A 284,673-nucleotide genomic window follows, 5' to 3' on the forward strand; every position below is an offset into this window, starting at 1 on the left:
ATAGAACCTTAATGTAATTGCACTGAACTAACCTAAAGTGGTCGGTATAATGCCAACAGATTCAATGGATTATATAGTGTTTTGTCCAGACTAGAATATACATCTAGATGAGAAGTTGTGGATGTGGAAAACTTCAAAAAATCCAAAAATGTCTTAAAGACTAAAACATTAAAACTTTTAAAATAAAAAATAATTCAGCTTGACTGCTAAGAGTGTTGGGTTTTTTTTATTTCTTGAGAAGTCTATATTTATTCCTTGGTAAATATTTTATGTTTTGGGTAAAATTAACAGAGGTCTGCTAGCTTGTATCGTCAAGGAAAACTTCAAACATGGCATACATGAATTGATTCAACTGAAACAAACCTGTCGACCTGAGTGCATTGTTCTGTATTTTTTCCTAAAATAGGAAGCAAAACCAGAGATAAACCACTAAAGGTCTACCCTAGAGAGCTTACAGATAAAAATAGGAACAATTTCAGCTTTTAACTCTAGGATGCTGACTAATTCATAGATGCATCTTTATTTCTGGAGGGGGGAGGTGTTAAACTGCTATTCTTAGTGTTGAGTAAGATAAATGTGCTTACTTTTACTGTGGGTAATATTATAGTTCTGCACAAATCTCTTAGACCAAATTGAATTTTTAATACAGAAATCTGAGAATCAAAGACGTAAATTATTTTGTAAAAATAAGACAATTCATCTGATCAAAGCTTTCATATCTAGATAGTGTTTGTTAATCCACAGACTTCCAGTTATATAAAGTAATCTTGATGATTTACCATGGTGTAAACATTTCTGCTGAGTCATTACTCCTTGAAAGAAGCCAAATGACTGCTAGAAGCTTCCAGTTCTCTTTCCATTCTACAAATGACAGAGTAATAAAACTCACAAATTCTCTGATCATGACTTTTTTTTAGGCAGCTCTTGAATTGATCATTCCACTTCTTAGTTTAACACTAATCTGTTTTTGTATGACGTGTGTCTTCAAAAAATGCCATTCTTATAAGAAAAAGGAAGCTAAATGTAACTGGTTGCAAATGACTGCTGTAACTTCAGCATAGTAAAATAATGCAATAGATATGCCAGGAATGTTTCCTTAGTTAATATATGCTTGTGGTTTACATGACAAAGCTATTATTATAACCTAGACTATAACAGTTTGGTTAGTCAAAGGCAGTAGACAAGTACTGTAAATTCTTGCCCATTACTTCTAGTATACCTTAAACTACTGATGCCTCCTTGTCCATAAATGCTATATATAACACTCCATCTTGACAATCTTTGTGTGCTTCACCACCTTATATTACCACAAGCATGTCCTAACAACATGTCCATTTCATCCATTCATTTTCTAACTGCTTCCTCCAATTCAGGGTTGAGGGTGAGCCGGTGCCTATTCCATGGCAAAGAATTAACGCAAGGTGGGGTAAACCTTGGACTGAACACCAGTCCATGACAGAGCAGACAGACAAACACAGACACGAAGAAAACCCAGGGCCAATTTCTCACAAGCCAATTATCCTTTGGATTCTGGGAGGAAATTTAAAGCACCCAGTGGAAACCCACATGAACATGAGGAGAATATACAAACTCCACAAAGACAGCACCCTGGGTTCAGAACTGAAGCCAGGGCCCCAGAGCACAGCAGATGTCAATGCAATATTACAGCATTATATCAAATGCTGTAGTCAGTGGGGGCTTTCCTCTTATGGGACAGCAGCCTAACTGCTGCAATTCTATTACATGTCATAAGTTAAACAAGCAAACTAGGTCTTGAAGAAAAATGGTTTTCTATTCTTTGATTGATAACTGAAGTCATGAATTTGATGTAAAGTCAAACCATGCTGAGTGGGTCACTAAAGGCAAAAAAATGTCCTTATGCAAATGCACAGTCAACAGAGATTACAGGTAAACAGACCGTTTATGCTTCAGAACAACATTCAGAACAAAATGTGGCTTGTTTGTGGTCAGCACTCCAAAACTTCACTTAAGAACTTCCTTCTTCACCTAAAAACAAATTTTTATTTTATATTACAAAAACACTGATAAAACGTGAAAACTGAAACTGGACATTGATGGATCGGGAAGTAGCTCACCATACACTTTTGATGAGCTATCTCAGGTACTCCTTGCCACCTGACTGTGTCTCATAGAAGTGTGAGCAAGCCAAGCTTTCAAACACATACAGCACTCCAATGACATAAAAAAATAAATTAGACAGTAACCAACATGCATGGCAAAGCGAAGGACAAATGTTTTTATCAATCATTTTGATTGACACTTGTGATTGCACAATTGCATGAAGTAATTGTGACAAAGAAAGAGCAAATGTTTTCATGGTGGTTACAAAATCCCACCTACACAAACTAGCACAATATTAGCAACAGAATGTAAATTGTTAGATCTATCATATAGATTCGGTGCCACACATAAAAGGAATAAGTCTTGAACATAAGACCAAAATAATATTTTATAACATCACTTTGATCCTTCTCAATTCTTCTATTATAAAACATGTGCACACTAAGAGAATACTGTCAGGCGCTGTCTTGTTGAGATAACAGGTCATTTTGATTTTGTCATTCCATTATCTACAACATTATTTGAGATGTAACCACAAGATAGTTGATTTTAAAGAAATCACAATTGTTACAGGAAAAAATGTTTTTTTTTGTAATCTTCTACAAAGTTGCTTTGAGGGTTTATTTTGTATTTTTATTGTTGTGGTATTTTGAAAAAGAAAATGTTGAGATATCATGCTTGAAATAATGTGGTTCATTCAAGGCAAAAATTATAAAGTTGCCTAAAGTATAGAATGAACTCTGGTGTGAATGAATCAAGTTGTTTTTTTTAAATATCACAAACTGGGTCAAGTATGTTAGTTTACAGTAGCTGCCTATTCATTTTCACAGTAAAATAGGAGCTAGAAGTTTTTTTTTTATTTCCTCAACAAACCATCAAAAACAGTTTAGAATGGTCAATTTTGAATACTTGATGCCATAATGTTTACTATGTTCAATATATTTTGTCTGGAATGTACAGTAAAACAGAAACATATCTAATATAGTTTCATAAGGAGCTGCGTATTAGACAATGCATTTGTTGATTGGTGTTATTTTTTTAACACAAAAATTATGTTCGAATTATTACAAGGCGGCCGAACACAGGTGCAGAGATGCTGATTGGCCTGAACCCAAGCACAAGGAACCAGGGAGTGTGAAAAATGCTCGAAGAGACCCAACTGGCTGGGGCTCGAGTGCTCCCAGATAGAGGGAAAGTTAATTGCTAATAGAATAATGGCAGGCAGGCCTTAATTTCAAAATGTTTCGTAATGTTTTGACAAGAGAGACATTTTGTGATTCTAATGACAAATAGCCATGATCATTTCAAAGAAAAAGCACATTTGGATTGAACAAATTGTGAAACATTTTCTTCTTTTTGAGTTATATTATGTGATTTCATGAACTGATAAAATAAGTTATAAAATAAGATTTTTTTCATTTTACTCAGACTACTGGCAGAATGCTGTATTGATATAATCATTATAATGCCCTCGCAACATAAGCCTGGATATTATGCTGTCGTTATGGTGCAGTTTCACAATATCAGTTTAGTCATTTCCTCTGGTTCGGCCTAGTCTGCCTTTTTGTTTACATCCCTCAAAATGATGTACTATTGCCTTTCATTTTGTTACTAGTTTAAAAGCTTTACTTTGCTGTTTGATGGGTCCTGCTGTTGGAAAGTTAATTGTCATTGGTTGCTTAAAAATTGCAGTATACATTATTATCTTCAGTGAGTCATCAAAAAAATGAAGTGAGTAACCTAATAAAATCAGTGAAGATAACAGATTCTGAAAAAGCAGACACCTTGCTTCAATCTCACCTTGCGTCAAGAAGAGTCCTGTACAGCAGGAAGGAAAACTCCACATTCAGGCAGCTTCATCCCCCAAATTGAATCAAGGGTCGTAGCACCTGGAATCCCACGTTAATGTAAGTTCTAATACTTATTTCCTTTAATTTTTGAATGCATCTAGAGCAATGACACAGGAGTGAATAAACAAACTGGCATTCTCTGCTGAATCTGAAACAACCAACAAGTTACAAAAACCACTACCAGTGAACATCACAGCTGCAGCAGGGATCTTCAGTTGGATATACATCATCTGTCTACAGTAGGTAAAATTTGGAATTTCATTAAAGAATTATGGACTGTATAAAGTTGGATTATATTCTAATTTTGCACACTGTAAGATCTAAAATCCGGTAATGTCATTGTTTTTATGAAAGTTAAAAAGCTTTGTCTTACAAAAGTAAATATGAGTATTGGCAGAGAAGTAATTGTTAATTAATGCCGGGGGCTATTTAATACATGACTGTTTGAGTATTAATCTAATTGACATCTCCAACAGAAAGTGAGGGACAAGTTTACTGAGTGAAAAAGAATAAAGAGAAGATATTCTCATCACTGGTGAAACTAAATACTGTAACTGTCTTGTGGTCTGGAGAACTTATAGGCAGTGAGACCACTACAGAAATCTATGAAAAAACCCAGGTCTTAATTATAAATTAAAGTTTTATTTAATATCTGTAGTAATAACATATATCATATTCAGATTCTTGATGAAATAGCTTTGAAGTGTCTAGTGGTCTTGGAATTTCCAAAACTGAATCATATTTTTCAAACACTGAGAGCTACACCTATGACAAATTTTCATGGAGATAAATTAAGGATCGGCAGAAAATAAATGTAGTGTAAACCTATTAAGTTACGTTTCCTAAGAAATAATTACATCCTTGTTGTTCTTTATTACTCATTTTTAACAACAGGTTGGCTTCTAACCAAATCAAAGATAACATGATATCATCCATTATTGCTGACCAAAAAAACAAAACAAAGAAAATGTATTTGGATGGCCGCAGACATTTAAGCTGCTTTAACTTGCTTATCTTCATTTGTCATCTCCTGTTATATAATGTATTCCGTTTTAGTACATCATATTGCAAGTATCGGTCTCAAGCAGTTAATTTTTCACAAAACTCCACAAAAAAAGGTGATTATCACTCCATTTGGATCCTCATCATTTTCATCTGATCATGAAATCACTGTTAATCGGCAAGAAACGTATAGTCAGGTAAATCAGATACTGGAGTCTAATAAAGTGAACATCATTCATCAGATTTACATCTGGTAGCATACAATAATTCACGCCCTGATAACAGCTGATAATTCAAAGTGTTTATGAAATAAACAGAGATCAATATTTGTTGACAATTGTGCACAATTGTGTTTCTTCAACATATGTGATGGTTTGTAGTTGCACAGTATAGCTAATAATGAGTCTTAGAGAGTTTTAATATATTGCTCAAACATGCCTCACATTTCATAAAGGCTGAATTCATACAGAAAACAAGGAATGACATCCACAGAGCTATCACCAAGTAAAATGGCTACAGAGCTATACAAATCTTACAATGAAAGAGATATAGTTGTTTTTTTTTTTAAAAAAAAAAGGTAACACAAATACATTATGTCTTCAGCCTCTTGGAAATGATAATTTATCAGATTTCTTCAATTATTTTTTTCCAGTTGAAAACTCATACCCAAAGAACAATACTGCCACAACATAACAATGAAAACGATGTTGTTGCTTTTTTAATAAAGAACTTGTACTCAAAAAGTATATAGAAACACCTGTAATATACTCACCTAAACAAGACCTACAAATAGTTTACTGCAGTTTATTTGCTTGTTATTTTTGTACCACTGCTCAATCCAATTTTTGAGATTCAAGAGTTTAATTAAGTGAAATTAATATGAAATGTGTGAATAACAATTTAATAAAATAAAGATAATTAAAGATGTTTATTCCCTCATATTTTAAATCTTATAACAGTATGTTGAGTTTATTTCCAAAATACAATATTTTGTAGAGTGGGATATTATATAGTATCAAACTTATTGTAAATAAAATGTATTATGATGCTAAGAATGATATTTTCCATGAATTCTTGACTACTATGGGACTCTTTTTAAGAAGATAAAGATGCTGCATTAAATAATGTTGATCTTATAAATATAGCATCCCTGCTTCTTCAAAGTCATCACATATAGAGTTTGACAAACTGAAAGTCATTTCTGAAAGTTAACTACAGGTAATAACTGAACTTCTTGTATAGTGCATTTTTTCCTTTTTTCCCCAAAAGTCACGCTTTTATGAGCAGTATTCAGATTTATAATCAAAATCTTTTAATTGTGCTCTACTTATTATAGGAAAATATACAGGCCCAAACTGGTACAGGCAATATCCAATGTCAATTACTTTGCCTTTGATGTATAATTTTGTAACTAAAAGTCAAGAATAATTATTTTCATCCTATCTGCATTTTACTCCTTAAAGGGCACATTGGGAGCTAATGAAGAATAAAATATCTAATAGCATCACAGTTCAGCCATTTTGCAATAGATGCACCACCCACAGTCCTGTAATGTTGCATATGAACTATCAAATAGTTGATGGAGTTTTTAGTTAGAATGGAAATGAAATAAAGTCATGTCAGCTTCACATTCTTGATGATTTTAAGATGCTGCTGGTCATAAAATGTACTCCTATCGCAACCAGTTAAAATACATTTACCTTTCCAGGCAGAACGCCTCCTAGACCTCAAAAGACACAAGTTAATGAAACACAATACAGTAGTGATAGATATCACTACCGTGTGTGTACTTCCAAACGTAAATAATATCAACAAGAAAGGGATCTACTGAGCAGTAACTAGGTTGATTATTTGTTGTATCGTTCACTGTCTCAATGTGCATCAATTGAAAGTGGCAAATGAACAGCAATAAATTCTGTCTGCATCTTCAGGTTGGAATTACAAGGATTGTTTCGGTCTTTTTTCTTATCCCCTGAATTGTCATCACCTTTATATCAACCGCAGATGGGATTCAGTACTTGCGTGAGATCTTGCGTCAATTTGCCTTGCTTAAGATGTCTAATTTTATTGTTGATCTCCAGTCTTCAGTGTTCAAAGGCTTCCTCGCGGAAACTGTATAGCTGAATACAGGTTTCACTGTTGCATGGATTAAACTAAAGTTTGTTCTGCTATTCTGACAAGTGCAAAGTCTTTTGTGGATTTCCACAGTACCTCATGACTGTCTGAAATCTGGCCTAAAGCATTCTATAAAGATTGAGCTGCTGTGCAGCTTGTTGCAGTTCAGGTCAAATACGGCTCTTGAGGTTACTTTCAAAAGTTTTATCTTCTCACTTTAAAACTGTAAAAAATGTTGAGAATTGTAAGCTAGTATAATACTGTATTGAGTATTATGGGGACAGTATAGAAAACTGGTTACAGTTCCAGACTCACAGTCAAAGGTTTTTCAGAGCAGCGTAATGCTATTGTGTCATTTAACAGGACATCATACCAGTATTATTCCATGTAAAGTATTGCAAATCAGTAAGTGTGGATTAGCATCAATTTTATAATCAACAGCTGCACAAGCTCTGAAGGAGTTATATTGTATTTGGTTATTGTACATTTACAATTAGTACTTGTATACCTTTAACTTTTAAATACTTTTATTTCTGATTATTAATGCTTTTTTGAACAAAAACACCTGGTTGCCATTGCTCATTTGTTAAATTAAAAAATTAATTTGTCAAAAATTGCTAATGCTGCTTTCTACATAATATAGTCAGTAAAAGAAGGTTGTGATTTTCAAATAAAAATAAAAAAACTTAAAAGTAGAAATGTCTGTATACTGTATGCTTAAAAATTCATTTACAAAATCAACTGCCTTTTAATAAATTATAAAACAAAAAAAAGAGTAAACTGACTTAAAAATTAAGTTTGCGGTGCTGGAAAAATAGGCGGAAGATAAAACATGAACATTTTTATGTTTTTGTTTAACACTCCAGAAATATCTTAATTTAGCCGAAATAAGTAAAAATGAATCGGCAGAGAAAACACAGATGCAGATACTTTTTTTAACAAATAAAATAAAAATGGGATTTAAAAAAAAAAGAAGCTGGCTATAATTGAAATGCAGGAGGCACATCAGGGCCCCCAAATTAAAAGCGATGCGTCGAATGGCCCAAATACATGAAAGATAATCTCCTAGGAATTCCGAGTCTTATTGTTGAGTCTGAAGACAGTCGGACAGTCGGCTGAAAGGTCAACAGAGAGAGTTTGCCGAGGCCTGGCTGGGAGCTAGATCTGTTTGCGCACTATCTCGGGGGAAGAAAAGAACTGTTCTGTTCTCATAACACTGTGTCACTAAATAATAGAAAAAGAAACAAGTCCTTATGGCCTATACTCAGCTCACCAGTGGTGTCTACTCGGTTTTTTTTTTCACGGTAAACAGGCAACCAGGCCAACAATAGCTAATAAAAGATACAAGAAACCTCTGATGTGTACAACTAACATGGATTCTGAAAACCACTTCTGTTTTCACTCCCCTAAATGCTTTGCAGTGAGGCCTGTACGTGTTACCATTATGTGTCAAACACTGGATGCACTTAATACTGATTACAAATTAATACTGGGCCCTGAAAAGGATTATTTGTTGATTTCTACCAGATTAAGCTATAAAAAAAGAAAGGGCCGAGCAGTCTGAAAGGCACCTCAGGCTATGGCTGTGTTGAAAAGTATTTCATACTTAGGTGCCAGTTTTTGCATAAGCCTTAAGCCTTCCATAAGCAAACAAGGACTAAAGGAAAATGAATCTCCAAACACTAGTGGCAAACGAAAACACTGGTGTTTAGTGTACCCAAGAAGAAAGGTGTCTTCCAGTCTCTAAAATTTAACAGCTAATTTAAAAATCATCAAATCCCTTTGCCGGCAACCTACACAAGTTATTTTCACATTGCTCTGCTACATGTTCAACTTAAAAGTACTCTTTAAGGTACAAGGAAAGAAAAAAAAGCTCAGAGATCTCCCCAAGACCTTTGATGTTGGCTGTCATTTTAAAACCAGCCATACGTGTCCTTGTTTTCCCAGGAAGCTTGGATTTTGAGCACTGGCCTCCAGTCTCATCATTGTATTGAGAAGAAAAAGAAAATTATGGACTGGGCCGATTATGGCCAGGCTCTCTGTTATCTGGAAAATTTGGTCATGCTGGAGAGCAAGGATTTCTGGGGAGCTGTTCTATAGTTGTCAAGTAAGGTGTCTGAAGTTGGATGCAAGACACAATAGGTGTTGTGCCTCAGCATGTACAGCCTGACCAACACTACAAGAAAGGTGAAAATCACAGACTAAATATGAATAAATAAATCACTGACATGTTTATTTTTTTGGTTGTTAAGAAGCTATCATTTAGTTCTTTGATATAGAACGAGGTGGCTTTTTATCACTGCAGGCCTGAGAACAGCCAGTCTTTGATTTAACCTGTACTTTAAAAAAACTATTCTCACAAATTCTGTTGCGTGCAAGACGTAAGACCTGCGTAAGCGTAATAGGAAGGCCTTCAGTCTAGACGCTAACTTTATGGAAAAATATTTTTCTTTTCTGTCAGTAGAAATGCTCTGCTTTGACAACAATGGTAAGGCTGGTTACAAAGATACAATTTTTGAGTAAGAATGTGCAAAGGGTGAATACAGTCTTTCATCATATTTAAGTCAGCTCAGATTATCCCTGAAAATGAGAAGCTGCTTTGTTGATACATATCTCAAACCTGCATGTTTAAAATAAGTAAATAATCAAAAGGAATCCAACTCAATGCTGTGCTGTTTTATTTTCAAAATCTATGATTATACATTTTAATAATACACTGCATTCCTGAAGGAAAGTGATACTGGAATAGTTCAACTTTTGCTGTACATTAAAAGGTGATATTTTAAATGAAATGGTTTTCCAAAAGTTTTGAAATTTTGATACTGTATTTAAAGCAATTTGTGCCTGCACTTGTAAAAAAATTACAGTCTTCACTATGTATTTAAGCAAACTTGAATATAGTCGGAAAGCAATATGAGCATACCGAGAGACCACATAAAACAGTGCTTTCATATCGACTGACTTCAAAGGGGCAAGGAAGAGCACAAAGTGCAAGCACCAACAAAAAAACAATAATTTAATATTTTTATTATAAATGTTATGTAAAATTCATATTTCTTTCGTCAGCTTTAAAGTGGGTTTTTATGATGTTTGTTACATGTAATAAGAGGTTAAGGTGATTATGGTGCCAGGTGGTAAGAAAATACTTTGCCCTATAAACAACTTTTAAATCTTGAACTTTAAAGGTTAATAGTATGATTACCTGACAGAATATATATATAACATTCATACCTAAAGTTGAGTTGATTTATTTTTATGAAAATGAAATGAATTTTTTTCCCACATACACAATATAATCAAGAGAAAGAGTTACATTTTGGATATTAAATATTGTCTAATCGTGTGCTGAAACAAGTAAACACAATGTCTGAGGTTGAAATCTGAACTGCACACACTGATTGATGCCAATTTGAAAACATAATTTGTACTACCAGGAATACAAAGAAATCTCCATGTTTTCACAGCATGTTTACAATAACGCAAAGCCTGTTATACATAATTGAATGTAAACACACAAAGTATTTAAGCTGGAGTCATGATGTACATTCACTTGCAATTTACTTGCCTGCAGTCATGGCCCAAAAGAGGTGTGTTTCAAGTTTTTTAAGTGTAAAAATAAAATTTGAAAAAAAATCCCCTTCAGAAATATTCCAAGTTCCTGGTTTATTCAATATTTCTGTCAAAAATAGATACATCATATTTAGTGATGTGTAACTTAATTATAGCACTTTAAAAATACATAAATTGGTTACTTCTGAGCTGCAATGGTAATATTAATGATGATTTTAAAGATATATGCAATTAACATATGTATAAAGGCATATACAGTACAGTAAGGACACGTGCTATTTGCACAGAAAAGCTCAAAGTGTTGTCTGTTATTTCAGTTTCTAATAAGGTGGTTGTGTTTATTGTTTGCATACAGTTACAATTGTTTCTCCACATTTCATGCCTTTATTTTGTGAAACAATTACCTTTAATTCCATAAAAAACTGATCTTAGCAGCACACACGTATTACAAGACCAACATCAAGTGTATAACCAGTATTTTATACCGCGCCTTTCATTGTACATACAGTAGTTTCAAAGTGCTGGATACAGCATGGAACAGAAAAACATAACTAGAAGAAGCTTCTGAGTCTTTTTTTCCTTTGAATTGCTTCTGGTCCTTAAGTGTGTAGACAGCCTCACCCCCTCCTCCCCACACCAGTACCAAGAGTTACGTGATATACAGTACTGTAGATGTAAGTGGGGGAAAAAAAGAAGAACCAAGAAGCTCATTCTGAGATTGCAAGTCCTGAAATTAATGTACACCATCATTAAAAATATGTGTTAGTTATACATTCAAACACTGAAAGAGAAATTAAATTGTGTTACAAAATTGAATCTGCACTTTGGCAACATCTTTTTTTTTTCTTTAGTATGCAATTTAGATGGTGAGTGTTTTAAAAATGTAGAAGAATGTTGTCTACAAACATGTCAGGACAAAACAGATTCATTACCTGTGGACATCAAAGAGCAAATTGCATGACAAAGAGCAATAAATAAACACTTGAGTGAATAATAACAAATAAAAAAAAAAGTAGTACCAATCTCTGGAGTGTGAATAAGGCTTTTATTTCAAACAGAACTGTCAGGGTTTGTTGGGGCTCCTGGAAGAGCGGCCTCTATTCTTTATGCTCTCTCCATCTGAAGTCTTGCTGTGTCAAACTTGGAAACCACTTTCTTGATCAATTGCTGAAGAGTTGACATCTGAGCTTTCATTTCCTAAACTATTGTAAAAATCGGTGACCTCTGCTATTCCAATTTTCACCGGCTGTGAGTAGCTATATTCGCAAGTTTAGGAGACTTAAACGCTTTCCCCCCTTTCTGGGATTTCTCCCAGTAAAATAAAAAACAGACAGAGGGATAAGAGAAATAAGAAATAAGGGGTCCTGGCAACAGAAACTCAAACACTAGACTACCATCCTGCAGCTCCTCATCATGTCTTTTTTTTTAAATCCCAAACAACGCCAAGTAATGTCTAGATGCATTTCTCTGGAAAGAGGAAGCTAATATTACACTGACAATAAAGTACAGCATAAAGAAAGCCGACCAATGTAAAACAAAAAAAGGTTAACAAACGTCTTCTTACATATAGCACTCTTTAGACACTAGAAAAAAGGCAAAACAAATTACATAAACGGATACATTTGTTTAACTTGCTTAAACATGGGATCACTGGGAATGGATATCAATCTCTTATCTTTTTTCCCAAATTACTGTGCTAATCTGTGGGAAAAGAAAGTGCAAATTAGCCAAAGGCTAATTTCAGAACTGAAATTTTAAATTGTCAGGTGTTACAGATGTGAACAGATGTGTTTTTCTACATGGATACTTTATTGATATTTCTGCGCAGGAAAGATCTGGCTACTTGAATCAGAGTGTCATGCCTATTTTTCTTGAACCTATATGCAGTGTGTGATTTTGAAACTGCCACTGTTAAATTGAAAGAGAATTAATCAGAAGCAAAATTATTTTATACAGTACATATACTATTTTCAGTACCCCATCCCCTATTTTATTGAACAGTATGAAATAAGATCAAATATAAGATCAAATATGTATATATATATATTTGTAATATATTTTTATTTTATGTCAAATTGGATATAACCTTAATACTTTACAGAGGCAACTTCTTCCACGTTAAGGACTTTTAATAAATAACATTAATAATAACCTCTGGAGAATAAAAGTCATTCTGTAATAAGAAAATATCAAAACACCATGTTTACCATTCATCAAAAACTTACAAGTTGCCTTTATTCAAATCAAGTTTTTAATTATCAGAGTATCCTAAGATATTCCCTAACAGCTCCAGTAAACCAGGGAAATTCCTATTGTTGGCAGATGCACAGCAGGCCTCCTAAGACCTTAGGCATATAATGAAAATGCACAGTCTTGTTCTGGCTGCACAAAAGGCTGCCTACTACAGAACAAAAAAAGAACAAATACATACAAAATATACAGACAAAAACTGACTGTTCTGCTAGAAACTATCAACGATTATTCCAGCCTGCAGCCTTAAAACAGCAAAGCACGAATGGCTTGCTTTTATACTGAATAGATTATTTTATAAACAATGGGAGGCTTTTGTGTCAAATGAGTGCATTAGAAGTAATAAAACTATTAACTGTATAGTCCTACACATTCAGAACTGCATTCATATGCTGTAGACACAACCAGCACTCTGCAAGCCCAGACACGCAACAATTTAATAAATCTCCTTGAAAAAAACTCAAGGAGGTTTATTAACTGATGAAATTTTTATGCCTGTAAAAAATATTATGGTTGTGCTTTTAGTACTTGGTATTGGAGATTAAAAGAAGACTAGAACTTCATACAAGATAATAATAAAAATGTAATTAATTTTTATTATGTACATATCGTATGTTATTATATAGACTAGTAGTGTTACTCAGGTTAATTTTATTATTTTGGTTTTTCACAAATATGTGCTTTTTTGGTCCTATTGTATGTCTTGCACAAAAGATGCCAAAAAAATCTAATTATTTTTACTGAAACCGCATGCCTGAAATAAGAGGAAGATTCAATAGATTACAGCAGTTTGGGGGGAATTCAATATCATTCTACAGGAGGAGTGCAAAGGGTACCTTAAATTATAGAAATCTTCAGTCACTGTGTATTACCTATCCTAAAAGATGTATAACATTTTTAATGTGGACCACTGATTCATACAAGAAATCCAGGTAATCCAGGTGCACCTACATGTATACTCAAAACACCAAAGAAACAGAAAAGCATGAAACAAGAGTCTGTGACATCTTTCAATCATAGAAAAACTAAATAAATGAAAGGAAATGAACAGGGATCATTTTGGAAGAAATGGTTCTTGATTAGGCCAAACAAAATACTGAGGTGGATGTTTTTTTTATTTTTATTACTGAGGTGGATGTCACGAGAATAGGAACCAAGAGCAAGGAACACTTGCAAGATGGTGAAATGAAATCCAAATGTTTACTGGAAACAAAATGTATATAAATAGTGGAACACCAAAGTTGATGGAAAACTCCCAAGGATTCTTTCATGCAGCCATTGACTGAAATACGTAAATTAAACATCTGTGACCCGATGCAAAAGATTAGGAACAGAAACAGTGTAAGGAGAATTTAATTCTAGCTCTATGTGTATTCTGTCAGCACAAGTGACCAAAAACAGCTATTTTGCTCTTATTAAAGCTCATCGGTGTTTATGTATAAATGTTTATATAAAGTACGTGCATCTTTCCTCTCAAAACAAATCTATGAATAGTATTCTATAGCCTATGTAACCATTCTAAAAACCATACCTAGGATTACACAAAATCCAAAATAATTCATCAATCAATTGAAAGGGCATAAGGGAAGGGTGCTGAAGAGAGGGATGTCTTTAGGGCAGGTCAAGTCCTTTGTACTTCTAGAAGTGGAGTGAATCAAGGATGACAAAAAGAACAATATGATGAAACCTACTTGGCACAACACCCAGCACTTGAGCCTTCTATACAGTAACTGTTACATACATTGGACAGGGGCGGAAAGCTGAGTTACTACTTGATAGTCTCAACCAAGGGAAGACAAATAACGACAATAGAGAAATAAGTCAATTCATAGGACACTGACAGAACTTACAAAATATTGTTAAAGTACTAATGCGGTGCAGACAAACTAAAACTGGCAGTTTAAATATCTAATTCAGTTTACAAATGGCGTTTTTTGCATTAACATCATAAATTCTTAATTCATTTGTCACCGTTTTTCAGGGTGATTTGCAAGGTTGCTCATGGAAATGTTTTTCGTGGTAACTGTGAAGCACGTATTTATCTTAAATTGTTTATTATTTATTTATTCATTTAATCAAATTGTGTAATTCTCAAGTGAATTTAAAAAGCTGTCAAGAGGAAAATAATAGACTCTTGAGCTCACCAGGAATTAAACACGTATGCAACGTTTCAGAAGTTTAATGAAGTTTTAAAAAGAAATTTGGGAAGAGGCCAACTTTCTTATCTTCACCACTTTTCTTATCTTAGACATAAGTGTCTTGCCTATAAGCACCACTTTTGCGTTACTTTCTTTCAGTAACACATCTCTTCCCCCATCTTCACCTGTGCAGCAGCTCCCTGGCTCATTCCTCATGAAGAGAAGGAGTGTCCTGGGGGCCTCAATAGTGGGCTGCCATTACTTCGGCCAAATGAGATATGTCAAATAAATACCAGTACATTTTGCTTGAAACCATTGAAACTATGTGAGTCAAAGGCTATCTATGACAGGTATTAGAAACATGTAAGATTAACAGATTTCTTGGATGTGATTCATATACTTAGGAAATTATATGCTATATAAAGGTTTCCAACACAACTCGTCCAACACTCAAAACAGCAGCATAACCCATTAATTGAAAAATTGCAAATACTATAGTCACTAATACTCTGTTCTGACAAATTTGAATCAAGTCACAATAGAACAATAAGTCTTATTTCTTATACATGAAAAGTTAAGCAAACAATAATTAAAACCAAATCAGAGGATCATCTGTATGACAGTAGGTTTCTTAGAGGACAGTCAACATGGATTATAAAAGGTTGATCCTACTTACAGTTCTTTGAACAAACAACAACAGATAAAAGATACAAAACATAGACCATAGAATATGCTCTAGTTAATTTTATAGAAGGCTTTGCATACAAATCTTCGTTACAGTATTAATTCTGAACTTACAGGTGTTAGGCATTCAATAAAGTGCATGGTTTTACAGTAAAAGCTTGGGATTCATGCCCTGTGATGGACTGGCATGCTGTCCAGGGTCTATCGTGCATGAGCCTGTTGCTTGCTGGGATAGGCTCAGACCCCACCACCACCCTAAATTTACTCGTAAAAAGGTAGCCTAACTATAAAGCTAATGCATGGTCATCTGTATGTAATTAAGGTGGAATAAGGAAAATAATATAAATGTTGAACATCATCAATATACAGTATGCTTATTTCACAGACATTTACCATAACTGGAAATCCTGTGAATAATTGCATTGAAATCATCAACATTCAACAATTATTTAAGTTCTCAGTTTTCTACTTTGAATATTTTAAAAGGATTACAATTTTTTTTCCATCCCTTTTTTCATTTTATCTTTTGCACTAAGGGTGTGATGTTGGGTGTTAGTGAAATAATTCTTTCTACCTCATTATTATTTATTCTTGTTTCTTAGCCACAAATCAAGTTTCACAGTATCTCCTGTGATGGTGTACAACACAACAGTTTCCTAGCATATTTTTTTTCTGTGGAAGTACATGAAAAATAAATTATTTTCCAATGAAGGAATCCATCTGTTGGATATGTTTCAAGTGTCCAGTAAAAATGCAAATGACTAAAATGTTTTTCTTGATGTTTTCAGTCAATAGCACAGTTTTGGTATTGTGAAACTGAAACTCATTGAAAGGACAGTGTAATGTCAAAGGACAAAGAAGGAAGCTGCAAATTTACAAAGTTACATCATTTGACAATTCTTATAAACTTCCTGGCTTATAAATTGGTCCTGGATTATTATTTATGGAGAACATTTTGCTTACTGTAAATAAAATCAGAAGTGGAGTGGCAAGGTTATGTTGAGCTCATCATTGTCTTGTTTGCAATGTCTGTTTTTATCTATTATGTCATGTGATTATGCCAAAAAGAGATTTATAACAGCACGTATTAATCTTCTCTAAAGGAGGCTGTATGTTATATATCATTAGGATGACAGATTTGTGACTGTTTATGGCACGTATTGCTACATTTCCACATGAATTTAGAGAGATTGGTTATAACTCAATCATTATGCATTCATGTTGCTCGAATATATTTCTCCATAATGGGGTGATAGAAAAAAAAAAGAGAACTTCTTTGTAAACTCCAGCAGAAGCCAGAATCAAAAGGCCTTTTTAAAGCCTACTGATTTACTGATTTAACCACCAGTGCTAACCTTTATATCAGAAACAATAAAAGAATCAAGTTTGAGATCTACAACAGTGGTTTAAAACTAAGCATTTTGACCTTTATTTTTCCCCATTCACACACTTTACTCAGTGTGACCATCTGAAAAGTGACTTAATTGAAATGCCTGCACTTTTTATTCCAACATAACATTTGCTGAAATATTAGCACTTCTGCCATGACACAAGACTATAAGACCATTAGGAAGGTTATCAATGGAAAGTGCCCATCTAGTTCTTTCAACAAAATAACTATTTTAAATAGAAAATAATATCATGAATTAAATATTGTTAAATTTCAATGAGAAGAAAAACTATCGATGAAATGATCTGTAACTCTAGTGGGTATTTAGTTTTGAAAAAAGCTTAAAGATGGAAAATAGCAGTACAATACATCCATGTTAATTTGTATAATATTTTATAATACATATTATTTGCTGTAGTAAAACACATAGAAAATAGTGTCAAACACAAAGCCCTGCTTATTTTTGAAACAGAGCTAATCATATTGAAGTCTTTAGTCTTATTCTTACAAATAATAATTGCATTTACAGTATATACAGTAGCACCTGTTATCCTTAAGGACGCCAAAATGAAGGAGGCACAGTGGCACACTAACTAGCATTGCTGCCTTGTGGTGCTGAGGTCCTGGGTTGAATTCCCAGGTACTGTCTATGGTACTGGAGTTTGTCCCCATGTTTGCGTGTTTAAGTGATTTTAAGATTCTGCTTTACAGCAGTCAGGTGCTCACAAACATCAAGAGAAAGATGAATCAAAGACCATGTGCCATAGTGTAATTGGTATGCCGTCTTGAAAAAAGGAAATTACAAAGGGCTTATTTTTTTAAATCCTTAAAATAACCATCAAAGTAGCTTGTCATTTGGTTCGCAAGATGAACAGTTTGGTGTTTCACTTTGGTGCTTCTTGCAAACTACTGGTACAGTACAAGCAGCAGCAATATTTTGTTTGTCATGTACAATAACTGACTTTAATATCTCCTTATTTTGTGAATAAATGTAGATCAATACAATAGCTTAGGTTTATTCCAGAATCAGGATCCACTGCTCCTTATTCAAGACTTACTTAATTTTAAGAGTATGTAAGACTTCTCTAAAATGAAAGGACATAGCTAAGCCATTAAATCCTATTGACTGGAACCCTCACATACAAATGAAAAATAGCTAGCATGTATAAAACAGTAAGTGTCTATACTGTATATGGAGAAGTTGTTAATCTTGTGATGTTTACAGTAGTTTCATTTTAAAAACTGGGTTTAAGTTTGTCTTTGCTCTGTAAGTTTTTAACAGCTCCTGGTCACAGCCAACTAGTGATTAGAACTGTCAATCTCTATGCTATGCTGAAAGACTCATCAAGTAGCTTAAAAATTGGAAGGGCAGTGGCTGTTATCCCATTATTCATGTTCTGATGCCAATTATCAATGCTTTCTCATCTCAATCTAAATCAGATTTGCATTCCTGGATCTCAAGAGTTGAAGCTCAGTAGATTTTATAGGTATCTTAAAATACTAAATCCCAAACAGTAATTACTGATTACCACTTATTATATTATTTATTGTATGTTATAGGGCCTCATTCATAAAAAAGTCTAATGTGATAGATAGCATTGTAGCTAAAATAATTAATGCCAAATGGAATACTGTATTTACAAATATATATTTGCAGAATACAGAACAAAGGAAAGAGGAAGAGGAAAGGTCTAGTACCGAGGAAACAAAAAGAAAAAAGATAGGAAAAAAAAGACAGGGCATGGCAAACTTTGTCTCAGATACAGATTCAGTGCAAAAACTGTACAGACTCTGTCTTTTGGATGTTTTGTTTTCAGGGTTCTTTACCTACTTTTGTAGGCTTGTGAAAACTGTCAACAAGTTTTTTGAGGTAACTTAATTTCACTTAATGTTCTTTAGATACGGGTCTGTGGCAAGAAATTAGTTTTTTTCTTTTAATGAACAATGTTTTTTTTTTTTAAATGCCCAACAGTTCTTTACAGTGCTATATATTCTTTAAATAGCAGCTGGTTTCACAAGCCATCTTTTCCACAGTTCACTAATTTCTGCTCCATTTCTTACATGTATAATGTCATTTACTTATGATGCACAGACTTCAGAAGCTTGTCTTGTCATTCTTGATGATGTGTTAAGAGGATGTTTCATAATGAGACACACACATTTGTGATTACAGCCTTGCCTATAAATGCATCTTACAAGATAGTGTTTACATGTGTCTTATTAAGGCTTTAGTGAATACTCCCTAAATCTATTCAAGAGTGCATTATAAATACAAGGAACTTGTCTATTATTCATTGCAAATACTGTATTAGATAGCTAAAAGCAAATATTATTTTTCCATACTGTACATGCAAATATTTATGTATATTTTTATTGCCTTTCAAAAGGAAAGAAATGGGGGTATTCCAGACTGAAGAAAATACAATAACTTTATTCTTGGTTTGGTCATGAGCCTTTGTACCTGAAACTTTATAGTCTATTAAAGGTTTCTAGAACATTTTATCCTTTTATTAATCAACAGGAGTTGGAGTGTCCCTTTTAATTGGTTGTATGTGTCAAAAAAGTAAAACAAGCTGTAACAACATAGTTCACCCTAATAGCTACAGGACATATCAACAGACATACTGTGTATCTACTTATGAAAACCACATTAGACATTTGGCACCTATCCCATTTAACTCAAAAACACAAACTCCCCTCAGTTTAGGACAAGAACCAAAATTTACAATAGCTAGTTGAGATTTCTCCCAAATATAGGTATTTATAACTTCTGTGAAAATTAAGAACAATGCCTCTTCAGTCTTATCAAGCAGCTAATCTTAAAATCTTCACATGTACTTCCTGTACAGAGCCATTATTCTTTACAATTGAGTGGTAAACATCGCAGGTGATAGATTAACTAATGCCATGTCAGTGAAGCATTAACATTGCATTTATCCAATAGGGCTGAACACAAAACCTTGAAGGAACTGTCTCTTTCTTTTTATCTTGAATTATATTTTCTGTCATGCTTAATTCATTTTTTCCTGTTCTGTGAAAATAAGGTTGACTGGAATCTGTATCTAACACAAACTTGGTGGGTGGGAAGAAATGAAGCATACTTACTGTATGTATTTATCAAATCTTTAAGTACATCTCTTTATAACAGAGAGTACGCTGTAGATTATGATAATTCTATGTGAAATATAAAGATGTTATTTCTTTTTTTACTTACTTGAATAAAATTTCAATGGAACAGAAAAAAAATATATTCATATTTGTGAAAATATTATACTCATAAGGAATTTCATATTTCATTTCAAGGATAGTCTGGTAATATAAATAAAATACAATCTAAAATATTCAAATATAATAAATTAGATGTAACCTACGAGTGAACACAATGAAATTGATTTTATATTCTGCAATTGTGTAAGGCACTATCAACTAAAGAGATTCAGCTCTGTAATGCAATAAAATCCAATACAAATGCAATGAAACAATAACAGTACTTTGTCATTCCTTACAAATTACAGTTTGGTCATGTTTTGAAACCAGTTACTGGCAATGCTGTGAATATATGTGTGCCTAGTTTTCACAGGGCAAAACACAGCTTTGAGTTGAAAACAATTACTGACCAGGAGCCTTCAGGTCATTCCTCAACAGCTTGATAGGCTCACGTCTGGAGATCAGATGACCTGCACTTTTCTGATTTGCAGAAATTGCTTTGCAGGCTTCCAAAAAGGCTCGGTGTCCTCATCCTGCTGGATCACAAGCCTCCATCCAAGCTTTCTAGTGCTGAATTACATACTGTACGAGAATGCAAAATGTCTTGATACAGTATGTGGAAGCCTATAGGGATTCTTTCACAAGTCACCTTTGCCTGAGGATGCAAAAACTATCACCTAGGCATTCTCATTCGACCTTGACATGGGAAAATTTCTTTAAATTCATCTCGTGTTCCTCAAAATAGGTCTAGGTGCTGTTTTTAACAATGTACATTCAACATTTATTGCTGAGCAGTGCAGCAGTAAATTGTTAGACTTAATTTGTATTTCTAGTCTTTTGCAACAATCCCCAGATATTGTAGTGCCTGTTCTCCTGTGTTTCTGAGTGTTAGTAATAGATAACACAGTGGTTTCAGCAAACTGGGTCATTATCCTAATTTACTGGTCATTTCTCTTTTGAGATTGTCATTGTACTGTATATTTTTGACCACTTTCATTCCTTTTATATTACAAACTCGCAAGTTTTTTTTCACCCAGAATTGATGACACACATTTATTTTGTAATAATCATCACGTCATCTTTTTATTACATTAAACAGCATCAAATGGGTTTGATATGAAATATGCACATTGCCCATATAAGATCACTTTATTAGCCATATACATTTTCTTGCATTAGGAATTTGTCTTTTTTACAGACCCCAGCTTGCTCTTCATGAGACACACAGACAGGGAGAGAAGCTTGGGGTCAGAGTGCAGGGTCTGCCATTTTACAGCACCCATGGAGCAGTTGGGGTTAAGGGCCTTGCTCAGGAGCCCAATGGAGTAGGAATCCTCTGCCTGGATTTGAACCAGCAACCTTCCAACCACAGGCGCAGATCCTTAGCCACAGAGCCACCACTCCGCCCCTTAATATTATTAAAATATTATTTAAAGAATAAATAAAAAACCATAGCATAATTGAATGATTGATGATAAATGAAAGTTGCACAACGGGTAGACAATATTTGACTCAAAAATATACACTAGTACATTAATTACATTAATCTAATTTGTTTTGAAGCACTCATTTCAAAGCCAGAATGAATCTATAAACAGCAAGTCCCATATTTTTAGGATTTTATTTGGACTGTAAAAGGGGTTCAGTGAACTTCTTGGAAGTGGGAGTGATTTTAAATGAATTTTCACTTGAGAACAAGCTAGAACTGCCTCACATATGTCACTCCTGCACTAAACTGCCTGCAGAAAACATACAATATTTGGTAACCACCTACAGTTAAGCTCTTCTGGGACTGTTCACTGTTAATCAACAAAATTAAAAGAGCAGGTCTATTTTGTATTTTTTTTTTAATAAATCCTGCAATAATTTATAACATTACGAAAAGGCAGTACACAGTGCAAGCAGACATTTGGTTAGGGATGCAATGAAGAAAAAAACGCAGCTCATCCACGGAGCATCTAATTCAATTGCATTCCTTTCACTTAAAAATGCAATTGAAGAAATGAGAAACAAGAAAGGCCTTGCTCATTCAGAAATCTCAACGCCAGTGTTTGCCTCCATAAGAAGACAGGCCAACGAGACAAAAAGACGGATTTCTCACAGATAATCTGTCCAGGAAATGCAAGTGCGCTGAGGAGACTTAACTAGAGAGAAGCCAAGCCTAGACCTGAAGCTGGAATCCTTTGTGATTACAATGATGCTTTCTATAGCTTAGGAAGGAGGGCCCCATCTCTCTAATCCCATACCACTGACAACAGCATGAACTAGATGAAGAGCCTGTTGAACAGGCTTCCTCAGCTCATGAAGGACTACCACTGCACACCCTACAAGCGAGACAATCATCACTTGGACGGAAGCAAACCGCAAAGTATCCTTTCAATTGTGTTGGCTGAGGACTTGTGATAGGAACAGCTGGTACATTCCGAAAGTAATGGTGTCCCAAAGGTCAGTGAATAAAAACGCATTTACATTCCTGCACAGGGAACGGGGTCTTCTTCAGCATGCCCCCTCTTTCAATGCGGCCAGCAGGATTGTCTTCTTAGTTAAGCCTTACACCACCTTCACATCTGTGATTTAAGACCGTCCAGGACAAATACACCAAGAAAAAAAGACAAATGTTCAATGGAAATATTGCACATGTACTCTTTTGCTCATATTTTCTCTTTAATTTAAGCAGGACAGCCTCGGGGTTGGATTTTGTCATGTATGAGTACAGCAGAAAGATCAGAAAAGGCAAATAAGTATAGGCAAGTGTCTACCATCCTAACACTGTAACATTAGAAGTAATAAATACGTAGGAATTAGTAAATAATATTTTTTACTTGATATAGTCTTATATAATAAATTGTTATTATACTTGGTATTTTGTCATAATTCTTCTGTTAAACTGTACTACAGTATATACTGTATGAGTACTATACTATATGTATAGTATAGTTTCAGTTTCTATAACACCAAAAGTATAATTATAGTAGAAACATTCATATTATTGTGTTGTATGGGCTACATCGGACACTGTTGTCTTAGAAATTATACTGTGCCTCTACAAAGCTAAAAATGTACAACATTCTAGTAAAAGTCAATATGATGTATTGTACTCTGATCTGATAAAAGCCTTGCATCTGAATTTGGAAAATACATACTGTACAATGCAAATCCTAAAATTGGTTCATACAATAACAGATTAAGATAATAAGAAAACGATTGCAGTAGGGATCAATAACCTTCTAAAAGTCAGAAAACCATTTATTTTGTTTGGTATTTCACATTTCTTGCCAAGAAATAAAAAAAAAAATATTAATGTTAATTTAATCTTTCTCTCTTTTTTCAAGACTATCTTGACTACTTATCATCCAAGTAAACTTTAAGTTTAGAACAGCCTAAGTTAATTATTCGTAGTGTGTGACTGAATTTGCTGACACTGTTCTTTGAGATGTATTGTAGTAGTGTAGTAGCACATAAACCAAAACAACGTACCCAGGCTCATTTACAAGTTGTACTTTTATTTTTATGGTTTCAGTTAGAGTTGAGATTAGAACTAGGTGTTTTCTTAAATCTAGAAGATTTCAGGCTGATCATCCTTCAAGTGATGGATTAAGGTGGTGCTGAGAAAATATCTTCAAACTTTGGAATGGCTGAAAAACGAGTTGATGCTATCATCATATTTAGCTCCAAAAGTTCGCAAAAACATTTTGTTAATTTTGTGGGATAGATTGTTGGATACCTTAAGTAAAAAGAAGTCATGGTGGGATTTAAGGAGACAAATTATCGTGACAAATAATCTGTGCCACTATGTTCAATTATTTCCCCATAACAAGGCAGTTACAGTTGCCAAATATTTGGCCTAAAAGTATATGCACAGTGAAAAAGTAGCAGCAACTTGAAGATAATCCTATGAAGTCAGATTAACTATAAGCTTCTATTGTGTCAGTGAAGAAAGAAGTTATAGGCTGATTTCATTGGCATCTGTCACCTGCATGCTGCCCCCTGTGATCAAGAAAGCTGTTTTAATACAGCAGGTTCTGCTGTTTGACATGGGAGACAAAACTCTGAAATCTCACTTGAATCTCTGTGAATGAATTTCACAAGAAATAAACCCACTTGTCTTGCTGGGAGTTGCAACACATAGTACTTTGCTGCCAAACATTCCAGTTAATCCAACTGGTCAGACGCATTGGCATCACCAGACCAAAACAAACCCCACCAATGAGGCAGGAGGAATTTGGCAACATTAACTGACTAAGCTCATGGAACCAAAAAGGTCTTGATAGTCTTAATGAAAGGAGGTGCAAACACACCATCAATCTTCTGTTCTCATATGGTTTTGTAACTCCATTTCTTCAGTCAAGACCTAATGATTGTGAAATTAATGTGAAGTGAAAACAGGGCATTATGGAGAAACTGAATTTTCAGTCCCAGACTTGGGCTGCTATCTTCATGGAGGTTTATGTTTCTTCACATCTTCATGTGGGCTTCCTCCGGGTGTTCAGGTTTCTTCTCAGAGCCCAAAAACATATTGGTAAGTTAATTGGCTGCTAGGGAAACTGGTTCGAGGTGTGAGTGTGCATGTCGGGTCAGTGTGTGCCCTGTGATGGACTGGCACCCAGTCTAGGATGTACTCTGCCTTGTACCCGTTGCTTGCTGGGATAAGTCCATGAATTGGAAGAAGCAGTTAGAAAATGGATGGATGTACTACTGTATGTACGATGGCACATTTCCTATCCTATACTACCCTTAGATCATCAATTTCTGAACGCCTTGGAACAATTTCATTTTCACCGCTTAAGCAGGTGGTTAATTCAATTAATTATTTCAGGCTAATTTGAAATGATAGCGTCGGTACCCTTCAGAACTCATTTGTTTATTTGATTGTCACTTTTTATCCAAAGTACCATACAGTTGTACTCATTTTTACAGGTGTATGTTGTACTGAAGCAATGTGAGTGAGAAGCACTTGGCTTTAGATTACAACAGCAGTGGTTAAACCAAGAACAGAACCCACAAGATCTGCCTAGCTGTGGCTCTCTAGGACACCCTAGTCCAATACTGTGAAGTGATAAAAATAAAATAGAATTCGAAAGCTGTGAGGTGACTTAGTCAGGATTTTTGTATTTTATTAAACTCATAACAATAAATCCATGCAATACTTGATTGATTGGAAATGATGCTAAATCTAGGATATTTTTAAGTAAAAGAAAGCCTGCTGAAGTAAAACAAAAGGGTAAAAACATGCTAAACAATGGTGGACTGTTTAAATGTAATGATTAACCAGGATTACACTTCGTTGGGTAATCTACTTAAAACATGATTAACGAAAAAGAGCACATTCATCTGCAAAAGTATAATAACAACATGCTGACTGTACGTGGACTAAAAGAGTGCCAAATGGTGTGAGCAATACAAATAATGTTCAAGTGTTTGTGAATTAGGCACATTATTTTATAGCAGAACTCATATCTGCTTACTGTGCGATTGTTTAAATAGAATACATAGACAAATGCGAAAAGTAAAAGGAAAAAGGAATAGAATCTATATTAGTTCAGGTGGGTAGCTGCCTCAGCATGTGTAGGCTGCAAAGGAACAAGTAATAGTAATATTCCATGCTGAAAAAAAAAGAAGAAGAAATAAAACACAACGTTTCAGCCGTGGAGCCTTCTTCAGGTGTGAGGGATATGGTGTGAGCCTTCTTCAGGTGTGAGCATACAGAATCTATATGCTCGGGAAAAGCTGTGTTTAAAAGACCTCTAAATTAGGTTTTGAATGTAAATGTATTGGGCAACCATTAGGCACACATTGTACTTCAATTGTACTTTCTTTCATTTTGCTGCCTAAGTAAATAATTAAAAATAATTAAATTCCAGACATGGAGTGTTGTATGTGTGGAGTTTGTATATTCTCCCCATGTTTGCCTGGTTTTAAATGGGAAGGTTAACCCTGGTGTGCATGTGTGTGTGTGTGTGCCCTGTGATAGACCGGCATCCTGTCCAAGGTTACTCCTGCCTCATACCTGTTGTTTGCTGACATAGGCCCCGTCTCCCCCACAGCCCTGAATCAGATGAAGCAGTTAGAAAATGGATGTATGGACACCGTCAAGAGCAGTGATGGATCGGATATCCACAGACCCTCCAGTCATACACCACTAATATAAAGAATAATCAGTAATCAGTACAGTAGATAAAAGATCCAACTCACAGATAGATGGGAAGAAAACAACAAGGGATTAGCTATTTGGTCTAGTGGATTTGACACCTGGTTTTGCTGTGCAGGTTGGACATGTAGAACTGTGCTACCATTGGAATCAAGGATCCAATGGCATATGCCAAAGAATGGAAGAGAAAAGCTGAAATGGAGCTTCTAGATTCTACAATACTGATGTCCTGGCCAAATTTCCCATTGGTCTTTATCAATCATGGCCTCCTAATAATCCCCATCTATGAACTGGCTTCATCACTCTGTTCTCCTCCCCACAGATAGCTGGTGTATGGTGAGCGTACTGGTGCACTATGGCTGGTGTCGCATCAGGGCTGCACACTGGTGGTGGAGGAAGGGAGTCCCATTACCTTGAGAGTGTCTGGAAAAGAGCTAAATAAGTATACGGATTTTTTTTATGTCAAGCTGTGGGGGTACATTCAAAACCTGACTAAATACTTCCTTCCGATATCAGGGTCTCAGGAAGATCTGAGAGAAAGTCCTACACAGGTTTGTGGCTGTATATCTGAAGTGGCCAACAATGTTGACAATCATGACACTATTCACACTATTTTCATTTGGGAGCTGATTAAAATGCCCTTGATCTTATTGGTATTTTGAATGTCTAGAAATGCTCAGTCATTTTACCTAATTTGTGTTAAGACATACACATACTATAACATCTATGTAACACACTTTCATCACATTTCCAGGTCACCACTTTTGCTAACAACTTAAAAACATTTGAAATTGATCATTTCAGATACCATAGTCATAAGCTATTAGGCCTACACTATTTCAAAACTTTTCCACTCTGCTGGGCCTGTCTCTCCTAGGATTTTAGAATCTGACTGCATGATCTCCCCCTAGCCTGTAGTGCACTGTGTGTGTAACAGAGCTCAGTGCAGTGAATATGCTATAAAAATGACGTTACCACCTTGAAACCAAGATGAAAATTGGAAATAGTAGAATTCAGCCAGGGCAGAAGACCCATCTTTTTTTCTGTACAGGGAGATGCACCGTGTCCATTTTGAGCCACCAAGCAACCATGATTGTATCCCAGCAGGGGGACCGCTAAAGCTGTTAAATGTATAGCATATGGGTAACCATCTTGACAAAACATTTTATTTACACTATAACATTTTCATCTTATTCATTATTTTAACAAAACCATGGTTTAAACATGGCTGTTTTTAAAAAAAATTTGATCGAGGCACATATTTGTTAAAATCTCTCCCCTATCTCTCCTATTCAGTTCCTGGCAATTTTGCTTTCAAAACCGTACAGTATGTGGGGTTGTGGCATTTAGACTCTTTTCAAACTCTACAGAAAACATCTTGTGGTGGATATTTATTCAGCTTGATCATTGATGGTGGCCGTTACCAAAGTGCCTCCTTTAGCTTTTACCAAAGCACTAGATGTGGCTAAAAACATTTTGATTCAAGTGTGTTCCAGTCTTTTTCTGGAATACGTTTCAGTATTTTTTTTTACATTCGGAGCAAAGGCAGTCTCAGTGCATGTTACTACACTGGCTGTATAAGCAGCACATCAGCAAAGCAGCCAGAATCGGAAGACCCCATCCCCTGCTTCATTTCTAGTATGTTGTAAATTAATTTCTCAATTTTAAAGGCGGATGTCAAGATTTGCATGTGACAAGGAAATGCCACTGCTGTGTATAGAGGTCCTGGAGTTGAGCCCAGCTGAAGACCTGAAACTGGAATGAAAATGGACTTTTCAGCAGGACAATGACCCAAACTCAGGTCCTAAGAGACAGTGGTGTTGCTTGATGGGAACAAAATGAATGTTCCTGAGAAGTTCAGTTAAGTCCTGACTTGAATCCAATAGAAAATAGCTGGCAAGATCTGAAAATTGCTGTCCGTCAATGTTACCCAACCAATTTAACAATGCTTGAGCAGGTGTGCTTACAAGATTGGACGGATATTGCGCCATCACTTTGTGCAAAATTGGTAGAGACTTATCCAAAAGGAATCAGATCTTTTATTTGCTGCCAAAGGTGCTTCCATCAAGTATAGACACAGAGGGGTGGATACTTATGCAATCGTTTTCTTTTATTTGGAATTTTTCTTTGCTCTTTTTGCTGATATTCATCTTCGTTCACCCATAAAATGTTGTTTGAGAATTCAAGTTCTGATTAAAAGCACTCACTTTAAAAATGTGCATACTGTACATAATTTGTATTTCAATTCTTCATTGGAAGGGGGGGGGGGTATTTTTTCAAACTGCATTAAATTCTGACACAAACACCAGATGTCAAAGTAGCACGATAGACCTCAAGAATAGACCTAAAACAGCAATCTATGACATCTATGAAGATGAACCCCTTGGAAAGATGATGCAACTGAATTTATCCCAAAAAGTAAACCTTTCACTTAATTACTTTTAGTCATCAGCCTGTTGAACTCTAGAAAGAAATCTGTGCTCCTGCCAGATTGTGTTGGCTGACTCTTCCATTCAATCTTTCCTTTTCTATTTTATGATCTTTTAAAAACATATTTCCAGAGATACCGGTCCTTTTGCCATAGGACTGATCTGCACAGCTTTCACTCTCTATATTACTGTATGTAAAAAAAAACAAATGTGATTTGGGGAGTCTCATTGATGGTTGAGACATCTGTACAACTAATCACCCCCTACACCTATGCTGATCACCACACCTTCTGTTCTTTATGTTTTTAGATACCATACTTTCTCTGGACTTTACTACATTATTCTTAAACTCTTATCATAAAATGCACAGAAAAAATGACTTTGTTTCTGGATAACTGCACTACTGCATTTAAAATATTTCAAAATTCCATATTTGTGTTTGGAACTATTAGCATACCTTTGAACACAAATCACCTGAGTTTGATTGCTTTAAACTATCTTATCTCTCTGAGCAAACACAGATTTTTTAAAGAATGTATTGGTCAGAGTGGTTTGCTCATGCCTTAGCCAAGTGTTTTCTAATTGTTTCCCTGGTAGATGATTTACTTAGGTTTTTGAGACAGTGGTTTAGCATTAAGTAATCCATAACAATAGCCACTTCGGAAAGTCAGGTACAAAGTTGTCTTGGAATCTGTAAATACTTAAGGAAAAAAAGTCAACATCACTGAATAAAAGGAAGTCTTAATCAAAGGACACTATGACATAGCACCCCAAAGATAACACTCCTCCTAGAGAAGACAAATTATCCAGGTATCCACAACTGGATAGGTGCAGACTATGATGAAACATTAGCCAAACCATGGACTTCAGGCCTAATGCCTTCCCCATGATGAAGTCTAGACACACAAAAGTAACTGCAAGGAAATGTTTTAGATAATTAAATGTGATAAGTAGAGCTGCACATCCTTCATTTACTACTTTGGAAAAATCTGCTTGCTCAATTCTTTGTGTCATTTTTCTAAATTCAAGCCAAAACAACCAGACTTGTTCAGTTGTCACTGACATGAAAAAACGTACATGTATTACTAAACCTCCTTTATTACTGTCAACTATGCACACAGGGAGCTTACAATTTACTGTATTTGTATGCCAAGAGACTTTGACAATTCCTTGATTAACACTCTGACTTCATCGTTTAATCATTTATTTCGTATTTTGGTTTTTTTAAACTGGTTTGAAAAGGGTGTCTTCAAACAAACAAAATGCCTTAGCTCAATGAAAGCCAGTAGTTTCAGGTAGCTCTGTCCTCTGTACACATTAAAGCTAAAACTAAGGCTTCAGGAATGTTTGCCAGTGAAATATTTGATCTTGTTGCAGAGTTATCTTCACTTTAATTAAGAAATAAATACACAGCCCTGACAGAATACAAAGTTCTTCACAGGTGACAAGCATCTAATTGATAATCAAATGTTAACTGGACCTGAGAAGATTAAACACGATAATAAATAGCAGGAAAAGGGGTTGTATTTTTCCCTTTCTAGTAACATTTTACAATTACCATTCCTAGTGCTGTGATACACCTGTTTCAATATAAGGACAATTGAGTATATCCATCCCATCTATTCACTTTCTAACCACTTTATCCAATAAGAACTCACAAGGAAGTCGGAGCTTATCCCAACAAGCACCTGGCTCAAGGCAGGACAGGGCAGACAGACAAACACAGACACACACACTCACTCACACCAGGATCTTTGGACTGTAGGAGGAAAAACGAAAACAGAGCACACAGAGAAAACCCATATGAACATGGGGAGTACTTATGTACAAATTCTATAAAGATAGCACCCCAGGTCCATAACTGAACCCAGAGATAGCAATGCCAACCAATGTGTCACCATGCCACCCATAACTGAGTACAATTAATAACAGTCTAATAACGTCTTTTCTCCGCCAAAATATTCAACACGATTTAATAATAAAGTTTAATTTCATATTAGGGTCATGTTAATTCCAGTATATATCAGAGCTATATTACATGTTATATTACTTTACCAATAACAATAAAATACTGTTTCAATTCATAAATATATTACCCTTTAGGCAAGCTCTTTTGCGTGAAAAACTCAAATTTCTTTCCTAAGGAGGTTTCACAAATGTCATCCAGCAGCTGTTTATAATAAACTTTGCAGTAGACAGAAAGCAAACTTTAAAAAAAACTGGCCAGAGATACATTACAAAGTCAATGTCATTTCATACACTGTTGACTATTAAATCTGTTGTCTTTTTAAGAGAAATTGGAGGTTAGCAAAACCCATATCACAATTAATCAATGCAACTGGTGTTATTAAAGCCTTAAGCATTTTCAAAACACAATTCAGAACAGGAAGTGATTACTTCTATTTGTAAGACTGAACAGTAAAACAAATCTGCAAACTGTTAAAAAATCAAGGTTATTTAAGTAATGTTTTCAAATTAACTACAAAGTTATCCTGCTGTCTGTTCTTTTTTTAAAATAAACTTAATCTACCTGAATTTGTAGGCATTTTATTCTGACTCAAAATCATAAGTGGCCTAATACCTAGTGACAGAAGCTGACATATCAAAGGATCAGAAGGAAAATAAACAAAAAATCACCACAACTATATCCTCCCCAGAGCTAAATTCCTCATTTCACAAAACCATATAATCCTTTCATTTTTTAGCAAATATCACGCCACAATTGTTATTTTAACTTCAATCTTATCACAGGGTGCATGTTTAATATGCTTTTAATAGTTCTGTTTAAAGGATATCTATTCTGACATCAAATCTTTGAGGAATCCAAAAGAGATTACCTTTGTCAGTCACGTCAATGGATAGTCATTGTAGTACAAAGGGCTGCATTGGTTCCAGCAGAGATACAACAGATTTGTGCTACAGTATGTGTTCCAGGAATTTGTGAAGACATGGCATTAAGTGGGGAAAAAAAGGAGTTCAGCTTTGGATTTCTTAATAGTTATTCATTTCAATTGCATTTCAAACAAGTCTTAATAACTTGTCCCCCCTCACTGTTGCAAATTATCTACAAAGTTACCCTGCTTTTGCTTTTACAAACAGATACTTTGTGATACTGTACAGTTTTGTTCCAACAGTTCTTTTTTACTTTCTTTGTAATAAATTAAGATATTGAAGGAACTATGGCTGAGATTATCACACACTTACTCATATAAAAACAAGGACAAAAAACGTCTGATGTTTGTCTCTGTTTTTGTGGAACTGTACTGGTGATCTGTAAGGTGTCTAGTAGGTTTAATACTTGGTCCCATAGTTTTTTTTTGTTCATACTCCTTGTGACAGAGTGCTTGTTTTTTTGTTTCTTTCTTTTGATGAATATGAAACACTCCAATATTTCCCTCTACCTTTCTGGTGTGTTTGAGAGTGTGTATGTGATACGAATAAAGTGTGAATGATACTTACCCTTTTTTTGTTTCCCTAAAATCACTGCATACAGTAGTTTCCCCCAGTGGAGTATTGTATTGTGTTGTGTTGATCAAAATGGCCACCAGTCACCTTTCCTGTTTGTAGTGTCCCACAAATGATCTTAAAGGGAAAGATGACTGGTGAGCCATCTATAAATAACAGATGTAAGGTTATTTGTTTTGTTTAAGTGGATATGTAACTGTTGCATGTGTATACATATATAGATGGTTAAATACTTTATTTTGATCAAATTGCCCATCTCTGTTAAATGTCTGTTACAAGATGTGAGCGAGTTCCTTTAAGAGAGGATGGTCCTTGGATGGTCCTTGGAGAGGAGGGGCTATAAAAGGGACTGGGAGAGCTCAGTATGGAGAGGGTGCCTTGGAAGAAAGGTGTGGAGAGTACTCCTCTGAGGTTTTTTTTTTGTGTTATCCCTATTTTGATGGCAATAAATCCAGTTTTGTTTGCATTTGAAGACTGCTGTTTGGGAGTTTCTTTTCTTTTGAGCCAAACCTGGTCGCTTGGCAGGTGACCCACCTACATTGAACAACACCAACATGATTTGAGTCTCACATGATTACAAAACTGATTGAATAACAAACACTTCTGTTTTGGAAATCATGCACATCATCAATGTTTGCAGAGTGGATGACCATAATAACCTATTCAAAGTAAAGTGCATTTTATTTCTAAAGGAACAGGTAAAGATTCATTCCATGCTGAAAAGAGAAAAAAAAGACTGTGGAGCCTTCCAGTTCCTTCACAGCCACACAGCCACACAGCCTGTATGGTGACGCAGCTACCTGCTTGAGGTTCTGCAATTCATTTTATTTTTGACCTCCATTAGAGATCATCACTGATCACTGAAAGTCTGTTGGATCCTATCCTCAGCTTCGTCTTTCTCAGCTGGAATTGTAAAAATAAACCGATGCCTCACTCTGGAGCTCCAACAGGCACTAACAGACTAACTAGCAGATCAATCAGAATGGGTTGTGCTACAGGCCACTGTCAGCACGACCTGTTGGAGAGCTCAGAGATTACATTTTTTTCATCCATTTTTGTTTTTTTTAAACATGATTATTTATTAAACATATTTATGTTCATAAACAGTGTGACATATGCTGTATGGGACTGAGAACACATGACCACTCTCTCATTGACAGGACCATCAGACTGCATTACAGTGCATCACAAGAGGGGCACAAAAATTAGACTACCCAATCAAACTTAGCCAGGATGGCTTGGTGGAAGGAAACGAGTAAAACTCCTTAAAACTCTGCATGGACAAAAATCATCCTCGGGACCTTCTGTCATTGTAGCAGAAGCACTGAAAATCACAGTACTATGCCTCATCTATTTTAATAAACTTCTATAAAAATAATCTAAATAAGAAAATACCTGAACTGTATTATACAGTATAATAATTCAAGTTTCTTTCTGAGGGCCTTTGAAGAAACTCAATGTGTTGCATAATAATCAAAATATACTGTAATACACATAACCAAAGTAGAAAGAAAGAGAGGAAAAGCACAGCAAACTGACCCTGTATAACCAAGAGTAAAGATACATTATAAATTTAAGATAGAGTGGAAACATATGTCTTTAAGCGAGTTTTAAATATGCTGACAGTGGCACAGTCTTATGTAGTCCCTAATAGAATCTGGTGCTGTTGCCCATTGTTCGGAGCCTGGCACAGTATAAAGGCCTAAATCAGGAGATCTCGGATTAGGATTTGAACTATACTAATGCAATAAATCCTCACGATAACCGGGAGCTAGTCCAGTGAAGTGTACTTGTGCACAGTCTTAAAGTCTACTCTGAATTCTACAGCGATCCAGTGCAATTTACCAAAGACAAGAGCTACAGTTTGTGGAGATGAAGAGTTCTCGTTAGTCTACAAACTGCAGAATTGCGGACATAGTGAAGCCCAGGTAGTACCTGATGTAGAAGAAGACTAAGTAAGCTAAAACACTTCTATTATACTCTAGTGTATTATTGATTAAATGAAAGTATAAATCAATAGGTCTGTATCAGATAGGCAAAGCAAGAGCCTTAACCAAGGTTGTGATGTTCCTGACATGCACTTAAAATGACAAGAAAGGATTGAAAATAGCACCATCCAGGGCTTAATTTTAGCCCTCAACCATGTCAACCACAACATCTAATTAATTTGACATCATCAACCACAAGATTGAAGCCAGAATTTTGCAAAGCTCATGTTGGGAGTCTATAAACATAGATCAGTTTTGGCATATCTTAGCTTAAGATATTTCAATTGCCATCTTAATATCAGAAATCTAAAACACCCATAAAAAGCTGAAATTACAATTTTAGTATGGGATTTGTAAGTATTAACAGCATAGCCATGAAACCCAAGTCCACAATGGCAAATAATCTGACCAGGAGGCAACATGTAAATACTACAAACCCCACCAAAGACCACAGAAGGAGCCCACGGTACACCTTGCGTAAGTGGAACAATAGATTTTTGACCTACTGTATCTCCTGCTACCTAAATAGGAACTACACCAGTGAAGGGAAGACCCAGTTGTCTGTAAATCATTTTCCATTCCATGTTTGACAGCATCAAAATTTGCACTTAGGTTCAAAACAAGAAGAATTTTAAGTGACCCAGAGTCAGAAGCCATCAGCAAATCATTAACTTCCCTAACAAGGGGTGTTTCAGTACCTTGTCTCTGTCTAAACCTTGACTGAAAAGGTTCAAAGAGCTCATTAGATGTAAGATGAGATTGTTATTGAGCTGCCACTCACTCTGCCAGAGTTGTTGCAAGAAAAGGCACATTGGATAAAGGACAGCAGTTGTTGGTGAATTACTTTAGGATCCAAGCTGGGTACTTTAGCACAGGTGGGACAGCAGCAGACTTTAAGCCTTCAAAAACAAAATTAGATTTCAGGGACTCATTGGTGAGATTAGTAACAAATGGACAGAGCCGAGAAGCACGTTTGAGAAGACGCATAGGAATGGAGCCTATTTTTGCTACTATTTTAATCAGATAGGCAGCGTTAAAAAGAGTAAGATGAGACAAACTCTTAATATCTGTAAGTGGGAGAAGACATATTTACAATGATTGCAGGAGTTGAGGTCAACAACTAGTTCTTAATATGACGTATTTTGTTGTAAAAAAACTGTGAAGGTATTACAGTATTTAGTAGAGGGAAGAAAACAGATATTAGATGGTTTGAGTATTTTATCAAGAGTGAAGAAAAGGAATGAAGGATTACCGTTTAGAGGGATGTATCAGAACTACTAACATAGGCTGAGATCCTTTAGTATGATCAATTTAGAGTTTTAGATTTACATACCGTACAAGCTGTAGGTTTGATGAATGGCACATATAGCTGTAATCAATACCACAACCGTCAGTTAATTAGGCACTGTTATTCATTTCATGTTATTCATTTCAAACCAACAACCAAGTTAAATAGTCATAAAAACCTTATTTACCTAGGTTTGTTCTCATTAGTCTATTTCAGCAAGCATAATGGTATATTTACCACCTGTTAAGCCATGTGTCTGTGTATCTTAAACAAAAATTAAGATGTGACAGTTTTCATCTGTGTTTGGACTAATTTATTTTTATAATTCGTTAGATTCTACAGTCAATTAAATGTAACTTCTGACACAACAAAAAATAAAAACATTCAAATTCCCTATCTCCATGTTTTTGTGATTTGTCACAGTATGCTATTGTATATACTGAATACACAGGCAGGTAGTCAAATTACAGGAAAGAGAAGAAAAGAAACACAATGTTTCGGCTGTGGAGCCTTCTTCAGGTGTCAACCTGAAACGCTGTGTTTCTTTTCTTCTATTTTCAGCATGGAATAAACCTTTAGTTGTTCCTTTGCAGCCTATGCATGTTAACGCAGCTACAGTACCTACAGTACTTGAACTATTCCAAATTATAAGTAGGAATACCTTACCAGTCTCACATTTCTGGACATTTTACTGTATCAACTCCTTACTATCATGGCCATAAAGCATTAATAGTGTTTCACCAGTGTATATTTCCAGATTTTTTCTCACCTACACAAGCATTTTAATGCCGACTGCAGTCTTCCAATTCACTTTCTTGCAAATGTACATTCAATACCCCAAAACTACAATTGTGTAAATAATTGGGCCATAAATCCTACTTTCACTTTTGTGCTGGGATTGAGAGTCTTTTTGTAGGTCAGTCTTGGATGTGCTGAACTGTATCACAACTGAACAGTTCATTAATCTGACACGTGCACAAGAGTCCCAGGATAGCAATAGTTTATTGATTGCATTCACATGTTATTTTATAGTAATGATTGCAATGTGGAAGAATAATTTGAGAAACACTTTTCTGTTTTATAAGTACCACAATTTATTTTGTTAAGAAAATAAAATATTCCATGATTCTGCAATGGTGTCAACATTCTTAAGGGCTAATGGATGTTTCCCTTACAGTATATTACACCTTTAAATCACTCAGTTGATCAAATTATTTCATTGGGCTATAAAATAATTATGAGTATTACTTAATAGATTAAGCAATTATTTTCCTAGAGGGCTTCTCATTTACTAATTTAATGTGCTTATAAAACCTGCAGAACTGGAGCTTGTGTTGAAGGCAGCCAAGAAAGAGTTCGAAATCTATAATGAGTCTGTTATATTGATGACATTCCCCAGGCTTCTCAACACCCATCATGGAAGAGGCTGGCCCTTTCAGCATAGTGGGTGTGTTGCATATTTGGACTTCCAGACAAAAGCCTGAGACAGCGGTTTTAGACAAGGGTCAGACGGCACGGCATACTCTACACAAGCATAACAAAACAAGACCTGGATTTGACTTCTCTGTCTCATTTTATCACACTTTTCATCCCCCCAAACCTGACAGTGTACAAATATCAAGGCTGTTTTCAAAGTTTTCAAGATTATTTGTTGAACAGTCGGTGGACATTGCCTAGCGAGGAATTTGATAAGGAAATCAGACCAAAAGTGGGCTTGGTTTGACACAAACTAGATTTTGTCTCTATATTTCACTACGTAAGTCAACTGAGAACAAGTTTTAATTCAAAAATGAAAATTTCAGATCCATTTCTACAGCAAAGCATTTCAATAAAAGTCAGAAACATAAAGCTACGAAACTGAGAGATGTTTTAGGGATGTGGAATAAAATAGTACAGCTGGTGAAAGGAATACAGTATTATAATAATAACAGTAATTCACTTAGACTTACAGTATATAACACTTTTTTGGACACTCCACTCAAAGTGCTTTACAAGTAGAGGGGACTCCCCTTCACCCTCACCAATGTGTAGCCTGCACTTGGATGATGTGACGGCAGCCAAAGTGCGCCAGTACGCTCACCACACACCAGCTATCAGTGGGGAGGAGAACAGAGTGATGAAGCCAGTTCATAGATGGGGATTATTAGGAGGAGGATTATTGATTGATGAAGACCAATGGAAAATTTGGCCAGGACACCTTGATTAACACCCCTACACCCTAGGATTCTAGTTATAAGTAAACAAAATAGCTCACTGTCTGACATTTACTAATTTCTACTTGGCACTGAAGTAAACTATAGGGTTAAAAAGCTTCATAGTTTCATAGTTCAGTTTCATGTGACACTGCTCCTAATTCTCCTCTTTGTTCATGTTATTTTAGCGTCATCTACAAAGACAAGAAGTGCTAGTAACTTCATCTCTGGATGTATTCTTTCGCAATAGGCGTGTCTGTTTACAAAAAAACAAAATGCTACACTTCCCCCAGCTGGCTTACAAAGCTCCAGCCATGTGATCTCAACAGCAGATGAAAGATGAAAGCTCAGGTCTCAGCATCACATGCAAGCTGTATCTAAGAGGGTCCTCATCGTCTTTCAATTAAACAGGTGGAAAAACAGGAAAATGGGCACAAAGGCTAAAGGAGAAGCCTCACTTGTGGTGGATGATTTAACTTTATGTGTACTTTGATATGTACACTACAGTCAACATCTGTGATGAGCAGAGACTTGTCGGGGTCTTTATAGGATGCTCATTGTTTATTAATCACTGTCTTCTTTGATAAATCTCTCACCATTTCCAGGTTTGTCATATATAATTAAGTTTAAAGGGCCTAGTTTTTAGTACATGTGAGTTTCTTTTAATGTATCATATTCTGGGGCCCTTTTTTGAAGTTTTAGCATCTAGTTAGAATTTTTATAGCCCTTTTTGTGAACAGTGAAGGTGTTGCTGTGTCATATTTCTTTGAATATCATGTAGCACACAGCTCAGCATAATGTCTTAAAATAAAACATAAATTAAATAATCCGAGGTCATGCTCACACGAATGCATTTTCTGCCGTAAAAAGGGACAAAAAACTACTTTTTAGCTTTTTTATTGCCAGTATCAAGTTCCTACTGTTTTGACTTTAAAAAACTGAAACACTAATTAGTCCCAATGAAATTCTAATGAAAGGCTAATTTGAGGTTGACTGCATTTGTTGGGATGTGTTTACAAAAACTCTAATAAATTATCACCCATTTGATTTCCCATACAGTTCAAACAACCCATACAGTATATTTGGCTCATTTCATTAATGCTCTGGTTTAGAGGTTAAAGGTTTCGAAGTTTAGGCATGGTAACTTTTTCCTACAGTATATTACTTACACTTTTCATATCATAAAGTCAATTCAATGCATTACAATATCCACCTTGGTTTTTTTGTTTTCCCGATTCAAAGGTTTTGTGTTTGCCTTTTGGTCATTTTCAAACATAGTGTTAAAAAACTAGTGCACAGTCTTGCTCCCTTGCCTGAGATTTAGTCACAATGTTGAATTGCCTAGACACACAAATTATGCTTTGGGAGCGATTTTTAATATGCGTGTGTGGGGTATATGCGTATAATATTCTGGATGGACTGTAAATGACACATGTGCACATTGTACAGGATGCACCACAGAAAAATATGATTTCCATTCATGTGCTTTATTAGACACATATGTACTGTATTATAAAATGTCCCAACAAAGAAAAAATGCTAGAATATCCAAGTGTCAGTCATATGTCATATTTAGTTCCTGTGGATTTTCAGGGGCAGGTGGACTTTGCAGTTGGGATCAATGCTTCTGGAATTAGCACTCTCAAATAAGTCAAATGTTGCAGATCCATTTGGATCCAAATCCAGATGGATTTGATTTTGCAAGCTGCAATTTTGCAAGTTTCATTTACATTCTTTTCCAAGGGAAAAACAAAAATGGGTGGTTAATAACATGATTTATAAAAGGAAAATCAAGAAAATATCTACTATATTGGTAAATTTGAATATACAGTATATGTGTTATACAGTATATGTGGATTATATTCCAATTTTATTATGTTCTAAAAATTGTCAATCTTCTTGATTAATTGTTTCTTCTCTTGAAAATGTTTCAAACTGAACACAGTATTTTGAAAAACAATAATACAGAATAAGAGTGTCAAGTGCAAAGTGTCAAGTAGGACATCACCGAAATATGTAAACACACACACTGGTTACAGTTTGCGATATCTTATTTCAGCTTTTAGCATGCTTCTTTGTGGATCATTCGCTTCTTTGCTGAAGTGAGTCTGAAAAAGCAGGTAGCAAAATAAATCTGCCCTGGTTTTTGGCCGATGTCAGGCCAAGAATTATAACTGGTAAAACAACCTGCTACTGAAGTGAGAAATTATCCTTAGCCTTCTGCGTGATGCCACTGAACATACAATAACAAAACAATGTTTTAAAAACTACACAAATATAGACAAGATGGCAAAACATTTGAGAATTTTAAGAAATTGAACCATTGGAAAGCTGTGTTTTTGTTTAATATGCTTTTAAGAATGTCAAAAGCTGAAACTTCTGAAGTGTGAAAAGACAGGCAGCACACCTGTTTACATTGGCTGGGAGTTAAAACAGGAGAGGGAGAATAGGCAGATAGCCAGTTAGCTGTCACCTCAAAACGTCTTAGTAAGAATTCAGGTATCACTGATTCCCCCCACGTGATCCTACTAACTTTATGTCCAGGCCTGAAGAAACACATGCCGCAAAGCATTGATCTCCTGGCAAACAGGTACTCTTATGGATGGATTATACAAAGTATTAGTAAAAAATGATGTCTATCATGTTTAAATAAAAGCCTTTGGAAAAACAGTTAAGTTTGCAAAGGCAACAGAGAATGGTTTGCATATTACTTGTAATTGGATTGAATTTACAAAAACTCACATTAATCCAAAACTTCGACCCTAATTCAAAAGATGACACATTGTGGAGGCTTGTGTTTGCCGGAGTTTGCCAGAGAGACAATAGAAAGTACTGGTTTACATTTATCATTTATTGGGGGTGGCCAAAATTTTGACTCACTCCAGTAATGCAACTGCAATATTGTCTTAAAACATCACAAGCTCCTCTTGAAGTCTTATCATTGAGACTGGATGATCTGGATTTGTATTTCACATCAAAATGAGTTTGAAGAAAATTAAGAATTTTCCAAGGAGAAAAGAAAACACACACTCCAGTTGGTTTTGTTGAGGAGACTTTTGTGTTGCATTCATGTGAAATTCCATGGCGTGGTTGCGCAAGTGGCAGAAATATGCATTGTTTGCAATTTTTGAGCATGCAGTGTAACAGGTGTTGCTATAGCACAGCTCGCAAATCAACCAATAGATCCTGAATTATTGTATTTCATTACTGAAGCATTACAAGAATGTGGAAGTTATCTACTACAAGGGCTATGTACAGAGATCGAGAGACTAAATATGTAGAGTTTAAATAAAGTGTAATGAAGACAATTGCTGTTATAAGTTTTATACTCAGTTTTATTCATTTCATTTTGGAACATTAGTGTGTTTTTGTGGGCTGGAGGTTTTATGTCCAGACTACAGTCACAAAAAAACATATTAATGCATATTCTCGAGGGTTGCATTATACCTGTATGCTGGGTTGCTTAGAAGGATTTATGATCACCAACTAAAACCTGAAGTTTTGAATTCTACCACAAGTTCACATATCCTTTACAAATGTCATCTCCTAACCAGACCAGGAGTTCTGTAATATACACTACATTAAAAGTGGGGTGCTCTTAAAGTTAATAGATGTATTCAATTAACTGTGTTCTGAAAGCCATGCACTGTAGAGACAGAACATACAGTACCTACACATACAGTATGAGGACACAGTACACACATGAGTTTACCTCATTTATTTAATTTTTTCTACTATGTTTTCCACATTTATCATGCATGCTCCAGTGGTCATGAATAATATTCATACCTCCTCATCCCGTGAGGTTTGAATAGAATTAGACAGTTGAGCAAAATGTTCTGTTTCACAACAACACTATGATTTTTCTTTCTTCAGACCACAATAGATGGTCTCATATTGCCCAGTAGCCCAGTACGAATCCACATGGTTTTACAGGTGGGTACAACTGTGGCTTCCGGAGCAGCCAAAAATCTTATTTCAAGCTGGTGTCAAGAAACCTGTTAGACACTAACCTGTGTGTTGTAAACCAGGACAACTGCAGAGAGAAGTGAAAAGAGCAAAGACAATAACTTCAGCTGGACATTAAGTCCATTGGTGTATGTCATTTCCCAGTGTTCTTAGTGATTGTATCACAGTGTCAAGACTGGTTTGAAAAATTCTACCATCTTTACCTCACCAACTTGCTTGACCTGCTAATCCATATCATAAATATATTGTGAATATCGCTTTATTTGGTTGTAAATGCGAAAAACTAAAGAATCTAGCATATACTGTAGAAAGTGTTTTTGGCCATTTTTCAGCGGTTTAGCAAACAGAGCAAAAACTGGGGCCAATTGTTTTTATCTGACATTTGCGACTTCAAAATATCCCCAATTTCATTGTCTGTCCTTTTGTTATTGTAACGGATTTGGGTTCTAGGGCTTGGGCCCTCGGCCCTCCCACCCTACTTCGTGCCTCACTGCATTGGCTCGAACCCAGGTCTTGCCAGCTGAGCTAAAGAAGACTTTCTTTAGCCCTGGCGGCCAACATCCTGTTATGCACAGGGTAGGGCGTTGCTTTCACCACACTGCAACCAGATAGTACAATGTGTATGTCGGCCGGTTCGTTAAACTATATTCATAAATCATACAGGATCATAGGATCTATAGGCCTGAAGACTTGTCTTGTACAGTGCCCTGATAAAAATCAAATTAATTACACTAGTTTTTATGGAATCCCATTTCTGCCAGGGAGACTTCCATAGTACCTGGATGGAATAGTAAACGGTGGGCTTTTTAAAAAAGTTTGTATTAAACACCATAAATCCAATAAAAGAGACAAAATCTGAAAAAAGATACAGCAATAGACACTTCACATCCAGAGGAATTCACAATAATAAAAGCTGAAACTTATACTTTTTACATATTTCTGTTGCATGTCTTTTGATTCTTTAAATTTCTAATAGAATTTAAGTAAAAAAGGAATTGTACTTTAAAAGCATTAATAGAGGGAGCAGTATTAGATCATTTACTTTTGTGAATGAAATATTTTGCCAACATAATTAGCAGATTAATAATAAGAACATATCCTTTATCCAAATTGGATCTAAATATAAACATATAAAATATCAAAATCTTTGAATTTAACATTTACCTTTAAATGTTTAACAGTAACATTTTGGAAATCTATCCAAAACAATTTTGGTACAATTCCTTTTTTACTTAAAAAAGAAGGTTTTCTTTAGCTCAGCTGGCAAGACCTGGGTTTGAGCGGTGAGGGCACAAGGCCTTGAACCCAAATACGTTACAATAACAAAAGGACAGGCAATGAAATGTGGGCCATTTCGAAGTAGCAAATGTGAGATAAAAAGTCGCAATTGCGAGATATAAAGTGGTAATTCTGAGTTTTTAAGTCACCATTCTGAGATTTTAAGTTGCAATTCTGAGATATAAAGTCACAATTCTGAGTTTTTAAGTCGCAATTCTGAGATACAAAGTCGCAATTGTGAGATACAATAGCGCAGTTTTTTTTACTCCCTGGCGAAAACGGGCTTCCATAGTCACCTGCTGCTGCAGTGGTGTATAAAACTAGCATGATTTGCAGTATTTAGAAGTTAGCATTATAATTTCAACTAAAGTGTGGCTAAATTTATCGTTTTATATGGCTGTAAATGCAAAAAACAGGAGAGTTAAGCATGAAGAAAGTGTGTTTTTAAGCACTTTTTATTTTTGACCGTTTTTCAGCAACTGGCATGCTGCTTACAAAAAAAGAGCAAATCTGTACCAATTTGTTTCTCGAGGAAATGACAAAGCAACACTTTTCCTACATTTCACTTGTGTTCTAAAGCACAGCAACGCCATCAGAAAACATCCATTCTTGTTCAAAGCCTAACCCTAGCTCGGCCACTTCTAAAACACCTATCAAAAACCTTGCCTTCAAAAATGGTGTACAAAAACTTAACAAAATCATTCCAAACTAGTCAGAAACATTTAAAATAACACTTGTAAGTATTTGCAATATGTCGGCTCCTATTCTGTATTAAGTTTTCAGTGTTTCTTCTCTGTCACCTGCTGCTGAAATGGCGTATAAAACTAGCATGCTTTGCAGTATTTAGGAGCTGGCATTACAATTACCACTAAAATGTGGCTAAAAGTATCTTTTCATTTGGCTGTAAATGCAAAAAACAAGAGAGTTAAGCATGTAGAAAGTTTGTTTTAAGAACTTTTTATTTTTGACCATTTTTCAGAGACTGGCATGTGGCTTAGCAAAAAGAGCAAAACTGGGCCAAATTGTTTTCTCGAAGAAATGGCAAAACAACACTTTTCCTGCAGTTCAAATGTGCTCTAAATCACAGCAGTGGCATCAGAAAGTTCCATTCTTGTTCAAACCCTAACCCTAACCCTAGCTCGGGCACTTCTAAAACAACTATCAAAAACCTTGCCATCAAAAACTGTGTTAAAAAACTTAGCAAAATCAGTCCAAACTAGTCAGAAACATTTAAAATAACACTTGTAAGTATTTGCAATATGTCGGCTCCTAATCTGTTTTCAATTTCCAGTGTTTCTTCTCTGTCACCTGCTGCTGAAATGGCGTCTAAAACTAGCATGATTTGCGGTATTTAGGAGTTGGCATTACAATTACCACTAAAATGTAGCTAAAAGTATCCTTTTATTTGGCTGTAAATACATAAAACAAGAGAGCTAAGCATGTATAAAGTTTGGTTTAGGAACTTTTTATTTTTGACCATTTTTCAGCGACTGGCATGCAGCTTAGCAAAAAGAGCAAAACTGGGCTAATTTGTTTTCTCGAAGAAATGACAAAACAACACTTTTCCTGCATTTCACTTGTGTTCTAAAACACAGCAATGCCATCAGAAAACATCCATTCATGCTCAAACCCTAACCCTAACCCTAGCTCGGGCACTTCTAAAACACCTATCAAAAACCTTGCCTTCAAAAACAGTATGCAAAAAGTTACCCAAATGTCTCCAAATTAGTCAGAAACATTTAAAGAATCTCTTTTTGCCTTTAAAAACTGTTCAAAATGTTATCTAAGTCAGTTCAAACTAGTCAGAAACATTTAAAATAACACTTGTATGTATTTTCAATGTATCTGCACTGAATCTGTTTTAATTTCCAGTGTTTCTTCTCTGTCACCTGCTGTTGAAATGCGTATAAAATGATTAATTTCCCTGGGTTTTGGGTTTTCTGTTCCATTTTTAATGGCCAGAGCAGAACAGTAAGTACTTTTCCTGATGTGGACTAACATGGACAATTCACAGTTTTAAAATAATTTTTAATCTATTTTGACTTGTATTCTAAGTAATGATTTTAAAAAAAAACTGAAGAACATACAGTATATTTAAATAAAATACAATATTTCTTATGCAAGCATTGTAAATTCAACTTTCAAACTACTCAAACACCAAGAGCTATCCTATGGGAAGGATGACATTTGGGATATCATACCCTTTGCACAACAATGTCTGTAATATACTGTATCAGAAAAAAAGAGAAGACAGTTAATTTTAATTTAGTTTTTATTATACGTTGCCAAGAAAAAAGTGTCCATAAAGCCTTGTGTGTCTCAGGCACAAGATTAGTTTCTTTCACTTACTGTCCTGGTTCACCTTGTGAAAACACCCTAAATGAATTATTCATGGTTTATTGTACAGCCATCTCACAAAGAGTAAATTGTGTCGCTGTGCTAAACTTCATGAAACAGCATAGAATCTCTGATGCTGAAGTGTCTTGGAATCTGATCTTGTGTTCTCTTGAGTCACTCAAATTTCGGCAAATTGCTCTTTTGCAATTTTTTTTTCTTCAGATTTGTGTGAAAGCCAGCTCACCTGATAATACATGGATGCTGTAGAAACCGTTTAAGTATTTTTGGCGACCTTCTTGCTCAGCCTGAAAGACCTAAGCAAAACATATACTATATCAACAGTATCAGTGTTACAGGCAACTGATAACCATTTGTTTTCAAACATGTAGGAGTTTATGTTCTAACATAACTTTCACAGATTCTTGATGTTGCTCTTCTTAAAAGACAGCTTGTGAAATCCCCCCTTGGGGAGAATTATCTATTGCCCCTTTTGTATATTTCCCAAAACATTCCAAAATACTCTAAGAAAGATACACGGTTGTTTCTTTGAATATTAAAGTTCTATGAAAAGCCTACACATCTTAAAAAATATATTCTTGAACTTGAACTTTATTGCCATATGTAACCGGTACTGGTACAATGGAATTCTTACTTACAGAAAGTCTCTCGATTGTAAAACAAGTGTAAAAAACAAAACAAAGTGCAAACAAAGTGCAAACATATTCGGCACAACCCATGCTTGCTATAATATACAGTATAATGTTAAACATAATGTAAAACATCACAGAAAAGAGAAAGAGTCAATGCACCCGAAAATATATAAATAAACACATTCAAAAAGAAACAAGCCAATAATATCTTATAGTAGTTTCAGCCTTCTTTTATTGTGCATTCATTAGTTATTCTGTCGAGGTGATTTTCATTTTCATGTTTTACTGTATATAAAAATGACTGTAGTAAGAATGGAACCTAAACATTTTTTTACGGAACAGTAAGTTCAGGGATATACAGTACACACTATGGATCATGTGAACTGCTAGATAGATAATACTTTATTAATCCTGTAGGGAATTAATAAATTATTTAAATATTGCCATGCAGATTTCAAATCGCTTTTCTTAGTAAACATATCTTCTGAAATAAAACGAGTAAGTCTAACATTAAAAGTTACAAAATAAGACAATAACAATCACAATAATTCTTCACTTCCTTATATTTCAGCTGCAAAGTCTGCAATGCACAGTTACACAATACAATAAACAGGCTCTGTTGAGATGTTTAATTTAAAGAATTAAGTGATTTGACCTAATGCTTTCAGGCAGATATGACCTGCAGACAAATTTCATGTACTTTTAGGCAGCAGAGGAAATTCTTGACATGCCTTCTATGGCACACCTGATGCTTTAAAGTGTTATTCATCATTATCCGGGCTTGCAACTTGCATGGTTTTCTGAAATACGTATATTTCACGAATGGCAATGTATACATCTACTGTATACACACATGTACATATACTTTTAGCAGTGTTTTCTAAATTACCTTGTTATTATCGAGACTAAAATAATTTATATGCCAATAGATTGTTTTTTTTTTAATCCTAAGTATGAAATATTAGCACATGTGCAGTTTTAATACTGGTTAATGTCTGTATATAACAAATAATATAACTGAATGTTTTCACTATTGTTAACAAAAGCCAGTTACATCATAATACAACACCTTGCTTTCCACTGATATATTCCACTCCTTCGCAATGCTTCCCTTCCTCTTCCACTGAAAAGGAATTCCCTTCAACCTAAGATTGTTGTTATTAGAACTCTAACAGCCTGCAACAGAGCATGACAAACTATCCCAGCTTTTGGAACCTTCTTAGTGTCTTTCAAAATGTTATGGAATTGCTGAGGTATATGTCAACGCTGTATATTAGATCTACAACGTAAGATGCAATTAAAACATGTCAGTCAAAAATCTCCACCCAAATCTTAACAGCAGCATATGATCCACTTTAAACACGTCTGTCCAAATATCAATTTTTCTCCGACACAAACATGTAAAAAATCAAGATGGTGTCATCCAGTTTATTTTCTTCTCACAGCTTGCAGAAACAATTTCTCCTTCACGAATACTGAACCAATCCTGGGTTTAATCGCCACAGTCGAGCAGGCTTTCTTGGACTGATTGAGAAGGTGCTTCTGAAATACAAAGAATTAAACCTTAAATTAATTCAATTTATCCTTTTTGTACCTCTGAATTTGGAACAGCCAATTGTTTCTTTACTTATCAAGTCAGAGCCGCAACTCATACATGGAGTATGAGGACGAGAATGAGGAAATAAGACCACTCCATGCATCTTCTCGAGAGATGAGTCTCTCATCTTCAGCCGTGGGCTGGCACAGACAGGAAGTGATGTCAGTGTAAACACTACATGTGCAAGGAAGTCTCTGTTTCATGTTGGGTAGAAATGAGCTCTGTGGATCACTTTGTGATTTGTAATGTCAGATATGTCTTGTGGGAGGCATGGTGGCGCAGTGGTTAGCACTGTTGCCTCGCCGTGCTGGGGTTTACTATGTTTAATTTCTGGGGTGCTATCTGCATGTGGTTTGTAAGTTCTCTCCTGTGTTTATGTGGGTTTCCTCTGAGTGCTCCAGTTTCCTCCCAATGTCCGAAGATATACTTGTAAGTTAATTGGCTTCTGGGAAAACGGGCCCTGGTGTGAGCATGCACGAGTTTGCGTTTGTGTGTGCCCCGCGACAGACTGACTTCCCTTCCAGGATGTATCCTGCCTTGCTGCTGTTGCATGCCAGGATGGGCTCTGGCTCCCTTACAACTGGATAAAGGATTGGAAAATGGATGGATAGATGTCTTGTGGTAGCTAGAACAAATAGCACAATGTTTAGATTGCCTTTTCACTTCCATAATAATAATGATGTGATTACAAATTTCCAAACGCTTGCTAAATGCAATAGAAACAAGACCATCCTTTTAAGCCACATTACTCACTTTTCACCAGGCCTCAAAAACTCTGAAGGTAATCTTGTCAGCTCTCTTTTGACTACAGTTTTCACAGAGATGATTTTGTTGTAATTTCCACTTGCTTCAGGTTGCATGCTGGGATAGGTTCTGGCTCTCCCGCAACCCTGAATTGTAGGAAGCAGTTAGAAAATGGAAGAATGGAAGTAATATTATTTTAAGTAAAACATAAAAACATACTATTAAATAGAAAAAATAAACCTCAAGTTAGAAAGTTGATTTTAATTCATAGTATGTGAATTATTTCAGTAATAAACAGCATAAAGTAGTAGAAATAATGTAAATGGATGCAATTCCTTTGAATTATTGTACTTGTAGACTGTAAGGCCGTCAACTGTTGAACAAACTAATTTTAGTTTTTAATGTTTTTTCTAACAGTTCTTTCTAAGAGGATATGATCTCTAATGACATATATTTCCCATTGTGCTATGCATGATATTTTTCTACTCTATAGCTCTTTCTGACATGAGTGAAAGTGATAAAATTCCGTCTTTTCTTGGGATATGTTAATCTAAAAAATGATGAAAATGATCTGGGTCTATTGGAAACAAATATTAAACTTGTGAAAGACCATGCCTCACCAAAACAGTTTTAATTTGTTTAATTTCCACTTGTTGCTAACAACCACAAGCAAGAATGTACTGCTATTGTCTGGCTTTTCAATCATGATTGTACAAATCCCTTAAACTCTTCTGGAATAATAAGAAAATCATTGCTTCTTTTGAATGATAAAACTGTAGCCATACAGTACATGTATACTGTTTACTGTAGCCTTCCTTGTGGTCTTAATTGGTTTCAGAAAAAAATATTTCAGATTTAGTTTTCCAGGTTTCCACATTATGTACAGAAATGCTTTATTCATTTTTTTTTAAATAAAGTTGTCTATTACACATCATATAATTAAACATGCTTTGTTGCTGGATGGCTGTCCTAAGATCCCCCTGATTCCTCTTATAGCATAATCATATTTACTTTATTTGCACAATAAGCGATAATTGTAATAGTATTCATTTGTGTTCTTGGTTTTGCAACTAATGGAGATTTGCCACTAAAGAAACAGAAATGAATTGAAAAATATATATTTCCTAACTTTTATCTCTAAAGAAAATGTCCTAAGGCATTGGTACATTTGAGCCCGTTAACTTGTTTAAACATGATGATATGAAATAGAAGCAGACACACAGATTTGAAAGAACTATCCTCTGTATTTCACCATGTTATTCTAGTTCATTTCAAAGCGGACTGAGATTAGATTTAAAAGGCAAAGAAAGATTATTTAAAGAAATACTAAGGAAGGGTACTTTAAAAACATCAATAAATATCTACTTAATTCTAAATTTAATATATTTACAGCTACTGTTATTATCACCCTAATCATTCCATTCAAACTTTACAACACATTTTCATGAGTATTGTGTAATTACAAAAAAAGATACTATCATTACATTCACAACTGATGAAATGCAGTTTGTATGACTATAAAAATCTGTGGAAATACTTGCAAAGTGAAGAGGAATGCTATTTGTCACACTGTTTTAGTTTTCACATCTACAGTTTCCACAAAACAATTAGCAAAGTTGAAATTGTAGGGGAAGATAACAGCACTCCATTTTATTGTGTGCAGGTCAACTGTTGTCATAGTTACAGCCTGATCCTTTAAAATCCAATTTGGTAGTTTAGTTAAAGGAAAATTGTCAATGCACAAGATCTGGGAATGGGGATTTAATTACATGTTTTTTTTTTCAGACACCAGTCTCCATTTTCCTTAAAATGTTTAAAAGACTTTGATTAACTAAACATATTAATCTTAAAAAAAACCTCCAAATGTTCTTTGTTGAGATAACCAATGTACCCGGGGAAGTGGATAGTGTCATAGTTTACATAGAATTAACAAATTTGCTAATTACTGCCTGGTTTAGTAAGAATTAATAAATACTACCAAAGGTAGTTCTGATCAAGTGGTTTGTTGTGCCTGCCATCAAAGGTCACTGTCCAGTTAAAAACTGTATTAAAACAATAAAAACAGCTGTTTGCTCTCTCTGTGATTTTTTGTCTGTACAGTTTGAACCAGATTTTGTTTCTACTACTATAATCTGCTAGTGCCATCTTGTTTGCACTTTTCCAAAGATTTAAAAGCGTGTTAGACATTTTGATGTTCTTTTGTGCACAAGGAACTCTCACAACAGCAATGTGAGAAGCCTGTCACTTCAGAATTTGGTAACGCGGTGCTGCCGAACACATCATTTTACCTTGTCATGATCTTTCGTATTTTCACGCAATTTTCAGGTTGGAAAATAAAAGAATTCCTCTGTCGCTGTATTAAAAGTGCCTCATCTACAAAAGGGGGGTTATTCTGAATATCCACCTGTTGAGTAGGCAAGCCCCAGAACTTTCTTTTACAGCTTCCTTGAATCACAAACTGTAAGTGTTGACAAACGATGACAAAAAGAGCAGTTTGAAGAACACGCTTGGTCAGGAGACCACCCCTTTATTCTCATACCATGCCAACAGTGCGAATGACGTTTAACACTATTGGCAGACGTGGGTTAACTTTAACACAGAGGTGAATTGCACATTCTTCTTTTGCATTGTTATCTGTAAGCACGTAGCTTTTGCTTCCTCTTACAAGCACAATCACTTTAGTCGCCGATTTTGTGACTTGAATCCCAACAGTAATGAGGATACTGAACTTCCTATTCTTGTGCTGGCTTTTTTTTTTTCAATGGCAGAAGAGTAGTTTCTTATTGTAAAAACCTGATAGTTTTATTTAGAGCAAGATCAAAGATTTTAATCTATGGACCCGTTATAAAATGTGTCCCACAAACAGAGTTCCAAAAGCATTAGTCACGCACTCCAAAAGAGGCTTGTATGCTCAGACAGCTGAAGGAAATGCAACAGCATTCTCAAAGTTACCTTTGGCACAATGGAAAACAAGTAAATATGTGGTTCTAGTTAAGCTGTCATCACCAGCTGAAATTACGACAAGCAGTCCAACAGACAGTTCCCATTTGGCAGTTTGTCAGCAGGCTTTGATGTAACAAAGCTGTTGGTGAATGAGTTGCTTCCTTAACATTTAAGCACCATATATCTCCTTTACTCTGTAGTTTTATTTTCTTTCCCTAAAAGTGTTGTAAAATCCTTGCCCATAACAAATTAATGGGTGTGTAAGAGACTTGATCATGAACATATGAAAAACTCCACTGAATCATGCTCAAAATCTTAGACTAGAAGAAATTGTTCAATTTATACTTAAGGTCCATTAGAATATACAAGTGCTTGTATGGATGGTACTAGCATGTGACAGAAAATTGTCAGGAAATACAGAATATAGCGGACCTTACTCTCTGGTACAGCTATAAGATCTTCAAAATGGCACACTCACCAAGCCACAGCACAACCACAAGCACTAAAAGAGTGTTTTGTTCCCCCAGTGGGCAAAAGCTTTTAAACCCAACTAGTAGTCCTTATTTTAGCAACATACTCAGAGGGGTTGCACAGCAATAACCTTTCCAAAGATAGACCTATATTAAGAGAATGTTGAAAATAATTTTCAGGTTAAAATGTCTTCTAAGTTGTCTGAGTCACTCGAGGAGGCAAGTCTGTTGAATCCTTATAGGGGCTAAAAACGTTTTCTTGTGTAACAACAGTGACGTTGAACTGTTAAATATAGCTTTATATAACCTGAAAGTCCAAGGATCAGCAAAATAAGCACACAGAAAGTCCAGCATTGATACTGTACACTTCCCTTTGAGAATGCTAGCTGTTCTTTGTCTTGTGGTGAGAGGCGCTAAGTGACCCAAGCCATTACACCCAATTTTAAAATGATTTGTTTGCTTTCTGTTTACTGTAAAGTGCAGAGCATATTGGATCAGCAGAGTTGCTCAAGAGGTTGTTCAGGTATCGGCAGGGAAATAAAGATCAAACACCTTTTGAATGGGACAAGAAGATGGCAGAGGTGCCGCCAACAGAGTTTTTATTGCTCACAAGTACTTGAACATACAAACCCCTCCCCTACCCAACACGCACATATCAACACAACTCCATTCAAATACAATGTCTTTCTATCCCATGAACAAAACTTCAATTTACGCATTACCTTGGGATCAGAAAACAAACTTACACAGTGTGCACCGTATGGTTTTCAAGTTTTGCAATTATTTTCATTTGTTTCATTTGTCTAATACCATGACACCCACTGATGTTCTTCTATTCAGCCTTGGTCAGCTAGTACTTTTTTCAGCAGTTGATGATTAGGAAACAATCTGCCTACAAGAGAAATAACCACAGAGGTAACTTCAAAAGAGAGACAGTAAACATGCAAGTGCTAAATCATCACCAATGTCACAGATTCCTCATTTTCTACACAGCTTGTGCTGCTTGTATGGTTTCCATGCTCTGAAAAGAAATTTTGAATTTTTATATACTGTATATGCAAAGTAAGTAACAGGGTACTGTCTATTGCAGCAGTATTGGATTTATTAAACAAATAAAGAGTCTTAAGTATTAAATCTATTTTTTAAATCTATATATTACTTTTAAGAACATTATTAGATTACAGTACCTCAATACTCATTTGTACATGCTGTCCATCATGCTAAAAGAAATGAAAAATCATTTAACTGACCAACAAGATCAGGGTAAATATCTAGGCTAACTCTATTCATTTTCCTATCAGTACGTTTTTGAGTATTGGTTTTAATGGACATTGTCTTATCTTGGAACAAGTAATAGGTTTATTCCATGCTGAAAAAAAGAAGAAAGAGAACACAACGTTTCGGCCATGGAGCCTTCTTCAGGTGTGTGAAGAAGGCTCCACGGCCGAAACGTTGTGTTCTCTTTCTTCTTTTTTTCAGCATGGAATAAACCTATTACTTGTTCCTTTGCAGCCTACGCATGCTGACGCAGCTACCCACCTGAACTATTGTCTTATCTTTTCCCTTTTAGTGAAATTGACATGGTCAGTATTTCTGCCTTGTGGCTTCCTGTAGAATAGGACCTCTGGGTAGAAAAAGAAATAGAACAGGTAAACATGCTGTATGTGGAAAGAAACCTTTTTCAAATGGTCTTTGTGGATTATTTCTCAGCTTTTGAAATTATTAGGAAAATGTCTTTATTAGTCGCGATTTATACTGTTTACGCTTGCCACATTGACACTCTCAAGTGGTTGTAAGAAAAAAAAAAAGCCTTATAAAAACTGCAGCCGCACTTAAAGAACAACCGCTGTAATTCTTCGTCCTGCTCCACATCCACTGTGGCTAAAAACTTCTTGCAATGTAGCCAAACCAATCTAATGCCAAGGGCCCTAGATGTGCCACTCTTCTGAACTTCAAGCCCGAGCCTGCTTCGTCTGATAAAAGATGAAAGCACCTACGAACAGGTGAAGACTTTTCCTGTATCATCACCTGCAATTAAGCAAAGGGAAACTTAAGAGGACTCTAGGTAAACTGAACTGCCTTTAAAAGAGCGAGAGAGGCTGTCAAAGCAGGTGGATGCTTGCAAGAGATGGCTGTAGCGTCCACCATTATTCCTTCAGTAAGCACTTGGCAGCAGCAATAACATTTATTTTATGTAGCACCCCTCAAGACCGCGTCATTATTCGATAAAAATTCAGATACACCATAAAGACCAATTAACCCAAGGCAGCCCAAACAAGCAAGTTTTTAAATGAGATAAAAAGTTAAGGCCTTGAGGCAAACAGTGCTACTGTGTATCCTTGGGACACAGGTGCTGAAGGCTTAATGGAGTTTCTAACAGACGTTTTCAAGCAAGGATAGATCCTAATCTTTCACACTTCCATTCTCCTATGTACAGTATATAAGTCTTACACCCCGGTCTTCTCTTTGCTTATCTCTCTCACACCTGCTCCCTCCTCTGATATTACATAAAATATACAGTATGTCATATTTTACATATTACATTTTACATAGTACATATTGTAACGCTTACGGCCGACAGGCACTGTGTAAGAGCCGGCGTACCAGAGCGGGTGACGTCACCGCCCTTCCCTGTGATAGCAGGACCACAGCTACTGGGCTGTGGAGAGATCTCTCTTTAGCTCACGGGGCTAGGTCGCTGCAGAGAGACGCGGAAGTCCCGGGTTCGAGCCACCTATACTTTGGGCCGACCAGATGCGGCAAGGGCGCCCGCCTGAGCCCCCGTTGCGTTACATTGGTGTCAGAAGCGGGGCGGGACAGCCCTTCGCCGGGGACGGCGATTTAAGCGGGGGAGAGTGTAACGCTTACGGCCGACAGGCACTGTGTAAGAGCCAGCGTACCAGAGCGGGTGACGTCACCGCCCTTCCCTGTGATAGCAGGACCACAGCTACTGGGCTGTGGAGAGATCTCTCTTTAGCTCACGGGGCTAGGTCGCTGCAGAGAGACGCGGAAGTCCCGGGTTCGAGCCACCTATACTTTGGGCCGACCAGATGCGGCAAGGGCGCCCGCCTGAGCCCCCGTTGCGTTACAATATTTTGTCTCTCTATCACATTCATTAGGACTGAACCAAAACACTGTGTTTTTTTTTCAAAGCGACTGCATTAGTGCCTCATGTGTTCCAGTTCACATTAAGTCAAGGTAGCAAAGAAGGATGAGATGAGTCATTTTGTCTAGAATTCCTGCCTGCACCATGCCAAGGTGAACTGGGAACTGGTGGGAATGGAAATGTTTCTGCTTTCTTGCCCTCTGAAAACGGCTCTATCGCGAACAGACAAGTTGGATTTAATCAAAATGGAAGTTCGTAGCTGAAGCTCAGGAGGGATGACAACAACCATTTTTACCATATTTTGCCTAACTCGTCCCTTTCTTCGCCTGTGCAGCTGTCCCCTGGTTCACTGCTCACTCTGTCTCCCTATCTAGATTTTCTCTGTAACTACAGTACATTCTCAATAAACATCCTTAAATACATCTATTTCTTGGGTGTTGTTATTCCTCGTGAAATGAGATGAGTACCATTTGGCCCCGAGTCCGTTCTATACCCATAAAAGCCCATTTTATCCCTTCTTTCGTTGCATTGTCATTCAGATTCTGTTTAATATATCACTTTAATTTTCCTTCGTATGTTCCATATATCTTATATTGCATATAGAGTTATTCTCAATGAATTATGCTCCAGACCATTTTTGTGCATGTTTCTTAAAAACAAGATTTACAAATTTACCAACATGCAAAACAGAAGATGTCCAGTTTGTAAACAGTTAGCTATAATTGTGAAAACTAAGAGATTTAAGCACTACATCAGCAATGCACTTATATACTGTGTATAATTTATTTACAAAAAGGCACCGGAATACTGTGACATAGAGACCTAACAAATGTGGTTACATTCTTGGCAAGCAGATTCTTAATTTTGTGCATGCACAAGATAAGAAACAGAAAATATGTATATAATCCATCTTATATTACCCAGAAAGTAAAATAACAATAAAAGATGTCTTAAAAGATTTTTGTTGCATATTTTCACAGCCGCACAGGTATTTGATGGGAGAATCGGAAAAGAAGAAAACATTTATTGCACAAAAGAACCAGACCTGGAAATGTGTTCAATAATGTAAACCAATATGGAAATGCAGCCTGTAGCATTCCTTACCACAAATACCATGTTTTATAATGTGGTTATTAGGTGATTTCTTCTTTCTTTTGTCAGTATTTACATGTTTTGCTTCACAGGAACATTTTCTTTTAACAATCAAGCTGTGAAACCCCATTCACGAGCCCAAACATAGAAGTTGGTTAACTGAAGCACAGGGAGGACAGATTTCCTGTAAACATATGGAAAGTCCCCAGTTATGTTGTAACGCAGGTGAGTGGTTGTGATATTTATACTTATTGCCCAAAGAGCTTGGCATTTCTAAGGTTCACCACAAACACATTCCACTTCGCACACGCCAGTGAACAATTGTACAGCACGTTCTCATTCAGAAGATACAACAAAGATTTATGGTGTTCAATTCTGAGTAAGTCTCTAGGCCATTTGAGTCTAATCCCTCTAAAGAATGAAATGCTTAATTAATTAAAAGAGAAGCAAGCTTTTTTAAAAGTTAATAAAGGGGGATACCCAATTTTTCAGGTTTCCTGTACCACAAATGGAATGAGACATCAGTAAAGGTTTGTTACAATGTATTGTAATAATATACAGTATGTGTATAATAAGTGACTTTATAAGAAGTCTATCATTGATATATCCATCCATTTTCTAGCCTCTTCATCCAGTTCAGAGATGTGAGGGGAGTCAGAGCCTATCCCAGCAAGCAACGGGCACAAAGCAGGCTAAACCATGGGCGCAACAACAATCCATTGTAGATAATTTACATGCTGTATATATATTCTTATACTAAATTATATCTTTTTATTATACAATTTAAATATGTGTCTTTGTCTTTTAAATATTCTAGAAATGTCATGGTTACTTGTCTGTTTTTTATCATTTGATATGTTAAACAAGATTTGGTTGCTGACATTCAAAATGACACGATGATCAATTTTTAATTAACCGGGGGTTTAATTTTTTCCAAAAATATCAAATTATTTCTGACTAATAGTAGTCAGCACTAGTATTAGGATGAGAGACCACCTAGAAAAAATCAGTTTAAGTGGAGTTCATTGACATGAAAGTGGCATTTTTACAGGGAAACTGAGTTGAGGCATTAAACTGAGGTCCTGACTAATTTATACTTAAGGATCCCATGGTACTGTTTTAAATGTTTCTGACTAGTTTGGAGTCATTTGGATAACTTGATGAATACAGTTTTTGAAGGCAAGGTTTTTCGTAGGTGTTCGAGAAGTGCCCGAGCTAAGGTCGGGGTTTGAACAAGAACTAGACGTTTTCTGATTCCTTGGCAGTGCTTTAGAAATGCAGGAAAAGTGTTGTTTTGTCGTTTCCTCAAGAAAAAAATGTTGCCCAATTTTTAACTTTTTGCCAAGTGCCTGTCGCTCAAAATCTGGTCAAAATCAAACATTTTTAAAACACAATGATAAAATATACTTTTAGTCATACTTTAAGATTGTAACGCTAGCCCCCGAATGATACAAATCCTGCTTATTTTATATGCCATTTTAGCAACAGGTGACAAAAAAGGAAATACTGAAAATTTTAAACGGGTTCTGTGCAGATATATTGAAAATGCTTAAAAGCATTATTTTAACCTGATGTCCTGGATAATTCCCATTCTGTACTTGCACAATCTGGCCTACCTAATGAATCCCCCTTAATTCAACTCCTATTTCTCACCTCTCCCTCTGATCTGCAGAGTACTGATGCATAAGGGCAGCCGTGAACACCCAGGGAACTCGAGTGGGTGCTGGGATTTGGTTGGTCCCCCCTATTTGATCAGCATACTGGTGGACTTCTTCCACATGTCTGTTCAAAGTGGGGCTTGTGTCAAGAGAGAATGAAAATGCCAGAAGGAATTACAGTTCAGTGAGAGAAAGATCTTGTTAATACAGTATACTGTATAGCAAAGTGTGAACTTAATCCTGGGTCTGAACTTGTCCAGTCAAGGGTAGCTCTGGACTCCAAACCATCTAATCTCTTTTTCTGTTGTTGGATTTATTGCTGCATGAAGTTAATTCAGCTTTACATCATTTATGATTGTCTTTCTGGTGAGTTTACCAAAAAATAAATAAGCAATTCCAATTTTTTTTTAATTATTATTTTTAAACTATAAACCTACTGTACAATGCCAGTGACTGAGGTATTTTAATTTTACAACAGAAGAAAGTTTTCTTCTCTACAAGCTCCTTACTGCAAACCAGGGAAACTTTATTTTATAGCGTTACTGATGTTCAAGACCACAGGACGGGTTAGGGAGCATCTACTGTAGCTTGTTTTGTTGCTAGCAGCTAATTGAACTAAGCCACGAAGCCAGGGTATCAGCTTTAACAACATGGCTGAGTAGCTTGTTCCGTACTCCCACAATCTTCAGTTCAAACAACAACTCCTTGTTCTCTGTTTTAATATGCGCTTCCACACAGTTTCCACTTGTGCCCACCTGATTCATGTTTTGCAGTTGATTTTCAAGTCTGCTGGGTTAATTTTGTCAATGTCTTTGAGAAATTTCAATCCTTGAATGAGAACCCTTCTTTACCTTCATCTTCAAGATTGATTGTTTTTATTTAAAATTGTATTCAACCACATAGTATTCCTTTATAATATTTACCTTGGGTATTGTTTCAGCTTAATTAGAATTGTGGGATATCCCTTTTATCTAAATTACTGTGGGACATGTACACTCTACTACCTACTGCTGAGTTATGGGTGCATTAAGCAAGCTTATGCAGCTTTGACCTGAAAATGGGCATGTAGAAAGTAACATGATATTGATTTACTAAATCTTGGGCATGGTTGAAAGTGAAAATTATGCCAACAGGGACTTGCTTGGCTATAAATGCCATCAATGATTATATTTTGCTTTTCAAAGCTATGATTGTTTCCCACTGTGCCCTTTGTGCAAGAGGTGATAGACAACAAACACAGAAATAAAATTGAAACAAATCTCTTCATATGCAGTTGTAATATCTTTAACTGGCAAATGTAATTAAAAACAGGATGTTCATTGGAGAGAACACTGAACTCTCATCAATGTCAAAATGAACAGAACACATTATACTATAGTATCTGTATTACATTTTAAAGCTGCTTAAATACTGATGAAAGTAAAAAAATGTTAACAGTATTAGAATACTTAAGTACTTACTGTATATGAAATACAAAGCAAGTTTTCACGATGCCCTAAACAAGTACACTTGATAAGAATGCATACAGGCCAGTACATAGTTTTACACATGACAGTAAGAATGGTTCAGTAAAAACGTGACGATTCCCTTAAAACACAAGAGCCTTAAAAACATGCACAGACATTGAGAAGTACCCATTCACAAATACATCTTTAAAACTAAGAGTTAAAAAAATTGAAAAGATATTATCACTAGGTTTTGAAAAGAAAACTAAACAGACTCACAAAGTAAGAAAATGACAATCATCCTATTTTCTGCTGTTTCATAATAAGGCAAATAGATGACTATATCCTGCCATGTGACATCTAATCATGTGGTACTGTAGTTGTTATTTGTGCGTTGATGGGATTTAAAACTTAAAAATAAACAGAGAACAAGTGAAATTATCATCTAGTGATCAGAAATCTAAAACATTTAGTAGTGTCATACAAGGTACGGTCGATTGAAGCCTTTTACAGGAATTATGTGTTATCGTCAACATATTGTATACTGCTTTTCCAGACCAAAAAAAACATTTAAAAAAAGGGCTCTATAATAATTTAAAGCATTCTTTCCAATTATATTTCTTTTCATGAAATAATGATTTGTATCAATAAATATGATATGCATTGTCAGTAAATGTTACTGTATGAATTAACCTCCTCTTAGTTCAAAAGAAATTGTTGGAAACATTTTCTTGTCCTTGATCATCAGCCTCAGGTAATTTTTCTGTGTGACATCCTTGCTCAAGTACCATTTCCTTGCCCTAAAGATGTTCTATTTTGGGGGTATAATTTAGATGATGGTCCCCACTCAATTATCGTCCATTACGGTGACAGGAAAACGACCAAAATTACATCAGCATTGTTTGAATTGCTGGTTTGTGCAGTCATGGAGTGAGATTCACTTGGCACATTCAGTCCAGCAGCAAAAACAGCGGATTGTAAAGGTCACTTTGCTGTAACTATAACTGCTGACATCTCCTAAAAAGAAATTTAACAGTGACCTTTACATGTTAAGTATTTGAAGGAGTTTTGTCAACAGGAAATAACTGCAAAGCACTTACTTTTCTGGCAATTTTAAAATCCAATGTACTGTACTGGGTGCTGATTTTGTCTTGGCTCCTGTTTTATTATCAATTCTGTGTATGTTTGAACATAAGCCAGAAATGGGAACCAGGAAGGTAATAAACGTAATGTAATGAGAAAGATGCCGTAAAAGACAAACCAATTTTGACAGCTGCAAGCCTCTTTATGCATCTTTCTCCTCAACTACAAAGATCTGTACCTCCTGTTTTTTATTAAAGAACCCCTTGCACAGCTGAGAAATATGGCTGCTGTTACCAAAATGCTTAGGTATTAATCCCAATAATTAAGCATTTCGCTTGCTCTAATACTTCTGTTTTAATTTAAGTTTCTAGGTTCATTGTCCATCGGTGCATTTCATCTCTTAGCAGTAAAACAGAAACAAAAGCAATAGCTGAAAAAGGAGATGGCTTCTTGTTCTACTGAACCCTTTCAGCTCAAACAGCTTAAACAGTCAGCAGACCTGGAGGTAATTGAAAAGGAAAGTACGAATGCGTAATAATACAGCCGGGCTTGAATACCACAGAGACCTATAAAAGATTAATCAGAATGGGCAATCAATAACTTCTCAAGTGCTAATAAGCACTGCCACATTTTCTGATCTGTAGGGCAGTTTATCATTTTAACCACACAAAGATTTATTGAAAATCCATTGTTAAGACCAAAGCATGAGGTAATGTAGCACTTAGTAAATGAAGTAAAAACAAAGTCTACTATTAAAATTTATGATTTGTCTTTCATTTACCAAAGCCACATCAATTCATTCAAATATTCTTTTGTTTGAAATGTACAAAATGCTGTATTGCCAAGCAAGTAATATTTTTTATTATTATTTTTTATGGCGTCATTAGTCAGCATGACGCATGGTCTTCTATGATTCAGCAGAATATTAGAATGAGTTTCTCCAGAGGCTGCCTGTCCCCATTTCTCCTTCTCCTTCCTCCGTTTTATTAGAATAACAATTATAATGACAATGACAATAATACTCATACAATTTTATTTATGAATTCTTTCAGAGTTTTGTTTCTTAATCAAATGAAAGAGTTACGTTTTTCTTCCTACAAGGATTAAAGACATTTTAGGAAAAGTTTATAGACAGAGACAGCCTTTGGTTATTTGATTTCTGCCAACTCCCCTGTCCATCACCAAGGCGGTTGGTTTGTGGGTCATTGTGGGGGCTGACTTAATGGTTAATTAAGTGATGGAGACCTGAACTTTCTATTCCAGATCGGTGGTCTCTGTCCAATAATTAATTTTTAAAACAATGCTATATTTCATAGTATAGTAAATCAATACGCTACAGTTTTACAATTATAAATTACCACATAGCTGCCAGTGGAAATCTAGTATCATGAAATACGATGTACAAAGATTCATAGTGTAAGAGGGCGGAAGGTCAGTCCCCATTGCCTACTGGGGAACATGGTTTCAGACAAGAACTGACATCTAGGACATGAATGCATACACTACTAAATACCTAGTGATCCTTATTTTAAAATTCAATAAACCTAACTTCAGAATGTGCAAAGGATGAATTATGTTTTACTTGTGTTTTTGATGGGTTTTTTGTGTGTTGTCATTTCATTTCAATATCCATCATTTTAGTTGGAAAAGTGGAAAAACCAAGTATCTGTATATGAACTGCAATTAATCAGGCAGCAGCATTTGCACTAATGAGAATTTTGGGTTTAAGTTAACATGGCCAATTTCAGAAGGAGGGTGACCTTTAGAAACCTCATCACTGTAAAACTTTATTTTGAAGTAGTCTGTTCTAATTGCAGAGTTTAACTTTTCAACCCATACTGTATATGTTTCCATATACTGTATACTACTGCACATTACTTGTAAATTCAAGCATTTACTTGTAAATTAAAAATTATGGGATCATCTGGACAACATTACTGAAAAAGGAAATCTTTGTGAAAGAATCAGCCCATTTTATTGACTCAGCAGGTTAGAATTTACTGGTGTCAGTGTCTCTCTTAGGCTGGAAGTATGGTTTGTTTGTTGGTCCTGGTCACTGTAGACATACTGTCCAGGTCCACCAGACCAGTGCTGAAGTTTATCTTCCAGCTTGTCTTCAATATTCATCCTAACCACTTAATCCACCTCAGGGTCATAGGGGAGCCAGAGCCTATCTCAGCAAGAAACAGGCACAAGGCAGGATATACCCTGGATGGAACGCCAGTCCATTACATTGAACATACAGACACACACATACTCACACAAGGACATTTGACCTAGAAGCCAATTAACCTACTGGAATGTCTTTGGGATGTGGAAAGAAACTGGAGCACGCAGAGAACAGCCACACAAAAACAAGGAGAAAATATAAAGTCTAGCAACCTATGTCCGGAATTGAACGCAGGGCCCAAGTGCAGGATCTGACTGCTTTTGCTTCTCAAAGATGGGACATGAATGCTGCTTTTGTTATGGACGAAAACCAGCCGCAAAATGAGTTTGACTAGGCAATGGTCAGTCCTGGACTTTTCAGAAAAAAATGTTTTCTCCAATTTCCTCATTTTTGCTTTCTTGCCTAGGTACTGCTTTGCCGTTCATTCAGTACTTCAATTTAACCTTAATTAAGATGGAGTAGAGGCGTGATTTGAATTAGTTTGCTCTATAGGCAGAACTCATCTGGCTGTGAGAACTACCTTCTGTCCATGCGTATGAGGCTGTGGAAATCCCAGTAAAAACAAGTGGAAGTGATTGAAAATACTTTTACTGACAAGATATATGTTCTTCTGGGGAAGTATTGGAACCAAAGTCATTTGTTACATCTTTAATGCCTCGCAGTAAACACTAAAAATACAGTGTACTGTATATATTTAGTTGTAATATAATTATATGTATTTGTAACATGAAAACCATTAGAATAATCAGAACATTAGATTCTTGTTAAATAAGAATGCTCATCAAAAGGATTCTGTAGGATGTCTCTGATGGTACTTCCAGAATTATGTCATTGTTTTGAAAAAGCTCCTCTGAATTAAATATTTTACAGTATTTTACAGACTCTTCAGATTTCAGCAAAGGACAATTTTGAAATGTCACATTATGGCAGGGCAGAGTAATGGTTTGTATCTCAAAACAATTCAAGATACTTAAAAAGGTTCTAAAAACCTTTTGTTGCTTATATCCAAATTCAACTAGTAGTTTTTCCCTTTAAGCAGCTGTTTAATCATCTGTTGTGTATGAAAAGTAAATATCATACACTATGTGTTAGACTATGTCGAGTATAACTGTATTTTTGACTGTGACTATATTTCCCCTTTAACAGATTTTGTTCTAGTAACAATAAATAACATACACAAATATAAAACATTGAGAAGATAAACTTGGGAAAAACTAATCTTGGCAAAACTAATTCTCCTTTACACACAGAAATCCCCCACACCTCCCAGGAAAATATCTTACTCAGACAGTATGGGTACATATCTCAGCCAGGGCTACTTCATTATTTTGGCCTCTCGCATTTTCACAAAGAGGGAATCGTAACAATAAATCCTGTGTCACAGAGATAGGAAGGGGACTTTATTGCCTTGGTGGTGTAAATGAAATGAAGGCATTGTTATTTGAGACAAGTTCAGCTGAGGCAACTGGAGACAATAGTATGAAATGCTAAAATCTTGAGCTAAATGTCAGCCCTATCCTACATTCCTATCATTCAGAATAACAATGCTGGCCAGCTGCCTCATACAATAAGTAAGATGGAAGCTGTTGGCTGATTACGGAGTGTTTTAGCAGGTGCGCGTGTTCTGCATTGCACTACAAAACCAAGATGAAGGTATGAAGTTGGCTCCAAGCACTCTATAGGCCCAAATTCTACATAAAACAGATCAAAATGATACTCCCACAGAAGGCACCTCAACTTCAAATGCAGAATCCAAGAGCTGTTTGGAAACCGTGCTAACCATCACTCCACTATGAAACTTTGTTTTACACATTTGTGACGGCATATTCATGAATTAATGATGTCAGTGAGAGGCATGCCGTTCTCACGGCAAATCTCCTGTTCGGAGCTCTGGACATCAAATCATGTCCACTGATGAGAAATTCAGTGGGTATACAGATCAGAGGGGCATGTCTGCTTGACAATTGCGAATTGGGTGGGTAAAGAATTAAAGATTCCCAAAAAACTGTTATCAAAATCTTCCCTAATTACATGCTAATGCATGTGGATTCTGTTAAACTAGCCATGTCAGGGCAATCATGAAGCAAATTAAATACAGCAGATGGGTAAGTAATGATTCTGAAATGCTGTTACTGACAGGTTGTTACAGCTTCAGCTCTAAAGTGTAACACAAGGTAGAGGCATGCCAAATATAAATATTTGCCCAATTCAACTGTAACTCAAATGTATTTCATTTTAAATTTAACTCTTTTTGTTGTGATGTAAATTAGTCTACTGATCCTCAGTTTTCAAAAAAAGTGAAACAATCACTGTTATTGCCACATTATTGTAGCCAGGATGTGTCCCGTGGGACAAGCCAGGACACCAGGAGTCTGATGATTAAGTAACACGGTTAACAACAACATGGCACTTAAAACAAGTATTATATGATAAGTGAATAAATTAGTTATATATCTCCCAATGTCAAAGACTAAGGGGCTTTTTTATTTTTCAGTCCACCAGGGCTGTCACTGGAATTAACAACTTAGTTGCTTAATTGGACAAATTTAACATCTTTTCTTTTCAGAGTGTTCGGTATTGATATTTAAAATGCAGCTGTTAAACCAGCAGGAACCTGACTTTCCGGACATTCATTTGATTGGATATGTATCTGAAAACTTTGCAAGAAAACAAACTGTCATTTTAACCAACAAGTTATTTAAAGGACAGTTAACATATGTTCATTGTATGTACAGTATATACATGCAAGCAATAGATATGATGGTTTATGAAATTATACTGTGCCGCTCTTTCCCTATCCAATGGCTTAAAGAGGCTGGAAGAAATATGAAAGAATCTGCACAGATTCTTTCATAGTGATCATTGAAACATTAAACATTTCTTGTGACCCTTCTTATTTTCCATAGCTGTTGATACATCACTTTATTTCTTTCCCATTTTCTTCTTGATATATCAGCACAACATACATTTTCTCATGGCTGTTTTTTTGTTCTATGAGCTGGTTATTAATGGGGTCTGTTACCACAGATTAGGTGCCATAATGCACATGTTTAAAATGTCTATAAATCACAGAAGACTATTTTATTACATGAATATGCACCCACTCACATACTGTAGTAAGACGTCTTCCATCACATCTTAATATGTATAGTTTCTGGAATTTTTCCTTTGATGGTTATATGATTCAACTGATAATCCTTTAGTAGTAATGGAAAATTATACAATGATCTGTTGCATTTTTCCATCATAAGACACTTCAAACGTCATGGTGAAATACGTCATTGTAACAGCAGACTCACTAGATGTGATTATGCAGTGGATCACAAGGCCTAGTTAAAATGGAAGATCCCCTAACAGTTACAAGGTGCTAATTTGCCAGAAAAAAAGCTTTTAATGACTTAATTTAATGACCAAGAAAGAAAGTAACCACGTAAACCGCTGTGGTTGTAACAGCAAAACCCAGAGCGCTATATTTCTGTATCAGTGATTAAAGACTAGCTAATCCCTGTAAGTGCATGACTCAGGAGAGGAGCCATTAGGGAGGAGAGCTGCTGTTGGGGGACAAAGCAGCATTACAATATGAAAATGTTGTATGTTTGCCCGTTTTGTTTATAGGCCCTGACAGCGATGATTAATCATCTTTGTTGAGCAACAACAAAAAAAAGCTGCCATGGAGATATGTCACCGCTTCCCAGGCAAGGGAGGAGGAGTTGGTGGAGGTGTGTGTGGAGGGGAGAGGGGGGCGGGGCAGTATTTATCACCACTGACAAGACTGAGGATAATAGAAATTATTGTCACAATTCGGTACATAACGCAGCTTCCTCACACCGCCCGACTGAGTGGCGGTCAGGGAAACGTCAGCCAAACCTGATGGGAGGAAGGAAGAATTTAAGAAATTTAATATTTTTGTTATTGCTCTGTGTTTATATTGTCCTGACCTCCTCAAATGCTGTTTATTCACTCATTAGGGATTTAAGAAGGATTTGCTGCTCTGTAACTTATTTGTCCACTTGCCTACAGACAAATCCACCGAACAATAAAAAGGCCCACTCTTTGTCCTGCCCCATCACTTAGATTAAGGCCGGGGGTGCCCAGTGTGGGGTGTGAGGAGAGGGAGGGGAGGCAGGCAGATCTGGGTTTTTGGAGGGGCATGTTTACTAACAGCTTAATCTGTTTAGAGGGAAAAAAAACACTCTCGCACATTCCTTTGCCTTGTCAAAACCTCAGAGACCACATGCATTTGCTTAAAGCATAACCCGAAACTTTGGTGCGACTTGATCCTGTGTAATGCCAGATTGTGAAAACAGAATGCACTCAGCTTCACAAACGTCATTCTTTGTATTAACAGGATGCATTGGTCACTGTAATTCCAGTTAGCCTACACACTCTGCCCATTCGACTTAACAGCTCATCAACAAGAGCGACTTTAATTGAGCTCACTATGGGTTGGTTAAGGTGTTTCTGCTGGTTATTTTCACAGGGATTCAAAAGGAATTTTTGCAAAACACTTTTTTTTAGAACCCACTATATAACCTTTCTTATATATTAAGTGAACGTTCTAGACAAGGTAAAGCTATTTTATAGAACCACAGCTTTCAGCCAATAATAGAGCTGAGCAGGTGCCATTTGGATAAAAAAAGCAAATTTACAGATTTAATTAAATGCAACATTCCAGGGTATTATGGGATTCTTATTGTCTTACTGATATTTTAAAGTGTGGAGCACTGGCATCATCACATCATGTTTACAAATTATAATTTAAGGTCTATCGTTTTTAGATTTGAAAACCAGACACCATGTGCTCTTATATTCATTCATTGAACCACATATTATAATGATCACATTTGAAACCTTGCTCCAAAAATACTGACATGTGCCGTATACAGTAGCTAAACATACAGATATTTTTCATCTCTCTTCAAGGAATGAACCATACGTTTCCAGCTGTGCTGGTGTGTGGAAAGGTCCAAGACAAATATTGATACGCCTCAATAAGAATTCTCAATCAGGACTCTCTGCTCCAGTCCCTTATACAAATTGCATGCAATGAATAGTCTGTAGCTGAAATCCGATGACCTCAAAATTATTATGGACCATTTTGTGTTTTAGGCGCTTTGTAAAAATGAAGACTAAATTCCTTGCTTTTTCCTACATTTTTTGTGTCTGTGCTTTTATAGTACAGATCATTGGTGATGGAGGAATGGACAACCTCAGTCGTAGAGATTGGCATTATTGTGGGTAAATTTGTTTTGTGATTGTTTAATTCAGTTAAAAAAATTGAATTAAAACTGAATTAAATTCATCCCCAGGAGGCAATTGAAGACTTGTTCATAATTTCCTTCCAATTCAGCCCACCAAACGTTTTGTTTTTATTACAAGTCATTGACAAAGGGAAAAAAGACCAGGGGAATAATACGCTGTACTTGTCACAAATAAACATTTTCACTGTGTACTTTCACCAAATGAGATTGATAATTGCTCTCTCGTGTGTGTGTGTGTATATATATATAGTATGTGTGTGTTTATATGTGGTACTTTATCACCACCAGTACTACCATCATGTAGCCTGATCTTATCAGATCTTAGAAGCAAAGCAAGGGTGGAACTGAGCAGTAATGGGGTGGAAAACCTTCACTGAAAGCCTGACTGCTGCTCCAAGTGGTGCTGCAGGACCAATAGGTGGCGCTCTTCCCTCTGAACCAGAATTTCCAAACCATCGCCCCAGGGACACTCTCTTGAGGTGCTTTGGATGAAAGATCATGCCGAGGCCCTGTCTATTTTGTCATCATAGATCCCATGACACATTTTGGATGATCAGGGATGTTAACCTCTGTGTCTTGGCTACCTTTCACTTTGGGTTTGCACAGTCCCAAACCTAAAGTTCCAACATAAGCCTAAAGTTCCTACCTAAAGTTCCAACATAATCACGTGGTGAAGCGATTTTCCACTCCTTTGCGTTGAACTACTGTGCAGTGGGGCTTCTGGCAGACATAATGGCTGCCACACATCACACAGGTGGGAGCTGAATTTCCATAATGGGTGAAGTGGGTATAAAGAAACAAAGCTTTGAGATCCTTTAGGATGAAAAGGGCTTTATAAATGCAAGAAATCAACATGTTGCTGTGGAGAAGGGTTATGCTGTGTAAATACGGAGATGTGGTTCTTACATATCTTTTAATGAAATTGAGGGAACACTTGTCAGTTTCAATTGGTGAAAGTACACAATGAAAATGCTTATTTGTGACAAGTATCGCATATTATTCTTTTTCCCTTTGTCAATGACTTGTAATAAAAAGAAAACTTATGGCTTGTTGAAAAGGAAGGAAATTATCAACAAGTCTTCAACTGCTGTGACCCCACTTCAAGCGATATCAGTCAGGTTAAAACAGATTGAAGCGAGTATATTTTGGAAACCTTTATAAAGTTTCTGTCTTACATTATGAGCTGCCACAAGTGTCCAACATTTTAAACCAGATTCAGAAAAAAATCTGTACACATTTAAAATGCATAATATGAAACCCTGAAGGTACTAAAATTAATAACAAAAATAAAATATACTGTTCAGAAAACCTTTCTATTTTACTATGCTGCATATTTCTTTATTAACCTTCATTATTGCTATAACCAAGCTAATCAATATCAATACTTTGTAGTTTACATCTTGTTTTGTAAAATTAGAATCAATGAAGACATTAAACAAGTTGTTTCCTTCTCCTGTCTTTATTATTTTGTATCTATAGCAAGCTGGGGCTCTGGGTTCAATTCCACCCTGGGGTGCTATTTGCATGGACGTTGTACAGTATGTTCTCCCTGTGTTCACATGGGTTTCCTTTGGGTGCTCCACTTTCCTCCCACAGTCCAAAGACATTTTTATAGGTTCTGGCTCCCCTGCAACATTTCATTGGATAAAGTGGTTAGAAAATGGATAGATGGATATATTTAGATATTATCCATATTATTCTGTTTTGAATGCTTGTACTTCAAAAATGGTCTTTGAAAGAATTGCACAGCAATAACCAAAGGCTGAGAGCAGAATTAAGAGGTTTAACAATTTAACAGTGCAGATTGGCAGTTGATTTGTCCTTTTCAGAGGAAAGAAAACAGCTCTTTCAGTACTACACAACCCATACCAATCTGTGTAGTGTAAAGTCACTACTGCTGACATTTTCAAAATATTGCAAGCAAAAATCAACTGCACTTTATTTCACACAATAATACAAATATCTTCCCAAACACACATCAAATTTACTGTACATCAGTGTGAAATCTACCATGCATTGTGGGCCAGACTCCTTTGCATATGAGCATTAAAATGTTTCCAACCTTTTCCACGATTTAAAAAAAAAAAGGATCTCAATAAAATAAACATCAGATCCAAAGACAAATAAAACATCCATCCAGGAAGCACAAGCTATGAGGGTACAGCACTCACCGCCATTTAGTAATTCTGTGCAATGTAAAATATTTACAAAGGAAAGAAATAACACTATTTTAATTACGATTTGTTAAAGAATCCTTTTTTTTAAATATTCACATTTTTTCATTTTTGAAATAGGACCAAAACAAATTACCAGAATAAAGCTACCATTGCAATATTAATTGCTATTGAGTAAACAGAAGGTGGACTAATTTGATTAGCCGATAAAATACTTTATTTCCTTGGGCTGGCATGAGCAGATGTTGCTTAAATTGTATACTGAAAAACTCCCCGTGATGAAACTCAAATGTTGGAATTCATCAACGCATGTAGGAAGAGAAGAGAGATCGGAGTCTTATACAGCGGATCAATTGCACAAGTGAGTCAGCCCGACATGCAGGTTCAGAGAGGTCTGAATGATTGACTGTCTGTCTAGAGATTCCAGAAGCATGGGTCAAGGCCAGTGTCACAAGAGGTGAAAGGGGAAGGGCACACACTGAAAGACTGTATTTGGTTTAAGCACTGATGGGCAGATAAAAAGTTTTAAAAAATGGTAATAGATCAACAAAAATAACGCCAGGCAAAATACTCATATGTAGAGATTTACAGATACATACAGAACTGTCAGACAGACGCAGAGGGTTGAATAAATAAAAAAAACATACACTGACACTTTCATTAAAAAGGACTAAATATGATCCCATAAGTACCAAAATATAGCCCTAGTCATATTAAGCCATTGTGTATTCAAACGTTCAGACACCTTCGGCTTTCACAGGGTAATGAAAATGTTGCTGAAAAGAGATCTCAAAGGAGTTCTTGATTTCCCTTCATGTGCTTTGTGTTGCATCAAAGTGAGATACTGTCTTCACCTGCTTCTGCTATGGCAATAATGCAGAACTGATCAACTATACACGCAGTCTGCAACAAAAGATATAATAATGAAGTGGACAATTTTCAGCAAATCAAACGTTTTCATGCACTACTGCCTAGGCACTTGGAACTTTTAAGCCATGATCATTATGCACCTTTTCTTTTTTTTATTATTTTGACAACATTGTGGATCCCAGCTTTCATTCTTGAAGAAGCGATGAAAAACCGTGATGATTTTATTGCAACAGGAGAGGAAGAGGCTTTTCTTTGAGGGCATGTTGCCTTTGATGCTGGTGCAGAAATTTGAGGAATGCACACAAACTCATTAGAAAACATTTAGGAGTATCATTTAACCTCAGAGCCAGGACTTGGCTGTTAAGTGTTGCTACGGTCAGCTGAAGACTTGTAGAGCTGTATACTCTGCCACTACAGACATACTGTATATAGGGTGCATTTAACGACATTCCATACGGTATGTCTCTATGCTTTTCATGATTCATACAATGTACAAAAGAATTTGCTGTATTATTCGGCTTAACTTTTTAAATCCTTCTTTTTTTGCTGCAGTATTGAAATGAGTATAAAGTTTAAAAATTAAGAAAAAAAAATGAACAAAATCTATGTAAGTATTAACAGATTTTTTTGGGGTTTTGTTCCTGATTACTTAAGCACAAGTTGACAAGTTTGCATGTTCATTAGCTTACAGAAAAACACCCATAAAAGATATCGGTGAGGAACCACTGCTCTGCTTGATTACCTTGTTACAGTCTTAACTACCCTTGATGTTTTACATTGTGTTCAGGGTTTAATGATTAAAACTCTAAGTAGTTTTTAAACACCAAAAGCTTTTAGGAATTAAAGTATTGTCAAGGAAGTAAAACACCCTTATCTTTGCGCTTCCTTGCAAAGATGCAAAGGCCTTATCTGTCCTTTCTCTCTCTCCAAACAGAATGTTACTTCTTTGGCAGATAATTCTTTGGCAGTCTGCTTTGTGTGAAAGAACTCTGGACTTAAAAATATCCACTATGCATGGTCTGGAGGTAAGGTATGTGTACGTTTTGACTTCATAAACTATTCTGTAACTGCTGAGATAGACTGTACACTTGCTACTCTTTGTATTGATTAATACACATATACAGTACATAATGGCTTTGAAGGGGAGGTAAAAAACTGTTTAGGATGATGGCAAAGAAGTGCATTCTGAATTAGAAAACAGATCATTATCATAAAAACAGGAAAGTGATCCTTTTGAAGTTTTGTTGCTTTCATCTAATAGTAAAGAGTTTTTTTTTCATTTTCACATGATTGTGTATGAGTTGCCTTTTTTATTGAGTGCTCAGATATTGTGTTTACTAGCGGATTTCCCTTGCAATAGTATATGAAATTCAGTTCTTTTCATTACAAAAAAGCCCTGACATGCGTTCTCCAGTCCCACTGATTAAAATGTCATCATTCAGTCTCTCTAAAGGTTGCCTGATATAATGACTTAAAATATGAATCGGAGGAGTAATTCGGGCCTTAAATGTCAGAATCTGTATATTATCTGTATCTTATTTTAACCGTTACGCCAAAATATGACACAGCTGGTAATTTTCTTCTTAGAAATGCGTGGAATGGTGTGCTGAAAGGTCAAACTGGATCTCAGTGTTTGAGTTGTACACATCCATAGGATTGAATTCACGCCACTTCATCTTCTCAGAAAACATTAAATGTGTTTCAGGTTTATGAGTAGTTTACCCAAGCATCTGTTAATGCTCAATTGACTGCTGGTGAAATGGTCAGTCTTCTTTCAAACCTTATTCTGCCAAAACATAAACAATTGTCTGTTTTACATACAGTCGCTATGCCAACAGTTTAACGGCTACAGCCCCCTCTGCTGATGATTAAGCTGATAGCTCAAAATAATAATGTCTACTGAGCAGGAGTTTCTTGTTCAATAAGGCTTTCCCTCCAAAATGGATTACAAGAAGGCAGTTAATCTTTTCTATTCTGCCAATGCTTTAATTTGTAAAGTATGAATAATGCTCAAAAACTTTGTTCTTTTGGGGACATAATTAATTATTCAAATCACATCCCATGAATAGCTGTTGGAGCAAAGATAAATAGTGGGCTTATTTTTTCTTTCTTTTTTTGCTGTCTTTGCCTTTTCCGAAGTTTGCGAAGAGGTTCAGCAAAGGGTTCTTTTTCTAAGCTCTGCACCTCCAGCTCTTTTCTTTTTTGTGCTTTTTTTCATTTTTTCTTAAGTCATCAGTTCTTTGCACGACAAGGTGAGTTTCTTTTCAAAAAATACCACAGATCAGGTAAAGAGGTTCAGAGAGAAGAAAGTTAAATAAAAAGCTCTTTAAAATGGTATTTATAAAAAAAGACAAACAGTGTCCCTGTTGAAAATAAAAGCATGTACTGAAATCCATTCTGATGACAGTTGGAAGAAAGCAGCTTTTATGTAGTGTTGAGCCCATCTCTGCAATGTCTTTTAACTATGATTGTTTACTTAAAAATACAGGCAAAGGCCAGAGTCTGGCCTTGTAGAAGCAGCTCTTTGATTGTAGTCTGAATTGAATCCTTAACTAATAAATTGTTCCACACCTTTGTCTGGGGCAAGAAAGGCAGAGGTCTGGGCTTTTTTTTCTTCTCAAGAACGCACAAGTTCTCTTAAAAGTGCAAGAACTTCCTATCTATGAGTCAGACCATGTTGTTGTCTTAGAAAGATTCTTTTGAGTGACAGTGTTCATCTTGGGTTTGTTACTTCTGCCATCTGTTCGGCTGAGTCCACCTTTACATCAAAGTCAAACGAAGTTGAAAGCTTTTGAAATGATACACAAACCGCAGTGTGACAAATAGCATGCCTTGCTTGACACAGCAAACAAGGAAATTACTTTCATCAACATAAGGATTTTCAGGTCTTGTGTTTTTACATTACAGCTCTCTGCATCAAAAAAGCTAAAATAATTCCATAACCTCACAAATCAGGAATGACAACCTGGGCTTTGTGCAGTTCATTTGTGAAATGGCACCTTTATGAATAATTTACTGCCTGCAATTAGTATTTATTTAGTAATTTCTCCCTGTAGCTGACCTTTCTCCACAGAAAGACAAACATGTCAAAAGCCAGTATCTGCTTTGCACATTTGATGAAAACATTTGGTCAAAAAGGTCACTTTAATTTGCTGAACAATGCATATTGTATCAATCAGTGCAACAGCTATTTTAGATAAAGAGCTAATCTTTCACAGAAGTAGACTTGGGGCTTGATGCAGTATTATGGTTTTGACAAGCAGTATTCAGCATTCTTTTTTAGATTTAGTTTGTGTTGAGCCTTGTTTAAATGAACTCTATAATAGTGGTTTCTAACACCTAGTATGAGAATCTTGTACTGCAAAACAGCACAGCAATAGTACTAGAGTTATTGATGTGAACGTGGTGTCAAGGAAAGTTAAAAAAGACCTGACAGCTCGCCATTTGTTGAAGGTTTCTTATTAGATATTAAACTTTATTAAAACCTTTTAGAAATAAGATATTAAAGAGGCAGAGCATGAGTCAATTTCTTAAACACATACCGCAGTTTTCTGATGGATAACCCCGTTTCATAGCAAGTTCTAAAGCTTGATGGACAAATACGCAACTGAATAAATGGCTTTTTTTGTATTTAGAAAGTCTAATGTGAGTGGCACAGTAGATAGCTTTGAGTTACATCATCAACTTTCCATTTCTAAAGGAAAAGCAAATCTTAGATTTTCTTCAAACACTTTTGATATATCAATCACTTCCCTCGCAGGTAATAAATCACATGCCTTCAAGAAGTTACAATCTGTAATTGTAAGAAGATAAGAGCAAAACAAATGTATATGTATTGTGCACAATAATTTGAAATGCACGCAAACTGTAATATCATACTATTATTAAAACTACAGACTTTAACAATGACCGTAGATGTCATTACACAAAACAGACAGAAAAATGTAATGAAAACCTGAATGACTGCCAACTGCAGAAGCAAGGGTTTCTGTTCTTTCTGATCATTTTGTGGTGTGAATAGGAACTTGATCAAGAACAAGTTATGACATCAGTGTTTTCAAAAAGCTATGACATCAGTGTTTTGAAACAGTAGCAAACATATATTCATAATTGTGAATTTCAACTAGGCCCCTTATTCTAAAAAAAGAGTACATTTTCTTAGCACCAGCTGTGTATTTAAGTAAGCAACTGACTTGATCTATTCATCAGGGCCTCCAGTGAAAGATGAAACAGAAAACAAAAGCTGACAAGCTCTCTGGGAATCGCTATTTTGAGGGTCACAACGACACATCTTTCAAGTTTTTCAGCAACCGCGTAAACCTAGCTTGACGACTGCAGCAGAAGCAAGTCAAAATGGCGAAAATCTCAATGATATTTTGTTTTGAAGAAGTCATCAGTTCCTAAAACAGTGATTTTACTCAGAAATGGGTTTTGAATCACGGAAGTAAAGGAGAAAGACATCTGTAAACGGATGCATTTGGAGAACAGCAAACCAGTCTGCCAAAGCTGTGAGTGGTCAATAGAACTTTCTCTGCTCTGGTCATTGGAAAACTGTCAGCAGTGGGAGACTTGCAGCAGGGCACTGCAAAGCACACCAGAGTGCTGATGTCTCGGAGTAGCAACACACTTGGCGGCAGGCAGTTCCCCGAACAGACACGTGCTGTCAAGCCGAGAGCATCGTTTCCAGCTCTGACTCCGCCTTGTAAAAAAGCAGAGAAGGAAGTGGCCAACTTCCAAAAAAGTTATTGATTTATTTGGCTGTTGCTTTTATCCAAAGTGATTTAATTTGTACCCACTTATATAGCCAGGCATTTTACTAAAGTAATGGGAGTGAAGTATGTTGCTTAAGGGCACAAGACCGGCGCTGCGCCTCAGAAGCAGAATGGAAATCTTTTAAAACAGATCATTTTTTAGATGGTTTTAGAGGGATCTCATATTTTGAAATCAGTGAGGTCTCATCCACCAGTACTGAAGCAGCTTCTCATAGAGCTGCACAGCTCTGTCATCAGTGATCAAAGATAAAGTACCTGCTGGAGGAGAATGTGATTATGTGATTATGTCAGATTATTTGTTCCACTGATTAGGGGGGAGGAGGGGGTACGAGTAAGAAAATCCTTTTAATTAATTTTATCACTACATATTTCTTTATGGATCTTAACGACTAGCTTCCATCAGCCATCTCAGGCCAGCAGACTGGCACCTTGATTCATCACACATTTATAATACCTAATAACAATTCCCACAGCTCCCTTCTGATGTCTCCCTGAAAGGCAATTAAGAATTCTGAGACTGATTTGAAGATATCACAGACCCAGCTGTCAGTGGCAAGCCGTCAAAGTGTGACCTTCCAGTTGTACCTAAAATGAGTTCAGCAGACAGATATTACTGCAAGAAGAAACCAGAATTTTATGTGAACAGTAAGTGTGCCTATATAGCACACCTCAGGTTAAAAAAAAGGACTTGCAAAATAACAAATGTCTCATTTTCATCTTTAAATAAGCAAGTAGTAGGATAGTTATTTTGTTGGCCACTATCCTTTGCTTTAATTCATGATCTCTTTTTTGAGGCTAAAGATCTAACTTGTAAATCACTTGTAGACAATACAGAAAACATCTGTTAATGATTTTGCAGAAGCATTTGCTAATAGATTTTTCTCTAATTCTTTGCTTTTTAAATATTGGACTTGCTTACAGTAGGTATAAAAATGGACTTTTAGAGAATGCAAAATAACTTATTTTTGTGAGAACCAAAGATTACAAACAGGGATTCTACTTTGCTTGTTTATAACACCATGCCTGAGATGTAAGATTGCTTTTAACAGGTCTCTGATTTATCAGAAATGTAGTTACAGTGAGCTTTAGCATACTTGTTGTTGTAATAAGATTAAAATCTTCTGGTCATCTGAACACAGTGACAGGCCAGGAAACATCTCAGAATGTTTTGCTATCTTGGATTACTGCTTAAACATCTAATGGACATCTCATGTGCATTTTGTCTAAAAATGTAGAGTTACAATATTTTTAAAAACAGTATTTTGTAACTTTGGCCTGACTACATTTATATTAGATACAGTATAACATCAGATATATTTTTCCTTGCATTCTTCTGAAAAATTACATTTCTAGTACTAAACCAGAATGTGTATTATTAGGGGAGGTTAAGAACAATCTCCTTTCACACCACATTCAGGCTCTTAAAAGCTGACAATAAATATGGAGACTATTAAAGGAAAATGTACAGAATAATTTACCTGAATTGATTTATCGTCGGATGTCCAAAAAAATCCCACTGAAATTAATTAAAGGTTATTGGGCTTTTTTTTCTATCGCCTTGTATTGTTTAAAAATGGCATGTTTTCTTTTAATAATCTTTAGAGTGATATATAAATACGTTAAACATGTAATTACCTGCTTGACTTTTAATTATCATGTATACGTCAATAGAAATAAAGAATTAAAAATGATTACGGAGGAGCAGCAAATTGTCACATCTGAAAAAAAGAAATACTAAAGTAAAATATCCCTTGCAGGTGGGTCTGTCAGGGCTTTTTCCATCAACCAAACATATTTTTACCAAGTCAAGTAAAAATAAAACTCCCAATATAGCATATTTCCTACATACAGTAACTCCCTTAAAGCTGTATTGTTATTCCCGGTCTCATGTAAATATAATATTTATATAAAATCATTCTGCACAAATGTTTATGTTAGCGACATTATTATAGACAAAGGGTTTCAGGTTGTTTCCAGCAGTCTTGACAATCTGTTATTTGGTAACATCTTTCATTTTCTGTAGAATATTGACAACTATTATTCTTAATGAAAAAAGTCTTAGCGAAGACTTGAAGAATGTGACCATATGTACTGTACCATCTCTAACAGTGTTAACACTTGAATGAGCAAATGGATCTAAATAGCTGGGCACCCCACTTAACTAGCATTGACTCATTCCCAGCAAACATCAAATCTTATTCTTTTGAAACAATTCACATGTCATGTTTTCTAGACATGCCATGCAAGAGTTTGGTTTAATGAGCCTGAAAAGAAATGAAGCACGTTATGTTAGAATAACACCTAAAAAGCTATTAATCTTCATAGCAAAATAAATTTAAACACCTGACAGCATACAACAATCCAGCAATTACAGATGCAATTGAGCATATAATGATCCATGCCACCTATTTAGGTATGTAAATAATGAGTATAACTCACTGCTGTAAGAACCTGTAAGTGGGTGTTTGTTTCCATTTCACAATATCACTTAAATGTAAGATATCTTGAGGCTGTAACATAAACCATTTGGAACAAACAAAAACACATCTGACATGAGCATCACAGCAGGGTTGTGTTGTCATTCATTGTGCTTCTGCTGTTGTGACTGGACAGGACAATCTAAATATAATTTTGCTCATTCACATCTCCTTGATCCATGTTTTCGAGTTCACACCCTCGTGCGAATAAGAATAAGAAAGCTGTTTAATAAAATACACCAGCCTTAGCAACTTGAATATGATCTGCCTTACTGCGCTCATAAGCCAATGGAACACTTCAGAAGAGAAAAGAGAGAAATTAAATCAGAAAGAGAGAAAGAGATGTTCAGTAAAATATGTTTTGTTTAAATGCTCTTGTTCCTTTCATGACAAATACTTTTTTTTATTTACGTTAAGGTACTGACAGCGTACAATAAAAAATTGATTAATTTCTCTCAGACCTTCTTTGACAAAGATACTGTATACTGTACTAGCACTACCTCTGCATTACTGCATGTGCCCAACTATCAAACTTGTTCAGGTTCAAGAGGAAACAAGTTAATTTCTATCTTTAAAACATGACATTGTGACTAGAATGGATTTCATAATGAAAGGCCTTCAGATCTCGTCTCATCCCTGGTGAGTGTAGAAAATGTATTGTATCCGTTTCAGAAGACTTATATGACAAACACATTTGTTATTAATTCCAAATCTATTATTGTTGTTCCTGCAACAACAACAACAATCATTATCATCATCATCATCATCTTTCTATAATTAAGTCAGTGTCACAATTTGCGCCCTGAGTAGCTTTTAGAATCGTCCTAGACGAGAGCTGGGAGGCTGGGATGGGGGTGGGGAATTCTAGAGGAACTTAGTTGCTTAGCAACGATGCAAACACTTCCTTCTCCGGATCGCCATAGAGGTTTGTCCGTTTTTCACTTTAATAGTGTACGTTTGCACTTTAGCATTTAACGCAAACTCAGAAAACCAGTTCGTTTTATTGCGTAATAGTATTATAGCACATACGCTGCGAACTACTTAAAACAGCCTTATTTTCTTAAAGTCTACTCTAATGGTGCCACGCTTACAGGTGTATATAAATTAATGAGTACTGACCTGATAACCTGACTAATGATACGTGGATTTACACCAACTTTTTATCGGTATGATATGCTGAATTACAGGCACTTCAGTGCATGTCGATGTTTTAACGGTGTTTCTATTTACAGAAGACAGTGTACAGTAATTAGATCAACTGCAAGAACTTTTACACAGCTGTATCGCGTTTTAATAAATCAAGTATCGTGATTATGTAGAAAAAAAATAAAAACAACAGTAATCATCATGAATATTAGAAGATTATATTAACAGAGTAGCAGCTTCATTTTACGGTGTTTGCCACACTAGCAGTTTAGTTTAAAGAAGAGGCATTAGTAAATTAAATTGCAGAAAATATATTAAAGATGTTTATGATGAGTGTAAGGTGTTTACAGTATGTATTTCATGTACGTTTCTTAATGTGACTTAGCGAAATAAATGTTTTTGGTGCTATAAAACTTGAAGGTTCTCCTATAGTCAAGTCCATAATAGTTCGTTTGAATAAAAACTTTCTGTGGCATTAAGGTAGGTCAATACTTCATTTGATCCAATGACGAAGACCATAAATTGAAAATATAATTCTCTATAAAAACTGTCGTCATATTACATATTTTAGGTTAACTTATGCACTCAAAGCCTCTAAGGTATTTTAAAATGATCTTTATCATTTCCAGAAAACTTTCAATGCATTTTGGATATATTTTAAAACGTGTCATTATGTATTGTTTTAAAAGATATCTACAACTGATTTTGAAGTGCTGCATTTGTAAATCAATTAGAAAAATTACTATAAGTGTTTATAAGAGACCTCAGTATTCTGCAGTGTTAATTTTAAGCTTTCCTGAATCTTAATTTTAACTTGTCTTCCTTCCTGTTCTTTGCTGTTAGGTACAAATAAAGGATGTTGTTTTCAAACTCTTTAAATGAACCGTACATAATATCTATGGATACCTTTAAATGATATCCAAAAATGAAAAAAGGGGACTTTATATATTACTGAGTGATTAAGAGATGCCTCAGATATCTAAAAGGCATTTTAATATATCTTAAAATCAGCACATCTTTGTCTTTGTCAATGCTTGTTTTCTTGTTATTTTCTTCTTATTTAGTTGTTTTCTTTCTTCTTTTCCCTTTTTATTGTTTATTATTTATGTATCCCTGCTGCAATATCTCTGTCAAACAATGTAAAGTAACTCTGTTACCTCCTGCAACACCATCTTTCATGGTACCATGGTAATGTGCGTTTTCCTTGTTGGATTGAACTGTTCCATAAAACACATTTCCCCCAGAGGATAATAAAGCTCGAATTGAAAAATTAAACATACCTGTACATACTCTAAGGATGTCATTAGACATTTAAAGGTATCTCTAAATGATTACAGCATATAACCACATAGATTCTTCCAGTAGCAATGAATTCTGTACTCCAAAATGCCATCCTACTGCCACGAGAATTCAGTGCCACTGGGTGTCCTAGGGGGTTATATCCCTAACAGGATCATCTTACAACACTCTGAATCTTGCTGCACTTGTTTAAACCCCTTTTCAGGGGTATGGTATCTCGTCCATTTCAAGAGAGATCATGATGGCATTGGACTTTTACAAATTAATGACTATTTCTGGCTCCTATGCCTCAAGAGAGTGAGGAAAAGTGAAGGCTGAAATACCGGTATTGCAAGCTATTGCAACCAATTATTCCTAGTACCACAAAAACATAATATTATTTCAATGAGTTTTTGGTTGGACAAGCATAGTGTAATAATATGAAGAATGGTTTAAACTTATCCCATGGTCCCCACTTAGCATTTTTCATCCCATGGTTTCCCAAAGTACTTTACATATCCTGTACTGTAGGAGGCAACCCACTTGATCCACTCCTGAAATACGGCACTCATCTTGATGACAGGCAACAGTCATTCTTCCCCACATGCATCAGATCCGATGGAGAAGAGACAAACGATACACTAATTGAATGAAATGGAAAATGTAGTCAGCCAGGAGTGGACTTGAGTCAGGACACCAGGGTTAACACCCCTACTCTTTCGCAAAGTGCCGTGAAAAGTTTGAAGACCACGTGTAGTAAGAGTGCTTTAGCATCATCACCAATACTGCATCCCAATACTGACTCAGGAGATGTGAAGAAATCAGGGCACAAAATGCTGTGATTTATTTTTTAGCTTCTTTATGCAGTTGAATAGTTTGATCGGTCCTTCTTTGCTCTTGACAGTACCAGCCTGTCAAGACAGTCAGAGTGCAGCATCTTGTACTGTCTGAGGTTATATGGATTTTGCTCTCTGAAAGCATGTCTGGATAAATTTGGAGTTCTTCGGAAGTGTATTCCTTATTGAATTTAAAAGTTATAAATGTCTGAAGGTTTAATACTAAAAATAATATAAGTGAATATATTCAGTCAGGATTCTATAAATTATTAATAAAAAATACTTTCCACAAACACACCAAAGATCACCACAGAACTTTGCATTTTTACACAAAGTGCCAAGCAATGTAACAAAATGTTTTTTTTCATAGCCTCAAACTGAAAATATCATTGGAAACTAAATGACCTACTGTAACTGACAAACTATACCCCGTGTTTAAATAACAAAAGTAAAAAAAATGGCCAGGAGTCATTACAATAACAATAAACAAGTAATGCAAATCTTATGCAGTTTTACATAAAATACCCGCATTACAAAATATTCAAATGACTCATCTAATAAATTCTGTCATGTTCTCTGTGTGGATAATATCTATTTTTTAGGTAATTGTGTTGGGGCAGCTTGGTGTAATGGAAAGTAGAACCCAACTGCGGTCATTAAGGTGAGTGATAATGGAAGAGCGATGAATGAAAACTGTGCTGTGAAAGCTTGAAAGAGATTCATGCTGGTCAAGAGTCCAAATGGAATGCCTGGCTTTGATTAGCAATGTAACAAGTCCATTCAGAGAGCCCTTTAAGACAGACTAGTAGGCCTTGGACCCCACAGCTTGATAGCAATTACACCCACTCACTTCTCTAACCCAGTCCATCAACAGTAACAAGGGATTCTTTTCCTAGGCTCTCGGTTGAATTGGTTAACAGCTAGAAGCAGGTTCAGTATGACATGAGTTACTGTATGTGGGCAAGACTAGAAAGGATTTCCCTGTTAAAATGACCTCATATGGGCATCCCCCATTCAACAGTCACAGTGTGTGAGTGTTTTCAAAGCACAGCTATTACTAAGATCCCAATGAAGGGAAGTAGCTTACAAGGTTCCTGGGCTGTTACTTCTCAAAGAACAAATAAACTTCAGATAATGTTTCTCTTGTGGATGCTTTTATTGGCACAAAACAGAAAGAATAATGTCATATGTAGGCCTACTTTTAACAATTTCTGAAAGATGGTGACTATTCTACTTATGTATACATAGGTACAAAAATTGATTTCTTGACACTTGCATATTGGGGTGTATATACTGAACACTTTCTGTGTTTGTGCTTGCAGTCACAATATTTTGAAATTATTGGTGGTGTCAGCATAAAAAAAATAATCAAATATTCTTACGTGGACAAACGCATAAACAAGACTCCTTAATTATATCTTAAAAGGGGAAAAGGATGCCCAAGGATTTCCAGTATTATCAAACGATTTTAACATTCATATATCTATAAGGGTGGACAGTTTTATGGTTTTGCTTGACTTTGCCAATGTACTATAGCATACTGTATGTCGCAATGTTTTCAAAAGGATGTGGAAGTGGCAAGTATTGTTTTGTATCCCATTACTTTAGAATTGATAGCTATTATGTACTGTAGGTCAACTTCACTTTTGTGGCTCCTATTCTAGCTTGGGAAAAGCAATCTGTGCACTTGTTCCTCAAACTGCACTGTACATAGGAGTGATTCTCCTGTTACTGACAATTCTGAAGCTGGCCAGTTCCTCCTAAGCAACTGGGCAAAGATTCTCTAGTTTGAGATTCTCTCACCCAGTTCTCTGTTTTTGTCCAGCTGCTCACCACAGTCTGGGGATACCAGATCCCAGTTAACTTCCAGAGCTGAACCAGAGTTACTGGATAAGCACTGGCAGGGCTAATTGTGAGCCCTCTGCAATGTCATTTCCATATAGAGGACAGAAACCCTTCTCTGGGAAGAGAAGGTTTCTCGCTCTTTAGATATTTCTAAAGAAAGCAGGGCAACAAACATTTTAAAATACCTGGAACTGAAAATAAATATTGTGTTGGTCTGTGAAGTAAAGGTAGGGTATTCAACATTTAATGTCTTTGAACCCTTTTGGAACAGCATTCCTTGAGAAATAATTAGTATTTTTAGTGCCTTCTTCACTGAAATATATTTGTTGTATTTTGTTTATCTCCAGGAGGCTCTTTGAATGATTATATATTTACAGAATGGGCAGTAAACCATTACACTCCAAGCTTACCAAGGGAAAGGTATGAAATCTAAAATTGTTCTGTATATGGATATAAGATTAGATTCAGACATTAGAATAGAACAACTGATGCTTTGTTTCAATATACTGTAACTCATGTTTTTAATGGTGAAACGGTGTGCAATGCCTTAGGATACACAGCTGCTGCAACAAAATGTAATATAGACTAGACAAGACAAAAAAATAACTTATAAGTATCAAATTGCTTGGAAAATATATTATGTCCTGATCATAAAGAATCAAAGTGTTAATTTTGCACCTGTTTTTCTTTGATGGAACACAAGCCTACTTTTAGCTGAAGGCATTTATACAGGGGTTTATAATAAACCATTGTTTAAACGAGTTTGTTAGCAGTTATCTGATGCAATTATTTTTTTCATTATCATTTCAATGTTTTTCAATGTCACAAATGTCCTTTATTGAGGCAGTACATTACACTTACGTTACAACAGATTCTCTGCTGTCAACTGACACAGCTCACCACATAGAAGAAATAGTAAATAGTATGAATGAATAGTATATAACAAGATGCAGTATCTATACTGTATGAATTCTGACATTAGTTCTTTTTTTCCATAGGTTGCTGATTTTAAGTTAAACAGCGGTAGAGTAACTGCTGCAGCTGTAGCTTTGCAAGACCATATAGCGAGGAATTTACAGCTTCAGAATTTATCATTGCTGGGTCCCGAGAAGAAGAGATCCAAGAACACAGTGAAAAACTGTAGTGTAAAACCTTTCGTGAATACTGGGTTAAAACACAGAAAACTCCAAAAGTGTGAGAGAATCGAGGAGAAAGAGTATGTACTAGATCCCAGTCCTCCAACTATGACATTGGGTAAGAAGCATTGGTAATAGTGCTATAATAACTCATTTCAATTTATATTTAAATATGTATGTTTATGCATGTATGTTTAAATAAATGTTAAGGCATATTTAAAAGAAAGATACAATTTTAAAAGACTAGATTTATTTCCATTAAATTCAATAATCACCTTGAACAATGCAGCTTATCAACATTCCCCCTCCCCACACCCACACAATGTATCACCAGACAGAAAGTACTACCAGTCGCCCACCAGCCTCTTACATAATACAGATTAGATACAATAACCAGAAACCACGTGACAATGTAGAATCTTTTTCATCCAAAGTCATAGCTGCTAGCTCAGGTAGGTATCGGAAGGAACACCCTGCCAGGTTAGGGTATATGTTTTAACAGCATGCAGTCGCAATGAGTAATGAGCATGAATATCCGTGAGCTGTCTAGCTAGACTTTGGCAATCCATTTTGTATACACTATTCTTCTCTCTCTACTATTCTCCCGTGGATTGAGTTCTTAATTTAGAAATGTAATAAACATCACTCTTTCTTGGACTTCTGAAGGGGTGCCATTAAAAATAAACCAGGGAGTAATGTTGCCCAAAGATGAATTATAACTACTGTTCTTGAAAGCAGGAAAAGGCCATACAATATTAAGAAACTGAATGTGTCCATGAAATAAATGGCAACTTTTGTCTCTGAATTACTGGAACTTGTTTGGGATCAGATTTTGAAATAGAAACAGGTGAGAACCTAAATTGGTTATAGGTGTTCGAATGTTAATGAATTTGTGTATTTATTTTTTTAGTTTTGAACTGTAGAGTATTCTTCTTTTTATACATAGACATGGTTTGGAATTTGCAATTATTAATGAACTTGTTTTATTAATTGTTGTTTATTAATGACCCTTCAAATCACATCTTCACACTAGCAGACAGACAACTGACACAACTCACAGAAAGAAAACCACCAGCTGACAGGTGTCTGGCAAGGGGTCACTTTTATATAGCAGTCCAGAGACAAGGCAGTGCCTGTGCCACAGTCAGTGAGTAACCCACAGACTCAACCTGCACTCCACTTCTTAGATGTGTGTATTGATAGAGTCCTTTTTTTTCAGCCCAAAGACTTGGTTTGGTTGAAGCTCCACCAGTGCCACTGACCGCTGATGAGTGGAGCAAGGCAAAGGAGAGGTCTGTTCACCAAGGTGAATCTGACCAGCCATGTGTAATATGCAAAGAAGAATTCAGGCTCCAGTCACAGGTATAATCAATCTGTCATCAGTTGTGCAACTACTCAGAGGTTTCTGAGAATTTCTGAATTAATTTCTTAAAGGAGAGACAAACTAGTTCCCAAGTGTCCCTGCGGTGGTTTAAAGACAATAAATATTGAATTGGTTTAAAATAATGTATGGGGGATATGAACCAAGAAACAATATCAAACAGTTAGTGTTGAGTCAGTCATACTGTATGTCTCTGTTTTGACAAAATATATTAATGAATTTAATGCTCTGACTGGGTAATTCAATTTTTAGATCTTTCTCATCTACAGGTAATATGTTTTTTTTTCCCCATGAGAAAAAGACCACGCTGAAAGAAGTGTCCCAAAATTCCAACCCGTGTAGGGTAGAGAACTATATTAAAACCAACTCTGAAGGAAAAAGACAAAAAAGCTCCATCTGCAATTCAGACTTCAAAGACGCTATATATTTAATTTTAGGAAGCATTATGTACAGTGTAAACATAATTCAGATTCTAAGATTGCAGGAATAATAAACATATGAGATACAGTTCATTTAAGTAAATTGAATTTGTTGCCATATAAGGCCTATTTTCTTAGTTTTACAGTACTGTATATCAAGTAACTCTCATAAGTCACCCTGAAACAGGTGTTAATGCTGTCTTTTGTTTTTGTAAATAACATCAAACCAAAATAGAATGGTTGAAGCCTGTGCCCTATCATATGAATAATGTGGTAAATGAATACCTTTTGCTTAGAGAAATAATCAGATTTTTTCATTGTAATGTTTTCTGAATAATTCTTCTGACTGTTGTATACTGACTACTTCTTGGTAAATCTCACTCTGTATTGCTATATATATATTAACAGTAAGTACATTAACAAAGTATTGACCTTTTTTCTGTAATTTAGTAGTTTATCACTGGCAGCCATTCTAATTTTAATTCCTGACTTGCGCTGGACAGAATGGAATCCACTTCAGACTAATGACTTGTCTAGGTTCTAGGTATAGATTGTGCACAGTGGGGTGCCCTTTGTCCTTGGTAATGGAGGATTTGGTCACTCTAAAAAGTGGGAAATCACAGTAGCTATCTTTTCTTATTTATTCTTCTTTTCTGGACCAGCTGTACCGTCTCTAGCTTGTCATATGCAGAAAATAAAATAGTTACTCTCAAGGTAGATAAAAAACATCTGATGTCTTTCCCAAGTTCCACCTTGTTCATTGGTCATCAACGGACTGTCACAGTCCACAATAACTTTGGTCATAATAGTACCATTAATAGGCAAAACTCATTGAAATAAAACACATTTCTGAAATAGCAAAGGAGTGCTTTTAATGCTGATTCAATGTCTGTTGTTATAGGTTTTGCTGTCTTGTTCCCATGTTTTTCACAGGGTAAGTTTCACAGCGCCAAGTTGGGGGTCCGCACACAATAGAATTAACTGACATAAAGTCAGACAGTTATGTCCGTTTGTTAAAATGTTTTCAAATTGTTAAAAAAGTTTATTTTTTGGTCATAGGTTTGCTTACAGGCATTTGAGAGGTTTTCAGGGAGGAAAAGCTGTCCCATGTGTAGGAAAGAGCAGTACGAGACAAGAGTCATTCATGATGGGGCTCGTCTCTATAGAATGAAGTGCGCCACCAGGTAATTACATATTTATAGAATGCCTTATTCCTCTTAAATTTGCCAGAACTTTGATGGTGCATTGCTATGATAGCCTATGTGTATATTAGCAGTGTTGGATAAACAGGTATGGATCCATGTAGTTGGGATCCTTAAATTATATGATTGTATTATTTGCACAGTTCATTCATACCTGTATACCTGGAGATCCAGAATTCCAGTGCTAGATGTGAGGAATTAATTAATTTTATCTTACATGAACATGGATGTGGATCTGTTTGTAGATGTTTGTATTGTAGCCCCAACTAACAGAGGCTTCCAGAAAATATTTTCTCCCAGTAGGTTTTGTTTCAATTCTGAGGCAGGACTAGAAAACTTTTGGAGTTGTATGTTTTGCATGGTATATAAACCTACTGAAGATGTTTCTATATAATAAAACATCTATGCAAAAGTTTTCTTGTTCTGCCCCAGAATTACAACTCTTTAATATAGAAACATACCGAAGATGTTACTGTTAATAAATTGCACCATTTATGATGATGTCACAATGTGTTGACTGTGTTGTTACAAATGTAACAAATTTTAATCACAATTTCCCAGTCACTCCACTCCACTCCAGATCCTGGACAAGTATATACCTGGTTTCTGAGCCTTAGTTACCACAAATTGCCCACAGATTTTCTGGGGGGCTCACGTCTGATGTGTAGGGCATGTTACACTATCCTCTATTCAGGTTTTTCCATAATATTAAGTGATATGGATATTAGCTTTCTGCATGTGTGCCTATGTCAGACCCGCATAATGCACAATACCAAGATAGCAGATATAGCTGCTTGTGTCGACTCCTTTTGTTGTTATTGTGTCACATAGACTTCATTTTTTATCTGTGTCAAGCTTCCTTAATATAGCAGGACTCTGTGATGATTCTACTATAGTAGTACTCTCTTGATTCTGGTGCACTAATTTCACTAGGAGTTATAGGAAACGTAAACTAATCAGTGATTAAACAGGAGAAACAGCAGTTATTAGGATCATAGTTAAGTCACTAATTGATTCAATAAGTTAAAAAGAGCTACGGTGGAATAAGAATATCAAATGTACTACTTCTGTAAAGGAACAGAGTGTCACGTCATCTAGAAACTGACATAATGCAATGCAGCAATATAAGACAAGGCTTCAATACATGTGTGGAAAACCTATTAAATATATATTGCAAATAGATAAGCACGTCAATATTTTCAATATTTATCTCACCAATGAAAAACATTTATTATGTTCTTTCAAAATGTTTGGAAATATCTTTAATGTAGTAATGTATTTTTCTCTTACTATTAGAATTCAAGCATGTTGGCGGGGATATATTGTTCATAAGTGGTACAGACACTTAAGGAAAACTATCCCTCCAAAAGACATGGTGTTAAGGAGAAAATTCTTTGAAGAAAAGGTATGGTATATTTAGCAGTTTTGAAAACTCTTTCAAAACTCAAAAGTGTACCCTGATATTTGTATTTCAGTTTCCCTTATAATCTTTATCCAGATAAAGCCATTGAGAATACATTTACAGTACTGACTTGACTAAGACAAACACACCAATAATATGAGTCCAAGCAGTGAAAGAAGGAAAAGAACAATCAATAAAATAAACTAACAAGAGACATTGCAGAGTTGTCGAGTGTTGGCATCGGACAGATATGATACAGTGAGAAGATAAAACCTCAGAGAATACCCTTTCCAGTGTAAGATAATTACGGATACACTTTATTTTACATCTGTACTATCTCACTCAAACTATTCCCTCTCTATCCTTTTAGGCTTCTTACTGCAGCTGATAGCTTAGAACATTAGCTGGCTAGTCCCATGCTTGTCCTTGGCTCCTTTGTCAGTTCCTTCAGGTGTTATAAGCTTTCAGCATCCTTTTATCTGTGAGTGTACATTATCTGGGAATGTACATTCCAAAGTTTCATGAGGATAAAAGGCCAGTAAGTCATTCACTGCTCAAGCAGAACCGCAACTCAGGACAGTGAGACCCATGCCTTGACTCTTTGGTCATTAGTAGATTTTATTTAGAAATGGTTTAAGGTAATTTTCCCCCTTTTTTGTGAAATTTCTGTCTTATTAAGATATGTCTTCAAAACACAAATGACAGCTTTGTTCAATCTGTATATTGTAACGAGTCTTATTTTTTTCAGGTTCTGTCATATAATAATTTGAATTTTAGTGCCTGGTAAAATTAAATAATGTAGAAATTGTGTACGGTGAAAGAGGCTATACAAAAGATGCTCTTTACTATAATCTACAATTAGCCATAAAATGATATCAGGGGTTTAAAAAGCAAAGGGAAATGCCTTTGAGGAATACTGGAATAGATGAAAAATAACAATAACAAAGATTGTTTATATACTGTATATATTTGTTAGTCAGACTGATAAGCCTCTGTTTTTAGCTTTTCTTTCTTGTTTAGATTTAGTTCTGCTTTTCTCAGCCACACAGAGCATTTACACTGGAGAAACTAATGTTTTGTCCTAAAGGTTATTGTGCGATTGTGCTCCTCGAGGTTTTAATGGAACACTTTATCCTCGCTGAGTTTAATTTGATTGACAGTAGAAACTATAGAGGCCCTTAGATGTCAGCAACAGTGAACTCTAAACAGGAGCAAGACAATCATTGCTCCACAGGGCTTTGATGCCGTGTGAACCATAAACTGTTGGTAAACTAATTAAGAAATGTGTGTTCTAGTCAAGTAACTTATACATTCCAGTCAAAACACAGATAGTCTACCACTGAGTGTTTATTGAGCCTCATGTAAAAAGGCTGCAGATCAGGACAAACTGGAAAATCAGTTAAATGTTTCTACAAAAGACTTTTTTATTAATAAACACGCTGAGAAGATTTTACAAAAGGAATGCAAAAAGAATACCTTGTGTAACTTTTTAACTTTTCCGTGTTGTGTTTTAAAGTTTTAAAAAGATATACCCCAATATTTATTCAACACATTGAAGGTGTGAAAGCAAATACATGTTATGATGGCAAAAGGCCACTGGAAACACTGTTAGTTGAATTGGATTGGTTATTTGAGCATGTACATGGTACTTAAAAAACATTCTGTCTTTCTGGTCAAATTCAGGCATCCTAGTTTTCCTGAGCATGTGGCTATGATTGATTCCACTGGCTTATCTTGAATTCTATTCCAGGACCATTATTTTCACTGTGCCAAAAGAAAGAAACTTTCTGGAACAGCTCATCAAAATGTCAAGAGCACCTGTGCAATTAAATGCCTTGACACTATGGCCAATATGATGGTGTACTTTGGGGTTAAAAGAGCAGATTGCCCTCTAGTGAAATAGCAATATCCCTTCTAACAGGATCCAGCTTTTATTTACTGTGATTAGGCTCATCATCAATGTCTCCAATTATGAACTGCTTGCATCCGAAGACAAGGCAAGGCTTCACTTGGAAGGGGTAAACCATCCATAAGATTTTACACAGATATCAGAAGAGATGACATTTTGATTTGATTTTGGACTAAATAGGCGGTTCTTTTTTGCCAACATTTATTAGCAAGTACATTTAAAGGATGCATATCCTTGTTCTTTACAACTAAGTTTCTAAATCCATCTAAGTCAAGGAATGAAAAACATAACATTATAGGGAGATCGTTAGTAGTATTTTTCTGTATTTTATTTGAAGATCAGAGTGTTTAACTTGAATAATGTTCATAATGCCTTAGTGACCTTAAGCACCAGTAGAAAATGAGATTGTCTGCCACATCTGAAGTGTTTGAATGGATTGTTGATAGTACAGTAGTCCTTTCCCATTAATCTGGGTTTCCTCAATTCAGATCAGTCCAAATATGGCATTTAAAGCTTGTTATGCCAATATCATGTGCTTGAGGTGAAGTGTCTTTTCAAGTACATTTCTATATTGCTTTGATCCTTATCTATAAATGTTGTCACATAATAGAAGTGCAGTCATTTACTGCGGCCATTAACTCCACTCAGTCACATCACGGTTAGCCTACACAGGGCTAGTCGTATTGACAGTTCTTTAAGGAGGAAACTGGACTCATTTGCAAAACATGATTTGGTTGACTGTGGCTATTTCCACATGCCTCCTCCAGCAATTTTAATTTAGATCTCACCAAACAAAATAATGGCCCTAAGGTTTGCTTAGTCTGTGGCTTCCTTTATCACACAGAGATGGCAAACATTCTATCATTCTGTTGCTAACTTGCAGTGGCACCAAGCAGCAGCATTCAGAGGATATTAAACCAGTAAAAGCTTATCAACTGATTCCTTGATATGCAGTAAATACCAAGCTTTTCATTTTACTTTTAAGGTCCTACCATAAGTCAACACATTAGTAAGCAATTTGCTGACACCAAGATGGATTGCTTTGAAAGGCCTCCTGTAAGATAGACAAAGTGCACCTGGGCACATTTGTTTGGACAAGTCATTTAGGTAGAAGTCTGTGGTATTCCTAATTTTAATTGTTCACCATTGTGTAATCAGTGATAAAATTCAGTTCTAAAACCACTTCTGATGTCACTGATGCCTGAACAAGTGTGAGCCTCATACATAGGTCATACATGTATGTGGTCCCTCACATTAGGGCAGCATTTCTGTGTTTGCTTCAAATTAAAGGTGGCCAATGACATAAAGCAAAACGGCAAAAGCTGTGAACTGCCAGTGATGCAAACCACACCTGTGATGTCATTTAATATTAATCTGATCTTTGAACAGACATTCTTATTAGTAAACCTAGCATGATTGACAGTTGTTGTGAACGATAATACATTCCTTTTTTCTGATGAGCATATTCATTGCTAAAGTGCAAATTATACTTTCGGGGTTTTCAAAATAATTTGTGTACAGTATGCTTAGATTGTAATATAAGCTTTAATAATTTAAACAAATTCCTTCCTAGATATTTGTTCTCTTCTGTCTTCTGAGGATACTGTATATACCACTTGCAATTATTTGTAATATTATTCAGAACTTTGAGGCTGCTGTAGGCTTTACTGGCACCCATTTGTTCTAATCTTTTAAAAAATATATGTTTCCAAATTAAGCTGCAGGAGATGAATGACAGAGTGGTCAGATCCTGTGATACCAAAGTTGACAGGTTCCTCACTGAAATTGACAATTCATTGGCCTCGACCAGATGTGTATTTCATCAATTTGACAACCAGTTTGGTTCAGCAATGGCTGAAGAGGAATGGGAAAAAATACAAGCAAAGGTACATCTTTTTCACATTTGAACTTGTGTAACACTGAATCTCATCCAAAGAGCTCTTAGAAGATAGTATTTGAAGATTTTTTTGTTTAATCCTGTTTGAATTTACTGTATAACCTTGGTATTCAAAAAACCTGTCAAAGCTTGTCATAGAAACCAACAAATGTGCCGTACAGAACAGTATCGTGAATATTAATCCTTATTGAAATAATCACAGCCTTCTAAAGCTTTTTGAAAGTCATTCTTTAAAGGAGAAAAAATCCTTTATGTGTACTAATGCAGACCGCTGTCCAACTGCATGCCAAGCCTTTCATATGATGTACTGTTCCCAAGAAAGTAGAGGAAGCTGTAGCATTTATTGCTCATTGTTATAAACTAGTTGGTCTTTTAGCCCCATCCAATTGCATCAACCCACACAGGAAGAACAATTCCTTTGGTTATCTTACTTGAAAAGGTCACGTCCAGGGCAAGAGTTACACAAGCCTGTGTAGGCCTAGGTGTTTACTAAAGACAGTTCAGGATTAAGGTAAACACCATAAAGTTACAAGCCTCATTAGCAAACATTTAGGTATCAAGCAAGTCCACCAGTATTCAAATTAAAGAAACTGGTCTCAGAGGTATTATTTGTAACCAATTACCTCACAGTATTTACCAAAAACAAAATACACTTTTCAGTATTTTTTCACAATAACATTTGTTTGAAAAGTATATACAATTATACAATATCTGTCAGGATAGTATTTATTTTAATTTTAAGTAGTTAAAATTAATTCACAGATGACAAAACTGTCACTGACCCATGAAATTATCACAGAAATAAATGTGTCTGCCCTGCTCCTTTTTTTGTGCAAGCATTGTTTTGGGACTCATAAAGGTTTTAGCAACAGCAAAAGTACGTTTTTAGAAACTTTCTCAGGCAATGCAAGTAAAAATATGCTGATATAGAGCATACAGCGTGTATTTTTTTTATTTGGCAGACTAAGTATTAGTACATCATTGTATACATTTATCCTTTGAAACTCATTAATCATTCAACTTTATTTCCAAAATCGATAACCATGAAGAAAACGAAAGCCAATTCATAGACAATGAAAAACACACTGGTACCAAGGTAGTTGATGTTGAAAGGCTTTTTCAGCACTAACATGCTTGCATTTAAGGAAATTGTTTCACTTGTTCTATGTTGTTATATACCACTATATATTTGAAATGAAAATTTTGTTCATGTCATATTTGTCCCCCCCATCACATATGGAAAAAGCCCAGACCAAGAGCTAGTGTTACCCTAGTGTTCATCCCTGCAGTTTTGCAGTAATACAAAAACCAAAATCCCTTCTGTGTGTTCCAGGCTGTCCAGCGAGACTCCCACGATTGCCCAATCTGCATCACTCCACTGTTTTGCCACATCGGCACCACACAGCCATGCACATCTAGTGACGGAGAGAAGAGGCTTTCTTTAAGACGAGCTGTGCTCCTATCCTGCTCCCACCTCTTCCACTTCAGTTGTCTCAAGGCTTTTGAAGATTTCTCTGTGGAAGAAAGAACTGTATGTCCTTTGTGCAGATCAGCATATCAGAAAAGAGTACTCTGAAGCTACTTTCAAACCACTGCGTACAGTACATATATAGAAGTTGTCCAAATACGATGAGAGTGTGATCCCAGGTATGAGATTTAATTTGAGCGTTTTTCAAAAGCAAGCTGTGAATACAGTCACATCACAAAGGTCCCAGGTCTGTTAATGCTTTTGGATTTTAAAAAAAGTCTACGTTCACAGTGTGGTGTAATTTGTGTCCTCAAACGTAACGGAATAGCTAACCTGAAAAGAAAACAAAATCGGAGTGATTTAAAATCGTACTCTTTTTCTAGGATCCTCATTTATAAATTGGATTCTCCAAAACAATATTCTAAGACCGTTAATTTTATTTCAAACAAAAACATTTTTAGGTGTCATAGAATTTGTCATTGAAATAAATCGTTAAATCAACGGGGTTGAGTGGAGAACAAAAGCAGCCATGTTTATCTTGTATTAAAAACATTTTTTTTTCAAATTTGGTAGAAAATAAGCAAATTATTTAGCAAATTTTAAATATGTTCTCTAAAGCAGCTTTATATCCCAAGAAATTACAAGAATTAATGCCGAAACCAGCTGACTGCAATGTTGCGAGTTTAAAAATTACTGACAAAGATAAAAGATTTGTGTTAAATGTGTCTGTATATTATAAAATGTTGCTATTAAGAACATTTCAATCCACATTAGAACAATGACGAGCATTTCTTTCTCTGATATAAAGTGTCTTCAGCTTGGTCTAGCACCGGGGGTAGCTTTTTTCTAAGCTCTCCAATGATCACTCTTACCAAACAGATTATGCCAAGACACATTCTTGTGACTGGTAACAGCTTTTCCTTTCACATTCATTTTGACTTTTGTGAGATGCCAGCCTCTTCAGGTTTCCATAGCTGTGTCTCCAGGCTCACCACTGTGGGAACATTCAGCTACACAGTAAACAGTCCCCCTCAAGAGATATTGACAGACCTATAAATCTCCTGTCTCTTTCTGTGCAGAGAGGATATGGGGGGGCCCTGAAGTGGACCATTCCTAATTAGCACAAATTGCAGATGTAAGAGATGGTCCTTAAGGTCAGAGTGTGCTTTTGATAGAATCCAAATGATGTGCGATTCTAAAACAGTACCCACTGTTCTGGAGATTACAACTACTCAAGAATGCAGACCAAGGAAGAAGTGTACACATTTTTATAGAAGCAACTGGATTCATAACTTAATAGAACTGTTGGTGTTTTAGTACAAGTTCTCTAGCAGAAGGAGATGTAAATATAAAAATAGAATCGCACTATACTGTGCTTTTCAATAAATATTCTGTTAAAGCTTGTTTTTAAATATATACAAAAATTCATTGCTGAGTATTACAAAAATTGATCATTGTAATCATTTTTGGGCTAAATTAAATTCATTGGAATGTTGTCTTTGTATTTTACTATTACAGTTTTTAGAGTTTTATTCAAAATAGCATTGCAACCATCTGGAAATGGTATTTGAATTGAAGGTTTTGGAAATTAAGTGAACTGGATTTAACTTTGTTTAATATGCAGTTAGTTTCACTTTGTTCACAAAAAAAGCCGTGTTCTTAATTCAATGAAATGTCAGGAATTGTCAAGAAGTTCTTCCAATGTTAACTGAATTGTGTTGTAACTAGAGCAGTTGTACAATTAAAATACTATTAAAATGGAAGGAGACAACCTTCTGCAGTTTTTAACTTCCTTAAAGTCAGAATTTATAAGTATTATAACAAAGCGATAAAAAAACGTTCACAATTCAGCAACTTTATTGTAAACTGAAAAATACACAAAGTAAACTAATACATGTATTCACAAATTAGCCAAAATAAAATAAAAAAAACATAGCAACTAAGAAATGAATATTATAAAAATTACATTCACATACTTTGCACATGTAACATGCAGGAACAAACATCAACAGCTGCTTTGTAAACAGGCTGTTCCTTGACATCTAAATTCAATTGTATTGACAATACTGTAAGGCAACCAAAACTGTTCATTATGAAATGCACCCTGTTTTTCATTACCTAAATGGGGAAAAATGAATGACAATGGTCAAAATTGTCCATTTACTATGTGATCTTCATTAACAGAAATATTTTGTCTTGTTGTTTTGTTATTATTGTATACATCCTTAGATCCTCAGACTCCTATGAAAATTCTGTGAAACCACTTGTTAAAAATAAAAGACGTATAAATACTGCTTAATATATTCTTCATTGTATGTGGAACTTTGAATCTGATATGAATCCTGATATGAAAGGTTTTCTTACATGTTATTTCTATACAGGTTTAGCTTCACTCTTAAGATTGAAAGTGCTAAAGTTGCAGGAACAGTTAATAAATACCTAGGGATGTTCTTGTTATGGAATGGAATCAGTTTTTGTCAATCTTATTTTTCACAGTATCTTAGCCAAATAACTAGTTTGTAAAGTTTGGGATTTGGCAACTTTAGAAGCCAAAATTGATTATATCCACAAACTTCACTGTATTAAATGTGTACTGCACACATAAAATATGAAACGGCATGGCACTAATTGTTTTACCAAATACTAATAAATCTACACATAGCACAAAACACATTTTATGTCGTATGCTTATATTAAATTTTCAAATGGTAACCAGTATAATTATGGAAATTCTGCAAATCAATGACTCTTGAACTCTACCGTTTGACATCATACAGGACTGAATTTTGACCTCTTCTGCAATCCCCCTACCTCCATAAAGAACTTCAAAGAGAATTCATGGGACTTCCTTAAAATAAAAAGCTTCAATTAACATTATGTGTATGAAGTGTAAATGGGGGGAAAAAAACTGCTTACAAGACCTGAATTTTGGTTATTTTTAACATCATCAACAGTCACTAAATGTATAAATTGTAATGAATCACAGAGCATGTTGCTAACACAATTCAACTTTTCCACGGTATGCACACTCCAATATAAAATACTGCACAGTACAACGACCCAAATCATGTGTGTTATACAATTCTAGTCTGTACAAAGGGTCAGTATTAACTGAATCGTTTTTAAATACCTTATTACAAGCAATTTCATTACTCAAATTTCTTTTTTCAAAAAGGATAGGATTCTTCTGAAATCAATTACATTTTAGTCTGGATGACCCAAATTTAGCGATAATTTTAGAATTTAAGCAAAGAACATTGTCACGACTTCTAGTGCAACCATTGAAAAAAAAATCATGGGTGATCCCACATGGCTGAGTTCAGAATTTTCAATGGAGGTCTTTATATTAAAGTATGCATAACTGACAAACGCAATATAGCAGACAGCGCATAACTTATTTTTGAAAAAGTCCAAACAAAGGATAAAAAAAAACTTTGAATCCAGAATGATGAACACTTGCTGCCTCTCCTTGCGTAAAAACATATTGAGCTGCTACCACTGTGGGCAGCTTTGCCGACTGATGAAGCTTTTATTTTAAGGAGTGGGCAAATCCAGTCAAAGCAGTAAAAATTAGGATATGAGTAATAAACATCTCATTCCTTGCATGTTGTTGCTCTTGTAAGACTTTGATGACTAAAACAATGTAATCCATGCAGTTGATGATTGTGTTTTAAAGTATGTTAAGATGTCTAGGGCATAACCTAGGTTTTACTACACAAATAGAGAAAACACCAAGAGCTTGTCATAAAAGTTTTACTGCCTTATTATGTTAACACATATTTTTCAGTATTTTCTCCAAACTTGCAATTTCTTTTGCATTGTTGTTTAAGAAATTCCAAGAAGGTTTCTACTGTATGTGTTTCACCTGTCTAACATCCAGGTCTGTCCCAAGAATTATTCTCAAAGCTTCTCTTTATCCAACTTATTCAAATGCCTTACTGTACCTTTTGCCCTTAAAATGCTTCACCCAAACCTTCTTAAACACCTTAGATAATTTTCTGAGGGAGCCCATTACCAATGTTGCTGTTAATTGGAGACAAAAGCTTTCACAGTGAAAAAAAGTGTGCACAAAAATGCACAAGTGCACAAACGAAATCACACACTCCAGACACACACACACACATCCCCACAGGACGATAGGAAACTTTAGAACAAACAAGATTGTTTGTGTCCTCCTCCTCATAAGGCAAACAGAGGTGAAATACAAAAAGAACAGTGCTGCAACAGAGAAACCTATTGTCTTAACTACAATGAGAATACTTCATAAACTGAACGCAATAGCCCAGTGCAGACAATCTGCACAAAGCAAAAAGAACAAAAACAACAAAAAAAGATCAGACAGACTAAGTATTATCTACACAGACAAAATATGTTATGTACAATATCATGAATATTTCTAAGCATTCAGAGGGGCCTGTTTCTAGTTTCACCCAAGAGAAACACTACTAAGAACTTATGCCCCTCTAATATAAGAACTCTTATGTTGGAGGGACACAGAAACCACATTACAGAGTCAAAACTTCAAACCCCTCTAAGAGGTATATCTTGTATTCCGATAAAAGTTTTCCCAAATTGAATTGTTCCATCACTGGCACGTCTAAAGAAAATGGGAACAAAGATTTCAGTATGAATGAACAGTGTCTGAAAAAGATGCAGCAACACATTTGTCACCAGGCACAGGCCTGGATTAAATTAAAACTTTGAACAACCTGTCACTGGAACATTCCGGCACTGCAGCTTGACGGCTGCTTTCTGCTTGCCAGAAGGAGCTCATCGTCAAGCACCGTTTCTGGAATCTGATGGGCCTAAACCTTTCCATTTAAATGAAAAAATGTATACTCTAACAAAGAGTTAAAAGGGCAAAAAAGAAACTAATGAAAAGTCTGTACATTTCTTTTTAGATTGAAATGGGAATAACTAGATTTCAATACAAGCGAATTACAATTTTGATGATACAGGGGGCAACTGCTCTTTCTCTGTCTGTCTGTTTCCAGAGATGGGGCAAAATCTGGAAGCTGTCCACTGATGGATCAAGAGATTCTATCGTCTAATATATTTCCAGTTAGTAAAATTGGGGAAGACAAATGTACATCATCGTGGAAAGACACGTCAAAACAACCCCTTTTAAAGCCAGAAGGTGATCGTCCCTTTGTAACAACTTCAATGCTGTGCCAATTAAAAAAAACAAGAAATCTTTCAAATGCAGAAAATATACAGTTCAGCAGAGGATAAAAAACATTCTAAGTAAAGAACGCACTGAATGTATTCTATACATTTTCTTTTTTAATCACATTTGAGAACATTACAGTGTCACAACATTTTAAACTTTCTCAGGTTCTATGTTTTTAGCCGAGAGGCTTCAGCTTTCTATATCAGTTATATGAGCTATATAAGAGCAGGCATCCCTTTGCCTGAAAGGTTTTACACCTAATTGAGATAAAAACTAAGATGAATTTAGTCACAATCTACATTTTCTGGAGGGTTTCTTTTTATACCGTGGCTGGTAAGTGTATGAACTACAGGGGATAAAATCACCCCCCCAAAGTTCAAATATTACTTTCACAATCTGCACAAACCACCCGGAGTCTTTGAATACCTATTATGATGACTCAAACAACCTCAAATTAAACTGGAAAGTGTTTTTTTCTTAGTGATATATGGAAAAATGAAAGAATTCTACGTCAGTGGTGGTGGGGGAGCTTTATTGATTAATTAATGAGAAAATTAGTTGCTGCGGGCTATTTGTGGCCTGTGACTCTCAGAGACGTGTGGCGAGACGAGTTACAGATCCCTCCGCAATGCTGCGTTTGATGCAGCTGAGAGAATGAACAGCACCGAGGCTCCAATGAAGTTTGCATGGCCGAGCTCTCAATAGCACATTAAAGGTGCACACCTATTGACCTTGAGTACTTTTCAATCGGAACACGACCACATTCCAAACTATGAAAGCACTTGAAAAATTCAAAAATCAGTGAAATAAACGGTGAACAGATGTAGTACTCGTATCAGTTGTTCTTCAGGAAAATGTGCCCCTATTCTGCAGCATGGCCATTAAAGTCTAAGAAACCCATTCATTTCCTTTTTTAAGGAAAGATCCCAACCTCCTTCCCCAGGAAGGTATTGTACAGAGATGATACCATTTACCGCCCATTGATTCTGTGAGGTAATCATCTGGATCTTGAGAGCTCAAGCCTCCTTTTCCCTTTGATTTCAGGAAAAAATAAGCTTCATAATGAAATCACAATAATGTCTTATGATTTCACACTACAGATTCACATTGGATTTGCTTCCCGTTTAAAAAACTGAAGCGGATATGAAAAGCTCAGGTTACACGGTCTTGATCAGGAGAGAATGTTGAAATGAAATGAAAAAAAATCTGCAACAATGCACCTCTGATAGTATATGCCGCCCCACCGCCAGAACAATACTTTCTAAGCAGAAAAGTCCCCTTCAACCAACAAGCAGCTTTTCAAGTCACCTGATTTGGACTCCAAGGCATTAATCAGTAGTACAGCTTTGCCAACCACCGCTCTACTTAGAATAGCTTGTCTGATGCCAGAGCAACATCATCAATTTTCAGACTGAATCTGTCATTAGCGCTCTTATTCCCTAGAGCAGGTGCACGCCTGCTGCACTGACTTTTGCACGGCACTCTGGCTTTAATCTATAAAATGGACTGTCTCCTACACGTCGCCATCAGGAAGACTCTCAGCCTGGCCGAGCATGCTATTCTGGTTGGGGTTTTTTTTCTGCAGAGAAAATGATAATATACGTGCTCTTCCTAAAGTGTGCAAGTGGAGAGCATTCACAGTTTCATTTTAGAGCTGATAAATATGATGTGAAAACCACCGAGAAACTAAAGCGATTTCATCCAAATACCAAATATCACTATTACTGTTTGTTTTTTCCCCCCGATATAGGTGTTAACTGTCCACTATCAACAGTTTAAGTACAGCAGATATACAGCGACGTTTTCTAAGAAAGGTCGTGCCCATCGTGTAACCTAGTAGTTTTCATAAGCTGCTCTAAGCAGTCACAGATGAACTAAAAAAAGCTGCAAGTCCTTCGTTCCATTTTTTTTTTCAGACCACTGCAAGGCGTTAGGATTGGAAGTCAAGAATAATTACATTTTCTGCAGAACAAGAGGACAGCATTTTACTCTTAAAAAAAAATCTCCAGTTCTCAAAGATAACACAGACAAATGTCAGTCTTTCTTTCAAAAATATGTAATATCACTCATTCAGAACTTAATCTGACCAGGTAAACCCGAGTTCCCTGTATTAACTAAACCTAGTGGAATGCTGTCCTCAAGGACCACAGTTGATCAAGTATGTTATAAATCCTAAATCCCTTCATACAATAACTTCTTGATATAGTGCCTGGGTATTGGTCTGCCAGAAGCCATACACACTACCACTAATTCAGATTATCAAAATTAATTTTATATACCAGACTGTAAATTATTGAAAAATACATTCCCAACTCATCTTGTCTTGGCAAAATCTCCCAATTTTCATGGACCATGAATGTGTAGACAACACCCAGATGCGTGGCCAAGTTGAAATCTGCTTTGTCACTATATTCATTCATGTCAGGCATTTTCTCCAGCAGGACTACAGGGTTAGATGCAGACCCCTGCATTGCAACTAATTAAAAAAAAAACTGAAGGAGAAATATATAGGTAATAACACTGCTATTAAAAGGCCTTCCAAAGTCCAAAAATAACATACACAAATTAAACAAAAAACAAGTGGTCAAAAACACAAGGCAATCCCAAACAACAGAAATCTGGTTTTATGAAAAGAAAAAAGTTGAAATAAGAAGCCCAGTGAGTTGGTGGTAGATGATAAGCTGAAGCTGACCGAGTGGTATTACTCGTATTGGATTTACAACCCATAAACGAAGTCACCCGAGCCGTCTTGAGCCTGATATTTCAAATGAAGGTGGTTCTGAATTGCTCTGATGTATTTATAAAATAAATCTACTGTAATTTTTGTCCTTCTTTTTAAAATCAGGCAGTCTGCAAAGGGTTAATGCCACGTAGGAACTTGATTTGTCATCACACAATGGCAAATCAATGGCACACTGGCTCAGGCCTCATCTCAATTCCCTGACATTCATCAGCCTGCGAAGGGAATTATGGAATGTCGTGAGGCAGAAGCTTTCTTTTCAGGCGCGGTTTATTACCGGTGTATCTCTTCTTCACAGTGATTTCTGATGCCCATTTGCAGAATGCTTGGCCGTCTCTGGGTCCCTGGTGCTGTTTGAAAGGTGTAATTTATCTAAGCCTGGGTGAGGAAAGATTGAGAAAAAAATTAAATAGAAGCAAACCTACATTTACCTTTTCAGCCAAGCAAAAATATTCTTCCCTTCATCTACGGCTGTCAGACAGTCTTGTTACATCAGACAGCCTGAACTTGTTAGAACAAGCTTTAAGGCTTTTTTATTATTATTTTACTGCCACATATGTCTAATTGTATTAGTCTCAGCACAACTTTATTCTTTTTCAACACTTTTTGTTCTTTGAGCCTGACACAAGTTAACACTTTGCTTTCCTACAGTGTCTGAACTTTCATCCATACACCAAATACCTGGACTTAACCCATAATATCCATCTTATGACTATCCTATCCTAATCAAAATCATGTTATTTATCACTTCTAAAAAACTGGGTCCTCTTTTGAGGCAATGATTTTCAAATTAAACAATTCTACTATGAAAAGTACTTCCTAATTATAGGAGACAGTGACATTCTCTACTTTCTAAAAATACTTTTTGCACTATTGAGTGAGGAAAAAAAGTTCAATTTTTATATGTTTTCACAGAGAAAACACTCCCACAAGATACAAAAGTATCTGTTTTCTCCACAATGCAGTCTGAGTTCTTGAAATGTACATAACTGCTTATGAAGCTATACTATTGTAATGGAAGGAATTTATGTTAACTACACAGTCACTTGGGGAAAAAGCACCTTGTATTTTAACATTTAACAAAAAGGTCAGTCTGTGCAACGACCTCAACCAAAACACAGTGCACAGTGCTGTCCTCTGTTGCAGGATGTTACCTAAAGCTTTAAGAAGCTCTTCACGAACTGCCGAGGTGAACTTTCTGACCAGACACAGAGTCGTCACCACAGCAAACAGCAGGTTGTATGACAGGACAATGTAGAAGTTTCCCAGCCAATTAAACCTCCCAAAATCTCCCAGAAGATCAAACCTTGTTATCCCTGTTGAAAACAAAATGAAACAGATTACAATTATCAGTGACAAAGGAAAACATAAATTGTTACTTTGACAAAGCGTATTTTCTGGAGTACCAGATAATCTTTAGCTTTGAAAATACAATCAAGTATGTGAATGTTTTTATGCTGACGGTATATTAAGGGCATTGCTTTTAACCTTTTCAGTTAAAAGGGGATTTTTTAAACTTTACCAGCATAACCTAAAAACTACGTCAACACTTTTCATTTTTAAATACATAACAGAATGAAGAGTAAGTTAACAACTGTCAGCTTGCTCTGCTACAACTGTTTTATACTGTGGAGCTGCAAGTTTATAGTCTGTGGAGAACAAAAGCAGAAACCTAAACAAGCACTCTCATCTGTACTAGAAGTCAAAACAACTGCTCTGATCTGTACCAACCAGCATTGGTTAACACCCACATTCTCTTAATAATTAGGAAGCTATAGTTATCACTGACAGTGATGCTCTCTAATGAGGACAGTCTCTAAAGAATGGGGTGTAGTGATGGCTGATGACATTGCAGTCAACCTCACAACTTGGCTGTGAGCTAGGCAAGTACTTGACGTGTGAAGTTGCGATGCTGTAGGTACTGGATGTAAACTTTGGCCACACGGATTTGTGCAACTTTTACGGTCAGCAAGTCCATTAAAAATGTATGGAACAGGGATCCATGTAAATGCCTCACACATATGCATGAATACCAGTTGTTGGTTTTGTTTTAGAAATGGGCACCTACAGACTTCTTAAAATGCCGAACTGAGCAGTGGTTTCAGTTGGGAAAATAAAGACAAGGGTGTGATACGCGAGGTGCCAGGCTATAGAATTCCTGCATGATGTGTTAAACCTAAACTTCACGGTGGTGTTCAACTGCGCCCCAAAAAATAAATTGAAAAAACGATAATAAAACAAACGCTAAATTGACCACGAGACTGGCTGCGAGAGGCCCAACGTGGCTGTGTGCATTATTATTGCTACTCGATAATTGATCTCTATGCTCTCGTAGTGTCAACTTCACTGCTCATGCTCGCTCGACACTCAGTCTCTATGACTGGGCTCATTGAATCGCTGTCCCGGTCTTTTGGATCTCTATGCTCCTATGAGAATGACTATTAACAAAAAATAGTTTCAGGTGTACAATTAAAATTAAAAATTAGAGTGAACACTGGTGGTGTTCTGTTCATAGAAAAAACAAATGGAAGATAGGAAGCAAAGGGAAGCACAAAGCAAAGACAAAACATACAAAACACGGCCTCTTTCTCTGCAACATGTTGAGAACAAAACTCAAACTGGCGGTTACAGTGACAAGCCCACCTTTTTCCCCACTGACATTCATTTAGGTTGAGAACGAAAAGGAATACATCTGTAACTGTAAGTAGTGAAAGTAATATTTAATGCGTGGTCACTCCAGGTTGATTTATCAGGCTACCCACATGCCCCCCTGCAACTTTACAAGTTTACAAGGCTGCCTATCGCACTTCCTCAAGAGCTTCCTTATGAAATGCCACTGATATATTATAAAATTAATAAAATGAGACAAGTAATAATAATAATAATAATAATAATAATAATAATAATAATAATGATACACACAAATATATACATGATATAATAAGTCAAAATCAAAGGAGAATATAATGACTTGAAATATATTTTTGGTAACATCGTTTCCAACATTTTAGTTAACAGTAAGCAAACAAAATAAATCCAAAGTCATGAAGTGGACTCATAGATACACTTGCACATGAGAACGAGTCTGGATGGCTAAACCACACTGGCAGAGACCATGCAGACAAGTCAAAATAGGGAGCAAGGTGTATCAGTTGTGTTTAGCAGTGCAAGGGTAACAGCTTAAATACAGCTGTTTCTTTTCTTTTATGCCAATACTAAATTGAAAGCCTTTGCAGCTGAAATTCTATTCATTTTCAGCAGAGGTAGTCATGATAAATGTGCTAATTAGGGCATATGTCTGTGTGACGGGAAAGATTTGGGAAAAAAAATGCCACTGAGCTCGTCATTTCATTCAGTAAGTAAAGGGGGGGTACATTAAGCAAGCACTAATGTTGCCGATCTAAAAGAAAGGCCTGAAAAAAAAAGTTGTCTTTTACACACACACAAAAAGTAATTTGATGAATGTACAAAACTGAAAAACACAAGGGAGTTGCCTGCCTTCTACAAATACATGTGGGAAGAACAAATTAACTCTGACCTTTCGTCTTGATAAAAAAGTGTTGACTACTATTTAATAAGTCATTATTTACCAAGGTCACTTAAACAATACCACAACATTGTTAGAATTCAGCTGCAGCCTTGTATCATTTGGCATATTTCTTTTCACTTAATCATAGTTTTCAAAGAAAAAAAAATCAAACATAATGGAATTCTACTAGTGGCTGCATCTGGTATGCAAACTCGGAAAAATCACTAACCACACCTTACACACCACAAGCTTCAATGGGATCGCCTTCCTCTAAATACACCTGAGTCAACTATTCAAATACAGGACATATTTCAAACTCAAACAATCAGCAAGCAGAATCTTGCAGGTTAGAGCTACAATGAAACTGCTTCTAGTGACTACTTTTCCTCACGTTGGTTTCCTTTAAAACTGCCAACGACAATTCATTCTTTCTGAATGCAGAAGCCTTAACTCCTCCACAAAGTCTGGACAAGAATTCAGAATGAATAAAGAGCCTTTTTTTCTATTTCATGGTCAGACAACATCAACAACAAAAAAGATTACTTCAACTTTGTGTGTGTGTGTACACTTAATCTGTCGGAACTACATCACATTTGGGCCTAAACCTCAGCTGGCAGAACCACAGATACTATGAATAACAATATCATAAAAAGGGCCATTGCATCTTCATACAGAGCACATCCTATAGCTTTTAATTCCTGCTTAATGCTGCATGATAACACTTGAACAGCAAAGCCCCAATAGTTTTCAATTAAAGGATTTGAAGTACTTTCAATGAATGTTCTTGGCCTTAAAAAAAACTATTTTAGTTTTATCATACACGGTTCAGCTGTTTTTAGAAGAAACCAGTTTATTCTGAAATTCTACATTCAAATTCATCGTACTATTACTATCTATTATGAGAACAAAGTTAGTTGGTAGTAGTAGACTACTAAGACCATTTCCTAACCAGATATTCTTTTTCCTGGTAAGAAAAATCATAACTCTTACATGAAGTATTGTTCCCTCGGGCACGTGCAACACTGACTGATTTTCTCAACTTATTTCCTCACCTTTTGCTTTAAAATACATACAGCAATGTTTCTGGTTTAACAGTTAACTAGCACAATGAATAATAATAGTATATTATATAGGATAACATTACGGCTCCAAACCAGTTACCAGAATCACTATGTTGTGTTGCAGTACATAAGCAATGGTCTGTGGTGCTCCACGAGTTATATCACTACTATCAAAGTAATGAGACACCATGAACAGAAAAATAACTCATGAATTACAAGCCTGTGCATTAGGAGACATTGTTACTTAAATCTTGATGTTACCTTGAGAAACTAAGTATACCACTCTTGGACAACTTCTTGACTTAGAAATCTTGACTACGTGCTTGTACACTGTTGTCTAGACACCAAAGAATGAATATACTGGATGTATAAAAAGTCAGAAAAGGATGGGAAAACAAGCACCAGCTATATTATCCAGCTCTTCAAAATCCAAACTCGCAAGCAACTTTAACAAAGGAGTAAGGATAAGTCCTTACCCTTATATAGCACTTTTCTGGATATTCCAACTGCTTTACAGGTATTGGGAACTGTCCTCTACCACCACCAATGTGTAGCACTACCTGGATGATGCGGTTTTATACTATTCTATAACATAGGCATTAAGGCACTTCAAAAATCGTACAAGACTATTATGAAATGGATTTCAGAAGTGACGATGGTCTGATGGGAGTCCAAGCTTGTGGCACAGTGCTTTCAAATTTATTAGCTACACAGTATACAGAATTTGCAGACCCTTTCCCAAAGAGATCACATACCAGAACAGTACTTTTGCTAACTAGAACACGAAACATCTCTCATACAACTCAAAAAGTGTCACTCTCTCACCAGAACAGCTTCTACAAGTTCCATGCTGGGAATTTACTAGACTGCGTAGGTCTTCAATTTAAAACCATCTGTCACAGAGGATAATATGCTGCCTGCTGAGCTATCAACACCCTGATGTTTTGTATTTATTTATGCTGGTTTTGTCTAGGGTCTGCTGCCTCTCTACTGTCGAGACTGTCCAACGTGCAAAGTAGAAACTCCTCTTGCATTTAATACTTCCAAAACTGAACTCCTGCACACAAAATCCTATCAGTAAAACAAACTATGATTTGTCTGAACTGTAAAGATATTTTGTACATTCAGTTAATTTAACATATTAAGAAAACAGGAATGCTTATACAGAAATTGTGGATTTTGGTCAACTTCCCATCTTTACAATATACGGTAGACAAGAATTATTGACCAGTTTAAATACCACAGCATAGTAATAGAATTAGAATTGTAATTCATGCACACACTCAAATTAATACACATTAATTACTAAGCCAATCTTAAAGGATGGGTTTTTGAAACACCAGTGGAGACAACTGCTGGACTGTGTGAGCAGCTGTTTATATCTTAACAGCTAGATGAAGAAATATTTCCAGCATATCCCATGTATTTCAAAGCCCTTAAAAATAATTTAGCTATTGCTAAATTTATTTAAGCAACAGTGCCATTTCAATGCCTCCAAGTACTACTCAGATTAATTGATGTTTGTTTAAAAATCTAAACTTCCAATGGCTATAAAATGTTACAATTACAGTTACAGGCATTTAGCAAAATTGCTTGTCCCAGGGCAAATTAAAATAAAAAATCAATAGCATAGGCTATCCTTACTGTAACACAGGCAAAATTAATTTCCAATAGAATGGTTTTGAACTTAATGGAATACATGCAGCTCTAATTAAAAATAAGAAATTGTTTGTGAAAGCAAATCATATGACATCACTCATAACACCGTCTTGGAATGAATACAGATAAATTCATTCAAGCTACTGGAGCTTGAAATTAAAAGAGCCCCAGTGATAGAGCAGTTTTAAAGGTGTAGGTTAAAAATTAATCAGTACTTGTTGACTTAAGTACATTTTTCAGTGGGGCCTTCTGTGTTTTAAGTAGAGTTAAAACAGGGAAACACCTCCTTTCCAAAAAAGATTTTTTCAAGCTAAGTAAAAAAAAAGGCATAATACTGGCACTTAAGATGATTTGGAAAATCATCTACTTTAAAAGGAAAGTCTTTATATTGTCTTGGTGACACTGCAAAACAATCTTTTCTGGAAACAAAAAAGCAGACAAGGGTGAATACTGTTTGGTTGCTGTTGCAATGACATAATTTCAAAGACAAAGTAAGTTTCATACTCCATTCCACGTAGTTCTGAAAAGGTCTTCGTGTCAACAATGACGACAGTTGGCTTTGCTTACAGATGTCTCTTTTAAGAGCTCCACCAGGTGTTGGCATTGATATGATAATTAATTCTACTGTGGGTTAATGGTTTTAAATAAATTTCTGTCATCGAAATTCAAAAGAAAACAACGAGACAAGGAAAAAAAAACTTTATATATATGTATTAGTATTAGCCACATCTAAAGAGATCTGATAAAAGGTAAACAGTGCTGGCATGTGCCACAATGAAAAAGGTTTAGAATTTTTTTGAGTGGCTGTGTAAAAAGAGTACTCTTCATATCATATTTACTTTTCAGAAGTAAAAAAAAAAATCACTTGAAAGCACAGTCAAACAATTTGTGACCATTTATTCAATCTTCTAAAAAAAATCAGACTTCAGACACATCACACAATCCGTTTCAGGACAATGGAGGTAAACTTTCGAAAGCTCAGACTTCCCCTTAACAAAACGTCCACTCTCCAAATGTATAATAAGGAGACCATTCATTTTTATTGCTTTCAAAATGCAGTCTCTTTAGAATCACCCAGTCTTTTTCACTGAAGTAAGGCTTCTGTTTACAGAAATATGCTTGTGCCCTTATCTCATCTCAGCTAATGGCAGCATGAATTCATATCGGTTTTCTCTTTTTATAAGGATGTAAAAATGCTGTGATTTAAAGAGGTTGTTGCTGGACACAGCTAAAAGCATATTTGAGGAAACAAACCACATTTAAACATAGAATGAGGTTCTACATGCTTTCACAACATACAGTTGGTTCCAAATTATACATACCCTAGATTCATAATTGAACGCAATTGTAAATTTACTATCTAAAAAATTCCATGCATGCCTTTAATATTCAATACTCTCCATAAATGAAAGATGAAAAAATAAGACTATAACCACTAGATATACATGTATTGTTTATTGCCCTACAATTAACAGCTAATAATTAATAACCCAAATTATAAATAAAATATAGATTTAATAATGCATCTTGCTTAAGAAGTCTAAAAATGAGACTCTCTCTGTAACTGTAATGGCACTGCACAGAGCAAAGTCATACTTGTCATAAATAATTTCCTGAAAGGACTATATGAATTGTAACAAATGAGAAAAGGCCAGTGTGCTCACTAGCCTATTTCATAATTAGTAGCTAAATGACCCAAGGATTTCATCCAACTATTTCTTGAAAGAAACCAGGTTATCAGCATGATCGACATGACTGGGAAAGCTTACTTCAGCCTCCCACAATGACTTGTATAAGAAAATGTTTCCTGTTCAGTTTTAAATCCACTTTCACATTGTATCCACTTCTACACTCTAGTTTCCATTTTACTTTTGATTTTGAAGAAAGGAATGTGACACTCAAAATCAACCCAGTGAACTTCAGAATCAACAGTGGGGAAAAAAGTGGAATATCAAAGTGTCTTTAAAATGAGAACGCAGATCATTATGTGATTATTTGCTGCGTGTTACCAATCTACTTAAAGCAAAATGAAAATATTTTTCATTTTTCTGAAAACATTTTCAGAATCTACGGAAAACAAAATCCTGGGAGTGCTCCATGGTAGCAGGGTTAGGAAACACCGATCCAGCCAACTCATATTCCTTGCGTTTTCCAGCAAATTGATATGTATAATCTCTCCAAGGAAAGGGATTGTGGGATTATTTTAATGCAAACCCAGAGGCTAGCAACACTTTTTGCTTCTGTAAGGTGAGGACACCCCTAAAACACATTAAGCTGTCTGACCAATTGCATGCGAGCGCACACAAGTCCCAGGGCACAGTTGGCTAATGACAGCGAACAAATGGAAACCAGCGATCTATGAGCTTTAGCCTGAACACATTCTGAGAGGGAACTTGAATTGGAAGAGCCGCTCAGCTGCTCTAAAGCAAACCTCAGACTTGTCAGTGGAAAGGTCACGGAGATTTGCGAGACTTTGTCTACTGGGAGGGAGGGAGGCAGAGCAGTTCCAAGGAATGAGTTAAAATGAGTGCAAAAACTGCAAGCGAACTCATGCAAGTTTAGAATCAGTTCCAAATGATTCCAGATAAGGTCAACACTGAAATGCATAAAGTCATGGATAGTGGACTGCCAGCAACAATATAGTCAGAGAGCAGCCATCTCGCTATACAGAAATAAGTGCAAAATTACTTTGTAGACTTTGTTAAGAATACATAATTATTTGTTTACACAGTCTTTTGACATTTGCTAAAATCTTCCAGAAAGATACAGTCGTTTACCGTTTGTTTAGATTTCTTTTAATATCAAATCTTTTGACTCGCATGAAGAATTCACGGTATATGCTGTGACAAGTTAATTCTCTGTGCAAAGGCTAAACATTAACATTCCGCAGTTTACCTTTCCCATCACATTTAAAACACAGCTTCCCTTCTTTTCTCCCAAGCGGACTTTTTTGCATACAGTGAAGAGGCTTTATAAATCTGTTTAACGCATTTATTTCTTTTCATCTATTCAGTGCCACTGGGCATAACCTGTAAAGCAGCACATGTTGATATTTTGTAAAACACCCCATGACTCACTGTACTCCTCCAATACACACGATTAATTCTGTTTGGACAGCTGTGTCTGTGCGTTTATTAATGTCATTTTAATTGTTCCATCTCTTCTTTTTTTTTGTAATTCTTTTCCAAATCTCAGCACTACACTATTAAGGAATTTTGAACTTGTTAATATAAATCATTTCCTTGTTACTCTCATCTACTTCACGTCTCTTGCAAATCTGTGTTAAAAGACTCGTTTCCCCATAAATCTGCATACGTGTAACACAAAATCCTTTGATCTTCAGTTCAATTTTCAAAACTCTTTGGCTCACTACACTGGGTCAGGACCTATCCTGAGAAAAGAAGATTAACTGAGATTTGTTTTACTTTTTATTTTACCAGTCTGTATGTTATATCATACGCCAAACAATACACAAGCTTAAACACCCATGCCTGGTGCAGAAAATATGACCTTGTATACAGAAACTTTCCAAATGTCTAACGCAGTACCTACAGGACGTGAAATCTTGCATGGATGGAAAAATACTTATCAAACACCATTAAATCTATTACAAAAATCACAAATAACATCTGAATATTTACTTTCTGTCCAATAAGCCCTAATATCAGCATAACACAGGGAAAAGTAAGATATCATACAGTGTTCATAACATCAACATGTTATTTTAAAATGTTTTGGCTAATTCATCAAAGGGTTATAAAAGAAATAATTTTTGTCTTCAAAAATTAAAATGTGATTGCATTCATTTTTCACCTACATTAGTATTTTTTTAATTCCGTAATGTTAACGTTTGAAACTATTTTTTCCATCTTAATCATGAAATTTATCAAACCGGTTGTTATTTTCATACAAACCACAATACACTGTACAGAATGTGTACATATGTGTGCGTGCGCGCGCTCAAGTTTAAAGGGTTCGCCCCAACATTCTTGTCTTACATCTTAGACCTTCATACACAATGAACTACAGTGCATACACCATTTCCGAGTAGGATCTAATCGATTCTGGATTTCATGAGGAGACCTATTCAAAGAGTTAAGTCTGCAGTGGTGCTGTGAGACTGCAATCTGTGTCTTGTCCACAGAATGAATCGGATTGCTGCGGCAAGTCTCTGAGCCACGAACAACAGCTACCAAAGAAAGGCTGAGACGGCAGTTCTCCCACAGTCCCAACTGAGGAGAATATCTGTCTGTGCAATTAAAAACAAAAGCTGTCCTCAGCAGAACTGAACCTGCAGTGCCGAGATGTTCGCTGCAAGGACTGTGTTTTAGACCATGTGATACAATAGCTACCAAGATGTCAACTTAAACAGCTTAATCTGAATAATCAATAGGAATATGTAGCACTAAATTTTGATAATCCTGTTGGTGATATTATACTTTAAAATTATAAAATTGTTTTTTTTTATATACATAATTTATTACCTTCTGTGCTTACTGTATAGAGCAAAGCTTTCACTTTTCCAAGCATGACCTTCAGAAGAAAAGAAAGTCAATATGAACCTTTTCCACTGAACCTTTTCAGTCCATAAGTATTAATTTATTGTATAGTTTAGATCAGAGGTGTCTTGTCTATTTTTTTGCTCGGCCCCCGAGTATTTCTATTATTTCTTTAAAAATTCTGGTGTAGGCAGTCAGCCACCTTGTCGCTCTGTTTGAATGTTGTGGAGAACAAGCCCAAAGGCTAAAACTTACCCAGTGTTCTTGACATCACTGGAAGAGCAGAACTAAGCACCAGGATGGACACGCAACACCCGATGATCTGTTGAAACAAAAATAAAATCCTTTTAACAGTTAAAGTCACATTCAGACAACGCTCTTAAACTGCATCCAGGTGCATACTGCATAGTTAATAAGAGATTAAGATCACTTTATTAGCCATATACAATTTCATGCCTTAGGAATTTGTCTTTTTCGCATACCCCAACTTGCTCTCTATGAGACACACAGACAGGGAGAGAAGCTTGGGGTCAGAGCACAGGGTCGACCATTTACATGGCGCCCCTGGAACCGTTGGGGTTAAGGGCCTTGCTCAGGGGCCCAACAGAGTAGGATTCCTCTGCCGGCCACGGGATTTGAACTGGTAACCTTCCAGCCACAGGTGCAGATCCTTAGCCACAGTGCCAGCGCTCTGCCCCACATTAATTAATGTGGCATTAATAATTTAATGCTTCCTTGTATATATATATAGCACATTTTATTCCAAAGCAGGAGGGAACCTGGACGAGCAACAGTTATGTGGATCATTAGACACCAGCAGCCCCACTACCAGCAGATCAGGTGGAGAAATGAGAAATGGCTTCAGCAGTTGGAATTCAGGGGTAATTATGTTGACGACAATGTGAAAGCCCACTGGGGGATTTGAAGTGAAGAAGTGCCATGGATTCATCAATGACCATGTAGTCAGGACCCAGATTTAACATCTGATTTGGAGGATGGCACCTCCAAACAGCAAGGTGTTGGACACCAAACTGGGGTGCTGGTTTGCTAATGCTGGTGTAGAGGGAGGAGTGCCACCTGCTGGCCCACCTGCACTACTTGCAGCAGCAAATATTGTTCTGAGGTCTCTGAGCTTTGCTTACCTTCAGAGATCTGGTACAAATCGAGCTACAAACCATATTTCACATCTCAGCCTGAACACACCAAGAAAGATAACTTGATAGATAACTCAGCTAGGTCACAAGTTGGCTAACACTTCACACATAAACATATACTGTATGTATACACAGTGCTGTGCACTCCCCCCCAACACCTTCACAAAATTAACATTCATTGCGTTGTACAGCTTATTTTAGGTTCAACTTAAATATTCTATTGGGTCCCAACCCGGACTTCAAGATGACCAATCAAACCTCCCAAAATGCTTGGGTTTCATTACCCTGTTGAAACACTGGACCAGTCCACGCTGATGACTCAATGGTGGGGAAAGGTGAACTGCTATTTGTCAGATCTGATCTCTCCTTCCATCTGAAATGTCAAACCACTACCTGCTGCAACCCCAGATCATTAGGCTCCCACCTACTTGACTTTCACTGGTAACAGAGCTCTTTTCAACATTGCTTTATTTGGTTTGTATCGCTCACACCAATATTTTTTTTAAAGTGCCATTTGAGGCTCTAAGATTCCAGGTTTTTGTATATGGCCATGAGCATTTATACAAACCTCACGGTCTTTAGTCTTAAATAATTGTTTCTGTCCTTTTCCGTACAAATGTCACCATAATGTTGTCAGTCTTCAGCTACTCTCTTTACATTGAAGTAATATTTCTATGGTTTTGCCACTTTTGGCAGCTTTTTCTTCCCCGCTAAGATTATATGAGCTATCCATTGTTATAATCAAATGAGTAAATGGAGTTGATTAGCTTAACCTCAAATGTGTCTCATAAAACAATGCAATATAATATTTGGACTGCTCTGTATCAGGTTAAGCATACAATATGTGTGCCATCTTTAAATATTCTTAATTTCTACTATTATTCTACAGGTACACAGTTACAATCTATGCTTTTATATGTTCAATGTAAATATGTCTATTTATAGGTTTTGACTGAAAGACCACAAAATATTTCTTATGCCTAATAACCATGGTGGAAACTCTGAATGCTTTTGGAAATCCATTACAGTTTCTTTCAGTTTACAGTATCTTTGCATTCTAGTAGGTCTTCCCTTGGGTGAGAAAATTAACCAAACACACACAAACACATGCACACAGACTCACACACACACACACACCTCTTCAGCGTAAATAGATTCCACAGATTGTGCAATTAGTACTTCTGAAGTTGCTCATTACCAGGTTCTTTCCTTTGTAGACAAGTCCTTTCACTGGACTGTCATGGCTAGTTAGCAAGCTTCACCATCCAGAGGTTATTTACAATTGAATGGGCACCATGCAAGCCAAACGGAGCACATCCTTTTCCCACTCCTCAGGCTTTCCGAAAATCTTCCAGTTTGTGTTGACGCAGCTCACAAACAAATATTGGCTAGATCAAATGAGCCATTCAGGCCAATTACTGAAGAAAGAAAGAGAGCTCTTCTGGAGGGGCAAGAAAAGGAACGCTAAAGAGGCCCAAATACATCAGCACCTTGGGCCTACCTTACCGTTGTCATGGTTGTGTCGTCTTTCCTGGGAGTGAGGCCTTCAAAGAAGCGCAGGCTATAGAAGCCGACGACTGAGGACACCATTAGATAGCTGTGAGAATTAAGGAAAACAAAACACCTTCTATAGGGCTAAGAGGAATGTGAAGGCCTCGTCTATGCTTTCAGCTTTCTTTTAGGCTTCCTCAAAAAAAGACAAAGAGCAACAAAAACAAAACAGCATTTCCGGAAGAGCCTGGACAAACCATTCCTCGGCTCAAATGCAAAGTCCTAGAATATCTGTGGAGAATACCTGTTAACAGACAGGAGTGTGGAATTGAAAGAGAAGGATACAACATCAGAATGATCTCAAGTGCTGCTCCCACACAACCAAATGTAGACAGGGATGCACTTCCTATGCCCCGTTCCTGAAAAAAAAAAAACAAATGAGTGAAAAGACTAAATTTGAATCTTTTGGGCTTTATCGTGCTCTCTTGTAACATACAATGTTTGTGATCCCACAACCTCGCACCTACTTTTCTTTCTAAACCTAGAAACAAGTACCCCCTCTTTTTATACCACAGCTAATTATTTTAAGTTAATGGCATTTTAGGAATCTCTGTATTCCTTTTCTAAGCTCTCCAGATTGTAAAGCTCAGCAAGCATAGCATTTGCAAAAAGTGAATTGAAAAGTGAAAACATTTTTATTTGCTGCATATACGAGTTGCAGTAGCTGGTGATAAGTTTGTTAATACCATTTTTTCCATCCCAGTATTACTTACATTTGTAGTACCACAAAATAACACCAAGGGGTAAAAATGTTTGAAGGATAAAAGACATTGATCCCTGATAATTAGGCTAGTCACTTTGTGATTTGACTTAAATAAGGATATTGAAACCAAATATTATTTATGTTTTATTTGGTATAAACACAACTGCAGTCTGCAACAGAATCATACGGCTTAACCACTGCAATGCCAAGCAAAAATGTAGAGGATTTTATGCAATCTGATGTCATTCCAGAAAACATATAAAACTCAAACAATTAAGTATATATTTATTGTAAAAGGAAAACTAAAGTGTTTCTTCCACAAATACAGCATGGAACTGCCTCATTTGGACGACAGAATCAAATCAATAAATGCTTTAACATCAATGCATACAGAAACTGTATTTCAGGACAAAATTTACAAAAACTAAAGTGATTTTGGGGCATTTGCTGGTGTTTCATTTTAGCTTCTAATGAACAAAAAATAAATAAAACCTCAAATCACAGTTTGTGGTATTATGTGGAAAGTATTGCTTTCTTAGGTTTACTGTCTCTTTTTTCCAGTGTATATTACACCATTATCTCACTTATTTTCAGGGAAATGTGCATTAAAACCTGCAAATTCAGAAATATCCATGATATCCACAAAAATCAACATGCGGCAGAGTTCTATTTGAACTGCCTCCACGAAACTAAGAAGTCCATCATCATAAAAAAAGTTGGCATTTCATTCCGTTTCAGGCGGGAAAAAAAAAGAAAAATTCCAACAGGCTGTTTCATGTCTTTATGTAGCCGTCTTCCTGCTACTTAGGAATTAAATTAGAAAGCTGCTGCATTAAGAGACTTAGCACACAAGATCACTTATTACCACCATTTGAATATTTCAGCTCTCCAACTTACCAGGTAATTGGCAAAGGAAAGTGATTTCATCATATACAGGTAATGGTAATGTTATGGCTGCCCATGCTTTCTTAAAACAAATCTTAAAAGAAATAGCTATTTTATGTGTCAGCCTAAATGTCAGCCTAAATCTTTCACTGAAGCATGCTAAAAGCAACTCCTGTAATTTGGTCATAGCAGGCCAAAGACTTGTTGAATCTATTTTAATATTGGTGGTTCAGGCATCAATCAAAGCCTTAAAATCAGACCAGAAAGGGAAATGAAGAAAAGTTCTGCCATCCCCAAAAACAAAGCTTTGAAAGGTATCTTCTCAACTTTGTTATCCTAATCCATCCATCTAACATTTTCTCATTTTCTAATCCATTTCATCCAACTCAGCGTTGTGAGAGAGCCGAAGCCTATCCCAGCAAGGGGAGCGAGGCAGGGCACCCTGGACAGGATGCCAGTCCATCCAGGGAATACAGACAGAGACACACACTCGCACCACAATGTTCCAACAAGCTAACTAACATACTGGTATATTTTCGGACTGTGGGAGGCAACCTGAACACCCAAAGGAAACCCATACGAACACAGGGAGAATATACAAACTCCACATAGACAGCACCTCAGGTCTAGAATTGAACTCCAGGTCCCAGTGCTGCGAGGCATCAATGCTAACCACTGCACTGGCCATGATAATCTAATACTTATAATTTCTAATAAATCTAATATTTATGACAAATTCATGTTTTTTTGTTTTACATCTTCAGCATAGCTGTGGAACCACAAAATATGTTGGGGGGTGGGGTCACAATTCCAGGGTTTCCTAGACAACATTAAGGAAATAAAACACTGGAAACACCCCCATTAACTAGTGATAGACAGGAGAAATGCAATTCAATGAGATTATAACATCCTGTGAAACTATTACACTAGGCATTCAATGACCCATACTTACAGTAGCACTGCACTTCCTATGCCTGTTGGCAATGCAATATTCAATAATGCAGTTATAAGAAATAATTATTTAGAATATTTTGGCTGGTTGCACTCTTTGCTCTCTCTCTCTCGCCAAGCTCATCCCTTAGTATTTAAATGGGGTAGAAGACAAGGGATTGCTGATTGTCTCAATATTTTAATTTTTTTTTGTAATTTTGGTAATTAGGGCCATTAAGATGCTGAAAAACAAATCCTTTGGGTACACTGTTAAAGCTGTATGTCAACGTGCCTTCTGTATGTGCAGCTGTGATTGTTAACAAAGGGAGTTTTTGTCATGAGGACGTAAATGTTACAAACCAGAGGAAACCACTTGGACCATTTAGCCCATTTTGTAGCTAGCAGATACCTTTTCTTTTAATAAGATCAATCAAATGTGAAACCTACTAATGGTTTACATTAATTCTAGATGACTTAAAGTGGAAATCCTAAACTGTTATGAAGGGCTGACATAGATAATGACAAAGATGCTAATTTGAATGGTATTATTGCCACTTCAGGGTCCTGACAAATGAAAGTGAGAAAAATTGACAGAGATGATAAAATTGTTACAAAACAACAGACGTAGGCACAGACTACCACGCAGTGATAGCCAATATTATAAAACTGCCTACATAAAGCAGGGCTTGACATAGACAGTTTCATAATAATAAACTATTTTATATAACGCATTTAAAGGTGGCTTCTCAAAGCGCCTTTGCATAATATTAATATTTATAAAACATGCCAAACCATTCTTTAGAAAGATGTACAAATTTATCGTTCAGCTTGCTCATTTTAAATGTGGCAGGACTATTCTCCATCCTACTACTAGATCTGATAATAATAATAGAACTGCTCTTACTTTATTGGATTCTTATTCTTCATACAGGCCTACTACAACCACACCCACGCACTTTCCATCTGTTCACATTTTTTTCTTTTTTGGAAAGCTGTACAAACCCTGACACACAGGTACTTGGGCTTATTTTGAGTTAAGTGGCATTTATTTTCTCTGCGGAGCACAAAAGAAGCACTGAAAAAAAAGGAATCACTTTCACCTTCGATTTCACTGCTTTCAAAAATTGTAGACAGTGTATGAACAACTAAGAAAACATTGGAACATGTCGGGTTAAGATGGTTATCAAATGGATAGCTCTATTGATTAGCTTTAAAGAGGACATCTCAGACACATGACAGGAGATCAGAGCAATGGAATGCCTCCAGCTCATCAAATGTATAAACCATTTACGAAACCCGGCTGTCAAGAAACTGACATAACTCATGACAAGTGTAATTTGGGGGATTTTCTCCAATGCGTCATGCCAAAACAAATAACGTTAAATAAAATAATTGGAATGTCGGGGGCAGTTACCACAAAAAAGGAAAAAAAAAGAAAGAAGACCTATTTTGTTGCCTTTAAAAAAAGATCACATGAACCTCAGATGTTGGATAAGTCCCAGGACAGATGTCAACAATGCATGGCACGCAAAACCAATAAGAAGTCACAGTAGCTGTAATATCAGTTTCCACAAGAAAAACTGTTACACCTCTCAAACTTGAGCACTACTATGGACAATGACCAAACTGTGTGGAACCAAGCTGATTTTGAAATGAAATTCTTTTCACGTAAGCCCCATAAAAGTTTCAGCTGTACACAATATCTTATAAAACAAAGGAAGAAAAAGTGCAGACGAAACCCAGAATACAAAATGGCTAGCAACCATTAGTGCTAAACTTTCTGATTGACACCAAAAACTTGTTTGTTTAAAACAGCAAATCCAGTTTTCTTAGCTGCGAGAAAACAACTGGAAACTGCACAACATTTTGATCTGCAGCGTTCTGTGAAATGGTTTTCATTTGAAAACCACGCTGCAACTGATATGACAGCTTGATAAAAATCAAGCTCTAGCAGTTCAGAATGCATCGGAGCATATCTGGTGTTTTTCTTTACTAAACCAAGCTTTTCAGTAAGTATGTTCACTGAACAAGTAGCTGGTCAGTAACACCAGCATATAAAAAAAGATAACAGTAGACCATATCGATAGAAGAACAAAAAAAACAAGTAGAACAAAAATCAAGAAAAATAAGACAGCATTTCTTTATTAACTCACCTTTGATCCCTTTGGCATTGCTGTTTCATCCACTAACAAATAGAGGATATTAAATGCAACAAGAAGAACGGAGATTGTCTGAAGATAAAAAAAGCAAAATAAAGTTACAGTCTCTGCAGAGTTAACATTGCAGATATTACAATGAAAAAATGCGCTGGATGCTTGAAGTTGTATTTAATGCCTTTTCGAGTGAATTCTCCAGGAGTCTATTGTAGGGCTAAAACTGTCTGTAGGGAAAAAGTTGCATGAAAACCTTTCCGGTTTGCAAATGTATTTTCCAGTTGCTATCCTCAGGGTGTTTGTTTCACAAACAAAACAAGAAGCAATATTTAAGGCCATTAATATTGAAAAATGCAAGAATGTGTTTCACCAGAACAGAGCATTCAATCAATGTGTAAATCAACTGGAAATTATTTTCAGGAACTATATTTTGCCTATTGACTTATAAAGGTAAAAGGAAATGCTGATTGCACATGACCATACAGAAAACTCATTTTGAATTTAAAATACTTTTATTCAAATTAATGACACCTTTATAGACAAGAGTGTGCTTGATTTTTCCCCAAACAAAAATGTGTGTGCAACACATTAATGCAAGTGAGTGAATCTTAACATTTTCAGTTTCTGGCCCTGCATACAGTATGAGTGACAGACAATGTTTCCGCTGTTGTTTCTGGTTCTCCTTAATCTAATCTAAAGAAGTATGCAGGGACATGTTTACAGCAAAGGTTATCTTTTAATTACAGTTTAATGCAGCCATTACTGCCCTCAGTGGCAGAATATTCCTCCTTTTATTTTCTTTACCATTACTGAATGCATAACCTAGACCAGAGGGACAGATTCTGAACTGTGGGGTTACCGTTGATATAAACTGGATTTAAAGTATTTATAAGACCGTAATAAATATTAACGGATCGCTTCATTTTCAAAGCAAGATAATGTGATTCCTTACTGTTCCAGCCAGAAGTATTAACATGACAATGGGGTACACTAAGTTCTTCTCCCATGCAGAAGCCTTTTTCCGCCTCTCTACAGAAAGAGATACAAAGCATGTCTGTCAGTTTTCAAGGTAAAGGAAGTTTAATTAAAGCTTCGATGCACTTTAAAGTTTATGTTGGATTCTTGTGCCACACGCCCTTGCTGAACATAGCCAAGAGATTAAATGCTCTCAGAGGACAATCACAGGTATAACTAGAAAAATAAATTCCCCAGAGTTGAAGAAAAAAGAATAACAACAGAATTGTTTTATAGATAGCTCCATGGTTGTTTATAGTGATTCTTTAATCTGTGAAGGTGAGAATGGAACAGATCACACGTTAGGGACAAATCAGACGCTGCCTACTTCCTAGACATTTTCATTATAGACAATATCCATTTTTCATACAGACTTCATATAGTGTATTTATGGCATTTCTCTTTCATTTCATTACAGACATAGGCAAACGTAATGTCTTATTAATGAAACAAAATAAGGCACATTGAGTAAATGAAGACCTCATAAAGTAAAAGCCTCAAAACAGATTTAAAAATTGGTATTTTTATAAACACAAGTTGCAAAACCTGACATTAATAAAGTCCCGAACAAAACAATTCACACACTCTAAGCTAGGGCTCAGTACATCATCCTTTGGGGTTTATTAGAGCCTGCAAACACAACATGAGCTGTCGGCATCTGTCCTGTGAAAATGTTTTCCCTGACTTTCATGCAAAAAGCTTTTAAGCCCATTCATGTTAGTGGGTTTCATAGAAAACCTCTAATCTACCAAAACAAGAACGATTCCCATCAAGTGTCTGTGATGGATGGTACGGTACTGCTGTGATCATTTTCTTCTTTAGAAGTTCAGCTGTTTACTTGGCAGCGTAAGTTATAACTTTGCCATGCTGGCATGTGAAGCTATATCCAATGACCTTTCAACCACTAAGCATCACTTCAATCTGTAGTACAGCTTCATACACTTCAGATTCAGACAACCAAGCAGGCCATTGAAACACTAAAGTAACTGTAAATAAAGCTCTCTACTTTTATCTCCATGTAGATTCTAGCTCCCCTGTTTTAGACTGTATTAATTAGCCTTACCTGTATAAGCTTTAATGTACAGTATATTAAAAGGTTCACCCTACCACTGATTTTTTTTCTCACCCCACACTGTTTTACATCTATTTATCTCTTATAAGCCACCAACTAATTCTGAAGGTCCTGGGCCGATATAAGTTCTTACAGATATCACAAATGACGCAATACTTTATGGAAGTCTAGCTGGTTCTGCCCGACTACTTGTACTTCACAATAAAATCGTTCTGCCATACTTCCAAGAAATTCCCAACATATCTGCCATGTCTGTGTAGTGACTTTCTTCTGTGCGTTCTAACTTGCTTTTTGAGCTTTCTATCGAACACCACTGCAAAGATGATAGCATATCACCACACAACAGGAGTTCATTTGCTTTCAATGGCTACCTCTACCTTCTCCAAAAGGGTATTGCTAAACACCATAAGGAAGTGTCAAGCCAGTAAGTAATTAAGTGATGAAACTATGTAATGTAAGAGCATGTAATATCTGTAACAAGGGCAAGTCTATGATAAATCAATTGAGCAATTTAGGAATACTACTCTCAGTATGTAAACACAAGTGGAAACTTTAAATGCAAACTATTTTAAATTGACCATTTCATGCTCTTTAATGATGTTTAAATATATATTTTTTTTTAAAAAGCAACCATTTCCTCCCTGTATTATACAGGAATCAATAAAATGCTGAGCAATATTTACATTTTAACTGGAATTTCTGAATTGCCTAGTGAAGACCAAACTGAAAGCAATAGGCAAACCTGCTGGGGTTGACTGGGACTTCATCTGAGGGCTGAACATACTGAAAGAAGGCCTGCTTCCTTTAAAACATTTTTAAAGTTCAAATTCCACAGAACAGAACAGAAAAGGGCACATTTTGTACAAGAAAAAATGAAGTGATTTCTCAGGTAATAAACACTGTAATTTAACAGGATAAATGACCTAATAATTATCAGCAGAAAGTCATTCATTCATAAAATCAGGCTTCTTATGACTTTTACACATATAACACTTCTGCACGTGGGACCTATTTATCCCATTTTTAGCAGTTTCATACATATTCACTTCTACATTGGGATAGAACAGTAGTTGGAAAATTACACAAAATAAAAAAATAAACTTTTAAATCTTTTAAGAGAGATGTTTATTACACAAATGCCATCAGCTGCTCTAATGATTAGGATATGAGACACACTGCATGAATATACAGTCTATGGTAGCCAATGATTCAGATTATACTTGGTCTCATTTTTAAATTGAAACTGCAGCACTCTAATCTATTTTGCTCTGGTGTCTTACCAATGTACTGTACCTAGGTTCCTGTATGTATCCAGTGCCAAATCATATTCTAGATTTGCAGTACAGTTTAATTAATGACATCACTAAAAGGTTTTAGACAATAAAGTTTGCATCTTGTCCAATATCCTAAGTGCTTCGGAATGCCTCTGCACTCCCAAAGCTCGTGCAAAGCCTGGCTTTATTAACATCTCTGGAAGGCTAGACAAATAAGAAATGAGGGGGAAAAAAAAAGTTTTGATAGATGTCCAAATTTAAAAACAGGAGAAAGTAAATTAAAAAGTGCGCTGCAATGCTTTGCTCACAGTTCATTTTAACTGTATTGGTAAAAATTTGATATTTTTAGAGATACTTAACATTTTTACTGTTAAAAAAAAAACTTACCTAGTTTATTTTTCAGGCTCCTGACATTGTCCAACTCCTTGTCCACATGAAGAGTGCTACATTGAGAATGAGATAACATCCCTATAACAGAGAAGATTTCAATAAATAGAAATTAGTCTTTATAAGGACATACCACACAAAACACCTTATAAAGCAGAGTAAGGAATTCTAGCAAAGATATGGAAGAGCCACATACTATACATATATTTTTACTCATGACATCGTTCTTCTTCACTCTCAAGGAGACCAGACGCAAAACAGACATAAACAGATTTCTTTGCTGCCAGCTACCTAGATTCACACTGCAAATGGGGACAGAGAGTCGCACTGGAGGGTCAACCAGAGCTGAACAAATACGTGGTATAGGGAGCTGTTACTGTGTGGTGACAAGAAAATGTTCTGCCAGCTGTAACGAAGACAGTGACATGATGAATTCTGAAGCCCCTGGTTTCTTTTCCTCTTTCAGAAGAACGGCAGCAGCTGTGGAATATGTATCCGCTAGGACTTAACACTGCAATTTCAGATCTTAGAGCTGAAAAAGGTTTGCAAAACGGAGAGTTTTACAAAAAAAAATCTTTAATGTTGACCAGTTCTGATTAAATATTACAATAAATCTAATTTCTTATTCTTTTTGTTTTAACTATGGAATGTTCTGCACAAAATTCCCATCAAACAGATAATCCGATGTTAATGCATAACAAAATGGTTTCAAACAAACAGGAAGGGAAAAAAATGAAAATCTCCAGTGTCAAGTCTGTCTGGTGCACAAATCTTGTGGTAGACCATACATGCTGCGACTAGTCAGGAAAAAATAGAAAGGGATTCTCCAGGAAAACCACAAGAGCAGCTCATTTAAGGTTAATTTATCTGTTTTACTCTGTTTTTCTTCCAGCCTTGACGTATGGTTTGAGTCCTCAAAGTGAAGTGGAAGAGTATCTCTGCATCCCCTCAGGTGATTGGCAGATCAAGACCAATTAGTTCAGTGTTACACTGTTACTAGCGTGCAATAAAAATAAGATCTTTCATCTTTGTTACAGAGGTGAAGAACCAATAACTTTGATCAAATAAGTATTTTTTTTTATTCTGCCCCACCCTGTCTCTTTGGATTTAAGAAGGAATTAAAAAAGGAAAGAAAAAAACAAAACTAACAGAAATCCATATTAGTCGCTTCCCAACATACATGTCCCAACCTTGAAAGAAAATTCTGACAGGAAAATTGGAACCCTCTAACAATGCACAGCCAAAGTGAAATAGGAAATGCCATTATTTGTTTTCAATCTGTCCTATATAACAAAAATGGTCTGCCAAATATTGAAGCTATTAAAAGATTCCTTTGTTTACCACAAAACTATGCAGGTAGTCTAATACTACTTTTGATAAGTAAAGACCTTAGAACGTTTAATTCTCTCATGTTTTTAAGTCAAAATAAGGCCCATCTAAAGATGTGGAATTATCTTTCTTTGTTTACTACATCTCACAGGAGCTGATGAGATCGCTGTAACTTAGCAAGGGTTGTACTGCAAATATTTCAAAGCACTTTCTCACCGCCTTGAATACAATATTTTGTTTTATTGCTTTTCTCTTTGTTTTATCTTATTGTTTGTGCATTGATGTCACTTGGCACTGACAAAATGAACTAATCCTTTCAGGTTACACTATTTGTGGTGTTACATCATTTTAGAATTCTGTTCTCATGAGCTCTGTTAAGTGTGATGTGGTTTTCTAGATGGTTACTGACTTTATTCGTCTTACTTTTACCTGGGTGGCATGCCTTCAGTGTTACCTATGCTCCAGCAAATGTAATGTCAGCAAACTAAACCTGAAAAAGGCTTCATTTCAGAAAAGGATACCAGGAGCAAAAAGGCCCTATTGCCTTCATTTTGAGAGTTCTCTCTCTGCCAGCTTTATACTGCATATTCATCAAATTATTAGAACTGCGAATATTTCACTGTTAGTTCTGTTCAAAGTAGGTTTCAGCATATCAAAGGAAACCCAAGTTTTACATAGCAGTTATTTGAAAGGCACAACATTACATTTCATGCTTTCAAGCTGAATTACAAGAACTAGTATAAAGTCAGTTCTGCGACATGTGACAAATTATGTAAACACTTTTACCCTCCTTTATAATTCTGGGTGGGAGTCCTTAGGAAGTCATGGCTGTGATTCATTTTTGGTCATTTTTTTTATTTTGAGACTGTCACTCATAAAAATAAGTGCCTAGAAGAGTATACTTCAGATATTATTTCAACTACACCTTGAGAGCTGGCATAATTCCCACCAGACCGGGTTTTATTAGACACCCATATAAAGAGGAACACTTTTCAGAAGGGGTGCAGCCAAGTCAACACATACTGTTAGCCCTGGCAGAGCTGTTTCAGTCATAAAACAACACAAAGCAGTTTTGATACCTGTATGTTCTACTCGCATATCATATTTCAATGTTATCTAGTAGATAAAATAAAAACATACATGAATTTGCACATCCTAATATATAGTACTTCTCTCATTTATGACGGAACACCCATTTTAGATGGTTAAAATACAGGCAAACATTTATCTTCACCCTTAAGATTGAATTTCATGAATAAGGCAGGGAACCAGCGTCATCAATTACTTATTGTATGCATATTTTCATTTTTTTTCTACTGAAAAACATTACATATAGCAGAGAAAAAATAAACATAAAAGTGGAAATATGCTAACAAGTTATCACTACAGAAAAACAATTATTTGGACAAAGTCAGTTGTCCATATAAAAATAAATAGGACATTTAGTTTGTTACAATACAAATTTCACATAGTAAACAGGGACATCTGGTGGCCATAGCTAAAATGTATCAGAATGGAACAGTAGCTAAAATCATAATTTTTCAAAACTATCTTAAAAACTACCATTACCTATCTTACCATTAAAATAACACAAAAGTGCTGCCAGAACGGAAGGGTGCAATATTTTCAGCCACATCATTACATTTTGTACAATCAATAAAACTGGTCAAACCTCAGATACCCAATATACTGTTTTTTAAAAAATCCTCTCTACCATGGTTCTAGTACCATCTGGCCCACAAGAGATTTGGGGAAATTCTTGAAACCCATGCAGCGTAAGACAAAAATGCAGAGAGAAATTCTCCCAGTGAAGAAATTGATAAGTTTTCAACGGGCATCTATGCTTCTTTCTGGGAAAAGGCAAACACTGGGAGAGTTGCATCTATCAATGTATGTGCCAGTTTCACAGACCAGATCTTGCAAATTGTAATGCCCACACGGCCTCCTTATTGAACCAGGCTGTAGACTACACCATGAGTCACGACTGACAGTAAGAAGTCTGTACTGCCCCTTGATGACTATGAAGACGAACAAACAGCCAGTTGTCTGGTACAACAAGTCTCATACAGGATATATGGATCAATGAATGTCCTCAGACACAGTCAAGTCTGTAAGCTAAAAATCACACTAACCCCAAGAAACCCCTTATACTATGTACCAACTTCCTACCAGTACTTTTTAGGTATTTTTCATTTTATACTCACTGGCAAATGTAGAATTGCCAATTGTTTTTGCCCACCGTTTGCTAAGGACCCAAGAAAAAACCCCAGGCAACCAATTCCAGCCCTCCCTTTGGTGGGTAACCTGTTCATGGCCAGCGAACAATCTGACTCAGGCTCAAAGTCATGACGGATGGACCCAAGAGTTTAACTTGCACTCTGCTCACCAGATCCTCTCAATTTCTGTTTGATTATTTAACATTTAATAATAAATATGAATTCATGTATAAGTGTTACGGGATAACTGGGAGTTGAAGCTGCTAAATTTTACAACTCTGAGCCCAAGACAGTTCATAAATGTAGCATAAGTGATTTGTATGAGCCGGTCAACTCACAGTGAAGAATCATACCTCACATCCCTAAGTGCCCTAATCGAACTCGAAGTAATCCACACTTTTGATCTATTCCGGACTTCATGATTTATTTTTAAGTCTACAGATCACTGTCAAGATGCATTGATGCTAAATGAATTGATAGATGACTGACTCAGAATGGAAGTCACCGAGATTAGCTATTTTAATGAAAATGCCCTACTGCCATTTTTGAATTTTCCATGATTTAAACTCTAAAGAGCATTACTGAAACGGCCTCTGATGACCTAGCACCTTTCCTTTTTTCTACTAACCTCCTCGAGCTCTAAAAATTTGGACATAAAAAGTCTAAAAATTTAGAAAGGTTAAAATTTTAAGATTAATAATGAAATCTCCCAGAAATGAAGGAAAAACCTTTGCCTAAGGACAAATGACAAATGTCTTCTATAAAGTAATTTGATCATTTTAATAGCAAATATAGTAAGACAAAAGAAATCTGTGGAATTCCTGATGATGGAAAACAATCTACTGAGTACTGCTTTCACCTGTCTCTGTCATGCCATGCTGAAAATTAGAAAAACATTTGGCAAGGAATTGTCAAAAATATGTATCGTGATGTTTTTTTTGGTTTTTAAACATATTAAAAACTATATCACAGTGACTTACGCAGATCAAACATCTTAACTGATAAAGAAGAGATTATAATTATTTCATCAGGTGTTCAAAGAAAGGCTGTGTGGCATAAAATGCCAGCCTACCATCGAAAACTCCTTTAGAGAGCTGGTGTAGCCTACAAATAGCAAGGCTATCAGAAGTACATATCTCGTTTACCTACGTATCTGCTCTCTTTATTTACCCACAGCTGTGCACTTGGGTTGCTCGCTTGGCTTGATATTAAAGTATATTTGGCCACACTCCAAATACTTCCAACACTGATTTTAAGATGCAAAGGAGATACTGTTCACCAGGGAATACAACAACCCTGCTATAACGTAGTATATGATTTTCTGTCACTTTTGCACGCTGCATTCAAGTTCATAGAACATCAGGCTGCCACTGGGTAAAATATTTATCTGCATATCTATCCTATACAAAAAAAAAATCATCAGAACAATACATTCAGGCTTCCTTTCACACAACTTGAAAGAGCGGTATATTATCAAAAAAGCCAAGGCTCTCATTTTGGTTTTTGACATTAGTTTCAAGGAAATCACCTGACTTGTTTCAAATGGTAGCATCGTTCAAAAAAAAAAAAAGACAGTAATGTAGCTGAAGGGTCTTAATCAGCAAGCTTTAACAGATGAAAATTCCAGATTTAAGGATATTCAAAGCACCTGTAATTCACATGAGCAGAAGAGGTTTGCCTTGGCAGAACAGCAGCGCTAAGCATCCAAGATGAAGGTTGCCTTTCCTTCCCGACAAAACATGTACTTCATACATGAACGTTTAACACCAGAAAGGCCTCCTCTTGCTTCTAACCTTTCAGTCCATTGTGTGTGCTGTACTCTATCTCTCTTAGACAGGCCTCGTCACAGTTCGAGTTAGACGCAGTGTCGGTGCACAACTGGACAGAATCGGGCTCCCCTTGAACAAAGGCCCCGACAGATGCGATAACAGGAACTGGTAGTCAATTACACGCACTCAGAAATGCGAGCTTTTAACTCAGTTGTCAGTCTACTTTAGTGCAGCTCTACATTTACATTCTTATAATGAGCATCCTGAAAATGTCCAAAATTGTTTTGCATACAAGTCGGGTCCCACATCTGAATCGACACAAACATATGTACGAAAAAAAAAAAGAGACAAACATTGACTTGAATGTTGGGATTTCAATACGTGATTATGTTTCAAAACTTCCAGTAGGCTGATTTTTTTAAATCTTCACATGGCATCTCAAACTGCAATTTGAGGTGTAATATGTGCAATGCTGCACATGCACATATTACACCTTGAGGTTATTTTAGAATAAAAACATCATCCACACAGCTCAAAGCATTTTGTTTGTTTTCATGGACCCTTTAAAAAAAAAACAGTAGAATCTACTCGTCAAAGCTAAACAAATATTCTTAATTTACGAAGGTGTCCTTTCTGTTGATGCCTGGAACCGGGATGTTTCTATCGCAGTTTCTATCTTTGCCGTACTTCAAGAATTATATTTGAAACGCATTTAGCTTTATCTCAAACCACGTTATCTCATGTGGCATGAAGTCCAGCAAATCCAGAACAGAAACTAAATCACTGCAGAGAACATTTTTACAATAGCAAAGAACAACTCTACAGAAATTATGACACAGCCTCTTCTAAGAAGTGCCAAATGCAGACCCTTATTGTACCAAGGGAAACAACTCCAATTAATATACCTTTCACTGATTTTTTTATTATGGATATTGTAATAATTCTTTTAATTCTACTTTTTATTATTACCATTTTATTACTATTTTTCTACAGGAAAAAAAAAGTTATAAGTGATGAGCAATCTGTTAGTTTAAAGATTATGAAATTCAGAAGCACAAGAAAGCACGAAGATCCCTAAAGGTGGGCCAAAAAGTAATTTGTCAATGCCAATTAATTGCTTTGCAGAATGTTCCATCACACCCAACGAGGTAGTCATTCCCCCATAAAGTGTGAGCTCATTTACGGTGACAAACCATTTAATCGCCTTTGAAGTGCTTCCTCTTGCAAGTGGATGCAATAAATTTGCTCATCCAGGTCCTCCAGGATCTTTAAAGCAGAAAATAAGAAAGGTGAATATGATTAAAAGAGACATGGATTCACAATACACCTGAAATGGAAAAAATTCTGACTGAATATGTATAGTATGAATCCCTGTGCCCTTGTTCAATACGTTTAAAATAACTGACAGAATATGGCTACAACAGCAAGTCAGAGATCAGTCTTGTTTTCCTTGAGTGAGAACAGGTGGTGAGCATAGTAAAAGTAGGTGAACTCCTTGTGAATGCTTGAAAAGAAATCGGGAACTGTAAATCCTCCCCCAAACACATTTTTTTCACTTCGATCATTTTAAAACACTACTGTGTTTTTCTAAAATTGGTTCATCGATATGTTGCATTATTAATTGACTCTCTCAAGACAGAACTACGCATCAACTTTAAGCCAAGAGATGTGCAGCTTTCCAGATTCACTGAATGAAAAGAAAAGCAATGGAGCTGGTTGCCTCATTAACTTTAAATTCAGCAATTTAATAGCAATCCCTACACTGTAAACTGCAACTCTGCACGCCTGTTTCTGATTTTTTTTTCAAATATATTTCATAACACCGTCTAGTTGATTTGTAGATTTTTTTTTAATTTTTATTTTGGAGCATCACACATTGAAAGAGAAAAAATAAGCATCACGCCATCTTACATAACGGAGCTCTGACTGGCTGGAACTGTCCTGGCTCAAACTACAATGCAGACCCCAGTGATAAGATCATTGCTCTTAACCATTGCATTGCCTTTCCTCCTACCTAGGAAAGTTAATCAAGTGACACTAGACACCTGACACAACAGATTAGGAATAATCTCAATTCACTTGATCAAATGTATTTGAGCCACTTTGAATGTGTTATTTTATTATTTATCTTTAGCATTTTACTTAGATGCGAAAGTCAAATCTATATTTTATTTGAAGAAAATTGAAAAAAAAGATTTATACAACTAAAACGCATCCCAACGGATTTATCGAATATGCAGAACAAATTAAAAAACGTTTCAAATAAGTTACTTGGGAACAGAAAATATGGTGGTTATCCAGAGAAACTATCTTCTATTATTTTACAACACTACTGTGTTTAATGTGAAAATCAAATTTGCCAATAAAAATATTATTTGATCACCAAAACTGCTCAGGCTTTTTTCTAAGGGCTTAAGCCAAGAAAGGTTTGGCTGAGTACAGAGGTCCCCCACAATTATTTATGTACAGTATCCTTATGGCTGCTTTGATTTGACCAAATGAATGTTTGAAATGCAAAGACTTGTAAAAACAAAATGAGGCATAAAATAAGAGGAAACAGAAGCTTTCATGAAAAGTTTACTAGTATGCCTTAAAATGTCCTACTACCCGTTTTGATCCTGGTGAGACAGCAGTCTATGGGATGTGTATCTATTGCATATTACAATTTCTCGAGAAAATATTCTGCATCAAAAAGGTCAACAAGCTACTTACTGTTGGTTTAACAAGCAACTGCCCCACAACTGTAAACATCCGGGAAAGACCCACTGGTGTGCATACTACACAAAACAACAGAAAAACATGAAACGGAAGCATAAGAATTTCAATATGAACCATGTCTGGCACAATAATGTAGCTCTGTCTCACGCCCCTTAGTGCAGAGTCACCCAGAAGCAGACATAAATAACAAGCAAGACCCCAAATAAGAATAATTCGATAAGGCCATTCAATATTGAGCTACCTGTAAGATCCACACGACTAAAAAGATAGTATAACAAAATATTATTTACAGCCATTATTTACATACCAAATTATTTTAAATGTTTTTCTTTAAAAGGCTGCCCTGTCTTAAATTGCTTTCTTCCAGATTGACTTCATTCATCTTTGGAAATGTTCCAAATCAACCACATTTCTATTATTAGAATAATGTTTCTCAATTACATATTTAATGCACATCAAAGCAACTATGTAAACATTTATCAAATAAATAAAACAGAAATACAGCTAACTTATTTGTATTGTCGCTTTGGATATTGCATTAAAGAACCCTGAAGTTAAGTTCTTCCATTACTTTAGCTCATTAGTCTTATTTGAAGCAACAACTTCACAGACCACCATAAGCAGTAATCTTGCACTATGTAATGTTATTTTAAGTATACAAGTCCAAAGCCACCTCTAATCACAGTCTGTGAACCCAACCCTTTGTATTCCATTTTCCACACCTACTGAAAGGGTTAATGGTTGAGATTTTATTTTATTTTTTTATTCCAAAGGCTTTAAATTCCACTTCAGCACTTACCAAACCCCAAAAAAGCTTTGCTTTAAAAAAAGGTTAAAAAGCACTCAAAAAGTCATACTTACACAGAAGCAGTAATCCTCCCATTAATGAAATACAGGAATATAAATAGGGCAAGTAGAACTCCCAAAGGTCTGTGAAAACAGAAGGTTACCTTGTCAGTGCTCTAGATACAAGTATATTGATTGTGTATCATTCATTAGGCTGGGTTCTCAAAGAACACATTTAAGCCAAACAGAACTACAGCAGTTCTTCCCATAGTTTAGTACCAGAAACTATAAAAGAAAGGGAAAGAAGTGTTTGAGAGGCACAGAAAAGTAGAATGTAGTGCACAGCAAAACTAAACATTTGCTCTAACACAGGTGCCAACAGTGTACATGTACTTAATTACCTCCATATGATGCATCAAATATGAAGTCAATTGTAACATTCAGTGCAAAATACTGTATTCTACCAGATTATTGCAAAAAAATCATCTGGTTCTTACCAGGGCCTAAAATTAGGTAAATCAAACCTCAGGTGACAAACAACACGTAAAAGATTCCACTATGTCATTATTTAACAAAAAATAAGCCAACATGCAGAACCCATGTGTGAAAATCTAAGTACACCTCATGATTCAGTAGCTTGTAGAACCACCTTTAGCAGCAATAACTTGAAGTAAAAGTTTCCTGTCTCTCACATCGTTTTGCAGGAATTCTGGCCCCCTCTTCTTTACATCCTTGCTTCAGTTCATTGATGTTGGTGGGCATTCATTTACACGCACAGCTCTCTTAAGCTCCCGCCACAGCATCTCAATGGGGTTGAGGTCTAGACTTCGACTTGACCATTCCAGCATCTTGATTATTTTCTTTTTCAGCCATTCAACTGTAGATCTGCTGGTGTGCTTGGGAGCATTGTCTGGCCTCACATTTGTCTCTAGAATACTGTAGTATAAAGAGGAGTTTGTGGTCGACTCGATGACTGCAAGGGGCCCAGGTCCTGTGGCTGCAAAACAAGCCCAAATCATGACCCCTCCACCATTGTGCTTGACGGTTGGTATGAGGTGTTTGTGGCGATACGCTGTGTTTGGTTTTAGCCAAACATGGCATTGTGCGTAATGACCAAACATCTCCACTTTGGTCTCATCTGTCCAAAGGACATTGTTCCAGAAATCTTGTGGTTTGTTCAGATGCAACTTTGAAAACCTAAGCTGTGCTGCCATGTTCTTTTTGGAGAGAAGGGGCTTTCTCCTGGCTACCCTTCCATGAAAGCCATACTTGTTCAGTCTTTTTCCGATCATACGGTCATGAACGTTGACATTTAACATGTTAACCGAGGCCTCTAGATCCCTAGATGTAGCTCTTGGGTTCTTTGCGATTTCTCTGAGCATTATATGGTCTGACCTTGGGGTGAAATTTGCTGGGACACCCACTCCTGGCAAGATCTTGAATATTTCCATTTGTAAATAATCCTTCTCAGATTGAGGAGGAGCAACAATTGCTTCTTTTAAGTTTATTGCTGATGTCTTTTCTCCTTGGCATAGTGTTAACACGCAGCTGAATGCTCCAGATCACCAAACTGCCAAAAGTTCTGCTTTTATAGAAGTGGTCACACTTCCTGATGATCAACTAATCAAGAACATTAGCTGGCTGCTAATTACCTTAATTCCTATGGAAGCAGTAAGGGTGTTCTTAATTTTTCAAACATGGTTTCTTCATTTTGGCTTACTTTTTGTTGAATAAATAATGACATAGTGAAATCTGTCTGACATAGAAGTGTTGTCTGTTATCTGAGGCTAGATTTGTCCAATTATAGAAGTTGGTGAGGACCAGATGATTGTTATTTATGCCCCGATATGTAAAACCATTTAATTGAAAGAGGGTGTTCTTTCACATGACTGTATATTCATTTCAATAAAAGTCTGCATTGAAGACAGATTGACACTCCTGTTTTAGTATTGCATGCGTTGTCCTTCTGCTTTTATTACAGCTTTCAGATGTTTATGATAATTCCCCAAAAAGTGCGAGACATCTTGTTGAATCAATAATGCTTATTCTGTTTCCTTCTGCTCAGACAGACTGCATGCACAGTGCCTGGATACAGCTATTCTTAAATCAGTCGAAAGCATTTCTGTGGGATTGAGATGTGGGGATTGTGAAAGCCATTCCAGAATATTTGTCTTTTGATTTCCACAAGAATTCTTGAATTGATTTAACTATTTGCTCTGAGTCCCTGTCTTGCTGTAAAGATAAGCCTTCAGCTTTCAGCCAATGTGCAGCCAGTATCGCTACACTTTATGCACTGATCTGAGTCAGGGCTGAACTCATTCACTCCTCAGTTATTTCCATTCAGGACTGGACTCATTCGCTCTTCAACAACACCAAGTTCTCGTTCATTTGCACTTTAATAACACAAATATTTAAAAACCCTTCAACTCCCTTGATTCCCCCCATATCATGACCGAACAATCCATAAGGGTTAACTTTTAAAAGGTTTTAAATCTGGTGAAGATTTACATTCTCCAAATAAAATGCCATATATAAATCTGGGTCAATAATAAGGTAAGAAGAAAACTGGGTGTACAAAATAAAAAAAGGAGCACAAAACGACTTGCGTGTTTTGAGGAGGTTAAACTAAATTCTAAAGGGGAAACCACTACTGTACCCTAAAAGGAAAGTCTTTAACCAAGGTGTGCTGCTTCTATCAACATGCAGTACAGTGCACCCTGAGCACCGAATACAAAAATGATACTGAATCCAAACATGTTTGGATGAGCAAGAAAAGCCACAAAAAAAAGACATGAATGGGTTGCAGTACTAACAACACTGTGTGACATCATTTTAAGCGTGAAGAAACGAAAATGGAAATGGATCAGACACGTAGCCAGAAGACCGAACAACCACTTGACCCAGTAAATATCCAACCGAGTCCCGGGAGACAAACTAAAATTTGCAAAAAGACTGCCGTGAAATTGCAAGATTAGATTATTTTACATGAACAAGTTGGACAGCCGAACAAAAATGTGCAAAAAGAAAAGAGCTTGGAACTAACTTTATTCCTCAGTAGGTCAACAAAGGTTGAAGACGTCGATGATGATGATGATGATAATAATGACAATGGTACCATAGTCCCTTTAGAGGAAAGGTTTTACGTAGTTTTAATCCATTCACACAAATACGTGACAGAATTCTTTAGATCCCTCTTTATAGCTCTTGGCAAGCAGTATATGACTTTTAACATGCCATAAAAGTGGTTTGTAAAAAGATTTATATGCACCAAAGTCTCTCTTCACGTGTCTTTTGGTATTATATTCACATACTATTCTGCCTGCTGCCTCAAAACCTTTAAGTCCCTGGTTGTACCTATAATTTTCTTTGGATATCCATTCAGATCTACTGGATTTTGGTAGTCAATCTTTATTAGATACTGCTCTGAGGCCACTTCCATTATGCTCTTTCTGAATATACCCTATCTGCACTGTGCTCCCAATTGTGGATTTGGTTCTATTCATTTTTCCTTCAAATGATGTTGGTAATCACTGTCCCTCTCTTCCGGATATATACTTTAGAACTTATCCTATTTCTGTGCAACGCTTTGTCAATTAATGGATCTTTTATGGAGTTAGCCCCATACATTCATTCAACGTCAGTACTTCTGTCCAGATAAAATCAGTTAACGTTTTACACAGAAATGTTTTTCCAGTTTCTGTACAAAACTGTGTGTATTTGGGTCTCTCATTATAGTTTGGGAAGAATGTTTAGCAAGTCTTTGTATTTAAAATTGTCTTGAGCATAGAGTGACTTTTTCTTGCAACTGGATTTTTAGTTATATTATGATTGTACATCAGACGTGCAATAGATAAGATAGTGAATCCTGTGAAGACTTTCTGGCACATTTTTTACATTTTGTTTATCTATTGATGAGATATGGCACACCCCATCTGCCTTTCCTGCTATTGCACTCCAATGAAATGCAAAAAAGAATCAAGCGTAATATTCCTTGGAAGGGCCTGGGTAGTAGGTGGTGACAAAGGGTGAAGTATTTATGCCTCTGTTAAATAAAAACAGGTCTGATGACATGAGGTCGTCATCTTCTCATGCAAGCTGTTAAGCTTCATGGTGGACTACAAGTCACACGTAACGCCTTGCTCCAAGTCTTTCTTGGGCAGCTGAGTCTCTCTCAATTTAGTCCAGTGAGCAGCTGTAAGAAGTCAGATTAAAAGATCAGATCCAAAAGATCACATTATCAAATTCAAGGAGACTAGTCGGGGAGACTAGACGGGGCGGAGCGGTGGCTCTATGGTCAAGGATCTGCGCCTGTGACTGGAAGGTTGCCGGTTCAAATCCCACGGCCGGCAGAGGAATCCTACTCCGTTGGGCCCCTGAGCAAGGCCCTTAACCCCAACTGCTCCAGGGGCGCTGTACAATGGCAGACCCTGCGCTCTGACCCCAAGCTTCTCTCCCCGTCTGTGTGCCTGTGTCTCCATGGAGAAAAGCTGGGGTATGTGAAAAGACAAATTCCTAATGCAAGAAATTGTATAGGGCTAATAAAGAAACATTATTATTATTATTAGTCACATCCTTCAGAAAGAGCACTGGGTGACAACTAAGCGGCTCACCAAGAAGAGAAACTGAGTCAAGCAGACGAACACCAGGGCCCTATGGTCCAGACACTAACAGTCCAAGCCTGTACCATATGTAGCCAACTCTGACCAGACGTCCCCAGTGCTAGGGCTGGGATTAGTCTACCAAGACTCCCTTAGTTTTTGGCAAACAGCAACCGCTGTGACTTGCTAGATCCCTGTAGGCTAACTGTAGACAGAAGTGAGGCTAGGCATTCCTCCAATCAACACTAACGCTCCTGTCAGGCGCTGGGGAACTGGCAATGTGTCAAATGATAAATGGCCCTGTAATTGGTCTTGTTGCAGGAACAAGTGTACATGTCTCACTCTCTAAAAAAGGCTCATTACCACAAGAGCGAGCTTAAAGTAACTGGTGATTCAAAATAGGGAGCATGTATTTTTTTCAAATGGAAATTTCACAATAAAAAAAACAGCAATGGATTCCATGAGGAATTAATTTAAAAAAATTTAATCTGAAAGTACTCCGACATACTCGCGGTCTAAACATAATTCTTTAATATTACTCCTTAAAAACCACTGACTCCCAGACACATTTCACGTCGTGATATGAACAATATAACTTAGGAAAAAAGCTAATTTACTGCAATGGTATACAGTATTTCTGGGGACTACTGGTTTAAAACGGCCTTTAACAAATGCATAAAGGAGAATATTTATATCAAAACCTTAAAAAAAGCTGACAGTGCATATAAACCTCAACTGGTAGTCCATTATGCGAAAAATGTGGGTACGACAGTAAAATGTATATTACAATTAAATTATTGTCATAAGTAAACTGCCAATGTAGTTTACAGGGAAATGCTATGACTGTATATATAAAGCAGCACTGGTGTGAGAGTGAGATCTTCAAACAGTGAGCTCTCACACAGGAGCTCAAACAGTTCATCTTTCAATGTTGCAGGAGACTCATAAAATAAGAAGAGCAATAAAAGAGCCAAACCAACACACTTACCATATAATGATTCCATACTGGCTGCGTCATTGTCGATCAGTGCTGAAGCTACCCACACAATTCCCAAAATTAGCAACCCAAGCAGGAACAGCATCACAAAGGTTTCCAAAATTCGAGCTTTAATGCCCTAAGAAAACAAATGAAAACAACCTTTTAACTTCATAAATAAAACCAAAGACCAGCTGCATGAAGAGATCTTTGCCAGGGCTAACCACAGCAGAAGTGACATATCGGTCATGTGTCTCATACGCAACACCGATAAAGTAGATCAAAAGACGGAAAGCATTGGCTTATATACCATTCAAAACTGCACCCCAGAACACAGTAGAATTCACGATTGACATTGGATACATAAACACAATGAAACCAAGTCCTAGTAATTGATTTTGTTACAGTTGCCATAAGCCTGTGAAGAAAACTGAATTAATGTACATTGCTCCTGTATGTACTTTATTCACCCTCAGTGAAACAAAAGACTCAACTTTTTCTTCCATCTTTAGGTGACTCAGTATGTCTTGTAAAACTAAAACTCATGTTTCTCCAGCTTGGACAATAACCACTGGGGCTTATTAAAAAGTAACATTTCATTCTATGGAACTACCACATAATTTAGACAAGCCATGTTGCACCGTCACTTAAAAAATAATATTTCGACAATCATTTAGATATTTCCATATATATTTAGATTAATAGTTCACATAAACATTTTAGGATCAGAAATGTATCAAAATTATTTTGATTATCACAATCCATTAAAATTACTTAAAAACAGAAGTAAATTCTTCATCATTGTAATCTATGGTAGATCAGTCTCTTCATCTGGGTCAGGCTTACTGTTGGTTCAAGTGCTTTAAGTGCCAAATACACAGATATTTAAAATAAAATCATCGCTGACAAGAATCTAAATTCACCGCAGAAATAATATAAAAACACAAATATATATGCATGAATATACTTACACCTATAAGCATACAAACTAAAATAGAAATAACGATTTGAACATGAATAGACTCATTTATATACTGTGTATATACACACACATAGATATACAGAAGTATACATGCATAAAAAATAACATTTGGTTAACTAGTTTGTTCCAACATGGCAGTAAGTGGTTTTCAAACCCTCTATTTACGTTTGAACTCTAGTACTCTCAATGTAACAGGTAACAGTTCCAAGTTCAAGTGGTTTGGCTCGGTCCCTGGGACAGTAGCCAGTAGCTTTATTATGAAGGTTTCAAAGGTTTCTTCACAAAAAGCCACTCTATCTGCTTTTCTCAAATGACGTACACAAAGTCCCAGGTCTAGGTCAAAGACAAATGAAATCACATCAATAGCATTTGTTTATTTATCCCCTCCCCAGTTTACAGTGCAATAAAGAAATGCTACCAGGATGTGACTCATAAAAAGCAAAGGTCTCAATTTAACCAGGGCTCTGATGAAAGCGAGTATCACTTTACACTAATTCGAAAAAGGTAAGGAAAAGCCTTTATTTATGAAGCATCTCAGTTCCTCCACAGAACTCGCTGTGTGGGCATTTTTACATTTTTGAGATACAGTGAGGGGGCAAAGACTTTGAAGGCATGGCAATCCATTGTAAGCACTGCAGAACAAATGACCAAAAATCACAGAGAGAATTTGCAATTAACTAATTAGCTATCCACCTGCTTTTGCAGTCCTGCTGTGGAAGCGTACCATGAATTTGCAAAGCAATAAAGACAGGGAGACGTCCATTCGACGTCTTGCCTTCAGTACTCCTGGGCCATTTGTCGAAATTTAGTACCATTTTCCTTTGTCGTCTGTGTGGGCAGGCAAAAATACCACCGCCAGTGCATTCAAATTCGGCGCAGCTGTGCCGGTACAATATTTCATAACGCAAGCAACACAGCAAAGACCCACAAGTCACAGGTAACTCGTCGGAAAGAAAGGAGAGCGGAAAAGAATGAAGAAAAGGGAAAAGGGGGGCCTCTCGAGTGCCACAGTCAGTGAAGGCTCTTGTGTGCAGAGCAGTTTGAGCCCCCTGGCTCAGGTGTTGTTGGCTCGAGTCTGAGCTCTGCTGGCATGCTAGTATTGATGACATTGAAAATTGCATCTCGCAGATATAGGACAGTTTTTGCTGAATCAGCCTGCAACCCCTCCACCACTCCACCCACTTGAGCCTCCAACCCCATGCCTTTGTTTTCGACATGATTGCCACTATGTGCACATCACAAATTATGAGCATAATCACTCGAACATACAACTTTATGGGGAGAAAACAAAATTAAACCGTTCTTTTTAGTCAGTCAACTAGGACCAGACGGCTTACTTTTATTTTTAACTAAATGCTGACGCATTGGATTATATTAAAATCTCAAGTAACAAGCACTAGCTACAGCACTTCTTATTTTGCTTAGTATTCGGAAATCCTAGAATTCCACTTATTTTGCTACCAAAGCTCACGTATTTACTACTGTAGCGCTGTTAAACCATTAAGAGTTGTTCTGCAGCTACCACGCACAGCACGGTAGAGTAACACACAATTCTTTATACCTGGGATAAAACTTTGTTTTAGTAAGCACCAGCAGCCCCTATGAGTCTGCAGTATTGTCAGTAAGGAATGCATCCATCCCACAGCTCTCCTCTTCTGTATCATTTGTAAATTGATAAACAGATCTACAGCAGGAATGCCGGAAGAGAGCCTACAGTCTTACTAGTGTAGGGTTTGGAGCTGTGGACTATGCTGATTCTCAATTGGTGAATGCAGACAAACTAATCATCCGTCATAATGTTAATAATCTGATTATAAATATGCTTAGCAGATATATGCAGGATGACTTACAAAGTGTACACAGAAAAACCTTAAGTCTAGAATATGTGCATTTCATTTTGATTTACTTGTATTACTTGCCCCTAAATCTCATTCGAGTCCTCTTTTATAGACAAATGCAAGGATCAGTAGAAACAAAATATAAAATGACATAACTGGGATCACAGAAAATGATAACGATTAATGTAGCATCAATGGATACACTGTTCCAGAGAAACAGAAAGGACAGGAGTTGTAGCACTACACAGCATAAAGTGCATTCAGGCTCAGGAACTAAACCTAATGGAATCAAGAAGCTCTAAATGTATTTGGGTCAGACTTGACAAAAATATTTATAAACAGTGTTAGCAGTGTGCAATAGCCCACCAAATGCACATGGTGATATATAATTTAACACTGTACATCAAAATTAAGAATTTTAAGTTCAAAAGGTAGAAGTCATTTTTATGGGAGACTTGAACTTTCCACACACAGACAGGGGAAAACCTAAAGGGATGTCAGCAGCACAAACCAAAGTGACAAACATGGTTAATGACTATTTTTTTACTCAGTCACCTAAAAGAGGGAATGACTATATTGATCACATTTGCAAACAATCTACACAAATTTAGGTAAACAAAGTAAAGATAAGCATTAGGGAAATGTGATCATAATATGCATATGCTTTGATGTATATTTTATAACTGTCCAAAGTCCAAACCAAAAGTTTCCAATTTCAAGGAAGCAAATTTCAAAGGAATAAAACAGTTTAACATAAGTAGAATGGGGCTGGATAGAGTATAGTTGATAACACTTTTAAAAAAGATTTTGCATGAACCACCAATCGGACTTATCCCAAGAGTAAAGCATAAGATAAAACATAAACAAATCATTAAGGAAAAACAACGTAAAAGAAATAATTTAATGCAACTAAAAAACAACAGGATCCACTTAAAGAAAAGGAGAATAATAAATTCTGAGAACAAGTAAAAAACAGATTTATTATGAAGACCAAAAGAGAAAAAATAAAGATCTTCCAGTACCACAGCAATAACAAAAGAACAACTGAGGATCATATAAAATGTATCCAGGACAACATTGAAAACATCTAGACAATGAAGGGGAAATATCTCACCCAGGTGTTCACTGCAAAAGAAGTCAATATTATTCCTCAAGCAGTGGAAGAACAAAACTAACAGAGAAGGCAGAAGTGTTCTGGTTACTAACAGCACCTAAGATTTATAAATGAAATAATAGAACAAGCAACTCAACCATGCTGTTAAAGCACCTATCATACCCTTGATTCCTTCGAGACCCAGATGGGCAAGATCCTTGGGTCAATTAGCTACTAACTACCACATTAATACATGGGCCAAATGGCCGCTTCTTGCATGAAAACTTCATGTTCTTTTGTTCTCTTCACAAAACATCACAATTAATAGACAATCACGCTACCACAACTAATTTTTTTACGCACATGAAGGCAATTCAGATAAATTCTTGCGATTCAGTATCAGAACAGTCACTCAATATCAGCAGGAAAGAAAATGGAATAATAAAAAAATCCTTAAAGACCATTTAATTACAAAAAATACCTCAAATGGTCACATCTTCAGGTTAACCAAGTTTGAAAGTCTAAGTTTCCAAGTTCAGGCTTCTACAGAACTTTCTACTACAGCTGTACTAGTCATTGATTTTTTTTTCTCCCTCAAGGAAGCTGTGAATTAGCATTTGTACAGTATGATGTACCCTATATACCGACAATTCACAGACTGCTTTTCAGAATTTAAATTTACTTAATTTCTTTTGCCCTCCTATCTGCTGTACAGTATAACTGTGGACTGTGGAAAAAACACAAACCACACTGACACTGATATTTCAATAAGGCGCAAGTAATCTGTCTGCTGCTAAACTGCAGAGTGAAAGCATGTTTCACAGCCATCTTGCAAAATGTTTGTTCTATGTATCTTGTTTCAATTTCCCTTTTTTTATTTAGATTACAAACAGATCTGGTTAAACAGGCATGCAGCCCATTTAGCAGTCCCGCTTCAGTGACAGAAAGTGTTGGCAGCTTTGTCGCGACATGTAAAAAGTGAGGGGAAATACATTAATTCTTGCCATATTAAAATGAGCATCTATTCCCTGCCAAAACACTTACACCTTCAAGTTTTTCCTTGTGGTACTTCTGCGCGCAAGCCTCCGACAATCAGCTGCAGCAAGCCAGATGTCTTTTAGTGTACCTCGTTGTGTGGTTTCTCTTTTGTCATAGCTACAGTATATTCCATGTCAAGGTTCATTTTAATCTGGCAGGGCCCTGTAAACACACTGCCCAGTACCGTGCCAAACCAGTAGCTTTAACTGACCGAATCATTCATCCAAGGGGCTGACTGCAGCATGTCGTTTTGATTTCACTTTAGATTAAATGCAGGCCTCCCATCTGTTTATGATTAGAACATGTTAAATGTGGTCATGTAATAATTATACAAACATGAGCTACAGTAATTTCAGTTTCCTCTTAAAACCACCAGGTGTTGAATAAGGGAGGGGGGGCACTACAGCATTCAGAAAATGCCTATTATAAAAATAAAAAATTGGGTTTATCAAAGCATTAGACACGTTCCAAACACTGGAGAAGATAACCCAGAATTCCTCTTATCTTACTAACATGGCTCTGCCACTGTTAATCAAATTTCATTTTGATTGGGCAGCTCTGAAACAGACAGGCAGCAGGGATACGGACGAAGTCACCAGCACACTCTCAGACAGAAACGTTTTAAACCTCCCAGTGGAGGGACGCTGCAAGAAAAAAAACTGTATTGACCTTGTCCACTGGGTCCAAAACCTACCTCATAAAAGAGCATCACATCAAGTTTTAATAAGCATGAAAACGAATGACCCTGATATATGTGCAGCACTTCCCCTGGGTACCTACTGTACAGAGGTTAGTGGGGAAAAGAGCTGAAGAACTTGGAATCAAAGGGCACAACAAGAGGTTAATTCTTCTACTGTATAGTAAGTAATGGGCAAATCACCAAACACCTGCTTTTCAGTCAAGATTATGCTATAGAGCATTTAAAACAAAGACAACATACATTAAATAAAAACAACGGAAAACAATGACACAGAAATAAAGAGGATAAGGCCTCTAACTGTGGCCCTGGAGTTTCCACAGTAACTCAACTGTCATAAATGAATAAAGCAATTTTTTAAAATGTGTATATCAGTCGTTGACTAACGACAAAACCTAAATTAGGCACGAAGGGATGAGGATTAAATACATTACACTTTCTAAAACACTAAAATCAGTCCCTTCCATGAGCCACATCTAAAATGAAGAAACACTTAAGGGAGGCACAAACACAGCTGTGGGGTGTGGCATTCTGTGCTATTATATAAACTTCAGTCGTCTGTTGCCATCAAAATAAATTTCCTATAAAAATTATAACACAAAGATTTTGCTTAATGACTTGCTATCAAACAACTATATTTTTATTAAAACTTATATGCACCCATATAACAGACATTACTGCTGTGTAGCAAAGGCCAAATACATAAACCCATATAGCCATGATTCAAATTGTCAGTGGATTTAAACATTTTATAAATGCATTTAAAAATAAAAAATAAAACCTTCAAAGAAATGAACAATTTCAAAGAATACTCTGCAATACTAGTTAGAGTAACCAGCAAATTTCATGTGATAATTTACTGCAAAAGGTATACTGTACAGATACTTTCACACAGAAAATTCTAGCACAGTGCGATTGGCAAAGTCGACAGAGCCCTCATGTGGTTAGTCAATAGACTGTTAGCTTTAAAGACAGATAAATGTCATAAAGCTGCAGGTACTGTAAAACAGAAGCTAGAGCTTTGTTATCAACATCCTATTGAGCTTCAGCTTCCTGAATTAAGTTTATTTCATTCATTTATTTAACTCAATAAATGTATTCATAGCACATTGTCCAAATTATAAACATTCAAAGGCAGCAGAAAACCTTTGCAAACATATACAAGGCAGCCTGGCAGCATTAAGAATAACAGTGCTATTAAATTATTACACAATCACTTTCTGAAACACAGTATTTTGAAAGTCCGTGCTTAGGTGGAAACGTGGTATCTGTACTAAAATAAACACCTTGGAAAAAGTAGTTAAAAAACAAAGCCTTTTAAACACGTTTTCTGCATTCTTATATGTGCTAATCTAGGCTAGATATTTGAACTATATTTTTTATAAACAGTAAAGAAGTTTTCTGCAACATCCATCCATTTTATATAGAGGTATAAAAAAATACCTCTATGTAGACATAACCTCTGCAAAAGTACCAGTACCAGACATAACCTCTGAAAAATGTGTTAGAATTCAGAATGCTACAATGTACAACGAGTTAATAAAGTTTCTATTCTTGCCACTTTGTGTCCACCTTTGCTAAATATAGAAGTTATGAAATATTTAAGATCTTCCCAATTCTGAGCTTTTTTTCCATTTCCCACATGCTGCTTAAGCATAATGCTGGCTGGAGCTATCAAGCCTTCTACTTCCAAGAAATATCCTGTGTCCCTGCCAAACAGAAGTGCTCATTCTTTGAGAGATTATGCCACCATTTGGAATTTATTTCCCACAGGAGCCAGAGATTCTCATCCAAAAAGTATCCCCATAGGAAATCCCAGACATTTCAGCCTGTTAGGCTTAAAAAAAGATTGTTGATACTTCATAATGGGCTGTGGCAAACCAGCAAACATCTATGACTTACTACTGATTGGGGTGTGAAAGACAGGGGAACATAAGAAAGTTACTATTAGGGCCTAATGGCAGACAACAGGAGACTAAACTCGCATTTTGTGTTGTACCCCAAATAAGCATATATACTTTGGAAGATCTGTATATAAAAGACAAAAGTTAAAGCAAAAAGTGAAAGACAAATTAATGACAAGTACAAGCCACCCAGCTTAATAGTGCTTGTATCCTTCGTATTCACTAAGTGGCTTGTGTACAACATGAGGCTTAGTGTAGATCCCAGCATCTCAACCTCAACTATTTGTCTTGGTTACTAAGATTACTTTATCCAGTCTATTTATCATTTTCAGAAAAGTATAACTATTCCATAAGGATCAGCATACCTATGACAACATATTTTGGTTTATCAGAGAAACAATATCTGTGAAAAGAAAACCTCAAATTTTCTGGACACTGTTATACATACTGTATATATAAAATATATCTACATCGATTAAAACACAAAAGAAACATTTTTGGAAATTCCCCAATTATAGAAATATTTAATTAGCTTTTCAGACAACTTTGGACTTATAGCTTTGCATTCTGTATGAAGGCTCTTAGACTTTACCGATACTTGTGCTGCGGTGCAGTTTTCAATATAACAGACAGACTGACAGTATCTAAAAACAACTATACATTGTACATAGCCTGCATTTGTTGTATTTTGCCAGCTTTACAATGATTTAGTCTGGGAATGAACCCAGTTGGGAAAGGGAATTTATGTTCTTATTTAAGAGGTTTGGGTAGCATCTCAAAACAAATACCTGAATAAAATCCAATTAATACAACAATAAACAATAAGAATAAAGTGCCCTTGCATCCTTTGTCGTCAGGGAAAAAAAAAAGGATTTGGGCAATTATAAAATAAGGGAGAACAAATGGACCTGAAAGAGAAAGACCTCAGAAATGTCATAATATAACAATTGATAATATATCCCTGGGCACTGGCTTGTCATTAAAGAAGGGTGTCTTATTTTGTCTGCATCTCTAGGGCATGCTTGGGGCTGGATCAGATGCTGTGTGAGACAGAACGAGACTCAGCTCCCAACTACTCAAGGCTGTGGACAAGCTCTTACCACCATTAATCAGCGGCAGGTCAGCGCATAGCCTAGAAATCAGCCGACTGCTCATCCCTGCCTTAATAGCCAAGAGCAGGAGCTGAAGGGTCCCAAGGGAGGCTTTCCCATTGCTTCAGCTTGTGCATTTACTTTAGTTAAAGACGCACCAGATGTCAGGCCAACTTATTAGTATATCCTTCAGCTGAGGCAGTGCTGCACTGTGTCAGAGACAGAAAGCAGAAGGCTGCAACTCACAATAAAGCAGCAGAGTAAATGACACTCTGATGGCAGATGGTAAATATTGCTTTACATAATTTAAAGCTTGTAATACCTTGGCCGCAAAACACTGCCATAAAAATTACGTTCCACTAGCCTCCTCCTTTTTTTTTTAACAATGTTCTTTCCAAAATAAAATGAGACACTTCCAAGCCATCAAAGCTAATATATTACATTCATGGTTTAAAATAAAAGGATTTATGGCAAGGAAGCAGCTTCAGTACTTTTGAAGTTGCTCCCTTCTCTTTTCTACCGTGGATGTCCCTGTTTCCAATTACCGATATGTGTTAGAACGATAAGCTCTTGCAAAGAGGCCAGTGCTAGCTACCAGTATTTCGCAAGGTGTTATTTAAAAAAAGGGATGTTTGGATATTTTGATTGTTTTTACTCTTTTGGAATTGGATTAAAGATCCATACACACTGTGGGGCACAACATATCGTGTTTATCGAAATTAAACGCATTGAACAAAAAAAATCTCATTTCTATCCTAAGCCCCAAGCTTTAGGGAGAAGAAAAATGGAAACTTTTCCCATGAATAAGAAAAATGTTAAATTTTTGTATGGAAAAACAAATAAATTGTGCCGTTGGTTCCTCAGAACTGCAGTAATGAAAAGAGAACAATGAAGGAGAAGACAATGCTATCTTTTGTTTATCAATTCAGAAATAAATGAGACTTTGTAGAACTTTAAACACTGAATTAAAACGGGAAAGGTAAAAATAAAACTTGCAGATATTGTGATCACCTTCTGTAACACAGATTCAATATGAGCCCATGAAACGGCTCAGTCTCTAAATCCCATCTGGAGCATAGATTATTGTACAACTCATATTGCAGACCAGAGATAACTGGCTCAAATATGGAATAATGCTCATGAGGAAACTGACCAGGACACCCAAAGAACACAACTGACTAGATGATCACCGAGGTGTTGCAAGGATTAAAAGACAACTAGGGTTTCACCATCTTTTTCCATAAAAAGAGGCCACTGAACCTTTCAATGAGACTTGTACCAATCCTCAATCGGACACTGAGCTCTTCTACATGAGCTACGGGATTGAGATGTGAAAAAAAGAAGCAGATCTATACACGGACAGTTTCTCCCTTGGGAATCGGGCTCTGCGAGGAATTCCTTTGCACACCAGTCACTCGCAGATTATGAAAATTCTTTAAACTTACAGCAATATACTTTGATTCAAAGAAAGGGAACAAAAATCCCAAAACACAAAAATTCTTAACACACTAATACGTTTCTATGGTAATCAATGTTCAAACATAGCTTTGCCGAGACATTCCGACCTTTAGCAAGGTATGTAAACATCACTTTAGGTACTTGTCCCCACCCCAAGAAAAGGCCTGGGAAAAAAATGTCTGCATGTGCAGCACATTTTAAATAAATATCAAGCCTATTGTGCTCTCCCAACAAAGAGGGTATCTTAGTAACGTTAAAATAAGGTTTACTCAGTAAGACACAGACTGCTATAAGCACACTTCCTGTCATCTCAGGAAGATCGATTGATGGAAGCATTTTAAAACAGTTTAAAACTTGTGCCCATGGACAAAGTGCAAATGCCTTCTTTTGGGTCATAGTTAAGGGGTGTCAGGTTATGACCTCTGCTGACTTTACAGGAAATTGAAATTAAAGTAAGAAGACCAGCTTTTATTCAGAGACCTGTCTATATTGCCCACATGAAACAAGGTAACCCTCAAGCTGTACTGAAGGAATAAGAGGGAGGGGTGGTCTTTCAAGAAATGTCCACACAGACAGATGCTGCAGTTTTTGTTAAAACCTTTCCCCCCCCAATTAAAATTTCCTCACTACCTACTATTTGGAGACTCCAATGCATGTTCACCATTCCTTAGGCTGAAATTGCTGAAGCCCAGTCAGGGGAAGGAAGTATCCTACAGGCAAAAGCAGAACTGGGGAAATGCAGGGATACAGGTACATTTGTGGGAACAAAACTATATATAGTTATATATAGAGGCTATATATCAATAGGTTCACTGCCCTGCTTGTACCTTGCTTTTCCTTGCTCATTTTGCCAAGGAAGAGCAAAATAAATGAACAATAAATGAATTGCCATTTAACCAACTACAGCTAACATGACTACATTTAGTGCACTACTGAGTAAGATTAAGATAGTGTTGTTATAAAAACCAGGATGCAGCAGAGTGAGCCTTATCCTAGCATGTTCTTAGCCAGTGGAGGATTTGAAAAAGTTGTTAGTGGATTCGAATGAAGAATCCCTGTTGAGATGTTCTGATGCTTGCGAGAGGTGTGCAGGAAAAATACTAACAAAGTCAACAGAGACCTCGTGTGGTAAGATGACAAACTGTGGGCATAGAAGACAGATACATCTAGAAGGGCAGGACTCTTTGGTCCAAATACAAGTAACCAAGCTTGTATTATTTAAGAGTTTGAAAGCTGCTCAGATGGCGAAACGGATTGTAAAGTGTGGCATCTCAAATAATTCACAATATATCCTAAACGTCTTTTGTTATTCAAGTAGGGAGCTGTCTCAGCATGCATAGGCTGCAACGGAACAAGTAAAGGTTCATTCCATGCTGAAAAGAGAAGAAAATAAACAACGTTTTGGCTGTGGGAGTTCATCCATCCACCATCTAACTGATCACTGTTTTGATCCGATACAGGGTTATAGGGGAGCTGAAGCTTATCCTGCCTTATGCCCATTGCTTTCCGGGATACATCCTGGATGGGACACCCAGACACAAACACACGACAGGGCCAATCTTCCCAGAATCCAAATAACTATGTCTCTGGACTGGGGAAGGAAACTGGAGCACCCGGTGAATAAGCATGCAACCATGGGGAGAGCCTACAGATTCCACACAGATAGCACCCCAGGTCCAGAAGTCTACCCAGGGCTCCACTGCTGTGAGGTAAGCAATCCTAAACACTGCGCCATTGTGACACCTAATTTTGGTATTACCAAATCATTCCCAGGACAAATGGAAACAGACCAATTCATGTCTTTATAAATGTGTCCGATGGGTGAGAATAAGACATTGTTAAGATGTTCTGAAGCTTGCCACAGCTGTACAAAAAAACTGGGAAACGGATAAGGTTTTTTGTTTGGAAGTGAACTGTGCAATTCTGACTTTGGCACCAATAAATTCCAAAACCAAACAATGGAAGACTGAGACTTTAATTTTATACCGCAAATAATGGTTCTACAATATTCCTAAAATACATCAACTAGCTCAGACCATGAAAGACTCCAGAAAAAAAGGGTTACGCATACTACCACAAAGCTGTACAGCAGATTAGTTAATGGCCACTTTTCACTTTACACAAAACAAAATTAAACTGAGTTCTACACAACAACCAATGTGGTTATGAATAGATTACATGGGAAACGTATTCATGCTACAAAATGTATAGAGGGTATTGCACAGATTTAGATTGTGTGAGGGAAAAAGTAATTGGTTAGCAATTTGTTTATTTAGCCAGTAAATAATTATTTCAACCCCAGAAAGTGGATTACAAAATACATTTTATACTAATATTAAAAGTCTGAAAACAATTAAGAATGCAATTTAAAAGGAAAAAAAATACAGAAATGCAAGTAAATATTTACTCTAAAAGAATTTAAGGAAAGCAAAAAGTGAGGACACCAAGCAAAATAAAGAGATGGGATTTGAAACGGGACTCGGGAGAGAGAAAGAAAAAGGATAAAATATTTTAAAATGGTCCTGATTGAATCCAAATTGGTGCGATCCTAGAGATGCTTTAACTTTCCCTCTTCTTCTCTTTGTTTTCTTAAGTAACAAGACATCAAATGCAAGAGGAAAAAGTCCAGAGCTAAAGAAAAATTCTATGACAGAAGGCAGCAACTGGAAACTACAAGGTACCTTTGGACAACCATTGGTACTAGACTAATTTCATGCTATAAATACTTAAATCGACCCTTTATGTAATGTTAATATCCTTCAAAGTTTCAGCAGGGTGCTTTCCTCATCTCTGCACAGTTACACGATTTCCTCTGGACTCACAAATACCTGAACGTGCAACTAACATAAAGCAGCACTTCCTTCCAACAAATTTATGGATGATCAGTAGCAAAGAACAGTTGCAGCAAAATGAAAGAGTACAAAGATGTAAAGTGACAGAAGCCGGCTCTAACTTCCTACCGATTTTGGCCATTCCTTTATTACTCAGCCACGCCAACCCCCAGTACAAATTAGTTGCAGAAAAGGTCATCTGGTCATAAAATACAGTACAGAGTAATTTTTATGTAAGTTTGCCAACAGGGACATAAACCAGGACCATTTCAAACTGTGACTCAGGATAGAAGTGTATTTAAAAAAAGATCTTTGTTCAGAGTCTATTGTGCTGTCGTGTTGTTTGGCTTTATGGATCTTTTGAGCACCAGATCTGGCTAATTAATTAAATAAGGAAGTTACCTCATTTTTTCTTTTTTTTTTTTGCTTTACCGCTTTATTATTAGACTCTCCTTTTGAAGTTTTTTTAGGGGATTTGGACTCCTAAATCACATGGACACTGCTCTCGTGTTGAACATTTTGTAGCGTCTGGATAATTTAAATAATAGGTCAGGATGTGGCTGCTTGGACGAGCAACTTGTTTCATGTTAAGTTAATAATCGCAGATTGGTGTCAGCCAAGGGGCATACGAAGACGGCACCTGTTTCACTCACTGGTTCTGTTCCTTACAGCTTTTAACTGCTTAAAGAATTTAAACATTTCTCCTTTTTCTTTTATTGCTGTTGTGATATTTCTAGTCTATGCAAATTCCATCTAATTCATCATCTAGCTCAGAAATATTAAAAAATGAAATGACTTATGAAATGCTTTTAAAAAAAATGTAAGAGTACAATTTTCAGTGATATGATTTTCTGCTGGGGCACAATTCAAACAGCCTTGTATAAAGAGCGCTTTTACAGCTAACTAGATAATGCAGACAAATGGGTCATGAAATCCATCTACTGCAGAGCTAGGAAACTCAGGACAGGCACAAATGGGACCCTGGCACCAGATGGCACCTATATTTTGTGGCCATTAGAGACATGAGCAACCCAGTATGGCAAAACTGTGACACTGAGCTGATATTGCACCCTCTGATGTTTATCAGATTTCAAATAAGTTGTAGTTTTTAAAATACAATTGTCTGAGCAGGCCAACCAATATAAGCACCCTAAACGTCCATTGCTCTATCCAATTAAAGAGGCTATATTGAGTATTAATACAAACTATGCCCACTGCTCCATTCTTGATCAGTTTCTGTTGTCTTCCTAAAACACATCGTTCAAGAACGCTCCTTTAAGCCCGACACTTGCAGCTCATCATCAGCACTGCAGATGAACCCTTAACATTATTCTCGTGAATTCTCAAGCCATGAAACTACTGCTTTTCTTTTCATATAATCAGTTGTTCTACTGTGGTATGAGTCATATGACCCACTCTGCACTTACGATGTTTTCATTAGTTTATGTTGTATCATTAGCTTTATTGTCCACTTCTGCATCATTGAAATTAGCTGCTTAGAAATGTGTGATGCATCATTGTACTTACAGTGACAATTTTACACGAGTCATATCAGATACAAATAGTTACTAGATAAAATGCCAACAGTTATAAGCAACAAAATATCTGACCTATTCCTTGAGCGGTAAAAACATGACAGGCAAAACTCTGCCAGTGCTTAACCTCCACCCACACTATGGCGAAAATAATTGTAAAATGTTTTTAGAGGCATAGAGAGAAGAGTGTGCCAACTTTGGGAACTGCATTCTTTTAGAATTTAAGATGTATATAATTGTATAGGGAAACATCCTAAGAAAGGTAAATGATACAATAAGGTAGTTATTAGGGTAGTAAAGCAAACTCTTATACATTATTAAATATACTATTTTTATTAGCAATCTTTTAAATATTGCTAAGAAACAGTTCAGATAGTGGCCCCGTTACGTCCAGACGATTCGAAATTAAGAAATTATTTTTATTAAATTAAAATTAAGAAGAACATTGCAGAAAACGGTAAGTATAAAAAATAAGGCTGTCCTGTACCTTTTTTGATCCAGCAAATCCTTCTGACTCCAGAAAGAAATAGGCAAACGGCATTAGCATGAACAGACATAAGTTGGAGAACAAAGACATCAGATTCCACAGGCCTGCAACAAAACAAAAAATAAAAGAATGAGAACAGAGAAAGCAACAGAGTGGTAAAGAAGATTACTAAAACTGCAATGCACTCAACTTCCTAAACAATATTTGACAGATTCATAAAGATAACTGTATGGTAAACCAAAGAAATTAAACAAATCCATAGATTTTAATTGTCACAAACTTAATGACCAAGTACATCAAAATATTCATAAATATAAATAGATATCGAAGCTGTACATTACATCGAAATAAATGTGCTGGTTTATGCATCACATACATTTTTGGATGTTCACGTTCAACTATCATATGAGAGAATGAGTCACACTACGGGAATATTTTGATATTTTAATCAGCTAATGCTGAATTTGTTCTATGGTCATGTTCGGAACAGAACTGGATTCACAAAAATCCTTAAAGGGTTGTACATTGATGCCATCTAGTGGTAAACTAAACCGATTCCCTGAATGTTCAGAAATAAAAACCTAATACATCCTTCATTTTATAATCAATCTGTGGAAACAGATAATACACCTAGAAGCTATCCTGGGGTCAAAATTCTTAAGAATGGAAAGGAAACAGATGAGAGAAGGCAAGCCAACGTCTCCTTGGCCGTTTAGTTTCTAGAAGCTAATCGATTCAAAGATCTAATTTTTCAGTCCCAGTTTTGATGGAATAACTTGGTAGTTTGGTCCAGATTCTGAGAACTTTTCTCAGTTTTAAGCGCACTTCTCTAATTTTTCACTGTATAAAACCTAAGTCAACTGCATTCATCCGTTCAGAACTGGAGCACACTGCACAACAAAGCTCATTCCAAGATGTTTCTAGTAGTTCACATTGGTGTTTCTCCATGTGCCTGGGTTCATGAAGAACTCATAATGGCATCCCTAAATGCTTTCCTTCTTGCCCATCTACTCCATTTGGGGGAGCATCCTCCCATATCTGGGTGTTTTCCACTTTTTAAATGATCGACTTCGTCTCATTACATTTAGCTTTTTTGAAACATTTTTAAACCCTTCTCCCGATCACTACCTACCAGACTGAGGGTCCTTACAGTGACAGTGGCTGTTATTCTGAAATCACGTGAACCACTATTATTGCCTTATCAAGCCACACAATTAATTGAGCCACACTCCACTACTTTTGTGGCTTAAGGCAATATTTGTACCTAAATAAATTTAGGTTTCTCGTAGAAACGTGTTTGAATATGTACACGTATGAAATATGAAAGAAGTTTCCATTTTTCTTTCATAATTATCTTTTTTGTTTTTTATTTGAATGCATGGAATAGGTTGTAGGTGAAAAATGTGGAAAGATATGAATATTTGAATAGGGGCACTGCATATACAAATACATGTCATGTGCTATTTTTTCTTTTTATCAGAAGGAATTTTCTTAATGATCAAAATTCTTCCAGTCCTTGAAATAAAAGCGCACTCTCTATACATCTGCCACTTTCATTGATGATACCGTTTTTAAGACGTACTGTAAGAATTGTTTATTACAGTTACATTATAAAACTCAGAACCTAATATTTAAGTCCTGCACATGAACTGACCACTACAAAGAAACATGTCCCAACAATCTGATGGCAATTATTAACAGAAAAAATAACTAATAAATCAATAACTTAACTAATTGTTGCATACAGGAAAACATCTAGAATTTCTCTTCATTAGCTGCTTTTTGAAAAGGCATACCCTAATCAGGGAATCTCAAAATTAAAACAGAACTTCAAAAACAGATGGTCATTCTTGTTATTAACGCATTCATGGTTATTGCATCGGTCACCGTTCTTTACCAAGTATTCAAATAAACGGGACAGAGCTTATTCTGTACATGAGGAGACGCAATCATTTTGTCTGTAAACTTTGTTGTGAAAGTTTCTGGCTGTTAACAGTGAAGCACCAAGAAACAAAAAATATACATTACAGAACTGAAGGGGGGGAAGGGAAAAGAAAAAAAATACTGACCATGGATTAGTGAGCCGTTAAGCCACTGGATATAGTAGTTTTTGGGGAAGGAAAGCAGGATCTCATTACTGATTATAGAAAACGGCAGAAGCAGCACTGCCCCTGCTGACACTGCCAGCGTGAAGGTGCACAAGTAAAGTCTGTGGAATCAAACAAAGGGGCATTAGTCAGGGACGTTAAATGCATGGAAGAAACATTAAGAGGTTGGTTAATTTGTTAATACCATTCATGAACAGGAATCAAAACCGAGGCTAACGTCATAAACCAAAAACAAAGAGCTGTGACTCAGAGAAGACGAGGACAGCACACTCAACTCACTGAGCAAAATTCTCATTTACTCATCTAAAAAGTAAATCCTTTTCTAAAAGCTGTCGATCCATTCCTGCTCTCCGTTACTTAACGGACACTGAAGCCTTGCACCCTATGTGTCTGAGACAGGCACCAGGCTGTCATGACCCTTAGCAGGAAAAAATGGTGCTCTGGTGACGAATAGATCAAAGTTTTCAAAGTTAACAGGTAAGTAGAAGTATCCAACGTCTTAGGACCTGAGGTAAAAAAAAAAAGTCTAAGACAACAGTGAAACGGCAACTGAAATATGGTTAATTCAGTGAAACAGCAGACAAACAAGTGATATAAGAATACTTACAGCTGCACAAAAATACTGGTTGCTGCACAGTTAGGTAGGTAGGAATCTCACATACTCAGCTACAAACAACATCTACTGTACGTCATATTTGAGCAAAGAAATTTGCTTAAGATACCAGTGGTATCACCACTGTGAGTGGTTGAGCAGAAGTACTTTTTCCACTCTTCCAAATAAGGATGTCTAATTGTATCAAATGTAGGCCTGTGTCAAAGTCTTGCCAATCTACTGCACAGCACAGAGTTATTCTCAATTCTCGGATCTTTGTAAAGAGCTCATTAAATCACGGGCGCGGACGTCTGGATATAGGGAGGAAACTGGAGCACACGGATAAAACCCACATAAAGATGGGGAGAACACAAATTTCACCAAGACAGGAATTAAAATCAGGATCCTGGAGCTGCAAGGTAGCACCACTAGCTGCAATATGACTGTGCAGTCCCATGTAAAAACTGAATCGTCTCCAAACAAAACATGAGTGCACATGTTAAGCCATTATTTTACTACAAGATTTCCTACAAGAGAATCCCATGCTTTTATCAGCGTGACACTGGTTTTAATTGTTAACAGGGTCCTAACCATCTCCCAAGGTCTTTTTTTTTGCAGATGCTAGCCTTCTTTTGCACCATTCCATCAGTTTCACCCCATTCAGGCTAAGTAAGGTTAAGGTAAAAGCACTAAGAAGATCAGCACATCAGCTTCAAGATGTTACGTTTTCTGGTAATTGAAGTAATCTGCGTACAATGTGGAGGTAGGGGTTGGATCATTACGTTTTTGTAAAACAGGCGTCTTAATCTTTTAAGCAAAAATGTACTGCACATCAGCCAATAGAACCACAAACTATTAACAAAAATACTTTAAAGGATAAATGGTAAAAAAACGGACTTTTTGTTAATTTTTCAGAGAGCTGAAAAACATGTGTATATATTCATTATATGTATTCAGCAAAGCCATATCAACTTAGGTGGATATTTTGCATTTTCTGCTCCATGTACTGTTAAATAATCTCTCTCCTCACTGCTGCGTTTAAAAGAGAGATGTTTACTGGAACATAAAAATTGGCTTTCAAGAAACTTCATTAATATAGAAAAAAAAAATCATTGGACTGCCCCTCCTGAATCTGATTACACTCATCCTCAACAACCTTAACTTTTTTTCATTTTTAGTAGTTCCAATTGCGTTTTTGTTCACAGACCATTCACCTTGAGTATCTGATGCACCTGTAGTAGTTTCATTTTCCTAGCCATTTTTGGTCAAATTCTTGATTTTACTTTTCAGCAAAACATACTGTTTCACAGTTATCAAAAAGCCGTGAAAAGCAGTGAAAACCGAAAATGCGTGGCATTTTGAAATTATGACCATATACTTTGCTGATCTCCTTGATGCATTTATAGTAGTTATAGTAGGGATTTCTTCCAGAAGGTGAAGATGGAAAATGCCTCAGGATTCACAGTGTTTAAACTTGCTTTACTTTTCCTTCATCAAAAAAAAAATGGATTACATTTTTTGCAAAACAAATTTGCAAGTCATATCTTTCTCTCCTTTATAAACTTATGATTTTCACTGACAATGCACTCTTTCTGTAAACATGATTTTGCATAATTAAAATCCTTCCTTGGGGGCTGGGGAAAGTCACTTATCGACACACCTCGGTAGTTTAGAAACAACAACATAGATATGGCAGCATGAGAGTGTGGACATGTTTTGCCGGTGCAAGAATCAATTAGTATGAGACAGAAGGTACATTTGCAAAGGTACAATATCTTTTCGTTACTCAAAGCAAAGTAGTGTCGTCTGGAAGGCAGTGTGTTGAACTAAGTATTTCTTTCCAACAGTAACCTTAAACAAAGCAATCTAAATCTAAGTTCCTTCAGTCAGAAGGTCTGGAAACTAGCATACAATTCTGGGACTTAAGCTTAAGCATGTAAAGGGATAAGCAATAAAGAAGTGCAAAACACTCTGGGAAACCGCAGAACATGATTGGCAACAACAGACTGTGATACAATGTGAGGGTTACGCAACTAGTATGTGCAGATCTGTTTGCTAAAAGGGAAACGTTTTCACATGAGAGGTTTGTGGCAAAATGATAGCAGAAATGTTTTGTGAAACAGTGAATGCAAGTATATTCAGCTCCTTGTGATTTTTCTGGTCTTAGCTGCATTTCAGTAAGACTATCCAGATGATCATAATTGTGACCACAACTGTACCATCCAGAGCGATTATAGCTCAATATTTCTTTTGCTATTCATTTCGCCTGTGATCTAGACCGGATTTTGTCCCCCATCTTCATAATCAGTTACAAAGACACATTTAGAAACATCCTCGGTGTGAAAAACAGATAACATAAACCATAAGAAGTTGCTTGCTCTATACCACTAAAACAGTCAAATAGGAAAAAAGTTAGCATGATTAAAGAGAATCAAAATTAGGAGGAAAAACTTCATAAATTCCATGATTTCCAAATACTGTATACTAACTTCTACATCTACAGAAAAGGATATATTAAGGGATCCGGACAATAAGGGAAATACAAATCAAATGGGAGGCTCAGATTTATTAATAAGTCAAATTGCTATAAAATATGCAAAATTTCTTTCACTTTATAAACAACCTTACAAATAAAATTCACTCTGTGCTCCTCAATGTACCATTAAGAAAAAAATAGACTACACTTACAAAATTATAAATACACTTTAAGCTCTAAGAGAATATTTAGCTTAAAGTAAGGATTCTCTGAAATTTCAAATTGAGCTTCAAAGGCCAGAATATCAATAAGACAAAAAGGACCATAGTGCACATCTGTACTCACGATATTCTGTTGACTAAGGCATCTTCATCTTCGTGGTCATCTAAGGAAAAGTTTAAAAACACTATAGTTAAAAAGAACAATAATAAAAGTGAAAACAGGAATTGGTTGGAATATCTGCTTCTAGCATTGTTTGCACTGTTGGTAAAAACGTCTATTAAGTCATTTTGCTAGATCTTAAAATTAATCCGATTATCCTCATTGAGAAAAAGAGGTGTGAATTATAAATCGTGTTGAAATTTGCCATTGCTTGTCTCTGCACTTTCGGGATGGTAACCCCAAGCGTACCCCCAGTATTCTGCCTACTGTATGTGCCAGATTATTTCATACAGTGAAGGAAACTGTTCCAGAAGAATTCCTGCAGCATCCAAAAGAGACTTCTTGCAATAAAATAATAAAATCAGTCTGCCGTCAGCGTGAGCAGCTAGGTGGAGACTTGTGCCGTCTGATGTAAATTCAAAGTTCAGTCAGCGAAAGGCATTAAGGCAACCTGGAATTCACTTTTCACATCGGTGCTACAGCTCAGCTAGAGATGTCATAGCCGTGTGTTTAAGGCTAATTCAAGGCGACACGCTTCTTGAAATGAACCGAGGCCCCATGCCTGTGGGCAGTGCTGGTCCAAAAATACTGCAGAGACTTGAGGTCAAGACTCCCGGACGGAGAGTCTGGAGTTCAAATCCCAGGTGGGAAAGTGCTTCTGTGGCCTTGAGCAAGGTATTTCACTCAAATTCATTCCAGTAAAATATATTTCTGGATGAATAAGAAAGGTCAGAATGTTTTAAACCGACATGCGTGGTTAAATAAAGGATTCATTTAGGATTTACATTTAAAGAAAAACAGTGTTTTACCTCAATTTATATTAATCCTGAGATTTGAATGTACCTCACTAAGCCTCTCAGCAGAAGTATATACACAAGCAATATTATTCTTGGAACAAAAACAATTAATTGCATCATATTTACATTTTGAAATGATGACTTTATTATTTATAAAGTATCTTATTGCATATTATTTCACTTGCATTTACTGTAAGGCAGTCATGGACTCTTCTGAGCACCTAATATACAGTTCTTTTTGACTACCTGGCAATGGTACCAGGTTTTAAAACTGGTAAACCATGACGTATATACACAAAAAAACACAGAGAGAAAAATGCTTTCAACTAAAGAATAATTCTGAGCAAAAGGGGAGACAAAATAATGACTAGTTCTGGAAAAACTGGTCCAAATGAAAATATTTTTAGTGTTTAAGAAATTACTGTATATACACAGTTTGATCAAAAACCTACTGCCTGCATCCTCAGAACCTATTCTGAGAATTTTTTAGGGATTCGGTCAGGGCATCCTGATCATGCTTATGGAATCCTGTTTTTCCTGTCCTCCAATCACAGGACAGCCCCTTGCGGCAAACAGCTCGACTTTGCTGGTGTTAGTTCTGGCTGCTTGGTCACAGTTCTTTGCTCCTGCTCACTCCTCCTTTCAGTCCTGACCCTGCGTCCCTCAGCACATACATTCCAGTGCACATATGTAGGTCAACACATCTTGAAAACAGTGTCCAGGTTAGGACTTTAACCTGTCATGCTTTTGGAGTTACAGTGCCTTTAAAAATTATTCAGACTCTTGCACAGTTTTCACATTTTGTTGCTCTAAAGATTGCAGTCATGATACTTAAATCAGCAATTCATATCCGTTATATAGCCATCCTAATACACATATTCAAAGCAAAAGCAAGAACAACTTATAAATATGGAAGAAAATGGAAAAGTCAGGACTGCATACGTATTCAAAGCATTTGCTGGGGCAAACCTAAATGAGGGGAAAAAATACCTTAACTCATCACAAAATCAGTCATGTGGCTTCTGTCATGTGCAATAATAGAGGGTCGCATGATTTTAAAATACACCTGTCTCTGTAAGGTCCTTTAGGCAGGTGTGGATTTAAAGCAAAGATTCAACCATGAAGACCAAGGAGTTTACAAAACATCTCAGTGACATATTTATCACAGATCAGGAGAAGGATGTAAAACATTTCAAAGAACCTTAATGTCTCTTTGAGCATAGGGAAGTCAATCTGTAAGAAGTGGCAGCTACCCAGATGCTGCCTTGATCCAGGTTGCCCTCCCAAACTGAGTTACAGGGCCAAGAGGAAACGGATCAACTTTGAGACCAACAACAATTCTGAAAGAGTTACAGATTTGAGTGGCCGACAAAAAATGTCTGTGTGTCAACAATGGGAAATCGCCCGAAACGTTGTGTTCCCTTTCTTCTTTTTTTCAGCATGGAATAAACCTATTACTTGTTCCTTTGCAGCCTACGCATGCTGACGCAGCTACCCACCCATGGGAGGAAAATGTCCACTTGTCAACAATATCCCAGTCACATCGCAAAGGGAGTTTGAAGGGAATTAGAAAAAAAACATCTCAAAACTCATATTGGTTCTGCAACAAAGGACCGAAGTCAAAGTCAAACCTCTGGAAAATGTTTTTGCCGTTAACCTGCTTCAACACCATCCCTTGAAAACCTGCTTCAGACCAAAAACAGGGAAATAAATTCCTTCACCATGCAACTGATCCAAAGCACAAGATCAAAGCCACACAGGACTGGTTTAAGAACCAGAAAGTGAATATATTTGAGTGGCCAAAGTCCTAACTTAAGTCTAATTGGGGAACCTGTGGAAAAACTTTTAAAACTACCGTCCATAAACATTTAACAAATTGAGAGAGCTTCAGCAAATCTGCCAAGAAGAATATTGCACCAAGCCTGAGTGCAAAGTTGGTAGAAACTTATCCAAAAAGACGTAATTGTTGCCAAAAGAGCTTCCACCAAATATCGAGATCACAGGTGTGTATACTTCTGCAGTCAACAAATTTATTTTTTACATTTTTGCTTACATTTACTGTGACCTACCTTACACTTACAAAGTCTTCAGTTTGAGCATTCATGCTTCGAATCGCAAATTAAGTTTAAAACAAAAAGGTGAATGCCTCATTCCGTCATTTCAAAAACTATGACACACCATATGAAGGGTCTGAACAATTCATAATGCACTGTGTGCTGAAGCACAGACCGGAAAGAAAACCTGAAATAGTTTCCAGTTTTTATGAATGAAACACATCTGCCTATTGATGAAGGCACACATTTGGACTAGCAGTTTTGAATTGAGTAATCTTCCCCAACTTCGGAATTTGTGTTAACTAATAAATGTAATAGATTCAGGAATACCTGCAAATATCAGCATTATTATTTATGCACACTGACACACGGAGTTGTATGATGTTCAGGTGCAGTTTCAGTATAAGAGCAAACTAGTAAATCGTTCGAGGATTTTCAATGAGAACAGGCGATGGTGATATACAATGATGTTCAGGGATTTTTTTTTTAATGACATTCATTTTCTCAGCATATTTGATGGTATAATAGCAATACTCACTGTAAGGCACCAGAAAACAAGCAGCAACTACTACTCACCAGCTTTCCTCTTGTATCTGGTTATGATGAAGTAAGATACAATGTAGAGGACTGCAAACAGCAGGAAACAAATCTGTGAACAAAAAAAATATTTTTTAACTAAAAACGCGAGTTAAATGTACCTTGCAAATAATATATTTTTTGACCATTTTCATTACCATATTTTAACTTTCTGTCTTAAAAGTATTCAGTTTTTGGTATTTTAGAAAGCACAGACAAGACAAGAACACCTGTTTTGTTGCTGTAGATAAACATACTGCAATATGATTTGCCTTCATGAAAACATCAGTGCTGTAGAGTCTTAATTGTGTTGGTAATTATGCAAAACCAACATACATAATATATATATATTTAGTATCATTCCTGAGAAGCTCATGAGGATGTTCTTCCTTGAAGCCAAAATACTGCCATTCCTGCCTCCTCATACACTTTAACCTACTGTAAATACCAAATGACCTTTTACAAAGGGCAAAAAGATATGCTGCCTATCTTAAGGGACAAAGTCAGTCAAAAACAGGTCAATCACATTCATATTTATATCATTTGCAAAGGAACAGGTAAACATTTATTCCATGCTGAAGAAAAAACAGACAACATTTCAGCTGAGACTTTGTCACACCTGAAGAAAACTCCACAGCCAAAATGGTGCGTTTCTTTTCAACATGGAATAAATATTTACTTATTCCTTTGCAGCCTACACGCGCTGATGCGGCTACCTTCTTGAACTTCTTTATAGAATTAGTTTGATCCATTAACTCAAAATCGACAATATTTTTGCAATATAAACTTCCAAACAACAACAAAAAAAGTTACACAGTACAATTGTAAAGGTTCTGTAATATGTTTCAACAAAGGCAATGTGTTGTACTACAACAATACAAGACAAGCTAAAGCACATAAGGTGAAAAAAAATTTGAGAAGTGAACATGCAGAATAGCACAATCCTGTACAAATTAAATTCATTTCCTGGACTCAAACATTAAATTAGTCCTCCCATGAAAAATTGACCTTTTGTATGTCAAAGATACATAAGCTGGCCTTTTGTTCAATAAATATCTTTACATTTAAATGTTTAAGGAAACCTGTAAAGTTAAGATTATTAAGGTTATGGTGTACTACAATGTAGACTTGATGTGAAATTGGATTGGTTTTTCAGATAAGTCACACAAATTTCTAAAGAAATAACAACCAGACCTGTATTTCACAAAATAAGAAAAAAAAAGCCACAGAAGTCACTACTCAATTATTTATTTTTAGGAGATGGCAAAGTCCACACTCAAAATACATTTTGTAAACTACTTCACTTTTTAAAGAAGCCAAGCTGGAATTATCCCCACATTGCTCAACGATTAATGCCGATTTTCATTTAAACTGACTTCAGTGATAAGAGGATAGGAGAATGGAAATCTTCAGCTCAGGATTTCCTGTTGGCCACACCAGCATCAGCAGATTCATACAAACTCTTTCACAGAAAAAAATACAACTGTATTTTTAAATTATTTATTTTCTTTTTTACACTGTAGACAAATATATCTCTTTTCACCATGGTAAATTACCAAACTAAGCAGTTAGGTAGTAACATCTGCATATGGTGCAGGCCTTTTTGCTGCTCCTGATTTGGGTTACATTAGTAGTGTATATTTTGTAAACCTTTTAAATTACTGTAACAGACATTTTATAATCTGTAGGTTAAATCGATATCTGATCATCAAATAGAAAAATGTAGTTAAATCTTGTCACAATTTTGCCTCTTTCTGTCATTTGCAAGGGCAATTTAAGATGTGCAATTCAAAATCTAAAACACGTGTCACTCCATTTCCTCTCAAATGCAGTACAAGTGTCTTGCCATCATGTTATTCAATACATAATTTAACATCCAATAATTAGTTATAGTAAAGATCAAAATTATCATTTGCAGGGGTACTTCATTGTCTTTCTTGGATTACCATGTTAATAGACATTCACTGGTGTTTTCATCATTTTTTCCCCATTTGTTATTGCTGTTCTCAAAAGCTTTGTATCCCATCATGCTCTTGGAAATCAATGACAGGGTGACTTGAAAAACGTGCACAAGCAGCCAATAAATTAGATGCTTTATGCTTTTCAGGGAACTGTGAGAGTTGACAAAGCAATTGTAAATCAATCTGCTTCTTCATACCAACTGATGGGAAGTGAAGCATTTTTCAGATAGTTAGAACCTTTTTAATATTGGTATAGGAGCACTATCAAAATGACAATATCAGGCAATGTTCACTTCTAATTACACAATTATAGCTCCAAAGCCGCACTTATTGTAAGATTACTTTCAAGCTTAGAAAACTAAAACAGTTTTATATATTATTTACCTATACAGAAGAACTGAATAGGTAAATATGATTGCAAATGTGATGCTCTAAGCATTAAGTGAAAATTGTTTTTTTTTTTAGTATTTTAAAAGGACACTACCAGTTCTTGCCAATGTTAAGTTACAGTAATGGGATAATATCATCACACGCTCAATGCACTTAGCGATTGGGGAAAAACTGTACTACCCTTGTCATCAGTACAAGAACTGGCAGGCATATTTTAACTATAATGGCTTTGCCATGTAAGTTTCAATAAATCTTTATTCCATTATTAGTTTACTGTAACACTGACATTTTAAAAATGATCATCATGGAAAACTAGATAAACTGTTAGAATGCATTTTTTTTTTAATCGGCAAATTCTCAAAAAGAAATCAACAATGTTCAGCACTGAAATCGCATACCTACAATACTGGCACAGCACCAGTGGCTTAGATGCTATAGCACACTGTCATTATTTGAAAACTCGTGACGGGTTTAGGGCAGTTCTTCATTCAGCCACAGATGTCACCGTCATTGAAACACAAACCAAAGCAAGCCCAATCAGTACACCAAAATAATTTGTATCCTTGCAGGATCCCAGGCATTGTTTGTTTCTTTAAAAAAAACAATTGCTTGCTTAAGCAACCATTGCCCTAAAGCAGCACTGCTGCCTCACAAGTTCTTGGGTTAAACGTTCAATTCAGTAATGGGACACCTTGTGTGTGGAGTCTGCACATTCTTAAGGAGCTCCAAACACAAACTAGGTTATTTAGTGTCTCTAAAGAATGTGCACGTGTCCCGTAATGGAATGGCATCCTATCCTGCATAAAAGTCTTCCTTCTAACCAGTCTTTCTGAGATTGCGTGATGTTCTAGCTTCCTCTGCCCCTCACCTGGCTTATAAGCAGGTTACTGGTAAAGACAGGAAACAGCTTTAAGACAGACACTCAACCTAAGCTTAGAATGTAGGCACACTCCAATTATAAAGGTTGTCACAATGCAAATGAATGGGAAATGATATGATATCATCAAATGATAGGTTGAAGATAAAAGCTCCAATAGTCAAGTACAGCACTACAACTACAGCACACTGTAAGTACAGCACCAGCAATTTTAACTATGATAATAACAGAAACAGTGTTGCCCATTTAGAAGTAACTGAAATGCAAAATAAAGGCAGGAACACCCAGCAGTATCTATCAATGCTGTCACGCCTGCAAAATCTGTTAAAGCACAATACGACGTTGTATTTCTTTCTTTATTGTCACAGTCTAATCATACGCCTGGCTTGCAATTATTGCTCTAGTCTTGCTCAAATACCATCAGCAAACCTACTGCATACAGAAATTGACAATGCTTAAACACTTTCATTTACTTTCATGGAAGTCGATCGCTGGGCTTTGTTGCCCTTCCGCGCTCACAGAGTTTCCTACATCAGCAACTTCTGCAGGACAGGGATATCCCGTGGGAGTTACATAGGCATCAAAATCAACGAGGGACCACTTAAAATCACCAATCACACCTTTCGTGCGTGTTTATCGCTGGAAACCAGACCAAAGCAACCCACGTGTTAAAACACGCAAACGTCTTGTAGAAACAATGGTGCCAGAGAGAAGACACTGCTAATAACTTCAGTTGAGGATATACAGGTACGCACGATGACTAGTCTATGTTAGTCTATTGCATAGCACTCTTTTTTCTTTAATTTGACGTAAAAAGATTATTTAAATGTTTCATTGCTTTTGTTTAATTTGTCACTTACAAGACCAAATACAAGAAACACTAAACCAGGTAGATCCATTATTAGGTACGCCTGGGTACCACACAACCAATGCTGCACTCGTGACTAACATTTACAGAAAACAAATCCAATCAATATGCAAACGTGATCGATGCAAGGTCCGCAGAGACTGCCCAGCTTGGATCCCCAGAAATAAAGGCAAACCGTTTCAACCCCAAGGGTGGTATTAAGTAAACTCTCTGGGTCTGCTGAGATGCAGATCTGTGTTCGATATTTTAGATTTAAGAGAAGCGTTGTGCACCATAATCACAGTCCTCGATTTGATTTTAGAAATTGAGATTTGGGGGGTTCTGCGTTCAGAGGCGTGTTAAGGTGGAAATTGTAGCTACAAAAGCTACAGGCGGTGGCCACGCCAGGACACGTTTCCTGAACACTTTTGTTCTGGGGGGGGGGGCAGGGATGGCGCCAAAGGGGGTTGTTTTCAGACTAGGCCTGCAAAAGAAAACTGTAAATGCGATTCAAAACTTGTCCCCCCCTCCCAAGTTTGTTGTATTAATATTCAGTTCATCATTGCATGACTGTACTCACGATGTACTCCCGGACTTGGCTGTGGAAATTCTGCTCTCTGATAGTCACATCGTCCTCTTCCATTCTTCATATTGCACAAAAGCATCAATAACTCAACAAGGCAGGACAGCTGTCATGAAACACCTGCTGAGGAGGACTCCGAAATCCCACTAAAATAAACAAAAACACATCCCACAGTTCCCTTGCCACCTTTTAAGACAACCCTTTTTCGGGCGAGTCATAATGCTGAGACAGTAGGCCTGGTGACGCATTTAAGGGCGGCCTCAAAAGGGGTGTACGTCATCAAATGTGAGACTACATGACGCCTTTAATGTGTGACTGAAAGGGGGGCGTTACAAGTAGTGTTGCAATTATAGACGTTAAAAGAGGGGAGTAGATTTGGATCGTTTCGTTTTGTGGACGTGATATTATAATTATGTTCTTTTTTCATATTTCATCTTGCAAAATATAACACAACATCAAACTCTTTTATTCTAACACATTAACAAAACGTACTCTCTTGACGTTTTTCAATCTATCCAGATTTTACGTTCAGTCCTCTGTGATTGTGTTGAGCGCGATTAGTCACACATAAGACAGAACATTTTGAAGTCTAAATGTCTCTATAGCTGTTTCTTTTTTCAGTTTGCCACGTGCCTTGATAAAGACAGTAAAAACAGTGGAAACATATATGACGTTTTTTCCATGAGGGAGCTCGTCCTTCTCAAACATTTCCAAGTCTTTTGCATGAGTGTTTCAATGGCAGGGAAGGACCTTATGAAAAATACGACTTTGTTGCAGTTACAGCACGTCACAGAGCAGCGATTAGGTTACGTGTTGATTCTAAGGTATTTAAAAGGACCTTTCTTATTGTGGCATAGGCGCGATTGATTCGGATATATTAAATGTTCTAAACCTACACTAGCAAAGTGTCTTGACGTGATGTTCATGCCCAATAAGGAAATGCGCCTCAGAACAAAACAACCGAACTTGTTCGAATCTGAAACGTCAGCTGGTTTTCAGCTGACACTGCTGCCAGTTGTGCATCACTGAATATTGCATTAGTCTATCGGAATGATACAGATAGTTATATATTTGCATTTTCTTTGCCCTCTGCGATGCTACTTTGCATTGTGTTGAACGGCAAACGACGAGCTACTGTAGTTACCAACATTGCATTTAAACGGTGATGGCACAAAAACTAAAAACTGTTTTCGTCCAGTGTACTGATAAATGTCACATTATCACTTCAATTAATTTATCGGGGAACAAAATGTATTTACTGATGAATCGAATTTACAGTCACATTTTCAATCAACGTCAATGCCGCTAAATTATGACAAAGCCCATCATTTCAATGATCCAGCTTTGGATGATTTATTTATATGGATACATATTCATCATGAATACGTCTATCCTAGGCAAGAGTGATGATACTACGGTCTGACCAAGAAAATAATTCGAAACAGAACAAAAGTCAGTTTGTAGTACGTCTGAGCCAATCACCATTGCAGCTGTAGCGGAAAGGGTATGTCGACACCGTTTGACGCTCTTTCCGCTTTATCATGGCGGCGCCCATAGCCAGGCATGTTTTCAAAATTAATTTGTTCTCTAAAAGATGTTTGAGTTAAATATACAAGAACGCGTTAGGTTTTGACATTTTTTTACTTTGCACAATGTTTGCTTAATATAGGAGTTACCGAATACTAAGTTGTTTTTTTTATAGACGTAAGTCAATTTGCGGTCTGAATTTTACTTAATAGTTTTAGACACGAAAAATGAAGAGAAAACCACAAGGGAAGCGGAGAGCGAAAGGTGATGCTGACAGACTGAAAAAGTTTAAAGCCTCCGTAGAGGAGTTTGTTCAAAACAGTTCGGGGCAACTTCGTTTAGGCGAAGCCGACGATGACTATCGTGGGAGCTCGCTGCCAAGACTGAAGGGAAAAAGTCGCAAAGAGTTACGGAAAGAGAAACGAAAGCAAAAAAAGGCTAAAATGAAAAATTACTACGAGGGCAAAAAGCAGCTGGATCAAGATCAGTTATCTCACACAATGTCGGGTACAGGCCAGGAGGGAGGAGTGGGAAATGTTAAAAGAAAGAGAGAGAAAGGTAAATCGGCTTTGAGTAAAAGCGAAGAAGCCCCTAGTCAGAAAAAAGCGAAAAACGCAAAGGAGAAAAACGTGCAGCAAGAAAAATCCAACAAGAAAACCAAACCTGTACATCACGAAGCTAAGAAAAAGGACAGCAGCAGACTGCGAGAGACGAGAAAGCAGGCGCTGTTAGAGGCTAATGTTGCTGAAGACAAGGAGATCAAGAGGCTAGAAAGACGTCTGGGTCTTAACAAACGGAAAAATAAGACGTCCCTTCCTCAGTCCTTCGCCGCTGATGGACTAGATTATATCCTAGGTGTCCTGGACTCCGGGACAACGGCGTCCGGTCTGTACGAGAGCGACGAGGAGACGGGCGCGACCGATGACAGACCGGAGAAACTGGAAGGAGGCGGCTCTGACAACGAGCAGGGTGACAGCTTTTGTGGGGACAGCGACACAGAAGAAGAGGCGATGGACGTTAATGAAGAAGAAGAAGAAGAAGAGGACGGCGATGACCTCTCAGGAGATTTAGAAGACGAGGACGAGGACAGCGAGGAGGAGGAAGAAACGATTGAAGAAGCAGCGGAAGGGGGTGAGACTGAGGATACAGATGAACACGAGATTCCTGAAACAGAAGAAACCCAACCGGTACCAGAGCTTTTTTTTTTTTTTGGCTTGTTTATTGAAAGTACATTTCCAAACCTGGTATGGCTTAGTCACATAACAACTTCATCCATTACAGGGACTGAAGTTTCTTATATAAACGTTTACCTGGGTGTAGTTGGTATTTCAGTCTCTTTTCATTTAATTTGTATGAACTGACACAGAGTTTCTATTAAAAATCTTGCTATTGCAGTTGGTCAGCACAATCTGTAAAAGAGCTTGCAGTATATTAACAGTAACCTTTTTGATGGAACAGTCTTCTCAGCAATGAGCATCCAATTTCATAGCTTTATTGTGGCTTTATCATCACTGTAAAAGTTTTAAAATATTCAAGTGTACGTGTAGAAGTGAGTCTGAGATTTTTGTTTTGACGAGAGAAAGGGTAACATTCAAATTTTCTTGTTGGGTCAGGTGGGTGGTGCGTCTGGAAAATACGTGGCTCCTGCTCTTCGGGAGACTGTGGATTCCCAGCGTAGGGCAGACCTGGAGAGACTGAAGCGCAGTGTGAAAGGGCTGGTGAACAGGTGAGGTCTGAGGCTGCTTCTACACGGAAAGACTTGCAACAGAGAGCTGGTGCTGTCAAAATCTGAATTCAAGTTAATTTGTCATTCCAGACACATACAGTGGAACGAAATATTGTTCCTCCTGGTCCGCAGTGCAATTACAGACAAGACACTGACGTAGACAATGTAGACAGGACTAATAATACTAATATTAATAAATAAGATAATAATAGATAAGACAGTGTACACAGGATAATACAAATAGTGCAATTTAACTTTTACAGAATAGTACAAAATATACATTACACGGTATACACTAAACACTGGGGGAGTTTAAACCTTGTTTCTGGAATTGGAGTGGGTGCAAGTACTGTAGGTATCAGGGAGATGAGAAGCCTAACAGCCTGTAGGGAAAAAGCTGTTACAGAATCTGGTGGAGCTAGCACGCATACTGTACTGTATTTCACAATAATTCCTCACAAGCCATATATATGGGAATACAGTGATCTTAATAACATAAGGGGCGGTGCAGTGGCTCTGTGGCTAAGGATCTGTGTCTGTGGCTGGAAAGTTGCCGATTTGTGTCCTGTGGCCAGCAGAGGAATCCTACTCCATTGGGCCCCTGAGCAAGGCCCTTAATCCCAGCTGTTCCAGGGGTGCCATATAAATGTCTGACCCTGCACTCTGACCCCAAGCTTCTCTCCCTGTCTATGTCTCTCATGGAGCGCAAGTTTGGGTATGTGAGAAGACAAATTCCTATTGCAAGAAATTGTATATGGCTAATAAAGTGATCTCATTTGGTTTTAATTAGCTAATTGAACCAAAGCTTAACGTGCCAGTATGAAAAGGGGCAGCTGCATGGTAAAGATGTAAGGGCTGTGCCCGCCAGCCCAAAGGGTTGTGAGTTCAAATCCCAGCCAGTGGAAGACAATTCGGTTAACTGGGACTCCAGGAATCGTCGTGCTGTATTAATGGATTTCCAAATCATCTGTTACATTTAAAAAATATAATATACAAAAAGGAGTCGTCAAATCATGACTAAATCTCTCATTTAGATATATTATCGACACTGTAAGTCATGTTTTCTGCTAAATAATTTTTGAGTGATGTATGATTTGTGGTCAGAAGTTTAGGTTTCCTGTGTGGTGTTCTGGCACTGCCTTAATCCAGCAATGTATTTTATTTTGTTTATCAGTAGCTAATGACTACAGAAAATAGATTTTTTGGAGGGTTTTGTCTGAGCTAGCGGCTTCCCTGCCACCTTCCAGCCAGACACTAGACTTACTGAGCATCATTTCACATCTATTATTGCATTGGTTTACTGTTTACATTTCATTACACTGATTGATTAATGTCAACTTCTTTTTGGGGAAAAAAAAAACTATTGATCATTGAAGAATTTCCTGTTCTGAAGTTAAAACTATGCTAATAATTAAAAAGGCTGTTCTTTGCTTTAGATCTTCTCTTCACTTGCTTTCATGTTTTCTCCCCTGTGTGCGCCTGTGGTGTCGGTAGAGGCTTTGCAGCTTTCCACTGAGGATGTCTGAGTTGTTTTCTCCTGCATCCTGGCAGGCTGAGTGAACCCAACATGGCCTCCATCAGCAGTCAGTTAGAGGAGCTGTATATGAGCCACAGTCGGAAGGACATGAATGACACTTTGACCGATGTCCTGCTGGCAGCCTGTGTGACTCCAGCTTTGATGCCAGACCGACTCCTCATGGAACACGTCCTCCTGGTCAGCATTCTGCACCACACAGTGGGGCTGGAGGTGAGATAACTGCTCTGTCTAGGGCTGCGATACATCAAGCGCAATACAAAAAGCAGTCAGGGCTGTGCAGCTTCTCATGAGCTATCTCTTGGTTTCTGTGTGGCCTGTTGACATGCAAAGCAACTTCAGAAAGGTTACAGTTGTGAAAATGATTGATTATACATTGTGGAGTTACAGAGGTGTAACAAAGTTTGTGGAGCAGTAGGAGATCTATCGGTTCTTACAGTGCAATGAAGAAGTGTGCCTAGTGCTGAACTCAGAAGAAGTACAGAGAAGGAAAAGGTCAGTTAAAATAAAACCTGTTTATTATGCTCCACGCTAATGATATTAAGTTAAACTCTAGTTCAGCTTCTTGCAAATGAACGTTATAGGAGAAATGGAAAATCATTTAAATAATTCTGATGCAAATCGAAACAGTTTTATGATTCTTTTCCTTAATATGTCAGTGTTCTTCTTTTTTTCGGATTTTGACAGTGCACTATTTTATAAATGTAGCCCCCTGTCTCTCCACCTTTGGGGGGGAAAAAAGCAAAGACATCTGTTGTAGTTTCCATTTTATTAACTTTTTTTAGAATACAGAGACTTTGTAACTATGCCTGTTCAGCCTGCCAAATAATAACATTGTAGAACAAAAGTGAAGACATTATCCACTTGCAAGGGATTGTAAATTCCATGTCAAATTGTGTGGGTGCTTGTTTTTTAAAACAATGTATGTTCATAGTATTTAGAAGTATTTGCTTTAAACTACATATTGCATGTGGTACATGGGGAAAAAAAATATATTTTGGGGTGTATTGAATCAAAGTATTTAATTGCAGTTACAAGATACTCATCGCTTAACATATCTGCAGATGTAGATCATATCTGGTTCATTCCAACCATCCTTTTTAAAGATGCGTTTTGGCTGTGTGGTAACCATTAACCCATGGATGATCATTAGTCATAGGTTGTTTAGCTAGCAGATAGTGTGTGCCTTATCTTGAACAAAGTTAATTTATAAGGTAATTGTGCACAGGCTGCTTGATTAATTGCAAATGGTCAGTTCACAGCTTGAATTGCCATGGTCAGGAAGGATTGTGTGCAGTCTGTATAGTGAAATAAATTGGTATAGTTTAATTCCTTAGTAACAGAGTATCTGTTACTCTAACTTTATTACTGGCTGACTACCAGTATTAACTGTGCGTGTCTTAGTTGTTCATTTATGTAGACGTATTCCTGTGAAGTAATTTATTTTGCTTTAAACCCTCTTTCTTGATTACATAAGCACGGATTCGTCTTAAACGGACATAAGAATGTCCCTCTCTTGCTTTCAGCCTAACGAGCACAGGATTGTTCAGTCCTGGTCCTGGGGGGCCTGTCTCTCTGCAGGTTGAAAATCCAACTTAAGCTTAAATCGGTTGATTACCGGCTTAATGGGTCCAGTTTAACAGCTTGCATCTCTTCAGATGCTGGTTTGTTGACGAGACCTAGAACTCCTGGACCAGCATTGCCCGACACTAATTCAGCATGTTAGGCGATAGTAGCAGCATTCCCTGACTTCCCAGAGTATACCCTGACTCGCGCCCTTTGCTTGACGTGATAAGCTCTGGCTCCTGGGCCTGGATTTAGATTGAAGATGGAGGGGTTGGTAGGAGCTAATTGATCGGAGGATCTTGTTCAGCCTAGCTGGGTACCTTCTTCCATACCTCTCTGACCCTTTGTAAAAAGGTGATTCTTCTGTTCTTGATTTTAAATGCACTTCCCCATAGCAACCATCCATGTCACTGTAATCCTGAAGAAGCCAGAGACACTAAAACCTTTAAGAAAAACAATGTTGGAAAAACAATTAATTGTAAGCAGAGAACAGAAATATTTTTATTTGAGTTGTATTTCTAAGATGGGCAGAGGCTGAGTGACTGATAAGTCTTCTGTTGTGTATCGTCTGAGGGAATGATGCATAACATTTCTTTTGTCGTGATTCTGTTTCTGTGCAGGTCGGTGCCCAGTTCCTGGAAACGGTGGTCCACAGGTTCGAAGAGCTGTACCAGCCTGACTGTCAGGGTAAAGAGTGTGACAACCTGCTGGCCATTGTTGCTCACTTGTATAACTTTCACGTGATGCACTCACTGCTGATCTTCGACATTCTCAAGAAGCTCACCAGCAGCTTCATGGAAAGAGACATTGAGCTCATTCTGTTTGTGCTGAAAAATGTTGGATTTGCGTTACGAAAAGACGACGCCGTGTCGCTGAAAGAGCTCATCGCGGAGGCACAGAGCAAGGCCAACAGCTTGGGAACAAAATTCCAGGATCAGACAAGGGTACCCAGAAGACATTCACAGCTAGGCTTTCTCGGTTCTTATGGAAATTAATATTGTGTGAATTAGTGAAAAGTTTGGTTGTTGTTTTATTCTTATTTGGCTGAGTAAAGTTATTCATTGGCACAGTAACATTTGCCCTTTTAGCTAAAATTATCTTAATTTTATTATTATTTCTTTTTTAATTGTAATCAGTTGATACGTATATATTTTGGATGATAACAATACTGGCATGCCAGTATGCATCATCTTGAATAGAATAAGCACAGATCTAACATTATTTTCTTTTTTATTTAAATGATGGTGGCTAGTTTTTCAAAACTTAGTTATTACGTCTGCGTTTATTTTGAAATAGCAGGATTGTTTGTTTTTATTTCCTGTATTCACTGCTTTTGTACTGGCATCAAAGACCAAAGAAATTTCAAAAACTTGGTTCAGATGTTTATAGTTTTATGTAGTGAGGTAGTCATGCCTACTTATCACAACTGAGTATGTAGTTTCATTATCTCAGTGAATGAATGCAGTAGTGTAAGCTTTAAATTGGCAGTGATGATTTCCAAAATTAAAAATCTAAGAAATTGTTCAAGGAAATGTGAAAAGCAAACAACTAAATGTTACACTTGGGCAGCTGTTTTCTGTTTACCGACTTTCAGTTTTTGGCAGGTGCGGTTTATGTTGGAGACGATGCTTGCCCTGAAAAATAACGACATGCGAAAGATTCCTGGATATGACCCTGAGCCCGTGGAAAGGCTGCGCAAATTACAGAGGACTCTGGTAGGTGAAGCTGGAATAATTAAGTTAATGCTTTCTGATGTGGCTCAGTCCAGATTATGCCTTCACTGTCAGTGCATGTTAATAATGTTGTTAGGCAAATAAAGTTGTTTCCTTTAGGAATGGCTTGGTTAAATTAAGAAGTTGAAATGTCTTTGGAAATAATTAAAAATATAGTTCCCCCTGTCAGTTGTAACTCCCATAATACATTGGAATGACAAGGAGACTTCTGTATGTTAAGCCTCTGAGTAATGTAGAGCAATCACATGTCTGTTTGACCAGGGTGTCTGATTCTCTTGAGAGGGTGAATATGTCAGGTGCCTGTAATATATTATCCAAAGCAAAAAATCAGCCCACACCAGGTATGGCCAACTCTGATCTTGGAGAGATGATATCTAGCAGGGTTTACAGGCCAGCCTCAAATCAGCTGTCTGTTAAGACTGGGAACACATACAAGCCTGTGTTCGGTTTGATCATTTAATTGATTCAGTTACATCAGGCCTGGCCACCTTTGGTCCTTAAGAGTCACAGGGTGTTGCCGTTTTCCATTTCGAATGACCTCTGGGTAGGTTAATTGGCTTCTGGGAAAGGGGTCAAAGTGTGTCTGTGTGTGCCCTGTGATGGATTGGCATCCCACCCAGGGTGTATCCCGCCTTGTTCCCGTTGCTTGCTGGGATAGGCTCCAGCATCCCCTGCAACCCTGAACTGGATGAAGTGCTTAGAAAACTGATGGATGATCTCTGGGCTACTTGATTGAATACGTCGCCTGTTTCAGTAATCACATGGAGGTTGTTGCAAGTTTTTAGGAATTATGATTTAATGGCAATCCATGAAATCTGCTGGACTGTGGCTCTCCAATACAAGAGTCATCCACCACTGACCAATGCATTTTATTTAAGGTGTCGTTTATATGTGTAATTGGAACATCGGCAACAATTGTGCTGACTTTCACCCTTAAATTTGATCATTCTGCAACACTTGATTTCCTGGTTGGAAATGAAGGTGTTTCACTACAACACAACCGATGAGTAAAATATCACGCCACATTTTATGTTATTGCACCACATTAAAAAGCAAGTAAACTGCTTCTGTCACTCCTAGAAGTAGCGACGATTAAAACTGGCGTTTTATCAGGGGAAACAAAAGATATTAATGAAATGCATTTGGGAACATAATTTGTTGGAAAGACAACTAATACTGTGCTTGTCCTTTTAACAATTTGAAGGTCACATCGTAAAAAAACGTTTTTATTCAGGTATTCTTTAGGACCTAAGAGGATTCCTGGCTGTTGGTGAGTAGGGATGGGAAAGCCCTGCCTTTTAGAAATTCCTACAAAGATTGTGTAGGATCACTGATCTCTGTTAATATGGAACTGGACCACCAGAGGGCAGTGCACCTAAGGATTTTTTTCCTGTAGGATGAGATCGAATTGGTATGGAATTACTTTAAAGGGCACTGGCCTTGTTTGCAAGTTTTTCTTCTGTCCAACAGCTAAAATCAATTGTGGCGATTGAGTGCTTCAACTTTGTTTTGTTTTTCCAGGAGGATTTTATTATGGTCACTTTTTTCTGCTTTAAGAAAATGACGTTATAACAGGGATAGAACCCGATGCCAATTTACAAGTTAAGTGTGACGGGCAGATAGGAGGCACGTTGCCAAATTTAGAAACTAAGCATAGTTCAGAGCACCTCGGGTCTGTGAAATCAGTTCACGTCTCCGGTGGCCGTCGGCCTCTTGCTGTTTGGGAGGCGGTTAAAAACCGAAACGCGGTGCTGCCTCTGCCCCTGTCGCCAGGTTCACCGGAGCGCAGCCGGCAGCGATGTGCGGCTGAGGGTCTCCCTGGAGAACCTCCTGGCCGCTGACAAGGTGGGCCGCTGGTGGATCGTGGGCTCCTCGTGGAGTGGCGCCCCCATGATCGACGGCTCGGCCAACAGGCCGCAGCAGGCGACTGCAGGAGGCCAGGTACCCGTGCCCGTTCTCCAGACGTCGGCATGACTCCGCGGCCGGCTTCGAGTCCGGTGGCTGGGCCGGACAAGGGGCTTGTGGGCGACCAGGAAGATGCTTAATGAGGCAGGGCGAATCGCACACTGTCAAGCTCCCTCTTTAGGTGAAATGTGAACTGTTCTGGCTCGCCTGCATAGAAGAATAGTTACAGATCACGCTGTCAAAGGCAGAGACAAATTAGAAATGCACTGCGGCCGAAGTTCAGTTTCATAAAAGCACTACATCTTACATTGTAGGATGTCATCAAGAGAAGGAGAGACAATTATGTTGTGTAGTTGTTTTCCCAAGAAATGAAAATGAGCTTAAAACATTTCAGAAGCGTTCCATCTCCTATGTGGATAAATCAGTCAATGAGACACAAGAAGGGCAATCATTCAAAAGATCATAATGGTAAATCTAATAGGTGATAAATCTTCTGGTAGGAGAATATGAGATATTACGTTTACAAAAAACAGCTTTAGGGGCCATTCTGTAAACCTAATGTAAACCAAGATGGGATGGGATGTATTGACGTTTGAATTAACGTAGGAGCTTCTAAAATGAAAGCACTACCTAACCAGATGTCTAAATATTTCTTGTTGAAATTGTGACTTGATCCAGCTTTGTCTTACTTAGCGGTAACAGTCTCAAATGTTATATAGGGGAGCGGTTCAGATTATTTTAACTGAACAGCATAAATTCAGTATTTTAGCAGTTTAACAAAAGTTGCTCATGTCTGCTGGTAATAAATGAACCTGCTGTAGAGGAGTCTAGGATGGTGTTATTGGCATAGAGGTGAATATGAGAGTTGTTAGTCTTGTCCAGCAATATTGTTAATAGTACTGGAAAAATGTAAGACCTATGCCAGAACTATTATCACTATTCACACACTAAATGCAGTTTTGTAACTCTCAACCATGTGAGGAGTTTATATCAAAACCATTACTTCTCAGTTTTTGATGCAGAAGAATTGAGTAATCCACAGTATCAGAATTTTTAGTCTTTCAATCTGGAACCTGGAAATCTAACACATCAAACTCAGCTGAATCAGCATTATTGTTAAATATCTAAATTTACAGTAATGCACTGATGGCATTGCAGCCTTGAATTAACCTTGATTAACCCTGGATCTCACAGACAACTTGGCATATTTTCTCTTATCTCTCAGGTAGCTGAGATCCGCAACATTCTTGAAAAATCCATGCTAATCTTGCTAAATGTTTTATCTTTATTTAGTGTTCACTGAAATTTTATCTTTTTTTTCCTCCTATAAGTTTAGTACCAAGGTCTTGGATCTGGCCCGAAAACAGAGGATGAACACTGACATTAGAAGAAATATTTTCTGTGTTGTGATGACCAGCGAAGATTACTTGGATGCCTTTGAAAAGCTCTTGAGGTATGAGCAGAGACTGTGCAATAACACCTCTATAACTTTCAGAAAAAAGTCTGCAGCTTATTTTCAGTGCTTTAACAAGGCAGGAGAATCTTGTCTACCCAGCCCCAGACAGCCCTTTGTGGGAATTAAAAGTCAGCAGTCTCTCTCGCAACCTAACCACGAAGCCTAGCTGTATGTCCCTTACTTGAGGAGTATGGGGTAATAGGTCATCAGTGTTTTATTCCTTGTAAGAAACAGAGACATTGATGGAGGCTAATTACACATAAGATGGTTACAGCCAATTGTAGAAATCCAGAGTGAAGTCGGCGTTTTTCTCATAGATGTTGTTCATTTTTGAAAAGTTTTCTCTCATATTTTCCCGTTCATGAAACTCCACAGGCTGGGCCTCAAGGATCAGCAGGAGAGGGAGATTGTACATGTGCTCATGGACTGCTGCCTGCAAGAGAAGACCTTCAATGCCTTCTACGCTGTGCTGGGAGAGAAATTCTGCGCATACGATAGGCGTTTCCAGGTATAGATCAGGCAAACGGGAAACAGTGCTTTTTAACTACACTTTCAAAAGGACATCTGACTTTTGGTGGGCTCTATACCTTTATTTTTTACAGGTTTTTAGTGTGAGTGACATCATTAATCACCAATGACCAAGCTCTTAAGTGCATCCAGTGTTTAGCATGTTGAAATAGCGGAAACTCTTAAGCTACTCTTCTTACTGTATTTAAGGAAAATGCTGTCTTTATTGTATTAACTCCATTATTTGTTTACAGTTCAATGAACTTGATGTAAGCTTCTCCATAGAGAACAAGCACTGAATCATGTTAAAGCTACAGGGTTTGATGTTGCACTAACAAAGCAAATAGATTTTGTTTGGAACATAGTTTTACGTGTAGTTGAATTTTGAAGTTTATTGTAGCAGAACATTATGTGAAGGAGAGTTTTTTATTGCATAGAATCAAAGGAATCATTCCCTACAAGCTGAGAAACAAGAACTGACCAACCTCTATAGTTGTGTGAGAATATTTTATTTGGCAACCCCCAGAAAGAAAAACTCAATATTATTTTTAAAACAGACAGTTTTGTAATTTGGTTTAATATTGGATATTAGCCAAAACTGGATATTGGTCTGTGTGATAATATCTGTGTGATTTGGAATATTATTTTGTTCATTGTAATATGTAATATGATATATATTTTTGCATACTTCCAAATTCTAACTTTAAAACGTTCTGACTTTATTAAATATGTGTCTATTAATAGACCACAAAACCTTGTATAGGTTTGATAAAATCTTATTAAAGCCCTTTTCTAGTCCAAGTGTAGTCTTATGCCAGTTTGACTGAGTATACAGTATACTGTAAATCAATCATAATAATTTGCAGTGTACCACTGTTAAGGTTAATGTATTCTGCAGCAAAAAATAGAATTACAGCTATAGAGACCTCCACATTGACTTAAAGTACATTTTTGAGTTCCAGTAAATTAAAAGATTCAGCCCTTAAGGGGAACTGCAGACCCAATTTCTCAGACAGGTTATTAAATCTCAGTAACAAAATAAATTCATTGACGTTCTAGAAAGAAATGACAAATTTTGAATGAAGCACAAAATTGTGAATTCTGTGAAAGTGCTGTTAGTCCCCATGTTGTCACAAACTCGAATTTGAGTTCCCACAAACTGTGACATGATGTCCCCTTCCTCCTTGTGTCATGTGATGTATGAGCGAAGTGTTTTGCAGCAAATATTTCACTGCAGAAATGTTCCAACATCATCTGCGTGAATGAACAGAAATAAGAAGTAAATAGTATCTTTTGGAAAAACCATCTCGAAATCTTAAGCAATATTTCTGTTGGATTAAAAGAGATGTATTCACAAGCCTGCTTGATTACAATGTCACAGGGCTGCAACACCTCACCTGAAAATGTGTTGCCTCGTTCTGAATCGCAGAACATGGTGCTGCACATACCTGGAAATTGAATCTGTTTTGTGATGTAAATTGGAGGTTTGACAAGTTACTGTGTACGTTTTACTTTGACTGCAGTTTGAAATCCACTCATCAATGCAAAATATGAAAATAGCTTTGCAGTTCCCCTTTAAGGGTAAAGTGAAGAAGTCGATTCTGATGACCCTGGCCCATTTATTATTTACAGTTCTCGCTGATGATCAAACAAATCCTGCCAAACAAAAGAATGCTCTTCCTGCCTCATTTCCCCTTTGTTTCACACCTAGATCTGACCTCTGGTCAATCATTCATTCCCCCACAGCCAAACTGGTCTGTGTGCTTTCCCACAAATGTCCCTCAATTCCATCAAGATTGTATTCCGGTCATTCTAAACTAGATTGACTTAAAATGGATGTAAGTAAGCTTGAAATCATCTGTTTTTCTGGTAACCGCATATTGTTCCAGTGAATCTGTCAGTTTGAATTGAAAAATATGACTTTCTCGCAGATCTTCCTGCAAATGTATTTCATTGCCCCATTTATTGTCTTGAGTGCTGTTGCTTGTGGTTATGGGATTAGTTATCCTGACTTGTACTACGGCATGCTACATTTTCACTTAATCCCTCGAGAAAATGGAGAGATGGAACAAGACGCAGTGTACTACTCAAGATAAAAAAATGTTTTCTACTCTGAAAATGGCTTTTGTAAGTCTTCTAAATCCTGCTAATTGTTTTACAACCTTCAATTCTCAGATGACTTTTCAGTTTAGCATGTGGGATAAATTCCGTGATCTGACAAGCATGACCAGCTCCACCTTCAGCAACCTGGTACACCTGCTGGTCCATTTCCTGAAGAAGAAGTCTCTGTCTCTGTCTGTCCTCAAGGTGTGTTACATTTGGATGTCCCTGAACCACTATATCTACAGTATACTTATTTTAATGTTTTAGGTTAGGGATGTCCAATTCTGGTCCTGGAGAGGCAGCGTATTTGAAGGTTTTCAAGGTTTCTCTTAATCCACAGCACTTGAAGAGCTGGGAGACAATGGTAACTTGGTCCAGTTAAGGCAGTAACTAGCTCTCGCCAAGAGCTGAAGCACAATACCCGAAAATCCAACAAGACAGCTTCAGCAACCTGTTGCAAAGCATGTGTCACTGATGTACAGCTCGTATAGCTTCTAGGAATGACCAGTCAACACAGCGATGAGGACATGCTAATTGGTTTAATGTTTTTGTCAAGTCTGTTCTATGTCCATGCACCTCTAATGTAAATTGGCATTTTCCTGAAATTATATGAATCGGATGAAGTTAAAACTGATATGAAATCTTGTGATCCATGATATACAATGATTCTAATGCGGAGTGAGTCTATTTTGAGCTTCATCTCAAGCACTGTGTAGGTTCTAGGTGCAAAGCAAAATTCTTATTTCAGCTTAGCTGCAGAATCAAGGATTTAAGGCCAGCTGGTTTTGCTTCCAAGCACTTTTTCCTGTTTGGAGAAAGCTACATGTTTCTCCTTATGGTCATGGTTTTTACATTCACATTTATTTACAGGCGATAGAGTTCAGTGAACTGGATAAGCACAAAGTCAGGTTTCTGCGCCAAGTGCTGACTAAACTTCTACGAGACACTGAACCAGAAGAGCTCACAAACATTTTTGTCAGGTATGAGTAACGGTAGATTTTTGGTGTGCGGGTTCACAATTGTTTCATCATATTTTAATTCACCTTTTTCTTTTTTCCTTGCATTTTGTACACATGCATTGCTGTTGAGATGTAACAACAATAATAACAATACTGTATAATATTATACAGTACATAAATAATATTCAGAAACACAGAAGAATATTCAGAAAGCAATGTATTTAGAAAATCAGATACTACCATTTCTTTCTAAGTGCTTTTGTGAAACTGGCCTTAAAAAAGTTCTAGTTGCGCAATGTGGAGGCAGTTGAAATAGGTCTAGCAGTTTAATTATTAAAGGTGTGACTTTAAAGGATGAAAATATACCCTGAAGAAAGGATGTAAAGAAATGAAGAAATCCCATTTCCTTTACTGTCAAAGATCACACATTTTATGATTTCATAAAATTTAAGTGGCTTTTTTACTGCTTCAAATCCTTGTCTTTCATTTGCTTTACAGGATTTCGGGAATTCCAAAACTCGGAATGCTTAAGGAAGGCTTGAAGCTTTTCATCAGTCACTTTCTCCTCAAAAATGTCGAAAGCCTGGAGACAACTGAGCAAGCAAACCTGCTGAAGGAACGAGCTGATATAGCCATAAAGGCCTTGGAGGCCAGAGACTCTAAGCTCAAACTTTAAGAAGCATCTCCAGAAGAAGGCCTTCGCCATTTTTTAGTGTATTTTTATGACATTCCTATTAATGGTGAAAAGGCTTTTTATATGTGGACGTTCAGAACTGGTTGTTCTGCTCTGGAAGTCTTGCAGCTGAAGTGGTCATTTTAATGACAGTGAAATTCTACATCTGATTTGTACAAAATATCTTGCCGATCAAGATAAAGGCTTAACTCACCAGAGTCGACAGCTGAGAAAAGCATCTTTAGCTTGTTTCGTGCGTTGCTGCAATTATTGTACTTTTCCACATAAATAAAAATACATCTGAAATTCACTAAAGTGAGGTTGATTGTACTATTTTGAGTCTGTACTATTTTTTGGGATTCTCCTGCTGGGGCCTATTTAAAAAACAGATTTTTCCATGTAGTAGCACTTTTTTATACCATATTTATTGTTAATTTGGCATTGAAGCCATGATTCTTTAGAGTTTAAGTGATTCACCTTTTCGAGAATTGCATTAACACTTTTTCACTTTGAATATCCTGTTATGATTTGATCAATATTCTTCTGAATATCTGCCTACAGGTTTACAGCCACCTTAATACTCTTCCTGTTTGCACTCATTAGTCTGCAAAAAGTGGCATTCTTGAAGCTTTGCTCCTAATTCTCTTACACCTTCATGTTGCCTTTCACATAAAAATTGAACTATCAGGGTGAAGAATTTCCAAAGTCTGCTATGGATGTAATGTACTTCATAGATGTGAACAGAAAAAATCACATGCACGATTTATGAGTGTGTTGGATCCGTGGGATTTTTTTTAAAATTACTCTGTCCTGGGGACAACTTTTGCTTAGTCGCACATTTTTATGAATTCTTCAATTTTGACCAGATAATCATGCTATTCTAAAATGCCTTTTCTTGTAGTAAAATGAAATAAGGAAACAATTTTACAGGCTGATCGTAGCTTAAACTACATTAAACGTGGTACACATTTCAAAAGCTCTTAATGTGTATTTTTTGTTCTAGTTTTTGTTTCTTTAGTGAAAGAAACAAAAACTTACCCGGGAGTCTCCAATCCTGGTCCTGGAGGGTTGATGTGTCTGCAGGTTTTCTGGGTCTATTTAATGCAAAATCACTTGAGGACATGGGTACTGTATACTGTATATCAGAAAATAAGTCCAATTGAACCAATAACTCATGGTTTGGGTACTTAAAAGCCCCACTGTACTGAAAACCTGTAGTTATACTGACTCTCCGGGAGCAGGACTGCACATTCCAGTAAGAGTTTAGAAAATATGTTTGAAAATATTTCATTACCTCTATTAATCATTCATTGAAGCTATTAAAGTGTTTCAATCTACTAAAAGAGAAATACCCAATGACTCTTTGACTTCAGGTTTAACCTAATTGTCCCTTTAAACATGCTGGGTACAGTCCATATCTTGTCTGTAGAGGGCAGAATTGTTTTATGTTTAATGAATGCAGGCTTTTTGCCACTTCCATTTCATTTTGCAGAGCAATAAAACAAAATTTGACTTCTTAATTTATGTTGACAATTTTAGCTTCAAAAAACATCTGTTTTAATAGCAAGACGAAACGCTTTTACCTAAGGAATCTTGATACCAAAGACTTATTTACATATTGAGCAACCTGCTGCTACCTCTCACGTACTACATACTGATAATATTGATTTTTATTGAAACAAAATGTAGTTATATAAATGTTCTAGTTACTAGTGCCACTGAGTTAAAATATTTAAGTTCCTAGCTTTTTCGTAGAAGTCCATTTCTCATTTTGTTAACTAAAAATCTCCTTCTTTACATACATTAAGAATTTTGTGCACCCAGAAATATTTCTAAAGTTTCCGACTCCTTCAGAATTCACTTGAATATATAATACTTATAGTAGTCATGTCCAAGATATGTTTTGTATTTTTAGAATACAGTACTGACATACAAACAGTTTTAAATATTTTACCAGATTTTGGGATACACTATTGCAGGATATGTTTTCAGATCCCCAAATTATATATAATTTATTATTCCCTTCTTTGGAGGAAAACTGGTAATGTGTGCATACTGAGATCACTAAGGTATTTACTAGGTAGGGTGATACTACTAATAGCTGTTACTGCATTTATTTAGTTTACAGTCACATGCCATCTCTTTACTGGAGCAATAAAAATAAATCATATTTGAATCCATTTTCAGGGTTTCACTATTGTTTATTTGTAATTTAAAAGATATTTCTAGAATTTCTCTGTACTAACAATTCTTCATAATTGTGCTTTTTATAGCAGGGGACTGTTGGATTTTAAATATTAAAGCATTTATTTTTCTTCTTATTAAAAACTCAAGTGACTAGTGATTTGCACAATCCACATAGTGGGCAATATAAATGTTTTCTTATAGATAGCATAAAAACCTTCCCTTTTGTAAAAATAAAAAGGTTAGCTTTGTTGACTAAAAATGCAAAACAAAAAAAAAGTTTTACTATTAGTATATAACTGTATTTGACCTGCAGAGTTAAATGACTAGGAAAGATCAACAATAATGCTGCTGGATTCAACGGAGTACGATACTTTAAACACCATTAGAACATCAGCTTCCAAACTCAAACCCATTTCATGTGGTTACCCATGTGTTACGCAAAATAAAGTACACTAGTAAGTGTACTGTGCATATCAGGAAATCCAACAGTGACAAAAAATGGCTGAAATAAGAAATACATGACATTTATGGAAACCTTTTAATACACTATTGAATTTCACAGCTGCTACACATTATTGCATTTAACTAAATGGTGCTTAAGTTTTGGGAAATTGCAATTTTCAGGATTTGGAGGGTATTTTAAGGGAAACCAAAAACCCATTGTCCTTTTTACATCATGAATGGATGATATTTTCTTTGTTGAAGTCAGCTAAGCAATACCAGAAGTTCACCAGTTTTGAACCATATACCCTTGCTCTTGCTCATAGCTCAGACCTCGGCAGACGGTACTTTGTTACTGGCAATAATGTAAGTACTGCTTGAGAATAAGAAAGTCCCATCTGCTGACCCCACCTCTGAGCACCCCCAGGACTGTTAATTAAGCAGAATGGAAAACCTCCAGGTTTGAAAGCAAGACATTGTCAGGACCTTGACCTTTTTGTGCATATGGTGGTTTCTTTTTTTCAAGCCTAAGCCCAGTTTGATTAACTTTATTACTATTGTTATTAATTAAAGTTTTGAAAAATAGAGCCAGGCGGAGACATTCCTCTAGCGTTAAAATAGTCATCCCAGAAATAATTGAATTGCCCAATTTTCCAACAGTAAGTCAGCCATGACATTTATATTCCGTGTATATCACTCTTTTGCACAAGCGTATGTGTCAGGCCCGGTATCATGCAGAATGCAGAATGCCAAACTACCAGTGCACCTGGCTTTATAATCCCGGTTGATAATACGTTGTTTTTGCTGTAGTCATTAGAAGCATGCAGTGATCGCTGTTAATTAACAATATGAATATAGACAAAGCCATAAAAAATGATTAATTAATTAGATTTCATTACTGTCCTCAAAACAATTTGCTTATCATCATTTGTAAATTGAATCAAGATTCATATGTAACATGAAAGTTAATTAGCGCAGACGTAGTGTGCTGTAATGAAATTATGGATGTCATGTATCGTCCACCTAAAGCTGACCATGATATTGTCGTTTTGTGAGCTCCGTGTTCTTCATGGCAGAATCTTTCCTTGAAATTCAGTTTCTGACAGAGGAGCCTAACAAAAATATCTGTATTTATCCTGCACTTCAATTAATTTAGGTTTGTCACACCAAAAGGGTAGAATACTTATGCAATTATGACTTTTCCGTTTTTCTTTCACATTTGTTATCTATTAACTTCTTTCTTTTTGTTTGTTTTTTGCTTTGAATGTATACTAATACTGTAAATATTAATTTCTACTTCAAAGTGTTTTGACCGCAGGTTTAAAGCAACTAAGTAGTGAAAGCTGTAAGGGCCTTAGTCCTTTTGTAAGGCACTGCTTGGCACTATTTGTATGCAGTAAGTACTATAACAACACAATTATTTTGTATATGCTTTAGGTGGCCCAGGCTTTTATAAAAAAAACTCCTTTTTTTCCTGCAACTTAAGCTTATGCTGGCGTCACACTACACGACTTTTCCTGGGATTTTCAGTCTTAGCCTTCATGTACATAATCATGAGAAAATGCCCCTTACCGTCAGTTGTGTAGTGTGACACCCCCAGCGACTCAGTCATAGAGCCGTTAACAGCCCCAACGACTCTCTGCGACTCTTACGACAAAATCGAACTGAGTCGCAAGTTGTAGGAGTGTGCAGTGTGCCAGGTGTGTACTTGTGAGATAATATGCCCATTATATTACACGTTTTAGCACAATACTAATTTTTTTAACAATATTTTTTAAAGGTGTTTTTTCATTTTAACTGTGTTTTATTTTTTGTAAATTTGTTCTATATTTATAAAGAAGAATTGTATTTCTGAAGATGTTTATTTGTGGATAACAATGTCCTGTGTCACATTTTTCAAGATGTTTCCGTGCTTGTACTAAAATGATGTACTTTCATGGCACAATACGAGATTTGGTACCGTAATGAAAAGTCATGAGGGAATCGTGTAATCAGTCACCCCCTGCGATTCCTAGTCGTATGATTTGACACCCTCTAGGACAGAGAAGGCAGCGAGATTCAGCAACTGCAGTCGTTAAATTTGACATGCTCTCGACTGGAAGTCGTGCCGAGTCGTGTGACGCTGTCTTTAGCCGCCTGAGTCAAGTCAACACCCGTGAGAGGCAGACTCTGATCTGTGGTGACAATTTTGGACAGAATCAGAAGATTGCAGAGATCACATGACCAGCCTGAATCACCTTTTCCTTTGGACCATGAATTCGCTTTACGTATTGGATTGTTCGCCTGCCTTGTCATCTGCCTACTCGGGCTTCAGCACTGGATCTGTATACCTTTACATTGAGGATTCCTGACAATTTCCTTGTCAACAAGAACACAGAGGAGCAACTGTGCTTATCTGCTGCTACACACATTCTTGAACCCGGACTGGATTTCAATGTACACTTGTTCACCAATTGCACAAAAATGTGAGATGAATGGCAAGTATTTGTCTGACCTAGTGGAAATCACTTCTAAGGGCAGAGAATTATCTTACATCATGATTACCCCACCCTTAGGCACCTGAATGAATGTGTTTTTGTTTGGTAATCTAGTTATACTGATATATTTTAAGTTTCTGAAAGACAAACACAAACACAGACATGCACACATTCACACGAGGCCAAATTTCCCCAGGAACCAATTAATCTCTGGACTGGACTGGAGAATGATAACCACGGTGCCACCATTTACTTCATTCATTTATTAATTCTATACAACAGTAGGTCACCCCAGATAAGAGGATCGGCTGAATGATAATTATAACAATAATCATTTTAAATGAATGCATGTCTTAGTTTTTGGACAAATGTATTGAGAAAGATTTTGTGCGCTAGTCTCTTTTTTTGCTGAACACACACACAACATCAGGACCGCAACCATAGTGAATCCCTTGAAACGTGCTATGCAGGTCGATTGGTCCCAGTTCAAGTATTCAAGTACAGTATGGATGCTATGGATGGATCCAGGTGGATGCTGCACATTGGTAGTGGTGGAGGGGAGTCCCCATTACCTGTAAAGCGCTTTGAGTGGAGTGTCCAGAAAAGAGCTATATAAGTGTAAGCTATTATTATTAGTAGTAGTAGTAGTAGTAGTAGTAGTAGTAGTAGTAGTAGTAGTAGTAGTAGTAGTAGTAGTATCTCAGAGCAGCCTTCAGCTTAGGAAGGAAGTCTCACGTGTGCAGTGAAACCACACTGTATTGGCACTGGAGTAAGAAAGAGTATAGTGGCAGCGGTCTGGTGCAAATAGAGTGACAACAGATGTTCTTCAGCTTTGTGGTTCGGGGATTTTGACCAACAGATTTCATTCCAGACAACTGAGACTGTAACACTACACTCCAGTCCCAGTGGGGACAGTGTAGCAGACTGTACTGACATCTTTATAACATCTCCTGCAGCAGATCAAGAAAAAGAAGGAAATTGGTCCAATGGAGTGAATAGCTATTTAAATTCGCTCATTAAGATCTGGAGGACAATAAAGTTTTGCAATAGGCTTTTTAATAGGAAATTTCTTTTTTTTATTTACCTTTGTTGTATAAAAACAACAACAAGTCTGAGGATAATCTACTATCATCCAAATCATCTAATTTGTACCTCATTTATTCCTCAAGGTGAGCTGCACCCACCTATGTACTCTGGACAAGCAATGAACTGTTGAATAATGCCACCTTAGTTCAATAATTCTGCATTTTCTTTAATTTTCTTTCACTTTTAAACACAACAATAACCAAACCAAAATATGACTCAAGAGAGTTATGGTAAAAGAGCCCCTTGATTTCAGATACCCAGTTTTGAAATTGCATTTTTAAGTTTACTTCAAACATTTTGTAGCTGCCCCTACAGTAGTGACCTTTCAAGGTATTCTAGATTGTCCACAACTCCCAAACTACCAGGTGACTTCACCTCTTTGCCCAGGAGCTGAAGGCTTGTGTCTGGCCTCTGCTGACCCTGCCATCCCTCCAAGAAGCATTTCTCTCCTTTTCTAGTAAGTGTTGGTGAACAGATAACATGAGGCCACTCCCATTGTATTCTCACAGCTGGGCAAACTGGCACTTTAATCAATTGCTGATAGTCCTTAAACCGACTGTGCAAAAACCATACCTTCGTTAAAACCAATACTTCTATATTGTCTTTATCATTGCAGACTGTCTGTTAGAAATATATCTGCTTCCATAAAAGATTGAAAGGGAGAACTGGGTTAAGACCAGGTGTGTCACTTGTTCCTTGGGAATTTACAGTCCCTTTTTCCCTTTTATTTTGGAATGATTCAAATTCAACAAGCTTAATTGGTGTGACTGATGCATTACAGTGTTGACAAGATGTGTCCTTGACCATTTTCCAGAATAAACAACATATAACCCACTACCTGTCTCACAACAGCTTACTCAAAAGCCATCAAGTCACATCTTCAGTGCATCATTATTATCTTTGATCACCATTATCATTATACAACTCTGCAGTGAAATCTAAATCATTCTGTATGAGCAAGAGCTATATAATTATTTAATGGTGTTTTGTAATTACGAATTGTAATCTCTTCTGTTAGTCTGAACAATTGTTTGCACCAGTATCCCATTCAAAAGTCAATATCAAACAGCGATTTATGGGTTCTTAGTATCCTCAATACAGGTGGGGCTTTAAAAGGATTAGTTTTATTGGAAAAATACACATTGTATAAACAGGACTTTGGTAAAACTCCATGTGAACTGTTCTGGGGTTCTTAAACTGCTAAGGGAATTATTGGGAAGGTAACGTCATGTCCAGTATGTCATGGTAATCAATCCTTTAACAGCAGAAATTAGTAGTGTTGTCCCAATGCCTTTAGTTAAAGACAGACTGCAAGGAAGCATTAGGTTAAATGTGTTTGTGCCTTATGTAATTTCTATTTAATAGTCATTATAGTGTCATTCGGCGCTATAATATTTGCTGGAATCGTTATGTGAGTCTGCACGTGTTTCTACGCGTTATTTCCCATCAGCCTTTTCCACTTTTGTTTAGTTAGTAGTTAAAATGTAAACGTTTCCCTCGGTTGATAATGAAATAATAAAAACATATATTTCTTATTAATTTCTCTGACGCTTTCACTAACGCAACTTAACAATCATACCCATTTATACGGCTAGGCATTTTGCTTAAGTAACATAAGTGATTGCTCATGTGTACTAAAGCAGTTCCTTACATTGGTTTCGAACTCATAATTTTCGAGTTATATTTTAGGACCCTACTCTTAATAGAAGCTGTTAGCACCTGCAGCCAAAATTCGTTTTGTAATCATTTCTGTAAAAAAATATATACGTTAAACACTTATTAGTGTTTTAATATTATTATTAATATGACCTTTCGGTTCCAAAAATATCTGCGTTTACAAATGTCATTGGTGTTGTTTGGTATCTTGCAATATTCTCTTACTGTATTTGCAATACAGGGGACTTACAGTAATTTGGTAAAACTCGTGTTTGTGCCTTCGCTCTTGGGCAATCGAAACGGACATCAGTTATTTTGCTCATCCTAAAATTATAATTTTGACTACAGTATAAGATAAGAGATCACTTATACAGCCATATACAATTTCTTGCATTTGGAATTCATCTTTTCACATACCCCAGCTTGCTCTCCATGAGACACAGACACAGATATTTCTAAAAGTTTAAATAATTGAATGCGGTTTTGCAACATGCTTCTTCACAATATTATGAAAATCAATATCGTCATTATTAAACAATACCATTACCTTTAATGTTTCTATAAATAAAAATGTAACAAGTGTGCAAGTCTGGATTCTGTATTTTGTAATTATGAAGACCACCATTTTGAAGACTCGAGTCTAACAGTGTCGAATTTTGTGAGTCTTGTACAGACTTACTGCAGCTTTAAAATGTGAACGGTCTGATTTAGTTACCTAATACTTTAAAAATCTCAGCGCTGTACTTCATCTACACCGTCTGAAAATCACGTTGTTAGCATTCAGGCTTTTACGGAGATTTCACTTCAAAGGCAGAGGTACGTGACAAAACAAAGAAACCTTCAATCGAAAGTGTTTAACCTGTGAAGTCGGTCCAATGGCTCTTATCTAGAAGTAAAGAAACATCAGAACTTAGGTATTAGAAGAGATGAGTAGTGATGTTTGCTGTTCAGTATTCAAGATGTGGGAAGAATTAAACCTACCGCATCCCAAACACATTTGTTGTCGATTTAACATCTACATTACAATACAAAGTGTATCAGAAGGCTTGGAGTAGATAAGATAATTATGAATATAGAGGCTCTGACCTGGTCAAGGTGTACGTCATTTCCCAACAGAGACTTGGGTCACTAGGTGAGGTCCTCGCATCATTGAGGTGAAATAACAAGTAATATGGGCTTTGCTATATTGATATTGTTACGAATTTTCAAATAAAAAGAAAACTGGCATGTTGACTCTATATCACAGGATTTGTACTCAACAGGCTTTCGTTTTATCAGGCGTCCACCCGTAATTTCAATTTGTTATTCTCATTCTCTTGAATAATAATTTACATTTCATCTTGATTTACACCCCTCACTAAACACCGCTAAATATGAACATTTTACTATCAACCGGTTGTGTAGAATATATTGATTTGACATTTGTTTTTCAATAGAAACTTATGATGATTCTTTTAATTAAATTTGAAGACTAAAACGGTGACCAAAGGACCAAAGGAACAGGTGATGAATAAGTGAGATGCGAACGGAACATATTGAGTAGCCTAAAATGTACCCTGCAGCCGCTGAACTATAAACTAATATATTGAATTATATTTCTGTACCCTCCTAGAGAGAAAGCAGCCATCTTTCATTGAAGTGGGATGAAAGCCAGTGTGAAAACCAGGCAGCGATTAATTCATTAAAACGTAATACTGACCACCAGTCTCAACAATAAACGCATAAATTAAAAATAAAGGCGACCGTGTACACCGAGTTATAACAGAGCAAATGAATTGTTATCTGTGGCCCAAGGCTGAAAAGGATGAGATAGTGATTATATTTAAATTTGCTCTAATTGATCTGAAGGAGTGCTTCTTGGCAAAGACCAAATTGATCATTACGTTTATTGGCGAGATAAAGTCGGCTGTTATTAATAAAGATGGAAACGACGTTTCTGCTAAATTGACCTCAATTACATAGGGCTGCAAAAGCTATTAAATTATCCATTCCAGTACTGTATAAACTACCGCCTTTTTAATGACACTTTCCCACTGGTAAATTGTGATGCATTTTAGATTTTGAACAGGGATGACCAGACAAAGTCTTTTTTAAAATAAAAATATCCTGTCTCTGTTCACAGTACACAATAACAACCTGTGTGTTGTATTAGATGGTTAAGATTATCTTTCAAACTCACCGGATATTTCTATAGAAACACGAAGTATTAATCCAACCTTTCCTTTTAGTTGTGAAACAAAACAGATACGAATAGATGCCTCATTCTGTTCTCTATAGTACATACACAGCAGGATTTTAAAATCTGTTTTGAGATTTCAATTGCAGGTTTCTCCAAAGGGTTTTATGTAAAACCTGCCACCATCAACTAGTGGAACCTAAATCGAATCATGTTACTCGATTACATGAATCAGACATTAAAAATATTTTGCAACTTAATATTTTGCAAATGTCTTTTTGATAAAGCTGAAACCTTGCCGAAGTGGCACAAATATAAGATAAAATAAGAATGCACGGTCTGTAACAAATGTCATGTGCTTACAATGGAATCCCATTCGTGATTAATTCCTGACTAATTCAAAATCAATTTAGGATTAGATTCTGTTTTATCTTTTGAAGAATTATGCCAGTATTTTAGTTTCAGTTAAACATCAGTATAGTGATTGTGTATATACACACAGATATACACTGATAAAAAGCGAAAAAGGTGAAAACGTCTAGAAACGAAGTAAAAGAATGTGAAATGCCGTCTTTTTATTTATGAAAATAATGTAAGAAAACGTCTTCATCGGTTTGTAATCGTATGCAAGTAAGAGAGTGTATACGAAAGAAGAGAATATGGATATACAGACTATCCACTGCAAAACCTGCGCAAAACCATGAATAGAGCTACTCCAAAACACAATAACATTTAACCTGTCCGGCATATTCCTCAATATTCCATCCGGCTCCCATGATTAATGAGACACGTTTCAAAGGTTTATTAATATAAAACCATTGCAACTCGTGTGTGAAATGTTTCTGCAGTTTGACTCCATACTTAACGTTTGCTCTCATGCACGTTTACACCAATCCGAGAAAGCTTTTAACAAGAATTCCCAAGACCTGCCCCAGAAAAGATGTCTGAAACTCCACCACAGGTTGCCAAAAATAGTAAATTAATAAAGTTTAGAGAAGTGTGTGTTTGCACTTCATTGTATTGTCGCGTTACACGCAGGTTTTATAGTCTAGAAAATAAAATAAAAATGTTCCCTTAATTATTACTTAATTTCTCAAAACAATTGCCTATTAATCTCATGGTTAGTATATAATTTTGTCATTATAAAAAAAACGAATGAACCAATAAACACAAACTTTTAAATGTATAAAGGACTCAATAGCAATTCAAACTCAAGTAAAAAAAAATCGTCACGTGAAAGGATAGTTCATATTTTTTATTTTATTTAGGACAAGCGAATTCATCCATTTACTCATAACATAACCCATTTTTCAAATTATTGAACGCAAGAGTATTTTTAAATGCAAATCCATTTTTGAATTGTTTTCTTGGGTTACTTAAAATGTTTACATTAAGAATAAATATATCATTTTGTACATTACCCTATATTTATATATAAATGTCGTTTAGTAAATATGCGATGTTTTCGTTTTATAATAAAAAACTATATCTGTAGACATAAACAACACCTACAAATTAAAACGTTGTAGCCTATATCTTACAAAAAAATGATTTCTTATACCATTTGCACTATGGGAATAGCTAAACAATAATTTCGCATGCATACGTATAGGCATGCTGAAAAGAGAAGAGAGAAAACACAACTTTTCGGCTGTGAAGCCTTCTTCAGGTGGCAAGAAGGCTTCACAGCCGAAACGTTGTATTTTCGTACTTTGTATAAGTACTTGCTCCTTTGCAGCCTACGCATGCTGACGCAGCTACCCACCTGAACGACGTATAGGCATGTTTATATATACAATATACAAAAATAAAGACGTTACAGCTTTTTTCCTGCACATAAACAGAATGTGACATAAATATTACAGATGTGTAACAATCACAGTTTCGATGATAAAACTTTTAAAAGCAGTGTTTACCTTTCAAAGCAACACCTTTCAAGTCTCGACTGAATTTACATTTTGTGTAACACTGTTCCCGAAAACGTCGTTCTTTGTTAACGTGACAGTAGACTTTCGCTTCTGTAAACGGATTCCGAGCAGAGGAGAAACCTTGAAAAAGCAAATAAAACATGATCGACCTAGACTGTACATTTAAAACATGCGGTGTACTAGTGTTCGTTGTTTTTGTTGTTGTTGTTGTTGTCGTTCTTTAACTTGAGACCGAAGGTCCTGGATTCAATGGCTTGATTGAAGACAGAAAAACAGTAAAATACCTGACGAAATCATATTCATAGCCTTTTCCTTCTGCACAGAACGGCTCTTCAAGAACAGAAATGTACAGCTTTTCAGCTAAACTGCAAATTAACCCATAACGAGGACTACGGGTAATAAATGCATGCCACTTACATACAATCAAAAGAGCACCGTCACTTTAAAGAACTATAAAACAAAGACCTTGTACAACTATTTTCCCGCTTGCTGTCTCCTTGTCTCATTGCGGCGGACTAATTTGTCTGTTGTGGTTTCTTTCATCTTCTGACGAGCAGTCCGAGGAATTGTACAGGAAGCCCTCGCCTTCGTCGTCGTCACTGTCTCTGAAGTCTCTCATTCTACTGCTTTTGACCGAGTCGCCTTTCTGGTAATCCGTCTGCTCCTGGTAGCCGTCTGACTTGTCCTGGTTGTTCTTGCCCCCTTTCTGCTTTTCCGCATCTTGCGCTGCTTGTTCTTTGGCTTTTTTGCTTCTCTTCCACTTCATGCGTCTGTTCTGGAACCATATTTTGACCTACAAAATCACAGTTGTTTCATAGTTACAACGGAACAAGTAAATCCCTGCACACATACAGTAGCTTCGTCACAAGGTCGTTTGGAGTGCATACGTGGAAAATGTACCTGCTTTCAGATAATAAAATGTATTTCATATATGGTCATATATATTTATATATTATATATATGCTTGCGGCAGGCCTAATAATCAATATTTTAAAAATACAGTGACAGTGAAAAACCTTTAGCATACCCTATAACGATAAAGAGGGAAGCGAATATCGCATTTTATTCCACTACCGATATTTGAAGCAGCCATCCAGCTAAATATCGCTGATGAAAATGAGCGCAGTTTTATGACATGCCACTCGATATACAGTAGACTTGTTGGTTACACAGTCTTGTTGATGGGATTGCTCTGGGTGGGTCCATCATTGCACCCCCCCTTTAATGGATTTTAAAAATGTACTTTAGGTGTTACTGTGTATTTTGTACGTCGACGTGTTAAGCACACGAATGTAATTTGCCAGTGTAGTAGTAACATGTAAAATGAACAAGTAATAGGTTTATTCCATGCTGAAAAGAGAAGAAAGAAAACACAACGTTTCGACTGTGGAGCCTTAGAAACATGTATATTTACATTTCCGCACAGAAAAGTAGAAGGAAGAAACACAATGGAGTTGAGCCTTCCTTTGGGTGGCAGCCTTCTTCTCGCCCAAGCTTTTCTCGAAAGCAGAAACACTGATTATTCTTTCTTCCTTTCAGTGCGGAATTAACCTTTTTTCATCGAGCCAACGAACGCAGAAGCTGCAGTCCACTCTTAGTAACAGTAAGGATGGAACCCTTTCTGTGACTGGGGACTAACATATCGGTTCTTTTACCTGCGTTTCCGTCAGCATGAGAGACGTTGCCACCTCAAACCGTTTGGGCCTCGACAGGTATTTGTTCAGCTTGAACTGATGCTCTAATTCCAGTAGTTGCTGGCTTGTGAACGCTGTCCTCGGCCTCCTGCACTTCCCAAGCAAGTTAGACTGCGCCTGAGCTGCAAAAAAAAGAGGAGTAATCCGCGTTTATAGTTGCGCTAATAGGGTTACCATGTTTTCTCGTCTTCGAATTCGACACAGATCCCAGAATTATGGTGTTATTTTACTGATAGTTGTAAAATGTTTACACTTTATGACCGGATCTTGAAGTTCACGGCGGGAAGGCCACATAAGGATGAAAAACGCATTAAAAGATGATTTTAAAAAACATTGTAGCGTAAGCAAGCAAACAAATGTCGTCACGATGTTTTAAAATATTATGTATGATTTATATTTCTTTCATGACTGGATACGTTGTTTCCAAATGTATTATAATGTTACATTGCTACTACTAATGACGACAATAATAACATAAGAACTCCATGTAGAAATCCGAAACCTTTTCCAAATTGAAGGACGAAAAATACAACTTCTTATCTCGTGTTACAATTTAGTGGTCAGGTCATTCATTACATTCTGTGGCTACCCGCTCAAATTGCTGTTCCTGCAAGTTCTTTGATTTTCATTATTTTAGCACTATGAGATATTTACCCCGTAGTGTAAGGGCATTCATTCCAAGGAACAAACTAATTTCTAACAGGGCAATACTAACTACACAGCAGAAAAAAAAGACAAAATAATTGGTTAAAGGTTGAAATGATTTGTTTCTCTTGGGAAAGAAATTAGCTCTGTTTAGCGAGTACGCCCACCATTTTGTAAACACAACCCCCAGTTTTATAGCGTGACACTCATTCTCACCGTTAACTAATTTATAACACCGTGCGTTACCTGGAGGTATTCCACATATGTATCATTTAAATATGTTTTATGTGTCAAAACAGGCCTCACCTACAGTGCAGTTTCAGTTTTCCAGTACTGAGATGTTAGTATTTCCTGGTCAATCGCATTTAAGGTCAGTAGAATTCATTTGATTACTTTGTGCTTTTTTTACACTAAGAATTTTATGGTAAATTATAACTTAAGTATAATGCTTTTCAGCTGGATATATATCATTATATAATATTTTGTTTTTATACAACATTTCCTTGTTGGTATAGAGTGAAACATCATAAAATAACATTGTAGTCACTCCTTTAACAACTTTTGAAAAGTTTCGGTTATCCGCCGGTTATAAAAATTGTTCTGCCAGCTCATAAAGACGCCCAGTTTGTCGTCTGTGCGTCGTTGACACTGGTAACATTTCCGTAGAATTTAATGTTTAGACAGAGGAAATGCTATTTACTCCTTCATTTTGAACAAATCTGTTAAAATGAAAAGGAACAAAAAAGCCAGTCTCTGGTGTGCAAACAGAGGGAGGGATGAGATTTTCACACTCCTCCGTCACTTTCGCAGTGTCCATTATCTGTCCATTTTAGTTCTCCCTTGAAAGTACATCGTTCCCCAGCTTGTTCAGCGTTGCAGTGGCATTTTTGCTTAACCTCCGAGGATTCAATGAAAGTTTAAGGTCTCCGTTTTCAATGTTCATGTTGTTATTAATTTCGATCTATTTTAACTTCAAATGTGTTTTACAAGTTAGCCTATATTCTGCACGATCTCTTGAATAATACAGTAAGAACAATTCTCGAAAGAGCACCGCGCTCCCGAATGGATTGCGGAGAGACTACATTTTAGTAAAGCGTTTTTATTGTGTGTTTCTGCTGTAAACACATGAAGTGTATACTTTCGTGCGGTATAATAAACTGTATGTGTAACTGAAAAAGATCGGGAAGCAGGAATAGGTCAATGAGAAAAAAAGATATATATTAGGTAAATGCAAACGATGGACACTTGTGCTGTGTAACTTGAAAATAAATTTGCCCGGAACCGATAATATTAATAATATAGTGTAGGTAAATATAACATCGCTGGCCTATACATAACCTAGAAACTTGAAACCCATTCCAAAACGCGGTGCTGTATTACGCATAAAGAGATCTGCAATATAGTAGTCGAAAAAAAATGATCGAAAACACTGCCGCAGATTGGTCTCGAAAGTTTTGCGCAGTGACCTGGTTTCACAGCTAACCGAAGCAAAGAAACTTTACAGCAGCAATAGTACTTAGTAATAATACTAATAGAAGAGTGACTAATGATTGGACTTACTGTTAAAATCCGGCATTTTAGGAAGCATCATCCCGGCAGTGGACACTCGCAGCCAGTGATCAAGTTGAAAGGTCCCTGCGGTTAGTTTGATGGGTTCGCTGGAGTGGTGATGATGAGAACCGTGCGGATAAGAGTAAGATAAGGCAGGATGCTGCCCCAGGGCAGCGGCTGAGTAAGTGTACATTGGGTGGCCATAAAGAGCTTGAGCCGGGATGCCCGACGAGCTCTGTGGGTGTAATCCGACCATGCCGGAGTGGGTGGCGTTCAAGAAGCCCGGTTTGGGGATCAGCCCGCAAGACGACATCCTCGGCGGAGAGGGGGTCTCAGTCCTTAAGGAATCTGTACTGTTATTCAGCTCTGAAGCTGTCACACTTCCGGACGATGAGATGGAAGAAGAGGATAGAGAGGTAACTAGTGCCAGAGGTGAGGTTTGCACCTTCGGTGGATCGACTGCCAGGAGCGCGTCGATACGAAAATTTTTGGATTTCTCCATCTGACCGTCAGTCCAGCGGCGGTGAGCAATCAAGGCACTGCCGTGTTCAATAAGAATGCGGTACCAGAGGACGATCCGGCCTCTTCCACAAGCAGGATTCTCGGCTGAATTGCGAGCTGTTTGACTGGAGCTCCTTCCACTTGAAGGCTCTCATGGTAGGGAGGATGGGTTGTCTGTTTTTGACTGGAAGGGATGCTATTGGTCAGCCGGCTGACTGTTGACGGGGTGTGTTGTGCCTGCTTTGCATACCTTCCGAACTTACCAGCCCCTCCCGTCCCACATCTACCACAAGTCATAAAGATCTGAATATTGTAGAGGACTTGAAGCAAATTATAGGATACCCAGGGTATCTGATGGTTTCACATTTTCAGGATTCTATTTCTAAGCCCCAGTCAAGAATGCAAGAGATTGGTTAGATATTAGTGCCGATTCAATGATGCTGGAAATGAGAGTGCAGTTGACTCCAATTGCAAGAAAAAAATGGTTCCCGATCATGTCATCACTGTTGTTTCAGTGATTTATATATAATCATCACTAACGATTTCTATGAATCCTCTTGGTATGCTGTCTACTGTTTTAACTTTGTAGGAGGAGGCCTCGTTGTTTATGTGTATGTATTTGTGTAAACCTATATATTCGTATAGATACTGTACGTGATAAATATATCCGGACTTGTGCGAGTGATTAAAGTACAGTAGTGTGTTTGGCCTGCGTGAATACGGAGAAACATGTCATAGCAGTCCACATAAAAAAATCTAACAGGCAATTTACTCTTGTAAAGCATTCATTGATCTGTTTCTCACGTGTTTCATCTTATTTCAGAAAACCGGTGATGTCTTGTATTTTAACGTTGGAAACGTCTCTTTCACAGTACAGGAAGAATCTGTGTCTTTAGCCTCTGAACTATTCTACCCCCTCGTGTGACCACTGTATCGAGACAAATTTGTTACGTGAGTCAGCTTGTCTGTGAAGTTTAACAATCTTTCGGATAAAGGTGTCATTTTGTCACAACTTTTTTATAGCCAGAGTTTCCTGTGAAAATGTAATTATCATTGAATTAAGTCACTTTTGCAACCATGTAAACTTTGTCACTCAGAGGTCTATTCATTTTACTAACTCCAGACTCAGGTCCCACCTCAACCCAGAATAGGTACAAGTCCCTAGGTTATACTTCTTACACACTAAATCAACCTTCTGTGTCGTTTTGATTTACTCCGGTATTTTATTTTCCTTACCACGATTCAAAACCGTGCAGCTAAACTGCTAAATGGACGTGATCACTTTTTTTTATCTTGTCAAACTGTTGTTTTATTCCTCACAAATAACATAATAATGTGTTTTTTATCCAAAACTAACCCCTCCCCCCAAAAAAATGTCATTTATTTGCGCATTCATTATTAATAAGTACTTCTTGTTGTCCGATAAGCATCTTTGTTGTAAACTGAGGCATCTTGAAAGAATAACTTTCAATGAAACGTTCGAGTGATTTTTTTTGTAGTTGAACGAAATTAGCTCTTTTTAGATTTTTTGTTTTTACGTTTTATTTTCACATCAATACAGGTAGTTAGGTGGTACATGTGCAGGTACAGACATGTTTCAATAAATGGTTTTAATAATATAAAATCATTCAGTTAAAATCCTTCCTCATTGCAACATTCATACTGTATAAACGTTTTTTAACGCATTACATAGACGTCCTTACATTAAAATTGTTCTGACCAAGGTTGGTCAGATCCCAGGTTTGGAGTATCCCGATCGGTGTTAGGTGGCAGGTATTTAGGCCACCCACTTCGTAATTGTTTTAAGGGTCCTCGTTCCGCACCTGTAAATTTTACAAAGGACTTTTCTGTTACACAGGTGAACAAACTCACTGTTCGTGTTGCTGGGTTGTTTGAAATGCTGATTGGTCATGCATCCACAAGTTTCTCATTCAGACTGTGTAGAATTCACCGTATCCCATTTTATGACAAGATATTCTAATTATTTGAAATAATGTGTTTTATTATCTTTTGAGTGCAATCTACAGTGTGTGCCTGTCAGAAATTTGCATTACAAATAAACCCGTATTTAACATTTAATGCGGCCACATGTTATACAATACAAATATGAATAAAAGTTATTTCTTAAAACAAAGTAAGATTACAATTGTCAGCTATTGGGATATTAGGATATTTCCTGAATATCCATACCCATAAACCGTATGCAGCTTTTAATGTGTAACTACTGTATATATAAATTTAAAATTAAAATTCTTATTCGTTTATGAAAGTGAAATTTAACAGAAATCATTCCTTCAGGCGTCTTTATTCTAGATGGTTATTTTTATCCACAAAAGCGTGCTATTTAGTAATAAAAATACATTTCTATGTATCCTTATGCATCATAGAAAACACATATTTATTTAGATATATTCGATTGAATCAATGTGTAATATTAAAACTTTCTAAAATCTTAAAGAGCTCGTTTTTGTTGAGCAATACGGCCCAAATCAATTTAATAACATTTCAGATCTGCGTTCATTTAGTTTGAACGGCTTACATTTTACTAGAATTTAATTCCAAGACTAGGAAAATAGTAAGGATTTTGTTTCAGGCATCGTTTTTTCACGCTTTTTACATTTCTAAATCCTCTTCTTTCTATTTACCTTGGCTTTATACAGTATTTTTGCAGTTATTCCTGGAAAAAAAAAATAACATTAATTTGGTTTATTTTCCATGCAAAGTAAATGTAGTTATTCTACACAGGTAACTTTGTTTATTTAATTTAGTCGATTGATTTTGCTTGGTGTTTCTGAGGTCTATATTTTATTGCGTAATTACCACCTTTGTGAGTAGGCCTACGTCTTCCCCAAAACGCTGTTTGTTATTCTAACAAATAATCTTACTAATGAAGTCATTAAAAGTGTCACTGTGACCCTCGAAGATCTTTCGTGGCCAACTGGGAAATTTTGCTAAGAGCCACCCTTATGCTTTAACCTTCTGTCAACTTTATACTTAGGTGAAAGGGAACGCAGTATATAATAATTAGGGCATTGCTTAGTTTGACAGAAATGGCGCGGGACGAAAAATTATTTTACTTGATGAAAGTGGAAAGTAACAGTGCTAAACTGGAAGAGCGCTCTTTTTGTTAAAAAAAAACACGATTTATGTAAGCATTTTCTATTTCATCCAGAGAGTATGGATAGAAGTAAAAAAAAAAACTTATGGCATTCAACTATCACTATCACTATCACTATGTAGGATGAGTAGGTCCTTCCTTTCATGACGTCTGTATTAACTGTCCAAAGTGAGTTTACTCACCTGTGTTGACCAAAAGAACAGTATTCAGGTGGGAAAGGCTCAGAGCTTCACTAGTTAATTTCTTTGTCTACAGTCATTTCCAGAGGAATTTAGAAAACAAACCCGTTTGTGGGAACACCAAACATCATGCGTAAATGAGTAAAAAACGGTTTATATTCTACCATTATCCTAAGTTTAGTTGTTGTTAATTGTCATTGCTCATGATTAATAATGAAACCTTCACTTAATGCAAAATATCACAAACGCATCTTTGCATATAGGATATTAATTGGTCTGTTTTTGTTAACTATTCCCTCTTTTCTGCTCATAAATATTCTCAAGGAACTATAATACGGACGAAATGCGCCTGTAATCAATCGGGATTAATTGTATGTTATTTCTTAAACGCTGAGTATAAAGTCCAAGGTTTAAAAAGAGACCATTCAGTCCAAACCAGTCATCCGTTTTTTTTAGGAAAAGGTTTAGATGGGAATGATTACCATTGCAAATATCTACTCCATTAAGACATTTAGCCTGCCCCAGATTTATTTATGACTGTTTTTTTTTACTGTAGGCCTATGCGAGTGGTGGTTCTATGCGAAGACCGGTCCAGACATACGATATTTTCTTGTAATCCGCATTGTTTTCGCAATTTATAGCTAATAACATTAGGACACTTCCAGCCGTTATCAAAACTGAAGACATTGCACTGTGACATTTAGTAAATGAGATTGTGATATATAAGCCTTAGTGATAAATGTGACATCCCCTGGCTGTTTTTTTTTCCTTTCTTCGAATTACTTATGTATAGTGGACTTGTAATAATGGTGTGTTTATGAAAGCAATTGTGCACGCACAATGTATTGGGGGTCCCCTCGCTCTAATCAGCCACTTCAGTTTAATGGACGAAGAGGTCAGGATGAGAATTATCGACACCCTGTTGCCCTTAACCTGTCTCCCAATAAAGCTGATTAGTTTTTGTCAATTCATCAGCTAACCGCTCTCTCCGGGACGGCATCAAAGACTTGTTTGCTCATGGGAAATCAACAAGTCACACAGATCAGTAACATTAACAACTGGATTACGGTTTAATTCCGAACTCACTTGGTATTCGACCACATTTAGAAATAATCATTTGAAAATATTTTAAAATGTTTTTGTTTGTTTTGTTTTTTTTTTTTGGGGGGGGGGGGTAGGATGAATCCTATTGGATACAGTATGTGTCTGGAATCGAGATTGTTTAACGTTTAAAAAGTCCTTGATTTAAATTCAGAATCCCATTAAAACAATATCAATTACGTTTAGAGCCAAACAATTCGAAAACGAGCACATAAGGATGTTCTCAGACTAAACTGGATAGATAACCTTTAATACCGGTCATTAGCCTTCTGCTTATGTGATAGTTTTTCTCTTTTTCTGGCAATGCTTTAGGAATAAACGAGATCAACTTTGCAAAAAAGTGACCCAGTTTAAATACGAATGTTGATAGTCAATCATATAGTGCAAGCACAGTGGCTGCTTGTTGATTTAAAAATTCCTACGTAGAAAGTTGTTATTAAGAAATGTATAATTTAGTCTTGGCAGTTGCGGTGGAATTTAGATTCAATAACTGTCTACTTTAGAATTAGAATATTGAATTGCTGTGTCGAAATGCAAATGATCCAAAATAGGCCTACATCTCGAATGAATGGTTGGGCATTGAGTTAAGTAAAATTATTTGGATTTTTAATCTTGAACTTGTGTAGACTACATTTTATTTGAAAGCGTTTTAAGTGTTTATTTTCATTTTAATTACTATTGTTTTTTTTTAAATACTATTGTTTTTTAACGGAAAAAATGCTTCATTCATACAGTGGTTTTATGAGTTTTGGATTTTTTAATGAACTAAAAGTAAGCAGTAACTGAAAACTATAAATCACCATTTATTACTTTTACAAAAGCCATCGAAGTGATGCGTCGAACGTTTCATATGTACTCTAATTTCTCTCAAATGTAGGTATAAAATGTATTAAAACGCATAATTAGGTTTCCAAAACTAAGATACGTTGAAGTATATTCGTCCTTTAAAGACCGCTGTTCTATGTTTCGGTTTAAATTTAAAAGGTGGAGATTTTTTTTTACTATATCATTGGTTTCTTAACGTTACAGTTTCAATAAATTGTTCTTAACATTTCATTTTCTCCTAAAAGGATCCGTTGCGTCTTTAACAGCCACCCTAGTTTATCTTTGCCTTGTCCCCTCCTCCTTAGGTTTAATTTCATTAAGAGAGCGCATGAATATTTCTATTAAACCCCAAGTGAAATATGAAGCCATTTAGTCTTGGCCTGCACCAATCACGGAGATTTATGGCTTTTATTCATCACATCAACAGCTGGGAAAAATTAATTTTCTGCACCCTGAGATGGAAATAGACCCCAAACCCTGGTCTTTCTCTGAAAGCTGTTAATTTGCTCAGTAATTACTTTCACAATTAACTAAAATACAAATCAAAGTGACAAATCGGAATAGTTTATATATTAATTACCCACTGTAAATGTGTTCATTATGAAAAGGCAATTTAAGAGGACCCTCTCTGTCTCTTTTATTGCAATAAATACCTTCAATTAAATTGGCACAAAAGGCTGCTGTCTTCAAACGTATAGAAACTGCTTTTAAACACATTTGTAGCTCATAATCATTTTATCAATTTAATTTGCCGTGTAAGACATTTCCAAGTTTATTCCTTTCTGAGAACGACCTTGAAGGATTTCATTTTATTAAGCAGAGGACTTAATCCAATCATAACAGTAATTGCATAGGAATTTGGTAGGGAGTTGTTTAAGTAATTATTGAACTAATTTTCCTGAAAAGAAAGCTTTCGTCTGACTGCAGTATTATTTAGTTTGGAGAGTCCAACTTGAGGCTTTCAAGCCATGCTCTTTGTGCTTGATTTAGTGAAATATCAATGAAATCATTCAATGCCCTTCAGCTCGTTGATCTTTATAAATGATCTCCTATTAAATTAGAAAATGATTCTCTTCTCATTTAATTGTATTCTTTCCTTTCTTATCCGCTATTAATTAGACGTATCGACCCTACAATAATTTAAAGGCTCCCACAGTGTCTTTTTAAGCTTAAATAAAGGAGGACGAGCAATAAAGTTGCATGCGAGCATATGAAGTTTAAAGAACAGCCTAAGAATTGCAAGTTGTGTTCCATTTGGTTTAGGCCTAAACAATTTCAAACTTTAGATGAAGTACATTCCTTCCATAAGCATTACAAAATATATGATATTAGAAACATGACAGACCATTAAACATTGTAACCTGAAAAGGAAAATTAATAATGACAAACACGTAGGTTATATTATATACAGTACAAATGGAATTTAATCATATTTAAGGCAGTTTATAGCACAATTTAATTTCCCGTATTTTCCAAACAAGTTAAAAAGAAAAATAATTAAAACTTAGTGAGACCAAACTAGCTGATAGTTGATACCCAATTTAGTGCAATCAAGAAAAAAGTGTTTTTTATGATGACTGAGTATTGAATATTCTTTGGTTTAAAATAGCATGCCGACTTTGTTTTTATTGGAATTGTTAAAGAATGAAGACAATTACAGTTATAATGAAATGGTTTACAATTATATAATTTTTTAGATCATTTCAATGTTGGCAGGTAGTGATCTGTAGAGGCAAGAAAAGAGAAGAGAGGGCAGAGAAGTCAGAGATTAGGTTTATAAAACTGTATAGAGTCACTGGAACTTTGGACTTTCTGATACCTGAGTAACATTTAAAACATGGTAAAATTAAATTTAGCTGTAAGATGAGATTGTCCTGAAACACAAAGTTACTATCTAAATAACATGTTCGTCTGTGATGGCAGTACTGTAACATATCTGTACCATTATGAAATAACAGGATTCCAGTCATTTTATTAGAAATTATCCTCAAAAGGGGAAAGTGTGTCATTGATATGAAATGTATTAATAATTCACTTAATTATGATGGAACCATTTGCTGCCTATACAAACCATGAGTGCAAATTTACAGCAGAGCTCTATGGTTCACAGAAATGCATTATTCAAATTAATATGATTTGAAAACGTCATTTTTTATTTTTCTAGTTCCTAGTTTGGAAGTGTAGGGAGTTCCCAGCATGGGAGTGAAAAAAATTAACTCATGAATGTCCAGTGAAAACCACAAGATCAGCCTTAGGCTTTCTCACATCCTACAAAGTCCACATAACATAAAGTAGAGCTAAAGCACCACATCAGGGTCATCTGGTAACAGCGCAGGCTCACTGGTGAGATAAGCGCAATGAGATACCATCTGAGAAAATTGCAAATTAAGAATTCACATAATGAACAATACATAGCTCAGTTATAAGTACAACAACCAGTCAAGGAGTTAAAGTGGGACTAGTGGTGTTAAACAATCCATTAGCGTAGGAAACATTAAAATTCCTAAAGACACAACAGGGAACATTTGTCTTGAACTCTGCACAATAATATAGACCTTTGAGGTTTTTTTGTAAGCCTGCAGTTGGTAACAGTCACATCAACCTTGGCTAGAGTCACAGTGAGCAATGCTTCCTCACAGCTCTGGTGTTCCTGGTTTAGTTGCCGGCTAGGGCACCTTCTGTGTGGAGTTTGCATGTACTATCTGTGTTCATATGGGTTTACCAGGTGCTCAGGTTTCCAGCTAGTGTCCAGAGGAATGATGGCTGGTTTATAGGTGTTTCTAAATTGCATTTGTACCTGAGTACCGTTGTACCATTTCAGAGCTATTGGCACAATTATGTGACAGAGGGGTTTGGTTGTAATGAAGATCTGAAGACACCATGACTTTGTGCATCTTTGCTTGTGTTATACTGTTTGTACGTCTGTAATGCTGAAAAGCAAAAGCGTCCTGCAATTGGCCAATGATGATGGTTTTGACTTGTGACAAAGTGGATTTTGATCTGTGAGTAGGTGCAGTTGTTCCAGTTTTAAGGTTAAATGACAACGTACTGTACAGTATGTACTGTATATAATTCATCCACCCATTTTCTAACCTTTTCATCCTATACAGGATCATGGCCAAGCCTGTCCCAGCAAGAGATGGGCACAAGACATTTTGGGACACCAGTCCACCACAGGGCAAACACTGACACCGGAGACAATTTTCCCAGAAGCAAATTAACCTACCAGTGTGTTTTCAGACAAAGGACGACAAGGGAAGAAACCCACATGAACACAAGGAGAACATACAAACTCTCCACAGACAGCATTCCAGGTTCTGAATTGAACCCAGGGCCCTAGTGCTACAAGGCAGTGATGCTACCCACTGCACCACCATGCTGCTGCAGGTGTATGAGTATTTTAAATTTAACTTTGAGCAGTAGCCAGATCCACTGATAAACTGGGCTGTGCATCAAAGTTAAATCTGGAGCACAATCAATAACACTGCTGTAAAAAAACATGATATGTTAATCACAGCTGATTTCTCCAAATCACGCCAGTATATCTTGGTCCTCAGCTATTTGCCAGTGAAAGCAGAACGTCCAAGAGATGTATACTTTTAAGCATAACCTTTAAAAAAATATATATTTTGTGGATTGCAAATAGTCATGTCTGGTGAGTGTTTTTTTTTAATATGAAGTTCAAACCAACATCTCCTTCACTGCACCCACCACAACAGCTCCTGTATGCCAGGATCAGGCCTGCTTGTGAGGTAATCCATAACTCTCATTAAGTAATCAAGATGCACTACCATATCCCACCAGCAGAGGCCGCTCCATTCTAAGTACATTTCCTCTAAGAAAGAAACAGGTAATGGACCTTTTAGCCATTAAAAATAATTGACGTGAAAAAAATGAAATAATCAGATATTAAATGTCCTACAACCTAGATATCAGGAATCACCAGTTGTTTTTCCCGTTTTGAGCTCACCAGTTTGGAAGACTCGCAACCACTGTTGCAGCCTGGGAGATATGAAGACGCCGAACACCTGACCTCTCAATGTGTTTTTTTTTTGTCATTTCGCAAGTCGGTGCTGCGATGAGTCATGGCTCCTTGTAAAGTCTATGTCGTCCAAAGCGATGTCCTCATAGCTGGGTCTGTGTCACAGGGAATCATTATTCTCGAAAACTCCAGAATGCAAAATTCTGGGCCCCAATGTCAGGAAAAGGACAAGTTCGCTGTTGTCAGATCTACGAGACTGGACACAGGCATGTGGGGGACCTAGGGAATCCAAACTAACTCTAAGACAAGTTCAGCTGGGTCTACACACAGAATTAAAAAACACTTCTGTTTATTACACATTCTTCATTGCAAGATGCTGTAATAAACTCTGTATAAAGAGGGAAGCTTTATACAGCAACTGTGGAGCAGGTTAAGGACCTTGCTTAGGGACTTCATAGAGTAGGATTTCCCTGCCAGCCACAGGATTTGAACCAACAACCTTCTAGCCACAGGTGCAGATCCTTAGCCATAGTGCCACCACTCCACCTCCATGTACCCCCTATGTACTACAGGAGTACAAATGTTGCTTTGTTCTGAATCGCACATACCTGGACATTTTTTCTATTTTGCAATAAATTGGAGGTTTAACAAGTTGCTCTTTACATGTTACTTTTATTTTGGTTTGAAATGCCCTCATCAATGCAGATTCTTTCAAACCCCAATATATAAAAATAGCATTGCAGTTACCCTTTAAGGATGTATACCACAAAAAAACACACACACACAATCCAGAACAGTTATTAGACATTAAACTGGATTACAAGTGTTCAAGTTCTAAAATAATATTAATCTGACTTGGAGTGTTCATTAGCCTTCTGTTCTATTTTGGAAACATTGAAAGGAACAAAATATCATTTGCAAAAAAGAGAGAGAAAAATATTTGCATTCACTTTAAAATGAAGTGAAGTTAAGGATTATATTTAGCTCAGTGCTTGATTGTACTGTATCAAAACTCCACTTGATTGTTGGTGGCCTATTTAATCTCTTGAGCTCTGTAGTCCAGACTAAGAGTCATTTTGAATCTGGGCTTTGACATTAGACAGCTGGCAACCAAATGGCAGGGGCCAGTAAGCCAAGTGCTGCCAAGATTGGATGGATGAGCAAGTGACCCAGACATGCTCATGAACCTGCAAGTTTCCAACTGGGTAGGGTAGATGATAGACAATTCCACCAAGCAGAACAGCTCCAACGTATAGTTCACCTGGAAATTTCTGTTAGCCAAGTTCACATAAACAGCAATGGCAACCAAACGAGTTTGATTTTCAGGCATTTTTGAAGGTGAATTATGTGCCTTTTACCCTTCAATATTTAATATTCAATATGACAACTTGGTCCATTTCAGTGCTTTTAAATATCTTTTCACTACAAAGAAAACATTTTTAGGGAAAAGGGATCCATATGTAAAAATGTACAGGAGTTTTTTTTTACGTCCTATTTAATTCTGCTCTTTATCCTGGAATTTTCACTTTTTTGCATTAGTGCTGATAAATGCCGCAATTATGTGGACTACAAAAGAATTAATTATGCTATAAAATGTGAGAAAAGCATGAAGAAAAGTAATATTTTTAAAAGCATTCTCAAATAAAAAAATAGTGTAGATTAAGTACACATTTGCAAAGATGAATAGTTTTGCTGAATTACTGAGCACTGGAAACTATGCTGCTGATCAGCTGGTTCTGTTTTCTGCTACAAATAGGCAGACCAATTAATCTGCTAACTGGTTGATTTCATAAGAAGACCTTTTGCAAATTACAGTGAATAATTATAAAATAACAGATGATAAGCTTATTTTAATTAATGGGAAATGGTTATTCTTATTAATCATTATTCCTATTACTATTTCTTGTGTTTCATAAAATAATGTTACTGTATGTGTTATTGTAAAGTTTTGTTATGCTTACAAATTAAACAAACGATAATCAATGGCTCCTGTAAAGTTATGTTAGATCACAAAGTCTTGCAGATTAGGCTAATTATAACCCCTATCAGATGAACTCACCCATAATAGAAAGATGAATAAGTTAAAACAGTGGCCAGATATACGAGGAATTCAATGCAGGTTCTCATATCTTACTGCATAATCTCACTAGCACTCCTTGGAAAAAAAGAGAGATAATTAAATGGTTTATGGGCTCAACATTTGTGAGTTCCCTTTGTCTTTGCTCTTACAATTTGGATGGAGATTGGACTGTTTTTGAGGACATGTAGCTATGAGTCACTTTGAATGAAAGACATGGAAAAATGGGCACCCATTTGTCTGTGACAGTGATAAAACATACTTTCTACTCTGCTACTACCTATGTTGGCAATTTGCTCCTGGGTAATTCATTATCCTCTACCTGAAGTCTAGAATTCATCAATTGTGCTGTCTTCTGGCTCTTGTGATCGGTTTGAAGTCTTTTCAATTCCAACACAGTTACCACAACTGTGATATAAACACTGTATGGAAATCTAGAAACAGAAATCTTATTTTAAGATCCGCGTAACGCAGAACAAATCACGTTTGAGCTTGGTGGGTTTTTTTAAGGGTCTATCCAGGTAAATAACGTGTATGTTTTTCTTGATATATACAGTAGGTAAATAACTGTCTTTTCTAGAATCCTGCTTCAGGAGTTCAAGTAGATACATTAGCAGTGTCCTCAGGTAGCAGATACATGCATTTCCAGCCAAGCATTAGGTATCCAAAATGCAGAATTTGTTCTGTTTATGCATTAGTAAAGTCTCATTAATTTCCCTTGCGGTCAATTCATCATCCTAACAAACTGCTCCTTTTTATTTTGGTGCTGCTTTGGGAATGCTGCTGTCTCTCATTTCATCAAGTGTCCCCATCTGACATTTAGCATGCTTTGACAATATAGAACACACACAATTATATATTTTTTTCAGAAATGTACACAATTTTTGCCATGAGTTGATTAAGTTAGAAATACAGCCTATAAAATCCTGGCATTGCTCTGCAAATAAAACATAAGGACTGCATGGACTAAGAATAAATGTTCTTCTCATATGTGGCATTGAAAACTAATACATCAACTGAAAATAAGTTGAAGAAATTATTCTGCAAATCTCACTTTCTGGCTACCCACAAACACAAAAAACTAAATGTGATTACTGAAACCTTGCTCCCCCCCTTCTATTTAAATATCAGCCTATATTTGTGCTTGTTTAAATTAAAAACAAAGATAAATAAATGAGATACTCTCCAAACTCCCATTGGACTATATGTTAAGAACCAGGAATAATATGCCTCAATTTCAATCTCTCCTATCTTCTCTAGCATTATGACATTTAATACAAATATCCTAATTCAGATGAAATATGAAATATGAAGCGTTGGTGCTCTGCTATTTGTGTGATCTCTCATTGTAAATTATGATGCCATTCCTGAATGAAGCCACACATTTCACTAAACAGTGAACACAAACTTCTGGAAATCTGGTCTTTTTACGCATGTAATATGTAACTTTGGATATATACAGTACCTGCATTATGATGTAGTTCCTGTCAAATATGGTGATAATGTGCTCCTGTGGTTGCTAGGTTTTGACATGTATTTTTGTACTTGCTATTTGCTATTGAAGTTGTAATACAATCATTAAACCACTCATGTACTGTATTTCAAAAACCACCTCTCCAGCAGTTAAAGAGCTCAGCTTTTGCTACTATGATTCTAAATCCAGCGTAGGGAGTATAGGAGCCACTTCTGTCTGAAAACTGTCCTTGTTAGAATCATGTGTGAGCAGGGCTTGCAGCAGAGGTGGCATGAATTGGAGGAGTTATGCGGCTCTCACTGACAAGTCAGTTACCTCCAGGGCTGCCTTGTTTATCACAGGATTAGCTGTTCCATGGTAAACCATGGGTATCCTGGCTGAATTGTATCCACCTGTTCTGCAATGTATGATGTAGCCCAGGCTGGAATTGATAAAACATGTGCTCTCAGGGCTCACCACCACCACCAGATCCATTTCCATCCATCAATTTTCTAACCACGGCTTCCAATTCAGGGTCACAGAGTCCATCTTGACAAGCAACAGCTCCAACAGGACACCAGGCAGAGAGACACAGACACTCACACAATTGCACCAGGGCCAATTTTTCCTAGAAGCCAATCAACCTACCAGTATGTTTGTGGACTGTGGAAGGAAACTTGAGCACCCAGAGGAAAAGCACGTGAACATGGGGAGAACACGCAAACTTCACACTGATAGCATCCCGGGTCCGGATTTTGAACGCGGGGCCTCAGTGCTGTGAGGCAGCAATGCTAACTACCATGCTGTCATGCTGCCCTTTACCACATCGATTTATTTTTCATTTTTCTAGCCTTGCATCTCTTAAAGAAAACAGAACGTCTTCCACTCAATGCAAGGAGAGTTCATTCAATCCAGTTCAATAAAATAAAAGATATTTTGCCCCGAGGCACACATTTTGTAGCTTAAGGAAATAACCAAAATACAGAAATGGCAAACAAAAAACAACTCAGAAATTAAAATTGTGCATTTCAAAACAGTGAGACTTACATTGCTGTTAAGCATTACAGTGCAGTGATCTGAAGCAGTAACCTTGCTTGGCCTGATTTTGTTTTGTGTGGAATTAGAAAAGAGATTTGTATAAAATTTTTAAATAAGTCATAAGATGGAATTGTTGTGTATTCACAATAACATTAGTAACCCAAGTTGACAATCATCTCCTCTCTGAAATCACCTGCCATGTCGACTCTTCTACGCATCGACATGTTCCATAGATTCAGGAAAAGTAAATGTGGGTGATATACAGGCACTTGGACAATAGAAAAGAAACTAACTGGAAATAAAACCATTTCTATAACAATCAAGCAATTAACACGCCATGAGTGATGAATTATGAGGGTTAATTGCACATAGGAGGTGGCACAAATGCATGGCCTTCTCAAAGTGTCTCCAAATGACTGACTTAATGGTTGGTCAAAGGTCACCATTTCTTACGTCAAAATATCTAAAGGAACACTGCAGAAGCGTCAGGTTGTACATTTTTTTAACTTTAAAAGGATAAATAAGGCACATGAGAACTCATAAATCCTTCATTTCACGGGAACAGAATAAGATAATAAGTGAATCCCTCTAAATCTTAATAAAATATCTTATTACATGATGTAATGAACAAGCACAAACCCTTTATTATGACGCAAATTTATTTTTTGGATGGCACAAAGCTTTGTTTTGACTGTACTGTTCCATAGTTGCATGTAGCATCCTGTACTATACATTTTTTAAAATCATATCTTTAAACACACTAGACCCTTTTATTTCACAAAATCCAGATGTACAGTATGTACATAGAAAATATATTACTAACCCCCATTCCCATCTATGAAAGATCTCATGAAAAGTCCACCTTGCTTAATAACCAGGACAAATGGTTCACAAAATTTCAAAACAATGTTCAGTAGCCAGTTGCTCTGTCTGTACCATCACAAACCCTACTCCTGATCATAACGTCCTCCTTCCCAGCATTCCACACTTACATGCACCCACATAACCCAAAATCAAACCCGCGTGAGAGTGTGCACTCCAAACAACTACCCAGTGATACAGTTAGTGAAGCCACTTCATACCAGATGAGATATCTCCTGTCTTTGAATCTTCCTATGGAGTCTCTGGAAATTACCGATCTTCCATTGGGCTACTACACCATCATGTGGTCTCAATTGCTTTATTAGTCTAATTGTTTTTCATTTGAAAATGTTTAGGTGTTTTTTTGTTTGTATGTATTGGTGGCACTTGTAACTGATTATTCGAAACATGCCCATTGGAAGATGCACAAAAGGGTGATGGCTAGAGACGTTCTGTATACTGAGCATGAAGAGAAACTTGCAATGGCAACAGATTCACAGTGCTATCAGGAAAATTGCTTTTGATCTTTTTTGTAGCAGGTGTACTGACATCTTATTGAAATGACATAACACGGGTAAACTTATGATTATGATTCACATAATCTAATATGATCAACATAATCAGAACATAATTAACATAAGGGGTCTGCTGTAAAGCCACAGGTAGTTTGTGTGGCCATTGCTAGGAGCAAGCTGCACGCTTGCAAAACCCACAGCAGTTTACACCAGGTTGCAGATTCTGTCCTATAGTTGTGTAGTCTGGACACACAAGTCTGTTCATTGGACACATTGGACACTGGGCTTGAGCCTTAGATGCAACGTGTCATCCCAGCTACAACCACAGTGCTCAAAGGGCTTGCATAGCATATCTGTCACATTCCCATCTCAAAAGAAAACCAGGCAGCAGGAGGACATGCATTGTACAGCAGGAAAGTCCACAAGAGGGGCTCAGTAATCACTATTTGAGTCGGGCTGCCATCTATCACTGGAAGGGACGTTCTGAAGCACCTAGACTCCCCCGCCTCCTCCTGATGATATTAAGGTGACGTTGTTTTGATAAGTGGCAAATATCAGTTCCTTTATGGATTCCTCCTTCTTGATCTTCACCAGACCTGGCATTCAACCAGGTTTAAGCACCTCGTTACCTGGTTAATGAGTACTTATGCACGAGTCAAAATTCACCTGAGTGCATTGCAGTCAGTCATGAATGAGTCAAAAATGATGCCAGAAATATTAAGTACTATTCAAAACCTATACAATTAGTTTCTAGTAGCATAGAAAGCACTGAAGGTTTCTTTTGATGTGTACTATAGGCTTAGCACTGAATCACTGCAGGCTACCCTGAGTAAATTCATATATTCATATGTAAGCATGCTTGGATGAGGGAGGAGCTTGGTAAATTGGAAACTCACATTCTCTGCTTGTATTCCAGGGGTGGCCTGATGCATACGAATGTGAATCCGTTAGCCTGCTATCAGGACTTTGAGTAGCACCCATAGATTGCCCAAATGTAATAGTTAATTACTATATTATGTTTAGTATGTCCAAAGACATACTGGCAGGTTATCTGGCTTCTAAGAAAATTGGCCCGGCTGTCTTGTCCAGGCTGTCTCCTTGTGTTGCTTGCCCACAAGTTGGCACCCCACAGCCCCGTGTTGGACAAAAAGCTGAAAAATCACAGATGATTGCTAAAAAGCATCGTAATATTTGGAGAAGAAATAGAAACATAAACACAAATAATAACTTTAGTTTCAGAACGTTGTTGTCACGTTAGTCCAGGACAAATGTCCCATGTGCTTCCCAGGAACTGCAAGTGTTAGAAACTCTTTCACTTTTTCATTTTGCATCTCGTGTAACCTTTTGTATGTTGTCCCCTGTCAAAAAAAAAGACAATCATGCACCAGATTCCTGTAAGTGATATGTTTAAATAAGAGAAAACCTTTCAATTGATTGTAATATCATATTGGGTGTTAGAAATGTTTTAGTTTACTTTAAATTCAGAGATGTACACTGGATTGTAAATATGCAACATTTTTGTGCTGTGCCTGATGTTCTAATGTAGTTTCTACATAACATATCATTATTCAAGACCATCTGTCTCCTCAAATTGCTTTTAAATAGACTGCTCAGGCTTGTTAGTCGTTCAACTACTATGATATTGGGATTGCTCAGTAATTCTGAAATTTCCATTTTCTGCTCGACATTTAAGCAACAAAAATCATTCAGTTAATCCTTTGGACCCCGTAGGAGATCAAAAGTACTGTAGAGTACCCAGCTTAAAGAGCAACAAATAGGCAAGCAAGCTCTTTCCTACCATGAAAACACCACGTGCAGAAAAACACAAAAAAGAACAGCAAAACTATTCATATAAAAAAGTAAAAGAAGAAACAGCATAACAATAAGCAGGTAAATATGTATATTTATTGTTGTTGTTGTTTGACATTCAACTCAGTGCTTTGGCCAAACTGAACTGTAATGCATTCCTTCTGTGTAAAAGAAGAAAATAATAACAATAAAAAACAGCAGACAGGTTAAAACTCACAGCTTCTAGCACAACATAGCCACTGACGTGTGGTATGGTACTAGTGAACTGTAACTGTTGTTTTCAGTCATCTGTCAATCTAACCTCATTTGTTTTCCAAAAAAAGGTGCAAATCAGTATCTATTTCTATGGGATATGGCTGTCATAATATGTCCACTGAAAAATAGTGTGCATGAGAAAGCCTATGCAAACCAAACTATCCTTTAACCTCAATGATTCCTGGACACCTGTATTTTGTTTTTCAGACATCAGCATAACGCAACCTTGTTACCTCCTGCCTATTCACACTGTACGTCCTACCTGTTCAGAAACGTCCGCCAAACTAACCATAAAATCATTCTGAAGTAAAAAATGCTACAGGTACAGTACGTTTTTAAAATAATAAAAGTGAAAATACAGACCAAATGATATCTGCCGACAAAAGCAGGTTCACTTTATGAGAGCTGATTTTTCAAACTACTGGAGTTGGAAAACAAATCTAGTTATTTAATGTAGTTTTGGACCAAAGCAAAGATTTCAAAGTAGGTGGACTGGACAAGTAGAAGTGAATAGATCTCATCACTGTTACCCATAGCCACAGGATGTTTCTTATAAACCCACTGTTACACATTAAAACTACATTGAACCGTTCACAACGTCTTTTTTTTTTCATTCTTTTTCTACAGGATCACGATAGTTTTCATAAGAAAACCTACAGCCCAGGCACCAGTCTGCGTTGACAGTAATTCCCCTTTAAAATACGGCAAAAAAAAAGCGAAAGCCAGTCAGTCCTCTACGCTAAGTTTCTGATCCCACAACGTTTTCTTTAAGCAATCCAGGAAACTGAAACACTGCCGAAAAGGAAGTGCATTTTATCAGCTCTCGCTAAACCGACAAGGTCTTTCGCGAATGGCGAGTTAGCCTGGACTGCCGTGCGCCTATCGGTGTGGTCAGAGAGCTCCGACGAGGCGGGTCTTCCTCAGCACTGTGTTGTTTCCAGAAAAGAAAAAAAAAGGGAAAAATAAGAAAGATTTTGTTGTTGTGCTTCACCGTTTCAAACTGACTTTTTTTTCCTACTGTGCTGTTTCATTTGCTAATTTTGGTTTATTCACAGGTAAATCGGTTTAATTTTACATAACGTCTTACATCCGGAATGCCTTTTATATCATTTTCTTTTAAACAGAAGCAGATGTCCGACACAGTGGAGTGTGGAATAACCCCCAAAATGATACAGTTTTCACACTAGAAAAATCGAGAAGTCTGGCAGATTTGCAGTGTAGTGTAACGTAAGGATGTAAAAAATGAAAAGCAAAATATTCTTCTTATTGTTTTTGTGTCCTTTCCACGTTTTGACAAGAGCTGATGGGTATGTGCAAATTGTGTTTTAAAACTGCAGTACCTTGCTGAGTCATTTTACATTTAGGTTGTATGTGTGATTCGGGATGTGATTGCTGTGTAATACCTGAATTGTCCATTTATCCTTTCTTATTTTTTGGGGGGTCTTTTTAAAAGCTATTTTTCGTGTTAATGTTTTTGTTGTTGACCGACAACCTACAGTTAGCCCCTGTGTTACATAACCTACCGAGGGAACAGTCGTTCACATCCTTAAATTGATTTACTATGTGTATATGACTATGTATCGCTGCTTTTCCTGTGAGGAACTCCTAGGCTGAAATTGTATGTGAAAACACAGGGTGCATGGTTTTATTTGTGTTTATTGGCAGGAGCTTAATCGAGTCAGAAGAGGCTTTTCTGACAGCTGTCACATCGTTTTAAGGAAAGCAGAGCGAAATGCAGGGATCATTACAAATAGTCACTATACTAGTAACTAGTTTTCACAGACACGTGGATGTCATGCTATGTGGACAACGTGGGCATTTTTAATTTAGAACAGGTGACGTTATTTGGGGCGCCTCGCACGACTGCTGTATGGGCCAGTGGCCACTGCTAGTTGATGCGGTCATTGGTACAACAAGGTGCTAACGTACAGTACCTAATTTAACAGACTCTATGCGTTTGTGTTTTATTTTTTTGATGAGCTTATCAGAAGAGTGTCCATCAGAATTGTTCCAGCTTTCGCTTCGTTGTTTCTTTCTGTTAAACATTGCTAGGTGCTTATGTTCAGTGCTGTGGCCTTCGGCCTGTTTGGGTTTGTTAAGCTTCGTCTCTGTAGGAGTATATCTAACAAATCCTGGATTGTCTCAAGCTGTTTAACAGTACAGTGGCATTGGTCCAGACTAAAGCTCAGATAAACTCTCTCTCAAACTATGCCGTTTAGTGAGGTTGTGATGGAAACACTGGACAGCGTGGCTTATCTGTATTTTTCTGCCATCACTTAATATAGAATAAATTACATTTCTGTATGAAGTGAGTTTTGCATTGCAAGCAGGACAAAGTCCAGGCAGGTTACTAATCAAAGGAGGACCCTCTTATCCTTATGACAGGCTATGCAGTGCGTGATAATTTGATTAATGTTAATGATGTACTGTATGAAGTATAGATCTTTTTGATGAAGATGGCAAGACCTGAATGTTTTTGTGTGTGTAGTTTTCATATGACATGGAATTAAAAACTTATTGTACAGAATGCTGTGTACCTCTACAAAGACTGTTGCTCTTAGACTTGTCTAACAGTTTTTTTTAATTTTTGAATTGAAAAGTTATCTCTATTTACAAAGTTCAGAATTGTACTGTATTTAAATAAGCGGTCTTGGAACAAAATGTCACAGTTGCCAGCACAATATAGAGCACACACAAACCCACCTGCATGATGTTGCCTATCCTTTGTGTATCAAAGCTTATCATTGTGAAGAGAGTCATTCTTTCTTTGGACGCTAAAGAGGAAATCGTTGTGCTTTGGGTGAATAAGGTGGGATGCTGTGGTTTTGTTTTGTTTTTTTCCAGAAACCAGGAATTTATGCTGTCATGGGCTAAAGAAAAACATGGGTTGGATGAACATCATGACAAGTGCTCACCGATAACTTTTGAATGAGCTGACCCCAAAGAGAGGAGAGAGTTTGAGCTGGGAAAGAGCTGTTGCTGTTTAACTGCTGTTTAAGTTTGACAGAGTCTGCACATAGAGAGAAGACTATGAAATGTGTGAAATAAGACCGTTAAACACTCACTTCATTCTCAAAGGCTTTAGCAGTGGTAAGACCAACACTGCGTTTGGCACTTAATTCCCCCATGGTCCGTGTCCAGTTTCACATTTACTGCCACTTTTAAAGGGTGCCGTATCACGAATTAGGTGTCTGGTGACATGCTTGCAGCAAAGGAGGGTATGAATGGTAATGTGATACAAAGAGTTGTCTCTTGGTTTTGTAGGTTATTCCTAGAAACTCTTTTCGGGGTTTTGCCTGAAGTGGGAAATTTTGGGGCTGGAAGAAACCATTGCTAGCAAATGCAACAGTGATCTGGAATTGGTTTCTGAAGATTTGTATTATTGATGGCTTGTGCAGTGGAAATATCAGCGATTTCAGCCATGAGTTGTGACAAGCCCTCTCCCGTTTTATCTTGATATTTTTAATGTTTTAAGTACATTCAGTTGAGCAAGTTGTCCAGCTTGGTGTTCTGCTGTGATGTATTGTTTCTACCTTCCACTAAAAGGTTGTCAGCTTTCTATCGTGACTAATGGTATCTGGATTGAGCCCATCAGTTTGTTGAGTGTTCATCAGGCTCCAGAAAATCTGGACATTTGAAGACTAAGTACTAAGCCTTTATTGAATAATCATTGCTAGGTTATTATGTCATAATAATATGATCTTTTCACAGATCCGAAACTAAACTGTATGTTTAAATTGAAAAGTAAATTAAATTTGCTCATTGCGACCTTTATTTCAAATGAATATCTTATTATCTGCTTTAGCCCTTATTGCACTGGACAACTTAATCAAATTCTTAGAGTAAACAGCCATTCTCTGTCAAAATTATTATTGAAAAATCTGGACTGTAAAACATGGAAAAGGAATTATTAATAATGACAAGTTAGTTGCACACTGTGAAACAAAAAGAGTAAAATCACACTGTTTCAACTGTGGAGCTATCAACTTCTTCAGATGTCAGGGCTTTACTGGTGGAATGATTGTCTTTCCTTGACAGTCTGGAAATAACTTCTGCTTTTGCTCTTTACAGCTCACAAGCTGACACAGTTCCCTGCAGTATCCTCTATAGATTATGTTTGCATGTTTTTTATTTGTATTGACTATGGTTACCAGGCTTCAAAGTCATTAATAGTCACGTTCACAGAGGTTTAGCAGTAACAGCCTTAAGTCTTAGAGCTGCATCAGAATCCTGTTCTGTATCAGGTGTCTGCTTCTTCGGAGACCAATGTCTAACCTGTTTGTACAGTATATCCAAGATTCATGCATGTGTTATTTAATAATAATTTTACTTAGGGAAAGATGAGAAGATGAGAAATTAAAATACTGCACCTCAAAACAAAAGAACAAGGTCTTTGGTGCTTAAAGGCACCAAGGGCACATTATCTGCTATCTGACATGATTTGGTACCGTTCTTAGTCAGATTATCAGTGTGAGCTGCCGAATCACACGATTAAGAGTACTGCTTAAACAGAAGGGACTTTTCCAGCAGTTTCATTTACTGAAGTGCTAAGGATTTTTTGGGCATTTATGGACTGAAAGCAGAGCTTTTGAGGTCTAATAGAGAGCTTTACAAATCTGACATCCTCTAGATCTTGAGTCAGCTTTACCTTATTAAAGAAAGTGGAATTATTACACGCTTCTCTCAGATATCAGATAGGAAGTACACGCCCTGCAGTTGAGTCGCATGCACTGTGACAGCTTCCTTTTACAGTGACTGCCTTTTGGTTTCACTCTGGGCTATGGGTGTCTGTGGAACTTTGTTTTTTCATATAGTCATTTGCTCTTTTCCAGGTTCCAGTGCCTCCCGTTCATGAAAAGACCTTGTGCTAAATGAATAACTGTTGCCATGTTCAGCTTTGAAGGCGATTTCAAAACAAGACCCAAGGTGTCTCTGGGGGGAGCAAGCAGAAAGGTGAGATTCAAGTTTGAGTCACTGTAGTTCCGCAGATTTGGGATATCTTCACTGTATCTTCACGGATTGTTCCCAGTAACCAAAGTGTGTCTCTGTGAGTGACGGAGGTCCCTGCAGCAGATGTGGAATGCGAAAGTATTCAGCTGCTTAGTGCAGCTCTGAGAATGCACTGTTATTGATTTTAGAAAACAACAGATCTGATGTTTAATGATAAAAAGTAGTTGTCCTGTCATGATCATGGATGTTAGTCTGGATTTCTCATGACGTTTCGATGTTGTGGTTCTTAATCGTGGCTGCTGTTTTTAGCGGAAAGTGGTTTTGGATCCCAACATCAAATTAAATCACTGTTCTTTGTTTCCTATTCTATGCAGAAACATTTTGTCATGAAAATATTGTGTCTACCCTTATTATATTATAGTTGTTAAGTTATGTTTTTGTTATGTCAGGGACATGGATTAAACGGTTTTTGGTTTGTTGACGATTTCCAGATTTTTTGAATGGCTTTCTGTTCCATTATTAGTACAATTGTTTTTGTCAATCGTATACCTGCCCAGTTTGGAATGGTCAATTGTTTCTTTGCATCTTGGCAAATGTCAATGATTTCTCCACAGCAAGAATAAGAATCTGCCCACCCATCAGAACCATTTTTGGTGTAACAGACTGCTAGCTCCATAATGACCTGTGGGAGGGTTAGTACCAATTAGAGAAGCAACACATCCCTCACTGACATCATTGCAGGGAGACCATCATTGCAGGGAGAACCCTAGCCAATACCAATAATACCAACCCAACAGTGCACTGTTAGTTGTGTGATGTTGCCTTAGGAACCCATTCACAGTTTGCCTCTGATGTGACTTGGGCAGTAGTACCACTTTCTAGCCCTTAGACCTCAGAAGCTGAGCACAGCTGGGCCAGGTTAGTAATGGAATGGGATGCCTCCATTGAAAACCAGGTGGCTACTTTAAGTGATTTTGGTAAATCAGTACGTGGTATTTTTCCCTTGTGGACCAGAATGTCCAAAACCAAAACCCAAGTATGGTGACCGGAGACATTGCTGTGGGAGACGTTGTCCTTTGGACGAGATGTTTAACCAAGGTCCTGACTGCTTCGTCATTAAAGATCCTGTGGTAGTTTTGTACAATTTTGCCTACCTACAGTTCCCCTATAATTAAACAGGTGGAGCAATTTCTTACTTCACCTGATCCGCTGTACAGGTGGTCTGCTGTGTTTCCCATGTGTGACCGAAGTCTGTATTGTGTATAAAGAGTGTTGGGATTCTTTGAGATGGAGTGTTATCTAAGTACGAAGAATTATTATTTATGGAATGATTTCTAGCCTGTGTTTAACTGTTCCCTTTAATCATTTCAAGGAGGAAAAAGCATCACTTCTGCATCGGACACAAGAAGAAAGACGAAAACGGGAGGTAAGGTTACAAAAAAATAATTTGGCTAGCTAAAAGAGCCCTCGAACACAGCAAATGGGAACTGAACATAGCTGAGTTACTAAAAAACACCGAAAGCAGCATGAGCTGTGGAATAGTCATGCATGACCTCATCTTACACGGCACTCACAGAGGTCAATTTCAGCTGTTGCCCTAGGATAAAGACAAATGTAACTGGGCTCTTGTAGATACAAATAAATATGAGTGCACGTGAACAAGTTAATTCGGAAATTATCTAATGAATATGCTTTTCAGGAAGAGAAGATTGTTTTACTTTTCAACATATTCCCCGGGCACAGCCACGGTCAGTTCTGCCATTGCCTTATGAGGTTATGGATGCTCTGGTAATATAACGAGGACTGGCTGGATCTTGACCAGTGCAACACCCAGCTCTGTTGCTTGAACCTTCTTGTCTGGACAGTTGGAGAGATTGACAGTGTGAGTTCAGTTCTGCAGCATGGGTAGGGTAAAAGCTGAATGCCACTCCCATCAGTGTACTGTATGTGGTGAGTGAGCTGCAGCATTTCTGATCCTCAGATATTGTCTTTCTACTGCATGGATGCCTGTTTACCAGTCTTATTCTGCAACATGACAGCATGTGCCCATGCATAGCAGAGGCTATAGTTCAGTGCATTGCATTGATGATTTTGGTTTTGACTTGATACTTGACACCTCATTTATAGTCTGGATCTTGAGCCTTTTCCTCTGTCTGACCCCATGTAGATTTACATTTCAGTGGTCTAATTGGCAGTGCAAGACTGACCAGCCAACATCGTTTTAGAACAAGGGTAGTTATATATATATATGGATGTGCAATGGACAAAAGTTGAGAAGTGAGCAGGACCCACTGGTGAAGAGCATTTGGTGGGAAATTCACTTTACTTATTTACAGTATTTACTCTTGTACATCAGCACCTGTTGTCAAGGGTCAAGGGATTTCCTTATAATTTGTTTTTTGGTATGTTCACAGCTTGGCAAGTTTTTCATCTTGTAAGACCACTGCACTCACTTTTATGATGCCAGCCCTTTTTAGTTAGTAATACTTGAACTGGATGTTTTAAGTGTTAAGTGTAGGGGACTGTAGGTTCGTTGCAACAGCACCACTACCACCCAGTTCAGTGAACAGAGCTGTCTGTGTGGAATTTGGCTAAGTCAAGATCCCCATGTGTGGCCCTCAGCCATCTTGAAGACCACTGACTGTTGTGTGCTAAGTAGTATTTTTAGAAACTGACAGTACACATTTCATATTAATACATTAAAATCATTTGAAAACATGAGTTGAGCGGTTCCAAGGACACTAAAATGTACCAGACGTTCACAAGGGGCTCCAAAGCCGTACCTTATCTGTTACTGCTTTACAATTTAGAGTAACGAGGTGTACATTGTAGGTTTTAATCGACATGTAATGTTGTACTTTACACAACAATACTATGTCGATGAGTGTGCCGTGGTAGATCCTGGGTTCATCTCTGGTTTTTGCAGGTTTTTCCCCCCATGTTGGTGTTGGTTATCTCTAAGTTTGTGCTCTGGCTAGGTGAATTCTGACTTGTCCCTGTTTGAGTGTGGTGCCCTGTTATAGACTGTCCTGACCAGGCTGTAGGACTGTTGGGATAGGATCATGGTTGTTGCAATTCTACCCTGGGAAAAAATAGATGATAATTCTGATTGCAGATGGATGTACAGGACGTAATGATGATAATGATTGCAACAGACGGTAGGGTTCTCTTGTGCTCATCACCTGCTCCTTGGTGAGCTTGTGCCTCAGTTATTTGTGAGGCAAGACTTATCACATATCCTACAGTATATATAGATTTTGGGCAGTTCTTAAAAGTTCATTTGTGAAATATGTTTCTGTTTGTCAAAAGTGTTTTTTTATGTTACTGGAGAGCTTGTCTTCTATGTCAATTCTTCACTAGGTCCACCATTTTTTTGTACTCCAATATATGACATTTTCCTTGTTTGATACAGGTAGGATTTTCAGTATACGAGTGAAAACAGTTTTAAACAGTCTGATGAGAATCAGTGAGGACGCCTCTGTCTTCCTGAAAACATTGTTTAGCTTCTCAATACCACATCCTTACAGAACCCAGTGCTCGTTGTTTATTACAACACCGCTTACTTGGAAAAAAGGTTTTGACAAGGGCTTTTGTTAATTATCTACTGAGTGTCTCTGCAATTCCTTCCCAGGATGAAAGACGAAGACTGAAAAATGCAATTATTATTCAGTCCTACGTGCGAGGATATAAAGATAGGAAACAACAGGTATGTTTTTCCTTATATTGAAATAGTTCTGACGTGCACACACGATGCTTTATATGATGACAAACAGAAGACCTCTAAAAAAGGTGTTTTTTAGTTTCCAATCCCTGATGTTCTCAGTTACGCACATACACTGTTTGTTAAATTGACATAGATTAAGTGTTTTTAAATGACTCATCACTTGTAATTTCTTTTACATTTTTGTGCTTGCGTCTGTGGATAAATAAGGTGCTTTTTATTGTTTTGTGTAACTTTTTAATATGAAGCTTTAATGAATTAATTCTGCAGTCCACTGAATCAGCTGTCTCTCAAGTTTGTAACATACAGGATTTGCCAGTATCCTTAAATCAGTATAATAGGCTTTTGATATTATAAACGTATGACCTTTTAGGAGCAAAACATAACATCAAACTTGTAAAGAATATTAGTGATGCAATGGATGCCTTTTAAAAGTCTGTCTGTTAAAGGGTTTGAATTCATGTGTGCTAATAGAGATTCCTGATCTTCGCATACCTTGGAAGAACAGCTTTTTTTGTGTTGGTTTTCCAGCTCTTCCCTAATTGATTTTAGTTCTGCACTTTCTCTTAACGTATCCCTTTCTTTTTCCAGCATGCCATTCAGAGAAGCGAGTTTGATCGCTGTGCTTGTCTAGCACAGTCAGGCGGAGGGATTTCCCTTAGCGATGGAGCCAACCTGACTCTTTTAGTACGACAGCTTTTATTTTTCTACCGACAGAGTGAAGATTCAAATAGATTGGTAAGAGGACCAGTGATATTAATGATATGACATTTTTTTTGGGGGGGGGACTTGCAGTTTTCATTTTAATAGCCAACAGGTTTTAAAACCTGAAATGGTTCAACCTGTAATGCACAGAGAATCTTATTTCCATCCCTGGATTAGGAGCACAGTGTTAATATGAGATGTACTCAAAGTACGTTCATGTTGGCCCAAGTCTGCAGTGATTCGCTATTGATATAATGCTGATATCTAGCCTCTATCAGGGTGATGAAGTCAATTAGAAGCTGCTGCTGAATATGCACTTTTTTGCAGATATGGATGTGCCAGAATTTGGTGAAGTCCAACGTCCAGTTTATCAAGCAGCTGGCGGGTCCTGACCGACAGACGTGTGTTTTTCAGATAAAGAGGTTGCTGGGCCTATGTTGCAGGTATAGTCTATCCATTCCACTAGACCAAACATTAAAACATCCTTTTTTTTAAAGTTGATCACATTTTGGTTAAACCAGGACTGTTCTGGTTTGGTTGAAGAACTTCAATCTCAACCAAGCCCATTCAGGAAGTATATATTATGAGAATTGTAGCCTTCAGTATGAATAGAATTGTATGCAGTCGACTTGCATCTTACGCACTCTCAATTTGCAGGTTTACGCAGTCAGCCCTGCAAAATATAGAATCAATTCTATTTATTTAATGTTTTTATACTTGGATGTAATATATTGTATTACCATAAGAGGTTAGTAGAGGGTTTTTAGAAGGGTTACATGGTAAAATTTGACTGTATGCGAATTTGGCTTTACAGTCTACTCAAAATCCCTAACCCTCATGTAAATTGCGAGTCTACTGTATTGTATTCTGTGGTAGTAGGAAAATTTGCGAATACGTAAACTCACCTGAATGTGACACTAGTATTTTTATAATTTGAATCTCTTATGAGTTATATGCTTTGCCCAGGAATATAAGAGCTCTTTCAGTACGCAGGAGCAAAGAGCCCTACCTGCTAAATAGTATTTCTAATTATACTGTATGATTTCCTCATCCAATTTTTTATTGCAAACATCAGCCTTTAAGTTAGGGTTTGCGTGTGTTAATTGCCATGCGGTTCAGTTTGAAGGCAGAATTAATTTGAATTCACACAAAAAAAATGGCTTTACAGGCCTACCTAGAGAGTTTGGGACATGTTTCTGTCTTTATCACACACCGTGAGTTCTAAAAATCCATCAAATATTTAATAAAATAAATTTCTTGAAAAGCTCTATGTATCTGCTGAATTTTATGTTTTTTTTATCCTAGGAAGGTATATTAAAAAGGCACAGATGAGAGGAGACACTAACCCAGTTGTTAGAATAGTGTCAGAAGTCCAAACTTCCACAAGCCATCATTCCTGTAGAGTGTCCTGAATTTAGTCACGCTTAGTTTGCTGCATTTTTACTATTTGGTGTTCAGACATGGTATGTTTACTGTAGTGTTCTGAGTTTGTGAAACCATGTTAGGACTTAATTCCTCTGACACTAGTAGCTTTGTAAAGAGTTGCACTGCTGGGGCACATTGGTGATCTTATATTTAGAACTACCCAAAATCTGTCATGGAGGGAGGGAGATGGAATGAAGTGGTGATCTTCATATAATAAAATCAGATAGTACTGTAGATACTTCTGAATAATGCGGCAGAGGATAACCACGATGTATAATCATGTTTTTGTTTAATTCCTAGACTTTTGCAGACTTGCAAGGATGACAATTTGAATGTTGCCGTTCCCATGAGAATGCTGGAGATATTTTCTTCAGAGATAACTTATTTGCCTGTTCTTCAAGATGCTAATTGTGTAGCGTCTTTAATTGAACAAATTTTGCACTATATGGTACATAAAGGTCAGTATCCTTCCAGGGCTGTTTTTCCAGATGTTTTCGTGTCCGGCTTTAATTTGGTAATATACCTTGCAAACTTAATTTATCATTGTAACGTAAAGGATTCTAAACATGAATATCAAATGATCATACTATAAATGTCTTGGTAGATATATAATTTAGAGTAGTGTATTCCTTTAATGGCTGAAATGTGGAATACTCATTTATTTTATAGAATTCGTTTTTTCACTGTCTTTCAGGGTACTACAGATCCCTTTACATTCTAGTCAATTACAAGCTTCCTCCAAGTTTAGAATATCGCGACGCTCCTCGTGTTCCTCTTGCTAGCACTCTCCTGGAGCACATTCTGAAGCCATTGCACTTTACATACTCCTCCTGTGCAGAGGGAGCAAGGTAAGAGCACTGTGCCTGTGCCCGACATCTTTAAACTGGTCTTCCCGTCCTGTTTGGACTGGTGGAAATATTGCACTGGGGATTCTACATCACAGCCCTCTAAAAATGTACTGTACCTTGGGTCGAGCATTTCTTTTGTCCCGGTGACTCACAGTAAAATCACCCTGTAAACTGAAACTGGAAGCTATTCGTTCCACTGGTTACAAGGACACTGTAATTGCTTCACCAGTTTGTTTACAACCAGCTGAGGAGTCTGGCTCACTTTTATAGCTTAACAAGAGGAGAGTTATCAAGTGTTTGCCCTGCATTCTGAATGTTGTTAGCTGCGCACGTTTGTTGACTTTCTTTGTAAAGAAAAGTAAGAAAGAGTTGTAGTCTGTAGAAACTAGATGCAGTTTTGTCACTTAGTTAATATTAGGTCAGTCAAACACAGTAAACAGCTGCATTTCATGAGAATGGTTAAAGTTACAGTTCTTCAGAAAATATAGTTTCCATATAAATAAAAATTAATTTATGATGTTATCTCTGTATACTAGTGTGGTACTAATACAAATTTGCTTGTGCGTTACTAAGTACTGTTAAAGGACATATGGTTGGACACTAAAAGACCCAAAGAAATTGTAATTACTCACATGCTATTTTCTTGCTGTTTTCCATTTTAATTCAACTTGAACATTTGCCTTTATTGTGGAACCTTACCACATAAATTTGGGAAATCTAAATATATTGTATCAAAGGCTTTTTTGTGTCCATTGATACTATAGCTTGTATAAACATTCCATCATATTTGTTACTGTCCTATATGTCCTAAATTTTTGTTTTTGTGTCAGAAATTTAAAAGTGCTCATATATCATAGGATGCTTTCTTTGATATAAAAAATAATTCAGAGTTTTCATTGATGTACAGCAATATTTGCAAGCAGTGGGACTAAGACACACAAAGATCTCTTTACACACTGTATATGTATATATGCATAGTAAATATTCACGTTGTTGGTTGTCAAATAATAGTTTTATACAAGGTCTGTGTATATTTTTTATGTTTATTAGATACACACAATTATCAGATTTATGATTTTTTTCAAGGATGAGGAAAGAGATACGTTCATACGTGAATTATTCAAATACAAACAGTAACTCAAGAGTGGTGGAATTTAAAAAAAATCATCCAAAGGAAGACTTTACAGAGTGTGCACCTTCAACTTGGCAGACAATCGGTTTGCTTAGTGGCACAAAATTCTCATCTGACTCTTTGGGAAATGGGCTCTGATGTTATCCACCTCAGAATTCAGAGGCAGGACTCTCAAATCTCAACAACCCACAAAGGTTTAAACTAACCCAGGCTTTCTATATACTTACTAGGTATATTTCTGATAATTGTTCTAGAATTACAATCTCAGAATTAAGCTCTGAACTTTTCCTGATATGGGTGTAATTTCCTGTTATTTTCCCGGTTTGTTTTTTTCAGTTTTCTAATTAGCGGGAATCATCAGTGGGCCTTGTCTGAAGAGCCTGTTGTAATCCCTTAGCCGAGCAATTGATCTCATGACAGACATTCCTTGTCTCACTGTATAGTGAGGCGTTCCTATTGCCTTCTGACTTTGGAGGTCTGAATAACATAGGCTACTTCTGTAGTAGAGGTCAAGAGAGGTCTGGTATAAAAGGTGAACTTTTGTAAATTCTGAAATGAAATTTCCTGCTGTTTTGTTGACCTGCACGTTTTGACATACAGAGTTACCCTGTTGTGTTACCCCACCCTATGTGGGGAAAAAGGGTGTATGTACAGTAGCACACTGTAGGCTCTGTACTATGAATTTTTCCTGCAAACTGTTCTTGTGGTGTTCCCTGACATGGAGTCACCAACAACCACGGCGTCTGTTCGGTTGGGTTGAGTCCTGGCATTGTAGTGGCTCCTTGGTTTTACTAAGTAAGCTGCGTGAGACCTCGTGTGTGTGAGTGAGTAACTTACTGAAAACATTGTGTAATAACTTATTTTTATTTAGCAGTTAAGACTTAACTTGAAACACCCTTTTTTGGCCACACACTTTACTGCTTGATTCTATTACTGTGTAAGCACAGTCAGAGGTGACTGAGGAGGAAAATAGGTTCACTAGGAAGATGGACAGACAGAACATTAATATTTGATTCATTTGTGCCATGTGTCAAAGCTAAGTTAAACAATGATGACAATATTCTAAAATTCCCAAACGGTTTAGGTATTAATGTGACAAAGAACAGTGGCTAAAGTGAAAGCTTATATTATTGATTCCTGTTTGGAAAAGTACAATTCCTGGTATAGTAGCAGGTGTGAGCTTGGTCTGTACCTGGATGGGAGACCTCCTGGGAAAGCAAAGGGTGCTGCTGGAAGAGGTGTTAGTGGAGCCAGCAGGGGGCGCTCACAATGCGGCCTGTGTGGGTCCTAATGCCCCAGTATAGTGACGAGGACACTATACTCTAAAAAAGGTGAGAAGTAAAACAGAGGTGCTGACTCTCCGTGGTCATTACAAATCTCAGGGCGTTTCTCTGAAAAAGCCTTTACCAATCAAGACCTCCTCGTTTGAATTGCGTTCATTAGTCTGATCTCCTCCCCACTGATAGGAATCAAGTATACATTAATGTATTCTGCATTTGGAGTATGGAGAGTACAGGGCCTGTAAGTGTTGTGTGCTCAGCAGGGTTGTGTTTGTTTTTTCTCCTTCTCAAGCCTGTTGAATAATGCGTGTGCCCGGGGCCTGTTTGTGTTTTCCAGACAGTATGTGTTTGCAGCCTTCACCGAGGAGTTCATATCCGCGCCTTTCACAGAGCAGATTTTCCACTTCTTCATCCCCGCGCTGGCCGACGCTCGCTGCTCTTTCCCCTTTGAGCCTTTTCTCGGCGCGATGCTGGGGGCCGGGAGCGCCGGCGCGGAGCCCAGACGCAAGGCGCCCTGGCTCTTCTACTTTGTCCTGGCGGTGGGGGAGACGCACTTAGGTAAGGGGCGGGACCCGGACGGGCTGACGTCCCCTGTGCGGCGCTACTTTCCTGATTTCTGAGTTGTGTGCCGATACTGAGGCGAGGAGAGTTTCCATGCTGTCGGCCGACGTAATGAAGCAGGAGGAGCACGAGGGACTTTCCAGTGGTTCTCGGTTCAGTGTGATGCGTCGGTGGACCCAAGTGATATTGCGCAGTTGCAGGTGTTTGTTTGAGTGGTGTCTGAGGATGTCAAGGTTGGACGGGATGTCTTGACATTGTTGTGTCTCAAATGCGGAACCAAAGAGGTCGATATCGACAAACACGTGAGGATCTGTTTCTTTGATAGGTATAGACCCATCTAGAAGTTGGCGTACCCTGAGATTATGAGTCTTAATACTCTACCAGCAGAGCTAGCCGGGGCCCAATTTAGATGTGTGTTTTAATATTATTTCTTTCTTTTGTACCTTCATAACAACTTTCTAGACTCGCATTTACTTTAATCAAACTAGAACGCTAACATTATTTTTGCCTTTGTATTGGTGTAATCTTACTTAAAGCATCGCCAAAGCAGCAGAGGGTTTAACCTTTTTGGATTTGTGATGCACATGGCTTTTTCTCTCTGTGTGCTGGCAGGTGGTCTCACAGAAGAGGGTTTATTGCTGTACTTGAGAACACTACAAACCCTGCTGCCCCAGCTCCCTGTATCAGTGGCCAACACCAGACAGGAAGTACTGAGTGACTCTGAAGACGAAGATGACACCAGCATCAAAGCAGTGTCCACACAGGTAACAGGAATATCTCTAACATGCACAAAAGAAAATTATTGGAAGTGGAAAGGCATTGTTTAGCTGTTAGTAGTTGGTAATTTATAGCTAGTAAATGCTTTATAGTGGCCTATAGTGGTAGTTTTTGTAGTTTCATAAAACTTAAAGGTTCATATCCTGCTTAAACTTTTTTCCAGGTTTACAGCCAGACTTCAGGCTAGTCTTCAGAATTTATTAGGTAATGATAATTATTGCTACCTTGGCATCTTGGCCAAATTTCCCCCTGGCCTTTACCAACTGTTTAGTTGGAATGTTTACTGCTCTTTCCGTAGAAAGTTCCTCAGCTAAATATAGTTTTATTTCTTCATGCAAATCTCATCTGTTGCCTGTCTGAGGCAGCTGTTGATAGAAGGCACGCGCTTGCGCTTGCTGGCTGGCGAAGGTTATGGCCCGTTGCCGTTCTCTCTTGTCTGTGGTGGCAGGACGACACCAGGATATCGGTGCAGTTCATCACCGAGGAGTGCGTACACAAGCTGGACACCAAGCAGCAGACGAACGCCCTGCTGAACCTGGTGTGGAGGGACGCGGCCAGCGAGGAGGTCTTCACCATGATGGCGTCCATCTGCCACACGCTGATGGTGCAGCACCGCATGATGGTCCCCAAAGTGAGGTGAGCGGCCCTGTGGGGGTGAAGCCATCGGAGCGCAGCAGGAGGTGGCCCTTCACCGCCTGGGTGGATCCGCCCTACAAATTTAACTGGTGTTCACTGGGGCTGTGCGGCGCGGGGGTTGAGGGGCTTGTGATATGTATGAGGTGCTGCGTATAGAATTTCATGTTTTTTTTTCCAGCAAGAGGTAGTTCTCAATTTACACGGCGGATAAGGTCCTGAAAACTGCTGCCCAAATTAACGACTAATGTCCCATAATTAGTTTCCCATAATTAGCAAATAGCGGGGTTGCATTCTGGGCCCACTCCCACCTAGAGGTTTCAACTCCCAAATAAAAGCAGTTGCACACAGCTATTCGTGTAATGTGTTTAAGTAGTCGTAATTATAGTTGTAATAAGAATCATTTTAAACTAATTGTTTGTCAATTTCGTGTCAGTTTCACTCCGTTGACTCTCAGTGAGTCTTTACATTACCTGAAGGAGAAATGAATGTTTTTGAGTGACACATTTTATTGCTTTATATTTAGTACTTTCCCCACATATAGCAGAATGCTACCCGCTATATGACTTCATTTCTCACGGTACAGTGGTTTGCGGGGCAAAAATCTGAATTCAGATCGTACCTGGGACTTGAGTTTGCCAAGGAAACGAGGCAACATGGAACTGTAGCTGTAACGTTGCGGGTGTTGGGGGGGGGGGCGTTGCCTTGGCGATTGCTCATGGACCCCCTGTGGCTGGACCAGGGCTGTCCAGAACGGAGCATTGTAGGATTGCAAGAAGCCAGAGTACAGTTCAGTGAGGTGCTGAAATGAGGTTTTATTTGTTACGAAATGGGCATTTTCAGGAGCAAACTGACGCCCAAAACTGCATTCTCTGCGTTCAGTCTTTTCTTTTACCACCTGAATGCAGCCCCTTTCAATCTCTTGTATTACCCTAAATGTCGAGTTTAAGAGAGCCTCCTGCATATGTATTAAAACTCACATAAAGATCGACATACATAGTACAGTGGAATTGTAGTACAGGTGTACTGGTGTACCTCGACAGGTGTCTGTGCGTCTTTCTCAGCATGTACAGAGCATCTACTGTAGATCAAATTCCACAGCACTGTCAGTCTGAGCCATGTCAGAGCTACACTGACTCGCACAGTGGGTCTGTCCAGTTTCGGTGCGCAGAAAAAGCGGGCCTCTCAGAGGAAGTACGCGCCGGCTTCACTGCTTCGTCTTCGACTTTGTCTCCATCACTTTCAGGCTGACAGGGCAGGTTCAGCCACAGCCGGCTTCTCCGAACTGAAGTGGTGCTGAACAGGAGAAAAATGACCAGGGATTGAATTCAGAAAAAAAAAAGTTTTAGGAAGCAGTAAACAGATTGCTTTACGTATTAGCAGTAGGTCATTTATTTCAACTCCTTCTGCCCATTTAGGTTGCCTTTTAAGTAAGGCAAGCACTAATGTAAATAATGATGAAGCAAACCAATTAGCTTCTGTCTTCACCCACTTGTGTTTATGGCTGCCAGAGGAAGTAAGATGTCAGTGAAACTGTCATTCCTCGATTAGGGTAATTAGCTCTTTTCAGGATAATTGCATTAGGGCAGGATGTGAGATGGGGAGATCATAGTTGCTGTTGAATTAGGGCGCCTGGCTTTACTGCTGTAAATAACTGGCTTCCCTGGCTAATAATTACTGGATTTAAACGAATCGTTGCTCTTGCTCAGAGTTTACTGGTAGACTTCTGGCAAAGGTGCCCACCGAAGGAAGGAGAACTTGGTGTGCTTATTTGTCTGTAATTGTGAACACAGCTGCTGTTTCCTGACTGCTGATTTACAGCACATCCATGGAGTGTCATTACACATACAGAGAATTTCTATTAGGTTTAGTCAGCTTTCCACTAGTGTTCTTACACAACCTTTACATTAGTAAAAAGTGTGCATATACAAAGATAATACACAGGTGTATCGTTTTTATCCATGTCCATTTTTTCATCTAAATTTTTACATAGTACGGCTTTCTTTTCGTCCTTCAAGTAGAAATACATACTGTATATAAAACTGCCTTTTGCAGTGCTTCAGGCTCTTTAAACATATATTTAGTGTTTCCTAGCAGGCAGCAAAGATTATGAAATGGTGTGGACAGCACAGAGACTGCAAATATTATAATGCTGTGGAATTACATAGGTTGTCTTAGATATGGGCACTGCTGAAGTTTGAATCTTCTTTTCATTTCCAAGGGATTCCTCAAAGAAAATGTCTTCTCTGTAGCAAGTAGTACATTTATATTTCTTGACGTGGATTGCTATTGTGAGGACTGCTCGTGCAATATTATATTGCATGTCAAAACAAGTTCTTGAGGCAACTTCTTCTCCTGTTGTATAGGGAATCTAGTTTTATTCAGTTTTTATTTTTTATCGAGACAACCTTATAACCATATAATTCAATTTCAGTTTGATAATTGAAATCCCAATTCCACAGGGCTAAAGCCTGTCTACTGTGTTGCCCCACTGGCACACGGCGCGAAGCTGTGTGAAGTCTGGATAACTCCTGATTGCTCTGTCCAGTAAGCTGTAAGCAAAAAAAAACGTACGCTACACAAATCTGAAGAACCTGCCTCAAGTGCAGAGGTGGTATGGCAGGACAATAAAAATAAAAAAGAGTTTAATTTAAAACAATTGAGTTTTATGGACGCCTCAAGAAATGTGATGTTCCTTTTTGCATATGTCAAGTGGGCTGTGCCTATGCAAGTGGAGGTTGGTTTCTCTTTGGGTTTGTCCAAGATCTCTGTTTCTTCTAATTTCTTGTTCATCCATGACCTTTATTTGAAGCCTTGGTCTCTAATCTAAGTCTTATGTGTCGTAGTAGCAGACGTACCTCTAATTGTACTTGCCTTAAATATACTGCAAGAAAGATTGGAATCTGCTTACTGAACCACTCAATGGAAGCTAAGTTTTTTTATTGCCTTTTCACTGCTACCACTTTTACCATAAATCCTCCTACTCTCTCTTCGTCATTATTGGAGATCTGTACAAAATAATTAGCTCAGTGAAGAAGATGATTTAATGTAGAGTGGGATTGGATAGCTTTACAAGAAGAACATATTGTGCTGTATTTTAATTTATTGTGATCTAAAATGGGGTTTGTAACCCAGGAGCTGCATATCATAAATATTAATATGGAAGGTTTGTTTCTTTTCTCCTCAAGGATAAATCTAATGGTTATTTAATTAAACTTTTACAGATTAAACCTTTTTTGTCTTTTACATGTAAGGTGTACCTATAGAAATTCTAAATGCTGTTCTTAAACATTTGGACGGTCTTAGATGTAATTGTTCCCTAAGTGTTTGCTTCACATATAATACAGCCGGCCACACTGCACCACAGTCATTACCAGCTGTAGAAGGACTGTAAGCAAGCCTGCCGCCCAGATGATGTTTGCTTAGCACACCAACTATAATTGTGTAGTTTACATGGTGAAAAAACATGAGGCACCAAAGTAATTTCTTCCACTCTCCTTGTGACGATCTAACACAAAGTTGCAGCTGTTTTGTAAAGGTGCCATTAAAGTTCATATTAGAGTAGGTCTAATTGCTTAGTCCCAGCAGAAGTACAGAGTGGAAAAAAAACCCTTTCAGTCCAAATACCCAAATGCAGTAATTATTAGAGGTTTGTCACTGGACAAAGTACGATACATTTTAAGATATATTACCAAACTGTAAGTCTTTTTCAAATTATGTATTTTATAAGGGCTGAACATATTTAGTAGAGTGAAGACAAGAGTGAGGTGCATTTATGTAAATCCATGTGTGTGTAATGTACAGTACTATGGATTTTCCGGCAGTGGATAACTGTTATTTCCAAACGGATGATGTGGGAGACTCATTCATGCTGCAGAGGATCAAATCAGAGCTGTCAGGCCTTTTTGAAACCTATTTCTCTAATGAGATCTTTTCCCTTTTAAAACCGCTTGCTCTAAAGTGCTTCATGTCACAGGGAAGTGGTGTGTTTTACGTGCTCTGGCGTCTTAATTGATATGTTAATTTTGGTGTATTTTTTCCACACGTGAAAAACGGATCCTTCTTTGTATGAGGGATATTGACATTGTAGTGAAGTCTGAGATTAAAGTGTTATGGCTTTCTGCTAATGAAAAACATTGCTACTTTTTAATTTTGTTTTTTTTATGAATAATTCTCATTATTTTGCAAGTGTGAACATAATTTGTATAATGGCAAATTAAAATATTGAGTACTGTCACAAAGTGTTCACCTCTCTGGGCAGTTGAAAAATGCTGAGAGTTTGTAAATAAGGTTTTAAAGAAAGTTAGAATATTCTCAATTACATTATAGCGTTATAGCGTTCAGTTTTTCATTCAAGTATTGAACATCTTTATTACGGCAGCCTTATGTCATTTTAGGTGTAACAGATTAGTTTGATACAGTAGGCCGCTATATTAGAAGTTTCTGTGTGTAACCAAAGTTGTTTAACTGAACTTCAAAGTAAATACATTGTAAATGTCTCTGTAAAAGTAAATGTCTCTATGTTGCTTCATATGGATATTGAATTTCAAGCAACAGCTCACATCGTGATAGTAGCTTTCGAAACAAATCAGGGATAAAGTGGTAGAGAGGCACAATGCAGGCAAAGGTTTCTTATTCCCCTAAGTACACTGAAGCCCATCATTAAAAAGTAGAGTGTTCATCATGCAGTTCAGATACTACATTGATCAGGCCATCCTTCCAAATTGAGCAGGCAAGCAGGAAATTGTTAAGGAATCGCACTGCGGAACCAGTGGTGAGTTTGAAAGATCTGCAAGTTCTGTGTCTGGGATGGGAGTCGGTGTTCAGGACATGGGCAATGTCCTGGTGCTTATATAAACCTGGCCTTATGGGTGAGTGTCAAGAATGAAGTTTTGATTGAAAAAAAAAAGATTTCAGTTGATATTTAGGCATGTTGGCAGAAGGTTATAAAAGACAAATTTGAACTTCTTTAAGGAGACAAAGATTTAACTTTTTGGTGTAAAGGCAAAGGGTTACATCAGGTGCCAACACAACACATCAGCCAGCTAACTGCATCCCAACTTAGTAATATGGCGGCGACAGCATCTTGTTGCAGGGCTACTTCTCACCTGTGAGAACTGGGAAGGACTGAAGGAAAAAAATTTTTGACTAAATTAGAGGAAAACCCGGTTGAGTCCTCTGAGGAGCTGAAACTGAGTGAAAATGCACATTTCAGCAGGCTAAAGTGCTCAGACAAGAAAGAAGAGAGTGAATTTCCTTTTAGTCCTGATTGAATCCCATAAAAGATTTATGGTAAGGTTTGATGATTGCAGTCCATTGATGGCTCCCCATGTGCTTGTCAGAATTGGAGGAATGCACAGAATTACACCACTCCACTGTGCAAAGCTGGTAGAAATCCTATCGAGAAATACTGAGAGTACTACTGCAATCCCTGCTTCCACCAACTACTGACTTGGGGGGGCTGATTACTTATGGAGCAGGAAAATGTCACTTTGTATAACTTCTTTGAGGGTTTTGCAGATATTCAGTCTCCTTCACATCTAACAGTGTTCAATTTGATCATTATAGTTTTGGATAAAAAAGTTCATTTAAAAAACAACTATATACCATACTTGCAATTATAAGTAAAATATTATTGGCTGGGGGATGAGTAACTTCTGTTTTTAGGTTGTGTCACTAGGTACAGCACGGTGCCTAAGGTCTTGACTAGGAACAGGCTTCAGTTTTGCGTCCTTTTTTTCATAGTATTCACTCGTGTTTTGTTATAGGAAGCCAAAATCCAACAATTTCATAAAATTTGTGTTAATTGTATGACAGGCTTTAAAATCGCAGTTCTGGATAAATAAATGTTTGGCTTTTCAAGGTCATTTTTATGCCTTAGATGTGCACTTTGCCCCTTTGCTGGTGCTGCCCTTTTGAGTTTATTGCATATGCAGGCCTTCATCTCATGATTGAAATGGCAGTGTCTGTGGAGAGGGGGGGTCTTCCTTCTTTGGCACTCTTTAAATCAGCCTTGTCAGTCAGCATTTTAGTGCCTTGTTTCTAATTCCAATCAAACACAAGCACACTATTAAAACAATAAAAAAAGTGTTCCAGTTTCCTGTGGTGGATAAATGGGCATGCATCTAGATTTATTTCTTAAAGATATTTTTCAGTCGTTCCTTATCTTGGATGAGTTTTTTGCTCTTTGATTTTGCTGTTTAAGTTGCATTTGCTATTCTGTTCTCTAATTAAGAATTGGAGAGACAGTGACAGCAAGGTTTTTTATATAGGTGACATCTGATTTGTTTCTGGAGGTGATATTTTCCTTCCCAGTCTTAACCCTGTGTTAGCAAAAGGGGTGAAGGGACAGAAATGCAGTTAGGTTCCAATTGTTTAGTTTCCTGGGCAAGAGCTATTGTATGTGGGGTTTTATTTTACTCAATTACCATCTCAGTGCTACCTTGCACTGGTTCAGCCTTGTAAATGGAGACAAAGCACAGCATGTGATGAAGGCACATGCACAGAGTAGAGTCCATTTTCGCCGGTGTGCTATACCTGTCCTTTGGATTGTTTGAAAAGGACAGGTTCCAGTCGTATTTGCTCTGCTGCAATTCTCAGAAGGTGTTGAAGCATGCAGGCTCACGTGGGTCACCCCTGAGCTTTGTGTGGTGTGGTGTTATACCATTGTTCTCTTCATTAACTTAAATGGGCTCTGCAGGAAGCCAGGATCTGTTTATGACCTGGGCTGAAACCCTCACTGTCAACTAGTTTACTAATGGAAGGTGCCTCACCTAAATAAAGCTTAATGGGTCATTTAATCTATTTCATTGCACATAAGGAATGTGACACCTTTTAATATGGAGGAGAAATTCCTTTGGGATGTGTTGTTCAACCATTTTCTGTTTTTATATGTCCTCTCATGAATACAACAAAGCAATGTTTTTTTTTTCCCTTAAAATATAAAAATCATTCATGTACTGTAAATAGATTTAAAAAATAAGTCTTACTGCTTCATGGGAATTGTTAAATCTTTATGAAAATATGAAGCAATACTGAAACAACATTTTATTTAGCATGGGTTTTATTGGAGGTTAATATGCATAGTTGGTTTACTTTGGCAGCTGAAATGTATTTAAACTGTTTATTTAAACTTATTTTCTGTGCTTTCAGACTCCTCTACAGCTTGGCGTTCAATGCAAGGTTCCTAAGGCATCTTTGGCACTTGATAACATCTATGACGACGAAGATGATCACTGGGTATAGTAAAAGCTTTTAGTAGCATTTTTTTCACAAGTTCTCAAGGTTTTCATGTGTTTTGCCTCAGTGTAACAGCAATTATACTGCTGACATTAGAAGAGCACTAGGTGTGGTATTTCACGGGAAAATGCTGCTAGTTAAATGTTTCCTCATGTCTGCTCAGTCTGTTGGTACTGGAGGGCTGCTAAGCTTTTTATTCACTCCTTTCTCCAAAGCATAGTTTAAGAGCAAACCAAAGCGCCTCACAACGGAGAGGCTTTCGGCACATTTAACAAAGATTTATGTGGAATGTAAATAACTCAGAGATAAAAACAGGGAACAACAGGCGGGTGCTGTTTTGAGTGATAGATTTAATATTAAAAAGTAAACAGGGCATTCCGTGTCAAAACCTAAAAATGTAGAATGTTTTTCATACCTGTTTAGGCCTTCTGAAGTTTCAGAAATCAGTGCTTGGATATTTGTCTGCTGATTTGAATTGGACTTTCCAAGAAGGAAATTGGCCTTTTAATAAACACAGAAAAATCTTAATATTTCAAGGCTTTTGTCAAACTTTTCTTTTCTACTGTGTTACTATTTCTTTTTTTTTTTGGAGTAATAAGCAAATTTAAGGATTTTTAAACCATATTTTACAGCAGAAACAAAGTTGTCTTCACATCCCCGCCAGCGAAGTGGTTTATTACTCCTTTCGTGGCAAAAAGGCATTTTATTTGTTTGCTTTGAAACTGTTTTACTTCACACGTGCTGTTGCAATCAGTGCTGTACATGGATGAAACCAAAGAAACAAAAATGTGGGCACAATAATGCTTAGCATTCAAATAAATAATGAATGTTGAGACCACTAGTCGGTAAAAGATGTGATGGCTGTGTTATTGTGACAGGGAAGAGAAGTGTGTAAGTTTGAACTTCTGGGAATGTCTTTTTCCCCACGTGTTCTTAGGTCCATGGTGCCCCTGCTGCAGGTGATTTCTCGTGGGTCTCCAATGTCGCTAGAAGACTCCAACAGGATCATACCCCTCTTCTATCTCTTCAGCTCTCTCTTCAGCCACTCGCTGATCTCCGTTCACGACAGTGAATTTTTTGGATATCCCATGGAAGGTAGGGAACCAAGCAAGTTTGTACAGTAGGTCACATTCCTACACAAGTGGGACTACCGTGTTGCAGAGGCCGTTTTGATGTAAAAAAAAGAATGTTTTTTCATAAACGTTTCCAGAACGAAAATGGGATAAATAAACCTTTTTTTCAAGCATGGAATTATCTCCTAATTACACTTTGTCAGGATTTCATTTTGCTTTAAGTGCTTTCCACACAAAGCAGTGTGACTTACTACAGAAGATGAATAGTCAAGATGAAAAAATATACCTTTTGTCTCTAATTACGATTGTGTACATTGGACCTGCCTCAAACTATAATCTGATCATTTAGTCCTTTTGTTTTGCAGTTATCACTGTGTCTGCACTGCAATGCAAAAGGGGGCTCTATACTGTAGCTCTTTCTGGTCTACATAGGTGAATTCCCATGACATACAATGAAATACCATGGAAGGCTTGTAGAAAAAGGGAGAGAAGTACCAAAATGCGTTAATAACCTGCTGGAAATGAATGCACATTCAAACAGGCGAAAAAGTTATTTTTTCTGAGATATCATATTCTGTAATTTGCCTTCACTAGGCTGCTGAGACACCCGGTGTGTTTAGTTTACCTTCAATGAGACAAGTCATATCTGAAACTAAAGTGATATTTCATGGTTTTGAATGGACTAGCATCCAAGCGATGAAGAACACTGAGGTAGTACAGGTAACAGTGGTAGTATCTGTGCAGAACAGTTGTTCTTCCACCTGTAGGGCAAAGCCAGTCGTCCATGATGCCCTTCACCTTGGTGGAGCTGGTGACATTGTCCCGATGCCTGAGAGATGCCTGTTTGGGGATCATCAAGTTGGCTTATCCAGAGACGAAGCCCGAGCACCGCGAAGAGTACATTGCGGCCTTCAAGAGCGTGGGAGTCAAGACCAACACAGAAATGCAGCAACGAATTCAGGCCGAGCAAAAACGGTGGATTCAGCTTTTCAAGGTGACTGTGGCATTCTTCGGCACTGCGAAGCCTTTCAGAGCCCCAATGTGTGATTTCGTTGCCCATGATTTAGAGCTCCATATGGCAATTTCAGCCGTTTATTTTTGTCTGATACTTAAGGGTAGAGTTAAAATTATTTCACTTGATCGACTCAATGTTTTATTTCTTCTATATAATCCAAACCAAGGGTAAGTTGTTCAGCGTTGAAGGAAAAAATGGAAAAATACATTTGCCTAAGCTCAAATAAATGATTAATCATTTTAAAGAATATTATTCTCCATGTGAACGACATCGTGGCACAGGATTTACCACTGCTGCTTCTCAGCCCCGGTGCTCTGGGTCCAATTATGAAGCTGGGATGTTGTCTGTGTGGCGTTTGTATGTTCTTCCTGTGTTCTTATGGGTTTTTTCCAAGTGCCCCGTTTTCCTGACGAGTTAACTATTACTTAACTGGTAAGTTAGTAGTCTTCAGGGAAAATTGGCTCTGGTGTGGGTGTGTCTGTGCTTGTGTCTTAGTGTATCCCGAGATGGACTGCTGTCCCATCCAGTCTGTATCCTGCCTTGTGTCTTTTGCATGCTGGGATAGGCTCTGGCTTCCCCATGACCCTGTATGGGATAAAGTGGTTAGAAAATGATGAATGGATTATTCTGTGTGCAACTATATTTCTATTCTGTATTCTTTATTGCTCTATTTTTCTCTAATCTCTATTCAATATTTTTGTATTATTCTGTATTTCTAATGAATTTTGAACAAGAACACCCCAATTTCCTTTAACTAAGTCCCTAGATATTTTTGCATGTGTGTGTGTGTGATTATGGAGTTAGACTGCTATCCTGACTGGAATACAGTCCCACTGTGCTCCCTAAGGTTCTGCTACCAAGTCTGCGTTACTGTGAAACATACCACAAATAAACGGTTTTCAGATAATGAGGGGGTGGGTGCCTGGTTGTTCCTTTTTTTGAACCGGGATCTCGAGAAGACAAAAATACTCCGAGGCCAGAAAGGAAAGGTTTGCAGGGAGGGCATATAAATGCTACTGAAATTTCATAAACGATTGGTGCAAACACCTCTTGTCAGCTAAAACAGCCCATTAAAGAAGTGGGAGCAGGGAAAATGCATTTTACAAATTGAATGCTAGATTTACAGTCCGTTTAATACTACTGACCCCCTAACACGCTAATGTTTGGTTCGAGTCATCAGCCACCCCTATGGCTCTTTTATCACTTCTATTGTCAAGCTATCTATTTAATTGAAAGAAGTTAATTGAATGAAAATGATCAACTAAGCTTATATTAATATTGCTAATGGAACTTTGTGCTTGGCCATGTTTGGAGAGAGATGTCACACTGGAGTTTGGGAAAGGCCCATTAAGGCCTGCACTTAACCCGATGGGCTAATTAAGGAATGCTTATTCATTCGACAAGTCAGAGGTAGTGAAAGTCCGAACCAATCGCCTCAATTTTACAGCGTTTTTTGCACTTGTGGGTATTGCCAGTTTCAGTTTATAATGTTTATAATATTAATGAATATACATTATAATATTAATATCATTCATATTCATCAATGCATTCATGTGTGATTGTTTCTAGTCAGACACGTGATAATAATCTCAACAATTGAACTGTGAAAGATGCCTTTATGTAGATTACAGGAAATCTGGTAAATGCTATAGCAGCTACAGATATGTACAGTACAGTAAATTGCACTTGCAGATTCTGTTCATCCACATAAGAGGAAAGTCAGAAGTCAAATAGAAAAGTGCATCTAAAAACAGTGAGAGACGTCAGACTGAAACTTGTTGCAGAACATCCGTCCTTCTGGTTAAAAGCAGGACAGAATATACTTTCAGCAGATCAGCAAAAGCGTTGATGTAAGGGGTTTAGCTAATTAATGGGGCTGTACATTTCCAGATCAACTGAGTCATTTTTGTTTTGTGTTACCAATACATAACACCACAACAATGGGATGCTCATTCTCATTGTAATTACTTATAATCAAAGGTCCTTGTATCCAATACAGAAAAAGTGTTGTAAAATGTATAGGATTGTCTATATTTTTTTAACTGTAAGCATTGTGATGTGATGCTTCATTGAGACATTTACAGTAACTGAGAACTTTTTGCATTTTCTTCAAGATTTCTATCAAGGAATGTTACATGGTGATTTTTTTATAATTAAAGCCAGGAAAAAAGTATCTCAGCTTGTAATGTAATTTCAGATTACATTACAATGTTTTATCAATTAAATGAATATTAAATTGTGAAAAACATGTCTTTAAAGTGTGCATATATAGGCTAATTCAGAAGATATATAAACTACTGAGTTTATATTTTTGGAGTTATTAAGTATCTAACCATTCTGCAACACAAGTACAAGTAAAAAAAAGGTACAACTAAAGTCTGATTTTTGCTCATTTTAGGTTAGCCAAGGTTAGAAATGTAAAATGATCAATTTCATGTTTTAATGGACTATCATCAAAGGCTGGTGGCGAAGTTTCTCGCCTGTGAAAAAGAATATTTAAAAGACTGCTGCTCTTGTTTACCACTTAGCTGTGTGAGGTTAATGGTGAGGTTTTGAGGGTTCCCCTGTGATCAGATTTAACAACATAAGGACAGTTACGAATAAGAGGTGGCCTTTTGATAGTTAGCTTACTGATGTGAGGCTCTTATTCAACTGCTTCGTGAAAGAAGCCAGTGTATCACGCTTGACAACATGGATGGGTAGCTTGTTACACGCTCTGACAAGCTTTTACACAAAGAAATGCCTCCTTCCTTTTCTCAATTTTAAATTTCTACTCATGTCCTGTAGTTTCTGGTTCACTGTTGAATCTGAAGAAGTCCATAGCGTTCACTTTGTCAGGCCTTTGAGGATTTTGCATGTTCAGATCCAGTTGAACACAAGTTCTCTTTTCAGGCCTGAAAAGCTGCGGTTCTTTTAGCCTCTTATTGTAGGACATTCCTTTAAGCCTGCAGAGCATCGTGTAACTTTTCTCTGGACTGATTCCATTGTAGCCATACCTATTTGGTAAAATGGTGACTGAAATTGTACATTATTTTTGTGCTGCTTGTGCAAAACGTGCTGTTTTCTGTTTCAACAGGTCATTACTAACCTAGTGAAAATGGTGAAAGCTCGAGATATAAGAAGACCCTTCTGTCCATCTGGTCACTGGCTTTCCAATGAGGTCAACATCAGAGCTGATAAGGTACCACTTCATTAAGGTTTTGGTTTACTGGGTTTAGTGTGTCTTTTTTTTTGTGAACTCGTGACAAATGTTATTAAACAGTTTCCTTTCTACTTTGGAAAATTAAAAATAATTTAGGTTTAGATTATCGCACACCTTCACTCAGCAAAACCAGTACTTGATGGTGTCTTTTCATCCCCTGGGATCAAAGCTCTCAGGGAATGAAAAACAGCTTCCAGGTGACACAGGTCAAATTGGTGTGGGGGGTTCAATTTGATCTGAGAATATTCATAAAAACTACAAAAGTCCCCCTGGCTGTTTACTCACCTTGTACAAACTCTTCTCTGCGGCACCCTAAATCTGTCAGGCCTCATCAAAACACTTAAACCCCCCATTATTTCTTAAGGAGATTTTAACACAGTGTTGTGAATGTAAGCCCCATTGTGTGCAAATCATTCCATAAATTTCCCAGCAGGTAACAATGAATGACTTAGGAATCAGTGAGAGCCCATAGAGTAAATGCTACGTGACCAAAACTGATATATCGATGCATTCCAGCTTTGGTTTGGTCAGTGTTAGGAAAAGCCTAAATTTGATTTCTTCATTCCTGCGTAAATGGTGTTGGTTGAACACCATTCTCACATTGATCTCATTTTCTTCCTGGATCACTAGGTCACACAGCTCTATGTCCCATCAGCTAGGCATGTTTGGAGAATCCGCAGAATGGGACGAATCGGGCCTCTACAGTCCACATTAGATGGTAAGAACAGCTTCCATCTCAGCTCAGCGCCTTAATAATAATAATAATTATAATAATAATTGCTTACACTTATATAGCGCTTTTCTGGACACTCCACTCAAAGCGCTTTACAGGTAATGGGGACTCCCCTCCACCACCACCAATGTGCAGCCCCACCTGGATGATGCGACGGCAGCCATAGTGCGCCAGAACGCTCGCTACTCATCAGCTAGCCTTAACGCAAATGCTGCTCTTTTCTTTATTTCACGGCTGATCCCAGCAACATGTATTCTTTACTATTAAAAAGGTATTTGTCTGAAACATGTTTATGTACAGATCTTGAAGTTTAATTTTTGATTGAGTTCCCTGTGTTGTGTTTGCATTGCTTTCAGTTGTGTAGTTTCTGGTTGCTTTTACCAAGATACTACGGTTGTCTTTAGTTCAAGGCATAGCACTGAAAATGAATGTTAAATTTGGATGGAAAACCTACCATATCTATTGAGTGTTGTAAAAGTTTAATTGTGTAGGAAGTAAACCATTATTTCAATGTTTTTTTTATCTGTTTATGTGTGAATAATTTCAAATATCACCAAAAGAAAATTTAGATGGGCTGTGTCCTCCTAGAATGTGATGTGAAAGAGATGAAAAATTCAATGATGGTTCTCTCTTGGTACAGTTTCCAACGTTCAACGCAGTCTGGACAAAGCAAAGGTGACTCCAGAGGCTTGGAAATCTGTCCTAGCGTAAAATTTGTGTTTGGAGTAATCAAGGCATTAGTAATAGCAATGGGATATAGGTGCATCATGTATTTCGTGGGAATGAGTACATTTTCAAACTACAGTATGGGGAAAACACCCCCAAAATCTTCATGCAAAGGATGTCTGCTGGCTCTGTGCACTGTGTGGAAGCAGTTTGACTCTTGAGCAGTTTCATCATTCATTTGTATGCATCATTGTCCCTTCCTTTCTTTGAAGTCAGACGAGCCTTTTGAAGCTGCACCTTGTTTGTTTAAAAGTAGTACAGCCAGCAAGATGGTGTGAAAACAAGCAGATAACAATGTGTGTATGATTTGCTTAATGCCACTTGACTCCATATGGGATAAAGTCAATTAGTGTGAAAGTACTGATGAAGCACATATGGCTTTGTGTTTGTTTGGCCTTTTTCATTTACTTAAATGGACAGCCACTAGAGTGATAAATGGTCTGTGTATTGACCACGACGGCCCATATTTCTCCTCAAAGATGGAAACGTGATGGAAAAATGCGGATAGAATTGACTAATTGACCAGAATAATTGAGCTCTAGTAGGGGGATAGTGGTTTAACTCTGCTGTTCTGGCAGTTTTTTTTAGGTTTAAATAGCTTAAACCGTTAGTTTAATATAAAACAAACGCTCGCTTAATGAAAATTGTCCCGCAAGTAGATAACCGTCTAACAGTTTAGTTAATTAAAAGTGTCCATTGCTGAAAGACGCCCTTGCTGCCGTACGGAGGAAAGGATTGAACACTTTTTAATGGCCTGCCTGTAAACAAGTATCTGGATTAAGTATACCCATACAGGAGTATTGATCTGGTCACCATGGCCTAATGGGGACTCAGTGCAGACCAGCTGCTCTCATTGTGTCTGTTATTTACAGGCCTTTTCCAGAGTGGTGAGGTAATTAGCTTTATGAAAAACCAATGTATGTATGTTTTGCATTGAAAATACCCTTAATTAAAAGATTCAGGTTACCTTCATTAGCTGCAGAACCCTCAGACAGGTGTCTTCAGTCAAGGTATCACTGTACACGGCTTACATAGCAACCTACTAATGATGGTCATGGAGCCGAGACCTGCGTTAGCATGGGAGCTACAGAGGAACCAGTGCAGGTTCATTCTGTGTGAGAAGTAAAAGAGAGTAAAACCCAAAGTTTCGAATGTCGAGCCTTCTTCAGGTGCCGACTCAAGTCAGGATGCGTCGGTGCACGATTGCCGCGAAGTTTAATTCCACCGTGACAAGTAGAAACATCTAAAGAGGAGAAATGTGAGAAAACAGCCGCAATGTTGTTTTTAATTTCTGCTTTTCAACATGAAAATTATCTTGACTTTTTCCTCAAGTTGTGTTGTATTTTTTCCTTTGACTTTTCAGGGTGCAGTTCACTCCTGCTTGCCCCTTTACAAATTACAGTGATCCTTTTTTTATTGCTGTTATTTTGAAATTATTTAATGTCATAAAAAATCTAATGCCTTTCAAAACAGGGGGGGGTTAAATTGACCCTTTTACCTAAAAATGCAACATTTGGTGTTATATTGTAGGTTGATTATGAAAAACAGAGCAATAGCATTATTGATGTGGAACCCGGGTCCCTACTACAGCACCAGTGAAAGTTAACGCTGCTAGTAACCAGTCAGACCCCCTTGCATGATACTTTCTTTGACAAAGATTCAAGATGAAAAAATTGATGCGTTTATTTTCTATTGCGTCATGTTGTTGCACTTCCAGTTGTCCCCAGCAGAGTGCACTGTGACTACACTTCTTCATGCCAGCCCTGTCACAGCACAGTCGGATATAGGGGGCCCTCATGCACCTCACAGTATGTCAAAAGAAACAGAAGCCCGAAACGCATAATGCGCCGATTAAATAGACTTTGGAGCGCAGCTCGTAAAAGCCGAACTCCACTCACGTTTCATTAAAAAAGGAAAACACTTGAAATTTGATCAAAATGTCGATGAAATGGGTTGGTCAGCTCTTAACATGAGATTGACTCTTAATGTATCCCTGCTGGTACAGCTGGTCACACTTTGCTCCATTTCTTTTCTGATCTAGTTGGAATGGAACCACCTCAGTTGTCAGTGTCGGAGGAGAGACAACTCGCCATCTTAACTGAGCTTCCATTTGTAGTTCCCTTTGAAGAACGGGTGAAGGTATGCCTTAAATTATTGTCGCGTTTCACTTTAATTTCAAAATTAAATAAGTATAAGTGAGTTTCTTAAAACTGAAGAAGTGTCAAGGTGTTTCTTAATCTGTACACCTTTTCTTGAGCTTTTTTAAAAATGTACTTTGTCAGTTTGGTCAGCAGTGATGTCTTTGACTCCTCTGAGTTGAGCGAAGGGCCTGTTTTTAAGTACATGTAGTCAACACCATGTGGTCTGTTATGCGTGTGAGGGGGGGTTGAATAATGTATTTCTCAAAACAAAGAAATAATACAATTTTATACAAGAAATAATAGGTTTATCCATTGTTATTATTAAGATTTTCCAGCGGTTGATCTATGCAGACAAGCGCGACGTTCAAGGAGACGGGCCGTTTTCAGATGGCATTAACATCACTATTCGACGGAACTACATTTATGAGGATGCATATGACAAACTATCTCCAGAGAATGGTAAATGCAAGAATACTGATATTTTATGAATACTTCTTGTGTGGTTTCTTGTGACTGAGCATCAATTATAACATAAAAATACCTATTTATAATTGACACCCGAAGAAGGCTCCACAGCCGAAACGTTGTGTTTTCTTTCTTCTTTTTTTCAGCATGGAATAAACCTATTACTTGTTCTATAGGTAGAAATATATTTTTATATTAAGTCGAAAAGGTACAGAATACAACTATGAAAGGAAAAAATAATTTTCTATTCTAAGTCTTAATATATGAAAGCTAATATTCTATTTAAAATATAGATACTTATGCTCATCTAGAGGATTGAGATGTAGTTGCTTGTTACCTAGTTTTTGCAAAGCAGGTACCCTTTAATTGACCATTTATCAAGGTTTAGATTTTGCAGTGTAAACAGGATATTAAGATTAATTTTGTATTGTAGTCAACATAAATGCTTATTTTGTAAACAAAGTTAAATCTAAAGACTGCAATATTTTGACCAGCTTTTTATTGATCAACTGGAGTAGTAATTTAATCATAATAACATTAAACTTTATAAAGCTTTATAAAAGGCTGAATCAATATTTGTAAGCCAGTTTCTCTGGTAGGAAGGCACCAATAAATATTTTAAAGGTCTTTCTTGTCAAATGAATGAATTCAGGTTGAAAATTACACAACAGTCCTCTATTACCACACAATAAACAGTAGCTCCATGATATCAAGGGATTGTCTGCAAATTGCTCTAAAAATAGATTTTTTCCTGCTTGTGTCTGAAGACCATAAATTAGCTTTATGCCCATTGATTAATCATGGGGGAACATCTAGTGATCTTTTTATACATCTAGATTTGAATATCCCAAGACTTAGGATCAGGTTTTAATAATAAGACAGCAAGAATTTATTGTTGTTATTGCTCTTTATAGTTTATTCTAACACAAAATAGTAGGACATGCTGCTTAGACAACTCATATCTTGAAAGTTACATATTTTACATCTCCTGCAAATTCAAGATAAGATGGAGGCTAATCAGTAACATTCTTTACTGTCATGGCTGTTGCTTTCAGTATCCAGAATCTCTTGATTTCCTTTGATAAAATATGTATTTGTTGACTTAAATGTACCCGAATGTTATAACTGCACTGGAAAAGTCTGTTTTACAAAAATATTTTTGTTTTTTTTTCCTGTTATGCTGTGAGACATTTCTGTTTTGGGGGGTATTTTATGTGATGATTTAATGACCTTTGATACACTTTGATAATTCATGACAAAAAGTGTAAGTCTTAATTTTAAGAAGCACGTTTTGTGTGTGTGTGTTGTCTTTTAGAACCTGACCTCAAGAAGAGAATCCGAGTTCACCTGCTGAATGCTCACGGTCTGGATGAAGCTGGTATCGATGGCGGTGGCATTTTCCGCGAGTTTCTCAACGAACTCCTCAAGACAGGATTCAATCCTAACCAGGGTTTCTTTAAGACCACCAACGAGGGGCTTCTCTACCCTAGTCCTACTGCACAGATGCTAGTCGGGGACTCCTTCACCAGACATTACTACTTCCTTGGCAGAATATTAGGAAAGGTAATGACTATTCTGATTCAGGCAAAAAAGCTAGTTTTGTAAGTAATGAGTGTGCTCCAGAAATGAATTGTTTTGAATTGATCATAGGATCTTAAGCAAAAAGTTTTGAGACTACAAACAGTTTTAAGCGATTTTGTACAGGATGCAATAGATTTTGTTTCAAGGAGAATATTAATCTTTCATTGCTTCATGACGGGGGTGAAAATGGGATCCTCATATGCGGTCATCCAAAGAAGTGTAAAACCATTTCAGGACACTGAAGTCTCCATCAGATATTGTCTCATGCTGCTGTTGTATGAGGTGGTGATGTGGTACAGGGTTCAGATAACGGAAGAGATGTAAACATTCCTGTCCTGAACCTTTAGTTCAGTTCATACAGAAGCAGTCACTGTTTGATCTTTTCTACTAATGAATCAGATCTGGAGTACAGAGCTGTGGTCTCTGTACAAATTGGTGATGCCCCAAATGATTTTAAGTTGCCAAGCACCTGTAAAGCAGGGTGAATTCAATGTCATCCAAAGTCAACTGCAGTTTTTCCAAGGTGAGTTTTATCAGTAGTCCTCAGTAGCCCTACTTTGTGCACCGATGGATGTGTAGTATGCGTGAACATTTTGGACATGAATTGTGTTACAAATCATCTGAAAACAGTCTATTCTAGTTTCAGTATTTGAAACTGCTACAAAATAATGTTAATATCAATTTGAAAGCATCATTGAACTGTTCAGGTAAATATTTAAGGATATTGTTTGTTATATTTTGGGGTATATTTATTTCTTATTATGTGTTCTATTTTTACATTTGTGTTCACTATAATATTTTTGGCTACATATTTCTAATGTTTTTACATAATGTAAGACTCCTAATATTTTATCATATATATATATAAAAGATATCATATATATCTAATCTGCCCAACAGTTTAAAGAATGAAAGGAAATTGAATTCTGTGGTTGTGTGGTTGTGTACGGTGTGAGGGCTGTTACTAGTTTCTGCAGGAGATTGATGAAGGTGACATCCCAAACTTTTGTGGCTAAAATTAGTGCAGCATCCCTGTTACTGTATGTCTCTGTGTTAAAACAACTCTATTAATTACTGGAATAGCTAAAATTCGATGTGGTCTGTAGGGCGGAAGTCTAAAGGTTTTAATGACGAGCAATACAGTGTCAGGATATGCAGTGTGTAACCAGGCAACGCAGTAGGTCTGTTTCACCACATCGGGTTTGGTCAACAGTAGATAAAGAGACTATTCTTAGCTATTTTTTCCGACTCTAATTTACACAGTGTATCAGAAAACAGTGATCTGCAAAACTTTCCATGTTTCCCCCAGGTTGTTATACAGTATTCATTTATATGCTTTGTACTATGAGTGTTTATATAAGGAATAAAATAATCATAATTTTCTAATCAGAATTTGGTTGCTTGCTATACTAAATGCTTTTAAATTAGAATTGGATTCAGTGAGCTTGGAGATAAGGCACATCATGATGTATCAGCTAGTCCTATGTGTTTATCTGGGTTTCACACAACAGAGTGAGCAGGAAATCGGTATTAAACCTCTTTCCCGCTCTCTTGTTCTGATACTTTTGTTTTCCCTTATCCAGTATCTACTGTCACTGGGGTGGAAAGTGAATCTCGTCAAAATGTTCTTCACAGATGCTGGCGACAGGACATTGGGCATGTTCATAATTCAGAATAGCACTGAACGTCTTTATACATGCTGTTTTATTTTTCAAAGTTGGTATTTTGTATTATGTGTTAGCCAGGTCTGCTGTGGACTGGCATGCCATCCAGGGTGTATCCTACCTGGTGCCTTTTGCTTGCCAGGATAGGCTCCGACTTTCCAATAGCACTGCATTGGATAAAGTGGTTTGAAAATGGATGGATGGATGTTAGCCAAGTCAGCAAGTGTACTCTGCTGCCCCCTGTTGGTAGAACAATGTCATGGGCTTTAGCGTGGGAGGTTTTCCTGTTCAGGTTGTTATACTGAAAATGACTGACAGGCAGCCATGACTAACATGGCCAGAAGCTTCCATGCAGTTTGATCCAGTTGATCCCGATCACGCCTGTGAAGAAAATAGTTGGTGAAGCCTCCCATCAGCATCGAAAATCTCTTTTGTCTACCTTAGACCGGGAATAAAAAGAGTCCTTCTTCTGTTTTGATTTTTGAATACTAGAAATCGTCCCAAACATCCCAAAATAAAATCAAGTCATGTACCTGTGTAATATAGTTGAATTGGTATATCTTGGATCGTATTTGTCCTGCTTCACATGGAAAACTGATTTCTGTTTCTGTTTTTCCATCTTCTGCCTTTGCATCCTCACACAGTGGATGGGAAACCGTGTTTCAGAATTTAGCCCTAATTAATTTTTTTTTATGAGCACATTAAAAAGAAATGCCGTAAGCTTTTGTGTGTGCATAAGCGGTTATATTGATTTGCAGGAGTCGACGGCACAGCTGAGTTCCCCTGTATGAAATTCAGAGTAAAGTGACACAGCAGGGAAGGCTATAGTTTTTTTTTTTCAGGTGCAATCACTTGATGGGTATTGTTTGCCTTCTACACAATGCTGCTATTTATTAGGTCCTAATGTTTTTAAATTTTCTTTAATGCATGTGCTAGTGATTGTTTATTGTGATGCAGTGCAGAGAGGTCATCCCACATGGAAAGAATTACTTCATGACACTGGTCACTTCTCAATTAGGCGTTCCATTAGCAGATGATTCCTGCTTCTTGTTTGTGTAGTGATTGCATTTTACTGGCGCTAAATCAGCAGGCTGGACAGGACATAAATAAGCAGTCAAAGCTCGTAGTAATAGCATTTTGATCTGTTTTACAGTCAGAAGCACCTAAGTCTATCTCAGACAATTCGGCATACTTATTAGAGTACCGTAATTTTCTTGCTTGCATCCTGTGTTGAAAAATGGCTAGTCAGCGACTGTCCAGCTTCATCGCTAATGGGTGAGGCAATTAAGGTGAGAAATTAACTTGGATTTGACTTTCGATTAACCTTACTTTTTACGTTTTCCTACTCATAAATACTAACAAAGTAGGCATTACAGCGCCGCATTGATGTTTGTTTGGTACTGTAGTACAGGGAGATTGAAAAGGGACTTGATGTAAAATGGTATTATTTGGCGTGAGCTCACAAGCACGTTCCATCACAACAGCTGTGATTAAAGGAGGTAATTTCCTTAGGTGATGAATAAATATCTCTGTTGTTACAGCAGTGATTTGTAGTTTTATTTTATGGTGCCCCCGTACAGGACTTTGTTAGAAAGGAAGGCTTGTTTCAGTGAAACACATAGGTAGAGCAGTGTGAGAAAAACGTCCTTCTGTAGCACAATTTAATAAGGCATTGGCTACTGTTTGTGGCTACTGTAATGCCTACAACAAACTTCCATTACGCTATGACATTAATCATGCAGCTCTCCTGTTTGGATGTGACAATGTGTGCAGGGTTACTCCCATCAATGCTGATACCCCTGTATACATGCATAGTATATAACTGGAGAAACAAGTCTTGACCAAGAGCAAGACCAGTTGTCTGCAACAACAGTTTAGAGCAAGTCCTGAAATCTGTACCGACTTTGTACTTATAATAGTAATAGTATTACTTATAACTAGTAATAGTATTCCAGAATTCGGAATGTCATGTTTTTTAATAGCCTATATCCTTTAATGTAAATCACCATTACAGGTGTCCTAGTGGTGCACCACTTCCAAAACTAAGCCACATCTTTGGTTTAATCTTCCATTCATAGTACAAGCCCATATTCTCAGTGAGAGGGCGAGGGAGGGAACATTCCCAGTTAAAATGCCCATAGGATTGGTTTTTGGAATAAACTAAGGACACCCCTCCTGATTTAAACCCTCATGACCTGGCTGTCCTTGACCAGTTGTGCGTCAGTCCTTGGGAAGTGCTAGCCTCAGATCTTAACCAGGGCTGACTGGATTGTGTCTCAAAAGTCCACACATGTGGCTGAGCTCCAACAGGGTGACTCCTTGCAGCCCAGTCGAGCGTTTTTAAATGCATTCTTGGAAACCACATCCCAGAGCCACAGGATGTCAAAGCCTTGGATGACATCTTTAAAAGAAACGGTTTTGTGAACATGGTTGTAGCTCTGGAGGAAACTGCCCACTCTTTGTGTTTAAATTCAATTAGCTAAGAGCTGTTCTAATTTCCCTCCCTGGACTCATTGCCCAAACTGCCGGTGGTCCGATTCAATTAACTGTTTAGCCGTTAACGGAGTGCTTCAGTAAATGACACATTCGTGCAGTAGAGAGCAAATGCGGAGCAATATTAATTTTGATCCAAGTATCACACATGGTGCTTTTATTGATTCCAAATAAATATTGTTTCACGTATGCTGCTCCATTTATTGCAAAGCCAGATGTACCCCAGCCTTCCCCTTGTGCACAAAGTAAAATTAATAGAGGCCCAAGAGCACCTCAGGAACCTCGCAGTCTGAAACCACTTTGCCCTTCGCCAGACAAACAGAATACAGTGTGTTCCTACAGATCATTATTTTATGTGTGCTCTGCCCCTCCAAGCAAAATTAAGATAGTGTTACAGTAAGTAATTCGTAGCTACTGCAGTCCACTGAGGATGGAGAAGTTAGCGTGGGCTTAACCCCATGAAGAATTACGATAACAGGAAGAGCCATAGTTACTTCAGGCAATTTAGGAAGAAGGAAGTTAACACTTCCTTGACTGCTCTTCGGGGTCACTGCGCTACAGCAGCTGTAAGGCTCCAGTTCTGTTCCTCTGCTGCAGTGGTTTTATCAAGTGGAAATCAACTGGATAAAGTTCATTTTTGGAGGGAGAATATCAATGCTGATTGATAGTAATGCGTTTGAAAAGCATTATGTTTTTTATTGATTCTTAATGTTGTAAATTAACAAATTTATTTGGCAGCTAACAGAAGCCGCCTATGGTGATGTGAGCATTTATTCTCCTGATAGTGCCACGATTTGCATTAATTGCCCTGCCACGGCACTCACTTATATTAAAAGGCTCACACCATAATTAATCCTTTTTATTTCAAGTCATTTTGGCACAATTTCTGGCAATAAACACCCATAAATAATAGATGCTTGAAAAAATATGCTCCAGGTTTTTCAATATACTTATTGCTGTGTCGTTATGGCGCAGTGTTATTGATAGGTTTCGAGGGGCAAACACTGCATATAGCCAGAAATTAGGTCTACTGTGAAAAATGCTAAGTGGATTATTTTGCATAAAAAATAGACTGTGTTTGAAGTTGCATAATTAACCTGTGTTTAGAAAATACCTTGATTTATGCCTGTGTGTGTATTTAAGATGCATACATTATGGAAATCTTTTAAATTTATAATCCATTTAGCTGATGTGGTCAAGGTTTTTAGTGCAATCATTTATAAAGACCTGTATATTTTAATGCTCTAAAGGTTTAAACGTGCTCTTTTTAGGACTATTCCAGTACATTAGCTTTACATTTTATGACTCACCTCCTCAGCTCTTGTACTTGATAGTATTTAAGGTCAAGGTTAGATATTCCATAAATTCTATTCTATATAATGTCAAACCTCGTAGATTTAAAGTAGATTATCATCTATGTGTATTAGATTGAATTTGACAAAACCTGCTATTGCAAACTGAATATCGGTTTTGGTTTGGGCCTAGATGCACCAGTTCAGCTTATCAGCTTCAGGATTTAAAAATACATTGATTCATCTGTATTCATCTATGCAGTATATTTATAGGGCACATTTATTATGACAAGAGTTTTAGTTTAAAAAAAATAACATTAGTGCATATTCACTACTTTTAAATGAAAATAAACCACATTAAATACAGTCTAAAGTAAGTTCCACATTGGATTGTATTGACAAGAGAAAAGTTGGGAATAATTAGGAAAATTAGATCAACACTTAACTAAGTTCTTGAGGTCTAAATTAACCTAAATAATAATATGAACAATATCTTGTTATTCGTGACTGAAATTATCAGTATAATTGGTGTGCCTCCCTTAGGACGTTATTTACCTCTCTGAGACAGAAATACTGCATCCTTTGCAAATCGTGCTTGAGGTACTCTTACCCCTTGCCATAAAACATTCAGTTACTTCTTAATCTGAAATAGGAAACCGTCTCTGTAGCCTGAGTGAACAGATGACTTAATGGTCATCAAGCTGCCACAGCGTGTTGAGCGAGGGACTGTTTCGGCGGGTTTCATGGCAGGCCTCGGCGATTCACGGCGAGCCACCTTTCCCATCAGCGCACTTCGACTCCTCTCCCTTTTCCTTCTTTCGCCGTAGGCACTTTACGAAAACATGCTGGTGGAGCTCCCGTTTGCCAGTTTCTTCCTCTCTAAGCTGCTGGGCACCAGCGCCGATGTGGACATTCACCACCTGGCCTCCCTGGATCCTGAGATGTACAGAAACCTGCTCTTCCTGAAGAGCTACGAGGGGGATGTGGAGGAACTTGGCCTGAACTTCACGGTGGTGAATAACGACCTCGGGGAGGCACAGGTGGGCACCGGTCTCCCCCCCCCCACCTTATTTTTTTGCCGCTGCTTCCTAACCCTGAACCGTTAATAATTAATTCCAATCATGTGTCTGTATTCAGAGATAAGGGAGATAAAGCACGGTCTGTGGCTGTGATCTTTGAGCAACTCTTAAGGCAAAGAAAGGCTTTGTTGACCATTCCAAAAATATTAGGTGCGAATAACAACTAGAGCAGTAATTATCTAAAAACAGGACTGATAGTAAAGTGTTTCTCAATTGTATCACCAGGCTTTTTTTCCCCTCCTCCTAGCGCCTCACTGTTTAGACAGCAAGCTGGTTATTTGAGGTTGGAATCGTGCTTCTTCCACATTGCTCTGACCGGTTTATTGCCTGCAATCTTTGTTTGCTCAAGGCCCCGCTGAGTTATTAGCTACTCTTTAAATATGCTTTACAGTGCCGTTACAATGCAAGTTCTTACTTGTTTGCTTTGGAAGCAGACGCAAATATAAGACAGAAAACTATTTTTTAAAGATTAGGCACACACTAGACCAAACTGCCCTGTGTTTGCCCTTTGGCAAGCACCAAATAAGCAAATCCCCTTGCCTAACAATCGTTAGCATTACCGTACTTATAATAAATGTGAAAAGGAAGACATTAAGGAACAGTGCTGATATTTTTTGCATGTTAAAATATAACATTAGAAAAGAGAAGGGAGTCCAGGGTGTCCATCTAATTAAACCCAGAATGCCAGCTGTTAGCAGGAATCGACTCCAATGATATGACTCTGCAGTTTGCTCTGAAAGGCCTCCATTTTTGCACAAAACCATGGTTCCTATTTTTAATCCTTAAAGCCCTACCTCTTAATTTCTATTTGTGTCCAAATGTGTTGATGAAAACGCTGTAATTTTCATTATATATCTTAGTATTTTACCATGGGCTTTCCTATATTGTCTAGACTGAGGAAGGTAATGATGAGGTAAAAGGAGCACATAAATCCTTTTCATGAGTTGTCTCGTCAAGATCTGTGTCACCTTTTTTCGCTACTCGCTTGATATGATATTGTCTCCTGCAGTAGTCATTAATCTATTATTATTATTAATTATTAATATAAATAATATAAGGATTTTCCATATTTGCTATTCTGAGAGGCTGGAAGAGAGCGCTAAGAACCTGGCATAAAATTTTGATAAAGAATGTCAACACCCGTAAAGCCCTATTAGAGAATCTGGTCCCTAATTCTCTGATAAGAACTGTGTGCTTCTCATCCAGTCAATGAGCAGAGTGTCTAGCCCATTTGAAATGCTCGGCCGTGGTTCATCAGGAGAGCCATGCCAGTATGATGGCAGAAGAGAGGATTCCTGCTTTGCAGGCCACTGAAAGATGAATAAGCTGCCTCCTTGGAATATTGCTGAGTGGGACGCTGTCGACATCCTCCAGTCAAAAGAGCCTAATCAACAAGATCGCTAGTGCTAGAGCAGTGCAGCTCGGTTAAAAAGAATTCTCCATTGTTAATGCAAAAAAACACCATAATGCTCCCCCTCCAGTCACTCAATAAATTTGCTAATGGAGAAACACAGTATGCACTCCATATCGAGTAGCAGTTATGTTTCTGTGGCCTCTTACTTTATCATTGAACAATTGAAAGTGGATTCTAAAATTAAAAACCCATGCCACCTGCATCTGTCATTTTAGTGACGGCTTCTGCGCTGCTGATAGACCTCCTGTTCATGGCCTCCGATGTACAGGGACATACAATAGCAAATCCTTTCTGCCTTTAACAGCTATAGTATTGCCATTCACATGTAGTATATACATTCCCTGTAATGGCCCACATTTCTAAAACCTTTCCGTTAACTTTTAACTGTAAACTTAGAGAAGAACTCAGTGAAGCCGTAAAGTGTCATGTAAATATTTTTGTCTATTGATTTTAAGTTTACAGTTTAGAAGCGTATTTTTGTTTTTTGCCGTTTTCAATGTTTCCTGAAAAGCACAGCCATTGTTATGGGCCAAAATGATTTATTAACTGATTTATTATCCCTTTATTATAATAATTGGGAAAGATGCACAGGGGAAAGATGCACAATTGTTGGTGTACATCTTTCCCCTGAGCCTTTGCAGAATCTCAGTTGCTGAATTATTCTCCTTTGAGAAATCTTGGAGATTCAGTTTTAGCCAGAAATGCTGCTGTGTTATTATAAATAACACTTCCACTCTTGTGTACAGCATGACATTTTACCTTTATTTCATTGAGTGATGTAAGGAAAGCCACAGCTTGTAGCCACACACATTGTTCTGATTGCCACTATTGTTTTGTTTTTGTACCTAATAGAAAGCAAATATTGGTATGTTACACTGCTGAAATACTTGCGTGATGAATAGAGATAATGGCTCAATTATACAATGGCTGCACAAATCTTTTGTCCTGCACTTGTATTGTGATCTTATCAAATTAGAATCTGGATGGATTAACAAAGTGTAAACCTGTATTTCTTCAGAATATTTTCAATGTCCTAAATCTAGCCCAGTATTTCCAGACAGTCATTGATATCGATCACACACATAGACATGGTTGCACAGTTCTGCATTAATTTTAAAAGGGAATTTAGACAATCAGCTTTAAAATTAAAGCACGGATTACTGGGTATTAGCAGGTGAATTGAGGTGATTCCACCTCACCTGCTGTTCCCGTATCCTTCCTGACCAAGCAGTGGAAAGATGTGTGTTCACAGTAACATTGATTTTTTTTTTTGCGAGGTCCGAAGAAAAAAAACTGGAGTTTACCATGGTAAAGTCCACAATGACGTCAACTGTCGGAAATGTTCACCAAAAAAGTCATGAAAATGAAAGGCTACTCCATGCTGGGCCTCCCTGTCTGTGGACATCACTGTGAAGGGCACTTTCTGAAGCACTCTGCCTCTCTTCTACAGAGTTTGCCCTTTTGTCACATTGGCATTATGCTATAGCCTTAACACCATGATTCTCTCTTGACTAAATGTGTCTCTTTTAATTGATAAAGTTATGTGAGCTCTCCAACACATCTTAATATATCTCTGTCTTACAGCTTTATATACTAAAAGATAATTAAACAGTCAAGTTACTCTTTTAAACTTAGCTACAATGCCTGTGCCAATTTATCAATTAACCAATTGTCCTTGTAAGGAACAGCTCCAAGGTTTCTGAAGCATGAGAAACTGAGCCATTAGATGTCCGGCATGTGCTTTGAAATGGACAAGTAAGTATCTTAGTCATTCTGCCTGAGCAGTTCTCATGTTCCGATAACCTGAATCCAGATGAAGAACAGGTGCTGAAACAAGGATGGAAAACCCACTCGGATTGATTCAGCGGCTTCCATCGCTGGTCAGGATGACAAGACAGCTACATCTTCTTTCTGCAGTTTTTTTTTTTTCATTTTTCTTTTCGGCATTTGAATTAGCCCGTACTGGTTCATGTACCAGTATTTCTGTTGTCATCATGAGAGATAAACGTGTACACATATTCGAATACCCAAAGCCCTTTCGTTTGTATTTTAAAACGCAGTGGATGTATAGAGCTTGGGTGAGCACAACAGTCATCGGATTTTCCAACCAATTCTTTGTCTCTGAAACAATCCGTTTTAATAACAAGGCTTTCAAAACCAAGGAGAAACAGATTTTTTCCAAGAAGAAAGATTTTTGGAAGTTGATGCACCCTCTTGGAGATTTGAGACCGGGGAATTTTATTGTGCAATATGTGACTTTTTCAAACCCAGACTTTGCTAAAACAGATTTGACAGTCCTGTGAAAAATAATCTGAATGTGAGGAATGTGAAGACAGTCAGATTTACTAGAACTACTGCCAATAGTAACCCACTGAACCAATTGCCTTTGTGAAAAGCAAGAAGAAAAGAAAGCTAAACTTGTCCAAAGTATGTATGTTATTAAGCTAACTACCTGTTGGCATAAGGCTTCACTCTCTTGACGAGACAAAATTACTTCTGCTGTCAAGTACAGCACTGCTGCGATATGTACTTTGGTATGATGCTGTGTGCTTTATATATCTAGTTGGGCAACTACAGGCAAAAGTACGGATCATTTCATGTAGTGATAAATAAATCTTAACCTGCTTAAGTGTCTAACATATTGTTCATACATATTTATAAACCTCTGTTTGGTACCCTTAAATGGGTTTGTGATTTGTAGCCCTGGTTCTTAAGATAAAATAATACAGCAGGCCTACCTTTAGCATATTGCTGTCCTTGTCCATCTATTTTTGAGATTTCCCTGAGATACACTAATTCAGAACAGCAATGAATCAGTTTGCTTTAATAAATACAGACAGAGTCATTAATTTGTGTTGGATCATATTGATTTAAAGTAAATTGTAGAGAATGATGGCGATGCACATTAGCACAATACTTGAAGAATTCAGCTAAATGGCAATAACATTTACTTAAACGATGTTTGTAAGGCACAAATATTGTGTAAATTGACTTCATCTGCGTAGTACACTCTTAAAGAAACCCGGCGGAAATTTATTGCTTTGGTTAGTATTTGTTTTCCACCTCCCTCTCAAAATATTTTAATGTTTATACTCACACTAACTTTATTGATGAAATGCTCTTTATTTCACAGTGCATCCAGTAATGCACGAACATACTGTACAAGATCATATTTATTTGAACTTAAATGAACTATGGAAAGGAAATGTTTAAACGGTGGAATTTAGTGTACTTTTTTGGATATGCAGTTATAACTGGACAAACTTTACATTAGAACAAAATATCTTAGAAAGTAGTAGTGATTTAAGCAGATTTTGCATGATGCTTTCACCTTTGCTCCAACAGTTTGTGCATCTCTTATTTTTCTTATCACAGTTCACATCCTGACATGTTAATCTAGTAGTGAAACATTGTCAAATTTTCACCTGTTTTCACAAGGAGGGGTCATAAATCCCAGCTTGTCTCCTTAAGAGTATTTCCTGTTCGATATGACTTGGAAGTTAGAGAAATACATTCCTACCATCCCCAACGTGATCAAAGCATCTGCAGTAAGCAGGAGCCTACATACCTAAGGGATCTCTTGGTGCTGCAAACAGGTGTGGCACTTTTAACAGCTGTAGCAATGTGGCAGCGTGTATCACTGTATATACTGAGAAGTACAATTCCTTCTCTTTAAGGTGCACCATGGAATAGGGCGATTTCTTAAATTCTGAAGTTGTAAAGGATTTGTTTTCAGACAAATAGTCCAAACCCCACGTAATAAATGGAACAATCTGAGGGAAATATATCAGAACAGGGATAGTATGAAACAAAACTCACAACTGCAAAAAATGAGGCAAAGAATCACTGTCTCCTTAACTGTGAAAACAGTGAGAAAATGCAGAACAATAAAAAAAAACCTTTTTTATTGCAGATTTATCTGACCCAATGGATTAACTAAATCCTCACCAGACAGCTTGGTAATTCCTAATCAGTTGTGACATGAGGGGTAGTTTAAGGAAATAGGTTATGTGTAGTGAACAGCAGTGTGTAAAAAGAATTTGAAACCAGTGAGTGATGGACAGTATAATCAAGAATGTCTTTCTTAATTCTCAAGCCAGTTCTGCATTCTTTAAAAGTAAAACCTGAGGCAACTTTGTGATGTCCAGCTGTGCTCGAATTGCTGGTACATGGAAGGTTAGTCACGTAAGTATCATAAAAGTAATGTCAAAACTGGTTTGTCTTTACCAGTAGGTGCAGCAGTCGCAGTTACACTGATGTAAACCAGTGCTTGACAAGACAGTTTTATCTATATTGCGAAGACATCTCAGAACTGTGTAATTGGAAAACTGTTCAGGCAGGTTCTGAGAAAGGTAACTGCACCATATCTGTCCTTGACAGGTGGTTGAACTGAAGCTGGGCGGCAAGGATATCCCTGTCACTACAGCCAACAGGATAGCCTACATCCATCTGGTGGCAGACTACAGGCTGAACAAACAGATAAGACCTCATTGCCTGGCTTTCCGGCAGGGCTTGGCCAATGTGGTTAACCTGGAGTGGCTTCGCATGTTTGATCAACAAGAACTGCAGGTATCGTCAGCTGTATAATTTATTGGAATTAGTTGTAAGTGGGCTTATTTATTTGCAATTAGTTACATCACATCAACCAGGTACCTTAACTGTTCATTCCTCTTTTTTATTAAAATTGTAGTTTGTGTTGCTATTTGCACAGTTGACGTGTTGCATGTTTTAAAAAGCTATGCATGCTGGAATTGGAAGTAGGCAGCTGCGTCAGCATGCGTAGGCTGCAAAGGAACAAGTAAAGGGTTTATTCCATGCTGCAAAGAGAAGAAAACAAACACAACGTTTCGGGTGTAAGCGTATTCCATACTGGAATTTTGACAGCATACATCAATTTTTATATCCCAGTATGTCCTCATTTTGCTAGGAAGGTTATATAGCTGAAGAGAGTATGTGTGTTTCCTAATACTGCATGTCACTTTTCATTGTAATTGTATGTTAATGCACCATTTTAAGCTTGTTGGTTTCTACAAACAGATATTTTCTTGTAATTATCACAGCACAGTGGCAGGTTGCATTGCTGCCTCACAACTCTAAGGTCCAGGGTTTGTGTTTGGCCTGGGGCACCTACTGTGTAGAGTTTACATATTCTCCACTTGTTTTCATGGGAAGTGCTCTAGTTTTTTTCTGCCTTCCAAAGACTGCCTTTCTGCCTTTGGCTGTCTTAACTGGTGTCTCGAAATTGACCCTGCGCTCCTGTCTGTGTGCCCCACGATGGACTGGTGTCCCATCCCTGGGATTCTTAGTTCTTTGCACTCCTTCTCAGGAATAAGCTACTTACTAATAGTCAATGGGTGGATAACAATACCATTTTCTGTTCTGGGTTATAGAAGAAATAAAGAAAGATAAAAATCCCTTGGTGTGTGTTAGAATTTAAGCAAAGTTATATGGTCTTTTCTCCCGTCAGGTTCTGATTTCTGGTGCACACATTCCCATTAGCCTTGAAGACCTAAAGAAGTTTACAAACTATTCAGGTAAATAAAATGCACTAGCCCTAGAAGTCTGGTTTTCTTCTTAAGTTTTATTGTAGGTTTTTGGATCTCCGTGCTAATATGTAGAATGTGATCAGTCAACCTTATTTTGAATATCAAATCTTTTTTCCTCCCCTAAAATGTTATTGTGAATGCCAAGTTCCTTCACATATTGTAGTAAATGATATACCACTCTTGGCAGCAACTACAGAGGAAGCAAAAGAGGATTGCTTTTAAAGAGAAGCAAATCTTTCCTCAAATGACTCAGCCTTGGTACTAAAAGGATGGCACTTTGATTGCCAGTGAAATTGGGGAGTGCAATGCGATTTTGCTTTTAAGACCTACGATTAAGGTCTGAGTTAGGGTTTTACTTCCATCTAGTGGTTATTTATCAAACCAGCCATTTTAGTTCAGGTCAGTAGAATTCATCCATGTTTTCAATTTATTCTGTATACATTACATTTGCACTAGTGTACATGTATCAAATATGGGAAAAAAGAAAACTGCAGTAGATAATTGTACACTCTCATAAGCAATGTCCCGAATTGATATGAACCCCATTATATTTCAGAAAGACAAATATTTCATTTTGATATTTGCGTTCCATCCTGAAGAAAGATAAATTTCAGTTAATTTCTGGGTTAACTGTGCAGGCAGTGTTAAACATAAAACTGTTTCCAAGTGGCATAGAAAAAGATTGTTAAATCTCTTTCTGTTGTTGACTTCAGTTTAATTAATTCACTGGATCCTCCATATAATTCACGTGCTCTGTTTTGAATAAGAGCAATGAAAGCAGAATATATTTACATTCAGGACATACGTCACCTGTGACACATTAAATGTTAAATTCATGATGTGTAATGAAAAATGGCAGCAAGCAGAAATGTTTCCCATTTCTAAATATGTATTAATATTTCCAGATTGTCTAATTTGGAACTTCATAATATTGCATATAATGTGCTTTTCGCAGTAACCAGCACATTTTTAAGTGACAAATCTACCAGTCCAGAAATACTTCTGAAATACCTCTATTTCATTCATCGTAATCTCATTTCAGGTGGCTACTCGGCAACTCATCCTGTCATCAAGATCTTCTGGGAGGTTGTTGAAAGTTTCACTGACGAAGAAAAACGCAAGCTGCTCAGGTTTGTCACAAGCTGCTCCAGACCTCCGCTTCTGGGTTTTAAGGTGAGTCAGACAGCAGCTTTGAGCTGGAATGAACACGGTTAGCCTCTCGTTCTCCTCAATAAAATACTTACAAACGCATGTACGGGACACAGGATGACCAAATATAGGAAACGGGCTTTTAATTGAAACCGTGCAGTGCTTGAATAATTATTTCCAAATAAGGCTCCGATAAGGCTACCCTGGAGTGTGTCTTATCTCTCCTATTCTTTGGCTTTGCAGTTCACGGCCTTCACATTATAATACAATTTGAGGCTTTGCGTAATACTCAAGGGTGTGGGGTTTGTCTGCCCTCATACATTTTGAAGTGGGAGTGACTGGATTGTGAATGTCAGCACTGTTATCTTAACTTATATATTGAAAGGCACAGTCGTTAGTGTCCAATTATAAAGCAATTAGGTGATGTGGAGCCTCTGTGTTCCCTTGCTAAATAAATACATATCTGCAAAACTGAACAGCAGTGGTAAGTGAAGAAACGGAAAAGGTATTGAAGCGGTTTGTTCACAAGCCACACTGGAGGGATTAGTCTGACAGAACAATAAAAGCAAATTAACCATCTGTTTGTGGAGAGGACTCTCTGGTTACTATGCACAGTAGAAAGCACATGCTTCTTATTCCCAAGACTGAAACAGGGTGGTGTGAGCAAACATGCCAAAAATTTCCCTTGGAAGATGGCATCATGATCTTAAATGTTAGATTTTGTTTAAGGATTTCAAGTGACATTTTCTGACCAGGAGGTATTGTTCAACAAGAGATTTAACTAGGCTTTCCTATGTTTTATTACACGTAAATCAAAATAGTTTTGGTGGTTGGAGTGCACATCTTTCTGTACTGTTTTGGATCAGGTCAGATTTCAAATCAAATGTTGTGAAGTTTTGTTAGTGATTTTTAATGATTTAAAAGATTTATGATTTATGAAATACAATTTACAGTTTAATTTGGATTTAAAATTGTTTAAGCCTTAAATAATCAAAGGTTGAAGTTTTCCCCCTACAATACTGGGAGGGGGATAGCCGTTTAACATAATTTCTCTCATATAGACAGTTTTATGTAGGAAAAGTGACTGTTAACACCACATATCTGGGAACTAAAAATGAAGGGCAATATTGTAAGATTTGTTTTTCAATTCTGTATGAGAGTGTGCTGTTATAAGAAATCACCATGACTAACGGCCATGTATACAAAGGTTTAATGGAACATTAACAAAACAATATATGTAAAATCAAGAAGTCCATTGTCTCCTATTGTACATAATACATTTTCCTTTTTGTTCTATTCATCCTATTAGACCTTTAGTAATGCTTTCTGCTTACATATTCATATATATATACACTTCTGTGTATATACTCTGTATATTTACATTAATATTTTAAGTTGCCAGTTCTTGTCTGTTTCTCTGCACACATCCAATTTGAATTGGGTAATTAAGCTGACCTGCTGCTACAACACCTGTACTACATGGGGAGAATGAGCACCTGTTCACACACTCTTCCGAGAGGTCGGAACCAGCTGTCATTTGTCATGCAGTGAGTTCCACAGGGCGTTAGAGAGGAGGTCATTCCAACTCACATTACAGGCAGCTCACAGCTGATCACAATTTCTATAGCACAGCAAGCTGAGGGAACGTTGGCTTAACGTTGAGCTGCCTAGTTGTACTCTTTCATTTAAGGAATTTCACAGACACCTAATGAAACAGTCCATGGAATGGATCCCAGGGATATAGGCTTAAACAACATTGCTGGGTAGCTTGGTCCAGACTCCAAGACACCAGGGATTCCTTATTCCCTGGCTTCTTTAGGTCAGTGGCTGGATTAGATGGGTTGAATAACTGGACAACACAGTGGCCCACTGGCAATGCTGGGGCCCTGGGTTCAGTTCCTAGGGTGCTGTCTGTATGGAGTTTGTATGTTCTCTTCGTGTATCCTGCCTTGGGCCCATTGCTTACTGGAACAGTTTCCAGCTCCCTTTCAACCCAGAATTGGGTAAAGAGGTTTGAAGATGGATGGATTGAATACACATAAATAAATTAAAAAATAAACAATGAGCTGTGAACCGTCAAGAGTCTTAAACCACAGAAATTCATGAAACCTCATATTGACCTGCTGCTGTTGGCTAACTGTAAATTCAGCTCTGCATTGTTTCAGTAAAAAGAATTTACTTTATACAAGAATATAGATCTGAAGCAATATTAATTGGGATAACTTTTAATATATATCATTGATTATTAAGTTCTCCTACACAGAATATCTGTATTTTGTTAGAAACATGTTTGAAGCAGGGACTAAATTATTTAAATGCGCAGTAAAAACATTGATGGCCATTAGAGGAGTTGAAATCCATTAAGGATTTTATGCACTTATGCAGTACAGTAGAGAGCTGTAATTGTCAATTGATTGGTTTTATTGCTCAGATTTCCTCCCCTATGTCTCTCATATTGTATAGGTGGTTATATAAGCGCAATGGACAGCCCGTCGTTCTCCCAAAATATTTAAAGACAGAACATTGAAATGTCTAATTTCATTCATTTGACTTTGGGGAAAAATGACGTTTGTAGCCTTCTTGGTTGGAAGGTACGGTGCTCCGAGGTTGCACTTTGACTCTGCCCTCAGCTACAGCCAGCTTATCTTTAATTAGGAGCAGTAAATGTCAAAGAATTCATTAGACAAGAAATAGCACTGTCAGGATAAGCCATTTAAAAAAGGTGATGGAAACCCTTTTCTCAAAATTATCTTTCCCAGAATGACACATTCTCAATAAGCAATGATAGTTTAATACGTTAATTGTCAGAAAAATGGGGTTGTTACGGCAAAGCCTTCGGATCCATTTAACTGGGCTCATAAATTGTTGAACCTCCGCCATGTCTTAAAATAGCCGTGCGAGTCGAGAAAACCTCTGTAAGCCACAGCTGCTGCAAATCTTCAAACAGGAGTATCAGAGCATTTTCCAGCAGTTTTCTGATGTTAACAACTGAACATTTTTGCCTTCTACGTAAAAAACAATAAAGCTCCTTGTGGGGAAAAATAAAAGTTCTTCGAAGTCTGTCATCCTTGCAAAACAAAGGACTGCAGTGGTAAAACTGAGATAAGTGACGTATATCTAAATATTGTTGTAGAGTAATTGAAATAAATGACTCTCCAGGTAAACCAGTGTATTAAATATGATGCTTCCTGCAAAATAGTCTATTAGTTATACAGCATACAAAATCAGTAGATTTTTACGTTGAACAGAAGAAGGATTGTGACTGGCGTTCCCCATACAGCAGCTCTTAAGTGGCTAAACACTGCCCTGCAATGGGGTATGATGAAGATGATGATGTGCCAAAGTATCTTGTTTCTACAAGTACCAGCCAAAAGATGTACATAGAGAAGCACGTTGCACAGTTAAATATCAAAGTATCAAACTGCCTGAGACAATACTGTACTAGGTAAAATAATAATAACAATCCTGACAATAAAGTGTCTTTCTGGACACGGCCCTCAAAGCCCTTTACAGGTAATGGGGACTCCACTCCACCACCACCAATGTGCAGCCCCACCTGGATGATGAGACAGCAGCCATAGTGCGCCAGAACGCTCCCCACACACCAGCTATCTGTGTGGAGGAGAACAGAGTGATGAGACCAATTCAGAGGGATTATTAGGAGGCCATGATTGGTAAAGACCAAAGGGATATTTAGCCAGGACACTGGGATAACACCCCTACTCTTTTCTAGAAATGCCCTGAGATTTTTAATCATTTTTAAATTTAAAATTTTTAAAGTCAGGACTTTGGTTTTATGACTCACCCGAAGGACAGCGTCTTTTTACAGTATAGTGTCCCCGTCACTACACTGGGGCATTAGGACCCACACAGACCGCAGGGTGATGGTCCCCTGCTGGCCTCACTAACACCTCTTCCAGCAGCAACCTTTGCTTTCCCAGGGTCTCCTATCTAGGTACTGGTCAGGCTCACACCTGCTGAGCTGCCATGGGTTGTGAGTTGTACGTTTCAGGGTGATATGGCTGCTGGCTATAGGGTTGAGGTTAGTGAGGCACAGCTCCTGGCAAAGCACAGTCCTGGCACTTCCCAGGCACCCAGAAGCTGTCAGTGAGGAACGTGTGGCATCTTCAGTTGGCACTGACCCTTAGCTGTATGTTAACCTGTAAAAGGTTGCGTGGGCAGGTGTGAAGAGCTTATCTCCTCATCCCCATTCTCCCTGCACAGTAAAGGTGTTGTTAATGAGAACAAAGATGGAAGCAAAATAATTGACTGTTCTAAACTGGGTGGCTGCATAATGAAAAAGAAAATGGTTAAAAACTGGCCCAAAATGAAAGAGAAAGGTTACAGAAAGCAGAAGAGAGTGTGACAATGCTTGTAACTAATACATTCCATAATCTCTTATTAAAATTACTGTTTTTAGGATAACAACACATATGAGCAAAGTCCTCAGAGTGTTGTTGTGAAAGAAGTGCTTTTTTGTTTTCGGTCCTAAATGCATCTCCTCTTAGTTTCTGTTTGTGAATTTGTGTCCACAGTTAATAATTAAACTTGAAACTTGTTGGGTCCACTTTATCAATGTCTTTGTGGATTTTGAGAACTTGAATTGCATCCCTGAATAGCTTTCTTTGTTCAGACCTACAGAGTTCAAATTCCTTTAACCCAAAACTGAAAATAATTTGTTTGATTCTTTGAACTGTTTCTATGGCTACAATACTCGTTTTACAGTATGGTGACAAAATGAATGCAGTCTCAGAAATAGAGTGTTAATGGTGTGTTGTAGTTGTCTTATAACGTCATCTTCAGTTCGAGCAGTATACATCTCACTGGACCTGCAAGCACTTCCTCTGCCTTTTTATTGCTTTTACTCCTGTTTACAACAAGTTTGAGCCATTTTTTTCCTTTCCAGAACAAAATGTGGATTCATTGCCTAGGAAAAGCACAGTGACTGTTAGTTTTTATCTTTGAAGACTACTATCAAACGGAGTAATGCAAGATAACATTATCCTTTTTGTGTGCAGTTTGCCATGTATCATCTACACAAACAGGTTACAAGCTGAACCTTTTCACACTTTAATTTTTAATTAAGTTGATACACCCAGCCCTCAATATATGAATGTTATTCACTCCTTAAAACCTGTTAAGTGAAAATATGTAATCCAGCAATGAAACTTCTGTAACATGTCAAATCTTCCATTTCATTTCTTAGGTTTAGTATTAATATTTTTACCCAAGAACTGAACTGTCAAAGTAAGAACACTATTTCTTGGATATCATAGCTTGTTACGCTGGTACAATGGTTGACGAGATAAAATGTGTAACAATTTTTAGATAAATAACACGTGAGACAATTCTAAGAGCACAGATGCACTGGAGAATTGTGGGAAGCTATAGTAGGAGTTCTCACTCTTCGGATGGCTTGTTCCTTTCGGGTGACGTACCTTCGTTGTAGTGAAGATCTCTTTGAAACTGATAAACGGGTAGGAGCTCACACACTTCCTAGGAAAATTCCTACACTGGATGTTCATTAACAGATATTCCCCATAGATTCAGAAATGGATGAGAGTCCAATTTAAGCCCCTTTTCTACGTATAAGGCCAGATTAAAAGTTAGCAGAGATGTTTTGCTGCTTGTGTTTTTTAACCTGTGGTGCACTTAGAATAACTTTAGACGGTACCTTTAAAATAAAACATATGTCACTTACTTAAAGGTGTAACTGTGTTTAATCAACGCTTAACGTCCTCATGTCTTGATACAGGAGCTGTACCCTGCCTTTTGCATTCATAATGGCGGGAGCGATCTGGAGCGTCTGCCAACGGCCAGTACCTGCATGAACCTGCTGAAGCTTCCCGAGTTCTGCGACGAACACCTTATGAGGAATAAACTGCTGTATGCCATAGAGTCATCCGCTGGGTTTGAGCTGAGCTGAGAGTCTGCAGAATTTGCCCTTTAGGGAATACATATAGATATATGAGTGCCTAATGTGTGACAGCACCATGTTTAGGGAAAAACAAAAGCAAAAAACATCCATTGAAATTAGTAGAACATAAAAAAAAACATTACAGGGAGAATAGGTAAGGATAAATAAGATTTCAAAAGTGCACTGAGAACATGTTTAGTTTTAAATTTGTGTTTTAAATAACCTTACTTGAGTTGAATAAGTACAAAAAAAATCCAAGCTGCTTTTTAAAAAAAAAAAGAATTTAGTGTTAAAACAGGCTTTCTGGGCTGTTGCTGTGTTTAATTCCCTAGTCAAGCACACTCAAAATATCACCAAAGATTCAGCTTTGACTCTGTGCTGTTTCAAGGTTGTTTTGAAATACAGGCAATAAGAAGACATCAGTCCAAGCCAAACTGAAGATTGTGTTCCACACAAGAAGTGTGGAAGATTTGTAACGCAGTCCGCATTTTGTGTTAAAGAGGCACTTAGGATGTACTGTTTTTTTGCCCAAGTGATTTTGAGTTAACACCAGACTGAAAGATTTATTTTCCACTGGAAGTCGTCAAGATTCTTCAAATTTTTTGGACATCATAATGATTCTATCATTTTTATTTACATTACCATAGTATAAATGCAAAAGCTTTGGCGTGCCTGTAGTGTGCATTGTATTTGGCAAAATTACACAATATTTGAGATGAGTTCTGAAAAAGGAGTTGTGAATATGTGTATGTTTACGCTGTTCTTTTACTGTTCCTCACACAGTTATCTGTACAGTTTTTCTTTTTCACATGTATTGGAATTCTATGGGATAAAGCTTTACCTTGTGTTTTCCCCATTTATTAAAGTGAACAAACTACTCTCTTTTCCTGATTTGATGTTTTTGGCATTACGAATTATTGCAGTATATTTTACATAAAGCGAAGCATGTCAGCTGTTATTACTGTCAATTCATTTGGCTCAAGCCTCTATCCTAGAACCTTGACATTAAGTTAAAAAAAATGTAATATACTGTATAACGGAAAGTGTAACAATATAAGTAAAGTGTGAAAGCTTCATAGCTTGGTACTGACTGTTCAAGTAAAATAGCATAAACATAATCCAGTAATTTAGTAAGTCATGAAAAACGATTAAGCATATAAAATAGAATGGGCAATCGCAATGAATAAGGTGAATATTAACTTCATAATTTGCTTGAATAGCAAGATACAGCAGGAGAGAGAGTCCGGAAAAAGATATGTGATCTTGTGTGCTGGATAATGTAGAGTAACAGAACTACTGCTGGTGCTGGTTGCTAGACGGGAAGAAATGTTCTGGAATCTACAGGTGTAGTCTCTCTAAGTGGATTAATTCTGCATTTAATAAAACCCTAGATATCTGACCATTGCCCCTGCTTAGTGGCACCTTACAAAGCTATTTCAGATTAAATCCTGGCCACACAAAAGTCTACATTTTAAATCCTCTTCATCAACTCACACAGTATATTTTTCCTGTATATTTATTGGCAATAGTACATGGTTTCTCAGTTTGTGCGCAGACTAATGCTTGTCGAGCTCAGGAATTCACTGTTTTAATGCCGTGGTTCTTGCTGCTCAGTAAACTTAAGAATTATTGTTATTTATTATAATTAGTTTGTATAGCAAACGCTTATTTCACCCCAGGCATCAACAATAAGATGGGCGCAGTGTTTAGCGTTGCCGTCTGTCAGCGCTGGGGCCCCTGGGTTCCATTTCTGAGGTGCTGTCTGTGTGGAGTTTGTATGCTCCCTCTGTCTGTGTGTGGCTTTCCTCCGGGTGCTCCGGTTTCCTCCCACAGTCCAAAAGCAAACTGGTAGCTTCTGGGGAAATTGGCCCTGGTGTGAGTGTGTGTTTTCGTATCTGTGTGTGCCCTGTGGTTGACTGGTGTCTCTTTCATACAGTAGGCTCTGGCTCCCCCGCGAAGCTGTATTGGATGAAACAGTTGCAAAACTGATGGTGGGATGGGTGAAAAATAAAATGCAATGAAGTTTGTTGAAGGGTCTGTGAAATTAAAGTCCAGTTTCCATTTCTTGCAAGTTGAGTAGCCCAAGTGAAGCTGTAAATGAATGACCCACTATTTCTTCCCTCTCTTGCCACTTTCTTCCCCACGTACAGTAATGTATGAGTCGCTAAGTGAGTCATGGTTGCTTTTCTTTTTAAAACAAAAAGCCTGACTTGTTTTTCTTTGTGTGTACGAGGAACTGCCGGAATTAAAAATAACACTTTGCAGACGAACTCATTGTCAGTTTTTGTGGCCTCTGACACATAATTAAAGAAACATCCAGTAGAACTATTCCTGCCTTGAAATACATTACGAGTTAGATGCGAATTAAGAGTGTATGCATTTGTCATAAACCTGTTAAAGCCTGTTGTGGCTCGAGAGAATTTTTTATTAATCCTTGGATCGTTTCCATCTCTGGAATTGCCAACCAATGATTCTCCTCTCTCCCTTGCGGAAACCCATGCATTCTGTTAGGAATCTCAGGAGGAGGTAATTAGGTCTTAAAAATCGACTTGTCCAACAGATATGAAGGATTGGTCTCAATTACAAAGTGATTTATTTAGGCCTATTACTTTATAATGGAATATGGCTTCACAGACTTAATGTTCAGGCTCATTACTCACTATATTATATCCAAGGTGTACTTAAAAGTCTGTAGAGGCTTTGAAAAAAAGGTGGGTAATGTATTTTCTGGATGGCTTTTTGCTGAAAGAAAATGAAACGGCATTCATTCACAATTTGTTTAGTTGATTACGCATGTATGCAAACAAATGGCACAACGCATTCATTTTTGGTATGAGCGATCGATTGTATTCTTGCCTGTTTTTTTTAAACATGAATTTTATGATGTTCTTAGTTAAAAGACAGGTAAATTGAAAAAAGGATTCAGATTTCTGCAGTAGAGGCATCATGTACTATAGCTGCCCAGAATAGTTCCTGTCTTCCTCTAACCATTCAGCTTTCATCCATTCGGATCCATTCACAGAAAATAAAGATATTGTAAAAAACATCATTTTAAAATGTTAATACTGTATATGGTGTACTTTTACATGTGGCTTTTCAAAAACTGTAGCTGCATCATGGAGCAGTACAATCTGGAATACGCACAACATTAAAAAACATTATGCATTTTTGGCATACTGAACAATACCATTATTGTCCTGTCAATAGTGAACTGACAGCTGGGCATTAAATCAATTCTTGTCTAAACTTGTGAAAAATATATCTACTTAATAGTTAATAATCAGTATTTTGCTGCAGAACTTCTATCACATGTTTCTACGACCTATTTTATTTTTTATGTCTGCATTCTGCATAATGTTTTACATACTAAATATCTATTTCAACCATCAAATGAAATTTGTAGTTTAGACGTTTAGCAAATTCACAACAAGTTCCTATCAGTGATGCACGGGTGATGTTTTATTGCACAGATATGAGAGGAAAATTCACTGTGCTAATAAAAATTTGGCAGCAGTTGGGTTGATCAGCTGGGTCTGCTGTGAAGCTCACAAGTTAATAGATGCAAGTACAAGCTGCACATCTTTTATGCTTTGTGCCAGGTTGCAGATGCAGTCTTGTGGGACTCTGTCCCATTCCTCTGATAGAGTCTGAAGAAGCATGTACCTGTTTAGACTATGAACCCTAGATGCAACGCATGATCTACATGACACATGTGCAATCCAAGGGAATGGATGTCTTAATTCTTCAATGTCTCAAGCCTGGCGAGTAAGGCATGACTGTCATGTTCTTATCTCACAAGAAAGGAGCATGAGGATGTGTGCTGTGTTGTCCTGCAGGAAGGCTGTCATGACAGGATGAGGCCACATGAAGGGCAGCAGGTGAGGTCCCAGGACTTGATCAATACAGTGCAGTTAACATAAATCACACAAGCTGGGACCTGTAGCAACTATACACTCTTACCCAGACTATAGCACTTGGACCTCTCCATTGATTTTGGTGAGGTGTCATGCCTCACTGTCTCCTTGATCCTGGCCTATCAATGATGGATCATGTGGCTGTAGCATTTTGCTAGGCTTGAAACTGCAGGCTGTGTATACGCTGTATATAACAATCTTAAAAAAATGTTATACCTATATTCACAGAGTGATAGGTTCCTTATGATCTTTTATGATTTATTAGCTTTGGCTTTAAGAAAATGAGTTATGCTTCATATTTGAGCTTTCAGAGAAAGAGAAGAGAAAACCAGGATATTTCTCTGTCAGCATCAGAAGAATTGAGAGATGGGCGGTGAGAAACATCCTGATTTTACCAACAAGACTACTTCACAAAAACATATCCACATAAAGAAACAACATTTGCACAATTTGGTTATTTCCATCCAATATTTTTGGCGGCTACAAAAAGCATGCCGTATATAGATCATATTTCTAAAACTATTACTGCACATTCCTAAGCAGTAATCGGAAAGTTTTGCAGCTTGGACAATCTCACCTAAAGGACAAACGATCAAACTAAAAACTCAACCCCATTTCCATTAGCTAAGAGCATAGAAGATTAAAGTATGAAAGGCAGTTAACAGGCACTGTGGCTTGAGTTTTTAATAGCATCACTCCTGTAGGGCAGCATACAGAAAAGATCTCTACTGATTGAAATGCAGTAGTTCTGTGTGCTCCCCTTATCAATATTTATTGCAGAGGTTTCGGACTCAGTTTCTGAGGAACTGCAGTGTCTTTCAGCTTTTGAATGATCTCAGCCCTCTGTTACCTAAAGGGCTTACTTGTTTAATGGCATGGATAATTGCAATACTAATATACTGTCAGTAAAGGAATTGTATCTGCTGTACCTGGAATCAATTCCATGTTTATCAGGTTTGAGGTAAAATGATTTATGTACATTTAACTGAGAAAGAGAAAATAATTCGATTGATTAAATTCCCCCCTGGGAACTTGGAGCCCTGATCTACAGTAACTACGGTGTATTAACAATTACTCAGTCCTGGTCTTGGAAAGTCACAACCTTTCAGGTTGCACTTAAAGGCTTCTCTGTGGGGTTTTTTTACAAGCCATTTTCAAGGCTGTGTCTTGTCTTTCAAGGCTCTTCTGAGTCTTATAACTGTCAGAACAGTGATTTCTGGAATAGGGAAATAGGGAATAGGGAAATTCTGGAATTAGTTCATTAGAAGGTTAGCAAATGCTACACAAAAAGTAAACCTGATATTTCACTCTTGTGCAGTGGGTCTCCCACAATGTCATACTGATGTTAACATTTCCAGGATGAGTTCTTCTTTTTTGTTGTATGGAGAAGACCTCACTTCATCGCCGTGTGAGAAAGTCTCTTCAAGAGCTGAAGAAGAAGTCTGCATTTTTCAGATCCAGAGGTGAAATCTGCTACTTCAAATGCTACTTTTTTTAAAATTTCTGCTGAGCTCTAGTTAAATGCATTTGGTTTAACATTCGCCGTACTGAATCTAATACACTTTTGAAAGGAACTATTTGCAGGATTGTATCCGTATGTGACAAAACTGCTTTAGAGCTTTTCATTCAGTGCTCATATCACTGCTTCACTTCTGCTGTCAGCTGAGAACCGCAAAATAGATTTTTTTAAGAGAAAGTTACAAAGTTTGGGCTTCAATTTTGAATTATTGTTTGTTTATATAGGTACTAATATGAGTATCATGTAAAAATGCTCTGAAACGTTTTCTCGAATTACTTATGAGAAATATGGATTTTCTCTGTTTTATACTCTAAGTGCTTTTTTTCTATTTAATGTCAATCTTATTTCAGAACGGAAATAGCCTATTAAGTATAGAACTAACAGTGCAGAACAGCAGTCATTTAACATCTTTTTAATGGATTGTCCAAACTTAACATTGAATACATTTTCTAATTCAATCGTGAATTTATAAAGCCTTTAAACAATTTAAACCACAATAGCATACAGTATAATCTGACTAAAAAAGATTAAACTCATTTGGAACATCTACACTATACGAGTCTTCTGCAACATTTCAGTATCAGCTCCAACTCGTCTTCGTTTTAGTGTTTTTTTTTTGCTATATTGTTTGAAAACCTTATCAGATGCAAGCCTTTACAGGGGGTTTAAGGGAAACTCGTTAATTTGCTGGAAATTGTCTCTTCAAGATCGGGACGTCTTCACATTCAGAAAAAAATGTTTGTATTGCGCGCCGCTTTGCTCCCAGCGCATGTAACATGAGCACCACCTAGTGATCGAATCTCCGAGGTCTCATGTGATTAAATCAAAGCTGTTGTGACGAATTTTCTTTGAAATAAATATACAGTTCTGGATGGATAGCTAACAAAGTTTTGTTACCTTCACATGTTACACAGTTTTCGTAACAGATTGTTGCCTTTTTTTTTACAATTATTGGAAATATTTAGCTATTCATTTTGGTATTACTTGTCATTGTGCAGTCATCTTTAACATGTCAGAGACGAAATTCTTTTAAAAAAATTAATTAAAAGAAGAACGGCTAAAATAACTGTGTAACGTGTAGGTTAAATGATAAATGTTAGGTTGCTAGGTATTCATATCTGATACGTTTCAGATTCCTTTAATTTACAGACCAAACGTCGTTGTCTTACAGAAACTTACAAATATTACAAAAACCCTACCAAAAAAGGACTACAAAAAAGAAAAAAGTTATTCTAAACTGTGTTGTGTACAAAAAAAAACATTCGAATTGCATAAATTGCATAGTGTAAGAATTATAAAATACCAACTAATAAAAGATTTGCTCTAGAAAACGAGAATCGTTTTGATATTTTGAGATCAACCTAAGATCAGCTTGCTAACATCACAGTGAAGACGTAACAAAACCAGACATAATTAAAGAACATGGGAAGAAATGAAGAAAAGAATATCAATATGATGCAAAGATAATTTCATTTGTCTTCAAATTCAGGTGAAAAAGGGGCCGAGGAGTTGAATTCTGTGCAAGCCCTTTTAAGTTTTATGACTTTTGATATTGCCATTCATTTACACTGGTCGTTTATCGTCAAAATAAAAAATGTATAGCAGTATGCTGTTTCTGTAAAAGATCTCTGGCTTAATATCTGCCAGTTCTTCCTACTGTAGTGTTTTCAGTGTTGTCTGGTCTGGGTTTGATCTTTTCATGTACCTGTCAGAAGAAAAGAGAGAGAAATTAGAAGAAAAATTTCCCCATCTTGCTCATCTGGTTTCCAGACCAAAATGTTGGAGTTCTGTCTCGTCTGACCACAAAGTCTATTGCTACTACTTTGTTACGGTTAGGTTATGGCTGATAGGATTTTTTTTTCTTCCTGATGTAGGTTCCTGATGTACAGCGCAAATCATCACATCACATGGAGCTTTCATTTAAACTTAATTCAGAGCATTTGTAACTTTCTGTGCTGTGCACCTTTGAGAACTGTGTTACACAAGTTGGGGCACCAAATATTATTAAAATCGCTCATTTGAATGTGGTCTAAGTAAAGCAAATGTGACCACGATAAGGATTTTTCAAGAGCTGGTTAATTATTTCCGGAGACGTCATTACAGATGTACAAATACATATCCTGAATTATTTTAATAATTTTAATTTTGTATATGTATGTACATTGACATATTTGTCAAACTGATGTTCAGAATTACCACAGATGTGTATGTACGACACTGCTAATATTGTACAAACTTATAAACTGTATTTTGTAAGACCACCTTTGGCATACAGTATATATACAAAAATAATGTAATGAAAATACCATATATTTAAGGATAAAGCAAAATTCAGGAGATTTCAAGCATTGTATTCTGTACACATTTAAGAGATTGCATTTGAATATCTGCCTAACAAAGGGCAGGAAAAAGCAATATGCAGATTAATAGTTCACCTACTTTTAAAATTATTAGTTTACACTAATAATAAATAGATTAAAAACTAGTTCAGTGGGGTCAGATCATGTGTTTGATTTTTCAAATAAAATATTCATAAAATATAATATTTTTTAAATTTTTTAGAAGATATAAATAATTGTATATTGGTAGAATCACCATTTCACTTCATCATATCATTTCAATTACTTAAAGTCCACAGACAAAAGATGAAACATACACATTCATTTTTATAGCATGCAAAAAATAATGACACCAAAAATCCTCATTAATAAATAATAAACAAAAACCTCTTTTATAATACTATGTGCTTTTTTAGCTTTAATGATCATAAGGTACAGTAAATCCAAAACATTGAGATATGTTTACTGATAATTGTTAAACATGTGAAATCAAACAATTTGAGCTAATCACTTGGCTCAAATTAAGCTCATCAGTGGAAAACCCTGTCTGTGACTGGTGGACAATCCATTGGACAATAATTACAGGGCCTTACTTCGAACAATTTTTTATGTTGCTGTCTTATGTGCAATATGTCTTAAACGATGTCTATCCCTTTATTAAGTAATCCAATCTAAGTACTAATCCTGGCTTAGAGAGGCTTCTATATGCCTTCACAATGGCCTAATTAGATATTGACCGCCACAATGTATGTAATTAATAGACATACATCATTTTCATTGACCCAGTGTCCGTTTGCATTTCTGAGAGCCCTGCTCACAAGAATCATATTGATTTTAACTCCTCTTTGTGCAGAGAACAATTAAGGACACAACCGACTGTACTGTACAATTCTACTATATACCTGTAGCGTTATCTATATGTTAAGAATTTATTAACATACACTTAAAATAGCAACCGTATCTTAAATGTTTGGACAAACATTTCCAGAACGTTATTTTAAGGAAGACGTCCATTCAGCATATTCAGACAAGAATGCTGAATTAATTCTTTCTATACATATTTTGCTCAATTTTTTAACACTTTGCAGAGTTCAAAAATATGGTAAGGACCTTAGAATAGTGATGCAGTAAGTAACTTCAATCTTTCAGTATTGCTGGGTAAATACATAGCTGTTCCCTTGAGTTGGCCCAGTAGTTGAATGTTTTTCATTGAAGGTTTTTTTCAATAAAGAAAATCTGGAATAAAAATAGAGCACTACAGTATCCAGATAAAAATATTGAGATTATATGGGCTCGTTCACCCAGCTGTTTGCAAGAAAACTGTAGGCCGTGAAAGAAATATAAATACGACCTGGAACACCTACAGAAACCCTTAGGGTGGGCAGTGTAGGATGACATAGAGGATGCTGTTGGCAGAAACCTGAAACAGAAACCAAAATGAACTAAAGACTTTATTTCCTTGAAAAAAAACAACTCCTCTTCCCCTGGGCTAAAGTAGCCCTGAAGAAGGCCATACATTATGCACATACAGTAGAGACTATATTATGTATGTACAGAATACTTAGCTCCATGGTGATATGAGGTTCACTCCTGTTTGTTCAAAATGACATAAATCACAATTTTCTGCATCTTGCTTTATTTTGTTAAAAAGGATTAAGGAATTTAATGTGTTATTTTCCAAAGGCAATTATATTTGATATTTCATACAGTATTTTGTGTCATTTGTCATTTGTTTTGGTTTATTTACAGTACATTTTTGCTTGAATATGTATATTTCTTAGTGTCTTGTACAAGGCTGGAAGAAAGTAAGTACATCAGCATGTGTAAGTACCTGACAGGAAGGTAATAAGTACAGTACATGGAACAAACACATCATCATAATGTATTCAACAGAAAACAAATCATATTGTAAACAGAAAAGCTTAAATTAAATTGTATTATCCTCAACAGCTCAGACTATAAATGTTCTAGCTGCAATTCTGAGACCTTGACAGCAGATGGCATTGAGTGATTTGAATGAGCTCCTTGGTTTCATCCTTGTTTATAAAGCAGGTGGTGCTCTTTCGGTGAGTTGTTTGTCTGTCACCTTCTCTAACACTGCTGACACTGTCTCCCTGGTTTTGTAATTTCTAGGCAGAGATGAACCGTGGTACAAGAAATGTAAGTAGTGGGCTGAGTTTTTATCACAGGCCAATTGGAACACAATTAAACATTAAGTGTTTCTAAATTTAGTAATAATAATAATTATTCTTTACACTTATATAGTGCTTTTCTGGGCACTACACTCGTTTTACAGGTAATGAGGACTCCCCTCCACCACCACCGATCTGGGCCAAAACACTCACCACACATCAGCTATCAGTGGGAGTAGAACAGAGTGATGAGGCCAATTCATAGAAGGGGATTATTAGGAGGCTATGATTGATAAAGGCCCATGGGAAATTTGGCCAGGACACAGAGGTTACATCCCTACTCTTTTTGAGAAATGTCCTGGGATTTTTAATGACCACAGAACGTAAGGATCTTGGTTTTACATCTCATCTGAAGGATGGCACCTTTTTACAGTATAGTGTCCTCATCAGGACTCGCACAGACCACAGGGTGAGCGCCCCCTGCTGGCCCCACTAACACCTCCTCCAGCAGAAACCTTACATTTTCCTAGGAAGTCTCCCATCCAGGTACTGACCAGGTTCACACCTGCTTAGCAGTGGGTTACAAGTTGTAAGTTACAGGGTGATATGGCTGCTGGCTGGTAGTAGGGTTTTGCTGTTTCCATGTGTTTCTGAATAGTTGTCTTCAGTTGCTTTCTTAAGCAACACATTTCAATGAAAAATAAGGATGATTCTTTTTCATTTGGACAGTCAATTCAGTTTGGACAGTTGGAATTTACTTATGAATGCCCATGCATTTGTGCTTCAGGGGAGGTTCAATTATTTAAAATAGCCTTGATTGAATTTATGAAAAGATTTGAAATCCTAGCCAAATACATATGGGGGGCAGGGTTACTAAAAATGTAATCTGTCTAAACCAAGCTGCAGTTTATTTCCATTATTTGTCAACAGCATCCCTGGTCTAGTTATTGTTTTTTGAATTCTGTATTCTAGAACCAAGTCTGAGAACAGAAGTGGATTTCAACCCACACTGACATACTTCTTCAATTTCACAAATGGTCTTCTCCACCAAACCTTTTCAAATTTCAAACTTCTGAAGAAAAAATATACAGTCCCTGAAAGTGAAATAATGCCTGTATGGTGGATGATTCAGTTCCTCAAAACTACAGTTGCTAATGGCAGATTGAACCTTACGTGACTTTTGCTCTGTCATGAAGAATAAGGAGACATTTAACCAGGTTGTTCTCAAACTGTTCTGGTGATTGCATTACAGAAATACTTCTTCATCAAATAGCTTTTGGCAGTGAGAAATATTTTCTGTGGCATGAATTCCAGTTGCAGAAGCTGTCAGTGTCACACAAACTGATTGCTGAAAACATTTCTAGAGATGCTGCTTAGATCGCCTTTCTTCTAAGATCTCAGTGGCAGCCTCTCTTTTCATTGCTAATAACAATCCTCAAGGGAAAACAAAAGAAGCTGTCTGTGCCTTTGTGACAGAGGTCTAAGTGTTCATGACAGATTTCATAGGAAGTTTGTATTTGAACTGGTATCAACAATCTTGATAGCTTTGAACATGTGACAATTTTCCTTGTGAAGGATAACATGGGGTCTGACCCAGTTCAGGGTTGCAAAGGAGCCAGAGCCTATCTCAGCAAGCAGTAGTCATAAGGAAGGATGCATCCTAGAAGGACACTAAGCCATTGCAGGGCAGACATATTCACACCTAGGGCGTATTTTCCACCCTTAGTCAATTAACCTACCAATATGCTTCTGGGCTGTGGAATGAAACCACAACATCGGGGGGAAACCCACACAAAAACATGGATAACACACAAACACACAGAAAGTTTTCCACACTGAAAATACCCCAAATCCAGGACCCAGGGCCCCAGAGCTGGGAGGCAGCGATGTAAGGTTGGCAGGGATTGAAAAAGGACAGCAATTTCAAGTCTTGCTACATATGTACTATTAGATTGAAATTGTGACTTTGACTAGGCAACTAGATATTTCGCTTTGCATTTGGACCAAAAATAGCTCCCTTCCTTTTACTCTGCCATGCAGACCAGCTTTGTGGAGAGACTGAGATATTGATTCATGGATAGCTTTCTCCCATCTCAGCCATTGAAGTCTGTTGCTCTTTCAAGGTCAAAACTGGCTTTACGATGACATCCTGAACCATTTTCTTCCTTGCCCACCTGCTTTAACGGTATAGTCTGATCTAGGCAGTGTCTCAGTGATAGGGTTGTTTCTGTTAGGCCTTCATAGTTGAATCTTTACTTCACACTCACTGCCTGACAGAGGAACATTCCAGGGACAGGTGCATTTATTCTGAAATCATAAAGCCACTATAAAGTAGTTTTCAGAAAGAGTAGTATTGCTACCCTGGAGTTCTGACTAAATTCCCCCCCTGGCCTTTACCAGTCATGGCCTCCTAAAACTCCCCATCTATGAATTGGCTTCATCACGGTATTCTCCTCTCCACTGATAGCTGGTGTGTGCTGGAGTGTACTGGTGCAGTTTGGCTGCACTTTGGCTCACATCATCCAGGTGATGCCGCTCATTGGTGGTGGTGGAGGGGAGTCCACATTACCTGTAAAGTGCTTTGAGTGGAGTGTCCAGAAAAGCACTATATAAGAGTAAGAAAATGGGTGAAAAGTCTACCTGTGTTTCTGAGGTCCTCTGACCCCTGGTTCAAAGCCATTCTCTAACATTTTATTAACTACTGCAAATTTGAAGTTCTGTACCATACAATATGTAGTGTTTAGATTTTATTTTTATACTTTAAATATTTTATCATAAAATTCAATTTAACTGGGAATGCATAAAAAACTTTGTTAACTTAATGTATTAATGTTCCTTTGACATCCACTGCTTATTTCCTTATACTGTACAAGCATATCTTGTAAAACTTAAGTTTAAATATCCCCACAACTCATATAGGGACTATGCAGCTGTCAACATTTAAAATCTATTTTGAAAAGGTGTTCCTGTGAGTAAGTCAATTGTATTTCTTTTTAGTTATTCTAATTTAATTGTTTGTGTTTCTTGTGATTTTTTATTTTATAATCTTTTTAAAGTAAATGTACAACATATACAGAAATGCATTAATAATGCTATGCAAGGTAGGAGAACCAATAGTGTCTGTTTGTTTTTTTGAGAGCATTTCTATGGCACTATATCTAAAATCTACAGAAATTAAAACTATTGTGACGGTTTTTAATTCTGGCTCTTAAAGGTTATGCTAATATAAAACTACTCTATTAGAGAATATCCCAGCATAAAGACGTGCATTACGTATTGTGCTATCCATGTTATAAAAGCTTACTATTCCAAAATGTGGTGGAGTTGATAGGTATAGGAGGTTGACATTTACTGAAGTAACATTTTAAGCAAAATAATGTATAAGCAAAATATATAATGTTTATATGAATACTGTGAGTGCTGTATAATATTGCACTGTAAATTGAATATGTTTTTATTCTACAGTATATCTAACACACTATAGCACATGTATTACTGTATTATGAGTATTAGGAGCACAGGAGCTCATCAGGGTTGTGTCTTATCATCTTTGCTTTACTTTCTGTTTACAAATGACTGTATTTCACATTCAGATTCTGTAAAAAATGTTCAAGTTTCCTGATGACGCTACTCCTGTAGGGCTCACCACAAACGATGATGAATCAGTAAACAGGAATGAAATAGCTGAATTAATTGATTGGTGTAGCCTAAACAAACTGGAACAAAATGTCAGCAAAATAAAAGAACTTTAGGCAAAGCAAAAGAGCACTATTCATCACTGGTCAGGCTGTGGACGTGGTGGAGAATTTTAAGTTCCTGGTCAAGAAAGCTCACCAAAGGCTGTTCTTCCTGACACAGCTGAAGAATTCTGGAGTGTCACAAGAAGCAATGACCCTTTTCCACACTGAGAGTGTTTTGAGCTTCTCCCTCACTCCCTCACTGCGTGGTATGGCAACACTTCTGCCCAGGACAAGTCATGTACTGTATATCGCCTCCAAATTTAAAGGATGCCACCTTCCCTCTGCCTCTTGAAATTGAAACACAAAATTCTCTGAATTCTCTGATCTCTAAGATCCTAGCCAACCCTTCCCACTCTGCTCAACCTCTGTATGTGCTCACTGAACCAAATTCCATGCAAGTAGTTGTTATGTCAATAAACTATAAAGTATTAGTATATATGAC

The 284,673-nt window shown here is 37.1% G+C and overlaps 5 protein-coding genes across 19 annotated transcripts; 3 read left to right on the forward strand and 2 right to left on the reverse strand.

Annotated features, from left to right (window-relative positions):
• Positions 1–47,447: 47,447 nt before the first annotated feature.
• lmbr1 (limb development membrane protein 1) lies at positions 47,448–166,842 on the reverse strand. 8 transcript variants are annotated; one of them, XR_011189857.1, is made up of 21 exons: positions 166,580–166,841; positions 161,925–161,997; positions 158,462–158,501; positions 155,010–155,149; positions 152,941–153,044; positions 137,999–138,125; positions 132,488–132,556; positions 131,621–131,685; positions 130,102–130,174; positions 123,595–123,675; positions 120,800–120,876; positions 119,848–119,925; positions 115,462–115,535; positions 115,132–115,222; positions 112,727–112,793; positions 102,878–103,039; positions 102,001–102,101; positions 53,326–53,410; positions 52,533–52,678; positions 48,383–48,519; positions 47,448–47,574 (listed from the first exon to the last, which is right to left on the reverse strand). XR_011189857.1 is itself a non-coding variant. In XM_069190988.1 (18 exons), exons 1-17 carry the CDS (start codon positions 166,640–166,642, stop codon positions 102,016–102,018), a joined length of 1,470 nt encoding a protein of 489 aa, XP_069047089.1. In that variant the 5' UTR covers positions 166,643–166,841; the 3' UTR covers positions 69,207–69,228; positions 102,001–102,015. The 8 variants fall into 8 exon arrangements, 5 of the variants coding, with proteins under 5 accessions (XP_069047089.1, XP_015210268.1, XP_015210267.1 ...); XR_001479239.2 differs by lacking the exon at positions 47,448–47,574 and adding an exon at positions 47,627–48,254; XR_011189858.1 differs by lacking the exons at positions 47,448–47,574; positions 52,533–52,678; positions 53,326–53,410 and adding an exon at positions 47,997–48,254.
• Positions 78,774–98,894, forward strand: rnf32 (ring finger protein 32). 6 transcript variants are annotated; one of them, XM_015354785.2, is made up of 10 exons: positions 78,774–78,819; positions 81,757–81,815; positions 83,347–83,419; positions 83,998–84,253; positions 85,355–85,497; positions 86,837–86,869; positions 86,995–87,119; positions 88,434–88,542; positions 92,167–92,334; positions 93,679–96,107. In XM_015354785.2, the coding sequence occupies exons 3-10, from the start codon at positions 83,378–83,380 to the stop codon at positions 93,919–93,921; spliced, it is 1,119 nt and encodes a 372-aa protein (XP_015210271.1). In that variant the 5' UTR covers positions 78,774–78,819; positions 81,757–81,815; positions 83,347–83,377; the 3' UTR covers positions 93,922–96,107. The 6 variants fall into 6 exon arrangements, with proteins under 6 accessions (XP_015210271.1, XP_015210272.1, XP_015210273.1 ...); XM_015354786.2 differs by lacking the exon at positions 78,774–78,819 and adding an exon at positions 78,826–81,074; XM_015354787.2 differs by lacking the exon at positions 78,774–78,819 and adding an exon at positions 78,826–79,060.
• Positions 166,843–167,689: 847 nt separating the features above from the next.
• nom1 (nucleolar protein with MIF4G domain 1) lies at positions 167,690–182,586 on the forward strand. 2 transcript variants are annotated; one of them, XM_006634513.3, is made up of 11 exons: positions 167,693–169,296; positions 169,723–169,835; positions 171,387–171,582; positions 173,556–173,879; positions 174,540–174,650; positions 176,442–176,609; positions 177,905–178,026; positions 178,405–178,537; positions 180,712–180,843; positions 181,510–181,619; positions 182,097–182,586. In XM_006634513.3, exons 1-11 carry the CDS (start codon positions 168,337–168,339, stop codon positions 182,272–182,274), a joined length of 2,547 nt encoding a protein of 848 aa, XP_006634576.2. In that variant the 5' UTR covers positions 167,693–168,336; the 3' UTR covers positions 182,275–182,586. The 2 variants fall into 2 exon arrangements, with proteins under 2 accessions (XP_069047088.1, XP_006634576.2); XM_069190987.1 differs by lacking the exon at positions 180,712–180,843 and having other exon boundaries at positions 167,690–169,296.
• An 11,433-nt stretch (positions 182,587–194,019) lies between these two features.
• Positions 194,020–198,792, reverse strand: mnx1 (motor neuron and pancreas homeobox 1). The gene is made up of 3 exons (XM_006634512.3): positions 198,122–198,792; positions 195,878–196,038; positions 194,020–195,015 (listed from the first exon to the last, which is right to left on the reverse strand). The coding sequence occupies exons 1-3, from the start codon at positions 198,612–198,614 to the stop codon at positions 194,725–194,727; spliced, it is 945 nt and encodes a 314-aa protein (XP_006634575.1). The 5' UTR covers positions 198,615–198,792; the 3' UTR covers positions 194,020–194,724.
• A 17,935-nt stretch (positions 198,793–216,727) lies between these two features.
• ube3c (ubiquitin protein ligase E3C) lies at positions 216,728–272,636 on the forward strand. Of its 2 annotated transcripts, none has more exons than XM_015354910.2 (24): positions 216,728–216,881; positions 220,659–220,779; positions 222,149–222,202; positions 224,408–224,482; positions 225,089–225,235; positions 225,530–225,645; positions 226,928–227,085; positions 227,322–227,475; positions 230,225–230,445; positions 231,061–231,212; positions 231,674–231,861; positions 239,011–239,097; positions 240,035–240,192; positions 240,938–241,164; positions 244,262–244,366; positions 245,018–245,105; positions 247,888–247,985; positions 248,314–248,446; positions 249,768–250,015; positions 256,310–256,522; positions 262,356–262,544; positions 263,443–263,509; positions 264,564–264,694; positions 270,426–272,636. In XM_015354910.2, the coding sequence occupies exons 2-24, from the start codon at positions 220,714–220,716 to the stop codon at positions 270,594–270,596; spliced, it is 3,246 nt and encodes a 1,081-aa protein (XP_015210396.1). In that variant the 5' UTR covers positions 216,728–216,881; positions 220,659–220,713; the 3' UTR covers positions 270,597–272,636. The 2 variants fall into 2 exon arrangements, with proteins under 2 accessions (XP_015210396.1, XP_015210397.1); XM_015354911.2 differs by lacking the exon at positions 216,728–216,881 and adding an exon at positions 216,936–217,133.
• The last annotated feature ends 12,037 nt before the right edge of the window (positions 272,637–284,673 follow it).

This window comes from Lepisosteus oculatus, chromosome 6, assembly GCF_040954835.1.
Source record: "Lepisosteus oculatus isolate fLepOcu1 chromosome 6, fLepOcu1.hap2, whole genome shotgun sequence".
Lineage (NCBI taxonomy): Eukaryota > Metazoa > Chordata > Actinopteri > Semionotiformes > Lepisosteidae > Lepisosteus > Lepisosteus oculatus.

Coding starts and splice junctions, on each gene's coding strand:
- rnf32 (XM_015354785.2), top strand. CDS start 83,378: ATGGGCAGTAAACCATTACACTCCAAGCTTACCAAGGGAAAG. Junction 83,420..83,997: donor CCAAGCTTACCAAGGGAAAG/GTATGAAATCTA, acceptor TTTTTTCCATAG/GTTGCTGATTTTAAGTTAAA. Junction 84,254..85,354: donor TCCTCCAACTATGACATTGG/GTAAGAAGCATT, acceptor CTTTTTTTTCAG/CCCAAAGACTTGGTTTGGTT.
- lmbr1 (XM_069190988.1), bottom strand. CDS start 166,642: ATGGAAGAGGACGATGTGACTATCAGAGAGCAGAATTTCCACAGCCAA. Junction 115,536..119,847: donor CAATGCCAAAGGGATCAAAG/GTGAGTTAATAA, acceptor TTTTTTTTTCAG/GAACGGGGCATAGGAAGTGC. Junction 115,223..115,461: donor CTTGAGATCATTCTGATGTT/GTATCCTTCTCT, acceptor TAATTCTCACAG/CTATCTAATGGTGTCCTCAG.
- nom1 (XM_006634513.3), top strand. CDS start 168,337: ATGAAGAGAAAACCACAAGGGAAGCGGAGAGCGAAAGGTGATGCTGAC. Junction 174,651..176,441: donor GCAAATTACAGAGGACTCTG/GTAGGTGAAGCT, acceptor CCCTGTCGCCAG/GTTCACCGGAGCGCAGCCGG. Junction 180,844..181,509: donor TGTCTCTGTCTGTCCTCAAG/GTGTGTTACATT, acceptor ATTTATTTACAG/GCGATAGAGTTCAGTGAACT.
- mnx1 (XM_006634512.3), bottom strand. CDS start 198,614: ATGGAGAAATCCAAAAATTTTCGTATCGACGCGCTCCTGGCAGTCGAT. Junction 196,039..198,121: donor TAAAATGCCGGATTTTAACA/GTAAGTCCAATC, acceptor TTTTTTTTGCAG/CTCAGGCGCAGTCTAACTTG. Junction 195,016..195,877: donor TCATGCTGACGGAAACGCAG/GTAAAAGAACCG, acceptor GTGATTTTGTAG/GTCAAAATATGGTTCCAGAA.
- ube3c (XM_015354910.2), top strand. CDS start 220,714: ATGTTCAGCTTTGAAGGCGATTTCAAAACAAGACCCAAGGTGTCTCTG. Junction 227,086..227,321: donor GCACTATATGGTACATAAAG/GTCAGTATCCTT, acceptor ACTGTCTTTCAG/GGTACTACAGATCCCTTTAC. Junction 227,476..230,224: donor TCCTGTGCAGAGGGAGCAAG/GTAAGAGCACTG, acceptor TGTGTTTTCCAG/ACAGTATGTGTTTGCAGCCT.